General features: G+C 40.6%; 1 long non-coding RNA gene across 1 annotated transcript; it reads right to left on the reverse strand.

The window, feature by feature from the left end:
- Positions 1-6,702: 6,702 nt before the first annotated feature.
- Positions 6,703-241,657, reverse strand: LOC134204866 (uncharacterized). The gene is made up of 3 exons (XR_009977997.1): positions 240,101-241,657; positions 58,662-58,708; positions 6,703-7,549 (listed from the first exon to the last, which is right to left on the reverse strand). It is a non-coding gene; the product is annotated as an uncharacterized LOC134204866 (long non-coding RNA).
- Between the last annotated feature and the right edge of the window lie 46,701 nt (positions 241,658-288,358).

A 288,358-nucleotide genomic window follows, 5' to 3' on the forward strand; every position in this document is an offset into this window, starting at 1 on the left:
GCATTGAACTTGGTATTATCTAAATGGAAAGAAAATATGGAGCGTAAAGATACTATTCTAGCTGTGTTTTTGGATCTCAAACGCGCTTTTGAGACAATTTCTCGGCCCTTATTGTTGAAAACTGTTAAGCGCTTTGTAATTTCGGTTTCTGCATACAAATGGTTTGAAAGCTATTTGTCTGACAGATCCCAACGGACTGCTTTCAATGATTATGTGTCGTGTACCACAGGGAAGTGTATTATGGCCCTTTTGTTCATAATGTACATTAATGACATGCGACGGGTCTTACGTTATTGTGATATTAATTTGTTTGCTGATGATACTGTAATATTCATTGCAGCTCAAAATCTGGAGGAAGCGATTAAGCACTTGAATGAAGATTTGCATTCTTTAAGTAGATGGTTGAAGTACAAACAGTTAAAATTGAATATTAGTAAAACAAAGTATATGGTTATATCGCGAAATCTTTCAATAGATAATGTCTCTGTGGAAATTGATGACGAGACTCTTGATCGCGTACGGGAAATAAAATATCTTGCCGTGATTATTGATGATAAATTGAAATTTGACCAACATATTGACAATGTCATCAAGAAAATAGCCAAGAAGTATGGAATCCTATGTCGACTGAAAAACGAATTAAATACAGCTAGTAAAATACAGTTGTACAAATCAATCATCTCTCCTCACTTGGACTTTTGCCCTTCCATTTTGTTTTTAGCAAATCAAACACAAATATCGAGATTGCAGCGCTTGCAGAATACGATTATGCGTTTGATTTTAAGGTATAACAGATTCACTTCCCCAACTTTTTTGTTGAATGCATTGCAGTGGCTCTCGGTGAAGCAAAGAATTGTGTATTTAACAATGGTGTTCATTTTTAAATTAAGTAAATGGTTTGCTGCCTCGATATTTGTGTGATCGAATTGAAAGAGGAAGTGACATTCATAGATATAACACTAGAAACTCGGAAGATGTAAGAACACCCAACTTTTTGCATGGAGCTTCACAAAATTCTTTGTTTTTTAAAGGTATCAATGATTTCAATTCGATGCCTACACATATCAAACGTGCAACGACATTATCACAATTCAAGAGACTTTGTGTTTCACACGTAAAAGCTGTATTTTAAGCAGCTACTTAGTCGACTTTTTAAAAAATCATTAATGTTTGTACCTTGACGAAGTTTGACCTACGGATATTTTGTTTGGACAATTGTGTTTTTCAATTATTGAGGCACTAATAAACAATTTTGTTCGCCTCGATGATGATGATGGATTTTATTTTTATTGACGTAATTGTAATTTGACCTTTTCTTGTGAAGTCTACAAAGTTTGAGTCTCGCGCGTAAAGCAGATATGAATGATTTTTAAATTTATGTACAGACTTGCGCTTTTTCAGCTGTTTCAATGATTCTGCGGATTAGTAATAGGCTATCTAGTAGGGTTTGGTTTCCGCGGTTGATACCGAAACTTTTGATATCGACAGAGCGGTAACACAAGTTTTGATTTTGTTGACAACGACATAGTTTATTAGACTACTATTGATGCTTTCGAGTGGCTAACGTTACTTGTAATAACATGAAACGCGATTCTTGGTGGAACTTTTGAAATCTGTGCGAGACATGCTTAGATCACGGTTCCTCGGTTAGATCATAGATTTTAAGACCCACCAATTGCTATAACTACCTCAAACAGGGTGATTTAGTTGATGAGAAAGTACCGTGAAGCTGCCATTAGTAGGTATTTGTATCTAATTGATTTTTTTATGTTGAAAATGTTATTATTCATTCAGTTCAGATAACACCTTTTTCTGAGCTACATCATATTTTATTTCACACTGGTACCCTAAATTTGATGTTTAAAGCGAATTTTAAAAGTTTTTGGAGACTTGACTTGGCATGTTCACTGGTTAACAGCTCAGCCCGTTGTAAAATCTAGTTAGGGGTGTTGTGGAATTATTCAGATTCTCGAAATTGATTTCAAATAGTTCCAATGCACCAAAAATCATGAAATTTTGCATATAAACCTAATTTTTGTAATAGACAAGTTATATAATAAGGTCAATAACCTCTAAAACCCAATTGAAGCTATTAACTTTGCGATATAGGACAGGAGATAGGAGGTATATTCTCTACTTAGGTTTTTTGTACTAATGACTTTTAGAAAACGTGGTTTAAACAATGGTTTATGTATACCATAGTATAATATTTAGCTTAGATTGGATAAGTAAATTGAATAGGGATCCTGCTAGATGTATTAAAAGCGCTTGATAAAGCCTAACATTAGCTTTGTAAATGATTTTGTTATAACGATTTACAACAATTAGTTTCGAGCCTAAAATTGATCAACTCAGTTGCCTTATGTTGTTGCAATGTTTAAGACGTGTTCAACTTTTTTTAGTTAATTAGTTTGCTTAATTAAACTTCAACAACTATGACTAATTTTAACTTATCTTAGTCTTTCATGTAATGTATTTTATTTTGTATTTACAGTAATTACGATGATAAATAAATAAACTGTACCCTCTAATTTAAAAAAAATGTGTTAAGTATTTTCAAGAAAATTATATATAATCTGCAATAACTGAAATCCAATTTCACTTAAGAATTTCATTAGGCAAACTTATAAATTTTCATAATGTTGTCTATTGAAATTCATAAGGCAACTTCAAGACAAACATAATCGTCAACTATAGCTCTGATTCATCCAAAGTTCATTCAGCATCATAAGGCAACCTTATGATTTTCAAAGTGTTTCCTTGTGGCTAATTTTCATAAAACAAATTAATGAAATCTAGAAGGAAGCAGTGTAGGTGTCCAACAAACCATCCTTCCCCTTCCTCAGCATTCGCAAGAACGTGGCCAGGACAGATCTCGACTATTGGAGAGTGCATTGCTTTCATCTAAGAGATAGTGATTAGTCCCAATCAATATCTGTGGTAACGGATGAAAGTGATACTACTCTCATACAATAGTCTTGGCTTGCTGCGAACTGCTAAATGCTAATGCTAATGCTAATGCTAAAGACGTTTAGTGGAAGAGACTATTTATTTCAATGGAAACTCTTTATTTCACATAATAATAATAATAAGAATACAATAATGAGCTCAGTAGAAGATTCTGTAGTTGGCCGAAATCTTAATCATGGCCAAATGACTATACGACCTAAAGTCCATTCGACGTAATGTCTTTTCGACCAAGTGTCATTCGATGAAACATCATTCGACTAAATGTCGTTCGACCAGGGCCTTGTAGCATAATCAGACTAATAATATTAGCTACAAGTTACAAGTTACAAGTAAAAAAATTACAAGTTCTTGTAATTTGTGTTGCATAAAAGCGATTCGCTAACTAATAATATTAGCACTTGTATTATTAGTAAGGTTGAAATGACAAGTCTGTCAGGTTCATTTACCTGTCAAAATTCATCCGACATTTCACTGTCAATGCGCCGATAAATGGTTTGTTTATGCTTTTTGCAAGTTTGTGCATAGAATACTGCGAAAGATATACGAATTTATTATCCTTCTCTTTAATTTCTTGATTCCGCGGTTCAATCCGGTTCCGTGGTATTGGCATTGTATTGGAGTGATTTTTTACGTGGTTTTTATATGCGGATTTTGGGATTGACATGGGTTTTAATAATTGCTATTTGTACTTGCGGGTTCCATTTTACGTGTTTTGCGGAACTTATGCGGGATTGAATTTTGTTTTAGTCCAATAATTGAAATTGTTGAAATTATTATGAAATTTAGGCGATTTCTTGAAAGATAAATCATTTCAAAATTTAAGTTCAAAATACTTACTAATGATAATATCGCATCAAATTTTATTAAAAATTTAAGTAATTTTTTTCTTTTTCCCATGATTGTTGTCAAACATAGGGCAAGATGCATGGCCCCACCCAAGATTCTTCAGTACAACAATTCACATTTGAGTTGGATAAAGTCATTTTTAGGCAAACTAAAGTTACTAAACTTTGCTTTGGGTAATATGTTTTTACGTGGATTAAGGTAAACTACGTGGTGTTAGAAGAGACATTTTTACACAAAATTGACGTCAGCACTTAAAGTATTTCTGCTTTCTCCAGAGTTATTTGAAAAATTTCATAATTCCCAATTTTGTATTGGAGCGTTAAATTTATTCTTAGTTGACGGTATTTCACTGTATGATAATTAAATGCACTTTGAATAATAGTTTCTTTCTCATTTAAGCCGTTAAAACAATAAAACGATGTATATTTACTTTGCGCAGCTGAAATAATAAAATAAAAGCTACTTGTAAATTAAACTACAGCACCATTCATACTTGTAAAAGAAACTACAAGCCATCGCTAATAATTTCTACTTGTATTTTCTTTATGCAACAGTTACTTGTAAATTCTGCTAATATTATAAGTGCGCTTTACTTGTAATATTAGACTTGTAAATTGATACTTGTAGATTCATTATGCAACAGAAAAATACAAGTTACAAGCTACTCCTCTACTAATATTATTAGTAAAATTTCGATTATGCTACAGGCCCCAGGTTGTATAAGTATAGATTCATCGAATTTGGTTAGAGGGGTTCGCCATAATAAATATCCTGTCGTGAATAGTTACCGTTTTCCTATTTATTCGTTTTATGAACCCATCATTCTTTGGTCAATATTGCGGCATTAATTATGTGCCTTTCTCAAACAATGCAAAAATATATATAAAAATTCGAATAAATGTCATTCGAAAAATTTCTTTCAACGAAATCGTATATATTCCAATTCTCCAAATGATGCATACCCGAATATGTTTTCATTCTGTCCTTACAAAGAATTAATCTTTATCTCGTTACGAAAAAAAAATCAACATTTCAGACGCTGGTAGAAATAAGTTGATTATTCTTGAAAAACATCAATATAACAAAACCAGATACCGCAGCGATGCCTTTATCACTGGGTTACTTATTGACATTATTTATTCCCATCCAGCCAAGAATAAGATCCCTGTCGAAAGCACCTGCCTTAACCCCATGGATCGAAATAATGTCGCACCCTCATGCTCCCGCTGCCGATAGTTTCGTACAGCTTCAAGGGCCGTCCATTCTGCCGGCTTCGCCTCCATTATTCCCATTATCTAGATCACATTATCAAATCCCATTCAATTACGATCCAATTTCCTTAACGAGCAGCAGTTGCGCGGAAATTCCGCCAATCACACTCTTTGGCACCTGTGCTCCGACCGACACTAACCCTGCAACCAATAAACGGTGGCAGCTCGCGTTCATTTCCGATTACATTTGCACAAGCTCGAACGATTCCAGCGAAGATGTCCGTTGCAGGAAGCGGCAAGGCACGGTGGCGACGGGCGGCGGTCATGCACTATCTGCTGCCATTGACCTCTCGCTCGTTTACGCGGATCGGGAGGAGGTCTTCGACATAGAACAATCGCAATATGCTACTGTGTGCTGCCTGGTAGACGGCGACGGTGGCCATGGTGGCTCATTCCAGCTGCAGCCCTGTGATTTCGAAACTAACCCAACCCAAATCGGGTAGTGTCTTTCCATGGAAAAGTCCTAGAGTTGGAGAAGCACCGGCGGGCGCGAATCGAGGAAATTAATGTAATCTTCACGATCTTTGCGCGCGCGGTCCCACCTTCTCCCGTTTTCCCCAAACTCGAGCTGAGCGCTATGCATCCTACACTGTGCAGCGGTAAGCTGGCGACAAACGACGTCGTCAGTGCTGGAATCCGCGCCGAAAGCGGGTGCAGTGTTTACATAAATAAATAGCCAGTCAACAACGGCCAAGTTCTCGACGATGGCGTTGGCAGCGGGATCAGTGGCTCGTTCCCACATCGGATTTTTTTTCTCCTCACGCCTCACGCTGCTTATCTCAACGATTTTAAATTTATTTGAATTTAAAATCAAATTTATTCAATTCTTTGCAATCGTTTTATTATCGCCTTCTTTATTGTTCTCTAGGATGGGTCGTGCCCTTGCTGGCCTTGCATTTGCATTGCCGCTCCCGGTTCTGCGTCGCCGGTTGGGTGTTCTTCGTTGAGGATCTTGGCACAGGTGGTATTGGCGCAGGTGGACGATTTCAGAAAATTCCATCGCAATATCGAATGAGCCGAGCCTTACCAGCAACGATTTCCTTCCTGGCAAGTTTGAAGGAAAGAACACATTAATTATCAACTTAAAATTATTCTCCAAGACAACAAAAAAACTTAATTTAGAGACGTTTGTCGTGGTTTTGCTCTGCGGCGGCGTTTTCGATATCAGGACGAAAGTTATTTTAGCCGGGGGTGACGTGGATTGTAATGGATTTTTTTTCTATAGCATTTTTTTTTTCGCAAGAAGTTTATTCGAGATGTTTTTTTTTTCTATAAAGTTTGGGTATAGCCATCCGACACCCACGCAACTAGTTTCAGAATTTCCGAAGTTGTCACAAAGAGGGAAAAATCTGGTAGTGCAAAAAATCGAGACAGGTTGCATATTTCTTAAGATCATTTGATTACGTGTTATTTTGAATATGCCTCTCGGAAAATTACAGCTTTAGAACTGAGATTATTTATTCAGCATAGAACCGAATCTAAAAAAATCAATGAACAAAAATTTAAACGATGTATGAGATAATATGTATCTAATCCGGTAAAGGATTGAACAGTGCGCACTGAGAATACAAAATGCCTTATTTGTTACTCCTTTCCCTCAATCGCTTACCTGTAATTCGTGCAGGAAGTCGGTCTCATCCAGCAGAACGATCCGCACCGCGATGGTTTTCGATGATCGGCAAAGGCAGTACATTGTGGAGTCGTTTTCACTGGCTCCTAGACAGAACAGCGCGAAAACACCGAACTTATTCGTTGACTGAATCAGGCGTTTTCTTCTTCCTATTCCTTCTTATTTTCGAACAAACAATTCTTCACTTGCGAACGCAAAATACAATGATCACACAACTCACAGAGGGGGAAAAAATATCAAATTATGCAGCTTCACGGGCTCCCACTTGCCATTGTCAGGCCGTACCAAGAAGCAGCACCGCAGAGGAAGTCTTCAGAACATGGTGCGGTCCCATCCATCATCACGCCCCGCCAATAATGCTGGTACTGCTGGGCGGTATCTACTTCTTCCAAATGCTGCTGGTGCTGCTGCGTACGTGACTCCCAGTTCCAGGTCTCTCTTTGATTGTTGATTTATCACTTCTTCACCTGCGAGCTGCTGCACACTGTCTACTAGATGCGAAGGATCGCACACATAGTCCAAGGGATCAATCGGTCCTCGATGACGACGGAGACGATGGGGTCGATTGATTGATTGATTGATTGATTGGGGCTTGCGCGGATTGCGGCTTGATGAATTATCCCATTGCGCGCAGTGTAGGGTAGTTGTTGATCGCGGTTCCCTATTCAAGTGCCGGCACTGAGTGGATTGAAAGGCTGCAGATGGTGGAGGGGTTGCTTGGAAGGCTATTGTTTGTCGTAGTGATTAGTGAACTCCCGGCCTTCAGCGGTAATTATGTGCCGGTCCTGCAAGAATGCGAAACCGTGCGATGAGGAATTCCAGTCGAAGTGCCCTGTGAACAAGTGAGAAAAACATTGCGATTAGATCGAGACGTTCTTTGATGAACTGAAAAATAGTAATGGGAATCGTTTGGAATGAGGAGTAGAGAGGAACTCAATTTTATTTGTTAACTGTGTTGAAAGATTATTTGAATCGCAATATTCATTATTAGCGAATGGTGTTTATCAATAAATCGAAACTGAAACATCTGAAAACAACTTATTCATAAAATACGAGGAAGGCAAAAAATAGAACTATTTTTTGGCTGGTAGAAAAATTCATTTGCAAAGAAAAGATAAATAACAGAGAACTAAATCGAGTGAATGAGTCTCTTTACTTCGATAAATTCAAGTCCCTTTGATGATAACTAATAGAAGATATTACAAGCCCATCGTATTTGGATTCTGGACAGTGTCAATTGCAGCATCAAAAGGAGCTTCTTCCAAAAACTTAAAACGTTTCCCTCAAAAACTTGAAAAGCTTCTCCCAGAAGCTTTGGAACATCTTCCGAAAAATTGGAAAGCTTTTTTTCAAAAGCTCGTGAACTTTCTACACAATCTGAATTCGAAAAACATCTCCCAAACAATCTCTAATCTACTCCCGCAAGCTATAGAAGCTTCCCTTAGATATTTGAAGTGCTTCTCACCGTAGCCTGAAAATGTCTTCAAGAAACTTGAAAAGCCTCTTCCACTAGCTTAAAAAGCTTCTCCCAGAAACTTGAAAAACTTTTCCCAGAAGCTTGAAAAGTTTCTCCCAGCCGTTTTAAATAAATGAAAAGCTTCTTCCAATAGCTGGAAAAAGTTTCTTCAAAAGCAGAAAAAGCTTCTTTCAAAAGCTAGGAAAACTTCTTCCAAAAGTTGGAAAAACGTCTTCCAAAAGCTGGAAAAGCTTCTTTTAGAAGATGGTAAAGCTTCCCCTAGAAGTTTGAAAAGCTTCTCCTAAAAGCATGAAAAGCTTCTCACAGAAGCTTAAAATGCTTCTCCTAGAAGCTTAAAATGCTTCTCCTAGAAGCTTGAAAAGCCTCCTAGAGCTTGGTGCTCTAGAAGCTTAAATAGCCTCCTAGAAGCTTGAAAGCCTCCCAGAAGCCTCCCAGAAGCTTCAAGCTTCCCAGAAGACAAGCTCCCAGCTCAAGCTCCAAGCCTGGAAGCCTGGCTTCTCAGAAGCTTAAAAGCTTCTCCACTGAGCCTCCTAGAAGAGCTTCTCCCAGCCTCTCCCAGAAGCTTCAAGCTTCTCCAGAAGCTTCCACCAGAAGCTTCTGGTGCTTCCCACCAGAAGCTGGAAAGCTTCTACCAGAAGCTTGGAAGCTTCACCAGAAGCCTGGTGCTTCCCACCAGAAGCCTGGAAGCTTCTACCAGAGATTGGAAGCTTCCCACCAGAAGCTTGGAAAGCTACCAGAAGCTTGGAAGCTTCCCACCAGAGCTGGCTTCCCACCAGAAGCCTGGAAGCTTCCCACCAGAAGCTTCAAGCTTCCACCAGAGGCTCAAGCTTCCCACCAGGAAGCTTCTGGTGCTTCCCACCAGAGCTGGTGCTTCCCACCAGAGCTGGGAAGTTTCCCACCAGAGTTTGCTCCACCAGAAGCTTCAAGGCTTCCCACCAGAGCTCTGGCTCCCACCAGAGCTCAGGCTCCCACCAGCCTCTGGGCTCCCACCAGAGGCCTGGCTCCCACCAGAGCTGGTGCTCCACCAGAGCCTGGCTCCCACCAGAAGCTTCAAGCTCCCACCAGGCCTGGCTTCCCACCAGAAGCCTGCCTCCCACCAGAAGCCTGGCTCCCACCAGAGCCTGCTCCCACCAGCCTGGCTTTCCACCAGAGCTGCTCCCACCAGAAACCCAAGCTCCCACCAGAGCCTGGCTGCCCCACCAGAGGCCTGGCTCCCACCAGAGCCTCAAGGCTCCCACCAGAAGCTCAAGCTTCCCACCAGAGCCTGGCTTCCCACCAGAGCTCTGGCTTCCCACCAGAGCCTGGGCTTCCCACCAGAGCCTGGTGCTTCCCACCAGAGCTAAGCTTCCCACCAGAGCCTGGTGCTTCCCACCAGGCTTCCACCAGCTCAAGCTTCCCACCAGAGCTTCTGGAAGTTTCCCACCAGAGCTCAAGGCTCCCACCAGAGCAGGCTTCCCACCAGAAGCCTGGTGCTTCCCACCAGAGCTTCTGTGCTTCCCACCAGCTTCTGGAGCTTCCACCAGAGCCTGAAAAGCTCCCACCAGAAGCCTGAAAGCTTCCCACCAGAGCCTACCAGGCTTGCTTCACCAGAGCCTTGAAAAGCTTCCCACCAGAGCCTGAAAGTTTCCATACCAGAGTTTGAAAGTGCTTCTACCAGAAGCTTGAAAGCTTCACCAGAAGCTTTGAAAAGCTTCTACCAGAGTTCTGAAAGCTTCACCAGAAGCTTTGAAAGCTTCCACCAGAGTTTGAAAAGCTTCCACCAGCCTGAAATTCTTCCACCAGAAGCTTGAAAGCTTTCACCAGAAGCTTGAAAGCCTTCACCAGAAGCTTGAAAAGCTTCCAGAAGCTTGAAAGTTTCTACCAGAAGCTTGGAAGCTTCTGGCTCTACCAGAAGATTGGAAAGCTTCACCAGAAGATTGGAAGCTTCTTACCAGAAGATCAAGTTTCACCAGAAGATCAAGTTTCTCCAGAAGACTGTGCTTCCCACCAGAAGACTGCTTCCCACCAGAAGCTGGAAATGCTTCTACCAGAAGCTTGAAAGCTTCCACCAGAAGCTTTGAAATGCTTCTACCAGTTTGGTGCTTCACCAGAAGCCTGAAAGCTACCAGAAGCTTGAAAGCTCTACCAGAAGCTATGGCTGCTCCCACCAGAAGCTTGGTGCTTCTACCAGAAGCTTCAAGCTTCCACCAGAGCTTCAAGCTCCCACCAGAAGCTGGAAAGCTTCTACCAGAAGCTTGGCTCCACCAGAGGCCTGCTCCCACCAGAGGCTTCTGGCTCCCACCAGAGCCTGGCCCACCAGAAGCTTGGCTCCACCAGCCTGCTCCCACCAGCCTGCCTCCCACCAGGCCTGGAGCTCCCACCAGAGCTCCTAGGCTTCCCACCAGAGCCTGGGCTTCCCACCAGAAGCTCAAGCTTCCCACCAGGCTCTGGAAAGCTCCCACCAGCCTGGCTCCCACCAGAGCTCAAGCTCCCAACCAGAGCTCAAGCTTCCACCAGAGCCTGGCTCCCACCAGCTTCCGGCTCCACCAGAGCTCAAGCTTCCCCACCAGAAGCTCCACCAGAGCCTGCTTCACCAGCTTCCACCAGAGTTTCAAGCTTCCCACCAGACTCAAGCTTCCCACCAGAAGCTTCAAGTTTCCCACCAGAAGCTGGAAAGCTTCCCACCAGAAGCTTCTGCTCCCACCAGAAGCTTCAAGTTTCCCACCAGAAGCTTGCTTCTACCAGAAGCTTCTGGTGCTCTACCAGAAGCTTAAGCTTCACCAGAAGCTTCTGGTGCTTCTACCAGAAGCTTCTGGAAAGCTTCACCAGAAGCTTGAAAGCTTCTACCAGAAGCTTGGAAAGTTTCCACCAGAAGCTTGACCAGAAGCTTGAAGGCTTCTACCAGAAGCTTGGAAAGCTTCTACCAGATGCTTGAACGCTTCTACCAGAAGCTTTAATGCTTCTACCAAAAGCTTGAAAGTTTCTACCAGAAGCTTGGAAAGCTTCTACCAGAATGATGATGATGATGATGATGGTCCCGCCACATACCCCTACAAAGGTTATCTTTAAGATAATTAAATAAGATCAATGTAATCGGTTTTGCAAACAAACGATCCGATTGTATATACAGATATAAAATCCAAAATACAATTCCATACTGTACAGCAAAAATAAATTGGTAAAATGAACTGAAGGAGTACATCTAGAATTTTTGTAATCAACAGTAGTGATACATGGAGCTCATCAAAAGCTAAACTTGTGAAACCTCTCGCACAGATTTCAAAAGCTCCGCCAAACATCGCGTTCTTTTCACAAACCAATATCGCAATCTAAAACTCACATGTATCTGAACATGGATCATTAGGTTCGACAACCAAACATCAAAACTTGTGTAACCGCTCCGTCGATAACAAAAGTTTCGGAACAACCGCGAGTACAAAATAATCTACCAGAAGGCTTACTACTAATTCAAGAGCATGATTCAACAGTTCGAAATATGCAAGTTTTTAAATAAATTCAAAATCATTCATATCTGTAATCCGCGCGCGATGCTCAAACTTTTGTAGACTACACAAAGAAAGGTTCAAAATAAACTACGTCAATAAATTCAAATCCATCATCATCATCGAGGCGAACGTTATAGCTTATTAATGCCTCAATAAATAATAAAAATAAAAATGGTCCATAAAAATCATCCGTTGTTAAAAACTTCGTCAAGATACATGTGTTAACGGGTAAAAATTGCCGGGTAGCTGTTCAAAAGGCAGCTTTGACGTGTGAAATACATTGTCTCTTAAACTGTGTTAGCGTGACTGCACGTTTGATGTGTGAAGGCATCGAATTGAAAACATTTATACCTTTAAAAAACAAAGAGTTTTGTGAAGCGCTATACAGAAAATAGGGTGTTCTCACATTATCCGCGTGTCTAGTATTATAACTATGAATATCACTTCCTCTTTCAATTCGATCACACAAATATCGAGGCAGTAAACCGTTTATTACTTTAAAAATGAACACCATAGTCAAGTACACTATTCTTTGCTTCACTGACAGCCATTGTAAGGCGTCCAACAGGAAAGTTGAGGAAGTGAATCTATCACATTTTAAAAATCAAACGTATTATTTTATTTTGTAATCTCGATATTTGTGTTTCGTTAGCCAAGAAAAGGATGGAAGGGCAAAAATCCAGATGATTGAGAGATGATTGATTTATACAAGAGTATTTTGCTACCAATAGTCAAATCGTGTTTTAATCGACAGAGCATTCCATACTTCTTGGCTATTTTCTTGATAACATTGTCAATATGTATGTCAAATTTTAGCTTGTCATCAATAATCACGCCAAGATATTTAATATCGCGGACGCGATCAATTGTCTCATCATCAAGTTTAACAACGACATCCTCATTTACTCGGGTTCGCGAAATTACCATGTATTTTGTTTTATTAATATTCAATTTCAATTGCTTGTATTTCAACCATCTACTTAGAGAGTGTAAATCCTCGTTCAAGCGTGAAACGGCATCTGCTAAATTTTTAGCTGCAATGAATATCACGGTGTCATCAGCAAAAGATTTATATCACAAAATCGTAAGACTCGTCGCATGTCATTTATATACATAATGAATAAAATAGGCCCTAATACACTTCCCTGTGGCACTCCTAGCGTGTTCTCCACGGGACTAGAAACAGAATCATTAAAAGCAGTCCTTGAGATCTGTCAGACAAATAGCTTTCAAACCGATTGTATGCAGATCCCGAAATTCCAAAGCGCTTGATTGTGCTTAACAATAAGGGCCGAGAAATTGTCTCAAAAGCGCATTTTAGATCCAAGAACACAGCAACAATCGTATCTTTACGCTCTACATTTTCCTTCCATTTAGCTAATACCAAGTTCAATGCGGTTTCACAAGAATGACCTTCTCGATATCCCGATTGTTCCGGTATCAGCAAGTTATTTCTATTCAAATACTCAAGCAGCTGGCCTTTTACTACAAGTTCCAAAATTTTCTCTAATGTGTGCAACATATTGATAGGACGAAACTCTTCGGCTTTAATCGTCCCAGCAACTTTTTGAATCGGAATCACTAGAGATTCCTTCCAAACTTGTGGCACGTGCCCAGTTCGTAAAGATTCATTTATAAGGTCCAGCAAGTTGTGTCCGATGACATCAAAGCAGTCTTGTATTACCTTGGCATTAACATTATCGACTCCAGCCGTTTTTCCAATTGAAAAGCAAATATTTTCAAATTCTTCTAATCTTATTGGGTGAAATCCATCAAATCTACAATTAAAATTAATCGGCTGTTTTATTTCGTCAGGCTCATCAACTAACTCAATTGACTGGGTAATCAGTGAGACACTGTTGACGAAATATTGTTTGAATTTATCTGCAATTACTTGTTCTGACTGTTCTAATGTGCCATCGAAGGTTATGGATCGCGGTTTGCTACTATTAGGTTTTAACAAGGATTTCAAAATTTTCCATAACTCTTTGCTGTTGTTTTGATGCTGATCAATTTTCCTCTGAATATATTCGCATCTCGTTTTTTTCAACATATGCGAATATTTATTACGCGCGACCTGATACCTTTTCCAATGAATAGCATTATTACTTCTACAAAATTTTCTGTACAATTTTTCCCTTTTACGTTTGAATCGTAAAAGATCCAGATTGTACCAGCTGTTCGAGTTTTTCAGAGATACATATTTATGTTCTATTAGATTATTGGTACAGGTTTTCAAAACGTCAGTAAGAACAGCTGATTTTTGATCTAACGAACCGACGTTTGATTGAAAATCCACGTTTCTTGCGACAAGACCCGAGATAGCTTGTTTTAATATTTTCTCCAGCACTTTAATTTGATAAGATCACTATTATTATCACTATTATCATCTACGTTAATTACTAGAGTTTCATGATCGGTTATTTTCAAATCACAAATCGTTACCGTACTAACGGAATCGAAATTAGAATATACATGATCAATTAAAGTTCTACTGTGCTGAGAAATACGTGTGTAATCGAAGACCTTTTGTTTCAAATCAAAAAAGTCTGCTAACCGTTTCAAATGATTCGAATTATGGATGTCACACCAATTGATATTAAAATCGCCAGCGAGTATATTTAATTTACTAGGATCTATGAACATCTCCAACCAGTTCTCCAAAATTTCAACAAATCGAAGGTCATTTGAACTGGGAGAGTGATATAAAACTCCATAGTTACCCATCTTCATGCCACGTTCAACTGCAATGCCTAAGAACCAGTTACCATCACAAACTTCGTTCAATTGAAGCTTGAATTGAACCGATTCTTTGACATAAATAGCAACACCGCCAGTGTGCCTTGAATGTGATAAACAAGCAGCTACACTGTAACCCGGGATACTGTACTGTTCGAAAGAATCACTGTCAACGATATGCGTTTCAGATAAAAGACTAAAATGGACGTTTATCTTCTACAAGCTGACGTAATGCAACGTAGTTTGTAGAGAGACCTGCAATGTTCAAATACAAAATATCGAATTTATTTACATTCATACTAGAACTTGGTTGCTATTCATTGAAATGCAAGCTGCTCTTTTGCGATCAACTAATCTTTTATACACTTTGCATTCAGTACTGAATGCTCCGTGTTTAACGTCCAAATTCGTTTTACGTTCTTGATTCATTTTATTACAATTAACACATTTCAATACAGATGACGTGCATTCAGATGTCTTGTGAGGTCCACTGCACTTAGAGCACGCGATAGCGTTTTTGCAATCTGTGCTCATGTGCCCAAATTCTCCACATTGGAAACACCTAAGAATACTAATCTCAGGAACAACAAGGCACCGATCAAACCTTATATTTACTTTCTTCGCGGTCAACAAACAGCTATGACTGTCTTTATCGACTTCAATCACAACGTTGTACTTGTTGTATTTGAAACGAGGATTTTCAAACACCCGTATCACTTTACATCATTGATAGCGATGTCTTCATTCTGATCTTTTAAAATCTGAATGAAGTCATCGGAGGAAAGTTTCTCGCTCATGCCCATCACTTTTAACCTTGGCACCGATGAGGGAACAACAGCATTGTAATTTTCACCCAACTCGCTTTGAATGCCTTCTTTCACAACATTAATACTATATCCTGTTGCACACTCAGCAATAATAGAGCCGTTTTTCCCGTTTCTAAAGTTACTGATTTTGTGTGTTTTTGGATCTAATTTGGTGGTCAAAAATTTCCGAGTATCATCGATACTCTGGTTGGACTCTTTCGGTTTTATCACTATAACCGGACGAGCCTTACGAACAACCTTCACATCATTAGCGGTCGTACTTTTTGTCTTAGCTTTATTACTACTATTACTTTTCATCCCAGTGCACTTCTTCTTAACAATATCCGCGAAACTAACCTTTTCATTAAAAACATCATCAGACGCGTCGTCTGCTTCCTGAACCTTTCGCTTTTACCTCTGGGATTAAGTGCCGACTCCGAAGTCGAACGAGATGAACCTTGCATTACATTCATTGCATCTACTTTACTGCGCGCATCAAATTGTAAAATGAACCTTTCATATTTTCCAACTCATTTCCAATTAAATCCCGGAAAACCAGAGACTGCATTGTCTAAGGCATTTTGTACCTTTTTCCCCAATTGCTCCATCCTGTCTTTCAACGCGATGTTTATCTGAGCAGCAATATTGTCTCGAATACCACCGATCGAATCAGAGAGTGAAGAAATCTTCTTCATCTCTTCTTCCAACTTTTGTGTATTCGAGAACAGAATATTCTGCTCGCCACAACACTGGCTTGATAAACATTGATCACACTTGAACACAACATTTACATTCTCCGTGACCAGCTTTGCCAATGGTTTGGTCATGGAAGTGCACTTGTAGTGGTACACTTTAGCGCAACCACAACCCGAACAACTCATAGGCAAATCGCTGGGCAGGACCCCCATACCGCACTCACTGCACTCAACCATCTCGCTACTACCTTCACACAGCTCAAACGGTACCAATGCAGACGACACAAAACACAAAGAAACAATAAAGGCGCAAAAATGTTACCGGCCGCCAGCTGCTGCTGGGGCAGAAAATCCTTAATTAAACGAAAATAACCAGCAGCGACAACCTGTCGGCTAGTTATTTCGATGCAGAAACCACTTGGGCACGCAAAGGAAATGTATTTCCCGCGGCACTTGATCAATTTCACACGTTAATTGATTTTTATTTATCACTGCACTGCAGAAACAAACTACACCGTTCACCGTTTCACCAAATGTGAAGCTTGAAAAGCTTCTACCAGAAGCTTGAAAAGCTTCTACCAGAAGCTTGAAAAGCTTCTACCAGAAGCTTGAAAAGCTTCTACCAGAAGCTTGAAAAGCTTCTACCAGAAGCTTGAAATTCTTCTACCAGAAGCTTGAAAGCTTTCACCAGAAGCTTGAAAGCCTTCACCAGAAGCTTGAAAAGCTTCTTCCAGAAGCTTGAAAAGCTTCTACTAGAAGCAGGAAAAGTTTTTACCAGAAGCTTGAAAGCTACCAGAGTGCTTCCTACCAGAAGCTTGGAAAGCTTCCCACCAGAGCTTGCTTCCCACCAGGCTTGAAAAGCTTCTACCAGAAGCTTGAAAGCTCCTACCAGAAGCTTGGAAAAGCTTCTACCAGAAGCCTGGTGCTCACCAGAAGCTCTGAAAAGCTTCCCACCAGAAGCCTGAAAGCTTCCCACCAGAGCTTCCCACCAGAAGCTTGAAAGCTTCCCACCAGAGCTTGATGGTGCTTCCCACCAGAAGTTTGAAAGCTTCTACCAGAAGCCTGAAAGCTTCCCACCAGAAGCCTGCTTCCCACCAGAAGCTCTGAAAAGCTCTACCAGAAGTTTGAAGTGCTTCCCACCAGAGCAAGTGCTTCCCACCAGAAGTTCTGAAAGCTCTTACCAGAAGCCTGGAAAAGCTTCCCACCAGAAGCTGCTTCCACCAGAAGTTTGGAAACTCACCAGAAGCTTCTGAAAGCTTCCCACCAGAGTTGGAAAGCTCTACCAGAGCTTGGAAAAGCTTCTACCAGAAGCTGGAAAGCTTCCACCAGAAGCTTGGCCTCCCCACCAGAGCTGGAAGGCTTCTACCAGAAGCTTCTGGAAGGCTTCCACCAGAAGCTTGGAAGGCTCCACCAGAAGCCTGGAAGGCTTCACCAGAAGCTTGGAAGGCTTCTACCAGAAGCTTGAAGGCTTCTACCAGAAGCTTCTGGAAGGCTTCTACCAGAAGTTTGGAAAGGCTTCACCAGAAGCTTGGAAGGCTCTCACCAGAAGCTCTGGAAGGCTTCACCAGAAGCTGGAAGGCTTCTACCAGAAGTTTGGAAGGCTCTCACCAGAAGCCTGGGGCAGCTTCCACCAGAAGCCTGAAGGCTTCCCACCAGAAGCCTGGAAGGCCCCACCAGAAGCCTGGAAGGCTTCCCACCAGAGTTTGGGCCTCCACCAGAAGCTTCTGGAAGGCTCCCCACCAGAAGCTTCTGCTCCCACCAGGCTTCTGGAAGGCTCTACCAGAAGCTGGAAGGCTCCACCAGAAGTCAAGGCTCCCACCAGAAGCTTGGAAGGCTCTACCAGAAGCCTGAAGGCTCCACCAGAGCGGGAAGGCTTCACCAGAAGCTGCAGAACAGCCTACCACCAGAAGCTCTGGAATACCACCAGAAGCCAGCTCAGCCCCACCAGAAGCTTCTGGAAGGCTCCACCAGAGGCTCTGGGGCCCCACCAGAGCCTGGAACACTCCCACCAGGAGCCTGGAAGGCCCCACCAGAAGCTCAGCCCCACCAGGCTCAGCTGGGCTCCCACCAGAGCCTGGGCCGCCCCACCAGAAGCCTGGAAGGCCCCACCAGAAGCCTGGAAGGCTCCACCAGAAGCCTGGAAGGCACCACCAGAAGCTCTGGAGCTTCCCACCAGAGCCTGGAAGGCTCCCCACCAGAGCTCAGCACCCCACCAGAAGCTCAGGCTCCCACCAGAAGTTTGGAGGCTCCAGCCCCACCAGAAGCTCAGCTCCCACCAGAAGCCTGGGAAGGCCCCACCAGAAGCTCAGCTCCCACCAGCTTCACCAGAGCCTGGGCTTCCCACCAGAAGCCTGGAGCTTCACCAGAGCCTGGAAAAGCTTCCCACCAGAAGCCTGGAAAGTTTCCACCAGGAAGCCTGGAAAGCTCCCACCAGAAGCCTGGAAACCTTCCACCAGAAGCCTGGTGCTTCACCAGCTCTGGAAAGCTTCCACCAGAAGCCTGAAAGCCTCCACCAGAAGCCTGAAAGCTCCCACCAGAGCCAGGAGTTTCCCCCACCAGAAGCCTGGCTCCTGGCTCCCACCAGCTGGCCTCCCACCAGAAAGCCTCACCAGAGCCTGGTGCCCACCAGAGCCTGGTGCTTCCCACCAGAGCTCACCAAGTGCTTCCCACCAGGCTCTGCCCCACCAGAAGCCTGAGTGCCTCCACCAGCTCAAGCTTCCCACCAGAGCTCAAGCTTCCCACCAGAAGCCTGGAAAGTGCCCACCAGAGCTTCCAGTGCTTCCCACCAGACTTTGGAAAGCTTCCCACCAGAAGCCTGAAAGCTCCCACCAGAGCTCTGGCTTCCCACCAGGAAAAGCTTCTACCAGCACTCCCCACCAGAAGTTTCTTCCACCAGAGCCTCCCACCAGAGCCTGAAAGCTTCCCACCAGAAGCTCTGAAAAGTGCTTCCCACCAGAAGCTTCAAGTGCTTCCACCAGAGTTTGAAAGCTTCCCACCAGAAGCTTGAAAGCTCCCACCAGAAGCCTGGTGCTTCTACCAGAAGCTTCTGCTCCCACCAGAAGCTTCAAAAGTGCTTCTACCAGAGTCAAAAGCTTCCTACCAGAGTTTGGTGCTTCCACCAGAAGCTTGATGCTTCCCACCAGCTCTGGAAAGCTTCCACCAGAGCCTGGAAAGCTTCCACCAGCTCTGGAAAACTTCTACCAGAAGCTTGAAAAGCTTCCCACCAGAAGTTTGAAAGCTCCCACCAGAAGCTTGAAAGCTTCCACCAGAGTTTGAAAGCTTCCCACCAGAAGCTTTGAAAGCTTTTTACCAGAAGCTCTGAAAGCTTCCACCAGAAGCTGGAAGAGCCCACCAGTAGCTGGAAAAGTTTCTACCAGGAAGCTTGAAAAAGCCTCACCAGAAGCTTGGAAAAGCTTCTGCACCAGAGCTTGAAAGCTTCTACCAGAAGCTTGAAAAAGCTTCTACCAGAGCTTTAAAAGCTTTCCTACAGAAGCTGAAAGCTTCTGCAGAAGCTTGACAAGCTTCCTACCAGACAAGTGCTTCTACCAGAAGTTTGGAAAAGTGCTTCCTACCAGAAGTTTGAAAGCCTCACCAGAAGCTTGCTTCCCACCAGAAGCTGGAAGAGCTTCCCACCAGTAGCTGGAAAAGCTTCCACCAGAAGCTGGAACAGCTTCTACCAGAAGCTGGAGCTTCCACCAGAAGCTTGGAAGGCTTCTACCAGAAGCTGGAAAGTTTCTACCAGAGCTTGGAAGGCTTCTACCAGAAGCTTCTGGAAGGCTTCTACCAGAAGCCTTGAAGGCTTCTACCAGAAGCTTTGGAAGGCTTCTACCAGAAGTTTGGAAGGTTTCCCACCAGAAGCTTCAAAGGCCCCACCAGAAGCCTGAAGGCTTCTCACCAGAAGCTTGGAAGGCTTCCACCAGAAGTTTCTTCACCAGAAGCTTCAAAGGCTTCACCAGAGGCCTGGCCCCACCAGAAGCCTGGAAGGCTTCACCAGGAGCTTGGAAGGCTTCTACCAGAAGCCTGGGGCCTCCCACCAGAGCCTGGGGCTCCCACCAGGAGGCTCTGGAGCCCCACCAGAGCTTCTGGAAGGCCCCCACCAGAGTAGCTCTGAGCTTCCCACCCACCTGGAAGCTGCCCACCAGGAGCCTGGAAGGCTCTCACCACCAGAAGCCTGGGGCCTCCCACCCAGAAGCCTGGAAGGCTCCACCAGAAGCCTCAGCTTCCCCACCAGAGTTCAGGCCTCACCAGGCTACTCCCACCAGAAGCCTGGAAGGCCTCACCAGAAGCCTGGAAGCTGCCCACCCAGGCTCTGCCAGCCTCCCACCAGAAGCCTGGAAGGCCTCACCAGAGCCTGGAAGGCCTCACCAGAGTTTGGGAAGGCTCCCCACCAGAAGCCTGGAAGGCTCCACCAGTAGCTCAAAAGCCCCACCTGAGCCTGGAACCAGCCACACCAGAAGCTTCAAGGCCCCCACCAGAGCCTGAAGGCTCCACCAGAGCCTGGGCCAGCCCCACCAGGCCTCCAAGGCTCCCCACCAGAGCCTGGGCTACCCCACCAGAGGCTTCCAGCCCCACCAGAGCTTGGAAGCCCCACCAGAAGCTTGGGCTGCCCCACCAGAGCTTGGAAGGCCCCACCAGAAGCCTGGAAGGCTGCCTCCCACCAGAAGCTTGAAGGCCCCTACCAGAAGCCTGGAGGCCCCACCAGAGCCTGGAAGGCTCCCACCAGAGGCTTGGAGCTCCCACCAGAAGCCTGGAAGGCTTCCCCACCAGAAGCTTGGAGCTTCCCAACCAGAAGCTTCTGGAAGGCTTCACCAGAAGCTTGGAAGGCTTCCCACCAGAAGCCTGGAAGGCTTCACCAGAAGCTCTGGAAGGCTTCACCAGAGCCTGAGCCAGGCTTCACCAGAAGCTTGAAGGCTCCCCACCAGAAGCTTGAAGGCTTCTACCAGAAGCTTGGAAGGCTTCTACCAGAAGATGTTTGGAAGGCTTCTACCAGAAGATGTTTGGAAGGCTTCTACCAGAAGCTTGGAAGGTTTCTACCAGAAGCTTGGAAGGCTTCTACCAGAAGCTTGGAAGGCTTCTACCAGAAGCTTGGAAGGCTTCTACCAGAAGCTTGGAAGGCTTCTACCAGAAGATGTTTGGAAGGCTTCTACCAGAAGATGTTTGGAAGGCTTCTACCAGAAGCTTTGGAAGGCTTCTCTACCAGAAGCTTGGAAAAAGATACATCGTCATCAAAAATTAACCTTCTCTTACTATAAAAATGTGCTTCTTTAAATATTCTTCTATGCTTGCCGTATTCTAATGGAACTATCTAATCTTTGCTTTCGTTTGTATTTTTTTTCTTTATTAAAGTGATTATTAAGTTGGACAACTTTTTGTTTAATATTCTCAGAGTCTAATAATCTACACTTTAATGTGATTTTTTGATTTTCTTTCAGATGGATTTTTTTTGTAATAAATTATCTGAGGTCATGTTAATAAATTAATAATTCTACTTACATTAGAGACATTATTCTTCTTATTACGTTTTATTTATTTTATTTTATTTTTCTGATTTTCCTTTGTGTCTGGAAATTTAAATCAACCTGAACAATATTCTATTGAAATCGAAAATATTATTTGAGACTTAATCAATAAGTCCATGAAACTTCTGATGAGTTTTCTTACCGAATCGTGACGCCTTCAACGCTATCAGGTGCGCCATCAAGTGGAATATCTCACTGTCACCTACAAGAGCCGTGAATCCAGCATCATCAAAGTGAAGAGAGCTGGAATCTGGTCACATACAATACGTTTTGTACCGCAGAGGTAGAAACATAGATAATTTATTTCAATTATATCTTTGTCTACGACTTTGCCCTTCGTTGCCAACGTGAGATTGCGATAGGTGATATCGTTTGGCTGGACGTGTCCATCCCGTCTGAGGATGGATAGCACTTCTGATTCGGGTTGTAGGGAGACGTCAACCTCGCCAGCTACTCAAAATGTCCATATGGATCCATCACGACAACGGAGTCCGCGATGACGACGCCAACGACGGCGGCTAACTCGTCTGGAAAAGTTTCAGTTTTTATGCGCTCTCGGGAAACTGTCTTTCTTTGGCTTGCTTTCTACTTCAACGCTAGATTATAGGAAGGTGGAATCTTGGCTGTATCGTCGTCGTCCTCGTCATCATCAGTGGCGCCGCTACCGTCACTGGCTTGGGGAGTGTACGGCAGGGTGTCAGCTGCCACCACCAGCTCCGGCGTCGTCCATCGCACGCGGCGGTGCTTGAAGTGAAGTGGCAGAGTCAAGGATTCGCCGTAATTGCAGTATGATATCGTTTGCTCAACGACTTCACCTTCAGGGTTCACGTTCCTGAGGGAAAGGGTCATCAACATACTCAACACATTTGCGAAACTGTTAATCAAAGTGCGAATTTGATTAAAACTTCCAATAATGACCCTCCACGGAGGCATTTGCTTACAACTTTCAACAAGCAAATATTCGAGTCCCTGAAGATCACTTCATCCCTGCGTAGATGTATCTTTACACTGGAGCGCATCGCTGAAGCAAGGAATGGATACAACACAGAGCCGTTTGCCGGCGTCGAAAAGCCAAAACACTGTGACAGAATCTCGTTACGATAAGCATCTCTTGGCCCCGCGTTAGGAAGCTATCCGGCTGGTTGACTGCGCGCGGAGCTACAGGAGGTGGATTCTTATCGGCGGCGTTCGCTGGCTGGCTCGGGGCGCTGTCTCCCAGATTGTTTCTTCTTGGAACGATGGTACGCGGTCCATAACTTTTCCGCTTGTGTTGAACAAGATGCCATTGGCACTGCGTCGCCGGGCCAGCAAGAGTGTGCAGTTACGATGGCTAGTTACGCTAGGCTAGATTTACGGGAAGAGCCACCCAGTCAGTCAGTCAGTTCGTCAGTGTGAGGATGAATTATGGAAGATGTTGGTTATAAGATCTTGAAAAGAGACGACGCGACACGACGACGGCATGATGGCAGGGTGAGGCAGGCTGTCTTCAGTTGTCAACACTTTTAGTGTAGGTTTGAAAAAATATCTTTCGGCTGGGGATCCTTTGTGACAAGCCAAGATTTAAAGAAACTGGGATCATTGTGTTTTGTTTTGTGAATTGTGTATCTAATAAAACTGCCCGACAATAAGAAATACTTCTGTGAAATATTTTGTTAAGCATTTGAATCACCTACATCTTTCCACTTCCATCCCTTCACTCAAATATTTTTTCCACAGTGAATTATAAAATGTTTTCTACGATTACAGATAAGTCAATTCATATCTTGTGTGGAAAAAGCACTGGCCAGGGGTTCAAAGTTTATCCCACTGGGAGACATCATGCACCAGAATAGAAATTGAAATTCGTCTGGCTAAATTCGGCAATTTACTCCAATATTCCAAGTTTGCTATTCCTTTAAATCTCCAAAACCGGCTCAATTAATAAAATTTATTCATTATTTTTTATATTTTGTAAAGAAAGGCATAAGGTAACATATTCGGATCTTGATTCCTGCCAAGTTGGATATCTTCTTCTAAAACTTCGAGCATGGATAAACATTGCACTTGCAAAATTGACACTGAGCATTGGAATGTCTCACAACCTTAAACATGACAATAACCGCAATTTGCTTGTAAAACGGGGTAGAGATCTATCACAAGAAACCATCTACGAACACAGAACGTTGATTGAAGCGATTCTTTCCAAACCCCCGAGGAGAAGTTAGCCGCTATAAAACCATTGCCATTTATTCACATCATCTTCATCATCACCAGCCGGGCCCGACTTCCACCATTCATACCCGAACCATGTAACTTTGAATAACACCAGAACTGCGGCAGCAAACCGCCACAGCCGGCGGGAGGAATTAACATGCACAGCGTGTCTCCTTCAACTTCCAAGATTGAAGACATGCAAAACTCCACTTTGTCTCCTCTCAGGTGCCACCGACTTCACCCCTTTGTTGGTGCCGGGCGTCGTCATTCGGCTCGGTAAGTTTACACATCTCCGGCCGGCAATCATTGCCATTTCTTTCAAGAGTGGAAAAACCTTTCCCTCCCCAACAGCCCATCAGGGTCAAACACACATCATTGGCAGCGAAGAGCGAGCGAATCCCTCGTCGCCGCACCCAATACCGCAGCATATCATTTGAATGCATCAGATAGCAACGAAAAACACAGTGCTTTTCTGTGTTTCGACTTCTTGTACATAAACATTTACTGATTTTACTCAATATTTACGGAGATATTTCGAATGACGACTAATTTATTTTCATGAAAACATTAAACACTGAGACTTTTAATTGAGGGGATTAGAAGCAGAGGTGTATAAGTAACATTTTGATCAAATTTAAGTTTATTACAGCAAAAAATAGTTTTGTTTTAGAGCATTGCGATAATAAATTGATATAGTTTGTACGTTATTTGTGAAAAATGTGAAAATACACTTAAAATTTGTATTTCTTTTCAACTTCCATACGATTTGTATAGAACAAAAATATATTGAAAAATTTTACACCCGTTTTCCTCGAAACTAGTTTTTCGTCACATGTTCTGTTTATTCCATTCGGTCTACAAGCCACGAATGAAGAAACTAAACATGGCATGACTTGATAGTTTGTCCTACTTTTGTCCTTATAGAGGAGGGGGGATCTGTCTTTTCACTTATAAATAAAAAACCATTTGTATGTAAACAATTTTACTTAGGAGGAGGAGGGGCCCTAGTAACACAATTCCAACCGATTTGGTTGCAGTGACTCGTCTATGACAAGTCTGTTACTCGGGGAGGGGGGGTCTTGAAAACGTAATAAGTGTACGACCCTATACAATTTTCAGCAAGGAAAGGGAGTAAAAGGAGAAGAGAAAATATACTGTGCGTTGCTATATTTATCAACATTTATTGGGCAAGACTGAAACGACCGGAGGGTGGCGGAACTAGGGTTCCATTCCTGGAAACGATTTCCTGGAAATCAATTTTCCCAGGATTCCCGTTTCCTGGATTCCTGAATTTCCCAGGATTATTTTCTTAAAGTATTCTCCAATTTTGGAGACGACTGTGATTTATGGTTAAAGTATTAGGAAATCCTTTTCTTATTTTCCAAATTTGATGAGGGTCTAACAATTATATTTCTGACTAACATCTTCTCACTGTTCCCAAAATGAAATTTCTATTTAATAGCATATTTTTCTTTCAAAGTAAATTACTCCCCATGTTATAAAAAAGTTTTTATCTGTAGATGCTACAGTATTGTACGGTTCAACCCTAATGCGTGTTGAAGGGAGGCGAAGCAAAGCATAAGTTTCCATCGGTCGTTTATTTATTTAGTAGGCCCAATCACCGGGCATTATGAAGTCGAAATAAAAATTTAGTATTTGATGAAATTTCTCAACAACAAACAAAGTTATTTACCTGTGCAGATAATTTTTTTTTCAAGTCGCAGATAATAAAGCAAGGGCAGTAACGACTTTGATAGGTTTATTGTCAAAGGTTTATTTTTAAGAATTTCAATACTTTTAGATTCAAACCCCGATACGTGTTCCAAACAGACTAATGTTCCGAACACTCGTTTTTGTTATGATATATGTCTTCGTTTTCGAAATTATAATGAATTTACTGTCTGGATATGTCAGAGTACAAAAGTTAACATATTTTTGGTCTTTACTATAAGATCATTACAACAGGCCAAACTTATGCAATTTTATGCGTTTCTGGTGCTGCTCGGAATTTCAAACAAAGTTTGACAGAAAGAATCATTTAATATTCATAGTTATGATTTAAGGTACGACCATAAAACGCTCGTCTGAAAATATTTTATCGCTTTTGAAAAAAAAAACATTTAATGCTTACACATTTCAAATTTAAAGGCGAAATGTGCTCGAATGTTCGTATAAAGGTTCGTATTATAAATCAAATTTGACCAGAATATTGTTTTCACTAATATACGGACAAGTATCAGAATGGTTGATGTTAGAAACCTTCCGGCAATAACAGAACAAATCCTGTCAAAGCCGTCTTCTCCTCCATATCAAGGAAGAATCAAGGAATCAGCTGGATATTACTCTCTAACGAAAGCAGATGCTGAAATTTCGCCATCTGATGCTCATGATATAACGAACGTTTTGCAGACAAAAGTAACACTATGTAACAATTTTTTTCAAACTTTTCAACAACTATTTAATCATTTTCGCACAATGTAGCAAGTATCGATCCCTTGAGGTCGAGAGTATATTTTTATCCTAAGTTGTTATTTCACGTTACGATTTTGAGTTTCGCATAATTGTTTTATTTCCCGGGATCCCGGGAAATCCCGGGAAGTCAACATTTTATTTCCCGTTCTCGGGAACCTAATTTCTGCAGGATTGCGGGAACCTAGGCGGAACCTAATTTCTGCAGGATTGGATTCCTGACAAAAAAAAATAAAGCTACAGTGTGAATTTCATCAATGGGTACCTTTTTGCATTTCACAATGAAGACAACAAGAAGAAAATACAATAATAATTTTATACATAATAAAGACCAAGTACTTTCTGCGCGATCAAAAATAATTTACGAACGTATAAGCGTGGCTTTATTAGTTTTAGGACTACACTTTGTAATGGTACCAAATATAATAGGTTTGGGCGATATATACGTTATGGCCAACATATTGAAGCAGTTAGATAAATGTTACAAGATTTAGGAGAATTAAACATCGACAACATGCTCAATTTGTATTGACTGTCAAGGTAAGGTCCATTCGATTAAAATGACTCAAATCTGTGTTTACATCATCGTCAAGTATTCTACTAACAACCCGTGACCCAAGTTATTAATTTGGATCACTTTGAAAAAGTGGCTTTTGACCGTCTTTCTGAAGATTGGTCCTGTCCTGTGCGCCGCCGACAGTTTTTAGCACGCCACCGCCGGCGAAATGTTTCATTCCAAATCCCAAATTCCGTTTGGCCGAATTGAACGTTTGTCCAAAACGATTATTAGGTTAAAAATTGTTCAGTCGAAAACGTCATTTGTATGAAAGCGACATACAGCCGAAGGGGACATTCGGTCAAACTGCTTATTTTTAAGGGTATGCGATAACGAAACGAAACGAAATTAGAAATGGTCTTGTTGATTCGAAACGAAGCGAAACGAAATTCAGATTTACTTCCAAGACTTCGAAACAAAACGAAACGAGGTCCATTAGATTCGGAATTTTACGAAACGAAACGAAATTTTTGTTTTTTTTCGCGGAATTTTTATTGAATCCGAGAAGAAAATATTTTTGTTTAATATTTTTAAAGAAAAATATTGTTACCCAAACAAAAGGACATAAGCAACAGATCAGTTTTGAACCTGTTCACCATTTTCAAAAGTATGCCCCTCACCATAAACAACGTAAAAATATTCATCGCTTAGTATATCCAACAGACCTCAGTAAAAATAAAAAAGTCGATTTTTAACTGCAATCCACAGATTACATGTTGTTCACCATTTTGAAAAGTATTACACCTTCAAAGTGCCACCCCTCCACAAAATCTCCAAGCAAATTTTCAATCAAATTCATGAAGATTTATTGAATCTGTAAAGCTTTCCAAAACGGTCTTTTCGAACAAATATGAAAGTATGCTGTTGATTGCAGTACAAACTCGACTTTTTCTAAATTTTTACTGAGGTCTGTTGGAAATATTAAGCGAGCATTTTTATGGTTACGATGAGGGGAATTAGGTTACAGTGGCCAAACGTCCCGGATTATGCGGAACAGTCCCGGGTTCAGCCTACTTGCCTCACATTGCTTGGCGCCCAGAATAACGTTCTCCATTCCATGATGAATCTGTAAAGCCTGGAGATTTAATTCAGGACAAATCTGTAACAGATCTGAATAATTGAGAGAATATATAGAACTTGAGTCAACTGAAGTTGAGGGTCTTGAGGGTCTTCCGAAGCTATAGGAAGAAGGTAATTTTGAGTATCCAAACAACGTTCGCGATATTAAAGAACACAAGCCAGTTTTATTTCTGCAGCTCAGCAAATAAAGAACAGGCTTCCGATAAAAAAAATCGTTTATTTGCTGATTTCCAGTAAACTATTTGCTGTGCTATAGGAATACGAATGAAAAATTGGTACGTGTTTGCTGAAAGCTAGGACTTGATGTGACAATTCAATCGAAACTGCCTTGTTACTATTCAGCCGGTAGCTCTGATGAGGTGGACGCCAGTGTAGCCAAATTTGTTTGGTACAGAACCTTTCAAACAATATGTTTCAAAACCCCATGTTTACCTTCATTTCTATCTATATTATGTAAAATAAGCGAAAGGTTCAAACACAAAAGCTTTCACTTGAAAAAATATGACAATGATACGTATCGGAAGGATCTGAATCAGTTCCAGATTCTGAAATAAATGAGATGTCAAAGAATTCCCAAATGTGGAGCATTCTTAAATCGGCAAAGATCTAAATTAGGAAAACTTCTGAAACATCACCATCTTTCACTATTTTTAAACAATGGTTGTTCAAATTGAATACTTCCAAAAGACAATAGAAAACGGACAATACTCAGTAGACCAGTGAGGAATATTTCGGTTATTAAAGAGTTTCCATAACTAGAGCACAGATCGAACAGTTGCCTCATAATACATTTCATATTACTTACACAACTCAGTTAACTAAAATCACTTAAATATAAAAAAAACTCAATCAACTTAAATAAATATAGAGCATACCAAATCGATGAGATGTACAAATTATGTTTACGTCACTGAACAATATTATTAAAATCAACACATATGCATTACGTTTTATACTTGACCACTTTCAACAAAACATTGTAGACATTTTTACATAAGTGAAAGCTAAATGCGTTTCTGTTGAAGATACAGAAGTATATTACGTAATTGAAGGAATTTATACACCCAGGTTTTTTTTACACGGTTTGGTTTTATTCGTTTAAGACCTTCAGCGTCAATGAAACAATGAAAAAAATCAAAGAAAATTCAGGGGGTATTTAAAAAGCTGTGAAAATTCAGGTTAACCGAGAAATTGATGAATTCCAACCGTGTAAAAAAAAACCTGGGTGTATGTTTAAAATTTTGAATAGAGTTTAAATGGCTTTATTCAGCGTCGCAGCCGAATTTTTTTTATGATTTGAAGATTTGAAATATTAGAAATTCATTCCAAACTTCCGTTTAATTTCCCTAAAAGTATGATTTTCCAGTCGAAATTTTTGAAATTAAACGATACGAAACGAAATCAGAATATCAGATTTCGCCATACTCAAATTCCGCGGAATTTCGTTTCGAATGCCCTAAAACGATTTTTTCCGAAATACCGCATATGCTTACTTATTTTGCCGAAAAGTTGTTTGCCCTAATAGGTTATTCGACTGAAAATGCTATTTGGCTGATAATGTCGGAATAACCAAAAGATTATTTGGCCGAATGGTCGTTTGACAGGAAGGGCTATTTGGCCGAATTGGACTATCGACTATCGACTAGTGTCGTTCGGCCAAATTGGTCATTTTTCCTGAATAGTAGCTTAGCCCTAGTAGGTGCCCTCCTTAGCCGTGCGGTAAGGCGCGCGGCTACAAAGCAAGACCATGCTGAGGGTGGCTGGGTTCGATTCCCGGTGCCACTCTAGGCAATTTTCGGATTGGAAATTGCCTCTACTTCCCTGGGCATAAAAGTATCATCGTGCTAGCCTCATGATATACGAATGCAAAAATGGTAACCTGGCTTAGAAACCTCGCAGTTAATAACTGTGGAAGTGCTGAATGAACACCAAGCTGCGAGGCGGATCTGTCCCAGTGTGGGGATGTAATGCCAATAAGAAGAAGAAGAAGATGGTGTCCATTCCTAAGCAGTTTGTTTGGTATTAGGCAAATATGAATGAATTTATTATTGGTGGTATAATCGTAATTTCCAGTTTTACTGTCTCTGGGGAATGGTGCATTCTGGCAAATGGTCCATTCTGACAAATGGGTTTCTGGCAAAGATCATTATGTTTTACTGTAAACGCAAATTGATTCTGGCAAATGATTTTCTAGAAAATGTTTCCATTCAAACTGGTAATATAACAGATCAGACTCGGATCGCGTTCTGGATATTAAAATCAAAATATTTCTCAGGGTCGTCTTCCACGGCTTTGAAAACTATAACTTGCCGCATCTGTCGTACTACGTCGTACTACTGTCGTACTACGACGTAGATATTCCCTCATACTTGCCAACCAATGCTTCCTCTGAATCTGAAGTCTCTCTTACGGAATCTGTACTTGCTTCTGGCCTCTTTCAAGTGTCGCATATTCTTAATCAAAACTCACGGTTCCTCGATCTAGCATTTGTTAACGCACCGGACCGAGTGGAAGTGATTGAGTCGCCCAAACCTTTTCTGAAGGCCGATGCACATCATAAGCTTAATTTCTTTCTGCCGCTTGAACCTTCCGATGGTGACTTCGAGGCCATGCAATTCGACTTCCGACAATATGATGTAATTGCAGTAGACGTGATGACACTTTGTACGAAGCTGTAAGTTCTTTGATATCCGTACAACAAACTTGATGTCTTTCGTAACCAGTATAAGAAAAACCCAAATTTATCCCCCAGTGGTGATTATGCCTTTCTCGATTTAATGTGTTGAATTCGAATTAGTATGGTAAATGCAACGTAAATTGCCTACATTTAGGCGGTTAATAGCTTTGATGCGATTATATCACGCTGCTTAAAAATAACTCAACTATGATAGTAATGGATTGCGTCACGGCTAAATTGATTAATGATTAAAAATGTGCATGTACACAGCGTATTTGATAAAAGAAAAATAGAAATATTATTCAAACCGCATGAGATATTAGAAAACAAAAACAATAGTGTCCAACTAGGAAAGTTTCTCCGTCGAATGAAACTAGTTGCACTCGAATCGGTCAAGTCCTTCTATATGAAACGTGTTTAACAATAAAAAATTCCCGGGGCTACACACACACACACACACACACACACACACACACAGTCAGACATGTGCTCAGTTTTTCGAGCTGAGTCGATTGGTATATAACACTATGGATCTCCGAGCCTTCTATCAAAATTTGGCTTTTGGAGTGAAATTATAGCCTTCTGGTACAACTTTGTTGTACGAGAAAGGCAAAAAGATGGAGAAGCGACGCCAGGTAGATGCGATTTACATAGATTTTGCAAAGGCTTTCGATAAAGTGCCACATGACCTGTGTCAAGCGAACGGAATGAGTGTCAACGCTGGTGAATGTAAAACAATAACGTTCACTTGCCTACGATCAGCTTTCCGTAACGACTACGTAGTGGCATTGCTACCACTAGAACGCATGGGTTCTATAAAGGATCTAGGCATTCTCATCGACAGCAAAGTTGATTTCAACGAACACATTGTCGTTACCGCACTGATGTCTATGCTCTAAAATCAATCTACTGTGCAATAGTTAGGAGTGTGCTAGAGTATGCAGTTGTAGTTTGGGCTCCGTATCATCAGATACAATCCGACCGAACGAATTGAACGAGTGCAACGATCGTTTGTGCGTTACGCCTTGAGATTCCTGCAGTGGAATAATCGGAATAGGCTACCTCCGTATGAAAACCGCTGCAAGCTAATCGGTCTCAGCACGCTGGGCTCTAGACGAGTTCTTCTACAGAGAATGTTTTGTTTTGATCTTTTGACAAACAGAATTGACTGCGCACCACTGCTACAACAAGTGAATTTCCACGCTCCACATCGATTGCTTCGCAACCAAACTCTACTCTATATTCCGACTATTGTATGGTGACTCACCATACAATATTTGGAATAAAGGACGGGGATGGTTGACATTTCTTTCTACCATTCATTCTTCCATGCAATAAAATAAAAACAAAACCACGGCAGCCGCAGCAGCAGCCACGCCAAGCAGACGACAGTCAGCACATGCTTTTACCATTTTCTCTCCCCACGATTAATGTTTTCGTTCAATAATTTCACAACGTACAACCGTTTTTGGTGGGAAAAAATTATTTCATTACTCCTTGCTCATTTCCTTATTTTAGAGATAAGAACGAATAAATCAGTACTTACGGATAGCACTCCTTCAAGGCTTTGCGCCACAGGTAATAAAACTCGATTCTGTGCTGTTTGAGCTGCGCACGAGCCGAAACAAAAAATCTCATGCAAATGCTGACCGCACGCCGGCACGACTCTAACGTAACAGCAAACAAACAGTTTGCTTCATCGGCAAAAATAATGTCACGACGTCGCGCAAACTGTTTCGGCTTGTTTGGTGCATGAAATTTGACTGAAAAAAATGTAAATATTCGCATAATCAAAGTGTTTTACTGTACATTTCCCAACACTGGAATCGTGGGTGACAATACTTCTCTACTCAGGTGTTGTAGACTCTTCAACGAGGTTGATAATATCTTCGATTTTAATATTTTCAAGACGATCTTCACGAATAGATTAAAATCACTACTTTAAGTTATACAAAAGCTGGCGATAACAATATCCTCCAATTAATCCAATATTGTCGGTACTGAAGCTCCATTACTAAGTACACGGTCCATCAACTTAATAGTCGGGGTGGCAGGAATGTTTATCAACCCAAACGGAAGCCGTGTGAATTGGAACCATTGGGACTGATCAGCTGTGGTTCCTCAGCTAATTCCTCACTAGCACCATCATCAATTGGTTGACTTTGTATGACTGACGAAATACCGACTTTTAATCAGTAATCGTATCCTAAGATACATCTTCAGTGTAGTTTTGGAGCGATCAGAAAGGGAGATATTTTTGTAGTTCCATTGAATGTCATGGCAATGTCGACACATCTCAGAACTTCTACATCTTCTCCAACAGCAGTATCCAAAGGTACTAATGGTGGTGTAAGATTCAAATTAAACTTTGTAATGATCAATCTAGTTACAATAATTCGATCTTCGTAAACGGCCTGGCGGCTTCATTCAGTTCGACGGGTACAACTTGCGTCTCGACACGCTTTTCAAAGTGCCCGGCCACTTTCGAGAATCCTTAACTATTGGAGAATGACCTCTGGATTATCGATAGATTCAGACTGAAGACTTTTGATGCCTTTTTGGCCTTTTTTTATTGACATAAATGACAATTGATTGAGGAAGGGCTTGGGAACCACAGATTGAACAAAATACGATTTTTTTCCTGTCAACAATCATTTGAGATAGGACCCACCTCGTGGCAATTTTTGATAGAGCTTACAATTATTCGTAGTGCATTTTGTATCAGATTAAATGGGTTTTGGCTCGTCGATTTTGATTTAGGTGGTAATTTGGTCTGGGGTTTTTGGTTGAATCTCGTTTCGGACGTCGTTCAGAGCGGTTGACTTTTTTTATTTTATTTGTTTAAATATAAGCTTTATTGAATTCTGATAAGTATACATATATGTCATATTAGCTCTACATTAGGGTGTCCAAAAAAATCGATGTTCGAAAAGTCAAGGTGCTCAACCCTGAAATGAAAGATATACCTGTCTGGATAATTTTTGTAGAACAAACCGAATTTCTTAAAAATCGTTTAGAGGTCGCGCCAGATCGAATTTGAAAAATAAGCTTTTTTTGGGTAAAATATCAAATATTGGGTCCTTTCACATTTTTTTTTAAGGATCACCCATTCGTTTTATATTTTTTATTTTTCTGTGGATCTTTGCCCATATTCTCCATGAATTACTATTTGGTATTATGCGTTTTTACTGTCTGCAAAACTTTTTAAATATCGAAAAAAAAAACACATTTTTTTGCTAATTTTCGAAGTTACTTCATCCTCACACAAAAAATATTTTTTTCTCGTTCGGAAAAACTTAGATGTTAGAGTACAAAAGTAAGCATGCTGAGACCGTAGAGCATCGTCTCAGTTCAGCTTGTGCGAAGATAGTAGTGACGACACATGTTTACGTTCAAACTAAATGTTTACATACGTGCTGAGCCTGCCTTGTTTTTTGTATGCCGTGAAAAGCATCCTATGATTGAATCAAAACTAATAAAGAGATCATAGTAAACCTGATTACTTGTATATTGCTACATATTAACTGTTGGGTGTGATATCGTTTTATAACTGGCTCCATCCATATACTCCGACCAAATCCTGTAATTCAGGTAACCAACTCCATCGGAAAGAAAAGCTATGTTACCTAGAAAATATTCCCATTTATTTGCTTTTGATTTTTTTTTAATTTAAATTAAAATATTGGTGCAATCTTGATGAAATTATATCATGTGAAGCAAAAGTATCGAATTTGTACACAGTTTGACTATTTACTAAAACTGCAATATCTCAGCCCCAGAACAACATTTCTTGGATATTTTTTATGAAAATACTCGTTATAAATAGAAACGAATGGGTGACCCTAAAAAAAAATGTGAAAGGACCCAACATTTGATTTTTGAAGTAAAAAAAAGCTCATTTTTCAAAAAACGATCTGGCGCGACCTGTAAACGATTTTCTAGATATTCGGATTGTTCTACAAAATATATCCAGACAGGTTTATCTTTCATTTCAGGGTTGAGCACCATGACTTTTCGAACATCGATTTATTTTGGGACACCCTACTCTACCTACATGTGGGAGTTTACAAAACAAAAAAATTGACCATGAATGTGTGCGTGTGAAATTGTCTTCTTACCATTAAACTTGACCTAATTGACCTAACTTGACCTTGACTAATCGGTAACCGGCGACACCAGTGCAAGCTAGATCCATTTTGAGTATATTCCAATATATATATGAATATATTCGTGGTTATGCAATCGATTTTGATGTATATCGCCTGTATTTGCTGTAGTGACGACGACCACTTCCAGGACGCAGGTTGTTTACTCAGGTGACGACTACGGGCATCGCTCGAATCTTCTACACTGGTTTGTAACTGCTGAGGTATGCTGAGCTGGCAATAGTTCGGGCATCTGGGAACATTTGGACAACATATCACTGACAACTTCGGCTAGACATACACCAGTGTCTTTACCCACAGAGATCTGTTTTCCTGCTAGACCGAAGCTCTATCCAAGGCCTCCGATGTGTCACAAAGTGGGGTAGAACATGGGAGGTGACCCAAATCGCTAGGAGAGACCACTGGCAATAGTTCAGGCTTCTGGGAACATTTGGACAAACTGACAGAGAGCTGGTTTCCTACTAGACCGAAGTTGTGCCCAAGGATTCCAATGTCTAAATGCGCAAATATGTTTAGTGTAAGGGTAATGTTAGAAAAATGATAAGTAATTTATGTTGAATCTTAAATGCATTCCATTGATTGATTTTATTACTAAATACGCGCCAGGATCAAAGAATTGAATTTTGATCCAGGAAGTGTGAATGCACTTCAGATATCCTTATGATATGTGGGTGTAATCACGCGGGGCTTATTATACACGAATACAGCTTTGGAATGCTTGCGTTCTTGATATGGGCTATATGAGTTACAACAGAGCTATCACCTTCTAGCCCCCGGATCTAAGATTCTTGCAATTATATAAAATTAAAATGGTTGCACGAATATTCTTTCCATCATGCCACTGGCACTGCCAGACAGTGGTGTGGTGTGCTAGCCAACCTAGCCAACCGGGTTTCTCTCCCTAACTGACTTGCCATCCTAATCTCAACACTTCCAACACCGTAGAATGTTCGTTTCCATCTTCATAAGTATAGCTATCTCTGTCGATGCTAATTAGGGATGCCACAAGTGGGAGTAAGATTGCAAAAACACAAACACAATCTGGTCTAAGGTATTTGGTAAAGTTTCTGGTAAGAATTTCCACCGGGAACCCGATTCTGTTGGTTGAAACCTGCCTACTTCCTGGGCGATGATTGGGTTAGTAATTGCGTAGTTGATAAATTCCTTTATAAATGAGTTGACCTCTTCCCCACTTGAATCGGAACAGCACTTAAAATTTGCTGGTATTGTCCTACTGCCTAAACATATTCCGAAAATTCTAACAATGTCCAAGTTTAAATTTTGATTTTTTTTCTCTGACGTATGCTGCCGCTAACTGCAAAGTCGAGCACATCTGTATATGGACGCCATATACAGATGTGCTCGACTTGCGGTTAACAATATCAGAATCATGAAACTGGCTTCAAAGCAGAAAGAAAAGGAACGAGGAGAAGTGAAAGGTGGTGGCGGATGAGAAGCTATTTTTATCTATTTATTTTTTTACCCGTCACTCTCCCCAAACCAATCAAAAACTCAAAATTAAGCTCCTTGGTAATGGACGCAACTAGCTCAGCTCGACTGCCAACAAAACAACAAAATTAAAATAAATACTTAAGGTGATTATACAATGAAGCCAGAAATCGGCCATTTTGTAAACCACGTGCTTTTCCAATATTTTTTCAAGAGCACGAGATGAAAGAACCATAACGCGTATGGGGCTGAAATAATGGTAGATCGTTTGCTTAGTTATGCTGAACAATCATGATTTGAGTTTCGGCACTGTACGAAAATTATTACGCCAGATTTGGGCTTTTGGAAATGTAGGTAGATAAACGTGTGGTGAATTTGAAACTCACCACGGGATTCATTCTATAATCACCTTAATTTACTTGAGCTGAGCACAAATAACAATTTTTTAAGGTGATTATAGAATGAAGCCCGTGGTGAATTTCAAATTCACCACACGTTTATCTACATACATTTCCAAAAGCCCAAATCTGGCGTAATAGTTTTCGTACAGTGCCGAAACACAAATTATGATTGTTCAGCATAACTAAGCAAACGATCTACCATTATTTCAGCCCCATACGCGTTATGGTTCTTTCATCTCGTGCTCTTGAAAAAATATTGGAAAAGCACGTGGTTTACAAAATGGCCGATTTCTGGCTTCATTCTATAATCACCTTAAGTATTTATTTTTAATTTTGTTGTTTTGTTGCCAATCGAGCTGAGCTAGTTGCGTCCATTACCAAGGAGCTTAATTTTGAGTTTTTGATTGGTTTGGGGGAGAGTGACGGGTAAAAAAATAAATAGATAAAAATAGCTTCTCATCCGCCACCACCTTTCACTTCTCCTCGTTCCTTTTCTTTCTGCTTTGAAGCCAGTTTCATGATTCTGCCATATTGTCATAACCGCAAGTCGAGCACATCTGTATATGGCGTCCATATACAGATGTGCTCGACTTGCAGTTAGCGGCAGCATACGTCAGGGAAAAAAAAATCAAAATTTAAACTTGGACATTGTTAGAATTTTCGGAATATTTTTAGGCAGTAGGACAATACTAGCAAATTTTAAGCGCTGTTGCGATTCAAGTGGGGGAAGAGGTCAACTCATTTATAAAGGAATTTATCAACTACGCAATTACTAACCCAATCATCGCCCAGGAAGTAGGCGATGTATTTTAAGCAATTTAATTTCATTAAATGTGTAAGAGAGTGAATTCTATGCTAATTAGCTTCTAGAATCCCAGAGGAGTTTTCTCCTTTTAAGGGAATCAGGCAAAGTCCTTAATTTAATATTTTGAGACTAAGTAGGAAATATTTTCTCACGGTTCTAAAAAAAATTTGGCGGCTTGAAATAATATAAATTGCTTAAAGTACAAATTCATTATTTTTCTTTTCAAGTGTATTTTAACACTACACAGTATACAAATGTTACAGCATATATGATGTAACAAAAAGGCTCCACTCAATTCGACTTATATTTCCATCGCATTTTAAAATTTCAGGTTGTCATTACTATTGTTTATTTTTTTTTTTGGCTAGTTTTCAATTGTGCAGACAAGAAAAAGTTTTATGTAAAATTAGAGGCTATGTATCATATGCGGATTTGAATTTGGTGAATAGATGACGTGTGGAAACGTTGTATTCACGGCACTCCCATTCAAGGCTCCAGGACACGATATCCGTTGGAGCACATGCGTGAAATCAATGCGTCAATGTCGGATTAGATGCGATGCGGCACCAAAAAAATAGTCATGATGTGATACCACCACGACAGGATATGTCTTTGGTTGTCAGCTCCGTAATTATGGCATAAGCCCACCTTTCACATAAAGATCACACATCCGAGTGGCGGGAATATCGAAATTCCGATGAATATTATGCAGTTTCTTAAGTCTTTAAATTTCAGGCAGATGCTACGTGATCCACATTTCCTCCAATGTGTCCAAAACTGGGAATGCACTATATTACATTTATGTATTTGCACGAGCCTTCTCCGCCGCGCACTCGTAAACGAACGAAGGCAATGAAACAAATCATCATCATAATAATAATTAGTTATTGTTATTGTTCTGAGGAAAATTCCCCCCGAGCTCGGTGCGGTGCTTGGTCCCCATCTTTTCTCCTCCCAAGGGGACAGCACGAACGACGACACAATTCCGACGTGTGGTGGGTAGTGATGAGCGCATCCCTCCTACCCAAATACTTTCTTCGTGTGTATGTGACCGTGTGGGGCCGGTGGAATGGAAAGGAAAACGTCTTTGACTGACTGACTGACTGACTGCTGCTGAGCCTGCTACTGATTACGGATGGAGATAGCGAGCACACGCACGCGTTGCCTCGTTCTTCGGTTCCTTCGGGTATCCGAGCTGGGAGTGCCGTCGTCGTCGGTGGGAATGAATGGAATAACAAAACACGCGCGCAACGGGATCGGAGTGCCGGGGTCAACATCAATGAATGTTCAGCAACGAAGAGGGTTTCATTGACTTTTCGGGGATCACAATTATGATATAACGGTGCGGTCAGAGTACGCTCAGGAGGATATGAACAGGTGAAGGCGTGGGTCTAATATCTAGTGGAATATAGCATGGCCATACGAGTTATCAAGATAAGTTCTCGTAATGTCTGCAATATGATTTTAACATGTTTCTGACACGTTGTTAATTGCCGTATCAACCGTATTTCCTGACATCTCGTTTTCGACACATCGTGCTTATCGTCGTCACCTTTTCGAAACCAACTTATGCTCCACAATAGCAAGAGCGGAGTGGCAAGCTTAATCGTCAACGACGACTGCCAGCAAATGATGTGTGCCAGCAGGCATCTCGAAAGAAATTTTCTCAAAACAGCGTGTCATTTATGATTATTTGCATACTCCGCGTAGCCGTCGACGCGAAACGTCGTTTCCGTCATACAAGTCATCGTGTCGCACCGTTGAATCCAATTCGGTGCACATCAACAGTACGAAAAAAAAACATTTCACTGCACTATGAAGTATCGAGCAAGGCCCATCAGAATCCCGAAAATGGAGCGCGCAAACGAGCATCACTGTTGCGTTGATTATGTGTGATATAAAAGGTGGTATTTTCGAGAGCGAAGGCGTTTCAACTTCAAAGGGGTTATGATCTTTTGGACGGGCCATTTTATGATAAGATTTGGCGGGGTAGCCAACCAAGCGTGGTTGGTTTAATGGCCGTTTCAAGAATTTGTTTGAGCCGTTTTGATCTTGAAATATCTATTAGAAGCAAACAGCTTATGAGTTTGAAACTTCCATGCAAAAGCGATATAAATTCAAACGATCTTTCTCCAAGAAAGTCATATGACAAGAACTTGAAAATGTCACGTATGTAAAACAAACCACGACAGAGAAAAATGCACAGCGTACAACATTTGTGCGTGTCATTTTGTTGTAAGCCATTCGATTCGACACTTTTGCAAAGTAGTTACTGTCCAAACGAGAATGGCACTAACTAATACACCACATTTCCCATCCCCCAAATCCTTGCATGACTTAACAACATAAAGGAAATCCTGCAAAAGACGTTCTTTGGCTGCTCGTACCGAAAACTACTTGTCCCGATTTCCAACAAAATCTCCATGCAAGTCAAAGGATAACGTGTCAGCAAACGTGTAAGCAGGGTTCAAAATTGCAACGCTTTCCTCTCGAGGTGCTGCCTCCGAAACCGGTCTTCCCGCTCAAGAGTGTCGCCCAGAAATGATTTGAAAGACATTCAACAGACGGCGGGGGTTGCCCAATCCACCAACGGGGATAACTTTTTGCAACACTTTTACACTCGACACCCGCTATCCCATATGCCACCAGCAAAAAAGATGACTGTTTGAGCTGCGAAAGAAAAAGTGTGAACAAGTTTCTTTGAAGAACGATCCAACTTTTAACGAATCGGTTTTCTTCCGGGTTCACCCACAAAACAACCCGCCCTCATTCGATTCATTGTCGAAGAAAAGGAGAAGCAAATTTCGGGAAAGAAAAACTGTTCTTTTACACATTGCACGAAATGGACAGGCAGATGGTACCATTTTTTCGCCGGAACTGCAATTTTTGACTCTCACTGGTGTCAACGTCGAGCGATGGAGAGGAGTCGGTCGAAGCAGTTTCCCGGAATTTGATTCCGGCTAGACTTTTGCGCTTTTTACAACCCTTCCAAATGTTTTTCTGATAGGTTATCCAGGGTTAAAACTTTGCATAAAGACAAAGCAACCGACAAACAGTACAGGATTGTAAACTTTGGCCTCAGACTGACTGGATTTGATTTTGATTTAGTTTTCTGCCGAACAAAGTGACGAGGATCTACGCAAAGATACGCAAGATACGAGGAACTACGCAAAGGCACTAATAGACGTAAGCGAAAAGCTATCATCTGTCGGAAGAAAACTGCGAGGCTTTAAAGCCAAGTTGCCGTTTTTGCATTCGTGTATCGCTCCCAGCCACTTTGAGCATGATATTGCTTTGTTATACGACCATTAATGTCATTTCCTCTTGAAGGGAGGCTTCCGAGCCTCTTGAAAGGAGGCTTCCGAGCCTCTTGAAAGGAGGCTTTGAGCTACTTGAAACGAGGCTTTCGAGCCTCTTGAAAGGAGGTTTCCAAGCCTTTTGGAAGAAAGCTTCCATTTCTCTTGAAAGGAGGCTTCCGAGCCTCTTGAAAGGAGTCTTCCAGGCCTCTTGAAAGGAGGCTTCAGGCCTCTTGAAAGGAGGCTTCTGAGCCTCTTGAAAGGAGGCTTCTGAGCCTCTTGAAAGGAGGCTTGAGCCTCTTGAAGGAGGCTTCAGGCCTCTTGAAAGGTTTCCAAGCCTTTTGGAAGGAGGCTTGAGCCTCTTGAAGGAGGCTTGAGCCTCTTGAAAGGAGGCTTGAGGCCTCTTGAAGGAGGCTTGAGCCTCTTGAAAGGAGGCTTCTGAGCCTCTTGAAAGGGGAGGCTTGAGCCTCTTGAAAGGAGGCTTCTGAGCCTCTTGAAAGGAGGCTTCCAGGCCTCTTGAAAGGAGGCTCTGAGCCTCTTGAAAGGAGGCTTCCGGAGCCTCTTGAAAGGAGGCTCTGAGCCTCTTGAAAGGAGGCTTCCAGGCCTCTTGAAAGGGAGGCTTGAGCCTCTTGAAAGGAGGCTTCTGAGCCTCTTGAAAGGAGGCTTGAGCTCTTGAAAGGAGGCTTCTGAGCCTCTTGAAAGGAGGCTTCTGAGGCCTCTTGAAAGGGCTTCCAGGCCTCTTGAAAGGAGGCTTGAGGCCTCTTGAAAGGAGGCTTGAGGCCTCTTGAAAGGAGGCTTCAGCCTCTTGAAAGGAGGCTTCCTGAGCCTCTTGAAAGGAGGCCTGAGCCTCTTGAAAGGAGGCTTCTGAGCCTCTTGAAAGGAGGCTTCTTGAAAGGAGGCTCTGAGCCTCTTGAAAGGAGGCTTCTGAGCCTCTTGAAAGGAGGCTTCCTGAGCCTCTTGAAAGGAGGCTTCTGAGCCTCTTGAAAGGAGGCTTGAGCCTCTTGAAAGGAGGCTTCTGAGCCTCTTGAAAGGAGGCTCTGAGCCTCTTGAAAGGAGGCTCTGAGGCCTCTTGAAGGGAGGCTTCCAAGCCTCTTGAAGGAGGCTTCTGAGCCTCTTGAAAGGAGGCTTTGAGCCTCTTGAAAGGAGGCTTGAGGCCTCTTGAAAGGAGGCTTGAGGCCTCTTGAAAGGAGGCTTCTGAGCCTCTTGAAAGGAGGCTTGAGCCTCTCTTGAAAGGAGGCTTCTGAGCCTCTTGAAAGGAGGCTTCCAGAGCCTCTTGAAAGGAGGCTGAGCCTCTTGAAAGGAGGCTTGAGCCTCTTGAAAGGAGGCTTCTGAGCCTCTTGAAAGGAGGCTTCTGAGCCTCTTGAAAGGAGGCTTCTGAGCCTCTTGAAAGGAGGCTTGAGCCTCTTGAAAGGAGGCTTCCAGGCCTCTTGAAAGGAGGCTGAGCCTCTTGAAAGGAGGCCTGAGCCTCTTGAAAGGGAGGCTTCTGAGCCTCTTGAAAGGAGGCTTGAGCCTCTTGAAAGGAGGCTTCCAGGCCTCTTGAAAGGAGGCTTCCGAGCCTCTTGAAAGGAGGCTTCCTGAGCCTCTCTTGAAGGAGGCTTCCAGGCCTCTTGAAAGGAGGCTCTGAGCCTCTTGAAAGGAGGCCTCTTGAAAGGGCTTCCGAGCCTCTAGAAAGGAGGCCTGAGCCTCTAGAAAGGAGGCTTCTGAGCCTCTTGGAAGGAGGCTTCTGAGCCTCTTGGAAGGAGGCTTCTGAGGCCTCTTGGAAGGAGGCTTCTGAGCCTCTTGGAAGGAGGCTTGAGGCCTCTTGGAAGGAGGCTCGAGGCCTCTTGGAAGGAGGCTCTGAGGCCTCTTGGAAGGAGGCTTGAGCCTCTTGAAAGGAGGCTGAGGCCTCTTGAAAGGAGGCTTCTGAGCCTCTTGAAAGGAGGCTTCCAGGCCTCTTGAAGGAGGCTTGAGGCCTCTTGAAAGGAGGCTTCCAGGCCTCTTGAAGGAGGCCTGAGCCTCTTGAAAGGAGGCTTTGAGCCTCTTGAAAGGAGGCTTCTGAGCCTCTTGAAAGGAGGCTTGAGGCCTCTTGAAAGGAGGCTCTGAGCCTCTTGAAAGGAGGCTTCTGAGCCTCTTGAAAGGAGGCTTTCGAGCCTCTTGAAGGAGGCTGAGCCTCTTGAAAGGAGGCTTCTGAGCCTCTTGAAAGGAGGCTCTGAGCCTCTTGAAAGGAGGCTCTGAGGCCTCTTGAAAGGAGGCTCTGAGCCTCTTGGAAGGAGGCTTCCTGAGCCTCTTGAAAGGAGGCTTCCGAGCCTCTTGGAAGGAGGCTTCTGAGCTCTCTTGGAAGGGAGGCTTCCGAGCCTCTTGGAAGGAGGCTTCCAGGCCTCTTGGAAGGAGGCTTGAGGCCTCTTGGAAGGAGGCCTGAGCCTCTTGAAGGAGGCCTGAGGCCTCTTGGAAGGAGGCTTCTGAGCCTCTTGGAAGGAGGCTTCGAGCCTCTTGGAAGGAGGCTTCTGAGCCTCTTGGAAGGAGGCTTCTGAGCCTCTTGGAAGGAGGCTTCCAGGCCTCTTGGAGGAGGCTGAGCCTCTTGGAGGAGGCTTGAGGCCTCTTGGAAGGAGGCTTCCAGGCCCTCTTGGAAGGAGGCTTCTGAGCCTCTTGGAGGAGGCTTCCAGGCCTCTTGGAAGGAGGCTGAGGCCTCTTGGAAGGAGGCTTCCAGGCCTCTTGGAAGGAGGCTTCTGAGCCTCTTGAAGGAGGCTTCTGAGCCTCTTGGAAGGGAGGCTTCCGAGCCTCTTGGAAGGAGGCTCTGAGCTCTTGGAAGGAGGCTTCCGGGCCTCTTGAAAGGAGGCTCTGAGCCTCTTGAAGGGAGGCTCTGAGCCTCTTGAAAGGAGGCTGAGGCCTCTTGAAAGGAGGCTTCCTGGAGCCTCTTGAAAGGAGGCTTCCTGAGCCTCTTGAAAGGAGGCCTGAGCCTCTTGAAGGAGGCTTCCTGAGCCTCTTGAAAGGAGGCTTCTGAGCCTCTTGAAAGGAGGCTTCCTGAGCCTCTTGAAAGGAGGCTTCTGAGCCTCTTGAAAGGAGGCCTGAGCTCTTGAAAGGAGGCTTGAGCCTCTTGAAGGAGGCTTGAGCCTCTTGAAAGGAGGCTCTGAGCCTCTTGAAAGGAGGCTTCTGAGCCTCTTGAAAGGAGGCTCTGAGCCTCTTGAAAGGAGGCTTCTGAGCCTCTTGAAGGAGGCTTGAGCCTCTTGAAAGGAGGCCTGAGCCCTCTTGAAAGGAGGCTTGAGCCTCTTGAAAGGAGGCTTCTGAGCCTCTTGAAAGGAGGCTTCTGAGCCTCTTGAAAGGAGGCCTGAGCCTCTTGAAGGAGGCTTCTGAGGCCTCTTGAAAGGAGGCTCTGAGCCTCTTGAAAGGAGGCTTCCTGAGCCTCTTGAAAGGAGGCTTCTGGGCCTCTTGAAAGGAGGCTTCTGAGCCTCTTGAAAGGAGGCTCTGAGCCTCTTGAAAGGAGGCTTCTGAGCCTCTTGAAAGGAGGCTGGGAGCCTCTTGAAAGGAGGCTGGAGCCTCTTGAAAGGAGGCTGGAGCCTCTTGAAGGAGGCTTCTGAGCCTCTTGAAAGGAGGCTTCCGAGCCTCTTGAAAGGAGGCTCTGAGCCTCTTGAAAGGAGGCTTCCAGAGCCTCTTGAAAGGAGGCTTCCGAGCCTCTTTGGAAGGAGGCTTCCAGCCTCTTGGAAGGAGGCTTCTGAGCCTCTTGGAAGGAGGCTTCCCAGCCTCTGGAAGGAGGCTTCCCAGCCTCTTGAAGGAGGCTTCCCAGCCTCTTGAAGGAGGCTTCCCAGCTCTGGAAGGAGGCTTCCCAGCTTCTTGGAAGGAGGCTTCCCAGCCTCTTGCAAGGAGGCTTTCCAGCCTCTTGGAAGGAGGCTTCCCAGCCTCTTGGAAGGAGGCTTCCCAGCCTCTTGGAAGGAGGCTTCCCAGCCTCTTGGAAGGAGGCTTCCCAGCTTCTTGGAAGGAGGCTTCCCAGCCTCTTGCAAGGAGGCTTTCCAGCCTCTTGGAAGGAGGCTTCCCAGCCTCTTGGAAGGAGGCTTCCCAGCCTCTTGGAAGGAGGCTTCCCAGCCTCTTGGAAGGAGGCTTCCCAGTCTCTTGGAAGGAGGCTTCCCAGTCTCTTGGAAGGAGGCTTCCCAGCCTCTTGGAAAGAGGCTTCCCAGCCTCTTGGAAGGAGGCTTCCCAGCCTCTTGGAAGGAGGCTTCCCAGCCTCTTGGAAGGAGGCTTCCCAGCCTCTTGGAAGGAGGCTTCCCAGCCTCTTGGAAGGAGGCTTCCCAGCCTCTTGGAAGGAGGCTTCCCAGCCTCTTGGAAGGAGGCTTCCCAGCCTCTTGGAAGGAGGCTTCCCAGTCTCTTGGAAGGAGGCTTCCTAGTCTCGTGGAAGGAGGCTTCCGAGCCTTAAGGAAGAAGGGTCTCGAGCTTCTTGGAGCTTCTTCCCAGCCTCTTGGAAGGAGGCTTCCGAGGCCTCTTGGAAGGAGGCTGAGCCTCTTGGAAGGAGGCTTTCCAGGCCTCTTGGAAGGAGGCTTTGAGGCCTCTTGGAAGGAGGCTTTCGAGGCCTCCTGGAAGGAGGGCTTCGAGGCCTCTTGGAAGGAGGCTTTCCAGGCCTCTTGGAAGGAGGCTTTGAGCCTCTTGGAAGGAGGCTTTCCAGGCCTCTTGGAAGGAGGCTTTGAGCCTCTTGGAAGGAGGCTTTCCAGGCATCTTGGAAGGAGGCATCAGGCATTTTGAAGGAGGCTTTCAGGCCTCTTGGAAGGAGGCTTCCCAGCCTCTTGGAAGGAGGCTTTCCAGCCTCTTGGAAGGAGGCTCCCAGCCTCTTGGGAGGGGGCGTTCCAGCCGCTTGGGAGGAGGCTTCCCAGCCTCTTGGAAGGAGGCTTCCGAGCCTCTTGAATGGAGGCTTCTTGGAAGGAGGCTTCCCAGCAAGGAGGCTTCGGAATTGGGAAGGAGGCTTCAGCCTCTTGAAGGAGGCTTCCCAGCCTCTTGGAAGGAGTGGGAAGGAGGCTTCCCAGCCTCTGGAAGGAGGCTTCCCAGCCTCTTGGAAGGAGGCTTCCCAGCCTCTTGGAAGGAGGAGCCTCTTGGAAGGAGGCTTCCCAGCCTCTTGGAAGGAGGCTTCCCAGCCTCTTGGAAGGAGGCTTCCCAGCCTCTAGGTAGGACGCTCCCCAGCCTCTTGGAAGGAGGCTGGCCTCTTGGAAGGAGGCTTCCAGCCTCTTGAAGGAGGCTTCCCAGCCTCTTGGAAGGAGGCTTCCCAGCCTCTTGGAAGGAGGCTTCCCAGCCTCTTGGAAGGAGGCTTCCCAGCCTCTTGGAAGGAGGCTTCCCAGCCTCTTGGAAGGAGGCTTCCCAGCTTCTTGGAAGGAGGCTTCCCAGCCTCTTGGAAGGAGGCTTCCCAGCCTCTTGGAAGGAGGCTTCCCAGCCTCTTGGAAGGAGGCTTCCCAGCCTCTTGGAAGGAGGCTTCCCAGCCTCTTGGAAGGAGGCTTCCCAGCCTCTTGGAAGGAGGCTTTCCAGCCTCTTGGAAGGAGGCTTCCCAGCCTCTTGGAAGGAGGCTTCCCAGCCTCTTGGAAGGAGGCTTCCCAGCCTCTTGGAAGGAGGCTTCCCAGCCTCTTGGAAGGAGGCTTCCTAGTCTCTTGGAAGGAGGCTTCCCAGCCTCTTGGAAGGAGGCTTCCCAGCCTCTTGGAAGGAGGCTTCCCCGAGCCTCTTGGAAGGAGGCTTCCCCGAGCCTCTTGGAAGGAGGCTTCCCCGAGCCTCTTGGAAGGAGGCTTCCCCGCCTCTCGGAAGGAGGCTTCCAGCCTCTTGGAAGGAGGCTTCCCAGTCTCTCTTGGAAGGAGGCTTCCCAGTCTCTTGGAAGGCCCTCTTGGAAGGAGGCTTAGCCTCTTGGAAGGAGGCTTCCCAGTCTTGGAAGGAGGCTTCCCCGAGCCTCTTGGAAGGAGGCTTCCTCTTGGAAGGCTGGAAGGAGGCTTCCCAGCCTCTTGGAAGGAGGCTTCCAGCCTCTTGCCTCTTTGGAAGGAGGCTTCCCAGCCTCTTGGAAGGAGGCTTCCCAGCCTCTTGGAAGGAGGCTGGCCTCTTGGAGGCTTCCGAGCCTCTTGGAAGGAAGCTTCCAAGCTTCTTGGAAGGAAGCTTCCCAGCTTCTTGGAAGGAAGCTTCCAAGCTTCTTGGAAGGAAGCTTCCAAGCTTCTTGGAAGGAAGCTTCCCAGCTTCTTGGAAGGAAGCTTCCAAGCTTCTTGGAAGGAAGCTTCCAAGCTTCTTGGAAGGAAGCTTCCCAGCCTATTGGAAGGAGGCTTTCCAGCCTATTGGAAGGAGGCTTCCAGCCTATTGGAAGGAGGCTTCCCAGTCTCTTGGAAGGAAGCTTCCCAATCTCTTGGAAGGAGGCTTCCCAGTCTCTGGGAAGGAGGCTTCCCAGTCTCTGGGAAGGAGGCTTCCCAGTCTCTTGGAAGGAGGCTTCCCAGTCTCTTGGAAGGAGGCTTCCGAGCCTCTTGGAAAGAGGCTTCCCAGCCTCTTGGAAGGAGGCTTCCCAGCCTCTTGGAAGGTGGCTTCCCAGCCTCTTGGAAGGAGGCTTCCCAGCATCTTGGAAGGAGGCTTCCCAGCATCTTGGAAGGAGGCTTCCGAGCCTCTTGGAAGGAGGCTCCCAGTCTCTTGGAAGGAGGCTTCCCAGTCTCTTGGAAGGAGGCTTCCCAGCCTTTTGGAAAGAGGCTTCCCAGCCTCTTGGAAGGAGGCTTCCCAGCCTCTTGGAAGGAGGCTTCCCAGCCTCTTGGAAGGAGGCTCCCCAGTCTCTTGGAAGGAGGCTTCCCAGTCTCTTAGAAGGAGGCTTCCCAGTCTCTTGGAAGGAGGCTTCCTAGTCTCGTGGAAGGAGGCTTCCGAGCCTTAAGGAAGAAGGGTCTCGAGCTTCTTGGAATGAGGCTTCCGAGTTACCTAAAAGTAGGTTTTCAAGCCTACTAGGAAAAAAGGTCTTTGTGTCTCTCAAATGTAGGCTTCTTAAATTATAGGTTCTAGATTTTAGCTTTGAATCATATTCTTAACATCTTATTTTACGTTTTGTCTTGATCAAGTAGACTTTGTAGAACTTTTTTTAATTCTTTTGTGGTTAAAAGTACGTTTTGTCCTCTTGATCTTTTGTCCCTTCATACACTTTTTTGCTGATTGGGGTGGTCAGGATTGAAATGTCATTTATTCACCAATCGCCATACATATTATGTACAATATGAATAAAATATTATACAATTACCAAAACTTACCATATTTACCCCAGGTTGAAAACCGCTGGAAGAAAGAATCGATTTTCAATGAAACTCATTTTCTTGCAGCAAGAATTGCCTGATTTTGATACAAATCGCAGTTCTATTCTGGCTTCTTAGAAATTTGAAAGAAATTAAGACATTTTGTCAGGGTCCACTCAATCTCTTCGAGAATTTTTTATAATTATTATACACAATTGGCACAAAACCTCACCTCAAAACCTCAGTTGGCAAGGTAACCACGAGTGCAAAAAAAAGTCGCTTGGTTCGTAATTACCAAGGTGGAACAAAAAAAAATCTTTTGAGCCAAATCTTCTCAACAAAATTTAAATATTATCTTGGCAATAATACAGTTTCTGTTGACCTACAACAAAAACTTTTCGAATTAAACAAAAGAAAAAGCAATTACAAGTAAGCGCATATTTGTCCTCATCTTGTATTTCCAACTAAAGTGATGGAATGGCAATCATCCAACGGGTGGAAAAATCGCCAAATAAATTCTTCCCGTCACTTCTCCTACTCCCTACTCCCATCGCAACTGGAACTGGCATGTGGAACAATAAAATTGAATCTTCCACCCGAAACAGTACTGAATTACTTTATCCTGAACGGGACAAAAATTTCGTCATCAATTAGTAACGAGCCAAAGATTCCTGGACCGGCTGCATGCCGGGGGGACGAGTCCCGCATCTTCTGCATCTTTGCACAAATAACGGGACCGATCGTGTAACCGTCGCCTGTCCTCATCCCGTTCCGCCCGTCGTCGTTGGTCTGTACTGTTCTTGCCAATCTTGTCCGAGAGAAAACATGACAGCAAGCAGCCATGGGGCAAACTGCCAACAAGCAAACCAAAGCCAAGAGGTTCTGACCTCGCCGAGCAAGCAACAACAGTCGGAGCAAACCTCCGAGAAGACACACCAGCACGTAGCAGTAATGCTTCAAGGCAGTTCATGTCCGTTTGAGTTGTTTTTCTGCCGGTTTAATGTCCGGGACATGGGCAAGGAGTCCGAGCCAAAAAGGTGCCCATATCTTGTCGGACGGGAGTGTGTCGCTCTGTCTTCCACTACTGCTTTGGATGACATCTTTTACTGCAGTGGGACATAGCTCATACGAGTGTTTTTTTTTCCTCTGGTGTTGTGCACTTTATGGTGCATTCTTTTGCAATCTTTTTATGTGATTTTAGCTCTGATTTGCGGTGAATGAATAAGCTTCTTTTGAAAGTTTTATGGAGGTTCTGTCCTTGTCGTCTAATTGTCTAATGTCTAAGTGTCTGATTTTTTATGAAAAAATATTCAGACAAAAATAATTTGAGTTACATTGCAGTAAACATCTGGTAGATACACTGAGCAATAATTTCATCCAACTAGCGGATGTTAAATTTTCTTACAATTATGTACACTGCCCATAAATGCACAACACTCCCATGAAGATAAGAAATCAAGCAAACTAGGGACTGTTTTGAATTTATGGGCAGTAAACGATGTTACAAAAATCTATAAAAAAGTGTGCAGATGCGAAATTTCCAGATTCTTGTATAAAAAATGTAAGATCTTACAGAGGTAGCTTAAAAAATTGAAAGTTCTCATACAATATTTGTAAAAAATCTAACAACTTCACATATGCAGCTGATTTCTTATACCGATTTATATAACATTTTTAACACAATTGTAAAAAAAAAATCAAATATCCACGCACTCGTTGGGTGCAGCAAAAAATGATTAACTTTCGAAAAACTGAAAATTTTCTCCTTCAACAAATGATTGCGATGCAACTTTTTCTCTTCATTAGTGAAATAATTGAATAAATTTGTGCCTTATTTCGCCCAAGTCGTTTTTGCTTCCCATCTTACCACGGTGGTGCCACTGCTGACATCAGCAGTCGATCTCTAGTTTTGCTCGCAAGTATATGGCTGCGCTCAGGAAAGGTCGAGCTTGCACAGACAAGGTAAGAAAACAATTAACAATAACCAAATTAAGTTAATCCAATTACAAAACAAGACATCTTGAGCCAGTCGAGTTCACGATGACGCGACGGCGGCAGTCCCATCGCTTCGTCAAAGTGAGTTGGTAAAGACGTGGATACATTCTACCTTCTCCGCCAGGATGAAGTTGGGGAAAAATAAAACCACATTGCCAATGACGACGGTAGTGTTTTTCTTTGTCAGAAGCCGGTGGTCGATCTCTTGCAGATCTGCGGTCATTGAAGGAATGCGGTATTTCAAATGATTTACTTAATTAATTTTTCTGAGTTGAAGAATAAATCATCAAAATAGAAACTCGTATGTTTTTTTCTCAATTTTGGTAAATTTGCGCCGTTCTATCAAAGTTGATACCTCTTTTATGTCACTGAAATGGAAACAAATCAAGTCACATTATAGCCTATTGAACAATTACGTTCGGATTATCACGCCTACTCAGGTGTCGTTCAAACGTCAGTCATCTATCACAATGGTATCGAAGCCTGACCGACGAGACACATTGAAAAAACTAACATCGCATACCCTCACCGGGGGTAGCCGCTGTCGGGCGCTGCGGCATGATTGAAAAGCGAAAGTGCTCTGCCTTTTAGCAGCCAGCAGCCAGCCAGCACCTTCGACGAAACGGCGGCGCGGCGCGCTACTCGTGGTTGTCAACAATGTGGAATTAATTAGCGTTATCGGTGGCACGCGCGCAGTAGCTGAAGGCGAAGACGTGTTTTACAATCCGTCGCATCGCGCTTCCAACAGTTGGGTGGGTGTCCCGCGAAGGAAGACCGTGTGGGATCAAAGAGCTTTTTTGCATGTGGTCTGTTCCATTTTTTTCCTTCTACAACGAAAATGTACTGAAAGGTCATACTTTTACTGCTAAGTTGGGATTCGAATCTACATTATGTCTTTGTGAGTATATCTGTACATGAACCAAATTAAACGCAATATTTTTTAGTCGGTGATATTTAGAAAGCAATCAAATTTATTTACAACCGGTGGTGGTGAGGTGGTGAATCTATCAAATGATGAGTATCTTCAAGCATTACGAGTGAAGCAACATAACTACTAGGTGGATAAATCACGGCTTTTGAACTCGAATGTTTACCAGTGCTTGAATGAAGGCCCAAGAGTTACGGTAATTAGGTCGTAACTTGAGTGGCGAGTGCAAGACGATGACGTCGGCTGATATGACTTTGGTTATGAACCGCGAACAGATTGAACCACTTCGCTGGGTCGAGTGCCACTTCATGGAAGCTTCAGCCAAAGGTAAACATAAAAGATAACTTTACCGAATAGTTGCCACAGAATATTTAAAACCCAGCTATTCAACATTGAGATTTGTGGAATTTCCTATGAATGTGTGTTTTTATCATCTTAAAAATTAAACATAGACCATCGTTATTTCAATTTGCTTTGACGAGAGTTGTTATTCTAACTTCTGCTTAATCTATTAATCTAATTTTTCATTGATTAGTTCGATTTAAAAAAAAATATCCAATTCTGCTTATTGACTTCTAATATCTGATTTTTGAATTCTGTCTGCTTAAACTTTCCAGAATTTTCAGACGTCAGGATTTTTCAAGATTTTCACATTTTTCGGACTCTTCGAACTTTCCAGATCTTTGAGATATTTGTACGTTTCACACTTTTTTTTACATTTCTGGAGTTTCTGGAATTTCTGTCATTTATAACTATTCTGAGATGTCTGACTTTTCTGATTCTTCTGACTTCCCTTACTTTTGACTTCTCTGACTTTTCTGACTATTGTGGCTTTTGTGACGTCACTGATTACCATAATTCACTGACTATATCTTGTCAGAATCTTTTTAATTTTCTGAGTCTTTTAATTTCCAAAATTTCTGAACATGTTAAATTCTCTGATTTTTTGATATTTCTGATTTTTCTGACTACTCTAACATTTATAATTCTTCTGATTTTTTAATGTTTTAATGACTTTTCGATCTTTTCTTACTTTTTAGTCTAATTTAAAAACTTTTCTGAATTTTCAACTCTTCGGACCATTCAGCCAAATTGTTAAGAATTTTCAGATATCTCAGACTCATCTGACTTTTCTGACGATTTTTACATGTCTGACTTTTCTCACTTTTTTGACTTTTCAAACTTTTCAGACTTTTATGAATTTTCTGACTTTTTCTTTTTTTCTGACTTTTTTTAACTAGTCTGAAAATTCTGTCTTTTTTATTTTTAACCAGACATTTCTGACTCTTCTGAATTTGCTGACTTTTTATTCTTTTTCAAACTTTCCGAAATTTTCTTTTTTGGCTTTTTTGACATCACAAATGTTTTGTTCTTTCGGATTTTTGTTTCATTCCAAACTTTTCAGTCTTTTCTGGAATTTTATAATTTCATGAGTTTCGAGGCTTCTTTGAGTTTTCAGTTTGTTCAGACTTCTTGCACTGTTCAGACAGAATTTCCTGTCTTTTCTGAATTTCCTTTTTTAACTTGACTGAATATTATAACCTTTCTAAATTTTCTTACTTACAGGTTTTACCGGCTTTTCTATTTTTCCAGATTTTTCAAACTTTTCTAATTATTCTGACTTATCTTAATTTTCATAATTTATAGAATAATCAGAATTTTATTTCCAGACATTTCTGACTCTTCTGATTCTTCCGACTTTTCTGACTGTTCAGTATTTTTCTATCCTTTTCAACTATTTTTCAGACTTTTCGCACTGTTCGGACTTTTCAGACTTTTCATGCTTATGAGACTTTCCAGATGTTTTTACTGTTGTGACTTTTATTATTATTTTATATAGGGGAACGGTTTGGCATTTCATCCCATAGCTCCTATTTCCATCCCATCAAAAACAAAGCACTGAAAATTAATTTGGTTTGTTTCTTTATTTTTGTGATTTTTTCATCAGTGAGCACGCGTGTTGTCAAAAAGAAGCGACGAGATTGGTGCTGTATTTCTTTGTCCTGCGATGAGATGAATATATGTTCAGTGAGATGGAAAACGGAACAGTTCCCCTATGTCCAACTTATACGGCTTTTCTGAATTTTCTCAATTTTTTTAAACTTTTTTTGAATTTTCAAACTTCTTATAAGGCATTGCAAACGATCCCATCATTCGATCTTCTGGGCAAAGATACTGATGGGAAACTGATCTCAGTTATCTTTCCGCTCAGTAAACAAAGTGCAATGTTCGCCATGGAGAAACAATTTTTCACAGATTTTGTTGTAGCAACATCTTTGCAACGTGTGCTGACTTTTCTGATTCTTCAGACTTTAGACTTTGAAGATTTTCTAGACTTTTCAGAGTTTTCTGATTTTCAGACATTTCGCACCTTTCACCTTAGCCTAACGATAAGATGCGTGGCTACAAAGTAAGACCTGAGTGTGGCTGGGTTCGATTCCCGGTGCCGGTCTATGCAATTTTCGGATTGGAAATTTTCTCGACTTCCCTGGACATGAAAGTATCATCATGGTAGTCTCATGATATACGAATGCAAAAATGGTACCTTGGATCAGAAAATCAGAAAATCAGAAAATCAGAAAATCAGAAAATCAGAAAATCAGAAAATCAGAAAATCAGAAAATCAGAAAATCAGAAAATCAGAAAATCAGAAAATCAGAAAATCAGAAAATCAGAAAATCAGAAAATCAGAAAATCAGAAAATCAGAAAATCAGAAAATCAGAAAATCAGAAAATCAGAAAATCAGAAAATCAGAAAATCAGAAAATCAGAAAATCAGAAAATCAGAAAATCAGAAAATCAGAAAATCAGAAAATCAGAAAATCAGAAAATCAGAAAATCAGAAAATCAGAAAATCAGAAAATCAGAAAATCAGAAAATCAGAAAATCAGAAAATCAGAAAATCAGAAAATCAGAAAATCAGAAAATCAGAAAATCAGAAAATCAGAAAATCTGAAAATCTGAAAATCTGAAAATCTGAAAATCAGAAAATCAGAAAATCAGAAAATCAGAAAATCAGAAAATCAGAAAATCAGAAAATCAGAAAATCAGAAAATCAGAAAATCAGAAAATCAGAAAATCAGAAAATCAGAAAATCAGAAAATCAGAAAATCAGAAAATCAGAAAATCAGAAAATCAGAAAATCAGAAAATCAGAAAATCAGAAAATCAGAAAATCAGAAAATCAGGAGATCAGAAAATCAGAAAATCAGAAAATCAGAAAATCAGAAAATCAGAAAATCAGAAAATCAGAAAATTAGAAAATCAGAAAATCAGAAAATCAGAATATCAGCAAATCAGCAATCACATTCGAAAAATCACAAATCACAAATCTCAAAATCTTAAAATCTTGAAGTTTCAAATTCCCAATATCTCAAAATTTAAAATTATCATGCTAATATTCTCAAAAATTCAAAATCTCAAAATCTCAAAATCCCAAAATATTAATATCTCAAAATCTCCGAATCTCTAAATCTCTAAATCTTTAAATATCTAATCTCTAAATCTCTAAATCTTCAAATCTCTTATCTCTAAATCTCTAAATCTTTAAATCTCTAAATCTCTAAATCTCTAAATCTCTAAATCTCCAAATCTCGAAGTTTCGAATCCCCAAAATCTCAAAATTCAATATTCTCAAAATCTCAAAATTTTAAAATCACAGAATCGCAAAATCGCAAAATTACAAAAACACTAAATCACAAAATCACAAAGTCACAAAATCACTGTCACAAAATCACAAAATCTCAAAATCACAAAATCACTAAATTACAAAATGATTGCAAGGTTCAAATTCCAATGTTCGACTTCCACTACCCAAAGTCCAATATCGAAAATACAAAGTTTGGACATTGAACTTTGAACATTGGTCTTTGGACTTTGTACATTGGACTTTGTTTATTGGACTTTGGACTTTGCATTTCGCTCTGGACTTTGAACTCCAAACTTTGGATTTTCGATATTGGACTTTGGGTAGTGGATGTCGAACATTGTACTTTGAATCTTGCAATGATTTTGTAATTTTGTGCTTTTGTGATTTTGTGATTTTGTGATTTTGTGACTTTGTGATTTTGTGATTTTGTGATTTTGAAATTTTGTGATTTTGAGAATTTGAGTTTTAAAATATTGAATTTTGAGATTTTGGGAATTAGAGAATTAGAGATTTAGAGATTTTAAGGTTTTAATATTTCGAGATTTTGGGATTTTGAGATTTTGAGATATAGAAACTTAGAGACTTAGGAATTTAGCGATTTAGGGACTTAGAGATTTATAGATTGAGAGATTTAGAAATTTGGAGATTTAGGGAAGAGATTTAGAGATTTAGTGGTTTTAAGATTTTAAGATTTTAAGATTTTGAGATTTTGAGATTTTGAGATTTCGAGATTTCGAGATTTCGAGATTTCGAGATTTAGATATTTAGAAATTCAGAGATTTAGAGATTTAGAGATTTAGAGATTTTAAGATTTTAAGATTTTAAGATTTTGAGATTTTGAGATTTTGAGATTTAGAGATTTAGAGATTTAGAGATTTAGAGATTTAGAGATTTAGAGATTTAGAGATTTAGAGATTTAGAGATTTAGAGATTTAGAGATTTAGAGATTTAGAGATTTAGAGATTTAGAGATTTAGAGATCAGAAAATTAAAATTTCCTAATCTCTAAGTGTCTAGAGATTAGGAGATTTTAATTTTCTGATTTTCTGATTTTCTGATTTTCTGATTTTCTGATTTTCTGATTTTCTGATTTTCTGATTTTCTGATTTTCTGATTTTCTGATTTTCTGATTTTCTGATTTTCTGATTTTCTGATTTTCTGATTTTCTGATTTTCTGATTTTCTGATTTTCTGATTTTCTGATTTCTGATTTTCTGATTTTCTAATTTTCTAATTTTCTGATTTTCTGATTTTCTGATTTTCTGATTTCCTGATTTTCCGATTTTCTTATTTTCTGATTTTACGATTTTCTGATTTTCTGATTTTCTGATTTTTTGATTTTCTGATTTTCTGATTTTCTGATTTTCTGATTTTCTATTTTTCTGATTTTCTGATTTTCTGATTTTCTGATTTTCTGATTTTCTGATTTTTTGATTTTCTGATTTTCTGATTTTCTGATTTTCTGATTTTCTGATTTTCTGATTTTCTGATTTTCTGATTTTCTGATTTTCTGATTTTCTGATTTTCTGATTTTCTGATTTTCGATTTTCTGATTTTCTGATTTTCTGATTTTCTGATTTTCTGATTTTCTGATTTTCTGATTTTCTGATTTTCTGATTTTCTGATTTTCTGATTTTCTGATTTTCTGATTTTTCTGATTTTCTGATTTTCTGATTTTCTGATTTTTCTGATTTTCTGATTTTCTGATTTTCAATTTTTCTGATTTACTGATTTTCTGATTTTTTGATTTTTCTGATTTTCTGATTTTCTGATTTTCTGATTTTCTGATTTTCTGATTTTCTGATTTTCTGATTTTCTGATTTTCTGATTTTCTGATTTTCTGATTTTCTGATTTTCTGATTTTCTGATTTTCTGATTTTCTGATTTTCTGATTTTCTGATTTTCTGATTTTCTGATTTTCTGATTTTCTGATTTTCTGATTTTCTGATTTTCTGATTTTCTGATTTTCTGATTTTCTGATTTTCTGATTTTCTGATTTTCTGATTTTCTGATTTTCTGATTTTCTGATTTTCTGATTTTCTGATTTTCTATTTTTCTGATTTTCTGACTTTCTGATTTTCTGATTTTCTGATTTTCTGATTTTCTGATTTTCTGATTTTCTGATTTTCTGATTTTCTGATTTTCTGATTTTCTGATTTTCTGATTTTCTGATTTTCTGATTTTCTGATTTTCTGATTTTCTGATTTTCTGATTTTCTGATTTTCTGATTTTCTGATTTTCTGATTTTCTGATTTTCTGATTTTCTGATTTTCTGATTTTCTGAATTTCTGATTTGCTTATTTGCTGATTTTTTGATTTTCTGATTTTTGGTTTGCTGATTTACTTATTTGCTGTTTTGCTATTTTTCTGATTTTCTGATTTTTTGATTTTCTGATTTTCTAATTTTCATATTTTCTGATTTTCTGATTTTCTTTTTTTTTTATTTTCTGATTTTCTGATTTTTATAAATATTTAACTTTTTTCAACCTCAACTTCAACTATAATTCTGAATGCATTTAATTCAGCTTCTGTCCGCTCTTGATGCAAACTACGATTGCAGTCTGATTTTGATTGGACTACACTGCAAAATGAATTTAAAACAAAAAAATCTCCCTTTGCACAGACTCTTGGAATCATTTCCTCCGAGTATTCGATGATGTAATTTCAGTTCACCTAACGCATTCAGTTACCCACAGATTGCTGTTGATGTTGATTCGTTTTGACTTAATCCGCGTTTTCAATTCATAAACGTCACATATAATTAATACTCCACCATTATGCTTTGCGATTGTTTGCGATCCGTTGACCAATTCTGCAAGCCGCACTGCCTATCTCTCACTTACGATTAACTACTTTCGATCAAGTCTGCTCTCACTTCCAATCATTCATCGAAAACCACGGCGTGAGTGGTTTCTGCGGATAAATCTTTCCACCTTGCCCCATCCCACTACCAGCAACTTGTCCGTCCGTTTTCGATCACATCCCTTCGATGGATGCAACCGCAAACCTTTATTCACTGCGAGTACCATCTCCGAGCCGGAGCCTATTTCTCAGCTCAGTTAACAACAGCCATCGTAGACAAGTTGCTTACTGATCATGCAATATAGATGGTGCCGAATGCAATACCAACTCAAATGTTGACTGCATCCGTCTACTCAACTAGATATCATCAACTGCGCGTTATACATCCTCCCACAATCCTAACCATTCAAGCGTTCATCATGCGAATCAAACATTTCTGCCGTGGGGATGTCGTAAAAAAGTCAGCGCTATCGTCAATCTTCTTGAAACTGCATTATAAATTCTTGAGGGAGTAGAAAGGCTTACGTTGAATTTTGACCTAATTGTACTTGTGTAAACGACCATCGACAATTCTTGACATCCCTAAGTGCGATGTTGACCGACGGCGGTGGCGGTCCCAGTAACGGTAACCGCGAATCGAACTAATTAATTCCACTTATCACGCGCTTGCTCCCTACCCAGTCACTCCGCCCTTCACCATCAACCCAACGTGGTGCTGCTCACATGCTCATCGCCGTCGGTCTGCATTGCCATTATTGGCCATCGTCTTCGCTTTCGCTTCACCGCCGCCGTGCGTCGCACGCCGTCATGCGTCACCGTTCCCATCGCCGCAACGTCGTCGCATCCGTCCACACGGGAGGTCATTGTCCCAAACCACCTGGACTAGAAACAATCGCAGAACGGGAGAGAGATTTTCCCAACCTACAAACCTTACGTAAAACGGGAACCGTGCGGCGCAGAACGCTAAATACCTGTGGCATGGTTTGTCCGAGGCGCTCATCAAGCGACGAGCCAGCGCGAGCGAGCGGTCTAATCAGAACTTCGCAGATTGGCTCATTTTTTTCTCGGTCCGCATCCGAGAGTTAATTACACTTTTTCTCCACCCCGAAAAGTGATGTAATATGTCTGAACCGGCGGACGCACGGCGTCAGGAGAAACAACGGCAGTTCGGCGGGTGATTTGTGGACTTTACCGAACCGTGACGAACCCAGGCGAGGACTACCAACCTTTACCTGGTACCCGTCTGGTTGTGTTTGCAGATTTGAACATGCGAAGCGTGCAGTGTGCGGCTACACATGTTCCTACAAGGCAATTACGAAAAGCGTTCGCGGACACACACGGATGACACGAGCGTGTTGCATTTTGCAAGTTAGTAGCAAAGAACGAAACAATGATTTTGGCAAATACAGTGACCTGTGTTTTGACGTTGATAGCTTTCCCGGTGACGAAGTAGTGTCATAATTCATGTAACGTACGCAATTGGATTGTGGTGAAAGATTGAGAAAAGGATTGTTTGGCAAATTCGCAAACAACAAAATATGAGAGCCTGGTTTGTGTTTAGACTCATGTGACTCACCTGAAGATTATATCACGTAGCCGTCAACACATTTGTCAGTTTCGAATCTGAAAAGATAGAAAAGAATGTTGATTATTTACTGCTTCAAATAACGGATCGTATAATAAAAGTGGCTATCAATAACGTATATCCTGCCCTTTTCCTAGAACCTTCGCCGTCAGTCGCCATCTGACATTGGCACGCTGCCAATTTCCGCTCAGAACCTTCCACATTATACCAATGCAAAAACCGATAAATGGCTCACTGTTTTCCGATGCTAATTCTCGCTATCCCCCTACTCAAATTGGTGGATAATTATCTGCATCGTGTGCCAACAGCGCGAACCATTCCCCCATAACGTCGATCAACACTTCGACTTCACTCATCGTCTTTCATCCCATCGTCACCATCCGGCTATCGCATCTCGTACCCACTCCCCTGGCAGCCAAGCAGTTGCGTCGAACGAACACCGGCGAAAGAGGAAAGTCATCGTCATTAGCTAACCGCTCTCTTTAGACTCTTGCATATAGGCATACGAAGTTACGGTAAGTAGTACCACCGATGCGATGAGTACGGAAAGAAAAGATCGAAGATCTCGTTCTCGTGTTCAACGACACCGAACACGAGTCTCGACAACTTCCTGCTACTGCCGTTGCTGCCGAAAGGTTGTGGCTTAGCGCCATTGATCGGCACTCACCGTGCCACCATCATCCCCACCGACTATGGGTACCCGGGTGGTCAAAAACAAATTCATGCTGCTTCTAAACTTTCATTTACATATATTTAAAGGTCATCAGTTGTTTGAGCACAGTATTTCACATTTTTGACCATCAGCTTACACGCCACTTGCCCTTAGTGACATGGTATGGTCCTCTTCTCGCATTTCCCAGCATCATCTCGTGCGTTTTGCGTGATTCTTTTCGAAATTTAATATCTAACGAAATGTGAGAACATGGCTTTGGTTCCTCCGACGATTACTCGCCTCACCTCTCCACTCCACTCCACTATCACGCGTCGCGAATAGATCGCTTAATCAAGGGGTTGTCGATTGGATCTACCAATTTGGACCCGGCGCGGCGGCGTGAAGCGACGTTGAAGATGGCATGAAACAGTCATCCATTCGGTTCCCATGCCACAAAACCGTATGGCACTTAGTCGCTCAACCAATTAAAAGCCATTTAATTTCAACTCGCATTCACGCGCTTGATGGATTTTTTTTCAGCATCGAAGAATTGAAAAAGGAAAATGAAATCAAGCTTCAAAGCAAAAGTTGCAACAGAACATAATAAATGAGAGATTATTGTTCTAATTTTATATTGATTTTAATGTTATTTTTGATTGGAATTCTATTAATTATTGACGAATAGTGATGAATTGGCCGTATCACGAAATCGCGTCGGATCTTAGATGCCAACAATGTGATTTGTAATTTATGGCTTTTCGATGAACAAATCGACACTGAATTAATAAAGGATTCAATAAGATAGTAGATTTTCAATAACGCACTGAATATCGTTTGACGCAGAGGATTACTGGAGAATAGTAGTGAAATCATTAAGCAACAGCAAACCGAAGACAAACCTAACACAAATGAGATAAATACTAAAAGGAAAATTTGATCCGATCTTGAATTTTTTCCAGGATATAAAAGTATCATCGCCTCATGATATACGAATGCAAAAAATGGTAATTTGGCATTGTTAATAACTTCGGAAGCGGCGCTGAATGAACACTAAGCTGCGAGGCGGCAATGTCACAGTGCAGTGGGCGATGTGATGCCAATAAGAAGAAGATGCTTCGATTGTTGAGCCAATTCATAAAATTGTCCAATTTGAGGAGTTAAAGAAAATTTGAAGAAGAAACATGCAAAAATTCAATAATCGATCCAATTGCATAAATCTGGCAAGCTACATATTAGCAAATTCTGTAAATCTAAAAAGGAACTGAGAATTTGGTTAAAGCTGCATCAGTCACGTAAAACGAACCACTAAATTTAGTTAAACAATCGATAGCAGCTGATGACCGAAAATGTAAAATTAAAAATACATAGAAAATTAAAAATACATAGGAGAAGTGTACCGTTTTCCATCTCACTGAACATATATTCATCTCATCGAAAAACAAAGAGTTGTTGATCATATTTTTGCGCAAGGGTGCGCGACGTTAAGCATCAATACATGAAGCACCCTTCTTTGCCTAAACAAAGTGGGATTCATGTCAACGCGATGAGTTACTTCAATCGAATTTTGAAATCAGTCTTAACCTAACTTAAAGTTGTACAGTTGCACATAACAAGTAGCATCATGCGGGGCTTCTTTTAAAAAAGCGGGGGTTGCTTTGAACATTTTAGAATAAAAATTACAACGTAAATTACTATTAAATTGCCATTACCACCATTCGGGTGTCTAGTTGATAGTTGGATGGCTTCTGTTTCAAATTTGGTGTTTTTTACGTTTATTTTTTCCAGAAAATAAAGAATCCAAAGTACCCCCGGAGTCAAAAGAAGTCCCGCACGACGGTATCTTGTTCAATCCATATTTTTTACTACGTAATTAGCAAGAACTAGTTCTCCTCAGTGAAGTTTGTTACAAATCGGGCACTAATTTTGACATACTATTCAACGCAAGTTCTCTTAAAAATTGGAGTCCTGGAGTTCATAGAGACCATGCGCTAATTACGTAAGGGTTTGTCATTTTCTTACACTTCATACTAAAAAAGTAGAGCGCAGATGAGGTTGCAAAAAAAAACGAAAAATTCTTTACGTAATTAGTGTACCGCACAATAGATGCCCGGGGTAAAAAGTCTATTATTGTGATCTATTGTTATCTAATAGAAGGTATGAGCTAACGTTTTTCGTCTCTTAAATTACCAACAGCAGAGACTGACATTGAACCAAGGAACACTCGTATGAGAAGCAGGAATACTTACCACTCAACCGCCAAAACGCCGACATTTTCAAATCATTTGAAACTCAGAAAAATATTTTTAGCTCTTATTTTATTGAGTTTTCATTTGAAACTATTATTTCATAGTTTCAGTATCAGATTCCTGCTACATCGGTTTATGAATGAAAAATAATATGAACAATCGAAATACCTACATTACTAGCCCACGCCGGGTCTCCTATTGAATCCAGTCACAATCAGCATGATCTGCTTTGTAGAAATTCATATATCTGCTGAATTATGGCAGGTTCAAGATGCACGTATTATAATCTTAGTTTCTCAAATCAAAACCCAAGTAACTCAATTTTTAAAAGATTTATCAAAAATGAACACTTCAATCATATCCTGGGGTACAAAAAAAAAAATTCAGAAATGGACACATTTTTATTCCTGGAATTTCGTACAGAATTCCAAAGTTTCACTCAAAGTCCAATATTCTCAAAATATTGTCTGATACTAATAAAAAATATAATTTCAAAAATTTACAAGAACTTTGAACGTTTATTTTTATTTTCCTATTCTAACACTTTCAGGAACTATTGATGTAAGATCGACTGTAACTTTAATATTTAACTTTACGGCAACTCAGTCCATATTGATAGAATCGGGTTTATTCGTTTCCTAACGTTTCAACACGGGGATTTGTATCGTTTCACGTCTATGGTTTCGTCTGAATTGTATGAACTATTTTATGTTGGTACATTATTACGGAACATCACATATCGTGAGATTACGACAGTGCTGTAATGGCACTATTTCAGGATTTATTTTTAAATATCATACATTTTTATTTTTATCGAAACCAAGATCCAAATTTTAAGTGTTTCGTCGGTAACCCGATGATTTTTTTTTTAAATATGAGCCTTTAGTTCAATTTTCATTAAAAAAAAACAAGGGGTACCTCAAGCAATGCAAAGGTCTGAAGGGGTACCACTTATGAAATAGGTTGAGAACACCAAATTAAGAATAAATTGTTTCAATTTTTCATATCATATCATGGTGCTACATTTCTAAGGAGACAATGGGGCCAACGTAGAAGATCACCATCTTGAGCAGCTGCTCGTTCTAGCCTTCAACAGGACCCACGTCAGATTCCTTCCGACTTTTTTTCGTTGCCGCTTCGTCGCCACGAGCTCCTGGGTCTACATCTGCTGCAATGTCCTGCTGGATTCCAGTCCAGCGTTTGCCACCAGATATCGAGTCCGTTGGTTTTCTGTTAATATCGATTTTTGATGGGATCGTCGATAAAGCTCATAATAATAATAATAAAAATAACGATAATAATAGAACAGTTCCTTTAAATAACAGTTCCCCTAAATATTGTAATGCCTCTAGTGATGAAATTTATTTCTCCCTTTGCTCAACAGTTTCTCACGAAATAAAGGAATTTTTGAACAATCTTAACATGTATCTGTAGAAATGCCTCAGTTAAGGTTGTATTAACTTGGCTTGCAGTTATTTTTATTTTTCATTCTTTCTTTCTTCTTCTTTCTACCTTCTATCTTCATCCTTTGACCATCCTTCTTCTTTATTTCTTCTTGCCTCTTTTTTTTATTCTTGCTCTTTTTCTTTCTTCTTTTTTCTTCTTACTTATTCCTTCTTGTGGGTGTGAAGTGTGAAATGTAAAATGCGAAGTGTAAAGAGGAGAGAAAAGTTTCGTACTTCCTTCTTCCTTTCGTCTATTCTTCTCCTTTCTTCCTTCTTTTTTTCTTTTTTCTTCATTCTCCCTTCCTGCTTCTACATTCTTCCTTCTTTGATATTCCTTCTTCCCATCTTCCCATCTTCCATCTTGTTTCTTTCTTATTCCTTCTTCTTTCTTCTTTCTTCAATCTTCATTCTTCCTTCTTTCATCATCTACCATCCATCTTCCACCTCCTTCTCCCTTTTTCCTTTTTGCCTTTCTCGTGCAACAAAATTGTACCGAAAAGCAATCATTTCGCTCTGAAGACGATTTTTTTTTAAAGAAGCCTCGTGTGTTTTATACCAAACGACTGAGCTCGGCGAGGTGATCACATGTCTGTCTGTCCGTGTGTATGTGTGTGTGTATGTGTGAGTGTATGTGTGAGTGTATGTGTGTGCACAAAAGCCAAGAAAAACATTAGACACCTTTTCATATACCATAATATCTCGCACATATTCAATACGTAGTTCAAAGATGAATACTATGAATAGTGTGACTTAAAATGTGAGTAAACAGGATGGTTGTATATCAGAAAGTGCTTGAGCATCCGACATTTGAGTTTACGAGGTAGTAATCCATAATCTAGGCAAAGCCTAGTTAATCACTATCAAATTTTATAACGATCGTTCATTGCATTTGAAAGTTATAAAGAAAATGATTGAACAATATTAACGTCATATGAGGTTGGTGTCTTCGCTAAACGCTAGAGAGGCAGTACCACTACTCGGTGGATTATGTAGGGTTTTCTTCATCATTCTTCCTTCACAGATAAAAATATGTTGTGATTTTAAATGTATTTTCATGCACATATTTGGAGCATGCAAATAAACGCAAAATTCAATCGATTTTACTGTTCTGTTAAATCGAAATAAACTTAAACGATGCTTGCTAGTAAAATTCAGTCAAATTTAAATGAATATTGAATGGTAATTCGTTTGATGGGTTCAACTTCAATTTTACACGTCGTTGAATATTCAAAACTATTTGCTGTGTTGTTCTTTTTCCTTCTTCCTTCTTTCTTCTTATTTTTTCTTTTTTCTCTTCTTTTCCTTATTCCTTTTTTCTTCTTCTTTCATCCTTCTTCCATCTTCCATCTTCCTTCTCCCTTCTTCCTACAAACAGCTGGGTACAACCGAAGAGAAAGTAATTAAAATATTACCTGTCAGGCGAATGATTTTGAATCCACAAGCCAAGCCAATCAGCGACGAGTTTAACTTGCGACGTCACATTCTACATCTGGATCAAGATTCTCAGGTCCGAGTTTTATAGTAAACAAATGAGCGTAATAAATAATAAACAATTTGAATGACAGCTTGTTGTTTGCCTATTAGGTGTGTGTGAAATGAGTAATGAGAAGTCCGAAGTGAGAAATGAGGTGCACGAGGAGAGAAGTCTGAAATTAGGTATTCCATGTGAATATGTTGTTCATATCGAGTTGTGAGAAGTTAGAAATGAGTAGTGAGATGTTCGAAGTATGTAGTCAGTACACCCAAAACACAAATCTGACAATTATTGTATAAAATCTGGGCATATACAATTCTGTAAGCTTTTTATACAAATATTGTATTAAAATAATACAAATCTGTATTATTTTAATACAACAATTGTATTAAAATCTTCCGAAATTGTATATGCCCAATTATTATACAGTTTCTGCAAGGTTCTTATGCAAAACTGTATTAAAATCTGCCATCCGCTGGTTGGGTGTAGTGAGAGGTGAGAAGTAAGTAGTGGGACGTGTTAAAAGTTAATGAGGAATGAGAGATGAGATTTGAAATGAGAGAAGTGCGAAGGGAGAAGTAAGAGTTGAATAGTACGATGTGAGAACATACAAACCACCATGTGTCGATATTGTAGGGATCATCGACTCATTAAAATATCGAGATATGGAAAAGAAACCCCTTGGAATCATCACAGTAAGGAGCAGTTTTTCCCGTAATGCTGGGTAGACACCTCTACGTTGTGCATTACGGAGTAAGGTCTACCACACTGTGCTCTAGTTCTTACTATTCTTGTTGATACTGGTGGTGGTCGGAAGAGTATGGAATGACTATAATTCGCTTTTAGATGACCCACCTTTTGCTCCTTTGGATGAAGTCAATGGAGTAAATTATAAAAAACGTAACTCAATCATAGGCTGGTTTCGAAGCCGACGACATGAATCTCCAAGCTGCAGAGCGCGCATTAGTTAAGAAAAAAGCGGATACGAATTTGGTGGATCTGCTAAACCTTCTGACTGATTAGAGATCTTTCTCTAAAAAATTGGAAATTTTCCATAAAAAATAGAAAATTGCCAATAAAGAAATATAAATCTTTTTAAAATAATTCGTAATTATCGACAAAATAAAAATAAATTAACACTTTTAAAAGCAAAAATTGCAATAAATAAAATAAATTTTCAGTTTTTTTAAAGGTAATTTCCAATTTTTTTTTATGGTAAATTTTAAACTTTTTATGGAAATTCTATTTTGCTGCCGTCTGTTGTTTCCTGTAACACTACTTGTATGGATGATTTAATATTTGTGTATTAACCGCATCGCTTGGTATATCCCTCTCTCTCTCCATACAGCGTTATGCAATTTGTGAACGGTTCTTAACTCATTTAGAGCATGCTGCTGACGTTTTATCATCTTTTCTTTCTCAAGCACATTTTTTTTTTCCTTATTTCTGTGAATTTTGAAATTAATTCAGTACTTCACTTTTCATGATATTTCAAGCGCTAAGGCCGCAACTGGCAAGCGACCCTCAGGTTCAACCTAGGGACCTTCCACCAGCAGATAGTACAATACACTGGATACTGTTTTTGCACGATTTACATTTTCTCAATTTCAACATTTAGGATGAGAAATGTTTAACGCATATCAATTATTATGTGATTTTTCTTTCGATTCATTTACGATTTTTTGAAAAATGTTTTAACGTTTTTGTGAAGTCAAACGATTAAGAATACGAGCGAAAAAATAAAATCGTGTAAAAACAGATTCCTGTGCACTAATGTGCACTGTGCAATAATGAAAATTAAAACAATGCACTCGTTAAAAAAATTGTTGGTTCTTAAAGTTAAGCTGGTCGACAAAAACGGACTTCAGTCACGGTCTTCCGCGGTGGGAGTCACTATGGATAAACTTTGGCCAGGTGGCCAACTGCGGCTGTACGGATATCCATGAATTCAATTGTTGAGTGGCGCTGTTCAATAGCTGCAGCCAGATAGGAAACCCAACCTTAGCGCATAACATCGATCCATAAAACTGACCGAAGAAGGGAAGAACTTTCGCAAAAAAAATCGGAGCGTAGGATTTCCGCAATAAACTGACGAAATTTAGATCACATTTAAAAATAAAACAGAAAACTTCGGTGAAAGCGTGGCTTACTCTGAAAGTGACAGCTTTCGTATTCCTGCTACACAGGACTTGGTCGGTTGGGGAGTTGGCCATTTGGCATAAAGTCATTTGGCATAACGCCATTTGGCATAAGATCATTTGGCATAACAGACATTTGGCATAATTGTGAACAACGTCAAAAGTGAGGGTCATTTGGCATAACGGACATATGGCAGAATTTTTCTTTGTGTTCACTAAAGTGTGACTAAGTGGTGCGGAAACACCGGAATAGTAAATATAACACCCGTCAATAACAATATTAAAAAGACATTGTCCTCTCGTGGGAAAGAATCCATTTGCAATGCAATGCAAAAGTAGGCGCATGCCCGGACTAGAGCAGTGGTGGATATAATCCCCTCTTTAAAAGAAGGCGTGTTGCCGGATTATGGCAATGAAGGATGAGATCCCTTCTTTAAAAGTAGGTGCTTGCCCGGATTAAGGTCATGGTGAATCCGATCCATTCTTTAAAGGTGGGCGCGTGCATGGATTATGGCAATGGATGATGTGATCCCTTCTTTAAAATTTGGCGCTTGTCCGGATTATGACAAAGGTGGATGTGATTCCTTCTTTAAAAGAGGCGCATGCCTGGATTGAGGCAATGGTGGAAGTGATCCCTTCTTTAAAATTAGGCACTTGCATGGAATATGGCAATGGAGGATGTGATCCCTTCTTTAAAAGTAGGCACTTTCCCGGATTATGACAATGGTGGATGTGATTCCTTCTTTAAAAGTATGCACTTCCCCGGATTATGACAATGGTTGATGTGATTCCTTTTTTAAAAAGAAGGCGTTTGCCCGGATTATGACAATGGTGGATGTGATTCCTTCTTGAAAAGAAGGCGCTTGCGGATTATGACAATGGTGGACGTGATTCCTTCTTTAAAAGAAGGTGCTTGCCCGGATTGAGGCAATGGTGGATGTGATTGGCAATGGTGGATGTGATCCCTTCTTTAAAAGTAGGCACTTGCCCGGATTATGACAATGGTGGATGTGATTCCTTCTTTAAAAGAAGGCGCTTGCCCGGATTGAGGCAATGGTGGATGTTATATTTTTCTTAAAAAAGAATGTGCTTGCCCGGATTGAGGCAATGGTGGATGTAATCCCTTCTTTAAAAATAGGCGCTTGCCCGGATTGAAGCAATGGTGGATGTAATCCCTTCTTTAAAAGTAGGTATGTGGCCTGAATTGTGGCAATGCAATGGTGGATGTGATCCCTTCTTTAAAAGTAGGCCCTGCCCGGATTATGGCAATGGTAAATGTGACTCCTTCTTTATAAGTAGGCGCTTGTCGGGAATAAATCAATGGTAGATGTGATCTCTTCCCCGAAAAGCACAGTTCAGATTTATTTGGTTGCAATAACTCATATGTGACTTGATTGGTTTTAGTAACTCGTCTACGACAAGTGTGTTGCTTGAGTTTTTAAAGTTAGGCGCTTACCCGGATTAAGGCAATGGTGGATTTGATCTGGTCTTACGGCGCATGCTCGGATTGAAGCAATGGTGGGTGAATCCCTTCTTTAAAAGTAGGCATGTGGCCGGAATAAGTCATTGATGGATGTGATCCCTCTCTCGGAAGTAATTCTGCCGTTTTGTTATTTCGTTCTTCCGGAAAATGTCTACCATCAATCTAAATTTATCAGAAAACAGCCTCGACTTACTTTATCTACGCTAAACATTACATTAAATATCCCTTTCGCTTTCACAGCTCGAAATTATGCCAAATGTCCGTTATGCCAAATAACCCACTCTTTTCTTACAGTTCAAAATTATGCCAAATGTCCGTTATGCCAAATGACCATTATGCCAAATGGCCTTTATGCCAAATGACCTTATGCCAAATGGCGTTATGCCAAATGACTTTATGTCAAATGACCCAGACTCGTCGGTTGGTATCAAGATGAGGATACGATTTTAGCGAAGTTGGGGAGGAAACGCACCCATGGGTACTGTGGGGAGTGTGGGGAGTTACAGCCCTGGGAAGATCATGGAGGCTCGCACACCTACTTGGGTGAGACTTATTTCTGGGTTGGGGTGCCCGGAAAGTCAAGCTTGATCTAGGATAGGACGCTGGATCTGTTTAGACTTATAACCCGGGTTGGTGTCCCCGGCGGCCAAAGGGACTTATTTCCAGGGATAGAGGTCCCAGGGTGCCCTAAGCAGCACATACTCATAGCATCCGTACTAACTTCTCGATGGTCTTGGTTGATCAGCTTGCTGCTACTCGGTGGCTTGCGTCCCTCATCGTCCGTCGGGGAAGAACAAAACGTCCCGATAACACCTGACAGGAGTCGCTTGCTTCCCACAGAGTCCTCCGGAGAAACAGCGTCTTGAAACCTAGTGCTTGCTAGAATGCTTGCAGGGGGACAAAGCGTCCATCTTCCGTCTATCTCCCGGCACCGGGGGGTGTTCCTTAGCTCCGGTATGGGAAGATTTCCACACTACGGGGTATCTGGACAGGTTCTTCATGCTTGGCGAGTCTTCGTCAACCGCGTGCCGGGGACGACCCCGTCGTTCCGGTGGGGTCAAGACGTCCGGTCCACCGGGCGCCCCTACTACCCAGGGCACCGTGGATGATTTGTCCGTCCAATGTCAAACTCGACAAGCGCATAGGAAGGATAGGATTTGTTTTCAGCGGGAAACAAATCCTATTTTTTAAATGCGCTTGAAAGAGAAGAATGATCAAACGTCTGCAACCCTTATGGAGGTTTTATATGGAGTAATTTGCTTCTAAGAGTCGATATCGAGTCATAGAGCATCGAGTCATGGAGGTTTTACTGTTAGTGAGAAATAAGAAGTGAGGTAATAATATGGATGAGATTGAAGTTTGAAGTCCACATGAAGGTTTTTTGTATATGGAGAATACTTTAGCTGTTATTGGCAACGAAGAATGTCAATCCACTTCTCGATATTTTACCGCTCATAAAAAATCTACTCCTCCGCGTATTTTTAGTCGCAACAAAAATAAACGCCAGTTAGTCGCCTAAGAAAAACATATCTACGGCCACCACGTGGGGGACTCTGACGGTGAATGTTTCGATAGCACGTGATATTTGTACTGCAGATAAATTTTACACATCTATGATCACGAAAGTTGTCATTTTGTTGCAAGGCACAATATTGAAGAGACCATCGAGATGAGGAGAGACCGGGGAATGGTCAAAACATTGAAATCGTTACTAGATCGAAAGAAACTCGCTGCTAAGAAAAACGACAACAAACCAAATGAATCCTTTGTTTGAAAAACTACATAGGGGAAATGACGGCTTTGGTAGGATTTCCACACACAAAACGCGACGCGAGACTGGACACAACACTTATGGTTCTTACAGCTTGAGCTTGAGCTTGAGCTTGATTGACTGCTCGTAGTTGCTACTCCATTATGACCAGATCAGCTGTTCTTGCACAGGGAACCAACAGATGTTTGCTTGGGACTAGCACACATCTTCAATGTACAAGTACTGGTGATCTCATTTGTTAGGTCATACTGGCGCCTGCCACGTCAGAATGCAAGTCAATGTAGGGAAGGGGAGGAAATGATGATGCAATCACTCGCCCACTGCAAGCCGAATATACCTCTGCACTTGCCACGAGTTCATGCGGAATTTGTTGGAATTTTTGGGTTAGGTTCGAGAGGCAGAGGTTCGTTTTGGTTAACGAGCTGCCAAGTCAATGTGATAGATAGGAGAAAGCAACTGATGGAATTTCTAATTGGATGTAGGAAACGAGCTTTATAGTTCATTTCCAATTCTAGTAGATTACTGTTAGAATACTCAAGTTGAAGGTATAGGAATAGAAATGGAAACGGTATGGAAGTCCATTTCCAGTTCTAGCGATTGCTAGAACATGAGAAATATAGAGGAAGATACAAAGTAGAAGAATGGAACGGACCTGGGATTGTACCCACGACCTCCTGCGTATGAGGCAGAAGCAGTAGCCATATGACTACCAAGCCCGCACACAACACTTATGGTTCTTACAAACGAAAAAGGATTTTTAAAATTTACCTTTTTGTCGACCGGTTTCGGGCTCGATGTTGCCCATCTACAGGACGTGGTCCAACTGGTTACAAATGGGGACGATTACACTTTTGTATTTGGCACAGTACACGTCAAAAAGAGATGGCATTCACATTTTTTTGGGTTTTGTAATATAATAGATAATATAATAATAAAATGTCAGGGGGGTTTCCTATAACTAATTATGCTCAAATTCGGCCTAAACATTCTTCGCATATCAAAGAATATTGTGGCCAAATTTCACAAAAGTTGGTCTAGAAAAACCCCCCTAGCAATAATAGAACAAAAACTGCCAAAGCCGTCATTTCCCCTATATCCATTTTACACAATTTCGAGAAAATAACAAAAAACTGTTTTTGAACAAATTGGCACCGAATCTTTCGATTTCTTCGATACAGATCAATAGTTTTTGGCAAAGCCTGGGGCACTTCAACTGTAAGCAGCATTCATTGTTTTTGATGGTGGCCTTACAGTCTAGATGAATATACATTAGGGTGGCTCAAAAAACACTTTTTCAAATTTATTGATGGTCCCATTATTCGGTTCTGTTTGATGCTCTGATGCTCTGGACACAATTTTAGCCAAATCGGTCAACGTTTGGCCGGTGCTAAACTCGTTGGAAGTTTATATGTAAAAAGTATGCAGAAACATCCAAAAACAGTGATTTGCAGTTAGACGGCACAATCTACGATGAAGAGCTATGATACTCATTCAGTTTTGTAGAATTAAATACAGAATGTTATGCTAATAACTTCGCCGGGCAAACACTAATCATTTCGCGGTTTTCAGCATAACATTCTGTATTAAATTCTTCACGATATGAATGAGTATCATAGTTCTTCATCGAAAATTGTGCCGTCTAACTGCATATCACTGTTTTTGGATGTTTCTGCATACATTTTTGCATATAAACTTCCAGTGAGTTTAGCACCGGCCAAACGTTGACCAATTTGGCTGAATTTTTATCCAGAGCATCAGGACATCAAGTAGAACCGAATAAGAGGGCGGCCCATCAAAAAAATTGGAAAAGGTTTTTTCCATACTAATTTGAACCACCCTAATTTATATACCTGCATAAGGAAAGTCAATCCTGAAAGAAATATGACCGGAGCACATCGAGATAGGAAGGTTATCGTGATGTAAAAAAACAAAAATGTAAGGAAACGAATGTACCGAGAAAACTATAGGCATAGGCACAGATATCGAGATATACAACATCGACAACTTTTATATCACAGGCGCCATTAGGACTATTGTGGAAAGTTGGATATATCTGATTTGTAAGTTGATTTGGTGAGCATCTTTCAGTGAATTAATATCGTTCTTCTGGAAACAATTTATGATATTCGGTGATTTGAGCCTCAAACCATTGTAGATCATATGACGGTTATAAAAACCGTATCATAGCTAGTCATATCCGTTACTCGCCATCAAATACCAAACTTTTCAGCGAACTATCAAGAGCTCTACTCTGATTGTGCCAAAAATCAAATCCATCATAGAAACGAAGTTAACGATAATAAATTAAAAAGCAGATTGAAAAGGGGAACCGTTCCGAGCGGTTAATCCAGATAAGTGTCGGTTCGCAAAAACAAATCAAAATTAAAAACCTATAAAAAATCGCCCAAAGTATTAATAACAACGATGTAGTAGGAGAGGCGGAATGAGTAGCTTTAACTCTTGATTCGTTGTTAATGATGTTGAATTTCAGACTAAAGTATTAAACGGCTTTATTTTGCTCTGTATGAGCAAATTCAATTACGAGGCAAGTGACGTGGATGTGGATTTCTTACTCTGAATATAAAAAAATAAGTCCTTTGTGAAATCGAATCGCAACATTCATTTTGCAGCGTAGCGTAGCGTATATATCTGTGAACAAGATACCGCCAAAGCAGTAGCAAGTTTCTTCTTAATTTTTTTTTCTATGAAGGAAACAAAGATATCGCTGTATGATACAATTTCGAGAACAAAGACCATTTCTCGGATATCTGATTTATACATTCGTCCAAAATTGCAAGCAACTAGCGCGAATTTACGGCTTCCAGATTATGAATTATTTCCAATATCTAGAAAATTAATATAGTTAGTTGCCGTTGCCGTGAATAATGTTCATAAAGTATTGAAATGTTCTTTTCTGTATTGCTGTGGTACGAAATCGCGTTTTCCCCATGAAGTAGTGTATATGTACCCGATCAAACATCATTACCATAAAACGCATAAACTTCATTAAAGATCCCGTTCACCGTGATTAGCTTTCAGACTTCAAGGTTCGATCAGAACAGACGTAGTCTATAGCCAATAGCTAAACAACCATAAATGCTTCACCAATTCGACACACATCTCCCCCAACTACCGAATAAAATAAACACTCATTCTAATGAAATCATTTCCCTTTCTTCACACCAAAATACACACGATCTCCGCCGTTTGACGATCGTCGTCACGTCGCTGCTGGAGATTTTCTTCGATAAAAAATCAAACCAATTCACCTTGTGGTGAGTACGCCTTTCTTGGGTGGAATAAAGGACAATTAAAAAAAGTTTTCCAATCCATTGGATTTGGATATCGTTCCACGATAATTGACCAAATCTGAATTCGAGTGTGACATTCACATTGGTTTCTGAAGCGATCTTATCACCTTTCGGTACAACTTGTAGCGCGAAAAAGGTAAAACGTTGCGCGAAGAAGGAAACGGTGCAGAGGGTACTTGAGCACGAGGTGTGCGTACGCAAAAGAGTAATAAAATTTATTCACTTCTCTTCTTCATCATAAATAACGGAATTATTTATTGCCTCGCCTGTTCGCTATCTCTCCCTTCGCGCTCGCATTGGCTTCATTCATTATGTCCGAAGTTCTTGGAGCGTTTTTTATTCTTCTGTTTCGTGGATCCAACCAAAGCTGACAGCCAGCCAATGTGGCATGGTGGTAACACCAGCCCACAGCCGGGTACCGCCGGAGGAATGTTTTGAATAACAGTTCAAAAGTCGGTGCCGCGGTCCTGGTCCGCTGGGTGCAGTTTGGTTTATTCTCATATTCTTGACCAAATTTACATTCACCGTCGCGTCGCGTCGTCCCGTCATCAACCGTGGTATACAGTTGAACACCTTTGGGTCCGATTGGGTCTTGATCTGGGAATTCCCCTTACTGTTTCCCGCACCTCCTCAAGCGAGGGTGATGTCCGCCCGGTTGAGTTATGGAATTTTGAAAGTTGACTCACCTTTATGCTATCAATTTGCGTAGGAGTTAATGTTTTTAATATTTGTTTCGTGGCATTAATAACAAGCTACTTCAACTCATTCGCTCTCTTACGGGGATAATGTACAAAACATTGGGGTTACTCCTCCTGGACTTTATTTCATATTCTGAAAAACAAAGCAATGGAAAGGAAGTTGATTTGTTTCATATTTTTGTGATTTTTTGCAGCAGTGAGCACGCATGTTGGTAAAAAGAAGCGACGAAACTGGTGCTGATGATCTCGGAAAATATAAAAATCGTCCTCAATAGCATAGTATATGTGATTGTACAAATCGTGGATGGCTATGCAATACTCAATTGAGCAATCTATTGTATATTGTCGTAAATTGGTACTTGGGATTAGCACTAGGGCAGTTCAAATTTCAAAAATGTTTGAAAATTCCAACTCCCATATGTCTAATAGCACCATTTTGATAATATAGGAGTCCTGGCAAAATTTCAGGCAATTCGGTGGCCATTTAGGGGTGGCGCGAAGTCAATTTATGTTTATATGGTTTATATTTATATGGGAAAAACTTAAAATTTATTCAAGTCTCCCTACAGCTGTCTATTTATGATGAATTCAAATAACATCCCCAACCTCCCTTTTTGGAATCTATATAAATGAGACCTCCGGATAACACATTAGTTATAAGTGGATTGAACGGTTCTATTGACAGTGTGAATATAAGATAAAAGGCTAAAATGATATAATTAGCCTAACGTAGCAGTGGAAATATAAATCAAAATTAATGAGTTACCCACTTGAGCTCAAATAGATTCTAAAATTGGAGGTTGGGGATGTTTATTTGAATTCATCACGATTTAAGAGTTGTAGGGGATTTGAATAAATTTTAAGTTTTTCCATACAAATTTCCATATAAACATAAATTGACTCTGCGCCACTAAATGGCCACCGAATTGCCTGAAATTTTGCCAAGACTCCTACATTATCAAAATGATGCTAATAGACATATGGGAGTTGGAATTTTCGAACATTTTTGAAATGTGAACTGCCCTAATTAGCACCTTTTCCTATACAGTAGCAGTTGTATACCTGACTACGTCCTTACAATCACGGAAGGAAGGAAAAGAATGTTAGTTCAACATCTACTAGTTTTTTTTTTGAAACTAGAAAAAATTTCTGTTTGAAACTAGTTGCATAAGCTACTATTTTATTGTTGTTCGCAGTATTAACCAATGAAGTCAAAGTATTTACACAATTCACATAAGAAGTTTTTTCTCGAAATCCAGAGCAATACTTAGGAATAATGTGATTACCAATGGTAAATTTAGTTAAAATTATTTTATAGTTTACAGTTCTAAGAAAAGTAGATATCAAACAAGTTAGTCTGTAAGATTCGAAAAGATTTTCTGGCTTACCGGGTTTTAAAGTTGAAACTCATTCAATTCTATTTGTCTTAATAATTCTGGACAAATATACAGCAAGACACATTATTTAAACCTGGAGCTGAACTCTTTTTCTTAGACTTGGTAACATTAGTTATATCATTATAACTAATTGATAATTTATGTAAAGTGGGTACAATAGAATATTGAACATCGTTTGGTTAGGTTAGGGGAGTCATTACATATTTATGAATTGACAAGATAGATTTACGTCATTTAATAATATCACATTCTGCTTTTTATTAAAACTACCGCTGATCAGTTCAACTGTTGACCATAGTGGCTTAATATTCATATCAGGAGTCAAAGTATCAGTTACTTGATGAAAACATTTTCTTTTTTGTTGTTAGCCTTAAGAAAAGTTCTTGGTTTATTGAAAACTAAGAAATGTTCGAGGTTGAACTGTTACAGTATATTGCAAATTGCCTATTTTTCGTCGTATAGTTCTTGAATTTCAAGAGTCCACCAAATTTTTGATTGGAATTCTTGGTAAGGTTTATATTTAGCTTCTGTTATTTTGTGGTTAAATATGGTTATTAGTTCTTCTTGAGTATTTATTGTACAAGGATCAACTTAATTTCAATTTTCTATTGCGTTTTACTGTTAACTAATTCTTAGTTATAGAGATGTTGCTTTGCTGCGTTTGCTATGCTATGCTGCGTTTGCTATGCTATGCTGCGTTTGATATGTATGATCTTATGATCATCACAAATTTCTTTATCAAACACTGCCCAATTAGTTTTAGGAGCGATGCCAGATGAAACAAATGTTAGATTATCATAGTCAGGGGTGAAGGCTGGAAATAAGATCTCTATTTTCAATCATATCAACTAATAGTTCTCTTCATGGACAGTTTTTCGATGATTTTCCATAATGGATGATGTGCATTGAAACCTTCTGTTAAAACTGTACCTAAATTATTTTATCAATGAAGTTTGTTGGGATTTTTTATTAGATTGGTAATAATTGGACTTGGGGGAATGTAAATTGAAAAAAAAACAAGTAAGGTTCAGATGTATTAATTGTTTGAAAAGCTATTGCTTCTATTGGATGCATGTTTGGCATTTTTTGGAGTTTGAAGTCTATTTCATTCTAACTAAGGAAAGCAACTCCACCATAACCTTTGTCACGGTGTTTTTTTTTTTCGAAAACTTGTATCCTAGATCATCTTCCGTCGTCTGTCACCATTAGTGAACGAGTTCGTGGGAAGTTATCAAGCCGGCTTCGTTGACGGCCGCTCGACAACGGACCAGATCTTTACTGTACGGCAAATCCTTCAAAAATGTCGTGAATACCAGGTCCCAACGCACCATCTGTTCGTTGATTTCAAGGCGGCATACGACAGTATAGACCGCGTAGAGCTATGGAAAATTATGGACGAGAACAGCTTCCCTGGGAAGCTTACCAGACTGATCAAAGCAACGGTGGATGGTGTGCAAAACTGTGTGAAGATTTCAGGCGAACACTCCAGTTTGTTCGAATCGCGCCGGGGACTAAGACAAGGTGATGGACTTCCGTGCCTGTTGTTCAACATTATTGCGCTAGGAGAGCCGGGTGTAACAGCCGGGGTACGATTTTCAACAGATGCAGTCAATTTATTTGCTTCGCGGATGACATGGACATTGTCGGCCGAACATTTGCAAAGGTGGCTGAACTGTACACCCGCCTGAAACGTGAAGCAACAAAAGTTGGACTGGTGGTGAATGCGTCAAAGACAAAGTACATGCTTGTGGGCGGAACCGAGCGCAACAGGGCCCGCCTGGGAAGCAGTGTTACGATAGACGGGGATACCTTCGAGGTGGTCGAGGAATTCGTCTACCTCGGATCCTTGCTAACGGCTGACAACAACGTTAGTCGTGAAATACGAAGGCGCATCATCGGGCTACTACGGAAAGTCGGGCCTACTACGGGCTCCATAAGAGACTGCGGTCGGAAAAGATTCGCCACCACACCAAATGTGTCATGTACAAGACGCTTATAAGACCGGTTGTCCTCTACGGACATGAAACATGGACAATGCTCGAGGAGAACTTGCAAGCACTCGGAGTATTGGAGAGACGGGTATTTAGGACCATCTTTGGAAGTGTGCAAGGTGTGGCGGTGTGTGAAGGCGAAGAATGAACGACGAGGTCGCTTAGCTCTACGGCGAACCCGGTATCCAGAAGGTGGCTAAAGCCGGAAGGGTACGATGGGCAGGACATGTTGCAAGAATGCCGGACAGCAACCCTGCGAAGATGGTGTTCGCTTCCGATCCGGCAGGTGCGAGACGGCGTGCAGCGCACCGAGCGAGATGGGCAGACCAGGTGCAGAACGACTTGGCGAGCGTGGGGCGTATTCGAGGATGGATAGATGAGGCCTCGAACCGTGTATTATGGCGTCAAATTGTTGATTCAGTGTTATCTGTTTAGATGTAGACTAAATAAATGAAATGAAATAAATAAAAATAAGATCGTTACTTTAGGATAGAAAACATGTGTACTAAATTAGGTTGAAATCGGTTCAGGAGATTAAAATTTACAATGAATTGTTCGTTTTCTAAACAACATCTCTTCCGCTACACTCTCCCTCTTTTCCCTGTGACTCTCTCACCCACAATAAATATTTATCCACTTAACATAAGAAATATTTGTACCAAATTCAGGAAAAGTTGCTTCAGCGGTTCGGGAACATACATACATACGAACATAAAAATAAATAGATATAGAAAAAGAAACAGATAAAATAGATAGACAATTTTTGACATACTAAACCAGCGTTTGAGATAGAATCACACCATCAGTTGCATATCGAGCCAACACGGCAAGAACATGCCGATTGAAACGCGATGCACAATCAATTTTTAACGATATTAACATTCCTCTTACTTCTTCAGCAATTAGGGTTTCTTACCCCATTCCCGGCCTAACATGCGTACGACTGCATTATTTAATTGATATTTATGACAGGAAGCAACTTTTCTGAAACTTGTAGGCTGTGTAATACTGAATTGGGGTTCACTTCTGCTTAAAAATAGCTATTCGTGCTAAACATCGTTCAAAGAAGCTTTTATTTGATTTAAATGAACGAGGTGTAGCACGCATTTCAGTCATAGCGATTCCCAATCCGGCATACAAAAAACCAGTTCCCGGCCTAAGCAAAATATCTTTCAATCTCTCAACATTTTACTCTCATTCTCTCTCGGGACGGTAGAAAATGCGATGTAAACAAAAATATGCACGTTCCACGACAACAAGATGCCAGATGGTATTATTCATAATCATTTTATTTGGTTGAGAAGATATTTAAACTCATCCAAATTTCTTCCAAATACTTTAAAACAATATTTATTTCACCTTTTAAAATCGAGAGAACTATAAATAACATGATAACGTCAACATATTAGACAATTTTCCTATTAACGATGAAGGATAATTTTTATAATCCTGGCCTTTTGGCAGCACGGTGCGGCTAGAAGTTCTTGGGCCGAGGTGAATTTTGTTCGGTTTGTGAATACATTTTAAAATGTATTCTAGTATGTTTAAATAAGTTCTAGTGAAACGAATAAATAAGAATAATTGAAGTGCGGGTGTTTAGAATTATGGTGTGGTGATTAACAGCTTCATGCAATGGTTGTATCGAGCACTGTGACGATTTTCAGGTAGGTGTTTATTCGATAATACCGTTTTGTAAAAGTGGAAAGAATCACTTCGGCTCAGTGGTGTGGGATCGGAGAGTGAAATTTTGAATTCTACATTTTTATTTTCTACAATTGAATCAATTAGGAGTAAAACAAGTGATAGAAAAATATTGAGTATTGTGAAAAATAAATGGGAGACTTTTTAAAAATTATCAACCATAAACCTACGACTTCCAAACAGTTTAAATCATTAGTTTTCTGTGCAGTGAGCCGGGAACCGGGTCCATAGGCCCAAGTAGTGATTTACCCTACGCCTTTGTCCTGCAGCCAGGGTAGAAATATTTCACAGTCAATGCAGTGAAAACATGGATCTCAGTATAATCTGCAGTCGCCTTCATCGCCGCCGTGGGTGCAGCCGAAAATCATTTCCAACACCGACAATTCAATTTCGCATTCAGCCACTCACAAGTCGCTCTGACATGCTGCTCAGTTCGCGCCTTACCGTATGACTGTGAGTGGCCCATTTTTCATTTTGCTGGGTGAATGTGTACATTTTGCTGTGGTAAATTTCATCTTCGCGGCGCTGTGGGTGATGTGAGTTCTGTTGTTTACTTTTCTGCATCTCCGGGAATGTGAGGTTGATTTCAAAGCAGGAAGAAAATAAAAAAAATGATATAAAAAAACATCACCTTCATCCAGTGCTGCCGAATATTTACAACCCTGCCTGCAGCTGTTGTTACATGCCCCTTTATGATGCCTGTATTCTTGCGACATTGTTGCAAGCTGTTCAAACACACAAAAAGCATAATTGAAATTAACTGCGTTTTTTGTTTGATTTTCCAAGACGTCACAAAGTAGGATAATGAAGATATAATTATGACATTAGTAGATAACAGGTTGGAGGGAGATTTATTATTTTTTTTCGATATTTTTCATGTTTTCACTATGATTTCACAGTATTACATGTTGACATCACTGTCTGCTGCTATAGGTAATTATCAATGACTTCTTGCATACGACGCTGCCGATGACGAGCAACCAACAACGTCGTTAGCATGCGTGGCGGAAGGAGGAAATTTTTTCACTCAGTTTTATTTTGATCACGCTTAAAATCAATAACACAGAGATGTGTTTGCATTACACAAAACGGACCTAATGCGGAACATCTCCTAGATGAGCGATAGTTACACAGCCACAAAAATAGCTCGTGTGGTTTTATTGAAGCTTGGATTTCAATATTTTCAACAGTATTTGGTTCCTCATGAAACAAGGAATCTGTACAAACGTTTACATGTTGAAAAAGACCGTTATCACGACCGTACGAGGCATTTTTGTGCCTGTGTAACTGTCGCTCATCTAGGGGATGTTCCGCATTAGGTCCGTTTTGTGTAATGCAAACACATCTCTGTGTTATTGATTTTAAGCGTGATTGAATCGACGCTAAATTAGCACTATATGGTTTGATAATTTATCAATGTTTCTAACATATAGTTCTAATACTTTTCTAGTAAAAGTATAATCAGGTGTGGTTTTTTCAATCACAAACTGCTCGGTGCTAATTGGAGTGAGAAAGTGGGTAATTGTAAGATCGTGTTGGTGAGCCACACGACAGCCATTCTGAATGACACCGTAAAAGGCCTTAAAAAGGTCTGAGGGAAGGGTTTTCCGTTAAAAAAGCACGTGGTAGCACTCTCTGCGAGCGAAAATTGCCCAATTCAGCCCGCCAGAATGACGCTGTCAGTGTCGCCAAAATTATTTCATCATTATGCAGTTTACAATTCTTGCTTAACTTTTCAAAAGGACCTAAGTAACATTTTTTTCATGAATTAATTTGAATAGCGCAATCAACAGAACAACATGAAAGCTATTGATTGCAGTATTCAAATTAATTCATGGAAAAAATATTACCAAATCCATTAAAAAGTTAAGCGAGAATTGCTTGAAATTGCCGTAAACGGAGAACAAAAGAAATTGACAACAATGGGGAAGAAATTTATCACTCATGCAGTGGTTCGGCGAGAGAACAGCAGCAGCGCCGACCAATCACGCAATGAGGAAATTAGAAAATATCGTGCGAGGATTTCTGTACAAGGTTTCCACACAAGCTTTGAAAAGTATTTGGGTGATAAAAGTGGTGCTGGTGTAAGTAAGACAAACAAGACAAATAAGACAAATAGGACAAATAAGACAAACAAGACAAATAAGACAAATAAGACAAATAAGACAAATAAGACAAATAAGACAAATAAGACAAAGAAGAAAAATGAAGTAAGTTCCTCCAGAAATTTATTCGAAAGTTCCTCCAGGGATTCGTTCGGAATTTCCTCCAGCAATTCCTCCGGATGTTCCTCCAGGAATTGTCTTTGAAAGTTTCTCTAGGAATTCCTTCAGAAGTTCCTCCAGGAATTCCTTCAGAAGTGCCTCCAGGAATTCCTTCCGAAATTCCTCCAGGAATTCCTTCAGAAGTTCCTCCAGCAATTCCTTCAGAAATTCCTGAAGGAATTTCTTCGGAAGTTCCTCCAGGAATTCCTTAGGAAGTTTCTCCATAATTCCTTCAGAAGTCCCTCCATGAATTCCTTCAGAGGCTCATCCTGGGACTCCTTCGGATGTTCGTCCAGGAGTTCCTTCGGAAGTTCCTCTAGAAGTTCCTACAGGACTTCCTTCAGAAGTTCCTCCAGGAATTCCTTCGGAAGTTCCTCCAGGATTTCCTTCGGAAGTTCCTCCAGGATTTCCTTCGGAAGTTCCTCCAGGAATTCCTTCGGAAATTCCTCCTAGAATTCCTTCGGAAATTTCTCCAGGAATTGCTGGAAACTATGCCTTAAGGTCACTCCTGACGGAATCCAAGTTTCAAAGTGCTCGCGTTTTCGGGGGCACACCACTCGATACGGAGGCGGCGCACAATTGTCATTTTGTTGATTTAGTTTTGCTGCGTCGCAGCATGCGTGAAAAAATGAAAATGACAGTTGTGCGTTGCTTCCGTATCGAGTGGTGTGCCCCTGAAAACGCGAGCACTTTGAAACTTGGATTCCGTCAGGAGTAACCTTAAGGTCTGAGGGAAGCTCTCTCGCGGTAGAGCGCTATTTTCGTACTAAAATGTCTATAACTCGGAATTGGGAACGAATTTCGATTATCCCAACTGACAATCTCTTTGAAATTTATCAAGGAATGCTCCTACAAAATTTCATGGACCTACTATTTCCCAAATTTGAATTAAGCTCTAAATACTGAACTATTGCAGAACTGAAATTTTAGCTTCCAAGTACCTCTCTCCGATGATTTGAGATGAAAAGGAACCAGGTTTTGCGAAACCCAACTGACAAAAGTTTTGAAATTTTCCAACGATCATTTTGATGTGATAAAAAGTATATGTCACCGCAATAAATTTTGCAGGAAGCTCTTTTTACTTCAACCAAGTTTTTTAAATTCCATACAAAAGTTACCATTTCGGGAGAGCAGCCAACAGTATATTTTCTTGTGGCACACACGCTTAAAATCAATAACACAGAGATGTGTTTGCATCACACAAAACGGACCTAATGCGGAACATCCCCTAGATGAGCGACAGTTACACAGGCACAAAAATGCCTCGTACGGTCGTGATAACGGTCTTTTTCAACATGTAAACGTTTGTACAGATTCTTGTTTCATGAGGAACCAAATACTATTGAAAATATTGAAATCCAAGCTGAAAGAGCTTGAAATCAAGAAAACCACACGAGCTATTTTTGTGGCTGTGTAACTATCGCTCATCTAGGAGATGTTCCGCATTAGGTCCGTTTTGTGTGATGCAAACACATCTCTGTGTTATTGATTTTAAGCGTGACGGCAGAAAAGGAGCGATGAGAGCGATAGAAAAACCGTCAACTTTGTATCTAGCGTGACACTAGAAAAAGCCTATTCCTATTTGTGAACACGAGGATACCAAATATATAAATTGAAATCAAATTTAGGAACCCGAGTAGCATAAGTCAGACAAAAATGGTTGCAGCAACTTGATTGTGACTAAATATGGTCACATATGAGTTGCAGCAACCTATGTGAAGTATGTGTGCTGCTAAGGAATGAGATCAGATAAACAGTTGAAAATAAATAAGACAAATAAAACAAATAAGCAAAATAAAAAAAAGACAAATAAGACAAATAAAGCAAATAAGACAAATAGGACAAATAAGAAAAACAAGACAAATTCCTACGGAACTCCCTCCAGAAGTTCCTCCGGGAATTTCTCCGGAAGTTCCTCCAGGAATTCCTTCGAAAGTTCCTCCAGGAATTCCTCCGGAAGTTCCTCCAGGAATTCCTCCGGAAGTTCCTCCAGGAATTCCTCCGGAAGTTCCTCCAGGAATTCCTCCGGAAGTTCCTCCAGGAATTCCTCCAGGAATTGCTCCGGAAGTTCCTCCAGGAATTCCTCCGGAAGTTCCTCCAGGAATTCCTCCGGAAGTTCCTCCAGGAATTCCTCCGGAAGTTATACCAGGAATTCTTCCGGAAGTTCCTACAGGAACTCCTCCCGAAGTTCCTCCAGGAACTCTTCCGGAAGTACCTCCAGGAACTCCTCCGGAAGTTCCTTCAAGAATTCCTCCCGAAGTTCCTCCAGGAGTTCCTTCGGAAGTTCCTCCAGGAATTCCTCCGAAAGTTCCTCCGGAAGTTCCTCCAGGAATTCCTCCGGAAGTTCCTCCAGGAATTCCTCCGGAAGTTCCTCCAGGAATTCCTCCGGAAGTTCCTCCAGGAATTCCTCCGGAAGTTCCTCCAGGAATTCCTCGGAAGTTCCTCCAGGAATTCCTCCGGAAGTTCCTCCAGGAATTCCTCCGGAAGTTCCTCAGGAATTCCTCGGAAGTTCCTCAGGAATTCCTCCGGAAGTTCCTCCAGGAATTCCTCCGGAAGTTCCTCCAGGAATTCCTCCGGAAGTTCCTCCAGGAATTCCTCGGAAGTTCCTCCAGGAATTCCTCGGAAGTTCCTCCAGGAATTCCTCCGGAAGTTCCTCCAGGAATTCCTCCGGAAGTTCCTCCAGGAATTCCTCGGAAGTTCCTCCAGGAATTCCTCGGAAGTTCCTCCAGGAATTCCTCCGGAAGTTCCTCCAGGAATTCCTCGGAAGTTCCTCAGGAATTCCTCCGGAAGTTCCTCCAGGAATTCCTCCGGAAGTTCCTCAGGAATTCCTCCGGAAGTTCCTCCAGAATTCCTCCGGAAGTTCCTTCAGGACTTCCTCGGAAGTTCCTTCGGAAATTCCTCCAGAATTACTTTCGAATTTCTCGGAACTTCCTTCAGGAACTCCTCCGGAAGTTCCTTCGGGAACTCCTCGGAAGTTCCTTCGAATTTCTCCGGAAGTTCCTTCGGGAATTCCTCCGGAAGTTCCTTCGGGAATGCCTCCGGAAGTTCCTTCAGAAAGTTCTCCGGAAGTTCCTTCAGGAATTCCTCCGGAAGTTCCTTCGAATTCATCCGGAAGTTCCTTCGAATTCCTCCGGAAGTTCCTTCGGAATTCCTCCGGAAGTTCCTCCCGGAATTTATCTGGAAGTTCCGTTCAGAATTTCTCCGGAAGTTCCTTCGGGAATTCCTCCGGAAGTTCTTTTGGGATTTCCTCCGGAAGTTCTTTCGGGATTTCCACCGGAAGTTCCTTCGGGAATTCCTCCGGAACTTCCAGAGGAATTCCTGGAGGAATTTCCGAAGGAATTCCTGGAGGAATTTCCGAAGGAATTCCTGGAGAAACTTCCGAAGGAATTCCTGGAGGAATTTCGAAGAAATTCCTAGAGGAATTTTCGAAGGAATTCCTGGAGGAATTTCGAAGGAATTCCTGGAGGAATTTCGAAGGAATTCCTGGAGGAATTTCGAAGAATTCCTGGAGGAATTTCCGAAGGAATTCCTGGAGGAATTTCGAAGGAATCCCTGGAGGAATTTCCGAAGGAATTCTGGAGGAATTTCGAAGGAATTCCTGGAGGAATTTCCGAAGGAATTCCTGGAGGAATTTCTGAAGGAATTCCTGGAGGAATTCGAAGGAACTTCCGGAGGAATTCCTGAAGAACTTCGGAGGAATTCCCAGAACTTCGGAGGAATTCTGAAGGAACTTCCGGAGGAATTCCCGAAGGAACTTCGGAGGAATTCGAAGGAACTTCAGGAATTGAAGGAACTTCCGGAGGAATTCCCGAAGGAACTTCCGGAGGAATTCGAAGGAACTTCCGGAGGAATTGCGAAGGAACTTCGGAGGAATTCCGAAGGAACTTCCGGAGGAATTCGGAAGGAATTCCCGGATGAACTTCCGGAGGAATTCCAGAAGGAACTTCGGAGAAATTCTGAAGGAACTTCCGGAGGAATTTCGAAGGAACTTCGGAGGAGTTGAAGGAAGTTCGGAGAAATTCCCGAAAGTAATTCTGGAGGAATTTCCGAAGGAAGTTCCAGAGGTATTCCAGAAGGAACTTCCGGAGGAAGTCCCGAAGGAACTTCGGAGGAAGTTTGAAGGAACTTCGGAGGAAGTCGAAGGAACTTCCGGAGGAATTCCTGGAGGAACTTCGGAGGAATTCCTGGAGGAACTTCGGAGGAATTCCTGGAGGAGCTTCGGAGGAAGTCCTTGAGGAACTTCCTAAGGAATTCCTGGAGGTACTTCCGGAGGAAATCCTGGAGGAACGTCCGGAGGAATTCCTGGAGGAACTTCCGGAGGAATTCCCGGAGGAACTTCGCAGAGGAATTCCTGGAGGAACTTCCGGAGGAATTCCTGGAGGAACTTCCGGAGGAATTCCTGGAGGAACTTCCGGAGGAATTCCTGGAGGAACTTCCGGAGGAATTCCTGGAGGAACTTCCGGAGGAATTCCTGGAGGAACTTCCGGAGGAATTCCTGGTGGAACGTCCGGGGGAACTCCCGGGGGACAATGCGGAGGAAGTACTGGAGGAACTTCCGGAGGCATTCCTGGAGGAACTTCCGGAGGAATTCCTGGAGGAACTTCCGGAGGAATTCCTGGAGGAACTTCCGGAGGAATTGCTGGAGGAGCTTCCGGAGGAATTCCTGGGGGAGCTTCCGGAGGAATTCCTGGAGGAACTTCCGGAGGAATTCCTGGAGGAACTTCCGGAGGAATTCCTGGAGGAACTTCCGGAGGATCTCCTGGAGGAACTTTCGGAGTAATTCCTGGAGGAACTTCCGGAGGAATTCTAGGAAGAACTTCCGGAGGAATACCTGGAGGAACTTCCGGAGGAATTCCTGGAGAAACTTCGGAGGAATTCCTGGAGAAACTTCCGGAGGAATTCCTGGAGGAACTTCCGGAGGAATACCTGGAAGAACTTCCGGAGGAATTCCTGGAGGAACTTCCGGAGGAATTCCTGGAGGAACTTCCGGAGGAATTCCTGGAGGAACTTCCGGAGGAATTCCTGGAGGAACTTCCGGAGGAATTCCTGGAGGAACTTCCGGAGGAATTCCTGTAGGAACTTCGGAGGAATTCCTGGAGGAACTTCGGAGGAATTCCTGGAGGAACTTCCGGAGGAATTCCTGGAGGAACTTCCGGAGGAATTCCTGGAGGAACTTCCGGAGGAATTCCTGGAGGAACTTCGGAGGAATTCCTGGAGGAACTTCCGGAGGAACTTCCGGAGGAACTTCCGGAGGAACTCATGGACGAACTTCCGGATGAATTCCTGGAGGAACTTCCGGAGGAATTCCTGGAGGAACTTCCGGAGGAATTCCTGGAGGAATTCCTGGAGGAACTTCCGGAGGAACTGAGGAAAGAATTCCTGGAAGAACTTCCGGAGGAATTCCTGGAGGAACTTCCGGAGGAACTTCCGGGGGAATTCCTGAAGGAACTTCCGTAGTAATTTCTGTAGGACCCTCCGAAGGCACTTCTGGAGGAAGCCCTGGAGGAACTTCCGAAGGAACTGCCGAAGGAATTCCCGGAGGAACTCCTGGAGGAACTTCCGTAGAAATTTCTTGAGGAACTTCCGGATGAAATCCTTAAGGAACTTCGGAGTAATTCCTGGAAGAACTTCCGGAGGAATTCCTGAAGGAACTTCGGGGTAATTCCTGGAAGAACTTACGGAGAAATTCTTGGAGGGACATACGGGACAATTCTTGGAGGAACATCTGTAAAAATTCCTTGAGGAACTTCCCGAGGAATTCCTGGAGGAACTTCCGGAGGAACTTCCGGAGGAATTCCTGGAAAAACTTCCCGAGGAATTCGTGGAGGAACTACCGGAGGAATTCGTGGAGGAACTTCGGGGTAATTCCTGGAAGAACTTCGGAGGAATTCATGGAGGAACTTCCGGATGAATTCCTGGAGGAACTTCCGGAGGAATTCCTGGAGGAGCTTCCGGAGGAATTCCTGGAGGAACTTCCGGAGGAATTCCTGGAGGAACTTCGGAGGAATTCCTGGAGGAACTTCCGGAGGAATTCCTGGAGGAACTTCGGAGGAATTCCTGGAGGAACTTCCGGAGGAATTCCTGGAGGAACTTCGGAGGAATTCCTGGAGGAACTTCCGGAGGAATTCCTGGAGGAACTTCGGAGGAATTCCTGGAGGAACTTCGGAGGAATTCCTGGAGGAACTTCCGGAGGAATTCCTGGAGGAACTTCGGAGGAATTCCTGGAGGAACTTCCGGAGGAATTCCTGGAGGAACTTCGGAGGAATTCCTGGAGGAACTTCCGGAGGAATTCCTGGAGGAACTTCCGGAGGAATTCCTGGAGGAACTTCCGGAGGAATTCCTGGAGGAACTTCGGAGGAATTCCTGGAGGAACTTCCGGAGGAATTCCTGGAGGAACTTCCGGAGGAATTCCTGGAGGAACTTCCGGAGGAATTCCTGGAGGAACTTCCGGAGGAATTCCTGGAGGAACTTCCGGAGGAGTTCCTGGAGGAACTTCCGGAGGAGTTCCTGGAGGAACTTCCGGAGGAGTTCCTGGAGGAGCTTCGGAGGAATTCCTGGAGGAACTTCCGGAGGAATTCCTGGAGGAACTTCCGGAGGAATTCCTGGAGGAACTTCCGGAGGAATTCCTGGAGGAACTTCGGAGGAATTCCTGGAGGAACTTCGGAGCAATTCCTGGAGGAATTCCTGGAGAAACTTCCGGCGGAAATCCTGGAGGAACTTCCAGATTAATTCCTGGAAGAATTTCCCGAGGAATTCCCGGAAGAACTTCCGGAGGTATTACGGAGGAACTTCCGGAGGAATTCCCGGAGGAACCTCCGGAGGAATTCCTGGAGGAACTTCCGGAGAAATTCCCGGAGAACTTCTGGAGGGACTTCCGTAGGAATTTGTCTTGTTTTTTTTATTTGTCCTATTTGTCTTATTTGCTTTATTTGTCTTATCTTGCTTATTTGTTTTATTTGTCTTATTTATTTTCAATTGTTTATCTGATCTCATTCCTTAGCAGCACACATACTTCACATAGGTTGCTGCAACTCATATGTCATCATATTTAGTCACAATCAAGTTGCTGCAACCATTTTTGTCTGACTTATGCTACTCAGGTTCCTAAATTTGATTTCAATTTATATATTTGGTATCCTCGTGTTCACAAATAGGAATAGGCTTTTTTCTAGTGTCACGCTAGATACAAAGTTGACGGTTTTTCTATCGCTCTCATCGCTCCTTTTCTGCCGTCACGCTTAAAATCAATAACACGGAGATGTGTTTGCATCACACAAAACTGACCTAATGCGGAACATCTCCTAGATGAGCGATAGTTACACAGCCACAAAAATAGCTCGTGTGGTTTTCTTGATTTCAAGCTCTTTCAGCTTGGATTTCAATATTTTCAATAGTATTTGGTTCCTCATGAAACAAGAATCTGTACAAACGTTTACATGTTGAAAGACCGTTATCACGACCGTACGAGGCATTTTGTGGCTGTGTAACTATCGCTCATCTAGGGGATGTTCCGCATTAGGTCCGTTTTGTGTGATGCAAACACATCTCTGTGTTATTGATTTTAAGCGTGTGCCGTGCGCCACAATAAAATATGCTGTTGGCTGCTCTCCCGAAATGGTAAATTTTGTATGGAATTTAAAAAACTTGGTTGAAGTAAAAAGAGCTTCCTGCAAAATTTATTGCGGTGACATATACTTTTTATTAATACATCAAAATGATCGTTGGAAAAATTCAAAACTTTTGTCAGTTGGGTTTCGCGAAATTCGGTTCCTTTTTGCCTCAAACCATCGGAGAGAGGTACTGAGAAGCGGAAATTTCAGTTCTACAATAGTTCAGTATTTAGAGCTTAATTCAAATTTGGGAAATAGTAGGTCCATGAAATTTTGTAGGAACATTCCTTGATAAATTTCAAAGAGATTGTCAGTTGGGATAAACGAAATTCGTTCCCAATTCGAGTTATAGACATTTTAGTACGAAAATAGCGCTCTACCGCGAGAGGCTTCCCTCAGACCTTAAGGTTACTCCTGACGGAATCTAAGTTTCAAAGTGCTCGCGTTTTCGGGGGCACACCACTCGATACGGAAGCAACGCACAACTGTCATTTTTATTTTTTCACGCATGCTGCGACGCAGCAAAACTAAATCAACAAAAATTACAATTGTGCGCCGCCTCCGTATCGAGTGGTGTCTTAAAACGCGAGCACTTTGAACAGATTCCGTCAGGATGACAAAACATAGTGTAACCTAGGCAAGAAGCGTACGGAAGCACCCAAACAGCGATGATTCGTATGAATAAATAGTCAGAGAGACATATCAAGTAGTAGCTATGGGGATGGAAGTGAAACGCTCATGTCGATGGGACAAGCGAGCGTGGAAGGACGCTCTGGCCGACAAAGGAGAGAGAGCCGCAGCAACCGAGGACTTTCGCCTATTCTACGATATCTCACGACGCTCAAGCGGGGTGAAGATAAATGCAACCCTAGCAGCACACATATTTCACTTAGGTTGCTGCAATTCGGTTGTGACCAGATTTAATCACAAACCAGTTGCTGCAACCGATTTTGTCTGACTTGTGCTGCTCGGGAACGATTCCTGTGAAAAACGCGAATTTTCAGTAATTGACCGATCCAACTGAGACGCTGGTGCCAGACAGACCACCAGCAACGATGCTCCTTCACTGCTATAGATTCAAGCAGACATCCAAAACATGAAGTCAAACAACCCGAGCAGCACAAGTCAGACACAATCAGTTGCAGCAACTTATTTGTGACTAAATCTGGTCACAGACGAGCTGCAGTAACTTAAGTGAAATATGTGTGCTGCTAGGGAAAGCCCCAGCGGACGAACGCATATCAGCCGAGATGCTCAAAGCTGACCTAATGACATCCACTTAACTACTGCATCATTTATTTCGTTATATCTTGTGTGGAGCATATTGTCACGCTACGTATCATTCTGGAGCTTCTCGTCTAAAGTGCTGCAAAATGGGGTCTTGTCCGACCCTATCTGGGTCGTAGCTAGTATGAGGTACAAAAATCGACTTAGGCGCACGGGTCAAGAAAGCAAATCGAAACATGGTGTGTATCAGTGGAGAACACTCAACCGCTGTAGGTGTTCATCAACAGATGCCTGCGGTACATATTTCGTGCATGGTGGCCTCACAACTGGAAACAAAAAAAACAACGAGCTCCATCATCGTTTAGACCAGAGACCGATAGCAACAGAAATGCGGGGTCGGAAGTGGGGCTGGGTTGGCCACACTTTTTACGTGGAGGCGGATACGAAATTCGCAAACAAGCATTAGATTGAAACACAATGGGACATCGCAGTAGAGGCAGACAACATGTTAAAGCGATAGCTGAATATCGGTCCGGATGGAAATCTTTCAAGTCGGCCTTTTGCAGTACCGAGGAGTACAGAACCCATGAGTAAGTTAATACAATTACATACGGAATCTGCGAAGTTCAAAACAGAGGCCTTAGTTTTGAACACTTCCACAAGCCGACATTTTTTAATCGGCGTGCCGCCTTTTAAAATCTGTCAAGCTGCTGATCTGCTTTCACGCAGTTTCAAATTTGAAGAAATCTGCAGAAATTTCCCTGAAAGTTCCGAAAAACCAGTGGCATTTCGTTAAAACTTATCATGTTATCCTGTTGACTCTCCGTAGATCTTTTCGTGAAAAAAGCATTGATTTCCTTGAAAATTCCATACAATTTCCCGTTGAAAGTTTGAAAATATCGTTAAAATCCGTTCTGACAAATTTCATTTTTGTCCAAATAGCCTTTTCTGACGAACGACCATTTTGACCAACCAAATACCAAATGACCTGTTCAGCCAAACCACTTTTTCTGAAAAAAAAACATTATTTCAGTCAAATAGTATCGGCCGATTAACCTGATAGAGCGAACGACTTTTTCGGTCAAATTACCCGATCAACCGTTTGTCCCCTTTCGCTTCCGAACGAAGAACATTTTTGGCTAAACCGTTTGCGTCCCAATAACCGTTACGGCTAAACTTTCAATTCAGCTAGATGACATCTGACTGAACATGTTTTTCGGACAAGTGGAATTCCAACAAACGGTTTTCTACCGAATGACTTTCGGCCAAACGACGGAAGTCTGAATGTCACAACGCCGAATGTTGTTTGGTCTAAAATGTCACTTGGCCGAACAAACCATTACGTCTGGGAGAAAATGTAATTTGACGGAATGATTAGCTTTATTGACTGTACACTTCGTAGTTGCTAGTCGTGATTGGCTGAGAATTAACAGCTATGCACGCCTCACCAATTGAATAGCCTTCGTTGGATTAGAAAACCATGCTCACTGCACGTGCTTGACCGATGCCGACCACGTCCTCACAGTCAATTTAGGATTAGGGGAGAAAAATTGGTTCGACAATCATAGCATGAGACCAAAAAATCCTCTGCATCTCCGTGAGCACCACGGGAAAGGGATAGTTGTTTGGATGAGAAGCTAATCTATAGGAAGTCGTCTTTAAGTCACAAAAAATATGTTGTGCAAAGTTATGTCAATGTAATACACTCTTCGGCACAAAGGAGAACTAAGCATTTCGATGATCGCACGATCGTTCTGTGTCTGATGGAAGACACCAGCAAACGCGCACTAGAGTTTTACTGTCTAATCAATGTACCATTTTGACTCAAATTACGAACATGACTCATATTCCGAACACTGGCGTTTTAACGCCCTAAAACTATTTTTTCAAGGATCAAGATTACAAACGAATTGACGATCCTTTGAAGAAAATTACACGAAATCAATCCCAACCCACCCGCAGACTGTCCATGTTTAAAGCTGATCCTTTCCAACTATCCTTTACTCCCTCCACTGATCCAAGAACATCCATCCGCCGATAATATTCACAAATTTTACGTAGAGCAAACAGATGAACCGAAAATATCGCGTGAGCATCCAACGGAGAATTGGCAACAAATTTGGACAAATATTGCAATGCGAGGTCTGTCTTCAACCCAGCGTAGCACCATCTAGCTTCTGGTGAACGCGAAACTGGATCATCGGAGACTAATGTTCCGAATAAACAGGGTCGACGGAGAAAACTGCCTGCACTGCAACGGTGCACTTGAGACACTTGAACACAAGCTCAACGAATGTGTACGAGTCCAAGCAGCTTGGAGTTTGCTGCAAGGCAAAATTTCATCATTGCTCAATGGATGGCGAAGACTTTCGATAGGAGAGCTCCTGCGACCCAAACTATTAGGGATAATGAAATGGAAAAAGTTAAAAATTTTGAAAATGTTTATTCAATATGTCTTCTATATTGCACAATGTAATAATGCTATAGATATAGGATCTCTAGAATTTGAAATTCAACACGCTTAAGTAATAATTTTGTAAATTAATTTTTATCTTATGCACAAATAAACAAATTTTACAAAAAAAAAAAATAAATAAAATAAAGCCAAAATAGTCATTTAAAAGCGAATGTTCGGAATATGAGTCATATTCACCAGCACAAAGCAGAACCCGTAAAACGTTCAAATGATTAACTTTCCGACCGCACAAAATAAAGCTAAACAACCGGATTAGCATCCGATACGGAACACGTTCAAATGCGAAGTCATTTGGCCGGGGTGGGTATACGGTTAAAAATGTCGTTCGGCTGAACTGGAAATTGGCCGAAATAGTCGTTTGGCATAAATGACCATTTGGCTGAAAGTGTGTTTTGGATAAAATTGTGGTTCGGTCAAATTGATCTTTTGGCCAAATAGATCATTTGGCCGACATTATAGTTTACTAGAGGCTATATCAAACGATCTGCAATTGACTTATTCAGCCAAAAGACCATTTCGTTCGAACGACCTGTCAGGATAAACGCCTTCCTCGGCCATACCCAACAAACATTGTAAGTTAATAGAGCGGAACCCAAATAGTTTCATAAGAGTAATTTGGCCAAAAGGGTCGTTTGGCCGAAAGTTTAGCTTGGCCGAAAGGGTCGTTTGGCCGAAATGGTCATTTGGCCGAAAGGGTCGTTGGCCAAAAGTGTCATTTCGCCGAGGAGGTCGCTTGGCCGCTTGTATAAGAATCTAACAATTTCGCATATGCCCAGTTCTTATACAGGTTTTGGTAGGTTCTTATACAGAATTGTTAGAAAATCTAACATCCGCCGGTTGGGTGTAACGATTGCTTAACGCAGAAAAAAATATTTCAAATGATCGCGTAATCGGTTTGCGTGCCAAATAAACACGTTCAAACGCACATTTCTACTCACCAGTTACATAGAACAGAACCACAAGCCCGGATTTCGGATGTTATACGTCCTTCACGAAATACGAAACACGAAGAGTTAGATGAGTAAATAAGAAAGGAACTGAAAACCACTGATCCCAAGTGTATCGGAGGTCAACTGTTACCAAATAAAAACCATAATCACCTCAAACAGCTTTGGTTGCAGCAGATGACTTGATTTGGTCGTACACAATTGAATCACATAAATTGTACTCGTGTACAATACGTGAAGTCAATTTTCAAATATTCATAACGAAAGAAAAGGAATACAGAAGTCGTTAAACCATAGGATGGTCAGGATTAAATGTGGATTGAACCGTGATCTGTGTGTGGCTCGATAATCATCTCAAGGGACAAAAAAGCTATTGTGCAGATAAACATCTCATTCCACAAAAACAGGTTGAGACTCAAACAATCCTATTCGCACAAGAATTCCTTCTTCCAACCATGTGTCAACACTTCCGCAGAGCTGAAATACTTGACGACAGCTGACTAGGGCACTAGGCACGCTCGAGCTGGGCTGTCATTGTCAGCTGGATCACTAGAGAATCAGGTCACTCCGGCTAAACCGTTGTGTTGTTTTTCTCCACTTGAATCCGTGCCTCGTTGGTTGAGCTTTTTTTTCTCATCTCAATTTCTGCACGTGATGCACGCTCAAATGTAAAAGAGATGTAGTAAGTTCTTGCTTCCTCTGCCATTCCAAACTGTTCGCTAATCTCCAGTTGGTGTTCCCACTCCTACCTACCACGTTTCTGGCAAGTACTCCAAACAAACCACAGAATAGTGTAGAGATAGAGGGGGCTAAATGGGTCTTCTGAGAAAGGAATAAAACAAGCAGATGGGTTTCAAAGCAGAAGCAAAACATCCAACATACATGCCGTGACTGACTTTTTGGTACTGCCCCGCTTTGCCCTATCCATCTCATTTACCACATATTCGAGAGCTGAAGATAATTTTCAATGAACGAGCCAACTTGGAAGAAAAGCAAACCAGAAGCGAGTGAGAATGTAAATTAGAGCGGTTTTAAGCGATGAAACGTTAAAAAAAATAATGTTTTGCTCATGATGTGCTCATTTCATCGCATACAAAAGGGCACCAGGCAGTCAGCCAGCCAGTGCAGTAGTGGTACGAAATGACTTCCTGTGAGTGGAAAAAGCTTCCAGCATCCATCATGGTGTCCGTCTTTCTACTCTTTCTCTGTATCATTCTCCGGGTAGCGGGTTTTTAATCGTTTAAGAAAACATAGCCAGATCTGATGCATTTGCGCTTTGTTTCTACAAGGAAGACTTTGAGATGTGATGTGCGGTTCCCTATGCGTTTATATAACTGCTACATGAATATTTTTCCTAAAGTTTTAGGCATTTGAGTTTTGTTTGGAAATTTCCATGGAAATAGATTCCTCTTACTGATGAGCATTGGCGTAAATAAGGGGGCCAGGGGCCTGGCCCCTCTAGACCTCTGTGGCCCCCAGAAAATTTTGAAAAGTAATTCGAACTTAGTCAGTTTTATTTCATTTACATATTTCCTACATATTTCTTAATTTTGATTATGAATTCTATAAACATATTTTTGTTGCGTTATCACATCTATGACCATTTGTTCAGCAAAGCATCGAAATATTTAAGTTGGACCCCAGGAACATTTCCTCGATTTTTAAGCTAAAATCAATGCCGCTTCTAATTCAGTTGCTAGCCTAAAATAATAAATTTGTTCTGCATTTGTTTGACTAGTATCCTGGTCGCAGAAACATAAAAACGTAATTGTATTAAGATATAAATATTTCTGTTCTATTAAACTACCAGATTGCATTAAAGACATATTTTTAGAATCCTCAAAAGATCTTGTTCCATTTAATTTTTGGCGATTTCATAAGGATCATCGAAAAACTCTTTTGTGCCTGCTTTAGTTAGAATTTGTTTTTAGGATAAAAAATAGATCTAATTAGATCTAACAGTTCGTATCAGAAAACATTTCTTTTGAAGCACAATTCAGATCGATTTGGTTGCTTCTTAAGTCTCTTTGATTTTTGCAGAGAAATCTCTCACCTATTCAGAAAACCATAATAAAGCCTCTTCGAACGTCAGTAACTACAAAAACAAAATGTTATTCTGGAATTTGATTTATGACTCATAATTTTATGACTCATGGAATTTATGACTCATAAAAAACACTTTAGGATTCCAAATTTGTGTTCATCGGTACTTAACTATTTCAGCACATAGCATACATTTTGGAATTGCATGAATACTTATATTGATTATGACAAAATTTCGTGGAATTTATTCCACATCTAAAGAGTTTCAAAAATTTCAAGATTAAAAAAAAATCAAGATCTTTATGCATTAAGTAATCATGGAAATGCTTGAAAACTTTCAGAAATATATTCATATCGAATTTCATTTATAGATAATTCGAAGAAGATTCTTGAATCTTAGATTACACACTTATCCACATTTAGTAACATGGAGAAGACAATTGGAAATCAATTGTATTATTCGCGATTTTTTTATGTTAGTTCTAGGACGAATGAGCGATAAACTTAGTCAAACAATTTCTATTGCAATCCATGCGCACAGTGCTTTAAATCGCCTTTGAAAATTACATACCACCAGCTGGTGCCATGACCCCCCTGGAACGAGACTCTAGTTACGCCTATGCTGATGAGTACCTATATATTTAAAAATCTGATATTATTTGAACGTGCACTTTAATTGAAAAGTTCTAAGTATACTTAATTTGTATATCTTTCAGCAAATCTTGTTGTCATTTTTTTATAACAATTTTGTATTTAGTTATATGTTTTTTTTCTTCTGATGTTTCAAGTTGAAATGATGACCTTTGTATCGAACAGTACTAACATACGGTCAAATGGTCTGATGCGATGTATTCAAAGGCACAACTTCGTATTCTGCCCAATGATCATTTTCTATGTAAACAGTTCCCGGTATAGATTTGAGCTTATCCAAAAAAGGGTGAACTGTAAAATATAGCAAATTCAATTAATGTTTCCACTTCAAAGAGATAACGCAACCACTTACGTTCCATCACAACAAATTTCCCGTAAAACCGCAGACTGCACTAATGTACATTAAACGACATAATAAATCAACGCGACATTGCACCACTCGGCGTAGAAAGGGTACTAGCCCAAAGAGAGACCCAATCTATTCCAGCCCGTCGCAGTTGAAGGCAACTGTCAGTTTCGTAACAACGCGCGTACTTACTCACCCTTAATTACGACCTATGCTAAACTTTAACTCAGCTTCCCCATCCATCACGAATTTCCAAAGCAATTCATGCTGACACTCCGGCCTGACATCACTGTGCCGCATCCATCGCTACGAATCGCTCACACCACCAGCTCACCAAGCCGTATGCAAAAGGTCATTTCGGAATGCATTCTTCTCCGCGCGGCTTCGAACAGAGAACTAAGTTGACTCTTTCCACAGCTTAGCGCTATCTCTCGGCGTAATCTTTTTACGCCCTCACAATGCGGGCGTCGCACGATGTAGCGTGCTGACCGGTGCCGAACTGTTCGTTCCTCGAGGCTAGTCATTGTGCAACTACACACTTTCAAATTTGCACCGCGCACATTACGTGGCAAATTCGGATGACCGACCACCCCAGCGGAATCTTCTTCATGAACCTTTTTTGTGCGGGGAAGGTCGAGACCTGCGTCCGCGCTCAGGTGCGGTTCGCTAAACGACAAAACAATCTCAGCAGCATCGCGCGGCGGTTCAGTTCGCTGAATCTTGCTACACGCAAAAATCAGACATCGTCGTACGTGAAGTTGGGTAATTGGCTGCTACTGATGCGCGGCCGTTACCTACTAGAAGTGGATGATTAAATTAGTGATAGACCTTCACTGGTCGACACGTTTGCTTAGCCACGGTTTTGCTAGTGCGTTTGTTCAAGATCCAACGAACCATAGCATGGGACGTGAGGCTGGAGCTGACGGCGTCGCTGCGCTGCTCCACTGCCGTTGCCGCAAATAATCGTTTTACAATTTGCTATTTTATAGCAATTTTCATCGCCTTTCAGGTTAGGAAGCCACTGCCCAGCACTCTGTTTCGAACGAGCGGAACGGAGTGATAGTCGAATGGGATTTTTAATAGAAACATCAACTCATGAATGGAGCTCAAGTGTAGGCTGGAGACGGTTGACTCTGGATCGGTAGATCATGCCCTGTCCTCGGCCTATCTGCGGTCCATTCGGTTTTGTGCACTCTGCGTTAAAAGCTAAGTCATAAGACAGCATCTCAGGAAACGCACATTTGGACGGAATGGGCTATTTTGCAACAAAAAAAAACTCACTAAATCAAATATTTTGATTCGTTGGAATAGAGAGATTTTTGCAGTATTCTTCGAATTGTTTTTTTGTTGTCTTTATTATAGAGACTTGCAGCCCCTAGGCTGGCTCGTCTCTGAGCTGAGCTTGTCTGAAATGGAATTATGCATATATAAGACGAGACAAAGGATAATATTTTTTTTCCTACACGGGAATCCACATCAAGGATAAGGTAGGTCTTGTATCAAGACAAGCATAATTTCAAAAATATTAAATATTAGAAGCAATTGAAAATAAAGTGCCTATTTATTTTTTAATTTTATTAGACAGCCTTTCAGCTTGTTTCTAAGAAATTATTCGAAATTAAGCAGCACTCTTTTTGGACAATAGTTTGCGTATAATAAGATATGCATTCTGGCTAAACATTTAAAAGCAATCCACTTGATCGAAACAAAATGTTGAATAATATGTTTCTTAACGAAAATATTGAACTTGAAGGTTCGAAAGTCTTCATTTGGGAGGCTTAAATGCTTTTCTTTCCAAAAAAAATTCCTTTCCGTTGTTGCAAGAGGCTTGGAAGACTTATTTTACGCGTCTCGAAGCCTCCTTCCAATCGAATCACTCGGTTTGTACGTTTTTGCACTCGATACGAAAAAACTGCGGCACTATGCATCTCGTTCGTTTTCATCCATTTGCAGTATGTACAAGATTTCGAATGGTACTAGCTCATCGATTATGTTCTGTCAAACGGGATGTAAACAGATAAAATAAAGACTTCCGCAGACCTAACATGATCAGGAAGCTTGATCGAAATGGGAACGGAGAGACTTAGACAAATACCCAACTTGACGTCTTCTTCTGCTGCGAAGGTGCAGCGATGACGCAAGCGTTATAAGATTTTGTTGTTTGATACTCGAGACGATGCGTAGTGCAGAGAAGTTCTTGGCATTGGAGAACGATGTCACAGTTTTAGACGTACCAGGGCGGAAAAGATGATCCTTGTGCTCACAGAGGCTGGAGGTACGATAATGATAATGAGCGGCGAGCTGCTATAGATATAGATTGCTCAAACGTTACATAATAACAAAGAACCGGGACAAGGCGGCATCTCAAACGTAGCGCTTAGGAACGCAATCAATGCAGCCCCTGGCATATTCAGAACGACGAATGCAACTAACGTGAATCTGATTTCTGGCAAAAAACAGTACGAAAACCGGCAGAAGAGATTTTTTTTTGTTCAGCTAATTCCAATAAAACTAAATAAGTAATTAGGCCGAACAAATATGAGGAATTCCTGGAGGAACTTCCGGAGGAATACCTGGAGGAACTTCCGGAGGAATACCTGGAGGAACTTCCGGAGGAATTCCTGGAGGAACTTCCGGAGGCATTCCTGGAGGAACATCCGGAGGCATTCCTGGAGGAACTTCCGGAGGAATTCCTGGAGGAACTAGAGATGTCGTAAAATCCCGATTAATCGATTAGTTACTAATCGATTACTCTTGATTCTTGTCGATTATTGAATCGATTAATCATTGCATAGTAATCGATTCAAAATTAATCGATTATCACAACGATGAATCGATTAATCGAAATAATCAATTAATTTTCGACATCCTTATGATGTCGTAAAATTCTGATTAATCGATTAGTAACTAATTGATTACTCACGATTCCTCTCGATTATTGAATCGATTAATCGTTGGGTAATAATCGATTCAAAATTAATCGATTATCACAACGATGAATCGATTAATCGAAGTAATCGATTAATTTGCGACATCTCTAGGAGGAACTTCGGAGGAATTCCCGGAGGAACTTCCGGAGGAACTCCTGAGGAACTTCGGAGGAATTCCCGGAGGAACTTCCGGAGGAATTCCCGGAGGAACTTCCGGAGGAATTCCCGGAGGAACTTCCGGAGGAATTCCCGGAGGAACTTCCGGAGGAATTCCCGGAGGAACTTCGGAGGAATTCGGAGGAACTTCCGGAGGAATTCCTGGAGGAACTTCCGGAGGAATTCGGAGGAACTTCCGGAGGAATTCGGAGGAACTTCCGGAGGAATTCCCGGAGGAACTTCCGGAGGAATTCCCGGAGGAACTTCCGGAGGAATTCCGGAGGAACTTCGGAGGAATTCCGGAGGAACTTCGGAGGAATTCGGAGGAACTTCGGAGGAATTCCTGGAGGAACTTCGGAGGAATTCCCGGAGGAACTTCCGGAGGAATTCCGGAGGAACTTCCAGAGGAATTCCCGGAGGAACTTCCGGAGGAATTCCCGGAGGAACTTCCGGAGGAATTCGGAGGAACTTCCGGAGGAATTCCCGGGGGAACTTCCGGAGGAACATCCGGAGGAATTCCTGGAGGAACTTCCGGAGGAATTCCTGGAGGAAGTTCCGGAGGAATTCCTGGAGGAAGTTCCGGAGGAATTCCTGGAGGAAGTTCCGGAGGAATTCCTCGGAACTCGATTGCTCAAACGTTACCTAATAACAAAGAACCGGGACAAGGCGGCATCTCAAACGTAGCGCTTAGGAACGCAATCAATGCAGCCCCTGGCATATTCAGAACGACGAATGCAACTAACGTGAATCTGATTTCTGGCAAAAAACAGTACGAAAACCGGCAGAAGAGATTTTTTTTTGTTCAGCTAATTCCAATAAAACTAAATAAGTAATTAGGCCGAACAAATATGAGGAATTCCTGGAGGAACTTCCGGAGGAATACCTGGAGGAACTTCCGGAGGAATTCCTGGAGGAACTTCCGGAGGCATTCCTGGAGGAACATCCGGAGGCATTCCTGGAGGAACTTCCGGAGGAATTCCTGGAGGAACTAGAGATGTCGTAAAATCCCGATTAATCGATTAGTTACTAATCGATTACTCTTGATTCTTGTCGATTATTGAATCGATTAATCATTGCATAGTAATCGATTCAAAATTAATCGATTATCACAACGATGAATCGATTAATCGAAATAATCAATTAATTTTCGACATCCTTATGATGTCGTAAAATTCTGATTAATCGATTAGTAACTAATTGATTACTCACGATTCCTCTCGATTATTGAATCGATTAATCGTTGGGTAATAATCGATTCAAAATTAATCGATTATCACAACGATGAATCGATTAATCAAAGTAATCGATTAATTTGCGACATCTCTAGGAGGAACTTCCGGAGGAACTTCCGGAGGAATTCCCGGAGGAACTTCCGGAGGAATTCCCGGAGGAACTTCCGGAGGAATTCCCGGAGGAACTTCCGGAGGAATTCCCGGAGGAACTTCCGGAGGAATTCCCGGAGGAACTTCCGGAGGAATTCCCGGAGGAACTTCCGGGAGAATTCCCGGAGGAACTTCCGGAGGAATTCCCGGAGGAACTTCGGAGGAATTCCGGAGGAACTTCCGGAGGAATTCCGGAGGAACTTCCGGAGGAATTCCTGAGGAACTTCCGGAGGAATTCCCGGAGGAACTTCCGGAGGAATTCGGAGGAATTCCCGGAGGAACTTCCGGAGGAATTCGGAGGAACTTCCGGAGGAATTCGGAGGAACTTCGGAGGAATTCCTGGAGGAACTTCCGGAGGAATTCCCGGAGGAACTTCCGGAGGAATTCGGAGGAACTTCGGAGGAATTCCCGGAGGAACTTCCGGAGGAATTCCCGGAGGAACTTCCGGAGGAATTCCCGGAGGAACTTCCGGAGGAATTCGGAGGAACTTCCGGAGGAATTCCCGGAGGAACTTCCGGAGGAATTCCCGGAGGAACTTCCGAGGAATTCGGAGGAACTTCCGGAGGAATTCGGAGGAACTTCCGGAGGAATTCGGAGGAACTTCCGGAGAATTCCCGGAGGAACTTCGGAGGAATTCCCGGAGGAACTTCCGGAGGAATTCGGAGGAACTTCCGGAGGAATTCCCGGAGGAACTTCGGAGGAATTCGGAGGAACTTCCGGAGGAATTCGGAGGAACTTCCGGAGGAATTCCGGAGGAACTTCCGGAGGAATTCCCGGAGGAACCTCCGGAGGAATTCGGAGGAACTTCGGAGGAATTCCCGGAGGAACTTCTGGAGGAACTTCCGGAGGAATTCCTGGAGGAACTTCCGGAGGAATTCCTGGAGGAAGTTGCGGAGGAATTCCTGGAGGAAGTTCCGGAGGAATTCCTGGAGGAACTTCCGGAGGAATTCCTGGAGGAACTTCCGGAGGAATTCCTGGAGGAACTTCCGGAGGAATTCCTGGAGGAACTTCCGGAGGAATTCCTGGAGGAACTTCCGGAGGAATTCCTGGAGGAACTTCCGGAGGAATTCCTGGAGGAACTTCCGGAGGATTTTCTAGAGGAACTTCGGAAGAATTCGTGGAGGAAATTCCCGGAGGAATTCCTGGAGGAACTTCCGGAGGAATTCCTGGAGAAACTTCGGAATACCTGGAGGAATTTCCGGAGGAATTCCTGGAGGAACTTCCGGAGGAATTCCTGGAGGAACTTCCGGAGGAATTCCTGGAGGAACTTCCGGAGGAATTCCTGGAGGAACTTCCGGAGGAATTCCTGGAGGAACTTCCGGAGGAATTCCTGGAGGAACTTCCGGAGGAATTCCTGGAGGAACTTCCGGAGGAATTCCTGGAGGAACTTCCGGAGGAATTCCTGGAGGAACTTCCGGAGGAATTCCTGGAGGAACTTCCGGAGGAATTCCTGGAGGAACTTCCGGAGGAATTCCTGGAGGAACTTCGGAGGAATTCCTGGAGGAACTTCCGGAGGAATTCCTGGAGGAACTTCCGGAGGAATTCCTGGAGGAACTTCCGGAGGAATTCCTGGAGGAACTTCGGAGGAATTCCTGGAGGAACTTCCGGAGGAATTCCTGGAGGAACTTCCGGAGGAATTCCTGGAGGAACTTCGGAGGAATTCCTGGAGGAACTTCGGAGGAATTCCTGGAGGAACTTCCGGAGGAATTCCTGGAGGAACTTCCGGAGGAATTCCTGGAGGAACTTCCGGAGGAATTCCTGGAGGAACTTCCGGAGGAATTCCTGGAGGAACTTCCGGAGGAATTCCTGGAGGAACTTCCGGAGGAATTCCTGGAGGAACTTCCGGAGGAATTCCTGGAGGAACTTCCGGAGGAATTCCTGGAGGAACTTCCGGAGGAATTCCTGGAGGAACTTCCGGAGGAATTCCTGGAGGAACTTCCGGAGGAATTCCTGGAGGAACTTCCGGAGGAATTCCTGGAGGAACTTCGGAGGAATTCCTGGAGGAACTTCGGAGGAATTCCTGGAGGAACTTCCGGAGGAATTCCTGGAGGAACTTCCGGAGGAATTCCTGGAGGAACTTCCGGAGGAATTCCTGGAGGAACTTCCGGAGGAATTCCTGGAGGAACTTCCGGAGGAATTCCGGGAGGGCCCTCGGCAGGACTCCCTGCAGGTACTTCCGGAGGGATTCCTGGAGGAACTTCGGAGGAATTGCTGGAGGAACTTCCGGAGGAATTGCTGGAGGAACTTCCGGAGGAATTCCTGGAGGAACTTCCGGAGGAATTCCTGGAGGAACTTTCGGAGGAATTCCTGGAGGAACTTCCGGAGGAATTCCTGGAGGAACTTCGGGAGGAATTCCTGGAGGATCTTCCGGAGGAATTCCTGGAGGATCTTCCGGAGGAATTCCTGGAGGATCTTCCGGAGGAATTCCTGGAGGAACTTCCGGAGGAATTCCTGGAGGAACTTCCGGAGGAATTCCTGGAGGAACTTCCGGAGGAATTCCTGGAGGAACTTCCGGAGGAATTCCTGGAGAAACTTCCGGGGGAATTCCTGTAGGAACTTCCAGAGAAGTTCCTAAAGGAACTTCCGCAGGAATTCATAAAGGAACTTCCGCAAGAATACCTATACGAGCTTCCAAAGGAATTCCTGAAGGAACTTTCGCAGAAACTTGCGGAGGAACTTCCTTAGGAATTCCTAAAGGAACTACCTTAAGAATTCCTGAAGGAACTTCCGCAGGAATTCCTCAAGGAACTTCCGCAGGAATTCTTAAAGGAACTTCCGCAGGAATTGCTAAAGGAACTTCCGCAGGAATTGCTAAAGGAACTTCCGCAGGAATTGCTAAAGGAACTTCCGCAGGAATTGCTAAAGGAACTTCCGCAGGAATTCCTAATGGAACTTCCGCAGAAATTCCTAAAGGAACTTCCACAGGAATTCCTAAAGGAACTTCCAAAGGAACTCCTGATGGAACTTTCGTAGGAACTCCTGGAGGATCTTCCGAAGGAATTTTTGATGGAACTTCCGCATGATTTTCTGAAGGAACCTCCGCAGGAATTTCTGAAGGATATTTCGCAAGAATTTCGGATATTTCACACCGGAATAGAGGTGTGCGTCGTCTTTGGAATAACCATGTGAGGCTCTTTGGATTTCCCAAAGGAAATTGCTTTGAATTTCAGAGAAAAATTCTTCGGGTTTTACAATTTTTATCCGCGAAATTTCTGCGGAAAGTTCTTCAAAGTTTCCGCGGAAGATTGTTTAAAATGTAGATTTCAAACAAAAAAATCATTGATTTTCAACGAAAAGTGCTCAAAATTTTCAATATTTTTCTTTGAAATTATTCCATTGTGCATAAGAAATTCTTGGGAAATTCGATTGGCCAAAGGCACTAGATGGTCGAACTGGTAATTTGGCCGAAAAAGCCGTTTTCCCCAACAAGTCGTCTGGCCAAAACGATTGTTTGGCCACAGAGGTCTTTAGGTGAAAATGCCATTTGGCCATTTGGTTGAAAATTTGATTTGGCATACGGCCAAATGTCAATTACTGAATGGATATTATGGTCGTTTGGCGGAATGGCCTTTTTGTCAAATGACTTAACCTTTCTACTTTTCAAGCCGATACTGGCCTTTACGCCGAGCCGAATTGAACGATTATCTGAAACCGTTATCAGGTCGAAAAAGGTTTCTCCGAAAATGTAGCTTGACCGAATAGTTCATTTGATCGAAAATGCCGTTTGGTAGGAATGGTCATTCAGCAAAAAGAGCCTTTTGGCCCGAAAATGTCCTTTTTTTCCTGTTCGGGTGTGCCACTGCGACCAATTATTAGATCTATTGTAGCGTTACCCGTATCCTTAGTGTTTAAGTGCATGTCGAATTACTCCAGTGCTATTGAGAAGCAATGCAGTATCGGTTTCGATACAGTTGTTGTTTTGTTTTCTCAAGACCACCATGACAAGGTCCCGCTATTTAGACCCTTCATGTAGAGCAATCCCATTGAAGGCGCGCCCCTTATCAATAGGAAATCAATCCTTTCTTGAGAAAGCAGAACAGTAATACTGTTTTTGGCCATGCATCGGAGCCCTAGCCACATCCTTGTCTTGCTTCTAGAATATCACTAGTGAAACTCTTAAAACCCGGGATTCGGCTCTGTCTACAAGACCATTTCAAGCAAGAGAATTTATTCAGTATAAGAACTTCCGTGTGTTCCTCTCACTACCATTGTTCACCAGTTCAAGAAGAGTTAGTACGTATTTAAACCCCTAACTCGATTTTTCCAGCAGTCAGTTCAGCCTAGGACCGGGTACCGAGGTTTTTTTTAACTAATTGCTTGAAAAGTTGTTTCCGCTGCATACAGTCTAGCCTCAAACAAGAGGAATTCGAGTCTTTCAACTGTCTGCAAGGTAACATTAATTGTGTTTTATTTCTGAGACTGCTGTTGGTAGCGAGGACTGAATACGATGAATCCTTGATTACCACAACTTATTGCCCTAGCTAGAAAAATGGATTAAGTTAGGGCTCTGTTTGGTAGATCTTACACCGCAGCACACTACGTCAAAGTGATCTACCGTGTGAAAATGTCCTTTCTGCAAAACAACCATTTCGGCCAAATGGCACTTTCTGTGAGAAGAGTCGTTCGACTGGATTGATCATTTTGCTAAGAAGTCGTTTAGCCAAATAGATTAATTGGCAGAAAATGCCGTTTGGCCAAAAGGGTTGTTTTGCAGAGAGGACTTTTTCGGTCCAAATGGCTCTTTCTGCCAAATAACCAAATCAAATGGCCCATTCCGTCAAACGACCAGTTCGGCGAAATGACATTTCGGTTGATGACCTATTCGGCCAAATGACTAACGGGTGGCCACTAAAAAGCGGGAATGGAAGGAGTGGCTCGAGATGAAAACTACAAAGCAGTACAATTTAATCTTATATACGTTATATAAATAGTAAGACTTAGTCTTTAAATTTAGAATAATGAATAATAGCATATGGTGTGCGGTTCGCCGTGCGGCGTAGTTTAATCTTGCAGATATCACATGACCGCTGACGGCTGCCATTTCCGGATGATGCTTCTGATCCTATTGATGAGTTGCTTCGTGTCTTTGGCCTTCAAACCACCTTTGTATACAATAGAGCTCAGTAAACCAAAAATCCTTTAACACTTTCCGAAATATTTTCACGTCTAAAATTATCCACCGTGACTTTTTCCACGATCTTCATTCGCTTGAAATAATTGTACAATGCGCACCGCAGTACTTCCTGTTTCGACGGCATGTTGTGAACAACTGAACATGTTGGAGTAAAAATGAGAGGACGACATTCTCTGAAATTCTAAGGATTTATTCACATAAGGAAATATTTCTCTGAAAGCATTATTGTTCGCATAGAACAGTATTGAAGTATTGAAATTGCTATTTTTAGTGATCACCCGTTATTTCGGCCAAACGACCTGTAGAGTTGAGAAAACATATGATAGATATAGATCTATGCGTTTATACACGTTTACTCAAGTATATAGTATAGCCTTCCGTCTAATCTCGTATGAATGTGGAAAAGATGGCAGTAGGCGTATTGAATGAAAGCAGTTAAGAATTGAACGAGTAATTGGGTGGTCGTGTGAAAGTCGTTAGCGAGGACAGGACTCTACACGACCTATTAGAGGAAACGACTTTTTCGGCCAAACTACAAGTTCGGCCGTATTTTGCTTTCAGCCAATAGAAGCTACCAAGAATTTCTTATGGACAATACTCTAGTCGTTAGATAACTGCAACATGTTTACGTTTCGCTACAGCTACAACGCATTCTGTCAGTCGACGTCAGATCCAACAGAAGTGCACCTGATTGTGCAGCGCAAAGTAGCTATCATCGACTTTGTCCGATAACTGTAAACTTGTTGCAACCAGCAGTTATCGAACGTCTACTGCACAAAGAATTTCTCTTAGAAATTCAAAGAAATTCCTCAAAAATTCCAGGCATTTTTCCGTTGAAACCCGAAGATTTTATTATTGAAATCTTCATTTCAAATAACTTTCCGCGGAAATTCTAAAGAATTTTCCGTTGAAATTCCAGAAAATTTCAGAGGATTTCCCTTGAAAACTCCATATAGCCTCCCACGGATATTCTGAAGAATTTTCTGTTTAAACGATGACTATGTCAAAATAGTCGTTTCAACTATTGTAGCTAGACTGAGCAAGCCACCGTTAAAACACTCATTATACTACAACAGGAACGTTCCGAGGATATTCCGAACATCTTCCTGTAGAAGTTTGGAACAATTTCTAATGTAAATTCCGAAGAACCTTTGGCTGACAATCAAAATATTTTTCTTTTGAATTTCCAAAGAGCTTCTGTTGGTAATTCAAAAAAAAATCTCAAAACTTTGAAATAGTTCCCGTGGAAAATTCGAAAATAATTGCCGAATGAATATTTTGGAAAAACACAAAGATTTTTTTTAAAAATTTCGTCTGATTTTTCAGGCAAAATTCGAAAGATTCTTTTGTTAATGTCTCGAGAATATCCCGAAAAAAGTAAAAAAAATCTTAAAGAAACGTAATAAAAAAAATCGCCAAGCCGATTAACGCCGCCCCAGACAAAAATTTTGACCAAGGCCGCCGCTGTCGAATATCGGATCGGCGCACACCTCTAGGTCCAGGAACAAGTCTTCGTTGACTGTTGGGTAAAGACCCGTCACGAATCACCTAAAACTTTGGAAAATATCAGGCCACCCGCTCCAGAGACCAGACCGTTGGAGCCCTGTCGAAAGGATTAATTGAAATTTCTAGAAAGAAAGGTTTGGTTTCTCTGTAGCTCATTGGCCAGTGCCACAGTTTGGTTAAACGGACTTCGCAGCCTTATTCTATACACAGATCCGGCTATTTTCATTATTTCAGTAGTAGTAGTAGTGGCATCCACCGTAGAGACCTTGTGATTGGTTTCAACCTGGGATCGTTTGAACCAGGTCAAATGCTTATTGAAGTTCAGGTTCCCGTAAAAAAGTGACGCATAGCACTTTGAGAGCCTTTCGAGTTGGAGCTATTTTTATCTCAATGGGTAAACTACAACAAAATCGTGGAATATCAATCAAGACTTAATTTGAAAACATATCCAATGAACTGTCTGGTCTACCTTCTCTACCGAACAAAAAAAAAACACATTGATCTACTACAAGTTGAGTGAAGAACCTCGAAAATTTTGTCAACAAGTTTCGATTTAGAGCCCACAGCGCACAGCAGTACACGATTGGTTATGCGTTCGGAAAGATAGGCAGGTAAATGGCATAATATGGTAATTGGTTCGTCTGATCTGTAATGGAAATGAAGCCGCTTGTTATTGAGATATGACGAGCGACGGCGGATTGTCGAGATGCCAGAAGGAAGCGCAACGAGGTTTGTAAATCGGGTTGATGGATCAATCATGGCAGCGCGCTCCACAGTTGCTAATTTTGGCGATTGGCTCCTATAGGGATGGGTCTATTCTTCGTCTCACGGTCACAATTTTATCTTTTCTCGGAGGAAAAGATTGAAGAACCAATTTTGTCGTTTCTTTGCACTCCTCATTTCTGTACTTGATATTATAAATATGGCAGCTGACGGAACACTGACTCCTAATATGTATCTTTATAACCTCACTTACGTAAACTTAATCCTCGGCTAGTTTTTCACTTGTCGAGCCTAAAAGTTGGGCTTGACCGAACGAAGTTGAAAGCCATTGTGAGGCCTTGACTGCCAATCGGGGCTACGCGCGCGATGCAGTAAAGTCTGATTGTAATTAATGAGCGGTTTTGGCCTGTAGGTTAACGAAGATGGGGATGTGACCATTCATAGCTACATTTCAAATATTTGCGAGGTTATGTGAATGCGTTTGCTTTAAGACAAAAAAATGTTTCAACAATGAAGTGCTTACCGATTGAGTAGTAAAAGATTACCTGGAAATAAAGAGATAAAAACAGAGTAAATAATAGTTTGAAGTTGAATTGATGTATGGTGAAAGTAAAATACTTTCTAATTGAACTGTGAACTGAACTTTCAATGCTTTGTTTTTTTTTATGCTTGGATGTCCAAGTGGTAGTAAAAGGTAGTCCCCACCGAAGGGGCGGTTACCCTCCAATACCTTTTCCGAACTAAATCTATCACATGTTGTACATATGCATAATCAAGTTTCAGACATAGTAAGTAAAAGGTTATTATTTATTAGGTTTGAAGAATGATTAATTATATTAGTGTTCAATAATACAAAGCAAATTCATATAGAAATCAACTAGGATGAAACAGTGGCGATATAAAATCTATCACGCTTATGCAAAATATTGTTTTGATACTGACAGAGGGTTTAGTGTTGATCACTTTTCCGTAATCCTGTTTCCGAAAAATTGTTTTTGTAGATTTCGTCTGTCGGAATTAAATACAGAAAACTTTCCTGACAATAATAATGCGAATCCAACAAATCTGTCACTTCCAATGCGCAGTCTAATTGATACTATGAGTTTTCGAAGTACACTTTTTATCTTCATTGGGACCAGCCGCTTCATACTTTGGCAACCAATGCTTCAATGTAATGGAACTCGAAGCACACAAAACAACCACGTCCCGCGTTGAAACAAACATCAATTTTAATTACCGTGGAATTCCAGCTCCCGCAAAACCGATCCCTACAGGCGCGTGAGACATAACGAAAGCCCCGTCCATCGTCGACCATCAACGGCAAACCGTGTCGGAACAAAGTACTCACGACCCGAACCGGCGACGGCACGAGCTAACAACGAATCGCGATGGGTCCATGGGCAACACCGACCAACGACTTCAATAAATCAGCCCGAGAAATACTCAACCAAATTCCTTGAACGGCTCACCACAGCGCGCACCTCCGACCATCCTCGTTATTTGGCTTTCCCATTCTTTCGCCAAAACTTCGCAACAGCACTCCATCGTATTTTAACGCTTTTCGGTAATTAATTACATCCTTTCCGCTCGGTGAAGAGTACGCCAGTCATTCCTTAAAGGAGACCCACCCCAAAGCGTCGGAACGTTGGCACCTTCCCGCGTCTTCACGTTACTTTCGGCAGGCTTCGCCAGTTATTCAGCGCCTTTCTTTTTGTTTCATCTTTGTTCGTCGTCTTAGCATCAACGATGAGCGGGAGGTGAGGGGCAGAAAAGTTGATGGCATGCCGTGTAACTGTAACGTGCGAGGTCCCAAAAACGTGATAACAGGCGTTTCCGTACAAGTCTTTGTCTTCGTGTGCTTTAGTTGGTTGCCCTCCCTAACTCTTTGAAGTCACACCACCAGCTACAGGGCGTACTCCTTCGCGCCGTGCGCACGGCTTCACACACGAGTCAGGGACTTGTTGAGCAGTCACAGAAGTTCTTTCAACGACGTTAGACGCTTCCAAACGAACATTACGGTGGCCGCGCGCCGAAGGCATAGTTTCGGTTCTCCCACCACCACACGCTCCGAATGTTGACAAGCAGGAATTTCAGACATTTTCCGCAGCCTTCTGTCGCCTTCGGCTCCTTCGCTGCGGCTGGTGACTTGTTGATATGGTGAGAATTTTCTGTTTGTTGTTTCTGTATACTTCTCGTCGTCGTCATGTTCAATGAATTCTTACTTTTGCCTTCCTCTGCAAATTACACAACGGTTCAGATGCCAACCAAAACCAAAATGAACAGAATATTCATCTACTTCGCAGTTTTTTTCCTGAACCAGTTGCGTGGTTAAAGCTTTTTACTTGCACTGTTCAATAACACTAAATAATTAATACAAAAAAATCACATTTACTAGATTTTTTAGTAAACATTTTTCATCACAATTAGAGGATAATTGGAAAACTATTAAAATGTGGAAAATTGATTATTGCTTGACTCAAATCAGAGGGAATTACGGCATCAGAAGCTTTTGTTGTGTATTGTTTTCAGCTGGGGCAGAAGTGGGTATTCCTTTGACTAGAAGGGGGGGGGGGGATAGGTAAATTTTGAATCTTGAACAAGCATTTACCCGGGAAACGATGCTTGGTCGTTAGGCCGAATGAGAAAATGAGAAAAGAAAGAACGTAGTAGTAAAAAGGAAAAAGGTAATTGTAAGAAGGAAGCCAGAAGATGGAAGAAGGAAAAAATAAGAAGGAAGAAGGAAAAAAGAAGACAGAAGAAAGAAGTAAAGAGATTAAATTAGAAGGAAAAAAAAGAACGATAAAGAAAAAGGAAAGAATGAAGAATGAAGAAGGAAGATGGAGACGAAATTAAAATAAAGGAAAAAGAAAAAAAATAACAAGAACGTAGGAAGAATGAAGACGATAGAAGGGTGAAGAAAAGAAGAAAAAAAATGAAGAAGGGAGAAGCAAGCAGGAAGAAGTAAGCTGCAAAAAGGAAAAGGGAAGAAAGAAGAAGGAAGAAAGGAAACAAATGGAATAAGAGTGGAAATAATGAAGAAACAAGAAGTAAGAAAAAAGAAGGAAGAAGGAGGAAGAATAAAATAAAAAAAAATTAAAAAAGAAGAAGAGAAAGAAGGACGAAAGAAGGAAGAAAGAAGAAATAAGAAAGAAGGAAGGAAGAATAAATAAGGAAGAAGGAAGGAGGAAGTTGGTAGAAGGTAGGAGAAATTTAGAAACAACACTCAGGCTGGTTACCAATTATGAAGCTTACAGACTGGATGACTTGCTGGAAACGTTGATTCTCGTTGTTCTCTGGAGGTTTAAGTATGGTTGGTATTGATGATAACTGGAGTCCTGAAATGCCTGACCATAGCTATCTTGTGATTTAGCTGGTCATAAAGAAATTCATAGATGTTGACTCGGGTGAACCAAATCGTAGAGCCATCGTTTTCGTGTTTAACGGAAAAATTGGCCGAACCGAGGCACAGTTGGGAGAAACTTACCCATTTTTCCTAAAGGCAAAATCAGAAGTAATTGAGGGATGCGAGGCTGCGACATCATTGGACAGGGCGCATGCTGGAGTAAGTCCGTTAACCCGAATGGGGAATCGTGTTCCAATCATGTTCAACATGTTCAACAATCCGCTAATTTCGAAATGGTCCGAAATAGTCCACCACCCAAATAGTGTGAAAAGCGATTCCCAGCACCCCGCAGTGTCCCGGGATTCAATCAAAAGTCGTCGATTGGTGCGTAAATGCAAGTATGCCCTCCATGCAGGGGTGTTTGTGGTACTCACTTTGAAGTACCGCGATGGCGCTGGCGGAATCTGACAAGAGTAGAATTGGTCTATTCGATGGAGTGGTCGCAGCTGTGAAGATGACAGCCGCCTTGACAGTGAAAGCGTAGCATTGAACAGGCAGACTGTTGGAAACTTTCAAGTTACCCCTGGAGATTCTCGAATCTCGAACTGTAAACCGAACCGTCAGTGAATCTTGGATCGTATCCAGCGAACTCATTTTCTAACACCTCGGCTACTAATCAACGGAAAGGCATCCTACTTTCTCCTCTCCTAATTTGTTTACTACGGCCTCGAAGGAGCACTCTATGTCAGTGGATGCTCGCCACTGAGGGAGATCCGGCGGCCAGCGTGCGTAGAATTCGTAAGGGAGTAGAATTATATTTTCGCCGGAAGTTGCTGCAACAAAAGAGGTAGTCTAGCGGCAAAAAGCCCCGAAAAGGAAAAAACCTGCCTCCTAGCAGGTAGACAATGCCGCTGTAAGCCTGAAGCTATCCGTATGTATTGATTTACGTTTGCAATGAGAACCTGTGTTAGGTTCGATGGGCAAGGCAACTAAAATATGGAAGGAAAGTGAGCCCTCCATTGCTCGACACTGCAAGAATTTCGACCATCTTCCGATTGGAGAAAGTTGCTCTTTCAGCATTATGCTGGTGCCGGATATTCGATACCTGCTCCTGCAAGTGAATCCCCTATACATGAAGAATTTGTCGAAAAAAAAGGAATGGCTGAGAAACTTTCGAAAGAGTTCTAAAAATTTGTCGAAGGAATCTGTCGAAGGAAATTTGCCGAGGAAATTACCGAATAGTTTTCCGAGGGGACTGCAAAGAATTTACCAAAGAAATTACGAAGCACTTGCCAAGGATCCTCTGAAGAATTTGCTGAGTCAGTCCTGAAGAATTTCTCGAGGAAATTTGGAAGAATTTGCAGAGGAAACAATAAATTTGTTGAAGAAATTGCGAAGAATATGCAGAAGAAATTACTAAGAATTTTGTTTTAAAGATGTTTAATTTTGATATACACAGCTAAGTTTGCTATTTTAAGGTGATTTTTATGAGATATTGCGAAAAAGATTCGGCTTCCGGTGGGATTTGAACCCACACTATTCCATTAAGTACACGGACGTATTACCAATAATTATACAACAGCTCCCCTTGCCAGAAGTTGTTCCATAACCAGCTAATAACGATGGTCAATTACCCGTATCCATCTAATCTGCTGGATTACTAAGAATTTGTCGAGGAAATTTCCTGAGGAAAATGTAAAAGAATTTTCCGAGGTAATTGCGAACAGTTCACCAAAGAAATCCCGGAGAGGTTTGTCGAGGAACTTTCCGAGGAAATACAGAGCTGGAGCTGCTGAAGAATTTTTAGGGAGAACTTCGAAGCATTTTCCAAGAAAATTTGGTAAAACTTAGCAAAGAATATGCTGCAGAAATTTGAAAACAAAAGAAATCCGAAGAAATTGCCAAGGGTATTTCTAAGATTTTACGAAGAAGCTTTCGAATAAGTTTCCGAAGGTATTCCGAAAACATTCCTAAAAAAATTGAAATGAAGTCCTAAAAAATGTTCGAAAATTTACTAGAAATCAAATAAAATAAAATACTGCCACGTCAATTTACGCCACCGGCTAAAATGACTCCGCCGAGCAAAATGACGACAATAGCCGCCGTTGCGGACGATTTCTGGACCGGCGCACACCTCTAGTCGAAATGTCCAAGAAGACAGGGTCCGCATGCTATCCTTGCACGGAGCCGTTCTTAAAAACAACCCTCATGTTGGCGAAATCGGAACTGGTTTCGTAACCCGGATGAAAGACGTGCTGCCGATAGCCGAGCTTCCCATTTTCCTCGTCCTCCTCCGTCTCTTCCAGGAACCGCCAGGGACTTCGCTCTTCGGGATCGGTATGACATACCTCCTAGCCATGCCAGGCCTGGCTGAGCAGGTACAGGCAGATGGCTATCGGTAACAGTGGCAGATACTTAAGTAAGGCAAAGACTGCTTGTACGCCATAGTTATAAAAAGTTGCACGGGTGCCCAGTCAACTCTGCACAAACTCCATGTGTAGAAACGAAGCCCTAAACGCCCAATCCAAATCGTCCACAATGTCCTGAACATGCTTACTGCAAGTTTTGCAGGAACGACCCGATGTCGAGATCCAGAACATCCGGGTCAACTAGAACATTCTCTACGCCCAAGCCCGAAGAGAACTAGAACTTCGTACTGGCCCAAACCAAGTTTCTTCTTTTGCAAACTAGGTAAGTCCCAGCGAGAACTAGGAGGTGGTGACCTTGAAGAAGACTATAGAAGGACCTGGCGCCTGCAATTCTGTCGCCTTTGGTATGGAAGAGTAAATGGAACATTGCCTGCAGCTATCCAACGATAGAATCGCGGCTACTAGTTGTCGCTGTCGTGGCGACGAAATCGCTTACGTGTGGGGGAGATTTAAAAGACGTTGACAAAGCATTTCCGACCTCACATACACAGTGACCAAGATTCCGTAATCGTGATCACTCTCTTCCTGGTAACGATGGAGGATGTTTTTATCAAGTTTCTCAAAGGTATTCATACCTGGTGTACGCGAACAACATCCTTCTAATCGCGACGAAGAAACATCCCAAATCCATCCAGCGAAAGATCAAAGCTCCCGTCGTGTCTTCAACGATGTAGTCAGATGGGTTAAGTCCGCAGGCCAACATAAAAATGCGTCAGAGGATACGTCTGCATTTCAAACCACCAACTTCTCTCAGCATATCACCATCGTCATACGCACCAGAAAGCAATTGTTCGACAAGCATCAACATATTCAAATCTATCTCCCGACTATATGAGCGATCGTCTCACATGGTTACGAGTCGTCAATACCATCATCAAGAGCCGACTCCTCTACGGGTTGGATTCGACAAACATGAACCTTTCCGGCGGTCTCAAAGCACATACACCTAGATTCAACTGAGCATCAGGATTGACTCCTGACACTGACGGACGAAACATGCACTGAAGCTAGTATAGTACAAAGCCATCGCCGCCGTATGAGCACTGAGCCGCGATATCAACTGCAGCGTACTCGACTGAACGAACAACGCGCCCAGCAAACTGTGCCAAAAAAGCCTTCCCAAAATGGGCGACCTTCGTTGCTTAGTAGTAAGCAGCTGGTGGATGGTAGTCCCTCAAACAGATTGTTCCAAGAAAAAGGAGGCTCTGGAAAAATCTTTTCTGGGCTCAGGCCTAGTCCCTATTCAACAACCGAATCACGAACAAATACCCGGACTCCGAAATCATTTTAATGAACGGGTCAAAAGTCGAAGGAAGTATGGTCGGCATCTGATGACGTCGAAGGAGCTTCCTACCGTTTACCATACAACAGCTCGGTATTTTCAGCGGAAGCTGCGGCCATCCTCCACTCTCCAGGCCATGGCCCTACCCAGAACGAAGCACACTCTACTTGTTTCTGAATCGGCCAGTATGCTGAGGGCCCTGAAATCCACTACAGGTAATCTTCGATATAACGTACCCCGATATAACGTACGCTCGATATAACGTCACTCGATATAGCGTACATTTTTCCCGTTATAACGTACACTTTGAAAAATAATTTTAATTTGGGTAGTTATTACAAAATAATTTACTAAATCGTAATGATCATTTATGTAGGGATGGCATTATTGTATGGAGTTTAATTTTATCAGCTAGAGGCATTAATTACTGTTTTCCCTACTTTGCACTACCCTCAGAATTCTCCCGAGGTATTGGATGATATTGAGTTAATGAGGTTTTAGTGTCTAGTTGATATTAGTCGAAGTCAGAATTGATGACGGGTTGTTTTCAGGTCTAAGTCAGCTAATGTCGAGTGAAGTAATGGTATTGTGAATCCAGGCTTGAAATCTGTACCAGATTATTTTAAAATAATCCTAGAGGAAAGTTTCTGGAGAAGCTCCCAAAATAATTTCTGGCGAATTTTGTAGAGGAATTCCTGTAGGAAATTCTAAAAGAGTTCCAAAAAGAATCTCCGAATAAGTTCTTAAAAAAAAAAATCTGATTGAATTCATGAAGGGATTAAAAAAACCTGAATAAATTTTCGTAACGAATTCGTAAAGTAATTTCTGGAAGAATATTTTAAAGAATGTCCAATGGTATTTTTGAAGGAATGCTTAAAAGAATCTCCGAAGGAGTTTCTTGAATATATTTTCAAGCAATTCCTAAAGGTATTTAGGAAGGAACTCGAAATAGAATTTGCGAAGAAATTCCTAGATTTTTACAGGAATTCCTTCGAAATTCGTTCAGGAACTCCAGCAATTCACGGAAAGATTTCTCTAAAACATCATCTCGAAATGAATCCAGTAATTCCTTCGAAAATTCTTCCAGGATTTTTTTTCGGAATTTCCCTTACACATTAGGTCAATACTTTCACATCGTATTCTTTCTTTAATTTCTTTCAAGAAAATCCTAAGACCCGGACCCCCTTCGGAAACTCCTTGAGCAACACTTTTAGAAATCATCCCAGGAATTTCTCAAAAAATTCTAGAATAAAAGTGATGAGTGTTTCCGAGAAATTCTTGAAAATGTAGTCTAATGCGTTAATTGTTTGTAAATGGCAGGTAAAACTCGTCTCGTAGGTTTTCCCAGTACTTTAGCAACTACAGTAGAGCAGGGCATGATTAGCCTCCACCACCCTGTAAGACCGCATCCAACCACTCACCATAGCCCTCCAACCCAACACCAGAAGTACCTTCGTTAAGTAGCCATTAAGGGGTTGCGTAATTGGGTCGATACTATAAGACGAGGTCACTGACTTGAAAAAGGAGGTCATGAGCCTGGGATGCGGTCACTATTCCAAAGTATTTTGAAGCGAACAGATGTTACAAAGTTACCAAAGCTGGAGTAGAGAGAAAGTACTTGGGACAAAAAAAGGCGTTGAGGACAACCTCACGGTCTTTACGTTGAAAACCCCAGCAAGAACCGCCGTAATTCCCTAGTCCCGTAGTTGGCCTAATCCGGCATTGTTTCTGCTGATAGTCGATCGCTCTTCTTATTGGTCGAGTTGTAACGAAGCAAGAAGCGAGGAAGATCTCCAAGCCAACCGGCTATACCACCGGTAAGCCCGCACAGCCACCAAAGGAAGGAAGGAAAGAGTGGTGCAGTGCTGCGAGGAAGACCAGGGCTCTTAAGACAGGTTAACTATCAAATCGTCGGGAAACAACTTCGGAAATAAATTCAAAAATTATTTTTATATTCCTCCTCAATGTTTCTTCGAAAAGAATGAATTTTAAGAATTTCTTCAGAATCTACCTAATGAGTTCCTTCGGAATTCAAAACTTCTTCCTGGAATTCTTTAGGAAATTCTTCGAATCATTCATTTAGAAATATATTCACAAATTCCTTTTAAACAATATCCGGAAAAACCTTCCGAAACTCCTTTAGAAAGATCTACGGAAAATATTTTAGTAGTTCTTTCGGATATTCCTTAAAAAAACTCCTTTGGAGATTCGTTCTGAAATTCCTTTACAAATTCCTTCGGAAAATTATTAGAGGTTTGTAAATTCGCTTGGGAATTTCTTCGGAAGTTGCTTTTTTAGGAATTCATTGAGGAGTTCCTTCAGGAATTCCACCGAAAATCCCTATGGAGATTCTTTCGTAAATACCTAAGGAAATTTATTCAGAAATTCCTGTTAGCGTCAAACTTAATTTCTGAATTAAAATAAAACCCAGATTAATCCACCTAGCGTTGGTGATGCCTTTCTCGCAATTAGTTAAGACACCAACCTTATATGGGGCCTATATGGTTCGGTGTACCATTTTCTTCATAACTTTTATACGCAATGACCAATCGTTATCAAATTCATAGTGATCAACAAGGCTTTGTCCTCTGTCGAATAAAACTTCTTGCGAGAAAATCGGTTAAGGATTACTATACGAAAAGTTGTCTAATGTTTTCTTTAGATTTTGTGCACACACATTCACACACACATACACACGGACAGACAGACATGTGCTCAGTTCGTCGAGCTGAGTCGATTGGTATATAACACTATGGGTCTCAGAGGCTTCTATAAAAAGTTCGTTTTTGGAGTGAAATGATAGCCTTTCGGTACAACTTTGTTGTACGAGAAAGGCAAAAACCCAACTTAATTCACCGAGTAGTGATACTGCCTTTCTCGCATTTAGCCAAGACACCAACCTTATATGGTGCTAATATGGTTCGATGTACCATTTTCTTTATAACGTTTAAACGCAAAGATCAATCGTTCTCAAATTCAATAATGATCAACTAGGCTTTGCCCCCTGTCGAATGAAACTTGTTGCGAGGATATCGGTTGAGAATTACTATAAGAAAAGTTGTCTGATGTCAGCTTTTGTGCACACACATACACACGGACAGACAGACATATGCTCAGTTTGTCGATTGGTATATAACACTATGGGTCTCCGAGGTTGCTATAAAAAGTTGTTTTCGTAGTGAAATGATAGCCTTTCGGTACAACTTTGTTGTACGAGAAAGGCAAGAAGACGTTGATAAAAATTTGAAAAGATCAGGATTTTCTAACAAGTCCTCCAGACAGTCGTTTAGACCTTTGTCCAGCTATTATTTCAGATCTCTCTGCGAGACAATACTTTGGATATTCCTCAGTTCTTTTAGCAATTTTTCCGGAAATTTCTTCGGAAACTCCTATGGAGTTTTCTTCAGAATTTCCAAAATTTCTTTAAACGTTTCTCAGGGAATTCCTTTAGGATGTTTTTCGGTAATACACGCGTAAAATGCTTCGGAGAATTCTTTTGATTTTAGGCATTCCTTTGGGAAATAGTTTGGAAATACCGTTTGGAATTTCTTGGCATATCCCTTTGAGAAATCTTTTGACTTTTTCGTTGAAAATTCTATCAAAATTCCTATAAACAGTTTGTTGAAAATTCGTTCAAGGAAGTATTAGAATTTCTGGAAGAATACATCCAACAAAATATCGGATAGAATTCAGGTATTTTGTATGGTTTTATTTCAGAAAAGGATTCTTAAAGGAATCTCTGAAAAAAAATATCAAAGGAATTTCCTAAGAAAAAATCCTAAATTTTTTTTTGACTTTTATTTAGGAACTTCTCTAGAAATTCCATCGGAAATTTCGAATAAAATTGATCAAAATTGGCGTGATATCAGATTTTTTTTCAGAATAATGTTGGCGTATATAATTAAATATTTATGAACATATTCAATTTGGCGAGTCACGTGCCCCATCGTGCCCTAGTTTAAATCCACAAAAGATCGCGGATACTCAATAAATAAAACAAACGGTGCAACGAAAAGCTAGCCTTGTGTTTCCACGTTTCGATATAACGTACAATTCGATATAACGTACAAACTTGAAATCGATATGTACGTTATATCGAAGTTTACCTGTACCAGCAAACATCCCTACATACTTCAGCTATGTGTCAGTGTCAGCTTTCGTTGTACCATACTTCAAACAATAATTGCCCCTTAATCGAAGCTGCAGGAATTGCCAACGACATACAAACAGGATAATTGCCCTACGAAACAACATTCTGGACATGCAAAAGACAATAAACTTTCCGAAAGACATGTTTAAGAAAATCTAAATTCCCGGGTACTTATAACGACTTCGGACAATGACTTACAAACGACGAAACCGGAAAAAACGACAGACCCCCGAAACATAATAAAGGTTCTTTTAATGGAATCTAGCCAAAATTTTTAATTGGGGGGAAAGACGGCATTGGCAGATTTTGTTCTGTTATTGTCAGGGGGGTTTTTGTCGACCAAATTTTATGAAATTTGGCCACAATGTTCTTTGATATACAAAGAGTGTTTAGACCAAATTTGAGCATAGTCAGACATAGAAAACCCCCCTGCCAATAATAGAACAAAATCTGCCAAAGCCGTCATTCCCCCTAATTAACTGTAATATTTTTTTCCGTAATGGAATCTTATTACCACAGACAAACAGACGTAACTATTAGTAAAAATAATTAAAAAATACTCGCAGTCGAAATTTTTTTTTAAATAACGCCTTCTGTTGCACTCACATCTATGATATTTCGTTTCATAGCTTCTACAAACAACGCCTTAATTATCCACTTTTACGTCGACGTCAGCCCGCCTGCCTTAACAAATAAAGCCTTCAGCATTGCTACTATGGTGATGCTTTGGTGATGTCTATTGATTTACATTCATGATAATTAAAAAAGGCTTTCGACCAGCTAAAGTTCGAAGCATAACAATTAATTAGCAAATAATTTTACATAGGAAGAATTCCTAAATCGTTTGAAAACTAAAGCGATCGCATGCCGAAATAGAATTTGTTGCAATGTGTATAATCAATCAACGTGATTGAGAATATCACTAACTATCACTAACTGGTTAGTTCTGCTAGCTTTCTATATTTTCAAACTGCTTCATTTTTTGGAATTTAAACCGTCATCGGTTCTATAATCTTCAATGGGTCTAGCAGCACAGATAGAAAAAGTTGTTGAAATTTACTCGAAAGTAATGCACATAAAGGAATGCCAAAAAGCGTGTAAAATTAAACGATATTATCACCTGAATGTATGCAATTTGTATTGCATTATGTCACTATTTATACGAATAAGTGTCATAATGCTATGTAAATTGCATACATTTAGGGCAAACTTGTGGGAAAATATCCTTGTACGCTCAGAATAGTGTAATTTTCCACGTCTTTATTATTTACGCGCTGATTACTTTTCATTATTTTTTTCTGTGAGGGACTGGTTCAACGCTAACACTGACAGTTTGAGAGGCGGGGAACAGAATCATCCAGAAGGTTTCTTTTAACTTAGTTTTCCTGTTCTGAGGTGTTAATCCATTTTGTAGCTACTCTCAGATTATAAATACTGCTTTTCATTTGCACCCTGGAAGACTTCACCCTTAGTTTTTTTTCACCGGGCTCGGTTATCAGATTACCGATTTCTCAACAGCTGAGCACTCTCAGTAAAATAGTTCAGCCATTACCGAGATCTCGATTTATGATTTTTGGTGGCAAAATGTCAATAATTACTGAGCTGAATAGTTACGTAAGTTTCGGAAAAAAAATATGCCGAGTGATCTGCAAAACAAAAATAAAGTAATATCTTGTACGAATTTCGTTGTCTTATTTGCGAGATATTCTCGGGATACGCCGATCTTTCGGGATTTTTTTGTATAACTTGTGCCATTCCCCTCGTAACGGATATATCCTATAGGATAATTCAGAAAGATGAAACAGCGAAGGCGAATGCAGGTAGGTTTCCTTAATTATCCACCAGATCTAGCCAAATTAAAACATTTCTACTAAATTAAATATTAAACCACATAGCACATCACATGCATCATGACTATGACCCAACCAAGTCAAAAAATCGTTTTATTTCTGGTTACAGTTAAAGCGATTCCTAACCGAAAGCTAACCAAGCTCTCAACTAATAAACGCTCTCATCAAAATGACTGCTATGATGCAAAGTAAAGCGTTGCTTCAGTCGATTGATTTTCCAAGCGGCACTGCAGGCAGAATCGCGCGGAAAAATTCATAAACGATTGATTTATTTCGTTTGTTTGTCTGTGTTATTACAATTAGAAAAAAAAATTTTCGCTCATTTTACATTATTCATTGCGATTTGCATCTTAAACACAATCACTTTCTCCGGAGATGAGCCAGCCTCGGGCTGAAAGTCTCCTAAATAAAGACAAAAAAAAAAAAAACAATCACTTTCGGATTAATTATGATTGAAACGCGATAAAATGCCACCTAAAACTTTACGTTTACTGGGTGACGATTTGTTTTTAAATTTCAAAGCCTATTTTCTATTTCAATTGCTAAAAACCCAACTTATATTACCAAGTAGTGATAGTGATACTGATACTGCCTTTCTTGCATTTAGCCAAGACAACCTAATATGGGGCTAACATGTTTCGATATACCATTTCCTTCATAACTTTCAAACGCAATGGTCGATCGTTAGAAAATTTAAAAGTGATCAACTAGGCTTTGTCCCCTGTCGAATAAAACTTATTGCGATGAAATCGGTTGAGGAATAATATATAAAAAGTAGCCTGATTTTTTTTACATACGCACTCACACAGATTTAGAAAACTTAATATTTACTATTTATCCTTTTTGAACTCTTAAATAGTAATACTTATTTGCCATGGGATTTTTAAAACAATGTTTTTCACCATAATTTCAAGGCTAGTTTTACCGCAATTGTGCATAAAAAAATGTTCACGTTTTATCGTGTTATTCTTGGGTTTCAATGATTATCTAGATGAAAATCAATACAGGTATCAACATTGAGTATGTAAAACCTTTTCAAGCATGATTCGATTCGAAACCATTTTCAGGTGATTAGGTTCCAAATTTTAGTATGGAAACCGTAGAAACTCAACAAATCAAAGTGACATTCTATAACGTATAAATTATCCGTTTTTAATGGTCGTGTACTTCTTATCGCGGAATAAAAATTATAAAAAATGTTACTTAGGTCCTTTTGAAAAGTTAAGCGAGTATTTTTCATATTACGGTATCATGAACATTGATAGATACTGGTTCAATTGACTGAAGTTAATATAAAAAAAGTTGCGAATATAAATCGTTAAATAGTTAATTTTGGTTACGACTATTTGAAGGTGCATTGCTGTATTTACTTTTTCGGTTTGCAGTGACTGGTTCGCGGGGACATTAAGATGAAGATAAACAAAGCTTTTGCACTGCGTACTCCTATGTGCGACGCAATTTCGGGGTTTACATCCTCAATGCTTTTTTTGCCTAGATACAAAAAACTATTTACCATCAGTCTGAGACATTAACTACCTTAAAAGATAGGACTAACACTAATCTTGTGCAGAAAAGTTTGAAAATGTTGATGAAAAATATTGGAATATTTTGATTATCATTTTTGGGGGAAGCGTCGTTTGGCCGAAACCCATTTGGCTGAAAGTCATTTGTCCGGAAGGGTCGTTTGGCCGAAAGGGTCATTTGGCCGAAAAAGTCATTTGGCCAAATGGGTCGTTTGGCCGAAAGGATTGTTTGACCGAAAGGGTTATTTGGCCGAATATGAAATTTGGCCAAATAAGTTATTTGACCGAATGATGCATTTGAAAAGTGAGAAATTAAAAATGAAAAGAGACACGTCTTACTTCTCACTCTTCATTTTTTCTCTTCTCACTGTAAAAGGTGAGAAGCGCGAAATGAGTAGTGAGACGTCTAAGTACCCACTTCACACTACTCACTTTTCATAGTGAGTCTCACTTCTTACTCCTCATTTCTCATTTCTCGCTATAAAAAATAAATAAAACGTCTCGCTACTCACTTCGTGCTTCTCATTTTTTAACAGTGAGAAGTAAGAAATGGGGAATGAGAATTGAGAAATGAGGAATGAGAATTGAGACATCTCTTTTCTTACTCCTACTTTCTCATTTTTCAAATGATCAATTCGGCCAAATGTCTTATTCGCCCAAACGACATTTTCGGTCAAACGACCCTTTCTGTCAAATGACCCTTTCGGCCAAATGGCCCTTTCGGCCAAATGACCTTTTCGGCCAAATAAACCTTTCGGCCAAACGACCGTTTCGGCCAAATTACTTTCGGCTAGATTACCCTTTCGACCAAATGACCCTTTCGGCCTAATGGTTTGTTCGACCAAATGGTATATTCGGCCAAAGAACTTTCGGTCTAGTGGCATTCGGCCAAACGACCCTTCCCCCATTTTTGGGTGGCGCATATTGCCCAGCATCGCTCATTTTGGACGGAAATTCTCAATATTGGAACAAAAACATTTTGTTGCAATATAGTTTCCCCTATATTATTTATAAATCAATTACCCTGGACTCCCCCTCATTTATTGTTAACCCATGAGGTGGTGGATAAAAGTTATGATTCAAAACATCCCCTGGGCGAACAATCGTTTCCCTCGGAAGCTATGGTTGAAAATATTAAAAATACTGGAACTATTGTTTTGTTCAAAGAAAAATTTTGCCAATGTTGATTATCAGCTTTTCGTCTGATGATTACATTGTTGCAATTTTTCATGATTTCGCTTGGTCTTTTCCAATGCTCTGTAAAGGCATCACAACTAGGGTATCTGTTTCATTATTAATGACATGCTCCTATATCAATACCATTCGCAAAACAGGCAATTTAGGCTCAATAAGTGTCGTGTTTTGTTGTTATCCGGCGTGCTCACTGCTGGAAAAAATCACAAAAATGAGAAATAAAACAATTTGCGCACCAATTCTTTGTTTTCGAATGGTATTGATTTGGGTACATGTTATGAATTCAAGGAGCAGATCCCCTACTCTGTGGATTAATATATTTTTATTTTCGCTCTACCCTGAATTGGAAATGCATAACGACTCACGAGTGAGCGTTCCCTTCAAAGATAAACATTAATTTGCACTGGCAGGAAATGGAAAAATAAGACACGTTGTCCGGTCACCGTTGTGTTGTTGCTGCTGGATGATGCTTATGCTGCTGGCACAGTTTAATCCCTCTCCCGCTCGCCAAGGGACTGGACTGGGACGATAATGAAGACCGCCGTCGTCGACGAAAACTCTTTCTCAGAGGTACATATTATCATTTGTTTGGGTTTTCAAGCCCACTGGCAAAGGTTCAAACGTGAAAGAGAATCGTCCCAGGAAACCACAAATTATGATGCGATGAACCCCTTAATCTTCGGCAAACTGGATGTCTGGCGGTGGCGTAGGGTTTTGAGAATCCTACGGTCTCAAGCCAACAAATGATGGGATCAAAATTTTTGGCGGATTTTTCTGGGGTTTTAATAGCTATGTAGTCATTATTGCATAAAGGGACGGATTGACTTTCGGGAGGGTCCAATGTTGAAAATTTGTGGGATCTCCAAATATCTTGCAAATCACAAACTCTACCTAGTTCAAACCACGGCGATTGTGTTACGAATAGCATGACCCATTTGCATAGAACACAACTCTGGGAAATTCAACCGTCAATCGGGTTAAATCCAAATGTCACTTGAATCATAAGGTTCTCTCCTCCGCGTCACTACCGCCGCCGTAGACATCAGAGGTCGGTCCCGAAACAGGATAGGAATGAGTAAACTCAAACCAGCAATTGACCTGATTCTGTGAGCCGCGTCCCTGAGATGATCGCGCTCCATAAGTTTATGATCTTGTTTTACCCCTTTCCCAACCGTTTCGAATTGGAACCGCACTCGTGAGCGGGCGGCGGTGGAAACAATAACAATCATCATCGGGGCTCGGACGTGATGCTGATGTTGGTTGATGGACATTGGCGTTACTTACGAGGGAATCTGCCCCTTTTATTTTACTTTTTCAACCGTTTACTGTCATAACTCGGACCTTTGATGGATAGTTGATTTCACATAAGTTGTATGCTAAAAGGCTAACATTATTCGCAAAATTGGCTAAAATTATCCTATCTCGAAATGGTTATGATAAGGAAATTCATTCACATTGGAGTCATGAAATTTTAAAGAAGGTACATCCCGAAATATTAACATCCAGAACAATTAAAAAAAAAAGCCAAGCCTCTTCTAGTCACACCACTGCTGATGCAAAGCAAATGGACCGATATTGCCTGAACCAGAGTGGAAATCGAGATCGAGAACATATGTCTGTCTTTCTGCTGCGGGTCTACCGGGCAGCATCCCGAAACCACATCGCACAGAAAACGTACTGCAGCCAGTCGTAAACTTTCGTGTACTTTTCGCTCCGGTGCGTTTCCAGCGAGCTCGGCCTTCATTCTGTCTGCTGTCTGTGGCCGGGTGAGCAGTGCCACGAGGTGGGTTATTTGCATTGAAAAGAGGAAATTGAATCATAAAATTTATACCTTTAATGGAACAAATTCATAAATTTCATCCGCCCCATTTCACGCGCCCACCTCCCAGTCGTGTGCCCCGGTCTGGCAACATCGCGCCAAGTTACTTACGTTTTGGGAAATCCACCGAACGTGCTTGATTGTGTACATCTTGAGATAAAACGCCAGGTTCTTCTCGCCATTCTATTCAAATTTGACCATTCCTCACCGAAACGATTTGGCGAAGATAGACTTCATCAACTAGGAGCTAGCCCAAACATTGTTCGGAACCCGGGGGCTCGCGGGAGAAATTACAACAATGGACCGTTCCTAACTGTTGTTCGCGCGTTATCCCACCAGTTCGCGAGAGCTTTCAAAAGCGCTATAAACAAACAACAACAGCCGCCGCCCGCCGCATCAACAGCAGCAGCAGCAGGGGTCGAAGAGCATTGCACACTGTGTGTGTGTGGACGCAGCAGGGACCTAGATTTTAATTCCATGACTGAATTAGGTTGAGGTGCTCGAGCGCTTTGGAGAAGCGCCGCCATTAACCGACTAATGAGACAGCTGGAGAGATTTATGCGATGGGCCTCCGTGAGCGGGATGAATGGGTGGACTGCTGTGGATTTTGAACCGGGATTGATTGCTCATTGGAGACTACGATGCGGTGGTAGATTGGAGCTTTCGAGTAAGTGTGAGAAAAAACTTAATTCTTCTCAAAAAATATATGAAAAATGACAAAACCAATATGAATTTGTTCTGAGTATGATTTAGATTCCAGATTTGGATCTAATTTTAATTGAAATTGGATTGGATTTGGATTGCATATGGTGTGAATCAGGATTGAATCTAGATTAAAATTAGGTTGAATTGGATTGGATTTGGATTGGATTTGGATTGGATTTGGATTGGATTTGGATTGGATTTGGATTGGATTTGGATTGGATTTGGATTGGATTTGGATTGGATTTGGATTGGATTTGGATTGGATTTGGATTGGATTTGGTTGGATTGGATTTGGATTGGATTTGGATTGGTTTGGTTGGTTTGGATTGGTTTGGATTGGTTTGGATTGGTTTGGATTGGTTTGGATTGGTTTGGGATTGGTTTGGTTTGGGTTGGATTGGTTTGATTGGTTTGGATTGGTTTGGATTGGTTTGGTTGGTTTGGTTGGTTTGGATTGGTTTGGTTGGTTTGGATTGGTTTGGATTGGTTTGGTTGGTTGGTTTGGTTGGATTGGTTTGGATTGGTTTGGATTGGTTTGGATTGGTTTGGATTGGTTTGGATTGGTTTGGATTGGTTTGGATTGGTTTGGATTGGTTTGGATTGGTTTGGTTGGTTTGGATTGGTTTGGATTGGTTTGGGATTGGATTTGGTTGGTTTGGATTGGTTTGGATTGGTTTGGATTGGTTTGGATTGGTTTGGATTGGTTTGGATTGGTTTGGTTGGTTTGGATTGGTTTGGATTGGTTTGGATTGGTTTGGATTGGTTTGGATTGGTTTGGATTGGTTTGGATTGGTTTGGTTGGTTTGGATTGGTTTGGATTGGTTTGGGATTGGTTTGGTTGGTTTGGATTGGTTTGGATTGGTTTGGTTGGTTTGGATTGGTTTGGATTGGTTTGGATTGGTTTGGATTGGTTTGGTTGGTTTGGATTGGTTTGGTTGGTTTGGGATTGGTTTGGATTGGTTTGGTTGGTTTGGATTGGTTTGGTTGGTTTGGATTGGTTTGGATTTGGTTTGGTTGGTTTGGATTGGTTTGGTTGGTTTGGTTTGGATTGGTTTGGATTGGTTTGGATTATGTTTGGATTGGTTTGGATTGGTTTGGTTGGTTTGGTTGGTTTGGATTGGATTTGGATTGGTTTGGTTGGTTTGGATTGGTTTGGAACAGGTTTGGATTGGATCTGGATTGGTTTGGATTCGATTTGATTGGTTTGAATTGGTTGGATTGGTTTGGATTGGTTTGGTTTGGATTGGTTTGGATTGGTTTGGATTGGTTTGGATTGGTTCGGATTGGTTTGGTTGGTTTGGATTGGTTTGGATTGGTTTGGTTGGTTTGGATTGGTTTGGATTGGGTTTGGATTGGTTTGTTTGGTTGGTTTGGATTGGTTTGGATTGGTTTGGATTGGTTTGGTTGGTTTGGATTGGTTTGGATTGGTTTGGTTGGTTTGGATTGGTTGGTTGGTTTGGATTGGATTTGGTTGGTTGGTTGGATTGGTTTGGATTGGTTGGTTGGATTGGTTTGGTTTGGTTTGGATTGGTTGGATTGGTTTGGATTGGTTTGGTTGGTTTGGTTGGTTTGGATTGGTTTGGATTGGTTTGGATTGGTTTGGATTGGTTTGGATTGGTTTGGATTGGTTTGGATTGGTTTGGATTGGTTTGGATTGGTTTGGATTGGTTTGGTTGGTTTGGATTGGTTTGGATTGGTTTGGATTGGTTTGGATTGGTTTGGATTGGATTTGGATTGGTTTGGATTGGTTTGGATTGGTTTGGATTGGATTTGGGATTGGTTTGGATTGGTTTGGATTGGTTTGGATTGGTTTGGATTGGTTTGGTTGGTTTGGATTGGATCTTGGTTGGTTTGGATTGGATTCGGATTGGTTTGGATTGGTTTGGATTGGTTTGGATTGGTTTGGATTGGTTTGGATTGGTTTGGATTGGTTTGGATTGGTTTGGTTGGATTTGGATTGGTTTGGATTGGTTTGGATTGGTTTGGTTGGATCTGGATTGGTTTGGATTGGTTCGGTTTGATTTGGATTGGTTTAAATTGGTTTGGATTGGTTTGGTTGGTTTGGATTGGTTTGGATTGGTTTGGATTGGTTTGGATTGGTTTGGTTGGTTTGGATTGGTTTGGATTGGTTTGGTTGGTTTGGATTGGTTCGGTTGGTTTGGATTGGTTTGGATTGGATGTTGGATTGGTTTGGATTGGTTTGGTTGGTTTGGATTGGTTTGGTTGGTTTGGATTGGTTTGGATTGGTTTGGATTGGTTGGATTTGGATTGGTTTGGATTGGTTTGGGATTGGTTTGGATTGGTTTGGTTGGTTTGGATTGGTTTGGATTGGTTTGGATTGGTTTGGTTGGTTTGGATTGGTTTGGTTGGTTTGGTTGGTTTGGTTGGTTTGGATTGGTTTGGATTGGTTTGGATTGGTTTGGTTGGTTTGGATTGGTTTGGTTGGTTTGGATTGGTTTGGATTGGTTTGGTTGGTTTGGTTGGTTTGGATTGGTTTGGTTGGTTTGGATTGGTTTGGATTGGTTTGGATTGGTTTGGATTGGTTTGGATTGGTTTGGATTGGATCTGGATTGGTTTGGTTGGTTCGGATTGGTTTGGATTGGTTTGGTTGGTTTGGATTGGTTTGGTTGGTTTGGATTGGTTTGGATTGGTTTGGATGGGTTTGGATTGGTTTGGTTGGTTTGGTTGGTTTGGATTGGTTTGGATTGTATTTGGATTGGATTTGGATTGGATTTGGATTGGATTTGGATTGGATTTGGATTGGATTTGGATTGGATCTGGATTGGATTTGGATTGGATTCGGATTGGATTTGGATTGGATTTTGATTTGGATTGGGTTGGATTTGGATTGGATTTGGATATGATTTGGATTAGGATTGGGTTGTTGCGACGGGTAAGGTATTGGATGTAGTCTGGATTTGGATCGAATTTAGATTGGATTTGGCAAACCATACAAACCTTGTGTTATTTTTTCAACTATGATTGGAGATTGTTAGCAGTTCGCTTCCGAATCTCTGACAGATAATAAATCGACTATAGCTTGCCATGCATTTAGGCAATTTAAAACTATCGTGCAAGGTGAAATGAATTATTGAAATGAATTGAAACTTTGAAAGAATAAAATTTCCATGTTTTAGTCAGTCTTTAGAATCTGATTATAGTGGAATGATTAATTCCATGAATACTGAAAATGTTCATTCCTCCCTCAGGTATATGGTCTGGAGATGAATTCATTTGGTAAGATTGTTTTAATTTATTTTAACTACATATGATCTTATTCTCTAGAACTTTATACGAGCTGGATTGGAATAATCTGGAAGTTTCGTTCATTAAAATATAATCCAATTTTTTATGAAAGCACAGCTAAGCGGGTCTTTTTGTAAGAAAAAGTGACTTCGCACTGGACATATAGCGCTTGACAGTCGAGTTTCAGTAGACCTTACACTTTCTTGTTCTCGGATACCAGCTTCAATCTTCTGGTAGAAGCTCTTCAAACGTTCGAAAGAAATAATCAAGATTTTTGAACGAGAAAGGCTTTCAAGTTTGTCAGGTCTCTTAAGGCCTGCCCCCAAAAAGAAAGCTCTTTTTTTTTGATTCTCTAAAAGGCGTTCGATTTCCACAAATGTTATGTTTTAAACACCGTGTTGCTTTCCGAATAGTATGACGCTTCCCTTACATACATTTTTTTATGTCTTTATTAGGGAGACTTTCAGTCCGAGGCTGGCTCGTCTCGATATTCAAATTATTCTAACGTCCAAAATAATTCATAAATATCCGGTACAAACCACTCGAGAAATGTCCGACATTCGTTCAATTCCCTAACGGCACATGTGTTCGCCGGTTTCCAAGAGATGTTTTGCAAAACATAAATCATCGGATTAATGTGTTCACTTCGGCTTGTTTGTCTTTTGCTTTATAGGAATGTCCCACTTGAAACATTGTCAGGAATATGAATGAATCAACAATCAACATATGCCGACCAAAAGTGTCGCACAGTCATACTACTTCTTGTTTCGGACATTCATTCCCAGTCGGTTGTGTCACTCGTCGGAAGTCGCTGAATGATTTATCTTGCTCGGTTCCCAGCACAGTTCCGAAATTGGTCTCCACGGCCTTAGTATCCACTAAATCGACTATAAGTGGCATCTATTCAAACTAATAACACCATCAGCTCTCCAGGCTGGAACCACTTTCCTCGAATGGGGCCCAATCAAGACCCAAATCGTGAACACCTCAAACTCATAATAACCATTAAATTGGTATCATCTTCGCAGCAGAGCTGTTCCCGAAGTCACCACTCGACAATTTACGGTTATGCTCAGTCGAACAGAAAGATCCCGTAAAACAAATTGCGGTGGCAGAAAAGTACCGCTTGTTGCCCGACTTCCCTCGTCATAGCGCCCTTGAGCTTTTCCATCCTTTCCAGATCTCTGGCGACGTGTTAATTATAAACAAATTTTATCGTCATAAAAATCACATTAAATAGATTTCCATTCCACACTTCTCTAACAGCCCGGAGGAAAGGGACAGTGTGTCTCACTACTTGTGTTCAGATAATCTCCAAAGGCAACCACCGCCAGCACCGCCGGAGTCTGCCGTAGAAAAGAAGCAGCATAACACTCAATCCGACCTCTTCTGCATACACCCCTTGGCCACCGTCGTCATCGTCACACCGCTTTCCTCGTATCTACATCATACAAGAGTTGCAATTTCCTCTCCCAGGAAAGACAAACAACTCATTCAATGGACCCCAACCCAACGCACTGAAACAGATACATGCAGGCAGACCAGGCGGGTCCCGAATGGGGCTGCAGTACCCAAGCGGTGTCTGTTCTTTGTCTTTCGAATTTCCTGTGTGTATGGCTCCCAGAGTCCCCAATCCCGTCTCTGTGGAATTGCTCCAGAATCAACCAACTAACTATAACTGTTAAATCGCTCCTTCCCACTGCAGCACCTCGGTTCCTTGGTCCTCTGTTTGGCCCACTCCGTTGTTGTTGGTTGAATGGTTGCCAAAGGAATCCTCCTGCACTCGATTCCGTCCGGAGACCGGGCTCTGTTCGTTCCGCTCTGGATTGCCTGGCCAAGCGTTTAATTAATTAATTAAAGAAAGATAAACACACAGAACTAAACTATGACGGAACAGAAGGCACCAGGGATACGGTGCTCGTTCGTTGGTTTGTTGGTCCGCCTCCGACCAGATGTGGCGTTGTCAAGGAGAAAAGTGAGAATCAGTCCGACGGCCAACCAACCAACCAAGCGTGGTGCTCTGATTTCGAGATTGTCGTTTTCTACACTTTTCAATGATGATTTTGCTTCGGTGCAGGGAGCGATGAAGGCCAGACGGCACCCAGGGAAGATAAGTGCACGGATCAGTTGCGGCATCATTACCCGGACGGTGGAAGTGGACAATTACATTGTGATCTGGTTAGAGGTGAACTAATGACGGTAATAATGCACTCCACTCGAGAGGGGCGCCATCGACGTTGATGATGATCCATGGGAGACCTGTTGAGGAAGTATTTGGAAATCTGAACTAGGTCCAGACCAATTATCCAAATTCTTGAAATTAGGTTCAATTTAAAAGGTTGTTGCATCCGACAGCAAACAACCTTAGTATGAAGAAAACGAGCCATAAAACGCATTCGAAAGCTTGAAATGTTAGTTCATAAAAATAAGGGATATTCAATTTGACATACGCATTTGTTAATAGTTGTCTTATCCGTTGACCGATGGCGCATTAATCGATGCTTCAACTCAAAACTAAAACTGACTTTCAAACAAAAGTACTTACGTGCTTCAATCCTAAATCAAGCAAGACAGAAAAAAAATCCAATCCATTCAAATCCCATCGAAATCCAATCCAAATCCAATCCAAATCCAATGCAAATCCAATCCAAATCCAATCCAAATCCAATCAATCAAATCAAACCAAGTCAAATCCAATCCCAAACCAATCCAAACCAATCCAAACCAATCCAAACCAATCCAGATCCAATCCAAATCCATCCAATCCAAATCCAATCCAAATCCAATCCAAACCAATCCAAACCAATCCAAACCAACCAAACCAATCCAATCAACCAAACCAATCCAAACCAATCCAAACCATCCAAATCCATCCAACCATCCAAACACAATCCAAACCAATCCAAACCAATCCAAACCAAACCAATCCAAATCCAATCCAAATCCCAATCCAATCCAAACCAATCCAAATCCAATCCAAACCAACCTGAATCCAATCCAACCAATCCAAACCAATCCAACCAATCCAAACCCAATCCAAATCCAGTCAAACCAATCCAAATCAAACCAATCCAATCAAATCCAACCAAACCAATCCAAACCAATCCAAACCAATCCAAATCCAATCCAAATCCAATCCAAACCAATCCAAATCCAACCAAACCAATCCAAACCAATCCAAATCCAATCCAAACCAATCCAAACCAATCCAAATCCAATCCAAACCAATCCAAACCAATCCAAATCCAATCCAAACCAACCAAACCAATCCAAATCAATCCAAATCCAATCCAAATCCAAACCAAACCAATCCAAATCCAAACCAATCCAAATCCAATCCAAACCAATCCAAACCAATCCAAATCCAATCCAAACCCAACCAATCCAAACCAATCCAACCAATCCAAATCCAATCCAAACCAATCCAAACCAATCCAAACGGTCAAAATCCAACCAAACCAATCCAAACCAATCCAAATCAACCAAATCAATCCAAACCAATCAACAAACCCAATCCAAATCAATCCAAATCCGTCAAACCAATCCAAATCCAATCCAAATCAATCCAATCCAAATCCAAACCAACCAGTCCAACCAAAGTCAATCCAAATAAATCAAATCCAATTCAAATTCAATCCAATCCAAATCCAATCAAGATCCAACCCAATCATAATCCAATCCAATCCAAATCCAATCCAAATCCAATCCAAATCCAATCCAAATCCAATCCAAATCCAAATCCAATCCAAATCCAATCCAATCCAAATCCAATCCAATCCAAATCCAATCCAAATCCAATCCAAATCCAATCCAAATCCAATCCAAATCCAATCCAATCCAAATCCAATCCAAATCCAATCCAAATCCAATCCAAACGTCAATCCAAAAACCAGTCCAAACCAAATCCAATCCAAATCAATCCAAACCAATCCGAATCCAACCAAATCGGTCCAAACCAACCAAACCAACCCAATCCAGATCCAATCCAAAGGTCCAAATCCAATCCAAATCCAAGTCCAGGTCAATCCAATCCAAGTCCAATCCAAACCAATCCAAATCCAATCCAATCCAATCCAGTCCAAGATCCAATCCCAATCCAATCCAGACCAAGTCCAATCCAACCAAACCAATCCAAATCCAGTCGATCCAATCCAATCCAAACCAATCCAAACCAATCCAGATCAGTCCAATCCAAATCCAATCCAGATCCAATCCAAATCAATCCAAACCAATCCAAACCAGGTCAGTCCAAGGTCCAATCCAAACCAATCCAGTCAATCAAACCAGTCCAAATCCAGTCCAAACCAATCCAAATCCAATCCAACCAATCCAAATCCAATCCAAATCCAATCCAAATCCAATCCAAATCCAATCCAAATCCAAACCAATCCAAGTCCAGTCCAAACCAATCGGTCCAAACCAGTCCAACCAACCAAATCCAATCCAAATCCAATCCAATCCAATCCAAATCCAATCAAATCCAATCCAAATCAATCAAATCAATCCAAATCAATCCAAATCAATCAAATCCAATCCAAATCCAATCAAATCAATCAAATCAATCCAAATCAATCAACCAATCCAAATCAATCCAAATCAAATCGAATCCAATTCAATCCAAATCAATCCAAATCAATCTAAATCAGCAAATCCAATCCAAATCCAATCCAAATCCAATCCAAATCCAATCCAAATCCAATCCAAATCCAATTCAAATCCAATCCAAATCCAATCCAAATCCAATCCAAATCATATCCAAATCCAATCCAATCCAAATCCAATCCAAATTCTTCATTGTCAACATATCCAACCTCTAAATCTGAAATCTTCAAACCTCAGTTCTCCAAAATACAAATTCTTTAATTATCCAATCTGTTAATTCCCATGCTCCAAATCAATAAATCTACGATCTTCAAATTTTCATTCTTCGAACGTCCAATCTTCAAATCTTCAAATCTTAATTTCCAAAATCTCTAATCCCCAATTTCCAAATTCTCAAATATACAAATCTTCAACCTCCAAATCTTCAATTTTTAATTTCCATTTTCCAAATCTCCAATCTACTATCTTGAAATCTGCAAATTTTTAAAGATTAATTTTCCAGATCACAAACACCACATCTCCCCATACTAAATCTCCATATCGCCAAAACCCAAATCTCCAAACACAAAATCTCCAAATTTTAAATCTCCAAATCTACACAATATCTAATCTCCATATCCACAATCTGCAAATCTCAAAACTCCATATCTCCAAACATCAAATCACCAAACTTAGAAACTCAAATCCACAAATCTCCAAATCTCCAATCTCAAAATCGCATATCTGCAGATCTCCAAACACCAAATTTCCAAATTCTGAAATCTCAAAATTCCTCAAATCTTCAAATCTTCGATCTTAAAATATCCAATTTCCACATCTCTAAATCTTCATTATGCACATCCAAATTGCCACCTCCAATCTTCAAATCTCAAATCTGCAAATTTACAATACATGGTCTCTAAATTTCCAATCTGCAAAACTCACATCTTCAAATCTGCACTCTTAAAATACCAATCTTTGAAGCTCAAGTCTCCAAATCTTCAATATCCAAATCTCCAATTTAACAATATCCGGATCTAAAGTTTGCAAATCTTCAATCTCCTAAACTTCAATATCTAAATCTCCTATCTACAAACCTCCAATCTTCAAATCTTCAATCTTCGAATCTCTAAATCTTCATTCTCTACATATCCAACCTTAAAATATAAAATTTTCATACCTAAATTCTCCAAATCTAAATTCTTTAAATATCCAATCTGCAAATACCCACCCATGCTCCAAATCTCTAAATCTACGATCTTCAAATCTTCATTCTTCAAAAATAACCAAATCTTTAATTTCCAATTCTTCAATTTTTAATCTCCAATCATCAAGTATCCAATCTACCATCTTAAAATCTCCAAACTCCTTATCTCCAATCTACCAATCTGCAAATCCACAATCTCAAAGTCTCCAATCTTCAAAATTCCAATCTTAAAATTTTCAAATATTCGCATCATCTTTAAATCTCTAATCTCCAAATCTCAAATCCCCAATATACAAATCCACAATATTTACATCTACTTGAAAGTAAGCTGAATTGGAATATCAATCTTGAAGAAGCATTTAGCAAAGCTACAAATATGTTTTGAGGATAAGTAAGGCACCGTTCGGTAAACAGTGGGGACCAAAGCCACAAACGATTCAATGGATCTACACGGCGATTGTGAAACCCACAAATCATATGCTGTGGTGGCCAAAAACAAAAGAATTTATGGCTCAGAAGAAAAACTTCAAAGATGAGCTACTCTTCCGACAACGGGCGCAATGAGAAGCACGCCAAATAAAGCGCTAGACGCTTTGCTCCATGTGCTTCCATTGGGTTAATTTATTCAATTAGAACCTGAGAAAAGTGCTTTGAGGATCAGAAGAATTTTAAATCTCTTCGAAGTTGACCTGAAAGGGCATCTTAGTATTCTAAACAAAATTAGTATCAACTCGTTCATCACAAGCAATAATGGCTGAATGAAGGGAAGATACAACTCCCATCGATGCTTTGATGTAATCAATCTTGAGTGCAGTATATGGACAAGTAGTGGACCAAATCTTCGCTTAGGAACAATTGTGTTCTACAACGACGGCTCAAAGTTGAACAATCAAGTCGGAGTAAGCGTGACAGGCACATTGCCAAATATATCAATTCCTATGAGCAAGTGGCCAACTGTTTTCCAAGTTGAAGTTCAGGCTATTCTGGAATGCTCTAATTTATGATTACGTCGAAATTACAAGCATTCAAATATTTGCATATAGTCAAGCAGCATTGAATGCCTTGAAATCAGCAACTTGTACGTCTGAAGTTGTTTGGGAATGTGGCTACAAACCTTGGCCTGTCGTAACAAAGTGAACCTGTATTGGGCTCCTGATAATTGTGGCATTGAAGGCAAAGAACAAGTTGATTTGCTGGCAAGACTGGGATCATATCGACAATATATAGGTCCCATAATGTGGTGTATCTGCGTGTGCTCTTAGAATGGAATTTAAGTCTTGTGAACATTCGAAAATATAGGACATTTGGAAGAATACTTTAGTTGCGAGACAATCGCAAAATCCTAGATCTTAGCACATATCCTATAGGTCTATAGGACCTATAGGTCTTGTTACAGATCATTGCCCGAGTCGATATCACTTGAAGCTGTTAGGAGCGTCTTTTATGCCATTGTCCGGCAATTTTTAGAAAAAAGATTTCAGTTCTTCCACATGGGGCTGATAGAACTCTCTTAAGTTTGGAGAACAAATACGGTAGTACGATTCATCAGAACCATAATACCGAATTGGAAAAGGCTGCCAGTCAAGGCCATGCGATTGCTCTAAATAGCAATAATTCGTCAACTTTACAAAGTTATATAAAATGGGGTATATATCACAAGAGAACTAACAAATGGTCGCAGTTATTGAAATATGCAACAAGGAGAAAACAATCTTCATATCTTCAATCTCCTAATCTTAATCTCCCAATCTTCAAATCTCCAATCTCTAGATATTAAATATCCGAATTCCCAATCTTCAAATCTTCAATCTCCACATCTCCAAATCTTTATTCTTCAAATTTCCGAATCTCCAAATCTTCAATCTCCAGATCAAGCATCTGCAAATATTCAATCCTTAAATTTTCAATCTGTTATCTTCAAGTATCGTATCCCTAAATCGCAAATCTCCAAATCTTCATACTCCAAATCATCAAATCTCCAATCTGCAAATTTTGCATTTTCAAGTTACCAATCTCCTGATCTCCAATGTACAAATCTCCAACCTATAAATCGCCAGCCTTTAATTTTTCAAATACCCATGTTACCAAACACCAAATCTTCTAACCTCAGATCTGCAAACCTTCAAATCTCTATTCTAAAATTCTAATCCAAATCTTCAATTTAAATATTCACACATATATTACAATGCGTACATGTGAACGCAAACAAATGGTAATTAATTGAATTATAGGATCAATCCCCTTGAAGGGCTGTTTTGACTATGCGCTTTTTCACAATATATTTTATAATAAATAATCCGTCTGTTTTGGCCTTTCTGATCATAGAATTTAAAAAAAGCGGAGCGATTCTACTTTTACTTTTTTTTAAGAATATTATTGACCAATTTTTGATTCCAACAATTATTATCCAAGAGGAACTTAAAGTCTACGGGCTGCAAAGCTTTTCTATGTTTTTAGTGTCTTGTAAACCTTGCTTTGCTTAATGCATACAATTTTTTCGAAGATCTGGAATCAATCAACTCATAAATTCTCTTCCGGTCGCATTCTAAACGCAATAATTTATGTCAATCACCACCAATCCACTTGCACCGCAGTCGACCACCTACAAAGTGCCCTACATGGTGCCGCATCAAATTCCCATCCCAAACTCTGGGCGGAAATGCTCTCCATCGCCTTGCAACATTACCGAACGATTGAATGGCAAACGATTCCTACGATGCTCAGCGCCACTTTGGCTCCACACGACGACCGTCAAATGTGACTTGACTGCCCTGCCGCGCGCCGGCTGACGGTGTGGTGAGAAAACGGCCTTTCGTGGTTTTCCGCATTTTTCACATCCCGCCAGAAAGGCGGAAAAAGTCTTTTGTGCATCCTTTGGCGTTTGTTGGACGTGCACTTGCGAAAATGTCGTTTTTGTCGTCTTTGACCGTTTTATGATCGGTGTCACGGCGACAAATGCATATTCGGCATTCATTCGAGTGGATACAAGCGGCAAAGAATGCCGATCGGATCCGTGTGTGCCATCATCGTCTATCGACGATACGACGACGACGACGGGGGTATGCGCAGCGAATCGGGAAGCAGTTCAAACCGAATTGGTTCCAGATGTTGGCGATTGACGAGGTTGGCGCCGGCTACGGATGGCGAAGTGCTTGTTTTCTTGTTGCCAGAGATGTTAGACGTGAAGACAAAGAAAATGTCTGCATTGCAAAGGAATTTAATTGGAATTTTCTCTCTGATATTTTATATTTTATATGTCGGGTCTTTTTGTCGTTTTCCAATAAAAAATTGTAAGGAGTCTTTAACTTCATGCTACACAATAGATAAAAAGACCCGATGGTATGAATTAAATGGGAAATAAAACCTGGCATCATTGTTTATGTATCCATTTCTAACAATCAATTGGCAGTTGATAGTTGCGTTATGGTCTCCGTCGCTGCGGTTCTATTTTTTATCATTTCATCATTCATGCACTCTGACGATACGGCGTTTTGTGATGTCTCTTACCATGTATCAGCAATTTGAATACCGAAATTTGGATGCCGTCTGGTCCTTAGGATGAAATGCCATTCCTGACCTTAGACGATGATGTCAGTATTGAAAACCAGATATACCTGGAACGAGAAGAAAGAGTTTAAAACTGATTATCATCTGAAAGATCAAACAAACATTTATTTTTTTTATCTGAAAAAGGTTCAAGTTTGAGAGCACTGTCAGCAGTTCCTATCTCGTTTACCATCCAAGCTGCAACTAACTGGAGCAGAAATGATTCGGTCAGTATCAAAGCGCTTATCGCAGCAAAGCTCCCTCTCACATTGAAATGTTCTTGCCCCGGTCCCACACAAGTTCATCATCGGCCAAACGAACCGAAACGAACCGACTGGTGATTAAAGACTATGTGTAAAACTACCGTTTTCTGTTGCTCCATAATCTCCCCTGAAGATGAAACACAGATAAAACGAGCAACTAGCCTGCCAACCCACCAACCTGGCTCCCGGCATATCTACGTCAATCCGTTTGCCGAGTTTCTATCCCACACTTCAATGACTACAGCGACGACGATGACGACGACGACGACGACGGCTCAACTCATCACACAGATTATCTACCGATGATGACTTCCACCCATGCAATTCTCCGTCTGGCCGATCCCCCGCCGGTAATCGGATCGGGCGCTGAAATCGAAGAGCAGCAACTCCGCCCCTTCACTCAGAACCCTTCAGCCGAAATCCATCAAACAGATCGCGTCCCACCGCTCCCCCAAGTTTCTCACCGTTTCTTAAAAATGTCCAAACTCAGGAGCCGGTACCAACAACCGGCCAGCCGGTTACGAGAGACTCCATTCCGAGGCGAAAGATCAAAAGCACTCACTTTGTGCACAGTATCGACCTGGTGTGGCGGCAGCCTTACTAGAGCACGTGCGTTCCTTTCCGTTAATGCTCTCGGTTGGCGATAGATACCCTATATTGGATAGAGTTATCCACTTGGACGCAATTCGATTCCATTCAAGTCGACTTGGCTCGTTCGCCTGTTGCTTCGTACGGTTCGGAAGAATTGCTTTCACTGGTGGGCTGCGTCAGAACAATGTAATCAACATTTTCGGCTAGCTGCTGCACTATGGGCAGACAGATGGACATAAACTAGAGAGGCATGCTCGTTTATAACCTATTCTAAAGAACGGTCTTAAAGTCTGAAATTAAGTTGCATATCGTTGATTTTTCGCAGATCACGTGAAAGAGCTAAATTAGCATCTAATCTTAGTGTTCTAGATGTACTTCCGAAGCTGTTAATTAAAATCTATCACAGTCATTTTGTGGCAGTCATAATGCCCTGAAAAATCAAGAACAATCTGTTGTCAGATTCAATTTGACATATATTTATGAAGGCGTAAGGAAGGAAGTGTTTTGAAAATCAAGGATGCTTCTCCAGAATACGTCAAACAAGTTTGTAAAACTTTTAATGCTTCCCAGATGGATCTTTTGAGAAGTTTGAAGGTGTAACTTAATTAAGGTTTTGAAGCTATTTTTCAATGTGTTTTAAACACACTCCGAAAACTATTCGCAAAAAATAGTTGGCATGTGTCAGAAGCTGCATTGCTTTTTTCGAAAGCTGTGCTGCCCCTATTCGCATAAGAGTCCCATGTCAGTTTTCTTCAACTTGAGAAATATGCCGTTGCATTTTCAAATCGACATGGGACTGTTATGCGAATCACGGCAGTGTGGCAGTTTGTTCATGGCTAAACAAATATAGAAGCTTGACACGATTTTTAACGAAACTTTTTCTTCACGAAGCTTGTGAAGCTTCTTTAGGAAGCTTGTAAAGCTTCTTTGGGAATCTTGTAAATCTTCTTTAGGAAGATTGAAAAGCTTCTTTAGGAAACATGGAAAGCTTCTTCGGGAAGCTTGGAAAGCTTCTTTAGGAAACTTGGATAGCTTCTTTCGGAAACTCGGAAAGCTTCTTTAGTAAGCTTGGAATTTTTTTAGGAAGTAAAGCTTGTAAAGCTTCTTTATGAAGCTTGTAAAGCTTCTTTAGGTAGCTTGTAAAGTTTCTTTCGGAAGCTTGTAAATCTTCTTTAGCTTCTTTATCTTCCTTCGGAAGTTTGATAAGCTTTTTTTTCGGAAGCTTGGAAAGCTTCTTTCGGAAGCTTGGAAAGCTTCTTTCGGAAGCTTGGAAAGCTTCTTTCGGAAGCTTGGAAAGCTTCTTTCGGAAGCATGGAAAGCTTCTTTCGGAAGCATGGAAAGCTTCTTCCGGAAGCTTGGTATTCTTTTTTCGGAAGCTGAAGAGGCTTTTTCCAGGCTTGGAAAGCTTCTTTTAGAACCTGGGAAAGCTTCTTTAAGAATTTGGGAAACCTTCTTTAAAAAGCTGGGTAAGCTTCTTTAAGAACCTGGGAAAGCTTCTTTAAGAAACTGGGAAAGTTTCTTTCGGAAGCTTGAAAAGCTTCTTTCGGAAATTTAAAAAAGCTTCTCTGGGAAGCTTGAGAAGCTTCTTTCGATAGCTTTTTGGTAGCTTGAAAAGCTCCTTTCGGAAGCTTGAAAAGCTTTTCTCGGAAGCTTGAAAAGCTTCTCTCGGAAGCTTGAAATGCTTTTTTCTCAAGCTTGAAAAGCTTCTTTCGGAAGCTTGGAAAGCTTCTTTGGGAAGTTATGAAAGCTTCTTTGGGAAGCTTGGAAAGCTTTTTTCGGAAGCTCGGAAAGCTAGTTTGGGAAGCTTGAAAAGCTTTTTCCGGAAGCTTGAAAAGCCTCTTTCGGAAGCTTGAAACTTGAAAAACTTCTTTCGGAAGCTGGGAAAGCTTCTTTAAGAACCTGGGAAAGCTTATTTAAGAAGCTGGGAAAGCTTCTTCCGCAAGCTAGAAAAACTTCTTTGGGAAGCTTGAAAAACTTCTTTCAGAACCTTGAAAAGCTTCTTTCGGTTCCTTTAAAAGCTTCTTTCGGAAGCTTGAAAAGCTTCTTTCGGAAGCTTGAAAAGCTTCCTTGGTTCCTTGAAAAGCTTGTTTCGGAAGCTTGAAAAGCTTCTTTCGAAAGCTTGAAAAGCTTTTATCGGAAGCTTGAAAAGCTTCTTCCGGAAGCTTGAAAAGCTTCTTCCGGAAGCTTGAAAAGCTTCTTTCGGAAGCTTGAAAAGCTCCTTTCGGAACCTCGAAAGGCTTCTTTCGGAAGCTTGAAAACCTTCTTTCGGAAGCGGAAAGTGTCTTTTTGAAGCTTCTTCTTTCAGGCTTGAAGCTTCTTTGGCAAGTTGAGAAAGTTTCTTTGGAAAGCTTGGAAAGCTTTCTTAAGAAGTTTGGAAAGCTACTTTGGGAAGCTTGGAAAGCTTATTTCGGAAACTGGGAAAGCTTATTCAAGAAGCTGGGAAAGCTTCTTTCAGAAGCTTAAAAAGCTTCTTTGGGAAGATTGAAAAGCTTCTTTCGTAAGCTTGAAAAGCTTCTTTCGGAAGTTTGAAAAGCTCCTTTCTCCTTTTGGAAGCTTGAAAAGCTTCTGGAAGCTTGAAAGCTGCTTTCAGGAAGCTTGAAAGCTTCAGGCTTGAAAGCTTCTTTCAGAAGCTTGAAAGCTTCTTTCAGAAGCAAAAGCTTACTTGGAAACTTGAAAACCTCTCTCGGAAGCTTGAAAAGCTTCTCCTGGAAGCTTGAAAAGCTTCTCTTGGAAGCTTGAGAAGCTTCTTTCGATAGCTTGAGAAGCTTCTTTCGATAGCTTGAAAAGCTTCTCTCGGAAGCTTGAAAAACTTCTTTCGGAAGCTTGAAATGCATTTTTCACAAGCTTGAAAAGATTCTTTCAGAAGCTAGGGAAGCTTCTTTGGGAAGTTAAAAAAGATTCTTTGGGAAGCTTGGAATGCTTTTTTCGGAAGCTCGGAAAGCTACTTTGGGAAGCTTGGAATGCTTCTTTCGGAAACTCGGAAAGCTCACTTAAGAAGCTGAGAAAGCTTCTTTCGGAGGCTTAAAAAACTTCTTTCGGAAGATTGAAAATCTTCTTTCGTGAATTTGAAAAGCTTTTTCGGAAGCTTGAAAATCTTTTTTCGGAAGCTTGAAAAGCTTTTTTCGGAAGCTTGAAAAGCTTCTTTCGGAAGCCTGAAAAGCTTCTTTCAGAAGCTTGAAAAACTTCATTCGGAAACTTGAAAAGCTCTTTCGGAAGCTTGAAAAGCTTCTCTCGGAAGCTTGATAGCTTCTCTCCGAAGCTTGAAAAGCTTCTTTCGGAAGCTTGAGAAGCTTCTTTCGATAGCTTGAAAAACTTCTCTCGGATGCTTGAAAAGCTTCTCTCGAAAGCTTGAAAAGCTTCTTTCGATAACTTGAAAAGCTTCTTTCGAAACTTGAAGCTGCTTTCGGTAGCAAAAAGCTTTCTTTCAGGAAGCTTGAAATGCTTTTCCCAAGCTTGAAAAGCTGCTCGGAAGCTTGGAAAGCTTCTTTCGGAAGATTGAAAGCTTCTTTCGGAAGTTTGAAAGCTTCTTTCAGGCTTGAAAAGCTTCTTTCAGGAACTCAGCTTCTTTCTGAAGCTGGGAGAGCTTCTTTCTGAAGCTGGGAAAGCTACTTTCGGAAGCTTGGAAAGCTTTTTTCGAAAGCTTGGAAAGCTTCTTTCGGAAGCTTGGAACGTTACTTTTGGAAGCTTGGAAAGCTTCTTTTAGAAGCTTGGAAAGCTTCTTTTAGAAGCTTGGAATTTTTTTCAGAAGCTTGGAAAGCTCCTTTAAGAAGCTTGTAAAGCTGCTTTAAGAAGCTTGGAAAGCTGCTTGTAGAAGCTTGGAAAGCTTCTTGTAGAAGGTTGGAAAGCTTCTTGTAGAAAGTTGGAAAGCTTCTTTTAGAAGCTTGGGAAGCTTCTTCTAGAAGCTTGGAAAGCTTCTTCAAAAGAAAAGCTTCTTTAGAAACCAGAAGCTTCTTTAAGAAGCTTGAAAACTTCTTAGAAGCTTAGAAAGCTTCTTTCGGAAGCTTGGAAAGCTTCTTTTAGAAGCTTGGAAAGCTTCTTTTAGAAGCTTGGAAAGCTTCTTTTAGAAGCTTGGAAAGCTTCTTTTAGAAGCTTGGAAAGCTTCTTTTAGAAGCTTGGAAAGCTTCTTTTAGAAGCTTGGAAAGCTTCTTTTAGAAGCTTGGAAAGCTTCTTTTAGAAGCTTGGAAAGCTTCTTTTAGAAGCTTGGAAAGCTTCTTTTAGAAGCTTGGAAAGCTTCTTTCTGAAGCTTGACAAGCTTTTTTTCTGAAGCTGAGAAAGCTTCTTTTTGAAACTGGAAAAGCTTCTTTCTGAAGCTGGGAAAGCTTCTTTCTGAAGCTGGGAGAGCTTCTTTCTGAAGCTGGGAAAGCTACTTTCGGAAGCTTGGAAAGCTTCTTTCTGAAGCTGAGAAGCTGCTTTCCAGAGCTGGGAAAACTTTTCTGGAAGCTGGGAGAAGCTTCTCAGAGCTTGGAAGCTGCTGAAGCTTGGAAGCTTCTTCCTGAAACTTGGAAGCTGCTCTGAGGCTTGGAAGCTAACCTGAAACTTGGAAGCTTCTTCCTGAGCTTGGAAGCTTCTCCTACAAGCTTAGGCTTCTTCCTGAAGCAGCTGCAAGCTTCTTCAGCCTGAAGCTTGGAAGCTTCTGCAAACTTGGAGAAGCTTCTTCCCTGGAGGCAGAGAAGCTTCTGCAAACTTGGGCTTCTTCCTGAGCTTGGAAGCTTCTTTACAAACTTGGAAGCTTCTTCCTGGAAGCTTGGAAGCTTCCTCCAGGCTTGGAAAGCTGGCTGCAGCTTGGAGGCTGGCTACAAGCTTGGAAGCTTCTTCCTGAAGCTTGGAAGCTTCTCCAAACAGAGCTCTGAAGCTTGGAAGCTTGGAAAGCTTCTCCTGAGCTTGGAGCTTCTTCCTGAAACTTGGCTTCTTCCTGCAAGCAGAGCTTCTTCCTGGAAGCTTGGAAAGCTTCTTCCTGAAGCTTAGAGCTTCTTCCTGAAACTTGGAAAGCTTCTTCCACCAAGCTTGAAGCTTCTTCCTGCAAGCTTGAAGCTTCTTCTGAAACTTGGAAAACTGCTTCTTCACAAGCTTGCTTCCTGCAAACTTGGAAGCTTGCTACAAGCTTGGAAGCTTCTTCCTGAAACTTAGAGCTTCTTCCTGAAGCTTGGAAGCTGCTTCCTGGAAGCTTAGGCTTCTGCAAACTTGGAAGCTTCTACAGAAGCAGCTTCTTCCTGAAGCTTAGGCTTCTTCCTGAAACTTGGAGAAGCTTCTTCACAAGCTTAGGCTTCTTCCTGAAGCTTGGAAGCTTCTTCCGCAAGCTTAGGCTTCTGAAGCTTAGGCTTCTTCCTGAAACCTGAAGCAAGCTTCTTCTGAAACTTGGAAAGCTCCCAGCAAACTTCACTTAGGCTTCCTGAAGCTTGGAAAGCTTCTTCCTGAAAGCTTGCTTCTGCAAAACTTGAGAAGCTTCTTCCTGAAACTTAGAAGCTTCTTCCTGAAACTTGAAGCTTCTTCCACAAGCTTAGAGCTTCTTCCTGAAGCTTGGAAGCTTACCTGAAGCTTGGAAAGCTTCTTCCAAACAGAGCTTCTGGAAAGCTGCTGCAAGCAACTTCTTCCTGAAACTTAGAGCTTCTTCCTGAAACTTGGCTGCAAGCTTAGGCTTCTTCCTGAAAGCTTGAGGCTTCTTCACAAGCTTAGGCTTCTTCCTGAAGCTTAGAAGCTTCTTCCAAAGCTTGGAAAGCTTCTTCTAGCTTAGAGCTTCTTCCTGAGCTTAGAAGCTTCTTCACAGAAGCTTAGAAGCTTCTTCCTGAAGCTTGAGCTGCTACAGAGCTTAGCTTCTTCCAAGCTTAGAGCTTCTTCTGAAGCAAGCTTCTACAAACTTGGAAGCTTCCTACAAACTTGGAGCTTCTTCCTGAAGCTTAAACTTCTTCCTGCTTAGAAAGCTTCTTCCTGACTTGAGCTTCTTACCAAACTTGCTTCTTCCTGAAGCTTGAAGCTTCTTCCTGAAACTTGGAAAGCTTCTTCACAAGAAGCTTGAAAGCTTCTTTCTGAAGCTTGGAAAGCTTCTTTCGTTATGAAAAGCTTCTTTCGGAAGATTGAAAAGCTTTTTCGGAAAGATTGAAAAGCATTTTTCAGGAAGCTTGAAAAGCTTCTTTCGGAAGCTTGAAAAGCTTTTTTCGGAAGCTTGAAAAGCTTCTTTCGGAAGCTTGAAAAGCTTCTTTCGGAAGCTTGAAAAGCTTCTTTCGGAAGCTTGAAAAGCTTTTTTCGGAAGCTTGGAGAGTTTCTTTTAGAAGCTTGAAAAGCTTCTTTCAGAAGCTTGAAAAGCTTAATTCGGAAACTTGAAAGCTTCTTTCGGAAGCTTGAAAAGCTTCAATCGCAAGCTTAGAAAGCTTCTTTCGGAAGCTTGGAAAGCTTCTTTCGGAAGCTTGAAAAGCTTCTTTCGGAAGCTTGAAAAGCTTCTTTCGGAAGCTTGAAAAGCTTCTTTCGGAAGCTTGAAAAGCTTCTTTCGGAAGCTTGAAAAGCTTCTTTCGGAAGCTTGGAAACTTTCAGGCTTGAAAACTTCTTTCAGGCTTGAAAAGCTTCTTCGGAAGCTTGAAAAGCTTCTTTCAGGCTTAGAAAGCTTCTTTCGGAAAATTTTGTTTCGGAAGCTTGAAAAGCATCTTGTGGAAGCTTGAAAAGCTTCTTTCGGAAGCTTGAAAAGCTTCTTTCGGAAGCTTGAAAAGCTTCTTTCGGAAGCTTGAAAAGCTTCTTTCGGAAGCTTGAAAAGCTTCTTTCGGAAGCTTGAAAAGCTTCTTTCGGAAGCTTGAAAAGCTTCTTTCGGAAGCTTGAAAAGCTTTTTTCGGAAAAGTTTCTTTCGAAAGCTTGAAAAGCTTCTTTCGGAAGCTTGAAAAGCTTCTTTCGGAAGCTTGAAAAGCTTCTTTAGGAAGCTTGGAAAGCTTCTTTAGGAAGCTTCTTTGGAAAGTTATGAAAGCTTCTTTGGGAAGGTTGTAAACTTTTTTGGAAGCTCAGAAAGTTTTTTTGGGAAGCTTGGAAAGCTTTTTTTGGAAGCTTGGAAAGCTTCTTTCGGAAGCGTTCTAAGCTTTTTTTAGAACATTGTAAAGCTTCGTTCGGAAGCTCAGGAAATTGCTTTCGAAAGCTTAAAAAGCTGCTTTCGGAAGCTCGGAAGCTTAGAAAGTTTTTTCGGAAGCTTAAAAAGCTTTTTAGGAAGCTTGGAGAGCTTCTTTAGGATGATTTAAAAGCATCTTTGGAAGCTACGAAAGCTTTTATCGGAAGTTTAGAAAGCTTTTTTCGAAAGCTAAGAAAGCTTTTTTGGTAAGCTTGGAAAGCTTCAAGAAGATTTAAAAGCATCTTTCGGAAGCTTGGAAAGCATTTTTCGGATGTTGGGAAAGCTTCTTTCGATAGCTTGGAAAGTTTTTTTTGACAGCTAGGAAAGATTCTTTTGGAAGTTTGCAAAGCTTGGAGCTCGGAAACCTTCTTCTGGATGATTGGGAAGCTTTTTTGGCAGATTGAGAAGCATTTTTCAGAAGCTTGGAAAGCTTGTTTCGGAATCTTGGAAAACTTTTTTTTGGGAGCTGGTGAGCTTCTTTCGGAATAGAGAAGTTTGGACGCTTGAAAGCTTTACTCTCAGAAGCTTGGAAATCTTCTCATAGAAAATGGAATGCTTCTCTTAGAAGCATGGAAAACTTCGTTCCGAATGTTGGACAGCTTCTCGAAGATGCTTGGAAAACTCCTCACATAGAATTGGAAATCTTCTTTCAGAAATTTGGATTCACCTTAAGTAAAAAACACGGTCTTTTAACAAAATCATAAATAAAAACGGGAACAGGAGTGCGTTCCAAATAGACATTAGTGTAGTACATCATTTACGTAAAATATTTTTCTGACTTTCCGCACTCACACCATTACGTAATTAGTTTACGGCATTGTATCTAGAAACTTTGTAATTCCTCTGTTTGCAAGAAACTTTTAAAATTTAGCGAAGAAGATGCTTATTAATCTTTCGTTTTTTCAGCAGTTAAGATTGCGTGACAAGACCGAGCAGCGTCGCTACAATAATCACCTTGTTTCATTGATGAATAAATTATTCAATAAGATTATGAAACTTTGATTGAGTTGAACTTTGTCAAGTTCTGGAAATTTGCATTTCAATCAAACTAAATATGATTAAAAAAATCAATACATTATTGATTAACGTTTTCTCGCATTATATTTTTCTTTTCGAAATTCTAATTTGGCCACGAATAAACCCTCACGGTGAAGATGTTCAATAGACATCAAGATATAGTTCAATCCAGACTATCAGATCCAGAGGACTGACGGTGCAGAACGGTCGAGAACCAGGTTGATCGAAATTGATTTTTACAGCTTTGTGTTTTGAAAACAGGCTGTTAGAAATCAATTTGGATGGGCTGAGCAGACAGAGTTTTTTTTTCGTCTGTGTCAAATGAGGATGGAGATGTGGAACCGAGTCGACCATGAACAGTTGAATGACAGATTTCCGAGATGACGGAGAATGGACACGATATGAACAATATATGAAGAAATATTCAAGTTGTTGATTGAGTCTGGCGATAAGAACTATGCTGTCGGACCATCGGCATTTCGTAATCAAATGCCAGTACATAAATTTCTTGAGAGCTCAATAGTCAGGGCTGCATTAAGGCCTGTGGGGGCCCGGCGCCAAACATTTTTGGGGGCCCCTGAATGTCCCCAAATATGTTACCAATGGGTAAAACTGGTTGGTTTTGTACGCAAGGTTTTGTGGGGGTCTGAGAGGTGGGCAGGGTCCCGGGATATTCGGCCCTGGATAATAGTAATGATTCACACCACTTTCATTAAACTATTTAAATATGCTACACTAGTAAAAAATTTATTGCATGTCGATGTCGAATGACAAAATTGTTATCATTGTGCTCAGAACCAAGCAAGAAGGCGAAACTAGTGAATATGGATTATCTGAGACTGCATTCTAATTACTTGTACGAGTGTCATTCTATCTACGAAACTTTTGTGTAATCGTAAAATTTTCCAAAATTTGCGTTGACTGTCACTCTTCCATTCCTTCAATCTGGACCCTCACCGGAGCATCAAATGTACATACTCACCAATCCATCGTCATCGTCGCGGAAGACTAGCTTCAGAGATCTATCGTCTACGAAAATCCGAGCAAACAGCTCAATTTCAACCTACTCGGTATCACATCAAAGTCGTTAGTCACCAGTAAAGCGTCAAATCACTTCCAAGTACCCTTTCCACCCTCCTCGAGCAAACTTGTACCACCGCTGCCTTTCGTGAGAGTTTCTGAACAGGGTGTACATCGCATAGGAGCATCGCCATCCAGCACGGACTTCGTCGTCTTCGCAGGCCCCCTTCTCCCCTACCAGCTGTTGTGCTCCCTCACCCAGTCGGTCTGGTTGGTGTGCCCCGATGATGCGCGAGGGGGATATCTTGTCGTCATAAAATCGATTACAAACTTGGTGCTTGCTGCTTGCTATTTACATAACAAGTTCAACAAGTGCCTCCTTGCTACTTGTTACTTGCTGCCCGACCGAAGCCGCTCAAGAGAGGAAGCAATGGCGAACCCCCTGCCCCGGCTCGGATGACGGTGGCATGGCAGCAAACCAGAGCACAACTTGATGACATGGTCGCGTGGAATCGATCGTTCAATTTATGGCCGGCTGTACTTGCCGAGAGTGTCGGACGAACAGTTTTAAACCGGTACCTTGCGTTGGCTGCTGGACGGGCCCGGGCGACCTACTCGGGCGTGCACTTGACAATCAACCACCGTCCTCAGGTTCGTTGGTCAGCGTGCGATAACGTGCAGGTCCAACGGTTCTTTTTCAGGGGAAAGGGATGGCGTGATTATGCAAGCTGCCTGCGAGATCTCGTACAAGAATGTCAATTCAGAGCGATGACAAATGACATTTAAGTTTGGGTTGTTCGATTGAATCTAAACACAGTTTTGTGCAATTAGACTGGACACGTTGTCTATGAGTTTGTAGTCACTGAGATTCTGATGTAATAAAAAATTTATCAAGTCCATCGCAGAATACAGAAATAAAACTCTTAAGGGTTTTATACATAAGGGTTTAAATAAGTCATTAATAACTTTGATGACTTTAATTAAAATTGTGAAATCAATCCAATAATTCACTGATCCAAATAGAGGCGACACTATTTATTTCGGTATTTAAAATTAAAGTCACCAAGAATGTAAAAATATAACAAAATCGAATCGCTATGGTACTCAAACTTCCAATTATTTGTCATCCCACACTGCGATGGGAAACAACCTTCACACAGCTTTACGTTTGCAGGACCCGGCAGTTAATGCGACTTTATCACTTCCCTGCTCAGCGATTCGTGCGAATCCTCTAATTTACTTATTCATGGAACGCATCGTCCTTCCGTGGGAGCTTCATCTGGGTAGATGGCCGGATGTGTCTTTTGGTAGGATTCTTGTCGTTGTCATTGTCGTCGTCGTCATCGTCGTGTAACATTCTATATTCATGAGTGGTGCGCATTAAGGTTTCTTTTTTTTCAATGCAAATAAACTCTATTTGACCGAAGTCACGAAACGGTTTGCGTGTGCGAACTTCTTTTGATGATTTGGATTCGGTGTCATTGCTGTAGAACAGTTGAAAGGAGATTTCCGCACAATGTTGGTGTGAATGAGTGAAGCGTTCACTCGCTTCTTGAAAACAGATAAGTTTTCAAAAACCAGGAACATGATCAAAATCGAAAACCCTTTAAAAAGTTTCAAAGCTCAGACAGTAATGCATTAACAGAGAACGATAGTAAATCTATACAAATAATCTACCAAAATCACCCAGAGATATAAAGTAAAAATAATGAAACTCATAGGGTTTTTTTAAACAAGCTGTTCATTTTTTTTGCATGACTGACTCGTTATTTATATTTGAAGCTTTTCATGCTTCAGAATGACGTTTTCCAAGCTTGAGGAAGAGGTTTCGAAGCTTCAGACAAAAGCATTCCAAGCTTCAGGAAGAAGTTTTCCAAGCTTCAGGGAGAAGCTTTTCAGTTTCAGGAAGAAACTTTCCAATTTTCTGTAAAAGGCTTTCCATGTTTCAAAAAGAAGCTTTCCAAGCTTCAGGAAGAAGCTTTCCAAGCTTCAGGAAGAAGCTTTCCAAGCCCAGGAAAAGCTTACTGAAGATTGGAAGCTCCACTGAAAGCTTCTTACTGACCATTCTTACTGAAGCACTTCCACTGAAGCTTGAGCTTCCACTTCCACTGGAAGCTCACTGAAGCTCTGAGCTTCCACTGAGAAGCTTTCCATCAGCTTCTCCCACTTCCACTTGGAAAGCTCCACTGAAGCTCAAGCTTCCAAGCTTCCCACTGGAAGCTTCCCACTGAAGCTTCTTCCTGGAAGCAAGCTTCTTCTGGAAGCAGGCTCTGAGCCTGGCTCTGAAGCCTGAGCTTCTTCCTGAAGCCTGCCTCCTGAAGCTTGGCTTCTCCTGAGCCTTGCTTCTCCTGAGCTTCTTCCTGAAGCTCCTGAGGCTCCTGAAGCTTGGAAAGCTCTTCCTGAAGCTTGGTGCTTCTTCCTGAGCTTCCTGGCTCCTCCTGAGCTTCCTCCTGAGCTCAAGCTCCTCCTGAAGCCTCTCCCAGAAGCTCTCCTGAAGCTTCTTCCTGGCTTCCTCCTGAGCTCAGCTCCTGAGCTTCTTCCTGAAGCTCAAGCTCTCCTGAAGCCTGCTCTCCCAGGCCTGGAGCCTGGCTGCCTCCTGGAGCTTCTGCTCCTGAGCCTGCTCTCCCAGCTAAGCTCTTCCTGAGCTTCTTCCTGAAGCTGCTCTCCCAGCTCCTTCCTGGCTTCTCCTGAAGCTTTGCTCCTCCTGAAGCTTGAAGGCTTCTTCCTGAAGCTTCTGCTTCTTCCTGAAGCTTGGAAAGCTTCTTCCTGAGCTTCTTCCTGAAGCTTGAGCTCCTCCCAGCCTTGGTGCTCCTGGAAGCTTCTGGAAGCTCCTCCCAAGCTTGGCTTCTCCTGAGCTCCTCCTGAAGCTGCTCTTCCTGGAAGCCTAGCCTCCTGAGCTTGCTCTGAAGCCTTGGCTGCTTCCACAAGCTTGGAAGCTTCTCCCAGCTTCCTTCCTCCTGAAGCTTGGAAGCTTCTTCCTGAAGCTTGAAGCTTCTTCCTGAAGCTCTGGAGCTTCTTCCTGAAACTTGGAAAGCTCTGCTTCTCCTTGAGCCTCCCGAAAGCTCTGCTTCGGCTGCTGCAAGCTTGGTGCTTCTTCCTAAGCTTCTCCTGGCTCTTCCTGAAGCTTCTTCCTGAAGCTTGGAAGCTTCTTCCTGAAGCTTGCAAGCTTGGCTGCCCAGGCTTCTTCCTGAAGCTTGGAAAGGCTTCTTCCTGAAGCAGAGCTTGCTTGCAAACTTGGAAGCTTCTTCCTGAAGCCTGAAGCTTCTGAGCCTCTCCTGAAGCTTAGAGCTTCCCTGAGCTTGAGCTCTTCCCTGAGCTCCTGAGCTCCACTCCTGAGAGCTTCTCCTCTCAAGCTTGGAAAGCTTCTTCCTGAAGCTTGAGCTTCCTGAAGCCTGAGCTCTTCCAGAGCTTGGCTTCTTCCTGAGCTTGGAAAGCTCTTCCTGAAGCTCTGAAAGCTTCTTCCTAGCTTGGAAAGGCTTCTTCCTGAAGCTTAGAAAGCTTCTTTGCAAGCTTGAAAGCTTCTTCCTTCTTATGTGAGAAGCTTCTCCCTGTGAGAAGCTTCTTAGCTTGGAGAAGCTTTCCAAGCTTCTGTGAGAAGCTTCTGCAAGCGCTACAGGAATAGCTTTCTGCTTCAGGAATTCTGTTGTAAAATGTCATTTGCATTTGTTTGTATAATTTTCCCAGAACTTTTTCAGAAGTTAGCTATCAATTCGAGATGCATGACGAACTTATAGCGCTTAAATGTGGCTACAACTTTGTTCAATCAAGACATTGGTGTAAATATGTAATCTGAGGCGTGGGAGGCAAAATGTCATTCAAATGACATTATGTCAAATGACACGTGACATTTTGGAGAGTTTTCACTCTCCAGCCTCAGATGTTATATTTAGAGCAATGTACCTTTGGACAAAAATATAGCCCTACTCAAGCGTCATGAGTACATCTAAAATTATGGAACAAATTTGGTTTCTAAAGAAAGTTATGAACAAATTAGTCAAATGACATGCAGATGACATTTTACATAAGCCTGGGAAGCTTAAGCTTTCAAGCTTCAGGAAGAAGCTTCCAAGCTTCTTGGAAGAAGCCTAAGTTCTGTGAAGGTGAAGAAGCTTCCAAGCTTCAGTGAAGAAGCCTAAGCTTCTGAGAAGCTTTCCAAGCTTCAAGAAGAAGCTTTCCAAGCTTCAAGAAGAAGCTTTCCAAGCTTCAAGAAGAAGCTTTCCAAGCTTCAAGAAGAAGCTTTCCAAGCTTCAAGAAGAAGCTTTCCAAGCTTCAAGAAGAAGCTTTCCAAGCTTCAAGAAGAAGCTTTTGCTTCCAGTAAGAAGCTTTCCAAGCTTTCAGCAAGAAGCTTCTAAGCTTCAGGAAGAAGCCCAAGCTTCCAGCCAGCTCCAAGTTTCTCCAGCAGCTCCAAGCTTCCAGGAAGCAGCCTCTGCTTCAGGAAGCAGCCTGAAAGAAGCCTCCAAGCTCAGCCAGCTTCTCCAAGCTTCCAAGCTTCAGAAGCTTTCCAAGCAGTAAGCCTACTAAGCTTCAGGAAGAAGCTTTCAAGAGCAAGAAGTTTGCTTCAGGAAGAAGCTCAAGCTTCAGGAAGAAGCTTCCAAGTTTCCCTGAAGCTTCAGGAAGAAGCTTCCAAGCTTCCTGAAGCTTTCAGAAAGCTCTCACAGAAGCTTCTGGAAAGCTTCTCACAGAAGCTTGGGCTTCTCACAGAAGGCTTTTCACAGAAACGAGCTTCTCACAGAAGCTTGGAAAGCTTCTCACAGAAGCTTGGAAAGTTTCTCACAAGAGCTTGGAAAGCTCACAGAAGCTTCTCTCATAAGCTTAGAAATCTTCTCACAAAACTTGGGAAGCTCTCACAGATGCTTGGGAAGCTTCTTATAGAAAAACTTTTTTGAGAGGCTTTCCAATTTTCTCAAAGTAATTTTCCAACCTTTCAAAATATGTTCTTTATGCTTCTGGAAGAATATTTCAAGCTTCTGTTAGGAGCTTCCCAAAATTCTGTGACATGCTTTCCAAGCCTCAGTGAGAAGCCTTTCAAGCTTCTGGGAGATGCTTTCCACGCTTTTCGGAAAAGCTTCTTAAGCTTTTGAGAGAAACTTATTTGGTATCCGGGGGGAATTTTCTAACCTCTGGGTGCAGCTTATTCAGCATTAGGAAGAAGATTTTAAAGCTTTTGCGAAAATCTTTTCATGCTTTTTGGAGAATCTTTTAAACCTGCTGAGAGAAGCTTCCCGAGCTTCGTAGAGAAGCTTTTTAAACTTTTGGGATACCTTTCAAGTTTCTTGAAGCAGCCTTTCAAACATCCGGCGGAAACCTTTCAAACTTTAGAGAGAATTTTTCCCAGCCCAATGGAAAAAAAATAAACACCTTCAAAAATATGTAGCAAACAATTAAAACCGTGCCTACTCGTAAAACAAGCTTTTATAGTTTATAGAAAATATTTCCTCACTATTAGAAAAATGTGAGTATTAGTACCAGTTTGATTATCAAAGTAATTTTTTACTCTTCCAGATGATGCTCTCTGTGTTTTCTGAGAGGAGAAGAATTCTCTTTTTTGTTTTGTTCAAATCGATTACTCTTGTGCTACTTTGGTTGAAGTTTGAGCAAAATCTACCGATGAGTTGAAAAAATCGCCATTCGGAATACTGTCCTTAGTATTCCGTCTTAGACATATTAATTTAACATTAGAATTGCGAAACCTTCAAAAACTCACCCGTACGGAAAATCACACATTTGATTTATGCCATAATCGGCCAACCGTAGGCTTCAATTAGCTTAAATTCTCCGTAACCGCATTGATCCATAGCAGAAAGGCTTAGCACAACAACAACAAAAAAACACTACTGCCTTCTTCTGTGTAGCTGCCTGATAGATTGCCGCTGCTGATCGACAGCTTCGTACACACATGTAGGTAGGTATCTATCACAACTGCCACGATCTAAACTATTGCACAACCTCGGCAACCATCAATCAACGGTCCCGGTGCGCATGTTTGAACATATATTAATCTGGAGCTTATTACTCGCACAAAAAATAATACACCGCCGCCGCCACCACCTAGCGAAATAACTGGTTGAGCAACCCTGCGCGCCCCGTGAGCCCCACTGACCGCTGCCGATTGTTTGGTGTGTCTTCGGCGGCGGTAACGCGAACCCAACGAACCGTTTCCCAGTTTTCGGTTTCATCATCATAGCACGGCGCAAATGCGCGGGAGTCCACCCAACTGGGAGCATCTTTTATTCAACAACCGTGGCCCAAGCTCTGCTTTTCATGTTGTTCTTACCTGGCGCGCCGAAAGGGGATGTAGTATTGCTGAAATCAATCTCGGAGCTCTCGAGGGGTTAAATAACTTAATCAATATCTTCAGCTAGAATTCATTAGCGTCGTTTTGTGGTCGTTTGTTGATAATGTCGTATGACAACGATTTTTTGTCAAGTGGATTAATCTATGTTTTCCGATTCCGAGGAAGACCCAAAGTCCTTTCAATTGGATGGACTTCTTCAGTGCTGGTTCCAATTCGCGCATGAAAGGGGCAATAGCATTCTGTTTATTTTCGATCTTCCGACATTGGGCGTCGAAAGATGTAATACATGAACAATGAATACTGTGGTATGGTTTACGAAAGCAGGGAACAGATTCGGTTTACTACGTGCCCTCATCCATATGTTATGAGATGGATGACTTTGCTCAACCAGGCGAAGTCTAACGGAGAAAGGGAAGCGGAGGAGGGAAATCGTTTATGCTTTACGCGTGTTCTACATCACTCCAGTTATCCATCTATCATCATCATCATCACCACCATTCGTGTTCACCATAGCCGTTGACGCTGTCTACGGAGTTGTTGAAACTAATCCGAACAAGCTACAATTTCTTATTCTCCAGCAGTGGCAATAGAAGTTTTTGAAGGAGACGCAATGCAGCCCTTTGATAGGAAATTACTCAAGTTCTCTCATGTGGAAAAAAATATTTGGCCTACACTTTCTATTAAATCCATGTTTATAGCTTTGTGTGCATTATTCATCGTAAATACAATGAACATTCAAACTAATAAACAAATCATTATTTTAACGAAACAAAAATTCAAAACTGCTTTGAATATTCTTGAAGTTTTTTTTTGCAGTTTAAGGAAGCTCAGGGTTTTTTTTCTGGATTCTGGATTACACTGTTTTGCGAAACATAGCTAACACTATCTGTTAAAACACAAATTGAGATTTTAGCGATCAAAAATGTCAACTGATTGCTAGCAATGCTTCCAGCCGACGCGTTTTAATAATAAATAGTGTATAATTTGTAACAAAAACTAATAAGGTGCAAATATGTATACAGAACGATAGTTGAGACTAGAATAAAAAAAGCAAAAAAATGCTTGGAAGCACTTTTGGAGTTGAAACATTAGAATTGATAACCATAAGACATATTTTGATATCATTATGAACCAGTTTGCTGATTGAAGTCACCTTTGATCGACCTTGTGAGAGTTCAATTCGCTCAGTTTTAATTTCAGGAAGCGAAAACGCTTAAAAAAGACCACAATGCGCCCATACAACAAATTTCATCAGGGCCAATGGTGACGCATTGAACTGCAGGATCGAATTCGGAGCAGCAATTCACAATAGAGTCGAACACCTCCTGCCGACATGTTATTCAACATCACAGCACGAAGCATTGCGACCTTTCAAGTCATACGAGTAATAATTCGATTAATCCGACATTTAAAGAGATAAGTCCACTCCTGCCCAGGATACACAAAACATTTATCTTACCTGTTGCACTGCCGAGTAATCGACCGCACAATTAAGACGTCGCAGCAGGTATCACAACATTCATAGAAACAAATTGCGTCAGCAAATGACATGCTACAATGGCGCACCGTACACAAATGTGCCTAATTTTCGTACTCAATCACTTGGAATCGATTGCCCTCCTCACCCCGTGCCATAAATGTCCAGTCAGCGTCAGCATTTGAAAGCGCGCGACGCAAGACGACCACCCGCCGCTGCCCGTTGGACGCCCGCTCGCGATGACCTTTTTTTCTCGATTGCCCAATCTGGGGGTTCAGCTTTCGTGCGCCCGGACAGCGCCAATGGGGACCAGGTGGGAGGTCGATAACATCAAAGTCATCATTCTCCATGCCCGAATCTAAGGCTACCAAATGTTCAAGCTGTATCGTTCAGAAGTTCAGCGGGTCTTAGCAAATTATCAATCTCGCTTCCAAACATCGCTCACCGCGCGGTTGCTGGACAGGGGCCGAGAAAGAACGAGAGGCCGAGATATCAATCATCTAATGAGAATCACTTTTCAACTCGAAAGGAAAGCGTTTTTTCGGTTCTCGCATTCAGCCCAAATACCAGTGCTGATTGATTCGACACAGAAGCAGTGGAAGAAATGAAGTTTGTGTTCGTTTTCATTCATCGATGAAGCCCGGTATATCTGAGCTAACATGTTATTGAAATTGCTCTCAAGAACGAACGAATGCCGACTTTGGGGTTCAGTCTAAAAAATATTCTTTAAGGACGGTGGAAAATTCAAAACTGTTCCGTAGTTCAATGAATTGTATATAAATGGTATGTATAATTAAAATTCATCACCATATGAAGTGAAAATGGATTCAGACGAATGAGAAGGGTTATTGAACGCATGTTCATTTTTTCTCGTTTCCAATTAAACTTTTCAATAATTCACTATGTGGAATGGAAAACTCAATTCGACGAAAGCACAAGTTCGTTTAGAAACATAGCACCACGTAGAATGGGAAAAAATATTCCACAGTCTAAACCAGCAACCCACAATTAATCACGCTACTACAAATTTGTTAGCAGTAGAACAAACCGTTCCTTCACAAGCTCTCAACTCCCTGAACAATTTCAGACAGCATCCCGGATCGTTTTCATTTAGGGTCGTACACATATTACGTAAGCACTTATGGGGGAGGGGGGTCTGTTGATATCTCACGCGCCAAATAAATAAAAAAATCTTTTGTATGGAAAAAAAGTTACATGGGGGGAGGGGGGTCGAAAAACCCAGAAAAATTGCTTACGTAATAAGTGTACGGCCCCTTAGCTCGCCCGTAAATCTGCAATTATATTTGCTGTGTTTCCGTCTCCATCCACCGCAATCCACATTAATTCAACCTAACTTGTTCCCTCGGGCAGCAAAACATCACGGCAGCACAGCCTCAGTGCCCGCAGTGACTAGGACTTCACCAAGGTTACATGTTCATTGTTTCCGGTGTCCGGTGCCGGACAGGAACATTTGGCGAAAAATGTGCGAAATGTTTGTGATACAAAAGTTATTTTATGCGGGAAAATATTTAGACCCAGTGGAACAATGTGGTTGTAACTCGTTCCTCTTACTGAGTATCGATGAAGCAGAAATGACGTTTACCCGCTTAGATGATGGTAATCAAACTCATATTGACGGTTTCGTGCAATACTGCAGCCAACCAGCAGCGGATGGCAGACTATTATACAGTTCTACAAAAACAAAACCTTTCGAAAAAAACCTTGCAGGATCTACAATGTTCTGAAAACTCACATGTGAATATGTACATTATGCGGAAGATATTAATTTGAAAAATGTATTGAAGGTAACCACTTTCCCTGAAACTCGAACCCACTACCCTCAGTAGACCCTCGATGGGACTCGAAATCAAGACCCTTGCAGAATCTTTAGGCGAGCTTGGGAGTAATATTGCTATCGCTGTTGCCTCATACGCAGGGGGTCGTGGGTTCTATTCCAGGTTCATCCCATTCCTCCTACTTTGTATTCTTTCTCTATATTTTTCATTTTCTAGCAATCGCTTGAACAGGAAATGGATTTCCATATACCATTTCCATTTCTGTCCTATACCTTCAAATTGACTATTCCAGCAGTAACTGTTAGAATTGAAAATGAACGGAAAACTCGTTTCCTATATCAAATTCGAATTCCACGAATTGCTTTCTCCTATAATATAAATGACAGCTTGTTAACCAAGTCGAACCTCAGCCCGTCAACCTAACCAAAATTCCGCATGAACTCGTGGCAAGTGCAAAGGTACTATTGGCTTGCAGTGGGCGAGTGATTGCATCATCATTTCCACCCCCTTCCCTTCATTGACTTGCATTCAGGCGTGGCAGGCACCAGTGTGATCTAACAAATGAGATCACCAATACTCTGTGCAAGAACAGCTGAACTGGTCATAATGGTGTAGCAGCTATCGACAGTCAATCAAGCTCAAGCTCAAGCTAAAAAAACCTTGCAAAATTTTTATAAAATTTTGGCAAACACAAATTTGGAAGATTTTATTTCAATCAATGTATTAAAGCTGACAATTTTGTATTATCAAAATACCAGTCTAAATAGACTGTTTTTGCTTCTTATTACAGCATTGCGAATGCCAAGATTTTGTACTAAAATTGTAAAATTTGTTTTTGAAAGTGACACAACTATTTTTTTTTATGGCACGAAAAATGGCATAAATCTTTATCTTATGTATGGTCGGGGTTCTGCCAGAACGCTTTTTCACTGTATTGTGATATTTTGTTCGCATAATAAACACGGAAATGATTTCATATCAATTTATACACAACTGTGTTGCAGGTAGATGTGTGCGGCGGTCCGAAAATTGGCAGTTACCAATAGTGATCATCTGGGCTTTGCCCCCTGTCGAATGAAACTTGCTTCGGGAAAATTGGTTGAGGATTTCTATATGAAAAGTAACCTGATGTTTTTCTTAGCTTCTGTGCACACACATACACACACACATACACACGGACAGACAGACATTTGCTCATCTCATCGAGCAGAGTCGTTTTGTATTGATTGCACCAAATGAAAATTATTAATCATAAAGTAAAATAAACGGAATACAAATCGTAAGGATCGCTTCTCAAGGTGCGTATTGAACTATTTGTAGTTCAGTCAATCAGTCTGCTTCAATTTAAATCATTAGTTATAAAATAGCTCTTCGAATCTTCGAACAAACCACTTATCGTTAGAACTTTTCTCAGGTTGAAATCGCTGATATTTTGCCTATCTGAGTAGTCACTATGCTACTACCCAAGCTGTTCCTGGGTGGACGTTAGACAAAAGAACAGCCAATTCAACAATGCTGTTCTTGTTCCTACAACTGGTCCTCTGCTAAAAAATCAACTTCATACTGATCGCACGCTTGCGATACCTATTCATACTGTTTTTCATTGTTGTGCTCCCTCTTCACTTTGTGCTTTAAATGTTTTACTTACTGATACATGCCAATCGACTCTTGTTCGGTGATTAAAAAGCTTTCTCGATTCTTCGAAAGCACATATAGAGAACCATTTGGTAGTACTTCTATTCCGTCTACAACGATCATTACTTAAGCGCATTATAACCGAATTACTTGTTATTTTGTACATGGTTAGTTTCTGTCGATATCTAGTGATGTACAAAAAATCAAGCCATTTGGTTGGAACGCGGTCGAGTTATGAACGTTGTGGACGGGAATAGGGGGTGCTGCCCAAATGGTCCCGCTCCCTATTGAATTTCTGTTAACACTAATAATTTTTCGTAATATTCCTGGAAACTCAAATGTGGATTTCAACAAAAAAATATCTCAATTTGAATGGAAAATAATTAGGATTTTCCACGGAAAATTTCAGAATTTCCATTGAAATTCTTTACAATTCATACGTGAAAAATTGAATTTTGCACCAGTTCTACCGGTAATTCGACCTAAAAAGTCGTTATCCCTCCTAACAGATCGATTGGCCGAAATGAACGTTTGACAGAAGTGGTCATTTGGCCCAACGAGTAATAATGACTAGTTCAGCTGAACGATATTCTCGGCCGTTTATCCATTCCGCTTAAATAATATTTTCGACCAGATTGGTTTTGACTTAACCATGTGTTCTGCTAGATGACATGTTTGGCCTTGTGGCATTCCTGTCGTTTGACCGAAAGGCAAAAAATCATTTGTTCGAATGCCACTTTGCCGAATAACACACTAAGCCAAAAGTCATCGAGCGAAACTTCATTTGGGCGAATTGAACGTACGAAATGGTTACAAGGTCAAAAATGTTATTTGGCCGAAAGTGACATTCAGCCAAAAAAGACATTCGGCCGAACTAGTAATCTGGGGAAAAAGGTGTTTGTTTTGATAGATCATTTGGATAAAAATGTCGTTGGGCCAAAATGGTCGTTTGACCGAACAGATCATTTAGACATTCACTTTGAAGCCAAAATATGTTATCAATATCATAAGAGATGTTCAATGTTGAGGAAACAACGTGCTTTTTCAAGATTCCAGCTAACAAGGTTGTTAGCTTGAGCTTGAGCTTGATTGACTGCTCGTAGTTGCTACTCCATTATGACCAGATCAGCTGTTCTTGCACAGGGAACCAACAGATGTTTGCTTGGGACTAGCACACATCTTCAATGTACAAGTACTGGTGATCTCATTTGTTAGGTCATACTGGCGCCTGCCACGTCAGAATGCAAGTCAATGTAGGGAAGGGGAGGAAGTGATGTTGCAATCACTGGCCCACTGCAGGCCGTTTGTACCTCTGCACTTGCCACGAGTTCATGCGGAATTTGTTGGAATTTCTGGGTTAGGTTGGAGAGGCAGAGGTCCGTCTTGGTTAACGAGCTGCCAATGTGATGGATAGGAGAATGATGGAATTTCTAGTTGGATGTAGGAAACGAGCTCTATAAGTTCATTTCCAATTCTAGCAGATTACTGTTAGAATACTCAAATTGAAGGTATAAGAATAGTAATGGAAACGATATGGAAGTCCATTTCCAGTTCGAGCGATTGCTAGAACATGAGAAATAAAGATAAAGATACAAAGTAGGAGAATGGAACGGAACTAGGATTGAACCCACGACCTCCTGCGTATGAGGCAGATGCAGTAGCCTTATGACTACCAAGCCCGCTTCGAAACAAGAGAGATCACGCACTGAACTGATTAATTTTATTACCGGCCGCGCAATGCAGAACACAATAATTCGGCCGACCGCGCGATCGTTCTGCTGTCCGAAACATGAGAGATCACGCACTGAACTCGATTCCAGCTAACAAGGTTGTTAGAGAGAAAAACGATGTTTCATGAGGAAACTTTTAGAAATAGGACATTTGCTTCTCAGCAGAAAAACAAATTCAACCGAGCTTTTCAATATTTCGTGTAATAAAAACATTTCCTTAACATTTTGTCAATATCGCTAACATGTTTATGAAAGGTAATCGGGGAAAATGTCAATAAAAATGCCCAAATACTGCTCCGATTCAATCCTAAATATGGTATTGGTGGTTTAATTATAATGAAAACAACAAAGCCCCTGGAGTTGACCAACTACCAGGAGAGCTGTTTAAACATGGTGGTGAAGCACTGGCTAGAGCGCTGCATTGGGTCATTACCAAGGTTTGGGAGGATGAGGTTCTGCTGCAGGAGTGGATGGAAGGTGTCGTGTGTCCCATCTACAAAAGGGCGATAAGCTGGATTGTAGCAACTACCGCGCAATCACATTGCTGAACGCCGCCTACAAGGTACTCTCCCAAATTTTATGCCGTCGACTAACACCAATTGCAAGAGAGTTCGTGGGGCAGTACCAGGCGGGATTTATTTTCTACCACAGACCAGGTGTTCGCCATACGTCAGGTATTGCAGAAATGCCGCGAATACAACGTGCCCACACATCATCTATTTATCGACTTCAAAGCCGCATATGATACAATCGATCGGGACCAGCTATGACAGCTAATGCACGAAAACGGATTTCCGGATAAACTGATACGGTTGATCAAGGCGACGATGGATCGGGTGATGTGCGTAGTTCGAGTTTCAGGGGCATTATCGAGTCCCTTCGAAACGCGTAGAGGGTTACGGCAAGGTGATGGTCTTTCGTGTCTGCTATTCAACATCGCTTTGGAGGGAGTAATATGAAGGGCAGGGATTGACACGAGTGGTAATGATTTTCACGAAGTCCGTCCAGTTATTTGGTTTCGCCGACGACATTGATATCATGGCACGTAACTTTGAGAGGATGGAGGAAGCCTACATCAGACTGAAAAGCGAAGCTAAACGGATTGGACTAGTCATCAACACGTCGAAGACGAAGTACATGATAGGAAGAGGCTCAAGAGAGGTCAATGTGAGCCACCCACCACGAGTTTCTATCGGTGGTGACGAAATCGAAGTGGTTGAAGAATTCGTGTACTTGGGCTCACTGGTGACCGCCGATAAAGATACCAGCAGAGAAATTCGAGACGCATAGTGGCTGGAAATCGTACGTACTTTGACTCCGCAAGACGCTTCGATCGAATAGAGTTCGCCGCCGTACCAAACTGACTATCTACAAAACGCTTATAAGACCGGTAGTTCTCTACGGACACGAGACCTGGACGATGCTCGTGGAGGACCAACGCGCACTGGGAGTTTTCGAAAGGAAAGTGTTGAGTACCATCTATGGTGGGTTGCAGATGGCGGACGGTACGTGGAGGAGGCGAATGAACCACGAGTTGCATCAGCTGTTGGGAGAACCAGGTGGAGGACGACTTGCGGACCCTCCGCAGACTGCGTGGTTGGCGAAGTGCAGCCATGAACCGAGCTGAATGGAGAAGTCTTTTATGTGCAGCACAGGCCACTACGGCCTTAGTCTGATGATAAATAAATAAAATATGAATTAGCCATGAAATGAAAGGATGCTTTTGACGGTTGTGTTTCAATTTTTTGACTATTATCGGCTCTTTCAGTCTTATAGCAGCTAAAACGTTATTGCGTCTATTTTCCGATGTTTCGGTGTATATTTCACCTTCTTCAGGGATTTGGAGGCTACGTGTTGTTGAGATTCCACCCGGATAGGACACACACATACACAACAAAACGTAGCCTCTTAATTCCTGAAGAAGGTGAAATATACATCGAATCGTCAGAAAATAGACGCAATAACGTTTTAGCTGCTTTATAAGACTGAAAGAGCCGATAATAGTCAAACGAAAAAAACATGAAATGAAAGATATAACCTCAGTCGAGACCGGCGTTTGGAAGTAAGCGCTTGCAATATCAATCAAAAGGTGTCAAAATACATTTTAGCGTACAAGTAAATTACATTTGAACACGTTATATAATTATAGAAACAATTATTTAGATAAGACAATGGTTTAGATAAGGGCTGCCCAACGTAAGGCCCGCGGACTGGATGCAACTCTGTCTCCATTTTTTGTGGTCGTGGCGTGTAAGAAAAAATACTTCATAAGCGGCCCGATAACTTATTTATCTGGCTCGAGAAGCTTCTTCTTATTACTTATTTATTAATAGTGAAAGTTATTGGCACGTCAAATGCTGGGTAAAGCGCATTGGCGTAACTAATAAAAATTTTAGGGGGCTAACTTTTTAAACTTTTCTATGTTAACACTCATAACATAGAGAGTTAAACATTTTCGCTCGATGCAACTGATGTATATTGTTGGTCTACCAGATATCAATGCAATGGACGACTTAAATATTTGAAATGATGTTCATCGTCGCTCCGCTTTGTTACAAAAATCTATAAATCTCGTAGGATTCCTAAAATCCTTGATAGGTCCAGAAAACCATGGGTGTTGCGCTCGCTGTAAATAGAATGTGAAGCACGATCCTGATTTTAAAGGATTTTTGATTTGCTTTGAACCTAGAATACATTATAAATTAAATATTGAATAAATCAGTTAGTTAAACTCTTTTCGCCAGCTGTGGCCTGACAATTCCTACGAGCTTTAAAACGGCAATCTGGTCACAACAAACTAACCTTTCTTTTCTGTTAGAATAACTTCTAGGATGATTTGAAAAATCAGTTTTACATCCCAATACAACTTATTGGTCGTTAATTTTCAATTTAGTTAAAAAAATTGCAACAAATTAACAAGTTAACAGATAGGAACATTCAATACATCTTTTCTCTCAGTAGGTCTGTTTCACGCCTACTGAGACATTTTCACTGGTTTCATTGCTGCAGCGACAATATGAGTTTAGAGAATTAAATAGTATGCGGAGTTTCTAAAATTCATCCGAAAGAATACAAAGTTCTTTCTTATTCAACTTTTAGTTACCTCTACTTGAAATCTAAGAGTTTTACCGAACTTTTCTCAAGAAGCCTACAGTGATAATTAAAATGCGCTGCAGCTTTAAGGATTGGTATTAGTTAGGAAGGTTAAGATCATACACTCGATTTAGATAACAATTACTCACAAAACCCTGGAAAAACTTGACAATCTGAAGGAATTGTTCATTATCCATTAAGTACCTACTTGTAATACTAATAAGTAATATATTTTTAATTTACTTGTTGATGAGGTATTTTCTTTGGTATTTCATAAGTTATAACGTGTTTTGAGGGGTCCAGATTATGTCGTGAGCAAGCCTTATAACAATTGCTCGAAGTTCGAATACTTGAGCGGATAGATTGCTTTAGTGTTTCGAAGAGAGGGATTGGCTAATGAAGTCAATCCTTGCTCTGCATTTACACCCGTATATAATCAGTGGAATACTTATACAAAGTAACAAATTTTCTAGGGGGGGCTAGCCAGATCCTAAGTGGGGCTATAGCCCCTAGCCCCCTGTAGTTACGCCAATGGTAAAGCGTACCATTGGTACTTCGCATACCTGTAGGAATAAAATAGACCCCATCTCGCGGTCCTTAGCCTCTTACCTAGCAACTCCTATCCCTACCTTCTCGTGGGGCTAGCCGGGATAGGGCAACCTTAGGGAAGATCGGGTAAAGGGGTTTGCTCCTCTTCGGAGATGCAAATCTTACTGAGCGTATGTTCTCCATGTCAGGATCGGCTCACAACAGCGTCTGTTCCCCATGTTAGAGCGGCTGATCATCTTCCAAGTGCCAAGTGCCATGAAACTGTGCACCATGCTCCACCTGGACTAAGGAGGAATGGTCCTCCCGAAATTTAGGGGTTTGGTGTCAGGCCCTGCACGCCAGCCTTTAAAACCATAAGCAATGAACAATCAACAAGAGAGTACGGACCGGAAACATCGGCGAAGACCACGGCGATGAAAACGAACTAGAGACTGAAATCTCGGTTCGCGGTACTGCAAATCTCTTAACTTCATCGGAAGCACACGCATACTCGCCGATGTGCTTAAGGACCACGAATTCGGCATCATCGCTCTGCAGGAGGTTTGATGGAAGAGATCAATGGTGCGAACGTTTAGTGGTAATCATATCATATATCAGAGCTGCGGCAATACAAACGACCTGGAAACAGCTTTCATAGTGATGGGCGATATGCAAAGGCGTGTGATCGGGTGGTGGCTGATCAATGAAAGAATGTGCAGGTTGAGGATCAAAGGCCGGTTCTTCAACTTCAGCATCATCAACGTCCATAGCCGACACTCCGGAAGCACTGATGACGATATGGACGCATACTACGCGCAGCTGAAACGTGAGTACGATAACTTCCCAAGCCACGACGTCAATATCATCATAGGAAATTTGAACGCTCAGGTTGGCCAAGAGAAGGAGTTTAGACCGACTATTAGGAAGTTCAGCGCCTACCGGCTGAAAAACGAAAACGGCCTACGACTAATTGATTTCGCCGCCACCAAGAATATGGCCATTCGCAGCACCTACTTCTAACACAGCCTCCCGTATCGGTACACCTGGAGATCACCACTGTAGACAGAATCACAAATCGATTACGTTCTGACTGATGGACGGCACTACTCCGATATTGTCGACGTCAGGACATATCGTGACGTCAAAATCGACTCTGATCACTATCTGGTGAAGGATAAACTGCGCCCAAAATTAACCGCAATCAACAATGTTCGGTACCGACGGCCGCCCGGTACGACCAAGAGTGACTGAAGTAACCTGATGTCGCCACTGTATACGCGCAGCATCTCGAGGCATCGTTGCCGGAAGAGGGTGAGCTTGTTGGGCCCCTCTTGAGGACTGCTGGAATAGAGTCAAAGCAGCAATTTACGACGCAGTGGAGAACAACGTCGGGTATGTGAGACAAAGTCGATGGAACGATTGGTTCGACGAAGAGTGCAGACAGATTCTGGAGGAGAAGAACGCAGCGCGGGCGGTTGCGCTACAGCAAGGTACCCAGCAGAAGGTGGAACATTATAGACGGAAGCGGCAGCAGACCCGCCTTTTTCAAGAGAAGAAACGCCGTCTTGAACAAGTGAAGTGCAACGAGATGAAACAGCTGCGCTGTTCTCAAGAAACACGCAAGTTCTACCAGAAACTCAACGCATTCCGCAAAGGTTTCGTGCCACGAACCGAAATGTGCAGGGATAAGGATGGAAGTATCTTGCCGGACGAACGTGTGGTGATCGAAAGGTGGGAGCAGCACTACGAGGAACTTTTGAATGGCGCTGAGAGTACAGGCAGTGAAAGTCAAGGCAGCAGAGGAAATGACTTCGTCAGTTCAGCGGACGATGGAAGCCAACCAGCCCCCACCTTGAGGGAAGTTAAGGATGCCATTCATCAGCTAAAGACCAATAAAGCAGCTGGTAAGGATGGTATCGGAGCTGAGCTCATCAAGATGGGCCCGGAAAAGCTGGCCCACTTGCCTGTACACATTGATAGTCAGAATCTGGGAACCTGAACAGCTACCGGAGGAGTGGAAGGAAGAGGTTATATGCCCCATCTACAAGGAAGGCGACAAGCTGGAGTGTGAGAACTTTCGAGCGATCACCATCCTTAATGCCGCCTACAAAGTGATATCCCAGGTCATCTTCCGCCGTCTGTCACCGTTAGTGAATGAGTTCGTGGGAAGTTATCAAGCCGGCTTCGTTGACGTCCGCTCGACAACGGACCAGATCTTTACTGTACAACAAATTCTTCAAAAATGCGGCGTGCGGAGAGCCGGACAACGATGTTCAACAGATGGAGTCAATTTATTTGTTTCGCGGATGATATGTTCGGCCGACAAGAACATTTGCAAAGGTGGCAGAACTGTACACCCGCCTGAAACGTGAGGCCACAAAAGTTGGACTGAAGGTGAATGCATCCAGGACAAAGTACATGCTAGTGGGCGAAACTGAGCGCGACAGGGCCCACCTGGGAAGCAGTGTTACGATAGACGGGGATACTTTCGAGGTGGTGGAGGAATTCGTCTACCTCGGATCCTTGCTAACGGCTGAAATACGAAGGCGCATTATCTGCGAAAGTCGGGCCTTCTACGGGCTCCAGAAGAAACTGCGGTTAAAAAAAGATTCGTCACCGCACCAAATGTGTCATGTACAAGACGCTGATAAGATCGGTTGTCATTTACGGACATGAAACATGGACAATGCTCGAGGAGGACTTGCAAGCACTCGGAGTATTCGAGAGACGGGTGCTTAGGACCATCTTTGACGTTGTGCAAGAAGACGCTGTGTGGCGGCGAAGAATGAATCACCAGGTAGCTAAAGCTGGACGGGTACAATGGGCAGAACATGTTGCAAGAATGCCTTACAGCAACCCTGCAAAGATGGTGTTCGCTTCCGATCCGGCAGGTACGAGACGGCGTGGAGCGCAGCGAGTGAGGTGGGCAGACCAGGTGCAAAACGACTTGGCGAGCGTGGGGCGTTGTCGACGATGGAGAAATGCGGCCTCGAACCGTGTATTGTGGCGTCAAATTGTTGATTCAGTGTTATCTGTTTAGATGTAGACTAAATAAATGAAAATGAATAAACCATCAACATAATGATATGACACATCACCCAACGTGTTTCCATACACCAGAATAGGGATATTTCGATTGAAGTTACATACGTGATGGTCTTCGTAATACGTTAGTTGATCCATAGGTCTGTACCCTCGTGGAAGCTCGTGGAAGACCTTCAAAACTCGAAAATGATGATAATCCACCCAACGGAATTCCGTATAACACAATAAGGCTATTTCGCTTGAAGCCATATATGCTATATTCGTCGTTACGCTGGTTTACATCGACCAGAATGGGGATGTTCCGGTAGAGATCACACAAGTCCATCGTTACGTTGGTTCATCCGCAAGTTTTTGGGTGACCTACAAACCTTGTAAATAATGATAACAAACCACCCAGCATGCTTCTATGGACTAGAGTAGGGCTCCCACGCCAGCAGTTAGAAGTCCATCGTCAAGCTAGTTGATCTGCAGGTCTATTCTTCAAGCAGATCTTGGATGACCTTCAAACCTTGTAAATAATGACGAATCACCTAAAGAATCTCTATGGACCAGAATGGGAATTTTTGCTAGAAGTCAGTAGTGAAAAGTCCATCGTTACGCTGGTTGATCCGTACGTCCATACTCCAAGGAGTTTTGGAGAATCTACAAACTTTGAACATGATTATAAACCATTCAGCCCGTTTCTATTGACCAGAATGGGGTACCTCGCTAGAAGTCACGAATGAGATGACCATCGGTCGCTGATTGATGATAAACCACACAGCGTGCTTTTATATACTAAAACGAGGGTATTTCGCTAGAAGTCACAAGTGACGCTGGTTGATCCAAAGGTCTATTCTTCTATGACCCCTTGGATGACTTTCAAACCTTATGAATGATAATAAACCACCCAACGTGTTTCTATGAACCAGAATGGGGCCACCTCACTAGCAGTCACAAGTGTCACAAGTCAATCGTTACGCTGGTTGTTTCGCAGGTCTATTCTTCAAGGACTTCTTGGATGACCTACAAATGATTATAAAGCCCAGCGTGTTTCTATGGATCAGAATGGGGCTATTTTGCTAGAATTCACAGGTGGGATAAAATAAGCCAGAATTATAATTCGCTTCTTGCGCTCCAAATTGGTTTGACTGCTCTGGACCTGTCGCTTGCGCCCACTGACTGCTGATGCCGGGTCGGGCGTTGTCGGCCGGCGACATGGTTTTCCTCGTCTTGCTCGCGATCGACTTGCGACAGTCAGTGAGTGATACCAACAGAATAAAGATAACTTTGTATTTTATTAACAAGGGTAAGGGAACTGAGGTAATAAGACTGGTATGCACCTCAGAAACAGCACTGCAAAATAACTTGATGAACGAGCGAAGAACGATCAATTTTTTGAAAGACGCATAATGCCTATGATCGCATATTTGTAACAATCGACAAAAATGGGCATGGGAGAAATGGAATGATGAAGTTTTTAATATGCATAAGTATGCAAAACTCAATGATTTTCTAAAAATTCACGAAAACTGCACTAACATTTTATCCAGTTGGAATCTTCGGTAAGAACATTTTCATTACTTGATATGTTCTAGAATGCAAACAAATATATTATATTAACAAAATAGGTCACTTCGCTCTCCCCCATACATCGAAAAGGAGACAGCCTTTACTAGTGAATACAGCACCATCTGTTATCTGAAATGGTCGATAAACTTGTCTTTTGAGCGTTTAAATGTGACGTTTCTCCTAAAAATGTTTATTGATACTAGTACCGGCTATTCTCATTCTAACCATTTTTAGATAAAAAGTCACCCAGTAAAAAAAAAACAGTTATACCCATTTTTTTCTTTTGTTTATTCATAAAATTATCCAACTGACAACAAATGTTTATATTGATATAACTCATACTAATTGGTTGCGGCCACTGGTACGGAAAAAGTGATTCAAATTTTGACTTTTTGCCTCCTGATGCTTAAACGATTGCATTTGGCGTTTTAATAATCTTCCTAAATTTTTAGCAATTTTGGATGTAATTCAACTGTGCACACGTCATTTGAAGTTTGTATGGAAATTACTGTGAAAACTGACCCTTATGTGAAAGATCGTTCCGTGAGGTGGCCCATGAACTATTTTAATATATCAACACATTGCCTACGCAGAATACTTCTCAAGCTGAAAGGCAGTTGTTGTAGCGAAGCGATTTCTCGTTTGGAAGCAAAGTTATGAAGAAAACAAAAATGCTCATTATTGATATTGATGTTATTCTTTGACGTGTTAAATTGAATTTCCCACGATTCAGTATTCCTTAATAACTTTTCTTGCGAGCATTAAATCGTTTCGCAACAAAGACGGCCTGTTTCCTGGAAAAATTTCTCATGTTGCCGATGTACTCACAAGTTGTTAGAGCTTAAAGGGAAGTGTTGGGGAATGGTTTTCCATTAAAATTACTGTTTCATAGCAATTTTCATACAAACTTCAAAGCGTGCGTGCTCACTCAATTTACATCCAAATTAGCTAAAAATTTGGTTGGGTTAATAAAAAGGAAAATGCAATCGTTTAAGTCAAAATTTGAATCACTCTAGTGAGCAGCTTACCAGGAAACGTAGCTTGAGCGGCGATCCGCCTAACCTCTAGTGGTTCTATACTAATCAAACGACAGCGCTCCTCGTACAGTGGCTGGTTTGTCGGATCACGCCACCGTAGAGATCAAAGAACATATCTTAGAAACTTTCGTTGCACGGTTTCGATTCTCGCCATTTCCCTTAATTTTTTTCAGCAGGGTTTCGCGTTGGACAAACAGTTTTAAGCGTTTTCAGCATTGCAATTTTTAACACTTTCAACACTTATCATTGACAGGTCAAATTGTGTTTGATGTAAAGACTTGGTACTATTGGTACAGTTGCACCACTATATGTGCAAGGGAGCCAATTTTATTAAGGAAAATTGTTTTAATAGATTTTCAAGCGAAATCTTTGATAAGTTGCATTTAACAGGATATTTAAAACACGACGCATCAACTAAAACCATCGTAAAGTGCATACTTATGATAAATTACATTAAAAAAATTGGCTCTTACAAACATTGTGTAACTTTATTTCGCAAAGTTTTGTGAAATTAAAAATTACCTTTAATCGCACTTTAAGCAACTTCAAGCCGACACATATGAATTGAGATTAAATTCGATTAGGTTCCAAATAAAACCATTACCCAGCACGTGGAATACTGAAGGGGATTATACCATCAATCACGAGTCAAATTAATATGTAACTGAACTAGATGCCAATTTATGCGTGTGCACTTCAAAACCAATAACAGGCATTGACGCAGTGTTGAGCGGAAGTGCCATACTGCCTGCAGCAACATCTCACCGTCATCGACGACGGCATATTACAACCCGTTTTTCGGCACCCGGGGCCATAAGCGTCATAATCTGCGTACGACAGGATTAGCGAGTGGTCGAACTCGAGATTAGCATAAAGCTTCGAGGAACCGTTGTGTTGTCACTTTATTTTTCATTCAACGACAAGCTTTGTCGTCGCACAGTGGCGCCTGCCGGAACGAGGTTGGTTATATCCGTGTTTTGTTTGTATTTTCCATATTTGAAACAGTTTCAAGAACAAGAATAGAAGGATTTCATAATGGTCGGGTTCCAACCCATCAAAAAGTAACTTCTTAGTCAAAATTACTTTTGGGCCCCGCAAAACAGCAACATCTAATGTTTAAAACTACGAAACAGTCACAGCACCATAGCACTCGATGCGATGAGTAACAATAATTTTCCATTTCAGTTCCACCACATTTTGGTGTGAACTGATTCCACTGTGCCGTATGGTGGTTCAGTTAAGTAGTATGGAGCCCACATGTGTTAATTTGTCGCACATAATTAATATTCGTGAGCGGTCCAATGTGCCACTCTGAATGGATTAAAGACAGCAGTTATAAAAGATAAATTTCGCACCAATGTGTCAATTAGTTATGTGTAAATTGGTCGGTGTTTCACTTAGGGATAACATTTTTACGTTTATTGAGGCATAACCTTTGAACGTTTGTACCACGGTCAGGCTTCTGATTTCAAAAGCGATTTTTGGTTAGCACAAAAATATCGATTCAAGAAGATGGAATTAGTGGCATTGCTACACCCAACCAGCGACTGTTAGATTTACTAACAATTCTGTATAAGAACCTACCAAAACTTGTATAAAAACTGGGCCTATGCGAAATTGTTAGATTCTTATACAAAAAATTTAAGCTAATACAAATATTGTATGAGACATTACAAATATTGTAAGAAAAGCTTGCAAAAATATTTGTATAAGAATCTAGCATTTTCCCATATACCCAGTTCTTATAAAGGTTTTGGTTGGTTCTTATATAGCATTGTTAGAAAATCCAACAATCACTGGTTGGGTGTACACTATACTAAACCGTCACTTGCAAATCTTAATTTGAGTGCAATTGAGTGCGAGGACATAAAGAAACTCTTTGATGGATAGGGATATGTTTTTCTAAAAATACTTGAAAAAAACCTAAAAAAAAGTATACGCTTCGAGTAAAACAAATAGACGCAGGTCGCAAAGTGCAAGGAAAGCAGATCAAGCAAAAGAAATCCATGTGAGCGAATTTTCTGAGCAAGGTTGAAAGGAAGCGGCATCATACCTTTAATTTTAAACGAGGCTTCATTTGCGAACATTGAATTCAACATCAAATAAATAAATAACTAATTTACGAAAAAGTGGAAAATGTTCGTAATCAACCAACATATGTACAATTGTTATATATCCTTCCAAATGAAACTCTGTAATTCTGACTGGCCCGGTTTGTTTGGGGAGGGTAGTCAAAATAAAATCCTCAAGCTTGTTCGATGTGTTTATATGAACTCGAATAGCAAATCAAATGCAGATACAAACAGGAATAATAATTTTCGCCGTCTATGTAGAACGAAATAAAATGGAAAAATTTCAAGACAACCTAGAATATCATCAGTTAAACGCTGAAAACCCGGGGTGATGATCCTAGTTCGCCAGACAATCCTTTTGACTGCACGGATGCATTTTGGACCATTCTTCTCCCTCATTTCGTTTTGTTTCTAACAGTGACCCTTATTTCAGATTGGCATTTTCTCCGCACACAACAGGTACCAACACTTCCATGTCTTCTAATTACACAAATTATGTTTCTCCGCATGCCTTTGCACTGAAACTGAATGGCTCCCAACCAGCCAACGAACGATCAGGCAGCCTCGACGCAAGGAACGAACGAACCTTTCTCCGGCACGTAACCTCCGTGGAGGTAGGCACGTTTTTCACCTCCTGCGGGGTCGCCCTGGATGGGGCAGAACGGTCGGGGGCCATTCGGAAAAGTCCATGTAAATGAAAATTTGTTTGCCAATTTGGCGGCTTGGCTGGGCTGAGATCTCTGGATTTGATGGAATTAAATTGGGAAAACACGAATAAGCACCACCCGCCAGTGTCGGTTCGAGCGCCAGGCAGCGTACGGATACGGTCATTGGGTGCTTTGGCGAAAACAAAAAAAAAAGGAATAAAAAGAGGAGGGGGTTAAACACCGGAAAATGTGCTGAGTGCGGAACAAGGGAAGTTGTTAGCTTTCCTCCCCGCGCGGTCGATGAATGGGCGGAGAACGTTGATCGGTGGGATTTTTAAAGCTATTGCTAAACAAAAACCGATGGCTGAGATGGGTGCGAGTAGGGAAGGAGCGGTTCGCTAAGTGAAAAGTAAATTTTCCGCGAATGGCTTTACGGAGGATTTTCAGGTTATGATGTCGTTTCGGAAACATTTCGGAGGGAAAATGGTCATGATGGCAGGGAATATTGGTGATTATGGGCATTGAACATAAATTCACTTTGCATAGGCTTAATAATGAAATTATTGTGCGGCTTAGCGGTGATTTTTGTTTGATCAATTGATTCGCCAAATTTGCTATTGGAACTTGAGGTCACAACAGTAGGACTTGAAGCTCTTTATAGAAATGAAACAACGATACGTGATTACAACAGGATTGCTCCAAACTACAAGAGAATTGAAAACTATACACTGAACAAAACTCACATTTATGAATGTCCATACCTAACAATTGAGGGGAAAATGTTACCTGTAATGAAAAGAAAAAAAAACAATTAATTAGATGAAATATTAATGTAATCAAGAAATATTTAATAAAATGCATGGAAAAGCTATTTAACCCTTGTGTGGCCGACTGGGTACCCGAAAATTTATTTAGGGAACTGTACCGTTTTTCATCTCACTGAACATATATTCATCTCATCCCAAAACAAAGAAATGCAGCACCAATCTTGTCGCTTCTTTTTGCTAACATGCGTGCTCACTGCTGAAAAAAATCATAAAAATAAGAAACAAATCAAACTCCTTTCCATTGCTTTGTTTTTGATAAGATGGAAATGGGATGAACTGCCAAACCGTTCCCCTAATAATAAAAAATACACCTTTGCGTTGCTTCCGTATTTAGTGGTATGCCCTTGAAAACGCGAATACATTTAGTATTGGATTCCGCGAGGGTTGCCCTTAATTTTAATTTCCATTATTAAATCGAATTATTGGTAGAACAGTGGATTATCGAAGCAACAAAATCTCTTCACTCTGACAAACACGAAGCCGGAAAATGCAATACAGTTTTGCTTTTATAATAAGATTTTGGCAAACAAGTGAAACCCTGCTAGAACTGAGAACATTGAGAACTTGTTAAGGAATGCATATTGTCGGCATCGTGTGCCCTAAGGAAAAAGTCTCCTCCAATAGCATTAGTTTGTCATGGAACACAGTGAAGAATAAAAGTTCTTGCTGTAGCTGTGTATCTACGTAACGTGAAAAAGCGGCCTTCTTCAGATTCTACTTTCTCGCAATCGATGACAATAGCTGTGTTCATAAGGGGGAAGGGTCGTTTGGTCGCATGCCACAAGGCCGAACAAATAATTAGGCCGAAAGTCATTTGGCCGAACGGGTCATTTGGCCGAACGCGTCATTTAGCCGAAAGGGTAGTTTGGCCGAAAGGATCATTCGGCCGATAGGGTCGTTTGGCCGAATAGGTTATTTGAATAGTGAAACATTAAGAATAAGAGAAGAGACGTCTCACTTCTCACTCTTCATTTTTCTCTTCTCGAAGTATAAAGTTGAAAAGCGCGAAATAAATAGTGAGACGTCTCACAACCCTCTTCGCATTACTCACTTCTCGCTGTAAAAAGTGAGAAGCGCCAAGTGAATAGTGAGAAGACGTCTCTCTTCTTACTCCTAATTTCTCACTTCTCGAATGACCTATTCAACCAAATGACCTACTCGGCCAAATGTATTATTTGACCAAATTTCTTATTCGGCCATGACCAAATTTCTTATTCGGCAAATGACCCTTTCAGCCAAATGACCTTTTCGGCCAAACGACCTTTTGACCAAATGACCCTTTCGGCCAAACGACCCTTTTAGTCAAATGATCCTTTCGGCGAAACGATCCTCTCGACCAAATGACCATTTCGGGCAAATGAGCCTTTCGGCCAGAAGACCTTTTTGGCCAAATGACCCTTTCGGCCAAACGACCGTTCCAGCCTAATGACCCAAATGGATTTCGGCCAAACGACCCTCCCCCGTTCATAAGGGAAGTTGATGATTATCGTTGAGTCACAGAGGAATCGGCAGCTTTGATCTCAATGAGTCGAACGACAATCAAAAGACTTGTACGACGGAGCATGGATTTGTTCTGTCAGTTTTGTCTCGCATTTTTTTTTCCTTCGATTCCTCCGATTCAAATTCGAACAACATCGACAAAGTTTCAAAAATATTAATTTCGTGCGCGTTTTTCCTGCTGAACGAATTGCGATTTCGAAAATGGCTGCAAACGAACACTAGAGCATATTTTTGCAAATCGAGTAAAAGTAAGTACCGTCAACTGGGGGGAAGATGATCATTGAGGTGAAGATGATCATTTGATGTGTCAGTCAAAAGTGCCAAATTTTTTTATGAAACGGTAGTCAACAATATTCTCCGTTCAAGTAATGTTACCGCTAGGTATAAATCCGAGTTTTTCGATTATAATCATGAAAATGTATTTTGTGGAAGAAAGAGAGAGATAGTCATAAATGACGCTATTTTCGTTTCAAATATTGACTTCGTAGACTTCTTTGCGTAGTAAATTCAACATTCATACAAATAACCTAGTGTATTTTGACTACTAGGTCATAATTATTTTAGTAGTGCTGTCTTGATCAACTTCGCCCCGAACCAGATTACTCAAAAAATGTGGGATAATTTAATTTATTTTAATAAATGCGAATGCATTCCAGAAAACTAAAGTTGTTGATTATTGCAACTTATAGCAGTACATGTTTTGAAAATATTTGTTTGGATTTAAAATGTAAACACACATTGTTATTGCATGTTTTGTCCTAAAAATGATCATCTTCCCCCCAGTTGACGGTATGCATATAATAATGTAATATGTTTCCGGTTCGGTAGCATTGTATCGGTATTCGCTTATTTTGCATGCAGAGCCAGAAGAAACATCGATTGTTTCTGATGATGCACCGGTGGCAAAGTCCGTCCCTTCGGATGCAGCATCTGTCCCAATCGAACCGCCGTCATCATCATCATGGAAGCGGAAGAAAACTGAAAGAGAAGTGAAAAAACAGGCATTGCAAAAGTTCAAAGATGAGTGGACGACCGACGATTATTCGTGTTTCTCCAGATATGAAAATGATCCGTTTTTTGCTTGGTGCAAAATATGCTTGGATAAGCTAAACAAAATCTAATGGAATGGTGGAAAATCCAGTTTATCAACCCACCTTCTAACGAAGCGGCATCAGGAAGCGGCGACCAAAATTTTGGCAGAAGAGAAAGAAAATTTGGAAAAATATGGATACGCGGAGAAAGTTATAGATGCCGAAGTAAAACTTTGTTCTTGGGCAGTTCTCCGCGGTTCTCAGCGGTCGAAAGTCTGGTGGCGGTTCTCAGAACGATCGATCCTGAGTCGGCCGTTTTTTCTAAGCTGAAGTTGGAAGCACTAAAGTCAGAGTAGTTGTTGATGGTGTGTTGGCCAAATCGCAACATGAGAAACTAGTACAGAAGATGCAGTCGCAGAATTTTTCACTGATGATTGACGAGTCGACGGGTATCAGTACGTCGAAGACTCTTGCGGTGGTGGTGGTGACACAAAAGCGGACAAATTTCAGGTATGTCGTATTCTTTGTATATTTATATTCGCACATACATGAAAATTTGCAACAAATTGAACATATTATCAGGTATGTGACACGTTCTATAACATTGTGGAGTTGGAGGCTTGTGACCACCGGTCCATATACAACGCTATTATCGATGAGTTCAAAAGGGATCGGATCGACTACAAAATACGACTTAAGGGTATCGCTTTCCATGATGGGTTCCCATAATTCCGTGATGAAGCTCTTGAAATCGGATTGCCCCGATTTGATTGTTGACAAATGTACATGCCATTCCTTAGCGCTATGTGCAAGCTATGCTTGCGAAGCGTTGCCACCGTACGTAGAACAGTTACTGAGGGATATATACAGCTATTTGTCTCACAGCCCCAAGCGAGCCGCCGAATTCAGTACCATCCAGGAAATTCTAGAGCTGCAGCCATTGAAGATGCTGCACCCTTCTCAAACACGATGGTTGTCCCTCGAAGCAGTGGTCAACCGAAATCTAGAGCGGTTGCCAGAGTTGAAACTATTTTTCTCGTTTCAGTACAACTGCGACAAAAATCCAACAGCTAACATGATCTTGACGCATTTGAATGATCCAATGACCAAGCCTATACTTGAGTTCCTAAGCTAGATTTTGCCGTTGGTGAACAGGTTGAACAGAAAATTTCAGACTGCAACTTCTGAATAAGTCAACATATAGATATGAAGGCATTCTATATGTTGCTTCTTAACAATCTTTGTGGCGATAAGAGAAATTTGACGAACATAAATTCACCGGATTTTGATGGAAACATCTTACCAAAGCATAAAGACCACATTGAGAAACAATTGTATCAGGGATAATGGATGAAGCTCGAAAGAATACTTTCAGAGATATTTGCAGCAATTTCTACATCGAACTAGTCAAGCAAGTTAGGAAGCGTTTCAATTTCAACGATTCCACTTTGAAGATGTCTGCAATGATGAATCCATTGAATTTGGAAAATCTTCAAGACTTGAGTCAAGTTTTGAAGGAGTTCCATAGCTTTAATGCGGAAAAGGACAGGCAGGGACTTGAAAACGAATTCCGTGAGTTGAAAATGAAAATCATTTGTAAGGACTTGACGGTTAATGCATCGCTGAGCAATTGAAGAATGTTGGAACAAGCTCCTTAATGTACGTAGGGCCAACGGAAAGTTAGCTTTCCCGCTACTTCGAAATTTTGTTTTCAATTTCTTAATCATACCACATTCGTCTGCCGCTGTAGAACGCATTTTATATTTGAGTCTCAATACAATAATAACAAATCCAAAGTGAGAAACAGGCTTAGCTACTCAAACGCTGGCTGCAATATTGCAAACTAAATTGTTCGTCAAAAGTTGTGGGGGAAGTTGCTTGGTACAACTGATCCGAGCCATTGCATCCAAGTTTTGCAAACATATGTATAAACACCATAACATCGTTGAAAAAGATTAATTAATGTATTATGCACTGAATAGTGGTTGAAGTAATAATAGTAATAATAGTAAAAAGTGGTTGGAAGCCCCAGCAAACATGTTGTTTGCTGAGATTTATGTCAATGTTCCTGAAAATCAGCACAAAATTTTCCGAAAATCAGCTTAAAACTTCGTTTTTGATGGAGTATCAGTTTTTTATTTTGCGGATTTTTGCCAAGCTGCAAAAACAAAAACTGAGTGTGTAATTTGAGGTTTCTGGTGGTCAACCACAGCCACTATTTCTATTATTCTGACTAATGTAGAAAACCAAAAGGTTTTGATGCAATGGATTCACACCTTTCTTATTCACTAAATAGCACAATTTTCGAAAAAACTACGTAATTTGGCCAAAACTAATCTCAACGCCTTAACTATATTGTAGCATTTCATTACTCTGACTACCATTTACCATTTTCTGTTGCCGAGCTGTCGTTCGCCCTCTCCAACAGTAATGGGATGTCTTCCGGTCCCGACGAGATGGGGTACCCCATGCTCAAAAAACTACCGCCTTTCGCCAAGATCCGGTTCCAAGATTTGGTCAATCAAATGTGAGCTGACCAATCCTTCCCGGAAGAGTGACGAAAATGTTTGGCCATCTCCATTCCTAAGAACAGCATCTCCTTCCGGGATGTCACGAAGTACCGGCCCATTTCGCTGTAGACTCGGATTCTGGCAGTACACGTTTCACCCAGGGTACGGTACTAGCACATACTTTGCAAACTTGGGAGATGTTTTGCCAAACGCTTACAATGAGGGCAAACACGCTGACCTGGTACCCTTGGATATCTCCAAGGCCTTCAACAGGACGCACGCTAATACGCACCCAATCCATCGCTGGGACAGCTCTGAAGGATTCATTATGACCGCCAGTAAGTGCGTCAGAGGACGCGTCTGCCGTTGGAGGTACCAGTTGTCCGGACCAAGCGTCAAGTTGGGAGAGCATCTCATCCACAACAATAAAATTATAAAAGTTTTTGAAGTGTCCATAGACCGGAGCCTCTCATTCCTACAGCACTTCGCACGCGAAGTCAAAACTAATTGTAAGACAAGAGTTAATCTGGTTCGGATGCTATCCAAACCGCACCGGAACAATAATAGGATACTCCGGTTATGGATCGGGCAAGCTGTCACTGAGAGTCACCTACTCTAGTGCTTGGAACTCACCTGTATCGCCCATCGTAACCTTATTGAAACTCTGTCGCAGGCATCTTGCTATTTAGCCATCGTGAGCGAGCCATCTTCCGTCAACCCTCTTTCGCCGCCGAAACTTTCGGAGAATACAGGATCCCTCTTCGAGACTGGATAATGCACGTGATAGTCGACGTCAGTTTCCCCCCAGTGGCACGAGTCTACTGGCATAGAGCGATTAGCTGGCACTCTTCAAAAGCCAAAATTAACAGTCCTATAGCACACAATTTCCGCTCTCAGAAGGACGATGGCCGAGCTATTAAACAGAGAATTCAACAATAACTAACATAGGTATACGGATGGATCCGTTTCAGGCCGTGGAGTAAGCATCGGGGTCACCGGGACCAACATGACTATCTCGGATAGTCTCCCGGACATCTGTACCATTTTTCCGGCCGAAGCAGCTGCAGCTCTCATCGCCACCACCTACCCGTTCACGAAGCCCATCCTCATCCTTTACGACTCTGCTAGTGCCACCTTCGCACTCCAGAGCGAAACGCCTAAACACCCCTGGACCTAAGGCATCCTGGCAAATATGCTGCCGAATACGACCTTAGCCTAGATCCCGGGCACTGCGGAGGGCCTGGCAACACCACGACCGATCACCTTACCGGAATCGGTTATCATGGTCGGCGATTTGCGTCAACCGTCCCTGTGGCAAACGTAAAAACCTAGATTAGAAAGACAGTGCGAGACAACTGGGAAATGTCATGGAGAACTTGCACTACTGGACAGCTACGGAAAATCAAAAGGACCACTGCCAATACAGCAACCCAAAGAACCAGAAAATTCGAACAGGACACACGCGACTCTAACACAACTTTCGAGGGAGGCTCTTCCGGACTATTTGCGAGGTTTGCGAGGTCCACAACACTGTGGAACATTATGTATGCCAATGCCCCAAGCATCACTGCCCTCATCTGTTTCCCTAAAGATAAGGGCTTATACAAGAACACCTAACTCCTTGGTATAAGAATCTTAAATCGAGACGCTCGGGTATTCTGATTTTATATTATTTTCGTATGTTACCAGTGGTTCTCCTCAGTCTGGCTAACTGATGGATAAGCCTGCGGTCAAACTAGAACAATTTTTCGGAAATCTCTCCGTACTGAGTTTAACCTTCAACTAGAGGGAATCAAGGATTGGATTGGTGACTTCCGGGGCATGGTCCTCGCCTTAAGCCAACTTTAGCATGTCCAGAGAGCAGCGCATTCAACAACAAAAGGTCCTGCATCAAGGTCACCAATGGATACCTGGATCTCTACAGCACGGATGGCTCCGGTTTTCTGGATGAACTTTCGCTAAAATTATTCACCTATGTTTTGTCCGTGCTACCTTCGTCGACCAGGTTTTAACTTCAAACCAAATTCTACTTAAATTTTCGATTATTTGTTCTAAGTATTATCGATGATAGACTTAATATTCATACTTTAATTAAACTTTGCCTAAGGAAGGTCCCAAGGTTGGACCTGAGGCCAACTTCAACGCCCCTCGCCTTGACCAGAGGGCCATTGCAAGGCCCCTCGCCTTCCAAGTGCTCCTGGCCTTGGTACTTACTACGAGTGAAGAACTGTTCCAAACATAAAAAAAAACTATTTCAAACATCAAAATACAAATAAAAACAAAAAAAATAGATTGCTTTATCTGAAAGCCATGAAAAAGCATTAAAATGTTTTAAAGTAATATTTCGTCTATGCTAGGAGATGTTGGGACTGCGCATACTAGGAAACAAACTACAAGAAAATTTTAATTTTACTTCTTGTTTATTTACGATCTTTTTGGACATTAAAAAAAAATGCTACGAAAGGCATGTAGAGCGATGATTGAAATATTTAAGAATTATTTAAAAATCCAGCAGAATTACTAAAACTGAAGATTTGCTTACATTGCTCTAACGAGAAAATGTGGGGGACATTTCTATTTAAATCGAGGTATTCTGAGGAGACGTCGAAGTGTTCACTCCAAAATTTTAACAAAAGGGCAGAGATAACAACTGTCGTACATCAATCGACACAGCTCGCTGAAGTATGATAATGTCTGTATGTGTACATTGTATATAAGTGTGCGCAATTCTCTTTGCTTGTGCCTGTGCATGAAAATTTCCTCAATCGATTCGCTCATAAAACTAGATGAATGAAAGTGAAAATGAGCCTAATTGGCCAACGCGTTAAAAAAATATGCTCAAAGTACTATAATTTCATATGCATAGGAAAACATACATTTTTGATACTTAAAGTTTATCAGATTTGCTCATAACAAGTCGAGTTCGACGAGCATTTTAGCATTGAATGAATGTGAATCATGGAACATATCTTCTATAACTTATGATTTGGGCTTAAAAGACAAATGTAAACAAAGCCGTGTTCGACGGGTCTTGGTCATTTGGCATAACGCCATTTGGTATAAGGTCATTTGACATAAATGCCGTTTGGCATAACGGTCATTTGGCATAATTTGAAACTGTTTAAGAGAAAAGGTCAGTTGATGTATTTTTTACATAGTTAGATTAGATCGACGATATGTTTTGATACATTTCGACTGATGATAGACGAAAACGGCTTCGTCCAAAAAAGAGATCACATCCGTCATTGACCTATTCCAGGTAAACGCATAAAACATAAAAAATAGAATCCTAATTCCCCTTACTTGATTCCGGACAAACAGCTACTTTTGAAGAATGGATCAAATCCAAGATTGGCTCAATCCAGACAAAAGCCTACTTTCAAAGAAGGAATCACATCCACCATTGCCCTAATCCGGGCAAGTGCCTACTTTTAAAGAAGTGATCACATCCACTCTTGCCTTAATCCGAGCAAGCGCCTGCTTTTAGAGCACCTCCACGGGAGTCCCCATCTGTGGCCCTATCGCTATTTCCGGGCCCTGTATAGGGACCCACTTCTACACCGGAAGTATCTAAACGGGAATTTAAAATAAGAACGCAACTCAAAATTAGCCGTGAGTTTCCAAATTTAGCACCCCATACTGCGGGTTGCTAAATTTCCATACAGGGTTGCTATTTTGTGAAACGTCACTTTGGTATTGATCAAAATTGCAGAAAATCTGTTTTTCTGTTTTCAGAACAATTTCGATGGAATTAAATAGTTATTAAATAGCAAGGGAAATATCCATTTTTTATCTAGTGCCCCAGTTCAACTCCGCGAAGAAGTAATTAAAGTAATAGAGCTATAATAAGGAGCGATGCGCACCGGCTCCCGCTAGAGCCCGAAATATTCATGGATTGTTCGCTAAAGGAAATTCTACTGTTTTTATTTTGCAAGGTCTTCCAGGAATCTCTCAGAATGTTCCTTTAGTAATTATTTAGTATGATCTTCAACTAGTTCCTCCAGAAAATCTTCCGCAAGTTTCTCTTTTTTTGTCGTTTATTCAATTATGACTTGTTTTGGAAATTCATGTGGGCTCCTCGGCAGATTTCTTCGGGAGTTCCCCAGCAGTTCTCCCAGAATAGTTTTAGGATTTCTTCCAGAATCTTTCGGGATATTTTTATTGGAATTGCCCAATAATAATATCTTTGATAATTTCAATTGGAAAGCTAGTTTTTTCAGGGGAATTCTTTACTTTCGGATGTTGTCACAATTTTTTTTCCGGGACATCCTTCAGAGAAAAAACTGTGGAGGCATTCCTGCAGGATTTTGTCAAGAGAATCCTGTAGGAAAACTGGTAGGAATTTCAGGAGGATTTATTTTGACTGCAAGTATAAATGCCCGAAATAAAATTCCAGGAGAAAGGAAGTCCAGAAGGTATAACGGTTAAAACAATTACTACGACGGATCTCCAGCTACCCTTGCGAGCAAAAGCGTAGAATTGCTCTCCGGAGATAGCGAGTTCTATTCCCGATTCGGTCAAGGATGTTTTCGAGTGGGCTCTTTGGGCATAGTTGTCACACAAAATACATACTCTTGCAATGGCGGGCACGAAAATCTTTCAATTAATAACGGAGGAAATGCTAATAGAACTTAGTTAAGCAGCTAGCCAAATTCCAGTTGGAATGTAGAGCCATTGAAGAAGATGACTACTTTTAGCAACGCCCGATGAGAACTCAATATGTTTACAAAGTCGCTATTCCTAAAACAGAAACCACCGGTGGGAAGATGGGGTGCTATCCTAAAATAGCACTCGGAATGGAGCGCTATAATAAGAATAGCGATGAGGACTCCCGTGGAGGTGCTCTTGAAGAAGGAATCACATCCACCTTTGCCGAAATCCAGGCGAGCGTCTACTTTGTAAGAAGGGGTCATATCCACCATCGTCATATCATCCATTGCCTTAATTCGAGCAAACGCCTACTTACAAAAAATAAATTGCATCCGAGCCAGCGCTTATTATTAAAGAAAGCATCAAATCCACCTTTGGCTTAGCCCGGTCAAACGCATCCCAATAGTTGCTCTATTTCCAATGGAGAAATAACATTTATCATTGCTGCATACTCGGCTAATGCATGCTTTCTTCGAAAGGATTAAATGTGCTTTTAATATTATTATCGAGCTGTGTTATATTCACTATTCCAAGTTTTTTCAGCATCACTTAGTCTAGTAACTTATTTTTTGAACAAAAAAATATTATTCCATATGTCCGTTATGCCAAATGACACGCTCCCATGTTTGACGTTTCTAAGCCCATGATTGTTTAGCCAATATCACTAGCAGAAAGATTAGAAATAATGAAAGATGAAAGAAACATTCAATGGAAGTTTTATACTGCTTGGACCACGTTTGAACTTATTGAAACGGTTAACGGATTTACCGAGTACCGGTTGAAGGGTCAATTTTGGAAAGTAAGCAATCCCCATCATGTGACGGGGAAAGGGCCTTTTGGCCGAATAGGTCATTTGGCCGATAGGTCATAGCTTAGCTTAGCTTGCTTGATTGTACACAGCGTAATTGCTAGTCGTGATTGGCCGAGAAACAACAAATATGCACAGCTCACTAATTGAATAGTTTTTCTCACTGAACATGCTTCGGAATTTCTTTAACTCAAGACCAATAACGATGCCGGCCACGTCCTCACAGTCATTTAGGATAAGGGGAGGAAAATTTGTTCGACACTCATTGATACAAGAGACCTCTCCATGAGCGCACTCGAAACGAACAGTTTGTTAGTTGGGAAAGAAATCTATTGTAAAATGCCTTGGTAAGCGACTTATTATTTCTTTTGAACGGCGACATATTCTTGATAATACAAAGACGGAAAAGCAACGCGTGTCTAACGTATTTTCCCTGATTGATCCTAACGTATTTGGACTGATTCTATATCATAACTACTTCGCAACGACTAAAACACGCACTGTACTTACTTGCTCGATGGCTACTGCAAACTATTGCAGATTGCGCTTGGTTCTACCGGAGCAAAGCGCAATACATGCTCATGAGCCACCGAACACCCAATAGATATTTTATCATTTTGGTGACGATTAAAACACGCACTGTACTCGCTTGTTCGATGGCTACTCATTTGGCCGAATAGGTCATTTGGCCGAATAAGACATTTGGCCGAAAAGGACAATTGGCTGAATAGGACATTTGGTCGAATAGGTTATTTGGCCGAACAGATCATTTGGCTGAATAGGTCATTTGAGGGGCCCTCCTTAGTCGTGCGGTAAGACGCGCGGCTACAAAGCAAGACCATGCTGAGGGTGGCGGTCTAGGCAATTTTCGGATTGGAAATTGTCTCGACTTCCCTGGGGATAAAAGTATCATCGTGTTAGACTCATGATATACGAATGCAGAAATGGTAACTTGGCTTAGAAACCTTGCACTTAATAACTGTGGAAGTGCTTAGTGAACACTAAGCTGCGAGGGGGCAATGTCCCAGTGGGAGATGTAATGCCAATGAAGAAGAAGATGAAGGTCATTTGAACGAACATGTCATATGGTCGAGCAGGACATTTGGCCGAATAGGAACGAATAGAACATTTGAAAAGTGAAAAATAAGGTGTGAAATTGAGACGTCTTACTACTCACTACTTATTTCTGAATTCTCACCTACTTCTCACTTTTACAGTAAGCAGTCACTTCTCACTTTTGACTCCTCATTTCTAACTTCTCACTGTAAAAAGTGAGTAGCGCGTAGTGAGTAATGAGACGTCTCACTACTCATTTCGCGCTTCTCACTTTTTAAAGTGAGAAGTGAGAAATGAGAAGTGAGAAGTGAGACGTCTCACTACTCACTTTTCATTTCTCACTGCTCACTGTAAAAGTGAGAAGTGAGTAGTGAGACGTCTCACTTCTCACTTCGCACTAATCACTTTCCACAGTGAAAAGTAACAAATGAGGAGTGAGAAGTGAAACGTCTCACTTCTCACGCCTAATTTCTCACTTCGTACTGTGAGAAATGAGAAGTGAGTGGTGAGACGTCTCACCTCGCACTTCGTACAGCTCACTTTTCACAGTGAGAAGTGGGAATTAAGTAGTGCGAAGTGAGATGTCTCACTTTTCACAACTCATTTCTCACTTTGACTTCACTTGACTCACTTTGTCACATGACCTATTTTGTCAAATGATCTGTTTGACCAAATATCCTATTCGACCAAATTTCGTGTTTGGACAAATGTCATATTAGGCCAATTGTCGTTGTCGGCCAAATGTCCTTTTCGGTGAAATGTCCTATTCGGCCAAACCAAACGTCCCATTCGGTTAAATGTCCTATTCGACCAAATGTCCTATTCAGCTAAATGAGCTTTTCGGCCAAATGACCTTTTCGGACAAATGACTTTCTTTCTAGTGGCATTCGGCCAAACGACCCTTCCCCCATGTCACATACCAAACTCCATTATTTTAAAAATTAGGACATTCTATGATAATTTTGTACATCTTGGGCCATATTTGAACAGATTGGAAATGCTAGAACGGTTTACCGAGTACCGGTTCAAGGGTCAATTTTGGAAAACAACGAAATCCCACTATGTGACATTGATTTACATATCAAACTGATTATAAAAGTCATGGCATTCTATGGTATTTTTATGCTTCCTCTACCATATTCGAACCGATCGTAACCGATAGTCGTGCTGACCGCGATAATGATTAAAGGACAGACAAACAGACATAACATTTGCGAAATTCTTATCGTTCACTGATCCACTGATCAATTTAAATAACCATTAGTTGGTGAATCGATGACTCGTGATGTGCGCATTGGATTTGCTCGAGTTTGACGTGAACTTAGTGAAAACAATAGATGCCATTAGTGTATGTGACGATGAATCCGATGAGTGAGTGTGTCCGTTTGTCTGGTTCAAGGGTTATTTTGAAAATTACGCAAATTCCATCATGCGCTATATAAAATTTCATTATTTCTAAAGTATTGTCATTTTTTGGCTAGTTTTGTACATCCTTGACCACATTTGAATCGATTGGAATTGGTTGACGAGTGAAGCTTGGTACTTGTCCTGGGGTCAATTTTGTGAAATAGGCTACCATACAGTTAGCTCAATCAATTTTCAGCGAGACAAAGTTCGCCGGGTCAGCTAGTTATTTATAGTTCACAGATATTGAGCATTCAATGCTGTCAAAAATTTCCGTTTCGAATTTGTGATTCCTCGGTTTGGCTACCTGAGTAAACAGTTCTCATGCAGTACAGTTTTTTTCGCTTTCCGTGCTCAATCGTTTGTGTAAGGAAAAGCTGTAATCCCCAACTTAAAGTTGATCGCTCTGATTTAATTGCTAGTTCCCGAAAACAACCTCTTGTCATTATTTAATGATTTAATAACCATCATCGCTGCTGCTTGGGGCGGTGTATAACCACATTATCCAAGTTCACCGTTTGGCGAATTGGGCTTCTGACTGACGAGTTCGTCATAAAACTTTTAAAAAAAATCCAAACTTTTCGATGGTTTGGTGAAGTGCACAGCACAAGGACGGATTCAACCGGAAGTTGGCAATCGATGCTGCCGCTTGTATTTCTGTGAATGCAAGGCAAAAGTTGTAGTTGTTGCAACGATGACGACGACGACGATGACGACGGGGATGCTCGATAACCTCTTCATTCGAAGCTTCGAAAAAACAAATGCAACAGCCCCTCTCGACTTGGGTTCATTTTGGCGATTTTTCCTAGAGCCGAAACTAAACCTGAACCCAGCTGCAGCAGCGCTCGCAAGTTGTATGAATGGCGTGCAGATAAGTGGCGCTCGATTTCGGTGTGGATGGCTGGGCTTGCATGAGGAAATGCTCGAGCCAGTGATGATGCCGATGAACTCGATTCGGTAGGCAGGCTGAAGCTGCAGTTGAAGTTGAGGAAGTTGTTTTGAAATTTGGATGCTCGGTGGGTTTTAGAGCGGCGAGTCCTTCAAATGCAAAAGTATGATGACGGCCATGGGAAGTTGTATCCATCAAGTGAAGCTTTTAAGAGTTGCTGGTTGGGTTTCAGAACTATGCTGTGTGGATGCTGAAGATGTGGTAAATGAGCGGGAGCACAGTTTGGTCATTTAATTTTTAATTTTTTGACTTGAGTATAGTGCAAAGGTGTTTTAGAATTGCAGAGGTAATATAGAATTTTCGAAACTAGTTCGACGATATTATTATTAACACAGAGTCAACAAAAGATCATACAGACTGATCACGTTACACGTTGCTGCACTTTTGTGCTTCAAATGAACTGATTAAATTGGTTTAAGTTAATATAAAATCTGTCCAGCTTGTGTGGCAAGATTCTTGATACTTAAGGTGATTCTTCAGTACTGCCAAGATACGAATAATGGAGATGAATGAAATAGATCTCCATTTCCGGGGCGTATGTACATTAACCTGGAAATTGTCCGCTTGTTGATGGCTAATATTGTTTTTGCAACAGCTTGCGATCCACACTCTTCTGGGCACTACTTGGCACTTAGACCAAAAGACGCTTCGCTCGACCCCGTTTTCAATCCCATCCATCATTAAAGCAGTGCCAAAGTACGCAGACCAATTGCACAACCTTGGAAAGAAAACTACCTTCTCTATTCCGCTCTTCTGCGCCGTTGTACGCACGCATCAGGGCCAACGACGATTTGAAACTCATTAAAATGTTATAATTGACTGCTTTGAATAAGTAGTCGTGAAAGTTTTTCAATTTAAATTAATATTTCTCCCGGCAGACGGCTCTTGCAAAACCCTTCGCTTCCCATCAAGTCTGAATTCATTTGACGGAGAGAGTCAATAGCGAGTGAGTGAGGGCCAGATATTCGTCTAATAAGCTTTCTGTTTCTTCACGTTGCCAGTCGGAATACAGTATTCGCCCGATGGTGTCCGCACGATTTTTTTAAAGATCATTATTCTTAAAGGGATTCAATCTTTGTTTGATATTCTTTACTAATTATACGAAGCTATACCAAAAAATTTCATGTTGTATAGCACAGATTAAAAGACTTGTGAGCATACTGAGGTACACAAAATTACTTAAACGCAATACCAGCCTAGTTGTCACTGAACGTAAAAACTAACGGAAAGATTAATTTGACCTGAAAAAAAGTGTTGTTGCGGACACTGTTGAAGAACACTGTGAGCCAAATTTTTGTTACGAAAAGAAGTGAAAAGCTTTAATTTTAACCAATGGAAAACTAAGCTCAACTTGTCAATTCTATTAAATAAAATTTTAAAACAAGTGTCCAGTTTAAGTCTGGAAATCTTCGCCAAATTTCAAAATCACAGTTCACAGTCACAGTTCTAGAAAAGGAACAAATCATCAACTTTTCATTTCAATGGGAGACACAATCGGGAATATTCGCTTTTTTCATTCGGATAAATTTTTCGTAATATCGTTAAAATTAGGTACAAATACAAAATCGACTCACTACTGTTCCTATCTTGCCGGTCCACCACCGCCGATGCGTACGGCATTGTCCGGAAGCTTCAGTACAGATGGTCTATTCCGGGAAACAATGTACAAAGATGGGCGAAAATGATGCTAATTACTAGCCCTCACCACTGCAGCACCAGTCAGATAAACAATATTGTATTTACGCACAATGCCTATAAAGTAGGTACACCGACCAAGGCAAGGTGATGTGGTGCGAAACAGTTTTGTGTGCGATGAGATTAGCAACCACCACCACCACCATCACCAACGCCAGCAGCACCATCATCTCCAGTGGCCATTGTCTTGAAAAGGGAAAACGCATTTTCATCGTGCCCAAACGGCATCTACAGCGGCCAACATGACGTGAGATGATTACTAAGCTGCGGTGTTGATGGTGGTTGGAAAATTAAGTGCAGCGCATTTGCACTGACAATGGCGCCGAGATATGTAAGAGGATTTGAAATGGTTTCGAAGAAAATTATGGGAAGATGCAGCTTCTCGTACAGATGCAACAATGACGAATTCAAGGATGCTTAATTTGTACATGACTCTTCCGGTGGTTTGCAGTGTGATGCAAGTAACTAATCTAAAAGCTTATTCTGAAGATTGCTGCCCAGGCTTGAGTGTGTATGGCGTGCTCAATAGCCTAGATGCTATTGCTTATGCCGTCCTTATATCGATTCTACTTTGTATGATTATCTTTTTTTCTATTCTTCAATTAATCTTCTTCCGTTTTCTGTTATACAATCAAATCAAGAATTCCATCGTATGATCCTTCTTTTAAGGTTTCTAAAACTCAAGAAAATATTAAGTTAACTGCGCCTGAGAATGTTTATCTATTCATTTATTTCTCTGACTAAGGCCGGAGTGATCTGTGCAGTAAATAGAAGTCTTCTCCATTCAACTCGGTCAATGACTGCACGTCGCCAACCCTGTAGTCTGCGGAGGGTCCGCAAATCGTATTCCACCTTGCTTGTTGCGCACCTCGCCTTCTTGTGCCCGTCGGATCGTTGTCGAGAACCTTTTTCACCGGATTATTGCCCGACATTCTGGCCACGTGCCTGGTCCACCGCAGTCTTCCGATTAACACGGTGTGAACGAAGGATGGTTCTCCCAACAGTTGTTGCAAATCGCCTGAGAATGTTATTGTCGCGTATTGGTTAGTGGACAGTTGAGTTACCGCGCCGAAATCCAAGCTTCTCGATGACACTGATTGGAGATTAACGCAAAGTGATCTTAGAACTGAACACACAAAGGCTTGAGTTCCAAGTTTGTTGTCGAAGCCTTGGGGCTTTTATGTTCTTGGATGATTTAGAATATAGGTCGACAGCTTATCAGGTGATGTCCTACTTTTCCGAGAAGTCATACAAAGTCATATGGAGGTTGATTGCATATTCATTAACGGCAGTTGCATGTGTACTGGCGATATATTTCTTCTGCTTAGCTGGAGGTCCGTCCATATAGCCATTGTCAAGGAGCCAACATTACTAGGCATATGCGGTATTTCGAAAAATTTCGTTCCAAGTGGTTCGAAACGAAATTCCGCGGAATTTCGCGGAATTTGAGCATGGCGAAATCTGACTTTTGGTAAGATTTGGACAATAATTTTTGGACAATAAGTGTCAATAAGGGTCTTTATAACAATAAGTGTCAAACTAATTTTCCTCTCCTAATTATAAATTGACTGTAAGGACGTGACCGGCTCATACTGTCCATAGCAGTTCTGTTGCTTGCACTCAATTGAAGTCGGTTGAGGATGAAAATTTGGCAACAATGTTTGCATGCCTCAATTTTTCATCGGCGCCTCACTTGTCCCGCCTCACTATGATTTTCCACGCCGAATAAAATTCGAAGAAGTTCGCAGTATGAAACTGAATTTTTCGTGAAAATACCAATGAATTTCTTGAAAAACCAAGAAGAACTTCGAGTGCAAATTCTGAAGGTTTAACAGCTTTTGTATAACTTCATTATTGTGTTTTAGGATTTCCGTTGAAATCCAAAGAATTTCACGTAGGAATAGAATCTTTGAACGAAGAAGTGTCGTTTGATAGAAAGCCATTTGACCGAAAGCCAAATGTTGTTTTGCCAAATATGGCATTTGACCGAACATACTATTTAGCCGAAGCCCATCTAGCCTAAAGTTATTTCGCCGAAAATGTCGTTTGGTCGAAAGGTACATACTGTTGAAAATGTCGGTCGGTCGAACAGTTCCTTTGGCTGAAAAATCCGTTGGCCGATAGGCTCAATGTACCGAAATGGTCGTTTAACATTTAGCCATTTGACCGAAATGGACATCTGGCCTAACGTGTCGGAGTGTTTTGCAGAAAGGTCATTTTTGGGACTCTTTCTGCAAAACGACCAAAGGGCATTTTCGGCCAAACGATTATTTCGACCAAACGACAGTTTAAGCCTGAAGGGTTCTTCTTCTTCTTTTTATTGACATTACATCCCCCACTGGTACATTTCCGCCTCGCTGTTTAGTGTTTATTCAGCACTTCCACAGTAATTAACTGCAAGTTTTCTAAGTTATCATTTCTGCATTCGAATATAAAGATGCTAACATAATGATACTTTTATGCCCAGGAAAGTCGAGACAATTTCCAAACCGAAAATTGCCTAGACCGGCACCAACTTTGTTGGCCGAATTACGAGCTCGGCCGAATGTCCCTCTACGCTGTATGTCGCTTCCGGCCAAATTACATTTTCGGTCAAACTATTTTCGTCCCAACGAAACAACGGACAAACGTTTCCGCCAAATGGAATACGGCTCACCGTGTTATTCGGCCAAACGGCATTCAAACAAATGGCTTTTTGCCGAACGACTTTCGAGTGAACGACAGGAAGGGCCATTTGGCCGAAAGGTGTTTGGCTAAATAATTCATTAGACTCATTTGGCCGAAAATGTCATTTAGCCGAAATGGATATTCAACCGAAAAGTCGAGTCAAGTACGAGACACTGAAGACGGCCTTACTGTTGAGGTCGAAATACGTATCTGTCAAGATACAATTAAGTGGTGGAATTCAATGGGATGGTATAAACTCGTCTTATGACAAGCGAAAATATCGTTAACTCGTATTTCCAAATAGGTCATTTGACCGAAAATATCGTTTGCCGAAAAGGTCATTTGGCCGAAATGACCGTCTGGTTGAAAGGCCATTTAATTTTAATTACGAACAAATGGCATTTTCGGCCCCATTCGCAAATCGACTGTTTCGGCCAAACAACCTGTTAGAGGCAACAGTTTTCCGGCCAATCGTCGCTTTGGCCAAATGAAATTTTTGTTCAAGCCGTTTTTCACGTATAACCGTTTCGCACGAACTATCCCGAACGACCCTTTCCCGTTTTTTAGTAATTTTCTGAATAATTTTCGAAGAATTTCCTATGAGCAAAACAAAGAATGTCCCGTAGAAATCCAAAAAATCGTTCAAAATTCCGAAAAACAGAACAGTTTTTCGTAAAAATTTAAAAATTCCTCGTAAACATTTTGAAGAGCTTTGTATACACACAGAAGAATTGTGTACGATTGAAACAACTGTTTCGTTTGTTGCATCAAACAACGATGACAGTGTTGTTTCATTGTTTCATTTGTTTTCAAGACTGATTCAGTATTATTTGCAGGGTTAGTACTTTTCGTTTCGGTGAGATAAAAACAAGCGATTTTCAGGCCGAACGAAAATCTTTTTTAGCAGAATGAGTGAGCACTACGATCCCTGATTATTTGACAGTGATACCTGGAGTTTTAAAGGGCTTGCCTTGAAAATTCCAAAGAATTCTCGAAACTTCAAAATGGTTCCCGTGAAAAATTTGAAAATAATTTCTAAATGAATATTTTGGAAAAACTTGGTGAATTTGGTGAGGAAGTTCCTCAGACTTCTCCCGTGAAACTCTAAAGTTTCGCCGCCGCCGGCCAAAATTCTGACAAACGCCGCCGCCGACAATTTTCAGACCGGCGCACACCTCTACCTGGCAAACTGCTGCCGTAAAAACTTTACAATCGTTTTTTAATATACACATCTTTGTGCATTCCTTTTTTTTTTTTTTTTATAAGATAATATGAAGTATGCTTCAGCATAATCACATAGTTTTTAAAAGAAATAAGGTTATTGATAGAATTTGAATCACAATACAAAAGAATCCCCTTTTTTATATTTTTATATACTCGCTGATATAAAACTGAACTGATATAAAATTGATTGAATTCGGGAGCACACACTTTTATTCCTTTAAGGTGATTATAGAATGAAGCCCGTGGTGAATTTCAAATTCACCACACGTTTATCTACATACATTTCCAAAAGCCCAAATCTGGCGTAATAGTTTTCGTACAGTGCCGAAAATCAAATTATGATTGTTTAGCATAACTAAGCAAACGATCTACCATTATTTCAGCCCCATACGCGTTATGGTTCTTTCATCTCGTGCTCTTGAAAACAATATTGGAAAAGCACGTGGTTTACAAAATGGCCGATTTCTGGCTTTATTGTATAATCACCTTAAATATCGTTTCGTTTATCGTATCGTTGTTATCGCATACCCGTAATCCTATTTCTGAGGTGTACTGTTCTGGTCTGGATGAAACTGCCGTCACATGCGGTTTTCAGTGTTGACAAACAAGTGCGTTTGTATTGCGAATACAAAGAACAAAATCGATGGTGAGTGCAACAATTGCTAATATTTGGCTTATTTGAATAGCCACTGTAACATGTCACCCATGCCTGATAATTGGCTCCTTAATAGATCAGTTCTACACACAAAATGTAACATCTCCAATGACAACAATCCATTGCAACCCTTTGCGCCAAACAGATTTTTAGGATTTAGACAGACATCACAGACAGCATAGGTTCACCTCCGCCGACTGCCAATCGACCTTGGGGGTGCCTTTAGATTTCCTGCACCTTTACAAGGCTGCTTTTTGAAGAACGCTGGCTGAGACTTGAATAAGCTGTTCGAAGTTATTGAACCAACATTTCAGCTTTCCAAGTCAGTGGTTTATTGAGGCGATAATCTTCGGTTATTGCAGCCATCTTTTCTTCATCGGCCAGGATGTCGCCGTCCATTTCTATTCTACGCTGCCACCTTCCAGAATATCCACTACCTGAGTTCCATATTCTTCAACGAACGATCTCTTCACAGCTGGATCTTCTAGTCCAGCGGTTCTCAACCTGGGGTACATGTACCCCTGGGGGTACCTTCGCTGGCCCCAGGGGGTACCTCGGACAAAAGTGCGTAATGGCGGAAGTATTACAATAATTATTCAATCTTATTGATAAAGTTTTGACAATTGGGTATTTTTTTTTATTTCAAAACTTTGTGTAGTACATAATATGTATGGCGATTAGTAGATTTAAGTCAATTGAATCTTGCCTTTCACAACCAGCACAGTGTATGAAGGGCTGTGGAACAAAAGATCAACAGGATAAAACATCGAATGAACAAATTTTAAAAATCTTCTACTTGATCGAAACGAAATAATGAATGATATGTTGAGTATACTCTTCTGATCTAAAATCTAGAGTCTAAAGAGCCACGTTTTGATTCATGAAGACACGAAGGCTTTTTTTTTCAAAAAAAAATCAGTAGCTTTATTGCACGAGGATCTTTCTACGCTTCTCAGAAGCATCCTTGCAAGTACCTCGGAAGCCTTCTTGTAATAGACCACTTTTCAAAAAGCTCGGAACCTCCCTTTTAAGAGGGAGGTTCAGAAGCATCCTTTCAAGAGGTCCTGAAGCCTACTGTAATAAGGCACGGAAGCCTACTTTTAAGAGCCCCCCCCCCGGAAAGCTACTTTCAAGAGCCAATTTGAGCCAACTTCATGAAGAGCCATATAGTTAGTTTTAAAGTATTTTTTTCATAAAGCTTATAAGTTACGCTTTAAAATAGGGGGCACCTCAATTAACGCAAAAGCTCCAAGGGGTACTTCTCAAGAAAAAGGTTGGGAACCGCTGTTCTAGTCGGTCTATGGTGAATTGACACCCGTGTGAATTCTCCCGCCACTGAATTCTGGAAATGCGTGGTCGGATCTTGCCAATTATAAAATGATAGTCAAACGCGATGTCATCGCTGCGATTAATTACGGACTCAAGAAGGTATTGTCTACATTTTCAGCTGATCCATTTCCAGAAGAACCAAATACTAGTCTACCAGCTGAAAGCGGCTCTAGAGAAGTAAGTCAAACGCTGTTGACTGCAGACGGGAGAAGCGAGCGCGGGTGGACTCCCCGGTCAACGATGGTAAACCGGCGATAATCGCCTTCTCTACGATATTTCACGACGCCTGATTGGAGCAAGGGCAAATCCGTGGGTGCCAGAGAAAGACGCGACATGTCAGTCACTCACCGATCTAAATGATCAGCTGAAACATTGGTTCGACCACTTAGAACTTCTTCGAGTATCGACTTATCCTAATTCGACTTATCCTAATTCAGATATAGGGAAAGGTTGACAATTCTCCGACGGCAGCAGACAAGATTCCGCCGGATGATCATGCGAGAACCGTACTGTCTTGCTTTGCATCATCCTGGAGTAGGTCAATGAATTTAAAGAGTCCCTTTATTTGGTACTGATTGACCACGGAAAAGCCTTCGATCGTCTGAATCACGAAAAACTGTGGGGCGTCCCTAGAAGCAAGAAGTAAGAGCGGAGGCGAAATCTGCAAGCAAGCGCTGGAATCTGGCATGGGCAGACCTAGGATCTCCTGGCGACGAAACCCTAACAGAGAAATAAATGAAGTCGATAGGAATCAGGGCCCAATTCAAAGATGAAGATCTTTTGCGTTGGCCGTATGTCCCCCAAAAAGTCCTCAGGACACCAAAGTGAGTGTGTGACGATTGGATCCCAGTTTATAAATACCACATGTACATGGGGATGAGAAGGAAACCAATGTGCCATACAGCCTATGTATTGTGTAACATGGCTTAGCTCTTTTTACAAAGCAATAGTGTTTTATTTTGAAACTGTTTGGATGAATGTTTTACTTTTCACAAATCAATTGGAGCTGTAACTCTCAAAAAGCAAAGTTATTTTCAGTGTATCGTATCTTTGCTTGGAGTGAGGTAAACGAAAATCTGCAACCAGACACCTGAGAAGACATCTCAGATAATATGAAGGTCGTGAAGCACCCAGGCAGCAATCGTCGTCCATGAGTCGAAATGACATTCTTACGACTATACAGAAACCGGCTGCTCATCCGCGGATGTTTCTTGTAACAGGTGAGTTTAGCGTCCATTGCATCCTCTCTACGGGTTTGTCTGAGGTCACTAACGAGTAGCATGGCATTCCAATAGTTTTAGGCTCGTCATGATACAGCCATGTTCAAACAACGCATCTGTGATTTCAGAAGTACATCTGACCATTGCCCCAATTAATTCAACCAGTTTGAGTTTCATATTTGATTTAAATAAAAGCTTATAATACTAGCAGTACTTTGGTGTTATGGATTCAACAGTTTACTTTGAGTTTACATCAGCAAAAAACAGCCAAAAGAAAAACCAAAAAATTTTCAAAAATAAGTTCCAGTATTTTTTTAATTACATAAAGTTTCTACATTCTTTGTTATCATTTTTTATTAAAATTAAAAAAAATCCATGGAAGAATTGTATTTTGGACTTTTTTGTTTCCTTGCTATTTTTTTTATTTATTATTTTTTTTGTTATGTCCGACAGCTCTTGGAATGTACGAGGGGAAGGGGGATAAAAAATAGCAAGGAAACAAAAAAAGTCCAATAGGGGCCCTCCTTAGCCGTGCGGTAAGACGCGCGGCTACAAAGCACGACCATGCTGAGGGTGGCTGGGTTCGATTCCCGGTGCCGGTCTAGGCAATTTTCGGATTGGAAATTGTATCGACTTCCCTGGGCATAAAAGTATCATCGTGCTAGCCTCATGATATACGAATGCAAAAATGGTAACCTGGCTTAGAAACCTCGCAGTTAACAACTGTGGAAGTGCTTAATGAACACTAAGCTGCGAGGCGGCTCTGTCCCAGTGTGGGGATGTAATGCCAATAAGAAGAAGAAGAAGAAGAAGAAGTAATATTAATAATTAATAATGTTAGGGTGACCCTAAATCAACAGTATTTTGGTTATAACTCTAAAGTTTTGATTTTTTACGAACCAATGAAATCTATGAAGATTTAAATCATAAAAATACGCGTTTTGGTTATGTAACCTGGTATTGCAAAGATATCACTAATTGTCTCGAAAAATAAACACCATTTCAAAGTGCCTGTATCTTTGAATGCTCGCTTAACTTTTCAAAGGACCTAAGTAACATTGTTTGCAGGAGTGAAGTTGAGTACTGCAATCAAAAGCTTTCATGTTTTTCGGTTGAGTGCGCTATTCAAAGTAATTCATGAAAAAATGTTACTTAGGACCTTTTGAAAAGTTAAGCGAGAATGGAGGAAAACGGGGATTCGGTTTTCCTGGATTAGACAGAAGAACGTCTAAGGATTGCTCTGCATAGTTTGGTACTGTGAAATTTTAGGGAAATTTGAGGTTTTCCATAATTAAAAAAAAAAACTTTTTCATGCGTGTCACTGTCACATTTACCACGCCACACATTGAGAAGGAACGGCCCACGGGAATAAAGAAGAATTTTTCAGTTGAGGTGGCTGTTGACTGCATTTATCTCGGTATAGAAGATCACCTTACTGTTGACCTCAGAATACGTATTTGTAAGGTAACAGTCAGGTGGAAAAATTAAATGGAATAGTATCAACTTGTCTTATGGCAGTGAGCGATGAAATATTTTCGAGTGTTCTGTCTGCATGAATGTGATGCTACATACGGGGTCAAGTTCCAAGCACAATCTCGAAATATGAATGGAATGCACCAAAACCTTCATACTATGCCAATATCACAAAACAGATTGGCATCATAGAACAAACTGCAAGTTTCAAAGTAGATTCTTTGTGTATCAACAATCGACGAACGGCTTTCCCGCAGGGCAATAGTTCCGATAGTCGTGGGTGTTCAATTTGGGAGATTTGGGCCATCGCCTTCCACAGTTATTACCTAAGAGGTTTCTATTCTATTCTATTACCATTTTTTTGCATTCGAATAACACGAGATTAACACGTTAAAACTTTAATGCCTAAAAAGTCGAAAAAAAAAAATTCAGGAGATTTCCTAGACCGGCCCAGAAGTTGAACCCAGCCTCCTCCAGCATAACCTTGCTTGGCAGCTACGCATCTTAGGCCTCCCAGAATATGTAGAAGTAGTTTTCAAAATTTCAATTGCTTCTTATACCGGGCAGATACATCCATTTAAAGAAGGCGTTACCCCTCCTTTCGCCTTATACCGGGCAGACGTACTCATTTAAAGAAGTCATTATCAACTCTATTCGCCTTATACCGGGCAGATGCGTCCATTTAAAGAAGACGTTACTTCTGCCTTCGCGTATACCGGGCAGACGCGTTATTTTAAAGAAGACATTATCAACTCCTTTCGCCTTATACCGGACAGAAGCATTCATTTAAAGAAGGCATTACTCCTCCCTTCGCCTTATTCCGGGCAGATGCGTTCCTTTAAAGAAGGCATTATCAACCCCTTTCGCCTTATACCGGGCAGATACCGTTCTTTTAAAGAAGGCGTTACCCCTCCCTTCGCCTTATACCGCGCAGATGCATCCATTTAAAGAAGGTGTTACCCCTGCCCTCGCCGTATACCGGACAGACGCATCATTTAAAGAAGGCATTATTAACACATTTCGCCTTACACCGGGCAAATGCATCTATTTGAAGAATGCGTAACCCATCCCTTCGCCTTATACCGGGCAGACGCGTTCTTTGAAAGAAGGCATTAGCAACTTCTTTCGCCTTGTACCGGGCAGTACATATGGTGGGGTTTCAGTTTTTGAAACCCGCAACCCGAATCGCCGGTTTCGGGTTTGAAAAATTAGTACAATATCGGGTTCGGGTCGGGTACGGGTTTGTGAGATAAAAAAATCGGGTCCGGGTCGGGTACGGCCCTGAATATAATACTAAAATACTGAAAATTAATTTATTTAGTTTTGTTAATTGTGAGGCTAGTTTGTTTTTCAGACTTTCATTTTTTACACATATCTAGGTTGAATTTTCCGGGGAAAACTTCTGTGCGGGCTTAAATAATTAAATTATGCCGGGTGCGTGTCGAGTACGAGTTTCAAATGCAAAAATTCTCGGGTACGGGTCGGGTTTGCATTAAATCCAAAAAATAGCCTGGATTACATGTAATTAAGCAAAAATCGGTAAATATTTGAATTTTTATTCTAACTGAATTCCGCCAAATAGCATTCCGCGGAATGATTTTCGGTAAAAAGGTACATTCCGCGAAATGTCTTTCGGAAAAAAGGTGCATTCCGCGAAATGTGTTTCGGAGAGTTGATACATTCCGCGGAATGTCGTACCGCGAAAAAAAATTCCGCGATATGTTTTTCGGCGAAATAGTATACAACCATCCAAACTAATCCAATACCGTTTGTGCTGGGTGGAAGCCCAAGACCTAACCAAACACTTCACCCAACACTTAGATATTGGAAAAACTGGCTGAGGACCAATAAAGTCTTGTGGTGCTCCAGTGCGAGCTAACTCATCAGTGGTTATGGAACAACTTCTCGCAAGGGCAGCTGTTGTATAATTGGTAATACGTCCGTGTACTTAATGGAATAGTGTGGTTCAAGTCCCACCGGCAGCTGAATCTTTTGATCGCAATATCTCATAAAAATACCTTAAAATGGCAAACTTAACTACGGTGTTGAACTTAATCTAGAATTAAAAAACACCTAAATAAAGAAAAAAAAAAAAAAAAAAAAAAAGCAAACTTAACTATGTGTATCAAAATTAAAACATATTTTCCAAAAAAGTAAAAATCTGACTTCCCTCACAAGTCATCAATAAAAGTATTATTTACGGCTGTTCAACCACATTGATAGTAATCAGAAAGCTAATGTCAATCAGCAACCCTTATTTTATCGAGGAAGGGTCGTTTGGCCTAAACCCATTCGGCCGAAAGCCATTTGGCTGAATGCCACTAGGCCGAACAAACTATTAGGCCGAAACCCATCTGGCCGAAAGGGTCATTTGACCGAAAGGGTCGTTCGGCCGAAAGGGTCGTTTGGCAGGAAGGGTCATTTGGCCGAAAGAGTCATTTGGCCGAAAGGGTCGTTTGGCCGAATAGTGAGAAATTAGAAATGAGAAGAGAGATGTCTTACTTCTCACTCTTCATCTTTCTCTTCTCACTGTGAGAAGCGCGAAATGAGTAGTGAGACGACTCACTATCAACTTCGCATTACTCACTTTTCAGGGTGACTTCAGAGTTACTCTAACTTCTCACTCTTCATTTCTCACTTCACGCTGTCAACAATGAGAAGTGCGAAGTGATTAGTGAGACGTCTCACTTCTCACTTCGCGCTTCTCTTTTTTAATAGTGAGAAGTGAGAAATGAGGAGTGATAAATGGGATGTCTCACTTTCAACTCCTCATTTATCACTTCTCGCTGTCAAAAGTGAGAAGCGCGAAGTAGTGAGATGTCTCACTACTCACTTCGTGCTTCTCATTTTTTACAGTGAGAAATGAGAAATGAGGAATGAGAATTGAGACGTCTCTCTTCTTACTCCTAATTTCTCACTTTTCTAATGACCTATTCGGCCAAATGTCTTATTCGGCCAAATGACCATTTCGGTCAAACTACCCTTTCGGCCAAATAACCCTAACTAATCCCATTTATTTGGTTCGCTGTACAATTTCGCAAGTGCTAGTCAATCACGGCGTACCAACGTACGGCCGTAATGTGTACGTTCAAAACTACAGAAGCTTCTAGATAACGATCTAGGTAACGATGATGATGAGGATGATGGGAGAACAACAAATTTTACGAAGTGGAGTCCAATCCAATCCCAATCCGAATTCATTCCTGATCCAATCCAATTATAAATTCAATCCAAACTCAATTCAAATCCAATCTAAATCTAATTCAAATTCAAACCAAAACCAATCCAAATTCAATCCAAATCCAAACCAAATTCTATCCACATCCAGTAAAAAATATATAATTTAATTTAATCCGCTAAAAAACTGATAATATTTTGGCAGATACAGTGATGGGATATGAAGCAATTTATCATATTTTTTTTCAATCTATCGCGAACTCATATTATCCAATTTCTCAAAATCATTGCAATTGGTACCTGGTGGTGTGGATGGAAGGAGTGGGAAAGTCTTACGCACCTACTAAATGAAAATCAGTGATAAGACGTCTGTCAGATCCGGTGGGCGAGGTAGGTGAGTTCTAGTCAGAACAATAATCTGCTCAGCTGCTGTGTGGTTTAGAGGATAGTTCTTGATCGACTATTTACCTTTATAGACTAGGTCAGAAAAATTAATCCGCGATTGATCAAGGAGGTGTCGCGGTTAGGGACGTTGTTTGAAGGATTGCGATAAAGTGACTTAGTAGCCATTCGTTCAGAAATCCAAGACTCGGCCCATAAACAGGTCCTGAAACAGAGTTTTGGTAGGAGGCGGTAGATTCTTAAACATGGGGATATCCGACTCTTACCTGGCCGGAGGATTTCCCTCTACTAGACAGCTCCATTGCACAGAAGAGATGATTATGCATAGATGTCGATACGCCCCGAAAAACTTGGAAACCATCTAAGGCCAACGTTTTGGTTACGATGTATCCGATGTATCCACCTACCGAAACAAGGGACTCACCAAGTGCGTCATCATTCTCTGGGGAATGAGCAATAGTCCGATCTTGTACGACAAGGTGGATGGGGCAGACTTCCACTTGCCACTAAGAGAGTTATCATTCTTCTGGAGTTAAGCTGTGGAATGAATTTTGACAAAATCCCCGAGTCAAGGAAGTCTTGCCATTGTTTCCACTCGTAGAGTTATTCGTCAACTTCTTCTCTTCTTCTTCTTCTTCTTCTATCTATCTTCTTCCGCGCATCACTCAAGAATAGACAGCCCAACTTTTGCTAATTTATATTCGTTTCCTTCTTCTATTTACGAGGAAAAATGTTATGATGAAACTGGAATGCTTTGAAGATCAATGCTCAATCTTTTCGATAAAATGGTTTTTCGTACAATTTTAATGAAATTTTTCGAATTTGATCATCTATTTAACAAAGTTTTGTACGACCGCGCATCACTCAAAATTAGACTTTCCTTCTTTCCTTCTACGATGAAACTGAAAAAAAAATCAAAATCAAAATCCAATCTCTTCGATGAAATGGTTTTCCGTACATTTTGTATTTGAATTTTAAAAAGAGATCGATTTGTGCTAATTTTTGTTTGTGTAGTTAGCTAATATGAGTACATCGTAACGAATAACATACCATGTTTGTTGAGTACAATTAAACGCAGTATGAATTCATTCCTCTATAAGCAGGAAGTCAAGAAAAGATCACCAGCCATTTTCCCCTCTATTCTGTAGCATTTGATGCTATCGTATTGAAATTAGGAAGTTTCAAGTTGTATATAACTTTTGTTTATAATAAGTTTCTCAACATTAAAATCCATTCAGAAACCAATAACAAATCTAAATAAGCTCACGGACTTCAGTTGAAAAAACACCATCCAACATCCCCTGCCATTGGAGTGATGATTAATTTGTCAATCAAATAATTCCCTTTATCCAATTTTCTTCAAGTCCCTACGTGCCACCAGCATCAGCGCCTAACAGCCTGGCGAACACAATATTAGTTCTTATTTGTCCAATAAATAAATCTGCCTAAATCAAAAGGTCCGCTGCCATCATCGCAGTCAGCGTGCAGCAGACCCATCAACGGAATCATAATACCCGCAGACGGCGACGTTGTGTTGTCGTCATCCTTCAGCGCCTCTCTCGTAAATAAATTACATTTTGATCAATGGCCTCACCTAAATACTGGGCTAAACTAAATTGAGACTTTTTTGTCGCCTAGGAGAAAACGATGGTTGCGGTGTTAAGCAGCAGGACACATATCACAACCAGCAGTGATGTCATGATCATAAATCGTAATACGCCGCTTCTCATACGAAATCACCGAATCAAATCCAATTCGTTACATTTGCTCTTCTACCAGATTCCTTCGCTGGGTGAGAATGTAACGGGAAAAAAGGAAAACACTCTAACCCTCTTCTAGCATGAAAACTTTGAGCAACGGCTCCAGCACTCCCCTAACCCTCTCAAGACGACTGGGCCCGGTCTTCTGGGTTTTTGCCTCGAGATTGTGCTCTGACTTCAATCCAAGCATCGGCTGTGAAGCTGCCGAGTCACACGAACAGAAAAAGTCGTTCCGGCGAAGCAGAGCCGTGATCCTGGTGTGCCGGTTGGAGCCCAGGAAGGGTATCACAAGGAAACATATGTCGGCCGATAAATCTTGGTCTTTTCGGTTGGATTGACCCAGTTTTTAGCAGCAGCAGCGGTAACAGCTACTAGATAAGAAGCAGAAGATGGGGATTTTACTTTTTTCTATATTCCTAATTTTAACATAGCCATTTGTCAGCCTTTTCCTTCCTCCCGACGTTAATGGAGTCAATTGCACAAGAGGAATCGTCCCCATCGGCACAGATCCAATTTAGGCAAATTATCCTAATTGGTATTTGCTACAGTCAGTGGTTCCCCTTCCCGTGGCTGTCGCCTACTGGTAATCTACTGCTATTAATTAAATTTGATCCAGCGACTGGAAGATAATCCTGCAGTGTTTTCGGTACTGCTGGGGCACTCAGCGAATTTACTGAGAACGTGTTTGCAATGTTTATTAATATCAATTTGTCCAATTTTAGTTGGTGGAAGACGAGTCTCAAGCACTCATTGGCTGTTTTTCTTCATTCTGCGTTGGTTCTATGGAGACGCAGCGAATATCAGTGGGGGCTATGAGATTAATTCCATTTTTAAAAATATCCATTCTACCAACATTTTTGTTTGGTGTTTATCAAGAACTCTCCTAAGTCAAATTTATTTGAGGTGAAGTGAAAGATATTTTTAACCTGAATACGTCGACTTTTAGTTTTGAAAATTAAACAATCTTCTTTCACGGTGATGTAGTATTACGATGCGAATCTCTGACTATTACCCAGCTATTATACAATATTTTCCCATAGAAAAAATATCTATAGATTTGCGTAAAGAAAGAAAATAATCAATGATCATCAAAATTGAAACTTATCCAGTAATAGCACTCGTCAAGATGTGCATAATTTCGTAAAAGATTCTAGCCTAAGCCATTGAGTGTGAATAACAACACTTTTTCCTGTTACTACAATCGATTTGGAAGTAATATCGGCCTCTAGCGAGGTATTTCTCCGTAATAGCTTCTTCGATTACGTTCCTCTAATAATTATTGTCATTACAAGTGATCAATAACTCATCATAATATAAGACTTCCTTCCTCAATTAAAATCGATGCGATCGGTATGAACACGACGGAAAGGCCACCTCAATCAAGATTAATCAGGGCACGTGTGCTACCTTTTGCGCCAACTCGTTCGCCACAGTTCTTTCAATTACGGAGGAACTGGTACGCTGGTGGTTGCGACGGTGACGGTATTTTGAAACAATCATCAGATGAGCGGTACTTTTTAATTACCGCAGGCTACCGCTAGTTCATGAGTTATGCTTGCGCCTACTCGTACCCGGGGGGTTCTGAATATCGCGCTGCTTTATAGTTTTATAATCGCAACGCACCGCTGATCACCGCCTAACAACGACGGCAACGATGGAGACAACTGACGATGTAACTATCTGAAGCGTTGAGGCTGCCACTTGCAGGCAGGATTCTTTCCGCAGGTTGTCAGCCCACCCGAGCAAATAGTTGGCCTATGACCAATCCAATCTCGTCTTAGGCCCAAATATTCATGGAACAAAGGAAACATACTTTTGCTCTTTTTTCAATCTCACGTTTATTTGGTAGGCAAATTTACCATTCAGCATTTCTCTAACGTCGTCACAATATCAGAAATAATTCTATGAGCCGACATTTCGATGCTTCGATTGATTTTCATATAGGGGAAATGTTCCGATCTCCATCTCACTGTACATATATCCATCTCATCGCTAAACAAAGAAATACGGCACCAAATTCGTCGCTTCTTTTTGTCAACATGCGTGCTCACTGCTGAGAAAAATCACAAAAATAATAAACAAACCAAATTCCTTTCCATTGCTTTGTTTTTGATGGGATGGAAATAGGAGCTACGTGGCGAAGTGGCGAACCGTTCCCCTACTTGAAAATATTTCTTGCCTTTTTCAATAGCCCAGGAGACTCAAAAAAGTCAGACAAAAATGGTCACAAAATTTTATTTCCAACCGGATTTCTTTGACGTAGAATTACGTCCTTCGGTAAGCTAGGAGGGTCAGAGGTCGTTCATCAATGATGTCACAAGTTTTAGGGGGGGAGGGGGTCTAAGATTTTGTTACAGTACGTATACTAGGTATACAAAAAAGCGTGACAGAGGGTTGAAAGGGGGGTCTTGAAATCTTAAAAAGTAGTGGACGTCATATTTGAATCGTCCTTCATTCCAAAGTTTCAAATTTGGGACCACCACGAAAAGAGGTCAGGAAGTAAAAGCCAATAACTCAGCCGTTTTTCAACGGATTCTGGAGATTTTGATATGAATCGATCAGTAAACTCTCTAAGATTTCATACAACTATTGTGATCAATTGATTCAATCCATTTAACTATTGAAAATTTAACTTCGTCAGGTAGTGTTGAAATTTCACTTTTTCAATAAATGCATACATTTCGGCTGTTACCCATCCGGCATGAATATGCACAAAACGTTGATGATCGAATTTCGAATCCAATATCGCATTATACGTAACTACGTTCAGTTTGCGGTCGTGTCTTTGATACTACCTTCTTCTTTTTTTCTTGATTCTGGATTATCTATTCCACATCTTCATATTTCCATTTGGATCACCTCACTCTCGTTCGTAAGATGGTTCCCGTTTATGTCATTACTCATTACACATATTAGGCTGTGGCACGTGGCCCTTACGTGAACGGTTCAACTTTTCATACAACTTACATGCGTTATAAGAGCGGTACAATTGCTTCATCTCTTCACGGTCTCGATCTCCTGCTGGCGCTTTTTCCTTCGAAAAATCGAGTTTTGTCTGTTCCGCGCTCTCTTGTATCGTTTAATCTCGTGCGGTGTTGTAGCAATCTGACCCATACTGCATTCCTCCACTAACTGCTCGCATACGCCGTCCTACCAGTCATTTCTCTGAGCCGAGGGCACCATGCTTATTGTAGTTGTTGTGGTGCTACCAATGGCGGATCGAATAACTCTCCAGCCATCTTCAAGAGAAGCTGTACATCCATCATATGTCTGCTGAAGTGGAGGCGATATACATACTTGTTGTATGAGGAAGTACCTATATGGCTTTCACTTTAACATCTTATGTGACATCATATACGATCTTGTTTTGTCTGGGCTCCTTTCGTGTGGGCAGTGCAAGTTGATGATGCTATAGTTAAAGAAACGACCTTTTATCTTCAGTTTGCACATCCTTGCATTGAATGGCTGCTACTTAATCACGCGTTGACAAGCATCTTGCCCAGCACTATGAAGCCGGTTCCCAGCTCGTTGGTGGTGCCACAGTTCTGGTAGAAGGTAGCCACTCGATGCCCGTTTTGCCACACTTTCTGTCCTGTCCAGCAGATTTCCTGCAGCGCTACGACGTCGAGGGCTGCAACTACTGCATCGTTTATTTTGTAATATCTGGGACACCGCAACTTTCCCGGTCGACTGGATGCAAGGTATCTTAGTGAAGGTGCCCAAAAAGGGTGACCTGACTGTATGCGATAACTGGCGAGGCATTATGTTGCTGTGTACCGTTCTCAAAGTTCTGTGCAAAATTATCCTAGCCCGGATTCAGGAGAAGATCGATGCGACTCTCCGTCGGCTGCAGGCCGGATTCCGTGCCGGAAGATCCTGTGTGGACCATATTGTCACGCTCCGCATAATTCTGGAGCAGGTCAACGAATTCCAAGAGTCCCTTTACTTGGTATTCATTAACTACGAAAAAGCTTTCGACCGTCTCAATCACGAGAATATGTGGGGCGCCCTGAGACGCAAGGGGGTTCCTGAGAAAATCATCGGCCTCATCGAAGCACAGTACGAGGCCTTTTCGTGTAGAGTGCTGCACAATGGGGTCCTGTCCGACCCTATCCGGGTCGTAGCTGGTGTGAGGCAAGGATGTATTCTATCACCGTTACTGTTCCTCATAGTAATCGATGAGATTCTGGTAGATGCGATTGACCGTGAACCAAACCGCGGGCTGTTATGGCAGCCTATAACCATGGAGCACCTAAACGACTTCGAATTGGCTGATGACGTTGCACTCCTCGCGCAACGGCGCTCTGATATGCAGAGTAAGCTCAACGACCTTGCGAACGCTTCCTCTTCAACAAAACCAAATCGTTGGATGTAAACACGGTGACTCCTTCCAGTTTCACAGTAGCCGGGCAACCAGTGGAAAATGGTGAAAGCTTCCAGTATCTTGGTAGCCAAATGGCGTCAGACGGTGGTACCAAGATCGACATAGGCGCACGGATTAAGAAAGCAAGGACTGCCTTTGCCAGTTTAAAAAAAAACTAGAAAAACAGGCAGATAAGTGAACGCACCAAAATACGAATTTTCAACTCTAACGTGAAATCTGTGCTGCTATACGCTAGCGAAACATGGTGTGTATCATTGGAGAACACTCAACGGCTGCAGGTGTTCATTAACAGATGCCTGCGGTACATAATTCGGGCCTGGTGGCCTCACAATTGGATCTCAAACAACGAGCTCCATCGTCGTTGTCACCAGAGGCCGATAGCAACAGAAATTCGGGATCGGAAGTGGGGCTGGGTCGGCCACACTCTACGTAGGGGCGGAAACGAAATCTGGAAACAAGCATTAGACTGGAACCCAGCGGGACATCGCAGCAGAGGCAGACCCAGAGGCTCATGGCGGCGAAGCCTCAATAAAGAAATAAAAGAAGTCGACCGAAATCTAACCTGGCAACAGGTTAAAGCGATAGCCGGGCAACGCTCAGGATGGAGATCTTTCAAGTCGGCCCTTTGCACCACCGGAGGTGTACAGGATCCATAAGTAAGCTACGACGTCGAAGTCCAAGGATGTAATTCATCGTAGATTATCCTGTGACATCCTGCAAAACCTAGTTACTTGCAGTTCCATGTTTCAAGCTTTCAATCGTGATCGTTTATTCATCGCCCTGGTCTTTGCCAATTGTATCGAGCCGTATTAGCTTCAATATGGTTCGTAATGATTGATTTTAAAGGCGAATTATTGGACCTGCGTAAACCTCCTGTCTCGTTGGAGAGCCGACATGTCAGGTGTCAGGCCAACTACGCAGTATTTACCGGAGAGATGACTCCTAGATATTGGGCGAGTTCAGGAATACCTTAAGTCACTTAACAGCTTGGAATCGAGGGGAAAGGAAGAAAGCGTGGACCTCCCGTACCAAACGCTTCCAATAAAATAGGTACCTAATATATAATAAAAATCGTGCGCGTGTTTATGTATGATGTATATGAGTATGCGTGTATATCTGTATGTGTGTATATGAGTGTGTATATGTAGATTTTAAAACTCTTTAATATAGTCTTTTCACGAATCGACGTTAGCAGAAATTTCAACTTTTGAAGACATATGGGAACTCAGAGTAACCTATATAATAAAAAAGCAAAACAAAACAAAATTGCAGTTTTGTCAATCATACACTATAAAATCCGACTAATCTATGGTGACTTATGTGCAGCATACAGGTATATGTATTAATTATTCATTTTTCACAGGAAATTTGGATGAATTGAGCTATAATGTATAGCACACTTATTACGTGTCATGATGCAAGTCAGTGGAAAAAAAACTATAGAATGTAGGTAATTAACTTTGTACTAGCTATTAATATCGAACATAGATTCAAGTTATTCTGGTGGTGATTACCTCCGCTTTTTTCCAATATCTACAAATTTTCATGTCAATACATTTTATGTGAAAACAGTAGGCGAGTTGTCACCGGCGAAAACTTCTCAAGTTTTGTACTCAAAGGATAATAAACACAGAATTTTCATTCAAACATTAATCTTTACTAATATCAGCTAATTGTCAACAGTCCCGTTATATCTTCTATTTGGCGTTATGATTTCATGGTAGTAAGGAAAATGGTTCAGAATGTAATGGTAAATGCTTCAAATGTGGTTTAGAGGTGAGGACTTAAGCCGAGGCTTCATTCGCAAATTGTTCATTGTTCATTGTTCCGTGTACCATGAAGCTCTAGCCATCCGGAAGATGCTCTCTGAAGAACCATAACTCGAGCACGACGCTACGCCAAACCAGTCATATACCCGGATGAGCAGCTGAAATACCTCAAACCTAAATCCCAACCCCGTCCATCCTCAAATTACGCAATCTAACCTTGAGTCGCCACGAGTATCTTGGTCTTTGCCCCTTCCCCCAAACTAACTGTAAATAATAATGATATCAATTGTAAATATCATAAAGAATCTCGGCTCCGCTAAGTGTTATACACGCCAAATAAATGCAATAGATAAAAAAATGCTTCACATCAAGTTATGATTTTCAAACGATTCTTAATCGCTGGCGAGTTTTAATCACTTGATAATTTAAAACTAAGATCGCGGGTAAGTTTTGATCACCCTTGATTTTTTGAAAATTTAGTTTTCCCATCCTGACTTGTAGCTGAGCGATTCCAAGCAACAGCATCAAAATTTAAGAAAATTTTTAATTCATGATTTTCTATTGAGTTGAAACTTTGCACAGTTTTTGAATTTCATCTAAATCGTCATTTTTCGATATAAAATCTTCGTATTGAGTCACGACTAACTTTTCAAAAGGGTGTATGTGAAAATGGTTCAAAAATATTTAAAAGCTGCACAGCAAAAACGGAATGTTCGATTGTTATGATTTTTCAGCAAAGTTAGACAACTAAATGGTGATTCTTAAGAAAATGTGCACAGTAAAAAAATTTTTTTTGCCTTTAAAATATCATTTTGTCACAAAAACTCAAATATCTCAAAACCCTATCTTTTTCGAACGTAATTTTTTAGGGAAAACGGTCCATTATATTAGCTATCTACCATAAAAATTTGGTGATGGTAAACTAATAAACAAAAAGTTATGACATTTCAAACATTTCACAATTTTCACATATAGTAAACAAAAAAATTTCCGTGTATTTTTTTTCAAGAATCGCAGTTTGATGCTGATTTTATTGTTAAGGGCCTTGCGTGAGTTAAACAAGTTGTTTGTATGATATTCCATATTTATGTATTCATCGATATTATGTATATTATATGTATAAATATTATATGTATAAATAAATAAAAATGAATTAATATTATCCTAAGTATTAAATTAAATGTGGCAGTTACACAATGTTGTTATAGAAACTTGGGTTTTGAGAGTTTTGAGATAGTTGAGAGTTTTGGGTTTGAATTTTGGTATGGGTTATGATATCATGAAAACAGTTTATTAATACTTATTTTTTATTTATTTTTATTCAAATTTTTTAAAATATCAAACACTTTTGAATTATTATCAGCACAGTTTGAGTATAGTTTTGCTTTAATTTTATTTTCCGACAATGGAATGAAACAGTGAAATTTTTGGGTTCCTTGGATCGTTTTCGCGTTATTAAATTGCTCGCTGAGCTCTGAAGCCTTTATTTCGTACTCTTCAGTAGTAGTAAAACAAAATGATAATTTGGTTAAATCTTTTTCTTTTCTACGATTTGCCCAATCGAAAAGTTCTTTCGCAGTTTTAATTGGATGCTCACGTTCTTTGGCTAAACTTGCTCTTGTGGCCATGCGCTTTATTGTTCCTCCAATAGCATCACAAGGACCTTTGCCATGTGATGTAGCAAAAATGCCATTCTGCATCAATTCCGTACATTGATTTAAATTGACATAGGCTCGAAAAATTCTTACGATTTTGTACTGCGACGCTGCTCCATCAGACATGAAATATATCTTTTGACTTCTTTATGCTTATCAACGCGTAAAAGTTAATCATTTTTTCAATGAACAAGTTTACGGATACTGAATCGTGTCTTAAATCTTCGGAAATTATAATAAAACTTAAGTGTTCAATTTGCGTACTTCCATTAAAATAAATAACGAATGGATGAATTGTAGCTTGTTGTACGTTCCAGTGATGGGACTGCACTTCATCTTGCAATACAAAGCTGTAATTTTCAGAAAAATCACAAATGACTAAAAATTCACCATTTTGTAATGTATTTTTCGTATTTTTAAAAAGCTGGATTGTTCTGTTTTAATGAAATCGTGAGGATTAAACTTTCTAATTTCAAGCAAAAAATATGACACAAACTCATCTACAGGTTTTACAATAGTTTCTATGTCACACCTATCCGTGGTCACCCATTGCTCAAATGATAACTGATCAATATATTTGTCTTCAGACTAAGCGAATCCAGTATTTTCCAATGAGGAGGAATCTTGACAATTCGAACATGATCGTAGATTGCAATTGGCTGTAGTATTTTCACACAAATGAATACAAGTGAACATTTTAATATACTTTATTAATTTGATTATTTTCAAACTATGTAAAATAAGATTAATATTCTCATGGGTTGTGCACACACACATTATGTGTTCCTGAATTGGAAAGAAGCTTACATTGCCTTGGCCGAAGGCTTGCAAATGAGGAAAAACCTATTTTAATATTATCGTGAATTTCCTTGAAGCGTGTGTACGCTTCTTTCAAAGTCGTCATCATTAATCTTTTTTGGATTGCTTGATTGCATCTTTTTTTACTGATACATAATCTTTTTGACCAGGCATAGCTCGACTTACTTCATCATCTTCAAAATATTGAACTACTATTTCTTTTGTCTCATCTGTTAATGCAGTACTAGACCTAGTATTTTTGGTTGAAAGACAGTTATTCTTCAATTGTTTTGCCTCTTTTACTGTATTTCTATTGGTTTTGAACTCATCAATGGCATCCTGAATAGACCACGAACAACAATAATTTTTCTTTCCTTGTCGTGACTGCATACATCTGGCAATTCCTCAGTTGCTGTCGTTTTCGAACTTCCTGCGCTCTGCTCAACCGATGATATACAGATTGCTCTTTTGTCAACGTTTAGACGGCAGGACGTGCAAATGCGTAAATTTGTATTCAATGTGGACATTGGAGCATAACCAGTCGCTTTCAGTTTATCTATGGTGCTTTCGGTGAGATTTCGTAACTCTTTTGAACACTGTTTTCCATCAAACGGCCTACAACAGTTGAGAAAGCGGCTACTCATGTTGTTCGTAATATTTCAATAAACAAAATCACTTTTAAGTTTTTACTGACTAGTTTGGTGTCATTTGCTTGACTGAAGAAAAAAATTACTATAAGATCTTTAACAACCTTAGTAGTAGTAATTTTTTGCTTTTTCGTGAGCATTGTCATGGTATGTACCTATCATGCATTTGTTGTTGTTGAAGATACCCGTTTCCTCCCGATCATAAAGTCTATTCTCTAAGAGGTATATTTTTGCAGGTAAACTATAGACGTACACGTGTATATAAATCTTTGATTTTGCAGCTTTTGTCTTAAAAATAACATTTCTGATATGTTTCTATCAACGTTATTATCAACAGGTTTCAACACTATTAAAAGAATTTTTCGCCAGTCACGTGCAATGAAAATTATGACACTATCAATACTTTTGATCACAACACTGGATCGTGTCTAAGTTTCTTATAGATGCTATGAATAATTAAATCAAAATATCATGAAAACAACTTGTTTAAATCACGTCCCTCAACAATAAAATCTGCATCAAACTGCAATTCTCGAAATAACTTACACAGAAAAAATTTTTGTTTTACTAAATGTGAAAATTGTGAAATGTTTGAAATGTCATAACTTTTTTGTTTATTAGTTTACCATCACCAAATTTTTATGGTAGATAGCTAATATAATGGACCGTTTTCCGTTCGTTACGTTTACGTTACGTTCGAAAAAAGATAGGGTTTTGAGATTTTTGAGTTTTTGTGACAAAAATGATATTTTTAAAGGCAAAACAAATTTTTTTTTTACTGTGCACATGTTCTTAAGAATCACCATTTAGTTGTCTAACTTTGCTGAAAAAATCATAACAATCGAACATTCCGTTTTTGCTGTGCAGCTTTTTAAATATTTTTGAACCATTTTCACATACACCCTTTTGAAAAGTTAGTCGTGACTCAATATGAAGATTTGATATCGAAAAATGACGATTTAGATGAAATTGAAAAACTGTGCAGAGTTTCAAATATTTTCGAAATGGTCGCTCAGGATCGACTGACATGCCCCCGTGGAATGCCTCAGCTTGCTTCTCGTCGTTCAATCCGTTTTGAACCTCATGGTGGCTGGCTGAATGTAGGTAAGCACTCGTCACATATCCAAAATAAGTTGTCCTTCTCCAAATATATTTGTAGATCGTAAGAAAAGATATTTTAGTTACAAGATAAAAATTGTCGCTGTATTCGCTTTCCGGAACATCTTTTGCAAGCCAGGATAGGGTGCTAAATGGCAATGAAGGAAAAATACATAGGATTTGACAGTTCGGTACCCAACATGTTTCGGACAGCAGAACAAAGGGAACCGAAGCGACAATCTTTATCTTGTAATTAAAATATATTTTATCGTAAGTATTCATTGAAGTGCATTCCAAATGGTACTTTCTCGAAAGGCAACAATCGCATTTTATTTGTTCGTCCGAGGTAGTCTGCATTTCGCACATCCCCAGTAGTTAATTGTTTGGGCAAGTTTGATAGCTCCAAAAAACAGCAAGAGAGGTTTCACAACAATAACAATGGACGTACTGTAGATCACCTGTAGCAAACAAATTATTATACGATTTTTAAACGAACACCGTTCCGAATTCTAAGCATTCACATTCGTGCCTACTTAACAATTGTTCTTTAATCAACATACACTAAAATCGAAATTAATTTATTGGCTTTTTTCGGTGATAATTATACTACTCAAAGCGAAAGGGAGTAGATGAAAGTAATGAAGATACAGATTCGATTGACTGACACCGCAAGCGGGCGGCAAGTGTGAAATGAGTAGAAACTGAAGATTAGCAGAGGGCCATATTAGAGAATAAGCATTGTTGAAATCGCTGTTATTCTGCCTAATAAGGGTATGCGATAAGACACTTTTTTCCAACGAAACGAAACGAAACGTGTTGATTCGAATTGGAACGAAACGAAATATATATTTACTTTCGTGACTTCGAAACGATACGAAATCAACGTCCATTTAATTCGAAATTTTTCGAAACGAAACGAAATTTTATTTTTTTCGACCGGGAAATTTATAGAATTGATTTTACTTTATGTACGCGATTCTGATTTCATCCTCTCAAAGTCAAATAATTACTTTGCGACCAATAGAGTTATAGTAAAACAAGAAGCAGTCTGTGATAAATCGCCGTTTACTATTGCTGATAAGGCAATACCCCAGCATTTGTGCCGCTTTCAAAGCAACTCATCGCGGAGTGGGTTCTCCCGAATCTGATCAATTTTATATGAACTTATATCTGTTTGTATTTATATAAAATATGGGAATTGTGGGATTGAGATTCTGATTCAAAATCTATAGACTATAGTATAATATAGTATACGCAAATAGAAATTTTTCAATAATATACATTTGCTCGATAGACGAATCATCTGCATCTTCCTAAAATGCTCAAAGATATTTCTTTCAGATTGTATTTTAGAAATATGATCACAATGTTTTTACGACTGCAGTTTGCCAGGTATGAAGAAATAATTTTCATTTCTCATACAAAAACTTATTATTTCCTTCCAAATTCAACCTTTTTATATGAGGCTTGGAGACCCATAGTCTTATATACAATCAACCAATTAACAATCAACGAATCAAGCTATTGTCTGTTTGTCCTTGTATACGTAGTTGTGCATAAGAGTCATGCAAAAATTGTTGTCAAATTTTCATCCTCAACCGACTTTAATTGAGTGCAAGAAGCAGCTGCTATGGACAGTATGAGCCGGTCACGCCCTTACAGTCAATTTAGGATTAGGAGAGAAAAATTAGTTTTTTGATAAAGACTGATCTGATTCATATATGATTACATTTACACTCTGAGCCTGACGTCTTAAATATTGAGTCGGATCACATTTGAAAAAAAAAGGGATGTAATAGTTGAAGATATTTTTCGTTTTCTTTTGGACATTTCTAACAAAACAACGAAGACGTTTTATAGAAGAAAACTAAAGACGTATTTGTCGACTCAGAATGGGATTATGTAGTAAGCGTTAATAGAAAAAATAATATAATATAAAGTTTTGAAAACAGCTTTATGATTTTGTTCAGCGGCGCAGCCAAAATTTTTGATAATACACGACCGTACGAGACAGTATGGTTTAAGTTTAAATTTATTTTATTTATTTATTTATTTATTTAATAATCTATATAGTAACATAAATAACCTTTAAAGGTTTTCAAAGTATATATAATTCATTTTTCAGGATCCTGGAGATTTTCGACGTGAGGCCGCTCTCTGCCGTATATACCAGGCCTCACGTCGAAAATCTCCAGGATCCTGAAAAATGAATTTCCACACGTTAAAATAGCATCAAAATCAATCAACACCACAGCGAAGATAATCGGTAACAACAAAGATCCCGTAGATCCAGCTCAACAGTCCAATGTTATCTACCAGGTACCGTGCAGTGATTGCGGCATGAGCTACATTGGTATGACTCGTAACTATCTAAAAAAACGAATGTGTGGACATCAAACAGATATAAACAAATACAACACTATGATAGCCGAGGGTATCAACGACACACAACTGCAAATGGAGAAAATCGGGGGTCATACAGCACTAATTGAACACATCATTAGGAACGAACACATGTTTGATCTAAGTAGGGTAAACATCATAGACAAAACATACAAAACAGGCAATCTTCCGATTTTGGAAATGTGCCATATTGCAAACACTACCAATACAGTTAAGATGTTGAAGGTTTGAGTAACATATACGCAGGAATACTACGCATTTACAAAACTCGTCTAAAAATGATCTAAAACGTTACAAAGATAACACAGATAACAATATCTAGTATAATCGTAATGAGCCAAAAAGCGCCAAAATGAAAGCTCACCATTTTGAACAGACAGTTAAACAGGGTCCGTGATTGATAGTGCGAACAAATTAAACAATATTTTTTGATAAAATCCACGTTAATCGTAAGAACAAAATAAGTTTATTAAAACACAAATTGTAAAACATACCACCTCTCCCACAGAAAATATAAAACATGAATGACAACACGACACAAGATTACAGTGTAACAAAACAACGAAAACAGTAAAACTAAGTAGGTGTTAAAACGATAGAATGTTCCGAGTAATGAAAATAGCTAATAATAAAAAACCCTTTCAGTTTCCCCCAGAAGAAGGCTGCCAAACACAGCCGAAACGTCGGGCAGTTAAAACATTATTGTTTGAACAATTTTGAGACTGTAAAGCCGAATCCCATCACTTATATTTAACAGTCGAGACATCATAGAGTTAAAAATCATGGCTACTATACAAAACAGCTTCTACAAGCTGATTGACAGAAACTACGGTCACGGAACACTACATCTGTTTAAGAAATATGCACTCACAAACACGAAGTTGTGCAACATGACTGTCAGAAAGGGTTTTCTATTAAAATGTCGAAAAATGGGAATTAGTCCGTCTCACATAGTGAACTCGCTGAAATGTGTCTTTCCTCTGCTGGAGGAACAGAGTCCATTCTTAAGAATTATGTAATTGTGCTGAAGCATACTTCATATTGTCCTGTCAGCGTGGTTTTACAGTAATGACTTAGTCAAAATTAGAAAAAGAATGCTTAGATTTTTTTCCTTTTTAGATACTCTATTATATATCCACATCTGCCAGGCGTATACGAAGATAGAGAACTGATATTGAAACATTTGAAAAGGACGTATCAGCCAAAATTTATTCCTTCTTATTCTTCGTCTACATATATATTATACACTAGAGTCGACCCGGCAGACGTTGTCCTGCATAGTAGGCGAAAATGTGCGTTGTGAACTGCCCTTGCGAAATTCCTATACGAATCTTTGTTTTAGTTTTTCATGATTTACTCAACTTTACAAACTTTACGACTGAGGAAATATCATATAAACCCGTCGGAAACTATAACGAATGTAACTGCTGAAAGAATGAATAAAATACATCCAGCCGTTTTCGAGTTATGCGGATACGAACACAGACCATTTAATTTTTATTATATAGATTTGCTCACTAGAAGAATCACGTGCACTAGAGTGATTCAAATTTTGACTTTTTTGCCCCCCGATGCTTGAACGATTGCATTTACCATTTTAATAATCCTCTTAAATTTTTAGCAATTTTGGATGTTATTTGACTGTGCACACGTCATATAAAGATTGTATGGGAATTACTGTGAAAACTGACACTTATGGGAAAGACCACTCTGTCGGGTGGCACATGAACTATTTAAATATAATCAACACACTGACTACTCAGAATACTTCTCAAAAAAATTTTCTATGTTGCCAATGTACTCATATGTTTTTAGAACCTTAAATGAAGCGTTGGGGAACGGTTTTCCGTGAAAGTAACTGTTTTCATAGTAATTTTCATACAAACTTCAAACTGCGCGTGCTCACTCAAATTACATCCAAATTAGCTAAAAATTTAGGAGTATTATTAAAATGGCAAATGCAATCGTTTAAGTATCGGTGGGCAAAAATGTCAAGATTTGAATCACTCTAATGTGCACCTTTCTAAAATGCACAAAGATATGTAGTTCAGATTGAATTTCACAGACCCAAAGTCTTATATACAATTAGCTCGACAAACTGAGCTATTGTCTGAACAGCTGTTATGGTCAGTATAAGCTGAAAGCAATCATAAGTAAAGAACTTTCAGCAATTTTAATGATCTTTCAATCCGTTCTGGATTTTATTTTGCAAATTCTATGCGAAGATCTAGAAATGCCCACAAATCTGCAATGTTCCTTACATATTGTGCAAATAGTCAAAGAAGAGCTTATCAGCTTGATTAACTGTACACATCATAGTTGCTAATCATGATTGGCCGAGAAACAACAAATATGCACAGCTCACCAATTAAATAATATTCTTGGGATACAAAAAAGTTATTCTTATTGTATACTTGCTTTGGAGTTTCTAATTCATGACCAATAACAATGCTAGTCACGTGCTTGTAGTCAATTTAGGTTTAAGAGAGGAAAATTAGTTCAACACTCATTGTTATAAGAGATCGAAGAATGCTCTGCATCTCCATTGTTAAGGAAAAGGAATCGTTGGTTAGTTGAGAAGGTAATTCACGTGAACCAGAGGTTTCGGGTGAGCGACAAAATATTTATTGTGAACGAAGTTATTTTGAAAACAAGAAGACGAAAACTGTGTTTCAAATCAATCCAACGCAAGACCAATATGCTTCGTTTAATAATCTTCTACAACACGATCGATTCCGCACTAAATAATTTTGTGCTCTTCGGTGCAGACATTAGTTTTATCACTTCGCGTTCTCCCACACTAGCTGGCGTGATCAGCATCAACACTATCGATTGCACACTAGTTAAACAAATTTCTGCTACGCGAGGTAGATTTTTATCACTTCACATTCTCCCCGACTTGCTGGAAAAAATTACTCGCTACCGTCGTCGGGGGTTACAATGGGTCAAATGGAGGTGAGAATGGGTCACTGTTTCAACTATTTAGAATGCTTGTAGAATGGATTGCATGTATCTGAGGGCAAGAAGACTAAAATATAAGATACCTTTTTGAACGATTTTGCTATCCGACCTCCAGGCTGCCGGTGAGAGCGATGACCCATTCTCACCCCCCAGACCCATTGTCACCCCCGATGGCGGTGCCTATCAACGCTATGAGAAAATCAAATTTAAAACAAATCAAGCTTGTTCCTCGATCTTTGAGAAACATTACTTAGGAAAAACCTGAAACCCTTACGTTCAAATTCGCTGAATCAACTTTCCGGTGTCTGGTACGTGTAGAAAGGTACGATATTGAATCCTGAATCGGTTGCGGCGAATTTTGATGAATACGATGGACAATTTCTGAGATGCATCAAGTTTACCGACAAGAACAAGTCAATCTGCTTAAGAATCTACAACCGAAGTTGGTAATAGTAGCTGTAGCATAAAGGTAACAAACTCTATATATCCGGATATACTGCTGGAATAGGATTCTATCGGTGAGTTTTTATTTTTATTTTATCCAAGGCCAGAACTGGCTTATCTGGTCTCATGAAGACAAACAATTTTTCTTGTGAATGACCTTTAAAACCTAGTGGGCGTTATTTACCAGATTATCAAATTTACACAGAATTCGTAATTTATCTCGAGGATTTAAGAATTTACGTGATTTTAACTCGCAGAACATTTAAACGTACTCTGGAATCCAATTATAGAATTGCTTCAAAAATTTCCTTATTTTGATCAAAAACATTCACGAACATCCGGTAATTATTCTAAAATACCGTTATTTCACTACTGATTGAATCAGTAGGGGAGGAGGTTCGGTTGTGGGCACCGTTCGGTTATGGGTACCCCTATGTATCTTTTGACAGATAAGAGATGCTGTCATTCTGACAACCGTCATTTGTTTGCTATAATAGCATGATGTTTTGTGCTCAATATCAAACCGGATTGGCATCTCTACTTTGAACTAGAAACTAAGCATATGCGGTATTTCGAAAAATTTCGTTTCAGGTGGTTCGAAACGAAATTCCGCGGAATTTCGCGGAATTTGAGCATGGCGAAATCTGATTTCTTGATTTCGTTTCGTTTCGTAAAATTACAAAAATTTCGCTAGAAAAAACTAGCTTCTAACGAAATTTAACGGAATTCCGCGGAATTTCGAAACGAATTAAAACTAATCCATACTTTATATTATAAAAAATTTTTGGCTGCGCCGCTTAACTAAATCGTTAAGTTGTTTTCAAAACTTTAGGTTATACAAATTTTTCTATTACAGCTAACTAACCCCATTCTTAGTCGACAAATACGTAAGTAGTTTTCTTCTATAAAACGTCTTCAGTGTTTCCATGATTAAAATTTTGTGATATTTTTTACTATTTGCACAATATTAATGCGGAATCGATCGTGTTGCTGCTGGTCATGGGACGGCAGCTAGTCCGGGAGAACGCGAAGTGATAAAAATTTACCTCGCGTAGCAGAAATTTGTTTAACCAGTGTGCAATCGATCATGTTGATGCTGATCACGCCACCTAGTGTGGGAGAACGCGAAGTAATAAAACTAATTTCTGCATCAAAGAGCACAAAATTATTTAGTGCGGAATCGATCGTGTTGTAGAAGATTATTAAACGAAGCACATTGATCTTGCGATGCATTGATGTGAAACACAGTTTTCATCTTCTTGTTTTCAAAATAACTTCGTTTACAATAAATATTTTATAATAAATAATAAAAAAATAAATAAAATAAATAAATTGACTATAAGCACCGTTATTGACCAGCATCGTTATTGTTCATGAATTGGAAACTCCGAAGCAAGTATACAATAAGAATAACTTTTTTGTATCCCAAGAATAGGGGAATAGGTTCGGTTGTGGGCACCCTTTTGTCTTTGACCCATAACTTTGGCCCTAGTTGATCTCATGCCGACATTTGTATACCAATGGAAAGCTAGACTGTGTACCTTATTTCAATCAATTATGTCTAAATAATTATAAAAACCAGATTAATCCACCTAGCAGTGATGATGCCTTTCTCGTGCATTATAAAATATATTGAAAAAATCACATTAGAAAGGTCAAAAAAACTCTTTGGGGGAATAGATCACATTTTTCGATCATTTTTAATATTTTTGCCTTGCCACCATTCAAAAAAAATTGTTCTTTGAATTTTCAAGGGGGACCTTTGGGGAAAAACAATAATTTTTCAAAAATTCCGAAAAGCAATGATCGGGCCCATTTCCAATAGCAAACAATTCCCCGTCGAATGCAACTTGTTGCGAGTAAATCGGATAAGTTCTAAAAAGTGTGCCTACAAAATTTGTACACATACACAAAAAAACAGACGTCACCTCAGTTTGTCGAGCTGAGTCGATCGGTATATAACACTATGGGTATCCGGGCCTTCTATCAAGTTTTTTTAGCAATCATATAGCCTTTCGGTACAACTTTGTGGTACGAGAAAGAAAAAAATGCATATGTTATTTACAAATATGCGATCGTGCGATAGTACAATGATTAGCGCAACGGCGCGTTTTGAAAAATACATATGGATTAAGTTTCCAGACGCGTTGTTGCGCCTACAATTGTTTTAGGGCTGGTCCCACGTAGTGTTTTTTCACCAATGTAATATTAAAGTTCAATAAAACTAATTGTATGTCATACATTGGTTTTGCATCCCTTTGTTTAATAATTGTACAAGTACATTTGTGGAAATGAAACCAACAATTCACATAAATATAAATGAAAAAAAGCCGCATAATATGGAAATAAGGAGGTGTATGAAAACGAACGTTATGTTCAAATCAACCATATGCCCAAACTACACCATCATTCCACCCAAACCAAAAAGCAGTTAGCCTTAATGACACGCCTCTTCTTTCCTTCCAAAGCATGAAATAAAATGGCAGCAAACGTAACGAGCGCACGAGAAAGCATGTACGTAGGTATGCGATTCTATTTCCAACGATGAAACTTTTACAGCTGTGTTGATGCGAGCGGATAAAGTCATCGGCTTCGGGTCTCTAGCCTAGCGCGTGTGTTCGTCCATTAGTTTTCGTGTTCCACATTTGAAGCTTTGGAAAACTTTGCTTGAGAGGTTAGCATCATCAATAAAGCACGAAAGAAGCAACACAAACATTCATGCTGTCAGTTATATACACGGTGCGAAATTCATTCACCGCATGCGGAAATGCTACACCCTTAATTTGTTTTACTCAATATTGTGCGGTTACTTGCTAAGTTTTTTTTTAACTTTATTAAAGTGTTATTTTAATCTCCAGATTATGTTCAACACCGTATTTGCTAAATGGACACGGTCGGTTAAAGTAGCTGTTCCTTAAATAGTTCGTTAAAGTAGTCGCTAGATTTTTCGCTGTTGGTTTGAACGAGACAGAGTATATGTCAAAAAAAAATTAACCAGCAACCTGCAGTGTATTGTTCGAAATGAACGTTTATCAGCAATGGACTTTCTGTTGTACTATAGATCTCGCATAATTTATCAAAGGACCTAAGTAACATTTTTCATGAATTAATTTGAGTACTGCAATCAACAGAACAACATGAAAGCTATTGATTGCAGTATTCAAATTAATTCATGAAAAAAAAATGTTACTTACGTCCTTTTGAAAAGTTAAGCGAGAATTCATGAACAAATTTTACTTAGGTCCTTTTGAAAAGTTATGCTGGAAATGTAATAAAATGCGTAAAGCCAAAATAGAACTTTTTGAGAACTTGCAAGTGTTCTGATTGTTTAAATTGACTTTTTGTAAATTTATTGGTCAATATTTAAGAAGTTCTGTAAAAAGAAAAGTGCATACTTAGTTTTTCCAAATTTGATTCAGACTATCTTTTGAAAAGGGTCAAACTTGTTTTTACTGATTTTTTCAAATGGATATAATCGAAAAACGACGCATCCTACAAAAAAGTGTTGTATGGGTGACTATCGCAAAATCAGTCAAGCTATCTAATAAAACTTTTTGAAAAACTCAAAATTGAACCCTACACTAAAAAAAAATCGATTTAAAAAATTATAAGTCGATTTGCAAAAAACGCCCTTTTCGATTTGGACGAAATTTTGTCACAAGATATGTGATTATGTTCCCTACCAACCGTCCATACATCGCAAACTGGGCACTTTGAAGGGAAAAAACCCAGATTAATCCACCTAGCGGTGATGGCGCCTTTCTCGCGCAAAAGGTAATAAATGTAGCCTTTAGCTTACACCTCGATGATGTACAAGAAAGGCAAAACAGTTACACCGTCTAATGTTATGATAGAAAATTTACACTAGTAGACGACAGATGGCGCTGCCAAAAGTTTCTTGAATTTCCTATGTTCGAATTTTGACTTTCGGACAATTTAATAGTACTATGAAACTGAACGAAGAGCATACTTACGCCTAAATGCGTGCAACACGAGCATCTTTATAGTACGATGAAACTCTTAATGGGAAGCCACGGATAAAATATTCATAGATGCAAGGCATTTTTCATAACACATTATTGTTCTATGTGACTATGTCTCATCACTATTTTAATATTATCTATTTTTTGCAATTTGCAATTATTATGAAATTCAATAGTGATCAACAGCGTTTTAGTCTCTGTCGGATGCAACTTGTTGCAAGAAAATCGGTTAAGAGTTTCTATGTGAAAATTTGGCTAATGTTTTTATGGCATTTTGTGCACACACACACGCACACACATACACACACACACGCACACACGGACAGACAGACATTTGTTCAGCTCATCGAGCTGAGTCGAATGGTATATAACACTATGGGTCTCCGGGACTTCTATCAAAAGTTCGATTTTGGAGTGAAATGATAGCCTTTCGGTACAACTTAGTTGTACGAGAAAGGCAAAAAAAAAATCTAACAAAAACTTTTTCTTGACGGAATTGATTTTTTCAGTGTCTTTAAGGGGTGGATTTAACATATGAATACATATATACTCATATTAAGTATTCCTGTACAGTCAGGCAGAGTACAATGTTTTGGTCGTAGCTGGTCGCAACTAAAGAAGCTAATAATGGAATATAATATTTTTTTAAAGATATAAACCCCTTTTTAATATTACTCTTAATTTAAAAATAAACTATATTTAGTGACTAAATTAGACAATGTATCATAAAAATAGATTTGCTTGGGGTTCTATAACGAGGGCTTTCATTGGTTTAGTTTCAGATGAAAATACACTGAAAATAATTCCGACAAGAAAAGTTTTTGTTAGAAAAACTTTTCTCCTTAAGAGTGCCCAGCTTGCGATGTATGGACGGTTGGTAGGAACATAATCACCTATCTTGAGACAAAATTTCATTTAAATAAAAAGGGCGTTTTTCGCAAATCGACTTTAAAATTTTTAAACTGATTTTTCAGTGTAGGGCTCAATTTGGATTGTTTCCGATATTTTCACTAGAAAGTTTGACTGATTTTGCGATGGTCACCCATACAACACTTTTTTGTGGGATGCGCCGTTTTTCTATTATATCCATTTGAAAATATTAGCAAAAAAATTTCAGCTCTTTTCAAATGATAGTCTAGATTAAATTTGGAAAAACATTTTTGTTTTCATTTCGGATCATCTGGTGATTTTTCATTTCTCATTTTTCATTTGTTACTTCTTACTATTCACTCCTCACTTCGCACTTCTCACGTCTCACTTTTCACTTCTCACTGCTCACATCGGCCCATAGGGGAAAGAAATGGCAGAAATGACGCTTAACTTTTAAAAAGAACATATGTCACTTTTTTTTCATGAATTAATTTGTGTACTGCAATCAAAAGCTATCATATTGGTCTGTTGATCGCAATATTAAAATTCATTCATGAAAATATGTTTCTTAGGTCATTTTGAAAAAACAAACGAGAATTTTCAGTGTATACATGAAATCTTAAAATAGGTACTTTTTAACTCATTAATGGGTTTCTATGTTTCTTTGTGAAGTTTTTTCTTCCGTGTAAGCTGTGTATTCTATGCTGTCAGTGTGCCGGTTTCGAATAAATTGTGTCTTGGGAGAACATAACCTAGAAAATCGATAGCTTATTTGTTACGAAATAATGATGTCTCATAACTCTTTGAATATTTACTATTTTTTGAGACGTGCCATCATTATGAAATTCAATAGCGAACAAGAAGAAAACATTCCCCATCGAATGCAACTTGTTGTAGCAAAATCGATTCAGGTTTAGTACTAGAAAAATTGGTTAATGTTTCAATGTGCACACACATACGCACACACACACACGGACACACACACGGACAGACAGACATTTGCTCAGTTTGTCGAGCTGAATCGAATGGTATATAATACTATGGGTCTACAAGCGCTCTATAAAAAGAACGTTTTGGGAGTGAAATGAAAGCCTTTCTGGTACAACTTTGTTGTACGAGAAAGGCAAAAAGCAAAAGATATTTTAGTTACTAGATAAAGATTGTCGCTACTGTTCCCTTTGTTCTGCTGTCCGAAACATGTGTGGTACATACCTGTCAAATAGTATGGATTTTCCTTCTTTGACATTTAGCTCCCCTATCCTCGCCAGCAAAAGATGTTCCGGACAGCGACGACAGCGACAATCTTTATCTAGTAACTAAAATATCTTTTCAAAAAGCAAAACAAAACAAAATTGCAGTTTTGTCAATCATACACTATAAAATCCGACCAATCTATGGTGACTTATGTGCAGCATACAGGTATATGTATTAATTATTCATTTTCACAGGAAATTTGGATGAATTGAGCTATAATGTATAGCACACTTATTACGTGTCATGATGCAAGTCAGTGGAAAAAAAATATAGAATGTAGGTAATTAACTTTGTACTAGCTATTAATATCGAACATAGATTCAAGTTATTCTGGTAGTGATTACCTCCGCTTTTTTCCAATATCTACAAATTTTCATGTCAATACATTTCACGTGAAAACAGTAGGCGAGTTGTCACCGGCGCAACTTCTCAAGTTTTGTACTCAATCGATGATAAAAACAGAATTTTCATTCAAACATTAATCTTTACTAATATCAGCTAATTGTCAACAGTCCCGTTATATCTTCTATTTGGCGTTATGATTTCATGGTAATAAGGAAAATGGTTCAGAATATAATGGTAAATGCTTTAAATGCGGTTCAGAGGTGAGGACTTAAGCCGAGGCCTTATTCGCACATTGTTCATTGTTCCGTGTACTATGAAGCTCTGGCCATCCAGAAGATGCTCTCTGAAGAACCATAACTCGAGCACGACGCTACGCCAAACGTAATGACTCCAAATACCCGAATGAGCAGCTGAAATACCTCAAACCAAAATCCCAACCCGTCCATCCTCAAATTACGCAATCTAACTTTGAGTCGCCACTAGTATCTTGGTCTTTGCCCTTTGGGGGAAAACTAACTGTAAATAATAATGATATCAATTGTATATATCATAAATAATCTCGACTCCGTTAAGTGTTATACACGCCAAATAAATGCAATAGATAAAAAAATGCTTCACATCAAGTTATGATTTTCAAACGATTCTTAATCGCTGGCGAGTTTTAATCACTTGATAATTTAAAACTAAGATCGCGGGTAAGTTTTGATCACCCTTGATTTTTTTGAAAATTTGGTTTTTCCCATCCCTGACTTGTAGCTTGCTTCTCGTCGTTCAATCCGTTTTGAACCTTATGGTGGCTGGCTGAATGTAGGTAAGCACTCGTCGCATATCCAAAATAAGTTGTCCTTCTCCAAATATATTTGTAGATCGTAAGAAAAGATACTTTAGTTACAAGATAAAGATTGTCGCTGTATTCGCTGTCCGGAACATTTTTTGCAGGCGAGGATAGGGTGCTAAATTTCAATGAAGGAAAGATACATAGGATTTGCCAGTTCGGTACCCAACATGTTTCGGACAGCAGAACAAAGCTGCCGTAATCTAAAAAAGTGACGTATACGCCATTTTCCAAAAATGGTGTTAACTATAGATAGTGGAATATATAGATGAGCGAAGATAAATCCCCTGTCTCCAAACGAACTGTCAAACGTGTCTCCAAACGAGCATGACGTCACGATTTCAATGGAAACGTTAAGGGCTGTGACGTCATATGCGCGTGTGCACGGGCAAAAAAATCGACTCAGCCATGCTTTCGCTCATCTATAGATTCTACTATCTATTCGCTTTGACGCAGCCGCGCTGTTGCCATCTAGCGGCGACGGACGTGTGCGTGAAATCACTGTTTTTCAACATGGTGAAGTATAGGAAGTATATTTTAAAATGCTGTTAAAATGTTATTAACAGTGATATGTTGAACACTTTTAAATGTATAGGGTTATAATTTTGAAAAACTACATGTTAGGCTCCTTATCTACACATGTTTTTTTGATCAAAATAATTCAACTTTCGTGTTACCTATATAAAAGTAAATTAAATTCTAACCCAAAAAAATGAACAACTTTTGGCTAAAACGTGTTTTAACGCTTTAATAACCATTTTAAAATTGACGTCCTATATCCCTTGCTGGGTGAAATAAAAAAGCATCAGCCGACCCCCATTTTGTTTTCTCGCTTTCGTCAGGGCCAATAGTGTTAACGAGTACTAGGGCAAATGATCCGATAGTCGTGGATTTACCTATAGTTGCGGTAGCGTTGTTTTCACAAAATCTACGTATTTAACGCAGCAACCCATATAGTCAATCAAACTATTGTCCTGTCATTAGATAAAATAACGGAAAACGGTTTGGATTTCCCTCAAAATCGGTAAATTATCACTGAAATACATTATCTTTTTCTCGTCTTCGCTCCAATAGTAGCGGTAGTGTTCCCATAGTTGCGAGTCCCATATAAAAGCAATGGGATTCCCAACTATAGGAATATGAATTAAAAAATATCTATTGGAACTATTGGAACACTGCACCAATAATTGGATGTATCATTTTAGGCAACAACGATGGAAGGTGCTGCAATTGCAAAACTTTTCTTTTGAAGCATAATTAATGACTATTCGTTTGCATATTTGAGGTAGGTGAAATGAAGTATAGGCTTGGTATAAACCGACAAATAGTGGGAGAACGTGCTTAGTTCCTCCACTATTGGGTCTTTTACCCTACTCATCGAGCTCTTTAACAGAAAAATGGAAAACATGCATGTTGTAAAATGGCTGTTACGTCACTTTTCCAGATTACGGCAAAAAGAGAACCTAAGCAACAATCTTTATCTTGTAACTAAAATATCTTTTATCGTAAGTATTCATTGAAGTGCATTCCAAATGGTACTTTCTCGAAAGGCAACAATCGCATTTTAATTTGTTCGTCCGAGGTTGTCTGCATTTCGTACATCCCCAGTAGTTAATTGTTTGGGCAAGTTTGATAGCATCAAAAAACAGCAAGAGAGGTTTCACAACAATAACAATGGACGTACTGTAGATCACCTGTAGCACACAAATTATTATACGATTTTTAAACGAACACCCTTCCGAATTCTAAGCATTCACATTCGTGCCTACTTAACAATTCAAGACAAAATTTTCAAAACGACTTATCTGCTTTTGTAAACAAAGATTCAAACGACGATTTGACGAATCTGATAGCTCTCCCACGCAAACCAACACTATCAACAGGTAGCGGAAACCTTCACCTACCTATTGATGGTGTTAGTTTGCGTGGGAGAGCTATTAGATTCGTCAAATCGTCGTTTGAATCTTTGTTTACAAAAGCAGATAAGTCGTTTTGAAAATTTTGTCTTGAATTGTTCTTTAATCAACATACACTAACATCGAAATTAATTTAGTAGCTTTTTTCGGTGATAATTATACTACTCAAAGCGAAAGGGAGTAGATGAAAGTAATGAAGATACAGATTCGATTGACTGACACCGCAAGCGGGCGGCAAGTGTGAAATGAGTAGAAACTGAAGATTAGCAAAGGGTTATATTAGAGAATAAGCATTGTTGAAATCGCTGTTATTCTGCCTAATAAGGGTATGCGATAAGACACTTTTTCCCAACGAAACGAAACGAAACGTGTTGATTCGAATTGGAACGAAACGAAATATATATTTACTTTCGTGACTTCGAAACGATACGAAATCAACGTCCATTTAATTCGAAATTTTTCGAAACGAAACGAAATTTTAATTTTTTCGACCGGGAAATTTATAGAATTGATTTTACTTTATGTACGCGATTCTGATTTCATCCTCTCAAAGTCAAATAATTACTTTGCGACCAATTGAGTTATAGTAACACAAGAAGCAGTCTGTGATAAATCGCCGTTTACTATTGCTGATAAGGCAATACCCCAGCATTTGTGCCGCTTTCAAAGCAACTCATCGCGGAGTGGGTTCTCCCGAATCTGATCAATTTTATATCAGTTCAGCTTTATATCTGTTTGTATTTATATAAAATATGGGAATTGTGGGATTTTTTTGTATTCTGATTCAAAATCTATAGACTATAGTATACTATAGTATACGCAAATAGATTTTTTTTAATAATATACATTTGCTCGATAGACGAATCATCTGCATCTTCCTAAAATGCTCAAAGATATTTCTTTCAGATTGTATTTTAGAAATATGATCACAATGTTTTTACGACTGCAGTTTGCCAGGTATGAAGACATAATTTTCATTTCTCATACAAAAACTTATTATTTCCTTCCAAATTCAACCTTTTTATAGGAGGCTTGGAGACCCATAGTCTTATATACAATCAACCAATTAACCTTTTGTCTGTGCTCTGGGGTCAATATGACCCCAGGCCACTTTGAGTGGCTGCCATTTTTTTAGTTTTCAACCGATTCTTCTAATTTTTGGTAGTTTGGTAAAACTCGCCGAGATCTGTCTCCTATGTGCAAATTCGCTTGAAAAATCTTGAAAATATGCGCTACAGTGTCCTTTTTTCAAAAAACTTACGTTGTCTGTGCTCTGGGGTCAAATTGACCCCAAATTGAAATTGCTATAACTGTTTTAATGTTTGGCCAATTTTGGATTTTTGGGGCTGTTTCGAAAGATAATTTAATCATCTTTCAGGTCGTTACCAAAGATTGACTATAGGTGGGCGGGTACATCACGGGGAGGGGTTTTCGTAAAAAAGGGTACAAAAACAGTGATTTTTCACGCTTATTTTATTATATCTGAAAATCCTACCCATTTTGAACTGCACCTTTTCAAAAAGGTTATGCAGGAAGGCGTCTGCTTTGACATGAGGTATTGATTAGTTTAGCGCTTGGTCGCTAGGTGGCGGTATATTTGAATTCATTATTTTACACTACTCAAGTAACTCCGATATATGGAATTTTCCTCATTGTAAATATTCTTATCGCACAATTTTGAAATTTGTAAAGATGACGTCTGTTACAAAATTCGTCTGATGGTAATAGACTGTCATTTGACGGAATAAATAATAAGGAAATTTACAAATAGGCGGCGCTAGTGTACTTGCAATATTCTTGCATATATGAAATATTGCTTTAGCTTGAGATCCCTCATACCTACACCAAAGTTGTATTCGGCAACATTGTTCAGGATGTCTAGCACTACAAAGCGGTGCTCAATATAATGAGCACTTTTCTCATTTTTTAATTTATGCGATAAGAATATTTACACTGAGGAGAATTCTATATATCGGAATATCTTGAGTAGTCTAAAATAATGAATTCAAATATACCACCACCTGGCGGCCGAGTTCTAAACTTATCATCGCCTCATGCCAAAGCACATGCCTTCCTGCATAGCCTTTTTAAAAAAGTTCCAGTTCAAAATGGGTAGGATTTTCGGATATAAGTAAAATAATCATGAAAAATCACTGTTTTTCTACCATTGTTTACTAAAACCCCTCCCCGCGATGTACCCGCCCACCTATAGTCAATCTTTGGTAACGATCTGAAAGATGATTAAATTATCTTTCGAAACAGCCCAAAAAATCCAAAATTGGCCAAACATTAAAAAAGTTATAGCATTTTCAATTTGGGGTCAATTTGACCCCAGAGCACAGACAACGTAAGTTTTTTTTAGCACAGACAGAAGGTTAACAATCAACGAATCAAGCTATTGTCTGTTTGTCCTTGTATACGTAGCTGTGCATAAGAGTCATGCAAAAATTGTTGTCAAACTTTCATCCTCAACCGACTTCAATTGAGTGCAAGAAGCAGCTGCTATGGACAGTATGAGCCGGTCACGCCCTTACAGTCAATTTAGGATTAGGAGAGAAAAATTAGTTTGATACTCATTATTATAAGATTATAAGAGGAATGCTCTGCATCTCCGTGAGCGCCACGGGAAAGGAATCTTTGGTTTGTTGAAAAGGTAAGCGGTCGTACACTTATTACGTAAGCAATTTTTCTGGGTTTTTTGACCCCCCCCCTCCCCGCATGTAAGATTTTTTTTCATACATTTTTTTTTATTTATATGGCGCGTAAGATATTGACCAACCCCCACCCCCACCCCCCATAAGTGCTTACGTTATATGTGTACGGCCCCAAATTCATATGAAGCCATCTTGATAAGCGACTTAATATTTATTGTAAACGAAGTTATTTTGAAAACTCGGAGACGAAAACCGTGTTTCAAATCAATCCAACGCAAAATCATGGGGTGCGTTTAATGTTTTCCTTAGGGCCGTCTTAATTCTTAAGCGGTGCTTATTCATGCGCGTACACCTGGTTTGAAGCATAAAAGGTGAAGGAGCTGGCCTTCAATAAAAAAAATGAGGCGCTCTAAAAATATTTCACAAGGGCCTCAGGAATTCACGCCACGACTTTGCCTTTTTGACAAAGTTGTACTGATCTGATTCATATATGATTACATTTACACTCTGAGCCTGACGTCTTAAATATTGAGTCGGATCACATTTGAAAAAAAAGGGATGTAATAGTTGAAGATATTTTTCGTTTTCTTTTGGATATTTCTAACAAAATAGCGAAGACGTTTTATAGAAGAAAACTTAATACGTATTTTTCGAGTAAGAATGGGATTATGTAGTAAGCGCTAATAGAAACAAAATTTCAACATTAAGTTTTGAAAATAGCTTTATGATTTTATTCAGCAGCGCAGCCAAAATAATACACGACCGTACGAGACAGTATGGTTTAAGTTTAAATTTATTTTATTTATTTATTTATTTAATAATCATTATAGTAACATAAATAACCTTTAAAGGTTTTCAAAGTATATTATACCATAACTATAACTAATTGCAGAATGCCATTGTACTCTAACTACGGTTGAAAAATGATGTAATTATATTTTGAAACGAATGAAAATGTCTTTCAAGCCTACAATTTGACGGTAACTCGTTCCATAATTTGACCGCGCGGTGACGAAATGAATCCTTCAAGTAATTTGTGTAGTATCTCGAAACAATCAGTGACGGTGTTCTTGCTGAACGCGTATAAGTGAAAAAGTTTTCGAGATATTTAGGAGGGTTACTAAGTATTTCAGTCCACTTTTACCATCGGGGCATCTCGCACACACATACGTTTTGTACGGAAAATAATAGATTAGGTTTTCTTGGTGTTTAGTGTTAGTCCAAAATTTTTCACACCATCTGACCACATTATTAATGTCGATGTTCATTTTCCTAACTATTTTCGGAAGATCACTATGTTTGCCCGAAATAAACTGGCAATCATCAGCGTATAAATGGAACTTACAAAATGATAGTGCAAGGGGTAGATCATTTATGTACATTGAGAATAGCAGGGGACCCAGTATAGACCCTTGAGGTACACCACATGATACCGACATTTTCTTAAACCATTTGTTGTTAAATTCAACGAATTGGTGTCTTTCTGTTAAGTAGGAAAATATTAGGTTTACTGAAGGTTGATCCAGTTTAAAGTTTTGAAAAAGCTTATCACAAAGTAAGTGATGTTTAATTGAGTCAAATGCCTTACTAAAGTCTAATAACACCATTAAAGTTGCCAATTTGTTATCAAGCGCCTCTCGAATATTATTTTCAATACTAAACAAGTTTTGCGATATCCTGATTGAAGTGTACATAGCAAATTATGTTGCGTTAAATATTCATTAAGCTGATTAGAGAGAATGGATTCAAATATTTTCGATAAAGCGCAAAGAATACTTATAGGTCGATAGTCTTTCTCTGATACAGGATTGTCCGTTTTTTGTATTGGTATTACCTTTGCAGTTTTGCAATCGCTAGGAAATTCAGAGCTAGTTAGGCTAAAATTGGAAATATCGGTAATGTAGACAAAATAAAACAAGCAAATACATTTTCAAGCTTTTTAAAGGAAAATTGTCATCTCCAAATCACATGAACCTATGGCAAAATGGCCTAGAACCTCACCATTCGTTACATATTAAAATGAAAAACGAGATTGGGGTACTAAGTCATTCAGTGAGTCATTGAATGTATGTGGCACACAGTGTGAAGTGAAATAGCGATTTAGAGTTTCAGCACAGACATCTCCTCCACATGCTTTTGAATGTGTTTGTTTAAGTCAGTGGTTCTCAACCTGGGGTACATGTACCCCTGGGGGTACCTTCGCTGGCCCTAGGGGGTACCTCGGACAAAAATGCGTAATGGCGGACGTAATAAATTCCAATCGAAACTTATTGATGAAGTTTTGATAATTGTGTTTGTTTGATAATTTTTTATTTCAAAACTATGTCTTGCACATAATATGCATGGCCATCAGTCAATCCAAACCAATTGAATCCTGCCCAGCTCAACCACCACAGCGTATGAAGGCCTGCGGAACAAAAGATCAAACGTACAAAACGTCGAAAAATCTTCAATGCAATCTACCTGATCTACACAAAATGTTGAATAATATGTTAGGAATATGCTTTTGAACTGAAATCTAGAATCTAATGGTTCGGGAGCCTCCGTTTGAGAGGCATGAAGGCTTTTTCCAGAGAAGATTCATTTCAAGAAAGTCGGAAGCCTTCTTACAAAAAGCTCGGAAGCCTCCTTTCAAGAGGCTCGGAAGCCTCCTTTCAAGAGGCTCGGAAGCCTCCTTTCAAGAGGCTCGGAAGCCTCCTTTCAAGAGGCTCGGAAGCCTCCTTTCAAGAGGCTCGGAAGCCTCCTTTCAAGAGGCTCGGAAGCCTCCTTTCAAGAGGCTCGGAAGCCTCCTTTCAAGAGGCTCTGAAGCCTCCTTTCAAGAGGCTCGGAAGCCTCGTTCTAAGAGGGTCGGAAGACTTATTTCAAAAAGCTCGGAAGGCTCCTTTCAAGAAAGTCGGAAGCCTTCTTACAAAAAGCTCGGAAGCCTCCTTTCAAGAGACTCGGAACGTTCTTTTCAAAAAGCTTGGAAAACTCCTTTCAAGATGCTCGGAAGCATCCTTTCAAGAGGCTTTGAAGCCTACTTTCAAGATAGTTGGAAGGTTCTTTTCAAAAGGCTCGATATCCTGCTTTCAAGAGGCTCGGAAGCCTCCTTTCAAGAGGTTCGGAAGCCTCCTTTCAAGAGGCTCGGAAGCCTCCTTTCAAGAGGCTCGGAAGCCTCCTTTCAAGAGGCTCGGAAGCCTCCTTTCAAGAGGCTCGGAAGCCTCCTTTCAAGAGGCTCGGAAGCCTCCTTTCAAGAGGCCTGGAAGCCTCCTTTCAAGAGGCCTGGAAGCCTCCTTTCAAGAGGCCTGGAAGCCTCCTTTCAAAAGGCCTGGAAGCCTCCTTTCAAGAGGCTCGGAAGCCTCCTTTCAAGAGGCTCGGAAGCCTCCTTTCAAGAGGCTCGGAAGCCTCCTTTCAAGAGGCTCGGAAGCCTCCTTTCAAGAGGCTCGGAAGCCTCCTTTCAAGAGGCTCGGAAGCCTTCTTCCAAGAAGACCGGAAGACTCCTTGAGGCCTTCCTTCAAGAAGCTTGGAATTCTTCGTTCAAAAGGCTTAGAAGTATACTTTCAATGGGCTAAGAAGCGCCCTTTCAAGACGCAAGAGAAGCCTCCTTTTAAGGGACTTGAAAGCCGTTATTGGAGAGGCTCGAAAGCCTCTCTAGACGCTTAGAAGTATCTTATTAGGAGGTGAGGAAGCCTACTTTCAAGAGATCCAGAAGCTCCTTTCAAGAGCCTCAACCTCCTACCGGAAGCCTACTTGCAAGAAGCCCGGAAGACTTCTTTTAAGAGGCTCGAAAACCTACTTTCAAATGAAACGGAAGTCTCCCTTCAAGAAGCTCAAAATTCTTCTTTCATGATGCTTGGATGCATTCTTCCAAGAGGCTCAGAAGCGTCCTGTCAAGATGCAAAGGAAGCTTCCTTTTAAGAGGCTCGAAAGCCGCCATTCAAGAGGCTTGGAAGCCTCTTGTCAGAAGGTGCGGAAGCCTACTTTTAAGAGATTTAGAAGCTTCTTTCAAAAGGTTCGGAAGGCACCATTCAAAGGGCTCGGAATTATTCTTTCAAAGGCTTGGAAGCCTACTTTCAAGAGGGGGTACCTCAATTAATGCGAAAGGTTGGAGGGGTACCTCTCAAGAAAAAGGTTGAGAACCACTGGTTTAAGTCCAAGCTTTTTAATATTTTTCCAAAGTTGTTTTTGAAGGTAGGTCCGCCGTTATATTAAATGCAAAATATTCACGTTTTGCCCGTTTAATTTCGCGTTTTGCCAAGTTTCTCAATTTTTTGAAGTTATTCCATTTTTTAGCATCAGTTTTGTCACGTTTCCAACACTCGTAGGCACCGGAACGTTTTTTAAAAATTCGTGTGTTTTCGTTGTTTTGTTTCGAAATTCCGCGGAATTCCGTTAAATTTCGTTAAAAGTTTTTTCTAGCGAATTTTTTGTAATTTTACGAAACGAAACGAAATCAATAAATAGGATTTCGCCATGCTCAAATTCCGCGGAATTTCGTTTCGAACCATCTAAAACGAAATTTTTCGAAATACCGCATATGCTTACTGCCTAACGTCCACCCAGGAACGGCTTGGATAGTGACGTGGTGATCACTGTACCAAGACAGGCCTGTCTTATATTTCTACTAATATTTTCTAATATTTCTACCGGAAACTTCGGCGCTATAAATTGCAAGATACTGAACCTTTGCTCAGATATCACCCATTCCCCCCTTTCTCTAGAAGAGGAAGAGTTATCTAGAGAACTTTACCCGTCCACGCCCTAGAATTATTATTCCCCTTGGATACAGTTGATACAGCGCAACAACCAGCTGCATTGAAATCAACATTGACACGTAACAGAGGCTGAATCCTCTAGAACAGTCTTCGTCTACCTGGTATTAGAAAAACATGATTACCTTATATATGAGTCATGTGTAATTTACTTTACATTTATCCACTCGTTCACGCTACCCAATGGATTCATCTTGATCTCCATACTGGAATTAGTTTTCTAAGTTCGTTGTTTTGAAAATAGTTACATAAAAAATTGTAAGAAAGGACAACAAGAAATGGGTGATTAGAGCTCAATGTTATGCCGATATTCGGAAATACCAAAGCAATCAAAAATCAGATCTCTGAACAAAAACAAATTCGGGCCTCACAGGAAAAAGCAAAAGTATGATGGAACTTAAGTACAGATGTATGCTCAAAATTAAAAATAACTCACCTTTTTGTTCAAATCGAAACTATATTTTGTTTAGATCAAGTATCTAAAAAGAAATGACCCAAAACAATGAAAAAATGAAAAACCAATTTTGATTTTTCAGGGAACCAGAGATGGAAGCTAGTTCAAAATTAAACTAAGTCAACACAAGATCGTATATGATGTCACATAAGATGCTAAAGTAGAGGCCATGTAGGTACTTTCCCATACAATATGTACGTATATCGTCTCCACTTTAGCATCTTATGTGCATCATATATGATTTTGTGTCGACAGGGGAATTATTAAATGGAAATGGTACATTCCCTTAGCCCTCAACAACCCAAACTTTTGTTTTCGCTCAAAATCACTATTTTGATTTCTAAAATCTATCTGAACACGTTTTGGGCAATTAAAATTTTCAATTCGCGATTTCATAAATTCCACATTTTGATTTTTTAGAATTTTGTTTTTCGAGTTTTTCATCCAATAAAATAATTTCTAGAATCTATTCATCTTTTTTTTTCAACATATTTAGAGTTCATAAATTCTCATTCAAAGTCGACTTATTGCATTTTCAGGGTAATTTTTTTTTCCGTGTTAATACTTGGATAAATAAGATTTGTTGTGGAAAAATTTAAAACTACAAATGTTTCACTCTTCAAAAGTATAAGAGCAAAAATACGGTGGAACGAAAAATTACTTTCAATATTTTTTTATTAATGTGTAGAATTTTGAAAATTAACTTTAAACCACATATAAACATGCATTGAGGTTTCTATTATTAATCGAAATCAGTTTTTTCGGAATATTATCAATTGAAAATTACAAAAAAAATCAAAGTACCCCGTCTAAAGGCGACCTTGGGCGGTAGAAGGCTAATTAGAAAAAAATCCATGCGTCGACACCGCAATGCTGTCAATCGTACACTCAACACAAACGACCCGTTTCGTCTGTAGACTTTTTGAAGCAATCTGTTTTATGCTATTCATCTCGATTGTAACCGATATGTTGCCTCTAAATATGTATAATTCGTTGACAGAAACCCTCTGAACGCTATCGTAACCGAAGTTACCGAAATAAAAATTTCGCTCTCATCTATATCGATCGAAAAACGAATCCCTTACATTGCTGAATGCAATCTGGTGAACAATTAGTGAAGTTACACCAACTGCAATACACAATGTCATTAGACGCTTCAGATCCACGATCGATCGGTTCGCATCGATGTGGGACAAGGCTATCGCTTAATTGGCGAAAATTGGTCACTTAAATTATCAAATTAAAAAATTTTGAGTGAAATCATGCACCAAATTGTAATCGTCGTCAACTTGCACATCATCCCTCGACTGCTTATTTTTACTTGCATTGCTAGATGCAGACAATTTGGATACCGAAATAATGATAGATTTTGCACAATTTCCAAAGGGAGCGAGCATAGAATGATCTTGATTACTGTTGTTTGATCTGTCCTAGCTATACGTTCACCAATACTGAAGAAGGAAAAAATTATTTAGTTGGACCCCTTCTTTAGAAAGATGCATAGAAATCTACAATGCCTCGGGAGATTTTAAAATTGGTAGTATGAAAAGTTTAACAATAGGAATTGTTTTGATAGAAAGTAAACCACAGAACAAAAAAGCCACAGTAAAGCAGAAACGGTAGCCAATAGACCACCGAGATTGCCATTTCCATTATTTCAGTAACTTTGAAAACCCTCCACCAAATATTTATACAATCACATTACAACATATATTGGCACATAAACGAATAGTTTTAATGCGAACCATTTCATCGAATGCGGTAATACTGTAATTGGTGCAACGCATACTAACATCAAACAATTCACAGAAGTTTAAGAGCATCATTATGTACGTATAGTTGCAAATCCATTTTTCCTCCATTTCCAAATCTCACATAATTTGAATAAATTTGAATACTTTACGCATCTAACAATCCGCCCATAATCGATGATGATCCAAATCAACCCCACATCATTGATGCAATCCCATGTTCACATATTACTTATTTTCCGCTCTCGTATCATCCTCCAGCACCATGATGAGCATTAATCGGTTCGGGTATTACGGCCTAATTGTCCTTAATTTCATCGAATAACCACCCGCCGCACCCGAACACACTGCAAGTGCGAGAAAAATGTCGGACCGGCTGTGGCTGCATCGCAAGCCAGTCAATTTAACCGCGACCACCGCAATCTCCGTCCATTGTTATCACAAACAAGCGCAGGCAACAATTCAAATCAACAAGCGGCGGCGAAAATTGCCCATTCCTTATTCAAACGAGACAGACCGCGCCGCGCCGTGCCGCACCTGAAGCTCGCAACAATGAACAGCGCAGGAAAACCGCAAACAAGACCCACCCCGATGGATTTGCGATTTTCAGATGATGGGCACCCACTCAAGTAGAGACATTAATTGATAATTATGCTCGATACGAACCTTCTTCGCTGGAATTTGCTCCGTTTCGCTGCTATTGTTTAATTGGACTTATGAAGAAATCCTTCACTTCAGTTAACGCCCAGATGGTGCGATGCGCCCGAAAGATTCCGAGGAATTCAGTTTCACTGGGGGCTATTGTTTTGCCCAATTTTAATTAATGCACTCGAGAGATGTTCTCATCAGTCCCAAATTAGGATCACTCAAGATAACGAGGAGAAAACCGCAGCACGCAAAAAAATGACAGTGAATGTGACAATAGCTCTATTGTTTCGCTGAATAAGACACGGATACCGGCAGATTGGGAAGCGAAAAGGGTTCCCTCGGCCTTGGGAATTAGAACACCCGCAGCGGGTTCGTTGATGAGGTGAAAGGCCAACTGCTGGGCGGTTCACATTCAGCTTCTTCTCACTTCCGCGGACAACGCTGAACTAGGGCAATGAGAGATTGTGTAAAACACAAAAGTAAACTTGCACGAACAAGTGCTGGAACAACATACTTCAAGCCGCAGAACTGAACCCGGACGGCTCACACGAAACACTTCTCTTTGATGTTGTTGCTGTTTGCAATTCACAATCTGGAGCAACTGTGGCTCCCTTGGTAACCGGGCTCAGCTCGCTGGACGAGGCGGGGCCCAGCGTGGGAGTTTTCTGCAGTAACAGGCTCCGAGTCACCGCAAACAACGACAGGATATCCCTGTATTGCTTGTTGTTTGTTCTCACTTCACTCTCGTAACCACAACAGAGCCGAACAATACACTTCCCTTGACCGCACTAAAACGCCAATTTTCGGTTCCGTTTTTTTTTCTCAAACTTGGTTCTTCTTTCTCCAAAATCCCAAACTTATGCACAGCAAACCGTACGACCAACCGGTGAACTCATCAAAGCGTAAAATCCACACGGAAGTACACCACAATCCATAATGCACTCCTGCTCAGACAGCGATGCTACATGTTTACGCTACAGCGGCTATTATTAGTCTACGCTGGACTCGAGCAGGTTCACTGTAAACAATCCACTGCCGCTGCACTCGCTCAAGTTACCACACATGGGTGCCCTTAGAGGGGAATCGATCAGCACGCGCCTTCACACGGATGCCCAGATCTGCCTTACCACCTACAAGTTGGTACGCAACGACTGCATCCAACGCAATGTACTTGTCTCACTTTCTTCCCGCGTTTCTAATCATTCCTCAACGCACTTGATTGTTTGAACTGCAGAAACTGGAGCAACACCCAAAATGTAGTGCTGTAGCAAACTGCACCGGACTCGTCCCAGCTTCCAAGAATCGCACCGCGCGCGCCACGCTCACCCAATCCCTCACTGAACTGCACCCGGACCACAGAACCATATAAACAAATTATAGGCCTTCTATTCCTGGCTGCTCCCCCTCGAGGCAGCCCACTACAACAGAAAACACACACCGAAGAGCAACCCGCGAACGTTGGATGAACCGTACGGATCAACAGCTAGCCGGCAACTGAAACCGAGAATCCACACGCGACGGGTCGGAACGTCTAACGGAGCTCCTCGCTGTATGATGATGGCTGCAGTTGATCGGCGGCGGAGTGGCATCACGCACCAGTCTGTTGCATGTTTTTCCTTTCTTATGCTGCCGCAGTGGCCCAGCAGCATGCCGCCTAGTCCAATAGCAGTATGCTGCCGCCGTGTGCCAACATACGCGAGAATGGGGAGCTGCAACATGCCGGGGAGAGTGCGCGATGTTGAGAGAGAAGTGGCTCTCTGGCTCTCGGTGGGTGGGTGTGTAGCATCACGTGGGGTGGTTTGTTTTGATTCAGAAGAAGCGAGAAGTGTATCGTAGGGGAGATTGGTGTATTTGAATGTGACTGCGTGGCGATGATAAAGATCGAATTATAATTTATTTCGATTTCAAGAACGGCTACGCAGTCTTGAAAGATTGAATTGCCTTCCTCGTATAAAAAGTACCTGTACGTAAAGGCAATATGTTCGCTCCAAAAGCAAACTTCTTGTAGAAGGCCCGGCATTGCTGGTTTGGATGAATCTTTTGTTCTCATCAACTACGCATCGCAGCGATATGATCTCTAAGGCAGAGTAAAACAAAAAAAATCAATATTTTTCGCATTTCAGTTTTTACGGATGAAATCAGAAAAGTTTTTATTGTATGCCATTTAGACTAGGGTGGGTGTACCAATTGTCGCCATACAGAAGAACAACATTTTTTTTTTAAATAAGTAAAATGCATTTGGGGATCAAGCATCAAGCAAAAGGTTTTACTTCCTGCTCTTTAGAACAGCTGTGAAAACCACAATAAAATTTGTTATTATCCTCAAAATTAATTAATCCATATTAGGAACACATGCACCAGTTGTGGCACTATTCTTAATTTTGGTTCCTTATTTGGCAAATCCCATTGTTTTCTTATGGGATTGGTCAAATTGGGACCACTAGTGCGACAACTGGTGCAAAGGACGTCAAAAATTAAGCAAAATCAATTTTTATAATTATGCTTTGCTTGTTTTGGAGAACATCAAAGGTGTTATCGTATCATATGAATATGCTTTATCGATATGAACTTGGTTTGCGATGATTTAATTGGCCATTTGGCATATAAAGCACTAGTGCGATAACTGGTGCTATAGCCACGACTGGTACAGCTAGCTTAGTTATTTACTTCTATTTTTGCCTTTATTTTGCATTCAGTTTGTATCATTTTTCGCTTATCTGTTCACCGTAAAATCCTGACCCAATGAATACCTTCCCAATATTTAACTCCAAGGGGCCCTCCTTAGTCGTGCAGTAGGACGCGCGGCTGCAAAGCAAGACCATGCTGAGGGTGGCTGGGTTCGATTCCCGATGCCGGTCTAGGCAACTTTGGGATTGGAAATTGTCTCGACTCCCCTGGGCATAAAAGTATCATCGTGTTAGGCTCATGATATACGAATGCAAAAATAGTAACCTGGCTTAGAAACCTCACAGTTAATAACTGTGGAAGCGCTTAATGAACACTAAGCTGCGAGGCGGCTCTGTCCCAGTGTGGGGATGTAATGCCAATCAGAAGAAGAAGAATTCAACTCCGTGGTACTTTTGAGGGTGTCGCTGAGTCGAGAGCCTCTCCTTAAGTATCACATCAACATTTCCTTCCCCTCCCCAAGTTGTAGTACAGATGGGCATAGTCAGGAGAAGTAATCTTTGCGCTTTTGTAATTTTTGTCTTGGATTGAAACCAAGGAATACATCTACCTTGATTTCTGATAGCAATCTGGACAGAGATTAAAAAAAAACAAAAGTATTCCAGCTAAGTTACGAGGCTTCAGAGCAGCTTTTTTTAAATCCTTCATATGTTTATATTTTTGTATCCTATTCGGCAATGGACATAGTCGGCGACGGTCAAGCTGTGGAACCACCAACGCTGGATGAGGTTAAAAAGGCTCTAAATGAGCTGAAAAACAGTAAAGCTGCTGGGAACGACGAGATCCCGGTCGAGCTTCTCAAACACGGAAGTGAGCAGCTGCATCATTTAATCCACGTATCCGCATCCTATTTAACAGACTGAGACCGCTAGAGGAGTCCTTCGTCAGCGAATACCAGGCAGGTTTTCGTGACGGCCGATCAACGACGGATCAGATGTTTAACGTGCGGATGATCCTTGATAAATTCCGGGAATATAACTTGCAGATTCGCCATCTGTTCATTGATTTCAATGCAGCGTACGATTCAGTGAAGAGAAATGAGCTGTGGCAGATAATGTCCGAACATGGATTTCCGGCGAAACTGATTAGACTGATACGTGCAACTCTGGATGGCTCGAAATCAAGTATTCGGATTGCAGACGAAGTATCAACCTCGTTTGTGACCCTAGACGGATTGAAGCAGGGTGATGCACTTTCGAATTCATTGTTCAACATTGCACTCAAATGCGCTATTAGGATATTTGGCGTGCAGAGGAATGGCACTATCATCACACGGTCGCATATGCTCCTGGATTTTGCCTTTTGCCTTATTGGAATTGATCGCATCTGCATCTGCCAGTATTATTATTATTTATTCAGACTAAGGCCGAAGTGGCCTGTGCGGTATATAAGAGTCTTCTCCATTCGGCTCGGTCCATGGCTACACGTCGCCAACCACGCAGTCTACGGAGGGTCCGCAAGTCATCCTCCACCTGATCTATCCACATTGCCCGCTGAGCACCTCGCCTTCTTGTGCCCGTCGGATCGTTGTCGAGAACCATTTTCACCGCGTTGCTGTCCGACATTCTGGCTACGTGCCCGGCCCATCGCAGTCGTCCGATTTTCGCGGTGTGAACGATGGATGGTTCTCCCAACAGCTGATGCAATTCGTGGTTCATTCGCCTCCTCCACGTACCGTCCGCCATCTGCACCCCACCATAGATGGTACGCAGCACTTTCCTTTCGAAAACTCTAAGTGCGCGTTGGTCCTCCACGAGCATCGTCCAGGTCTCGTGTCCGTAGAGGACTACCGGTCTAATTAGCGTTTTGTAGATTGTCAGTTTGGTACGGCGGCGAACTCTATTCGATCGGAGCGTCTTGCGGAGTCCAAAGTACGTACGATTTCCAGCCACTATGCGTCTCCGAATTTCTCTGCTGGTGTCATTTTCGGCAGTCACCAGTGAGCCCAAGTACACAATTTCTTCTACCACCTCGATTTCGTCACCACCGATGCAAACTCGCGGTGGGTGGCTCACATTGTCTTCTCTTGAACCTCTTCCTATCATGTACTTCGTCTTCGACGTGTGGATGACTAGTCCGATCCGCTTAGCTTCCCTCTTCAGTCTGATGTAGGCTTCCTCCATCTTCTCAAAGTTACGTGCCATAATATCTATGTCGTCGGCGAAACCAAATAGCTGGGCGGACTTATTGAAAATTGTACCACTCGTGTTAATCCCTGCTCTTCGTATTACACCTTCCAAAGCGATGCTGAATAGCAAACACGAAAGACCATCACCTTGCCGTAACCCTCTGCGGGTTTCGAAGGGACTCGAGAATGCCCCTGAAACTCGAACTACGCACATCACCCGATCCATCGTCGCTTTGATCAACCGTGTTAGTTTATCCGGAAAACCGTGTTCGTGCATTAGCTGCCATAGCTGGTCCCGATCGATTGTATCATATGCGGCTTTGAAGTCGATGAATAGATGATGTGTGGGCACGTTGTATTCGCGGCATTTCTGCAGTACTTGGCGAATGGCAAACACCTGGTCCGTGGTGGAGCGTTCGCCCATAAAACCCGCCTGGTACTGCCCCACGAACTCCCTTGCAGTTGGTGCTAGTGGACGGCATAAAATTTGGGAGAGTACCTTGTAGGCGGCGTTCAGCAATGTGATTGCGCGGTAGTTGCTACAATCCAGCTTATCGCCCTTTTTGTAGATGGGACACACGACACCTTCCATCCATTCCTGCGGCAAAACTTCCTCCTCCCAAATCTTGGTAATGACCCAGTGCAGCGCTCTAGCCAGTGCCTCACCACCGGGTTTAAATAGCTCTCCTGGTAGTTGGTCAACCCCAGGGCTTTGTTGTTCTTGAGCCGGCCAATCTCCTCCTGGATTTCCTGGAGATCCGGAGCCGGTAGAATTATGTCCTGCGCGCGTTCTCCCAGGTCCATCACCATATCGCCATCTTCGTCTGCCACATCGCCATTCAGGTGTTCTTCGTAGTGCTGCCGCCACCTTTGGATCACCTCACGCTCGTTCGTAAGAAGGTTCCCGTTTATGTCCTTACACATATCAGGCTGTGGCACGTGGCCCTTACGTGAACGGTTTAACTTCTCATAGAACTTTCGTGTGTTATTAGCGCGGTACAGTTGCTCCGTTTCTTCACGGTCTCGATCTTCCTGCTGGCGCTTTTTCCTCCGGAAAATCGAGTTTTGTCTGTTCCGCGCCTGTTTATATCGTGCCTCGTTCGCCCTCGTGCGGTGTTGCAGCAATCTCGCCCATGCTGCATTCTTCTCTTCCACTAACTGCTCACATTCGCCGTCATACCAGTCGTTTCTCTGATCCGGGGCACCGTGCCAAGTGCAGCGGTTGCGGTGCTACCAATGGCGGATCGAATATCTCTCCAGCCATCTTCAAGAGATGCTGCGCCTAGCTGCTCTTCCGTTGGAAGTGCCACTTCCAGCTGCTGCGCGTATTCTTGGGCTAGTCTACCGTCTTGTAGCCGCCCAATGTTAAGCCGCGGCGTCCGACTTCGACGCGTGTTGTACACCGTCGAGAGTTTTGAGCGCAGGCATACTGCAACGAGGTAGTGGTCGGATTCAATATTCGCACTGCGGTAAGTGCGGACGTTCGTGATGTCGGAGAAGAATTTACCGTCGATTAGAACGTGGTCGATTTGGTTTTCTGTTTCTTGGTTAGGTGTTCTCCATGTGGCCTTGTGGATATTTTTGCGGGGAAAGAAGGTGCTTCGGACTACCATTCCGCGGGAGGCTGCGAAGTTTATGCATCGTTGGCCGTTGTCATTCGATACGGTGTGCAGACTATCCGGTCCGATGACCGGTCTATACATTTCCTCCCTTCCTACCTGTGCGTTCATGTCACCGATGACGATTTTAACGTCCCGCAGTGGGCATCCATCGTATGTCTGCTCCAGCTGTGCGTAGAACGCTTCTTTCTCGTCGTCGGGTCTCCCTTCGTGTGGGCAGTGCACGTTGATGATGCTATAGTTGAAGAAACGGCCTTTAATCCTCAGCTTGCACATCCTTGCGTTGATTGGCTGCCACCCAATCACGCGTTGGCGCATCTTACCCAGCACTATGAAGCCGGTTCCCAGCTCGTTGGTGGTGCCACAGCTTTGGTAGAAGGTAGCCGCTCGATGCCCGCTTTTCCACACTTTCTGTCCTGTCCAGCAAATCTCCTGCAGCGCCACGACGTCGAAGTTGCGGGGATGTAATTCATCGTAGATCATCCTGTCGCAACCTGCGAAACCTAGCGACTTGCAATTCCATGTTCCAAGCTTCCAATCGTGATCCTGTATTCGTCGCCTAGGTCTTTGCCGATTATATCGAGTCGCATTATCTCTTATATTGTTCGTAATGATTGGTTTTCTAGGCGGCTTATTGGGCCTGCGCAAACCTCCTGTCTCGTCGGAGGGCCGTCGTGTCAGGGCTGTTTAGCGTCCCACCTAACACCAGGACTTGGGCTTGTGCGCTTTGAGCGGCACACGGTCGCTTTGGTGGAGCCTACTTGCGGATACATGCAGCTTTTTATAGAGGTTTAACAGGGCCCACTGTCAAACCCCACCACATCCTAGGCAAGCCCCACAACTCGCAGATGGCCTGGGGAGGGATCGTCAAGCCCTTGGACATAGTCCCTGCTGCCTGCTTGGACATAGCCCGCGTCTGCCAGTAGCACTGGTCATATCTGATAAACGATTCGATCATGCTTATATTACTGTTTGTATTTCATCAAACTCCTGTATGAAGGGCCAAAAATGGGTGAGATAGTTCCATAAGCAGAGATACTTATGCGAAACAACGGGACGAATAGAGAATCTCCTTCCAGAAGAAAGTTCGTACATACAGTAATATAATCTAGCTCTCGTTTCCCAGATTGACCCAATAGATGGGAAGAAGAGCCCGGTCTTTATCCACGAAATGTTATCAATAAGAAGTTGGCAATTCCACTTCTCCTATCCAAATCGCTTCAATCGGGTGCCCTGATGGTTCATTTATATTTAATCAAGTAGTTTTAAAGTAGATTATTTATGAAAATCTCTTACCAATTTCCGTACGTGAAAAACACAATCCTTCCATCGTTTGTAAGAACATTGTGAACCCAACTTAAAGCGTTTGTCGTTTAAGGTTCAAATGTCATACATCAAATCGACTTCTTTTTCTTGCTGTTTGCTTCTTTTTTTTTGCGGAGAGCCTACTCATTCGCTCAGATCTGATTTTGTACAAAGTACACAAACATTTCAAAAGGTATCAAACTCTATATATTTTCACAAAATATTAACGTCCTTTTCAATACCTGTACAGCGCACAGATTATAGTGATACGCATAAACAACCTCAAACATGCATCTGAGATTGATTTGTTGTGCATTTACTTACTTTTACTTATGGATCCTGTACACCTCCGGTGGTGCAAAGGGCCGACTTGAAAGATCTCCATCCTGAGCGATGCCCGGCTATCGCTTTAACCTGTTGCCAGGTTAGATTTCGGTCGACTTCTTTTATTTCTTTATTGAGGCTTCTCCGCCATGAGCCTCTGGGTCTACCTCTGCTGCGATGTCCCGCTGGGTTCCAGTCTAATGCTTGCTTACAGATTTCGTTTCCGCCCCTACGTAGAGTGTGGCCGACCCAGCCCCACTTCCGATCCCGAATTTCTGTTGTTATCGGCCTTTGGTGACAACGACGATGGAGCTCGTTGTTTGAGATCCAGTTGTGAGGCCACCAGGCCCGAATTATATACCGCAGGCATCTGTTAATGAACACCTGCAGCCGTTGAGTGTTCTCCACTGATACACACCATGTTTCGCTAGCGTATAACAGCACAGATTTCACGTTAGAGTTGAAAATTCGTATTTTGGTGCGTTCACTTATCTGCCTGTTTTTCCAGATATTTCTTAAACTCGCAAAGGCAGCCCTTGCTTTCTTGATCCGTGCGCCTATGTCGATCTTGGTACCGCCGTCTGACGCCATTTGGCTACCAAGATATTGGAAGCTTTCAACATTCTCCACTGGTTGCCCGGCTACTGTGAAACTGGAAGGAGTCACCGTGTTTACATCCAACGATTTGGTTTTGTTGACGTTGATGACTAAACCTGCTGAGGAGGAGCGATCAGCAAGGTCGTTGAGCTTACTCTGCATATCAGAGCGCCGTTGCGCGAGTAGTGCAACGTCATCCGCCAATTCGAAGTCGTTTAGGTGCTCCATGGTTATAGGCTGCCATAACAGCCCGCGGTTTGGTTCACGGTCAATCGCATCTACCAGAATCTCATCGATTACGATGAGGAACAGTAACGGTGATAGAATACATCCTTGCCTCACACCAGCTACGACCCGGATAGGGTCGGACAGGACCCCATTGTGCAGCACTCTACACGAAAAGGCCTCGTACTGTGCTTCGATGAGGCCGATGATTTTCTCCCTTGCGTCTCAGGGCGCCCCACATATTCTCGTGATTGAGACGGTCGAAAGCTTTTTCGTAGTCAATGAATACCAAGTAAAGGGACTCTTGGAATTCGTTGACCTGCTCCAAAATGATGCGGAGCGTGACAATATGGTCCACACAGGATCTTCCGGCACGGAATCCGGCTTGCTGCCGCCGGAGAGTCGCATCGATCTTCTCCTGAATCCGGGCTAGGATAATTTTGCACAGAACTTTGAGAACGGTACACAGCAACATAATGCCTCGCCAGTTATCGCATACAGTCAGGTCACCCTTTTGGGCACCTTTACTAAGATACCTTGCATCCAGTCGACCGGGAAAGTTGCGGTGTCCCAGATATTATGAAATAAACGATGCAGTAGTTGAGCAGATGTCATGGGGTCAGCTTTGAGCATCTCGGCTGATATGCGGTCGACCCCTGGGGCTTTATTCGATTTCATGCTTTGGATGGCTGTTTGAATCTCTAGCAGTGATGGAGCTTCGGTATTGACGCGTGTTATACGTCGGATCCCAGGCAGATCATGCCGAGGTGGTGATGGCCTGGCTGGCACTTGAAAAAGTTGTTCGAAGTGCTCGAACCAGCGTTTCAGCTGGTCAGTTGGGTCGGTCAATAACTGATCATTCGCGTCTTTCACAGGCATCGTTGCATTCATCTTCGCCCCGCTTAAGCGTCGTGAGATATCGTAGAGGAGGCGAATGTCCCCGGTTGCGGCGGCTCTCTCTCCTTCGTCGGCCAGAGAGTCTGCCCACGCTCGCTTGTCCCGTCGACATGAGCGTTTTACTTCCTTCTCAAGAGCCGTGTATCGTTGACGGGCTAAGACTTTGGCTCCTCTGGTTTTCGATCGCTCTATCGCGGCTTTGGCTTCTCTTCGCTCCTCTATCTTCCTCCAGGTCTCATCGGTGATCCATTGTTTTCTCTGGGTGCGTAGTTCGCCCAGATTGTTCTCGCTGGTGGCGATGAAGGCATTCTTGATGGCGGTCCATTGGTCTTCCACGCTGCCACCTTCCGGAATATCTGCAGCACGCGTCTCCAGTTCTTCAACGAAGGACCGTTTCACCGTGGCATCTTCCAGTCGGCGTGTGTTGAATCGTCGTCCAACTCTTTCCTCCTGCCGACGAATCCGCGCAATGCGCAGGCGTATTTCGCCGATGAGGAGGTGATGATCAGACGCAATATCGGCACTACGTTTATTCCGTACATCAAGAAGGCTCCGTTTCCATTTTCGGCTGATGCAGATGTGGTCGATTTGATTTTCTGTAGACCCACGTGACCTTGTGAACCGGTCGATGAGGGAAGAGCGATCCCCCGATCACCATGTCGTTATTATCACAAAATTCTGCGAACAGCTCTCCGTTTTCGCTCATTTCTCCGAGACCATGGCGTCCCATAATGCGCTCATGGTTCGAGTTGTCGGATCCGATCTTCGCATTGAAGTCGCCCAAACAGATCTTGATATCACCCTTCGGAATTCTATCTACGACGGCATTGAGTTGACTGTAGAAGTTCTCTTTGTCTTGCAGATCGGCAGCATCGGTTGGCGCATAACATTGGATTATAGTAAGGTTTCGGACCCGTGTTCTAAATCTGGCAACGATTATCCTTTCACTTATAGGTTCCCACTTCATAAGCGCAGAGTGTGCCTGAGCGCTTAGTAGGAAGCCAACTCCGCGATGCCGGGGAGCGTGTTCACCTCGTAAACCAGAGTATAGCAGAACTTGTTCCGACGGCGTTCTGTGTTCTCCAAAGTTTGGCCAACGGACTTCACTCAGTCCCAGGATCTCAAGCTTCATGCGGCGTGCCTCATTGGCAAGTTGTGCCAATTTACCCTGCTGGGCTAGGGTTAAAACGTTCCATGTTCCTATTCGTGTCCGTTGTTTCGCGCTAAGAGTCATCGCCGTAAAATCAGTCCGTATTCTTTCATTATCGGATTCTCGAACAAATTGATGTTTCGGGAACAGTAGGTTGTTGGCCCAAGGTTTCCTATCCACCGGGATGGGGCTGCCATCTTAGGTATAGCTTCCGGGGAATAGCATTTCATACTCAGCCGCTGGATGCCAGAACAGACGCTGTTGGAGCCGCACCTCCTTGGTGGACAGACGCTCGATCAGTCGGGTCAAATTTTTTAAAGTCCCACCCAACACCAGGACTAGGCTAGTGCGCTTTGAGCGGCACACGGTCGCTTTGATAGGGCCTGCTTGGGGACACATGCAGCTTTTTATAGAAGTTCAACAGAGCCCACTGTCGAACCCCACCACATCCTAGGCAGACCCCACAGTACGCACCCTCTCACTCTAGCTGATGTCAGAAGGACAACAGTGCCCAGGCTGCACTACCAGCTAAGTACGCAACCCTTAGCTGGCGGTCAATTGTCATCGGAAGACCCGTGGAAGCGTGAGTATTGGAACTTGTGAGGACCAGAGCTATGTTAGGCGCCCCTTCCCGGATGTCAACTCACCATTTCGCAGCCTTCTCCTAATTACACAATTTTCTACATCCATTTTACATGAATGTAAAATTATGATGCAGTTAACTACCTTCTCAAATGTTCGTCCAGATTCAATGGATTGTTTACATAACCATATGATCGGTCTTCTCTCTGTGTACATGAAAAGTGATGTCGTTTTAGCATTACATTATTATTTTAGCATTACATTATATTATCAACACTTGAATTATGAAAAAAAAAATAACCTGCGTTGCTTATGAATGCTGGCGTTTTTACAGTTCTAGCTCACATCTAATATTTAGTGTCAATATATAGCATGAAAAGCATCATTTTCATAGATTATTGCTTGATGTTTACGTACATATTCGAGAAAATAAGCATAACATATAGAACAAATCAACACGCAACACTGAACGATGATTTTCGAGTATCTGCAAAGTATAAGAGAGCGTGAGAGTAAATCGACGGTGTGTTTTCTTGTCAATGACTGGATTACGGTAATTTGGGCCTTAAGTTATGTATCGCGTACTTCGCTGTCTGATTTCGTGCTGTGTATTGTTCAATGTAAGTTTCCATGTACCCTGACCCCTGATGCGGTCAGTGGATTTGAAAGTGCTAGGGGATATTTGTACCCTGAAACTCAACCCCAGCGCGCGAGTCAACTGGGTGGTGTAAAAAAGCTTTTTCTTATGACGTTTTCGGTTATTGCTGGGTCGAACCTAGTTCTGCCCCGGATCCGCTCTAACAGCTGTCAAAACGTTCGGTTATTCGTTCAGGTTGGATCGCGATCCGCACCAGATCCGACCCAAAACGAATGAGGTTCGCTCTGCCGATTTATCGAGATCGAACCTAGGTTCACCAATACATTCGAACACAAACTGTCAAACAGGTGTTTATGTTTACGCTAAAGGAAAATGAAAATATGAAAGACACGGAAGGGTGCGGATGGGTATTTGACTGTTAATCGTTTTTGTTTCATTTGTTGAATTTATCAATTTTGTTGCTGTCTTCCACGTAAAAATAGATTATTTTAATTGTGTGTTGTCTTCAAATTTCTCTGATGGTGAAATGGATTCAGATACCGACATATTTTTTGCTGATTACTTCAGACGGTAGCTCCGTTATAAACAAAATGAGGGTTAAAATTTTTGTTGAAAATGTGATTGATAAATGCAGTGACGAGAAGGTAGCTGTAGCTGCTATTTATTCACTATTACGTTGTGTATTCGATGATATGCTTTAGGTATAATTGCTCTCTCAATGGGAAAATAGAGAGGAACATAGTAGTCGGAGGCATTGGATGTGTTTTTTTGCTGTGCTGTCGTTTTTTCATTAAATTATAAAAGAACAAAAGTTTTAACATCCGATGTCAAGTATCGTAGATTTCAGGTGAAATGCAATGAAGCAATGGATTGGTGTGACGTTTATCAAGAGACCCAACGACGATGTGGATCAAGAATGAGATATTCATGCTACATCCTAGATAACGAAAACCTACAAAAACGAAGAATATCATGAAGGAAAGGATGGGGCATGACAGAGTACGACGGTGGATTTCCATTATAATCAACAACGGATCCATAAGTTCTACCCACTGCTCTCCGAGAACTGGCATTTACCAGCTAAGTGATTTGTTTTATTTGATTTGTTTTTAGTTGATTTTCCTAAGGAATACTGGAAATGGACCATTGTTAAACCCTCTCCATTTCCTCATTTCAACACAATTATTATTGACGGAAGACTGAAAGTGTGCTCTTTCGGTCTGTGCAAAATTTTTACACATTTTTCCCGTTGCCATTCATATAAATTAATCGAGTTTCACATAATATTTGTACCTCTTTGTGCGTGAAACCGTTATCCCACAAAAGGCCGGATTTTGGAGTCATAATTGAGTAGTTTATAGTCAAAAGAGAATACTTTAGTGTCTTCTGTGTGAAACCTTTTTCATTGCAGTGTAGGGCATCGGAATGAATCACCCTACTTATCTATGTGTAACGATTATGGCTATATAGGAATTTTAGAAAGATCTTGGCTCAAAAAAAATTCGTTCTATTTTTCGCTGATGAGTTTTAATGTTGAAGATATTTAAAGACATTTTACTCGACTGTGAAGACATTCGAAAATATCACCTGGCATCCCTAATATTGTACGGTGTTGCAACTGTTTCCGATTGTCTAACGAGGAACGAACACGAAAATTTTGAGGTCTCTATAATTCACACATATATTTTTGACGAGTTTGATATTTATATGACTGCCGATTCTGTTTTTTTTTTCTTCTGCAGGATCATAAGCCATGAGTACACGTTTTTTCTTTGTTTGGTATTATACATTTAATATCTTACCGGAATTCTCAGTGTAAGTCAATAAATGGATGATAGCCACATTTGCCTTTCATTCTTCGAGATGATCTTGTATATTGGATACGTGTAATTTTTTTTTGGTGTATTGTACAAATTATCTAAGTTGTACCGTCATCTGGGGGGAAAATGATCACTTTTAAGACAAAACATGCAATAACAATGTGTGTTTAAATTTTAATTTTAATAAATTAAATTATCACAAATTTTTTGAGTAATCTGGTTTGGGGTAAAGTTGATCAAGACAACTCTACTAAAATCATTATCACCAAGCCGTCAAGATACACTAGATTATTTGAATAAATGTTGAAACTAGCGTCATTTATGACTATCTCTGTCTTTCTTTCACGAACTACACTTTTATGATTACAATCGAAAAACTCGGATTTTCTACCTAGCTCTAGCATTATTTAAACAGATTATAATTTTTGATCTACTAGACCACCATTTCATGAAAAAATTAGGTCCTTCAATTAAATGATCATCTTCGTCCTAATGATCATCTTCCCCCCATATGACGGTACTGAAATGCAAATGGTTCGTGTTAATATGCAAAAACCGTCCGAGGTCGGAGAGGCAAATTTTCTGACGTTCGAAATAAAAAATGTTCGAGCTTCGTGAAATAATTGTCCTAGTATAGATTTAATTATCGCAAAGATATTGATAATTGTTCCTTGCGTTAGATGAATATAAAACAATCACGATAACTGATTATCGCGGACACTTAATATTAATTAGCAATAGCGCTACCGGAGCGAATGATTGTCTGCCCTTACGTTGGGTGAACAAGAACACAACAAAATACGTTGTAACCGATCTATACTTTGTTCTCGCGTCAACATTAACATGCTAGTTACTTGGATTACATCACTTACCAAGGTGAATCCTGATCTAAGTAATGACACTTCGTTCCCCTACTTACAATACTCCTTCCCGTAACGACCGTAGAGATGCAGACGATTCGTCGGTCTCTAAAACAACGGTTGTTACATTAACATTCCTTCCCTTCCCTAGATGATCGTAAGGACGTGGCCGGCGCCGTTATTGACCCATTAAAAGTTGAGCTTTCGGAACGTGCACATTGAGGATGGAGTTCTAATCCCAAGTTCCATCTGTTGGTTCCCTGTGCAATTCCGCTAGTTCAGGTCAATCACGGAGTAGCAACTACGAATTGTACGGTCATCTCATGCTCATGCTCATGCTCATGCTCATGCTCATGCTCATTGCTCTCTCAATGGGAAAATAGCGTGCCGGAGTATCGGAGTATTATTTAGACCAAAATGTTCATACCATTATTTTTTTTCGTTATTGCAGTTCTGTGAATAATTTGTTTATGGTTACGGATTTCAAGAATATAAACATAATGTATTAACCCTGATATTAACCCTTTATTAGGCAGTTCATCACAAGCTTCTAATCACATAAATTTATTGATGGATTAATTGTCATTTTTAAAATAAACAATTGACAAAAGAAAAATCTGACTTCCCCATTTAATTTATATAATAAGAAACAAAATAACACTTATAACAAAATTAAAAAGATAAAATCTGTATAAAATCTGATAAAATATTTATATTTCTGCCAGCTGATAAAAGTGCGAAATGAAAACAAAACAGATGATAGGGCTTGAGTTCTCACTAACACCATCATACTGACTCGATCCCGATTCGTTTTTCGTTCGGTTATTCAGAGTCGAGGTCGGACCTGACCCAGGTTTAAAACCGAAAACGACATTAGTATCGACAACGGCGACGCCAAGGAAGGTGAGTTGTGTCCAGGCTACTTTCGCTTGTGGCATCCACGAAAGCTCGAATTCGACTGCATATTGCATCCGACGTGAAAACGCCGGCATTGAGAAGAAGCTAAGGTCAGATCTGTCCATCTTGAAGCTCGAGTTTCAGTTACCTAGAAACGAAACATAAATCGTTTTGCATTTTGAACGTAACGTCACATACGGTTAGGGAATTAGGCTTTCCTTAATTTAAAAATTTAAATAAATTTTTCGCATCGAATTGAGGACCATTGGATAAAGTAATCTTGTTTTGAGATACGCGACCGCGTATTGGTTATTTTGAATAAAGTTACTCCTAGTTTAGAACCACACACTTCACTTTTCTTTCGTCACGTCATTTTGAATAAGATTTTAGGTTGGCTGAGGTTTATTAGAAGCTAAGTATTCTCCTGCCTGATTGGTTATCGAGGGTTTTGTAAATATCATCTTAAATTTAGTTGCTAGATAATGTCGGTAAGGTTGAGTCTGGTGGGTTTTCTATTATTTTGTTTGGTGTGTTGAAGTGCGACTTCGGTTCTTGCGTGACTTTGACCTGCCCTGAGTCGGCAGTCTCATCCGTGTTAAGGATGAGGAAACAGAACGGAACGTTACACGTTTGTCCTGGTTGGTTCAGATGTTTTCTTCATTAGTATGCTTTGGGAACATATTCCGGTTTTGAGCCAATATCTTGGAAGACACACAAATCGAACGTTTGAACGATAGACTTGAATTCTAGAAAGATGAGATAAATGGCGAAGGCCGTATCAAACATTATATCACAAGAGTTTTAATTTAAAAACCAATTTGTGACGCGGTTTTGTACGTTATAGATCAGATTCTTTTTTTTCTCACTTATTTCCACACAATGTTTGCATCAAACAGACAAATAAAAATATTTTGTAGTTTTAAATGTATTTTATGCACATATTTGAAGCACGAAAATAAATGCAACATTCAATCGAACTTACTGTTATTTTAAACTTCTTCTCTATATAATGAAAATGAAATGGTCTGTGTTCGTATTCGCATAACTCGAAAACGGCTAGATGGATTTTCTTCATCCCTTTAGCAGATATGTTCGTTATAGTTTCCGACGGGTTTATATGATATTTCCTCATGCGAAAATCACGAGTAAGGTTGAGTACATAGTGAAAAACTAAAACTAAGATTCGTATGGGAATTTCGCATGGGCATTTACGCCTACTATGCAGGACAACGTCTGCCGGGTCGACTAGTCTTCTTCTTTCTTATATATAAAAATGAAATGGTCTGTGTTCGTATCCGCATAACTCGAAATCGGCTGGATGGATTTTTTTCATTTCTTCAGCAGAATCATTCGTTATAGTTTCCGACGGGTTTATATGATATTTCCTAATGCGAAAATTACGAGTAAAGTTGAGTAAATCGTGAAAAACTAAAATTAAGCATCGTATGAATACTTCGCATGGGCAGTTCGGAATGCGCATTTTCGACTACTATGCAGGACAACGTCTGCCGGGTCGACTAGTTGAAAATAAATTCAAACCACGCCAGCTTGTAACATTCAATCTAATTAAATTGAATAGCACAAGTTTATTCCTCTATTTAATTATTTTTTTTTGCCTTTTTTTTGAACGTGTGCACCAATACTTTTACCATGGTAGATAATAATGTTGTTTTTTATTTCTTCAGTGTTTTGTTAATAAAAACATTAATTATTTCATCAATACTTACTAATATCCTGAATCTCACAGCAAAGATACCAAAAATACTAAAAAAATAGTATTTTTTCATAAATTCAAAATTCAATATTTAAAAATATAGGGGAACTGTTCCATTTTCCATCTCACAGAACATATATTCATCTCATCGCAAGACAAAGAAACACAGCACCAATCTCGTCGCTTCTTTTTGTTAACACGCATGCTCACTGGTGACAAAAATCACAAAAATAAGAAACAAACCAAATTCCTTTTCATTGCTTTGTTTCAATAGTTCTAAATAAAATAATTAGTTATTGTTTTTCCCCTTCCTATCTTGCAACAGAATGCGGAATAAGACTATTGTGTTTAATATGTTAATGAATATAAATCAGATTTGAAGCATTTAAGGCAATGGCTTATCGGAGAAAAAGGCGACTATTTGGGCACACGTCCTATTCGGCCAAATGTCTTATTTGCCCAGATGTCCCAATTGGCCTAATAACCTATTCGGCCAAATGTCCTATTCGGCCAAACGACTTATTCGATCTAATGTCCTATTCGGCCGGAAATGTCCTATTCAGTTTAATGTTTTATACTTTCAAATTTTGGGGGCAGCAGGGACTATGTCCAAAGGCTTGACGATCCTTCCCCAGGCCATCTGCGAGTTGTGGCGCCTGCCTAGGGTGTGGTGGGGTTTGACAGTGGGCCCTGGTAAATTCCTATAAAAAGCTGCATGTATCCGCAAGTAGACCCCACCAAAATGACCGTGTGCCGCTCAATGTGCACAAGCCCAAGTCCTGGTGTTAGGTGGGACGCTAAACAGCCCTGACACGACGGCCCTCCGACGAGACAGGAGGTTTGCGCAGGCCTAATAAGGCTCCTGGAAAACCAATAATTACGAACAAAATAAGAGAAAAAACGACTCGATATAATCGGCAAACACCTAGGCGACGAATAAAGGATCACGATTGGAAGCTTTAAACATGGAACTGCAAGTCGCTAGTTTTCGTAGGTTGCGACAGGATAATTTACGATGAATTACATCCCCGCAACTTCGACGTCATGGCGCTGCAGGAGATTTGCAAGACAGGAGAGAAAGTGGGGAAAACGGGCATTGAGCGGCTACCTTCGACCAAAGCTGTGGCACCACCAACAAGCTGGGACCGGCAGTGCTGGGTAAGATGCGTCAACGTGTGATTGGATGGCAGCCAATCAACGCAAGGATGTGCAAGCTGAGGATAAAAGGCCGTTTCTTCAACTATAGCATCATCAACGTGCACTGCCCACAGGAAGGGAGACCCCACGACGAGAAAGAAGCATTTTACGCACAGCTAGAGCAGACATACGATGGATGCCTACTGCGGGACGTCAAAATTGTCATCGGCGACATGAACGCACAGGTAGGAAGGGAGGAAATGTATAGACCGGTCATCGGACCGGATAGTCTGCACACCGTATCGAATGGCAACGGCCAAAGATGCATAAACTTCTCAGCCTCCCGCTGAATGGTAGTCCGAAGCACCTTCTTTCCCCGCAAGAATATCCACAAGGCCACATGGAGATCACCTAACCAAGAAGCGGAAAACCAAATCGACTACGTTCTAATCGACGGTAAAATCTTCTCCGACATCACGAACGTTCCCACTTACAGCAATGCGAATATTGAATCCGACCTCTACCTCGTTGCAGAATGCCTGCGCTCAATACTCTCGACGGTGTGAAACATGCACCAAAGTCGTTCGCCGTGGCTTAACATTGGGCGGCTACAAGACGGTAGACTAGCGCAAGGGGCACGTGCCACTGCCTGATATGTGTAAGGACATAAACGGGAACCTTCTTACGAACGAGCGTGAGGTGATCCAAAGGTGACGGCAACACTACGAGGAACACCTGAATGGCCATGTGACAGACGAAGATGGCGGTGTGGTGATAGACCTGGGAGAACGAGCGCTGGACATAATTTTACCGGCTCCGGATCTCCAAGAAATCCAGGAGAAAATTGGCCGCCTAAAGAACAACAGAGCCCCTGGGGTTGACCAACTACCAGGAGATCTACTTAAACACGGTGGTGAGGCACTGGGTAGAGCGCTGCACTGGGTCATTACCAACATTTGGAAGGAGGAAGTTTTGCCGCAGGTGATGGAAGGTATCGTGTGTCCCATCTACAAAAAGGGCGATAAGCTGGATTGTAGCAACGCGCAATCACTTTGCTGAACGCCGCCTACAAGGTACTCTCCCAAATTTAATGCCGTCGACTAGCACCAATTGCAAGGAAATTCGTGGGGAGTATCAGGCGGGTTTTATGAGTGAACGCTCCACCATGGACCAGGTGTTCGCCATTCGCCAAGTACTGCAGAAATGCCGCGAATACAACGTTCCCACACATCATCACATCATCACTTCAAAGCCGCATATGATACAATCGATCGGGACCAACTATGGCAGCTAATGCACGAACACGGATTTCCGGATAAACTGACACGGTTGATCAAAGCGACGATGGATCGGGTGATGTGCGTAGTTCGAGACTCAGGGGCATTCTCGAGTCCCTTAAAAAGGCGCAGAGGTTTACGGCAAGGTGTTGGTCTTTCGTGTCTGCTATTTTTTTTTTTTAACTAATTTTATTTGCTAATTATCTAATACATGCATTTATCTCTTAGACTAGGTGTTCCGTGTTTTCTTAACACTATCATCCTTATTTGCTATGCTACGCTTTTAGTAATTATTAATACATTTCAATTGCCTCTGGCAGTTAGGATTTTTCCTCTGGTTTAATTGAACCATGTAGGAATTACAATGTTTTTTTAACTTAAACTAAACTTATCCTATTTTATACTAAGGGTACAAGGAGCTAATCGTTGCAATAGAAGATTGCAACGATTTTTGTTTAAAATTGGAAATTATTTTGTTGGACATTTGTTGCAATGTCTCAATATTAGAAATTCTTTGAAGTTCATTTGTACTATACCAGGACGGCAACTTCAGAATCATTTTCAAAATTTTATTTTGAATCCTCTGGAGTACCTTTTTTCTGGTATTGCAGCAACTAGTCCATATTGGCACAGCATACAACATGGCAGGTCTGAAAATTTGTTTGTAAATCAAAAGTTTGTTCTTAAGAGAAAGTTTTTCTGTTTTTCTATTTATAAGTGGATATAGGCACTTAATATATTTGTTACATTTGGCTTGAAGGCCTTCAATGTGATTTTAAAAGTTAATTTTGATCTAGCAGAAGTCCTAAATATTTAGCTTCGCTAGACCAATTAATTGGAACCCCATTCATAGTGACAATATGTCTGCTAGAAGGTTTCAAATAAGAAGCTCTCGGCTTATGTGGGAAAATTATAAGCTGAGTTTTGGAAGCATTCGGGGAAATTTTCCATTTTGCAAGTAAGTGGAGAAAATATCCAAACTTTTTGCAATCTACTACAAATGACACGAAGGCTACGCCCTTTGGCTGAGAGACCCGTGTCATCTGCAAACAAAGATTTTGACACCCTGGTGGTAAATCAGGTAAGTCAGAAGTAAAAATGTTATACAAAATGGACCCCAGTATGCTGCCACCAGGACACCAGCTCTTACAGGTAATCTATCAGATTTAGAATTCTGATAGTTTACCTGCAGTGAGCGATCTGATAAATAATTTTGGATCAGTTTAATAATGTACAGAGGAAAATTAAAATTCATCAATTTTACAATCAAACCTTCATGCCAAACACTGTCAAATGCTTTCTCTATATCAAGAAGAGCAACTCCAGTCGAATATCCTTCAGATTTGTTGAGCCGAATTAAGTTCGTAACTCTTAATAACTGATGAGTGGTTGAATGTGTCTGCTATTCAACATCGCTTTGGAAGGAGTAATACGAAGAGCAGGGATTAACATGAATGGTACAATTTTCAATAAGTCGAGGTGTTAGCCATAACTCATTGCTCCAACAGAATCAGTCACGAGTCGGTATGTTCCAGATAAGAAATATATATATATATATATATATATATATATATATATATATATATATATATATATATATCTGGCCATCACTACATCTACTTTGATAACATAACTTGTATGTCACTCCGCAGACCTTGCATTTTAGAAATCCTCACTCAACCAACTGGGAGCTCGACACAACTTTCATAGATATCTAACATCCATTGAAACTCCTATCGAATTGGATAATGCCGTTGCCCAAAGACTAATGAGTAATTCTCACTGAAACCGGGCCACTATTTGCACTATGTTCTTAAAAATACCTAAATTTATATTCTTTCGGAAGCTTTCGGCCAGTATATTAAGGATCCGAGTTAAATTATTCAGAAAGATGAACCCCTCGTTAGTTTTACACGAAATCATTTTAATGGACCTTTCGATTTTTGTCAATTCTTGGCTCACCAAAATTATCATAACTCCAACATTTCTCAGCCGATCGTAGAGATCAGCATATTGTTGGAAAGAGGAAGAGTGTATCCTCAATTTGCAATAATAAAAATAGAAGCAGCCATATTGAATTTGGCCGCCATCTTGGATTTCTTTTTGAAAACTATTTTTCTGCCAGGTTCGCAACCACCGATTTTGAATATTAATACATCGATGGAAAGCTTAGCTTATATTGTGCATTGTGTCTCAGGTGTATGTTTTTTCTATCAAAAGTTATATACCAATACCAAATTTCTTGAATTAATTAATACAATAACTTGAAAACGGCTCCGTTATGCTCCAAATTTTTGAGCCCTTCAAATAAAATACTGTAGTAGATATGCTTTTCATTTTTGAATCATATTTGGCTTAGAATAGTGTATGAAATCAAGGAACTGACGTCCTAGTATCAAATTAACCAAAAAAATAATGTTCTTTGATCAGATGGGCCTTCAAAGCATAATTTGGTAAATCGTACATAACTTTTGATGGAAAAAACATACACCTGAGATTTTCTGACACAATGCACAATATAAGCTAAGCCTTCCATCGATGTATTAATATTCGAAATCGGTGGTTGCAAACCTGGCGGAAAATTAGTTTTTAAAAAGAAATCCAAGATGGCGGCCAAATTCAATATGGCTGCTTCTATTTTTAATATTGCAAATTGAGGATACACTCTTCCTCTTTCCAACAATATGCTGATCTCTACGATCGGTTGAGAAATGTTGAAGTTATGATACTTTTGGTGAGTCAAGAATTGACAAAAATCGAGGGGTCCATTAAAATGATTTCGTGTATAACTAACGAGGGGTTCATCTTTCTGAAGAAAGCCGAAAGCTTTCGAAAGAATATAAATTTAGGCATTTTTAAGAACCTCGTGCAAATAGTGGCCCGGTTTCAGCGAGAATTACTCTAATACTACGTTTTGACAGGAAAAGTGAATTGAATAACTCAGTTGAATTCAATTAGGTAGCAGTCAAAACTATTAATGCAAAAGATGGCGTGTTTTCAATGTTAGTAAAACTACTAATCAGTGCAAACTAAGTGCAGGGAATAATCTTTTCACCTCATCAGTGTTGGTAGAATCATACTCAAATCTCACTCACCGAAGCCTCATACGCGAGCTGACACGCTTGCGATTCTGCAGGGAGAGCATCGCGCATGAGGTTTTCACGCAGAATCACATCGTTTCGCTCATTCGCCGAAAAATGATTTCGCTCCAAAAAGTGTCAAAACCCAATCGAAGCGTATTTTATGTTTTCGAATGGATTTATTATCCATTGTTTCAAGTAAATAAAATTATTCCTATGAATTTAACGAAGAAGAACACGCAGAAATCACGCAATGATGCAAATTGCGAGTCGAATCATGGACTTTTCTCTGGGCCATTAGTCGGGTGGAGTTTGCCTCGCGCTTGATTTGAATCGTGGATGAGATTTGAGAATTTGAATTTTTACCAACACTGCACCTCATACTTCATTCCTTATCACTACTTTCTTCTAAAAACTACCATTTTCCATAAATTTGTAAAATAACTGATTTTAATCGATTTACAACTATCATTCTTCCATGAGCTCATTGTGAAAATTGTGAAAATCTCAAAACATAAAGTAGCAGCACAGACAAACAGACGGAACAGCTTGAATTTTTTTTTTTGAAAAATCCATCGGCCAACTCCTCTACCACCATCTTACGAGAATGTTACACGAAACAATATTTCGTATGACATTGTCACCAGAAGGCGCTGGAGTGAAATATCAAACTTGAGTAATTACGACGCCAGCGCCTCTAGTTGTGAAACGCGCAACCAATCGAATTCAAATTGATCGTTGAACGTCTATTTGTCTGTGCCAGAACGCTTCCCTTTTGCGCTCTGTAAAAACTTCAAAAGGAACCCATGATGGAATTCTGATTTGGGTGAGCTCAGTGGAACAGACGATATTCAGCAGCACAGCAAATAATTTTGAAAATTCAACGACGTGTAAAATTGCAGCTTATCTCATCAAACAAATTAACACTCGATATTCAGTAAAATTTGATTGAATTTTACAAGCAAGCACCGATTAAATTAATTTCGATCTAAAAGAATAGTGAGATCGATTGAATGTTACGTTTATTTGCATGCTCCAAATATGTGCATGTAAATACATTTTAAATCACAACATATTTTTATCTGTGAGGGACGCAGTCTTTTAAGTTGGCTCGAAAAGCCAATAAGAAACATCCACGATCTGCTTAGCGATCGTGCTGGAAAACCTCCAATTTGAGGGAAGCCAATCGGTTAAATAAAATTCTTGCGAGAGTAAGGATATTTTCTCAGACACACTTCCCTAGAAGTTTGAATATAGATTCTTAGGATGTTCCTGAAGGCTTTCCATGTAGTTATGGGTTTTGGGCTTATGCTTGCAGAATGAAAACTGTAATGAATTGATTCAATGGGCGATTTACAGTTTTGCTCCTTACAAATTTTTAGACAATGATGGCACTTATTCCGTTATACTTAAGAGGTTTATATAAACAACGTGGAACGTAAACCCATTTTATTACTGTTTGGCTATCTTTTTGAATTATGCTGGAAGATCGTTAATAAACTTCAATATGTTCTCCGATCACACTCATTATAATTACCGGCAACTCTGGTCTGGGGGCTACGTTGCTCCTAGATGTTGCACCACAATCAACAGTTTGTATCGCTTCCATGTCACCAGTAATCCCAGGGGTGCTACATCATCGAATTGTCTCTGGGAGAATATATTAAATCCTCATCTCCAAGCCATGACCACGCTCCCATACTACCTGCTGCGGCCTCTACGAAGAGCGAAGGTCTTATCATCTGCTCCAAAATCAACATCGTCTAGCGAGGCCCCACTCGAATGGAGCATTCTGCCAATCCACCCACTACTGGCTGGTACTTTCCGCCAAACTAGCGTGCGTCGTTTTGAATTATATTGCACTTGACACCATCCCCACGTCGAAAAGGGAATATTCGACTTGACGACTTGACACGGGCCCGGTGTAGATGACGGTTGTGGTCATTTCCAATTTACCTTGAGTGCGTAAACCGGTGGCAATGACAGCCAACGCCACCGACCAGACGAAAGCCTGATGGCTTCAGCACGCGAACATGAACGTGACCCCGCGCTCGCTCGCTCGCTCTCTGTGCGCGCCCCGTTCAAGTTTGGCTTACGTTTTTCCGAATTAATCCGATTGATCTTATCGATTTTGTGCAATTCGCTCGCCATTCGGCCGGGCATTGCTTACCGATATGGGTACCGGTGCGGTGTGCAAGGCGGTGTTTGTGGGCTTTCGTGAGGATTAAACGCCCACGCCGGATTGTGTCGACATGAGCCGGAAGGGAGTGGTGATGGTGAAGTTCGGTTTTCGGACCTGTTGATGGTTTGAAAGTGAATGGAGAATGGTAGGCTGACCACATTGTGTGTAAGCATAATATATGTAAGTAGGTTCAATAATAATTTAAGGTGAAACAGTACATTGCAATTACAATTAAATACAAAGAATCTTAAGATGTAATCGTAGTTTGATTTTTTGATTGTGTTCTACCGGTGGACTAAAATGAACCTAGCTCGAAGTAAAATGTAGAAATCGAATGCAACTACCTTTTTTTTTTGCATGAATCAAATCTTCTGGGGTAGGAGTAATTTCGATTTAGGTTCAGACGGGTTGATGAATAAATAGAATTAAAAATTTGGGTTTAAACTAAAATAGATTCAGGTTGATCTACATTTCCTACAGTAGATCGAGAACAATGCGAGCCGCAAGCCGAGATATCGTTCAGACTAGGAATTCAGTTTGTACGACCATCAGTCGAAATGGTGCTTCTGTGCCAGTGCTGAACGGTGAAAACTTTATCTAAATTGAAAATTCACAATCAAATTTCAGAACAATCTAATAGATGAATTGATTTTAGATTCTAAAAATATGCACAGATAAAAATATTTTGTGATCCAAAATGGTTTTTCATGCACATATTCGGAGCATGGAAATGAACATTCAATTGATTTAACTGTTCGTTTGTGTCGAAATATATTCAAACTGCACTTGCTTGTAAAAATCAATCAAGCTTGATTGAATTGCAAATGTTTATTCGTTTGGATTAGCCGCAATTTTACACCACGATGAATATTCAAAACTATTTGCTGTGTGTTCAGCACGTGTTTGAAATTGTTACATAATTACACCTGTAGTAGCTGTTCGCTGGGACTCCTAACATCATCGGTGCTTTGCTCTCATACCTCTTAACAGGAGAGAAAATCGATTTCTCGGAAAACCATAATGCGCCTTCACTGGTTCAAACAATAATGTGGGCTATCCACGCATCAGCATTCTCCGAATTATCAAGCATTCGTTAATCAACCCTTTCTGATCGATCCCGTTTGATTTCTCGTCCGGGGATTTTGTGGTCCTTCTATGTAATTGGCAGTTGCTCGAAGGGAATGCTCCGCTCGGGGAAATCCCCGTTTGTGTGTGATATATGAACTGCTACTTTAGTAGCTTTACGATCCAACTGGAGGTTGGCCTGCCTTCCATTCAGAGGGCTAACGTTTCTTATGCAGAGAAATAGCACACAACCATGTTGGTACATCCAAACAAAATATTCTAAAAATGCACATAAATGTAAATAATCGTATTGATTTCGGAAACTTTGTGAGAGACGTAAAATAGTCTGAGAATTTCAATATTCTGTTTTCCATTTCCTATTTATTTGTATAATTAGAGTCCGATCTGGAGAAAGATCAGTTGGCTCCCAGCGTTGGTGGATATCTTACAAAAGTACAAGGGTGAGAAGAAAGTGTTCCTGGTATGTGAGTGCCACATCCTCACTTAGAGGTTAAAGTAGCTGTCTAAAGAACAAATCTCGCTTAACTTTTCAAAAGGTCCTAAGTAACATTTTTTTCATGAATTAATTTGAGTACTGCAATCAAAAGCTTTCATGTTGTTCTGTTGATTGCGCTATTCAAATTAATTCATGAAAAAAATGTTACTTAGGACCTTTTGAAAAGTTAAGCGAGAAATGCGACTTGAAGGATATTTGAAATACATATACAATTAAGCTGATGCACTGCAGACTCAAGGGTGGTGAGTACTTGTTCTGTTGAATGTTGACAAAAAGTATAAACTGTATTATAAATCAACTTTCAACCAGCGTTTAAAGCATATCTGACTTCAATCAATTTATTCAGTCGGTAAACAAAGCACTGGTATCGTGATATGCCCTCCCTCCTTGTTCACCTCTGATAATCATCGATTCCAGAGATTCGACATATCAATATTCATCAACAGTTCAAAGGAACGATTCTCGATTCTCGACATTCAGCATATATTTATCTTTTCCATAGAGAAAATAAACACTCCACACAACAGCAAGAGTATAGACGTAGTTTACTCCATGTCCATGGTGCCCACTTGTTACCACACTTCCAGTGCGTCCCCTACCAAAACCCATTCCGGGGTTTGTCAATGTCGTCGTCATCATCATCGTCGTCAACGAACAACATCTGTGCGCGATGAAGCGACCGGGAAAAAGTATACACCTGTATGTGATGTTATTTAATTACATTAAATCGTGTTTGTTGATGTTATTGTATAGGTTGCTTTTATTTTGTTGGTTTAATATTTTAAAATAAAATGTCTAATTGAAAAATTATTATCTGGAATATTTTATTGATGCCGTTAAGCCATATTAAAGATTATCGTACTGTAATTACTAAAATAAATCTTTCGTCGTTTGGATATTAAGCTCTTTCTCTAAAATATAGTACATATTGTTAAAGTATTCACCACTATCTGGCGCTTATTTTGGGCTGCGGTTAAGCAAAGTCGGAGGAGTAGGTTTTTTATGATCTGTAAAATAAAATTATTTTAAAGGGAATATCGCAACTTGTACCTACTCCCCGGCACGCGAACGGTTCCAAATTCCCAACATTAGACCCGAGCGCAATCTCAGCGGGCCATGCTGAAGTGAGTCGAAACGGAGGCGGTGGCAGATAAAGTATTCTGTTTGCTTAGCAACGCTTCGCAGTTATTTGACGTACATAGGGACACGGCAGGTATTTTCGTCTGTTCGTCATAGTCTCGAAAACCAATAAAAGAGACGCTTTTTTGTAAAACTCATACGTACCAAATCGTAAGCTCAGGCGAAACATTCTGCTATAGAACAGTTCTAGAAAATGCATGGACGTTGCTTCCGTTGGTTTTAGCCCCAACGATGATGGACGGAAATACCTGCCGTGTTCCTATGAAGGTTAGGGTGCGTCATTGGATGAGTTAATGGTTAACGTTTAATGGAGAAGTTCAGTGACGCAGTCGATAAAATGCACCCTGTCAAGCTCCACGATTTTTAAAACTATTGATGAGAATATAATTAGAAAATCTAAATCGTTCTTTGAGGGAGTTTCTTTTTCTTTGTTTTGACACTTGTTCTTTATTTCATCACAGTTGATCCTCGATTCTCAACTGTTTCCTTGAGTGTTTCACCTAAATCCTGGGTAGAATTTTCTGAGCACAATAAAAGTGTTTGCAATTTACGGATTTGTAAACTTTGTAACCGTTCGTAGCTTCAGCTCGAGGTTTCACACTTAAAATAAATCGAAGAATTCGGTAAAATTTTACCGAAATCTCAACAGCAGAACTGTTCGGTAAATAATTTTACTGATTTTCGGTGGTTTTGACAGTTGAACAAAGAAAAAAATTACAAAAAATCTGTAAAATAATTACCGAACAGTTCTGCTGTTGAGATTTCGGTTAAATATACCGAATACGGTGAATTGAGTTAAGTGTGTAATTATAACCGATGGCTTAAGTGGTCGAGTTGTTTTACAGTCCTTACAGTCAGTTGGGAAAGGGAGGGAATGTTAATGTGTGGTTATTGTTGCTACTAGAGACCGAGAATACCTCTGCATCTCCACAATTACCACGGGAAGGAAGTTGTGTTAGTTGGCTGGGGTAATCAGTAACATAGATCGGGATTCACCATAGAAAGCGATGTGACCTACGCAACTTCTATAAAGCACTATTATAGCATTTCCTTACCTTGTTCAATTATTCATCCTTCGCGAGGATAAACAATCAAACACTCAAAGTGAGCAATTGTTGAATTGGATTGAATTTTCGATCAGGCGACCGCGTCATCATTTCTTAAACGCAATGAAAGTAGAAAAGAAGTGGGATTGAATTTGAAAATAAACAGATGACAGCGTAGGAATGTATTTGCGAATGAAAGTGAATAAAAATATTTGGGAATGCATTTGAAAATATATGAAAATGTGTGACTTTTAGGCAAATATCGTGTTAACTCAAATTCATAACAACATGACCCATTTTACGAACACTTACTTGATGATGAAAATGGATGGATCAAATTTATTAGGAATACAGGCAACAATGTACCTGAGCGACATACGCTGGGGACTGAAATAGGGGCACCGCCTAAACGGCCCTTTCCTTGATTTCCTTGAAAAAATATTTAAACACATTGATAAATAGAAAACAACAATATTGATGAGTAAAATAGATAGATAAAACATAACAACATTGATGACAATACATTGCTTTTATTGAAAAGGTTTTAATTCGTAGCTCTATTATTAAATCTCTATCATTAGAAAAAATGGAATACTTGATTGTTTCGAGTTTTTTTACCATTCTCCTCTCATGTTTTAAACTATCTTCATTGGAGTACGATGAGAATTGTGAACAGATTATTAATGTTAAAGAAATTATTTCAATCATCACTGAAATTCTTGAGCGACACTCTACTCTATGCCCTACTCATTCCCATGTGGTATTACATACCTGTATTCAATCAACAAAAATATTGAATATAGATGTTTAAATATGTATACAGTGTCAGACAGTGTTTTTATACAAGATGACCAACTTTGGAGGGCTGTATCTCGGCTTGCCGGAAATTACGTCACTTTTTTCATATAACGGCCAAAGACTAATTAAGACGTAACTGTCGAGCTCATCGGAGGGACCACTTCTAGTACTGCATTCGGTCCCTCGGTACCCAAGTTTGACAGTTATGATGAAACCCCACTTTTTAACTACCTTGATGCGTAGTTTAAAGTAGTAACCTATAGTAACCAAACGAACTTGTGTACGGAATGTAAAAACTATGTTTGTTTTTGTGCATCAAAATTTTTTTCCAGGATTTAATCCTTAATTCTTTCAGTTAATTTGAAATATTATTAACTAATAAAGGAAAGAGTGGCTAAATATTCGTAAGGAGATTGTACACATTGTACAATTTTTGTACTTCAGACCAATTTTGCTCCCTTAAACACTTGCATATTTTTTTCACAAGACTGCATTTTTGAATAAGAACCTTTCCTTTTCACAATGATACACAATGCTTGGTCATCATAAGGATTTTTATTAGTGATTTGTGATAAGAACTATTATTATGTATTCGAACCAGGACCAGAGTGATCTCTGCAATACCTAAAAGATGCCTCCAGTCCGCTTGGTCCGTAACCGCCACCCACGTACTTTACAGAGTCCTACTCGTTGCGCATCTCGCCTTGTACCATTTGGAGCACTATTGAGGATTACTAGGAAAATAAACATTATTGTCTTCACTGTAATCAGACGAGTTTACACGCAGCATAGTTTCTTACGATTAAACCAAATATATATATTGTTGATTTTAACAATCGGTCTATTATTAAATCAAAAAGAATCGATTGTTGATTTTACAATATTTTCCTATTGAATCAACAATATGATTGTAATTTTAACAATATTCGTGATTGATCAGAGCTTGTTTAAATTATATTAAGCGTGTATTTTTTAACGCGTATTTTTTTTCTTTGGAGGAAAAATTGTTTTTAAAAATAGAAAGAAAGTGAGAGCAAATTAATAAAACTAAGTGAAATATAATTGAGGCTAGGATGAGGAGTCAACAATTTATTGACTATACACGTAAGTTTAAACGATAAAAATAATGTTCAGAAAATATTTAACGTTGTTTTTTTTTGCATTTTCAGGGCGAAATATGCACATATAGAAATTTGAATTGTGGGCGGAAACATTCGGGGGAAGTTATTCCTGCTTTTCCGGCATCGAAAAGTAAAGGTGGATAAGTATAATTTGGGTTTATAATTATCGACAATCTCATAAATAAGAACATTTCATTCTCAGGGTTTTCTTCAATGACATCAACTTAACCTAAATAACAGCATTGCAGCAAATTCCAAGGCAAATGCCATATTATATAATATGAACGATAATATGAATACCTGAAACACCCTGAAACAGCCCCAAACGCAATACATCGGAACGGCGACGGAAACGGAAAATTTGACAGTTAGCCCATATATTTTCTGTCAAATTTGCCGTTTCCGTCACCGTTCCGTTATATTGCGTTTGGGGCTTAACTGATTGGAAAAATAAAATAAATCTCACAACTTTTAATTTGTTTATTTTTACTTTTACTTGAAAAATAAGAAAGAACGCCTTCATGTGTCATTTTACTTCAACAATATTTTATTGTTGAATTTATCGTGTTCATATATTGAATCAACAATACAGTCACAGTTATTTCAACAATCATATTGTTGATTCAACAATATAGCAGCTCAATGTTTCGATTGTAAAAACAACAATATTATGGATTAAGTCAAATGGAAAATATTGTTAGCCCTGAGCTAACAATATTTATTGTTGAATTTGACCCAGAATATTGTTGTTTCTACAATACATTTTTCTGCGTGTATGTTTATGTATGGCAGGATTTGTTTTCTTAAGTGTAATATTACAGGCATATGGAAAATGGTTTCTTTTTGAATTTTATGAATATAATAAAAAGAAATAAGACTTACCCCATTTAGATGGACTTACAAGTGCCATTCCTTATGCTCCAAAGTAGCGAAGCCAACAGGGTCCGTGTAGCAACCATATAACCAGAGACCGGCGGAGTGAAAAACTGTCGAATTGGCAACGTATGAAAATGCATGAAATCGTGAAAATAATACCGGCACCACTTGAACTTTTTACTTGCTTCTAAACAAGTCGAATTGGAACCGCTTTTGACGGTTCAATTGGAAACAAGATGGCGTCTTCGCCGATCTCTTATTCTAGTATTTCTAGGTCTGTGAACTTGATTCCCGAAAATTACCGCCATTCTTCTAGTCACTCGAAAACTCGCAGTCCTCCCACACGGAGTATCCTTCTGCCGTCGGGAGCCGGGGGTCCGAGTCCAGCAACAGGTTAGAAACTTACTTGAATAGCTTCTCCGTCCTGGATATAGTATATTCAGCATTCTTGAACATAAATCGTTTTCACTCACATTAATTTTATAAACTTAATAAATAAAAAGCTGTTAAAATTTCAACAAAAAAAAATCACAGCAGCACGCACAAAAAAGATTGACGTCCGATCGCTAGACCATGGTCATGTCTACACACTAGTCACATACCTGCGCAGGTTTTCTTCTTCGTCGACTTGCTGGGTTTCGCCGGCGGCGATGGGGGCCAAGCTGTCCTTGACGATGGCGGCGACAGAAGAATCGCCTAGCTGCAGGATGGTGCGCAGCTGATGAGTCCGTGCAAGTATGGCTGAACTAAAGTTTGGAACGTTTTGGAACACCGTCGATTAATTTACGATCGACGGTTCACTTGACGAGCGCACGGACTCCACAAAAATTCCTCTAAACGATCGAACGGCGGCAAAAACCCTTTGCGTCGACTCTGGGTCAACTCCGAAAATTCCAGCCCGTACCATGAAAAGCGCCACGCGCAATAAAAGAATTCCTTCCTGCAGTTGGATTAAAACTAAACTCAACTTTTACTTCGATTGTTTTGAATACCACCGCAATAAAAGAATTCCCTCTTGCAGTTGGATCAAAACTAAACTCAAGTTTAACTTCGATTGTTTTGAATAAAGCGCACGATAATTAACCGAAAACGCACAATCAACTCAATGGAACCTGTCCATCACTATCACTGATTGAGCAAAAAAAGCTGACTGACTGTATTATCAAAACTTGTATGACACATCTAAACCTTTAGTACTGATACTAAATGAAAATGGATTATCTTATTTCATCTGAACTTCTGTCTGACCTTGCAATCAAATAATCACTAAAAACTGATCTTTGAACTCCACATTGGAAAACTTTTTTTTTCGACCAGTGTAGAATCCAAATCAAAAATAGCGCGCAACTCTATACTCATCCAATCAGTTCTGACAGCATCATCAACTTGCATGCTGTTCTCCGAATGTCATCACGTCTGCTATCATATGCAAAAACAGCGCACTGTCATCTCGTGGATGAATTCTGCGAAAACATCGCACTGACTGTTGACGCTTTAAAAAAACAACAGTAGAAAGAAAACTTAACCAGTTTCCTGTTAGAATTCAGGAAAAAATGTTGGAAAAGCTGCTTGAGGACATCGTGGGACCTAAAAACTTCTGGAAATTGCTGTAAACTGGGGAAGTATTCGGTAAATATTGCTTTATTTCAAGTTTTTAATCGCTTTTTCTTTGTACTACTTCCTGACGTGGCTATGTTACACACGAAATTTTTCTTCGATTGTTTGCAGTCAGGAGTATACCTGACTAAATATGGGGGTCAGTGGTCATACTGATGCGACGAATATGAGTGCGTTCAACCAGTCAACCAACCGCGCTGCCATCGGAATTCGTCTCCCCAGGGAATGTACCCGGTCCAAAATATGGTTTCGTGACACCGTCGACTTCGAAGCACCATTCCCGACGATCAATAGTGCCTCTATACAACCACCAGGGTTGTCATCGCGGAACGACTCTCCACGGAATGTACCGGAACGAGAAACAGATAAGTATTCGTTCTTATTAACACGTTTCACTTTTGTATATGTCAATACTAATTCGTCTTGATGTATTTTAGGTACCGAAAATGAAAATCTAAAACGCAGTTCGAATTTACACTGGACTACCGAGGTAAACAAAACACGGCTCAGTATGGGAGTATACCCAAGACCTAAGATGGGCAATTTCTTTACGGATTAGCAATCCGGTCCTCGGGTGAGTCATTTTGAAACTGTCGACTAACGTAGATTTAAATTAACATAGTTCCTAAGTAGATTTGAAGAAAATAATGTTCTGGTTAGCCAATAATGAATGTTCTGAAAAAAACCCAACCTAATTCACCTAGTGGTGATACTGCCTTTCTCGCATTTAGCCAAGACACCAACCTTATATAGCGTTAATATAGTTCGAAGTACCATTTTCTTTATAACTTTCAAACGCAATGGTCGATCAATATAAAATTCAATAGTGATTAACTAGGCTTTGTCCCCTGTCGAATGAAACTTGTTGCGAGAAAATCGGTTAAGGATTACTATATGAAAAGTTGTCTAATGTTTTTCTTAGATTTTGTGCACACACATACGCACACACATACACACACACGGACAGACGGGCATTTGTTCAGCTCTTCGAGCTGAGTCGATTGGTATATAACACTATAGGTCTCCGACGCTTCTATAAAAAGCTCGTTTTCGAAGTGAAATGATAGCCTTTCGGTACAACTTTGTTGTACGAGAAAGGCAAAAAGTTACTAACTAAGTTCTGTAAGCCCTTTCGCTAACCATTTTCGATATCAGTCGTTTTTATGATTGGACCTTACATTTTTGATTTTATTTTATAGAATTTTACGGATTTCTAGACGCTTCTTTATTTTCTTGATTTTTTTTCTCAAGTTTTACAACTAATTTGCGAATTCTCATGCGGAATTTAGAAAACTGTCGAATAATTTTCACGATTTCCCATACGGAGTTTTAAAATCCATCGGACAGTTTTTAAAATTTTGCAGGAAAAATCGCGGAATAGTTCTGATAGTCATCCAATCAATACTGATAGCACCATCAACTTGCATGCAAGTCCCTGAATATCATCATGTCCGCTGTTCGTCAGTCAGTCAGCTTTTTTTTTGCTCAATCAACGATAGTGACGGACAGGTTCCGTTGAGTTGATTGTGCGTTTTCGGTTAGTTAGCGTGCACTTTATACAAAACCATATAACAAAACCTTGAGTTTAGTTTTGATTTTTGGGAATTCTTTTATTGCGGTGTTTAACCAGCATGTGGGTTATGAAAGTTTAATCAGTTTCTGATGAAATTTTCATAAAATATGCTGGTATGATGTAACGTTTTACATTTTTTATCGTTTTAAATTAAATAAATATTCAAAGCTTCAGACGTTTTTATTTTATAAGCAAAATTTTAAGTGTAAAAAAGTTAATTTTTGTTATTGTTATTGAGTTTGATGGTTTTTACGTGTCGACTATTTTAGTTGAATTTAATATTTGTAGATTTTGACGTTTTTTTTTCTTTTTAAGGTAAAAAAATGTTCGAATTTAAATTAAATTCGGTACGTGTCAACGGGAAAGCAATTCGTCGGCATTGTTTGTGTCTCAACTGAATGTTGTGATGTTTGAGTACTATGACGACAGCCATATTCAATATGGCAACGAAACTTTGTAATATTCAATGTAGTAAAGTTAGCTTGATGTCTCCGAAGGCGCGAACTCTATGTCGCCATTTGAAATTTAAATTGGCGCAATTGCTAAATAAGGGGTTAATTGTTGCAAAAGGTTTCTTGTTCAAGAACAAACTCAAACTCGTGCATTTTTGCTTCCATAAGTTTTAAGAATTTCTTTTAGACAGTTAAAGTAAGGTTCAGTTTGTCGAGATTTTATTCTGTTGTCGGTGTAGCCGACTCTCGAAAATTTCTATTTTAAAAAGTGTAGTGTACCAAAAAAGCGCGTGACGGTTTTTTTTTTGGTACGGGCTGGAATTTTCGGAGTCATCCCGGAGTCGACGAGAAGGGTTTGCGACGGTTCCGCCGTTTGATCGTTAAGAGGAGTATCCAAAAATCGACTTTTTTTACAACATGTTTGACCTCTTAGAAAACGAGGGGTCCATCAATTTGGCTCAATCGAAGCGTTTTTTTATCTAGTTTCAATATATTCTAACTAATAGCGATGGAAAATTTGAAATCAAAAGATATGTGCCAATGGCGGCCTGGTTCCAGCGAGAATTACTCTACTGTTGTATACCCACGGTCAAGTGAGCCCCATTTTTATTATCGAGAACGTCACACAATGTGGGCTCGCTTGACAGTGGATATACAACAGTAAAGCACATGTGAAGATTGGACAAATCAAGCATCATAAAGATATTCAATTTGTAAAAAAGAGCTAAACGTGGTGGAGGTTTGTACTCGGATTTTGATGGCTTTTCCTCAAACGTGACCTTTAACTGGTTTTGGTGTGTGGGGGTTATCACGTTTTTCTAGAGAGTATGAGGTTTTGGGTTCGAGTCCCTCCAAGACACGTGGATGCTTTTTCGCAAATTTTATATCAATTTGTCCATTTCGAAACATACGCTATGCATATGCAGTATGCACAGCCAAGATATTTATCAAAAATAAAAGTTAATTAATTAAAATAAAATCAATTAATTAAAGTATTATTGTTTTGTTGGTTAAAATATGAGTATAGTTAAGTATCTGAGAAACATTTTGATCAAACATGTTGTAGATTGTGGAATCTTGAGAGAAAATGTTACTTGGCTGCCACTGACGCCATCCATGCGAATAAACATTTGTAGCACCTCCGTACGATCGCACACGTAATTCTGTTACGGACGGAAACTTTCTGACGTCGTACTTTGAACAAATTCGTCTCGCCCATTAATCTTCTTTCGTTTGGAATGGGGGCTCTGAGAAAAACCGAATAATATCTAATAGTGCATCTTTCGAATGACTAACAGATGTCGACGACGACGACCACACAACCCACGCCATAGGTCGCCGCTGGAATAAAATTAGCTTCAGCAACTCCGCCGATGCTGGGACCGCTAGCTGCTCTCCGCGACATTTTGAATGAAATGACACGCGCGTGAGACTTTTTTTTACAAAAATTCGTTAATTTTTGTTGTTACATTATTTTTACATTTCTAGTGGGTCTTAGATTTTGTTTCAATAGCAACGGTTGGAATTCAATGGTCCCTGGTCCGATTGTAAGCAACCGACACTAAACCATGCCATACACTCACCGATGCGCTCGTTCAGAGCTTTTATCCCGGCCAGACGGTGGACCTCAGATGTTCGTGTTCTAGGAGGGGTATTGAGAATCATCCTCAGGAACTTGTTTTGGACCCGTTGGAGTTTCAAATGATGCGTTTTTGCGCAGCTCTCTCAGACCATCATAACATATTCAGTCACGGGGAGGATGATTTGCTTGAAGACAGCAAGCCTATTCTTCAGGGACAATGAGGCCAGGCGGTTGATCAAAGGGTACAGTAGTTTCAACAAGACGTTACACTTTGTCGCCGTCTTGTCAACCTGTTGCCGAAAGATATGCTCGCTGTCGATGGTCAAGCCAACGTAGTCGATTCTACAGTCGTTCAATTGAGGATGATTTTACGGTTCTTACCCTTCTTCTTATTGTTCCGATTTGTATTTCAAGGCTCAAGGGAAACAGCCATATTAGGTGGGTAATTTAATTTCAAAAATAAAACCTATAATTAAATTATTGGTCCAAGTAGTTCGGCAACGTTGACCGAATGAATAAACAAATTTTCATGTGGTTTGGACAATCAATCTTCGAAGCGTTGTAAGTTTTTTTTAGCCGTTCAAGCAACGCACCTTCCTCAGCAAAGTTTGCCGGAATTTTTTGGATTATTCTTCAATGCAATGTTGTACTTGGTTTACGTGAACTGAAACCGCTAAGAGTAAAAATGTTGAAAATTACCTTTTCCCTTGCGATGCGGGAAGCGAAGAAACAACCAAAAGGGCTCAGATTCTGCACAGTTGCTTGGGATCCCGAATGGTTTAGAAAAAGCATTGATTTGAAAAAAAAATTACTCTCATGAATCATATTATTTTATGAACGTATTTTCAAGCTTGTAATGTAACAAAATATGCGAAGTTAGCATTCTTTAAAAACAAATCTTGCCCTTTATACCGAGCTACTGGAACTGGTTTAAATGAAGGCATATTTCTTATATTTGCTATCTTGTCTTTCTTGTAATACGCCCAGTTCTTTTTTTTACACGGTTGGTTTTAGTCGATTAGGACCTTCATCGTCAATGAAATCAAGAGGTAAATCCCCACGGAAAAAATCACAAAAAAAAACAAAGAAATTTCAGGTGGTATTTAAAAAGCTGTGAAAGTTTAAAAAAAGAAAAAGAAAAAACACAAGGCTTTTGATCATGACCAGAATACAAAAAGACACACCACAATACGGGGGTAGCATCTCGAATCGAAACGAGCAAACCATACAAACTTACCTACGAAAGAGTTTTCGAAAGGAGATGCACAATGAGGCCCCAGGATAAACATTGTATTTTCGGAATCTGAATCTGCTAAGTGGAATAATCTGGGTTTTTAATTCTAGATTAAGTTCAACACTTAGACATAAACTTTAGCGCACCTCAGTCTCACGAAGCTTGTGTACCTCATATTAACATTGGTGATTCGCGTTGAGACACCCCAATGTGATCAGCTCATGTGCTGTGTACCAAGGCAGACCTTTCAAACAACAGCAAAGCTCCGTAAAACAACTTGGACGGGAAATCTCCATTCAATAATATCGTTGCCTAAGTGACGCATTCCTAGCGCATGAGATGAGTCTCATGAGACATACATTGAAACATGCTCACTCAGTTATTTTTTGCGCACTAGCTTCTCTTGTCACATCGAATCGATGTGAGCTTGTGTATCTCATGGCACACTGCCTCATCCATGTATACACCAGAATGGTGAGACTCTTTTTCCAACACTGTTTTTGGTCCACCCTACCGGGCAGAGGTACGCGCATATGATTTGTTATGTTTTTTAAGGAGTAAAAATTTCAACGCTCCGAGTTCACATTTTCCACCGCGATGATCCCAGATGTCCAAACAAACAGAGCCCACTGCTCGACTAGACTCTACACAAGACGAACACCCGAGACAAACGGGGACCTGACTCACTGACTGAAAGTTAGAATGAGCGCAAACATTGCCCACGAAGGATGGCAGAGGGCGCGGGCTGTCGCAGCCAGTGCGCGGTGGCAATGACTTGTTTGAGAATTAAGATTTTTTAATGTGTCTTTCTTCGGGTTGATGGTTCGTTACTACCTCGCTTCATTCACGCTGTTAGGTGTTTGCACCAAGCAACTGACGTGGGTCAAGTGTTGGGTCTGATTTTTTTACGTGCATGTTTGACTATAATTTTGGAACAAAAGAAAATGCTGAATGGATGATAGTCGTGCTCACGCCTAAAGAATGAATGGAATCTAAAGAGAGAAGAATAGGTAATTGAGATATCATTCGAAGCTGGTCAGTGGGAGCTTCATGTGCATACAAATGCGAAGTGGTGGGTGCGTGGCTGGCGATGATGAACACACGAAAGAACGGTTGTTGATCAAGTTTTACGTGGCAAATCGCTTTATGAATTCAAACTGTTTGGAGAAGTGATTAACCTTTGGTGGCTTCTATTTGTTTCATACATACCTGCGTAATGAAAAAGGGCCATGAAATTACTCTTCTAGCGGATCTGCTCATACGGTCGTCCAGTTTGATAGATTTTGTTATCCGACCTCTAGAGTGTCAGCACATATTGTTGACCCCTTCTCACCCCACCCCAGATCCATGCCTGTAGAGTAGATCTGGAAAGTAATTAAGAATTCCTGTGTAGAATATTTATTCCATTTTGAAGTACTCCTACGTCGCTGGATTTATTTATTCAAATGAAAAGCTCCATGGCGTTCGCGTAAAGGAAAGATCCATTAATTACGTAACGCAAAAATTAGACATTTTAAACGTCTCAGTACCCACTTCGCACTACTCACTGTAAAGTGAGAAGTGAGAAATGAGGAGTGAAAAGTGAGACGTCTTCCTACTCACTTGTCACAGTGATATGTGACGTCTCACTACTCACTTCGCACTACTCATTTTTCACAGCGATATGTGAGAAACGAGGAATGAATAGTGAGACGTCTCACTACTCATTCCTTATTTCTCACTTCTTACATCGAGAAGAAAGGTATGAGGAGAGAGAAGTGAGACGTCTCACTACTTACTTCTTATTTCTCACTGCTCACATTAGTTTAAGAATGATTCTTAGTTCAGACCATGTCTGGGCTATGACGCATCCTCAATTATCAGCAACCAATCAAGTGCGATCTGCACGAACATAGCATAATGCATCGACACAACACGACTCACAAAAATTGAGACAGCATCCGACGATAATCACCATCCTCGCAGATCACGAGAAGGATTGCGATAATTACACAACTCCGCCTCCATCTTGGTGAAGAAAAAAGAAGTGCAGTATCTTCGTATTCCGTTTCTAGCTACCGAACTGCCAAATTCCGTGTGGAGCCATCCCAATGTTTCCCATGGTCCAAACGAATAAATTGCAGTACAGCGAGCGCGCCCAATCGATGGTTGCACGTGGGACCCAACATTCGAACAATTCATGGCTTTTTTTGCTGTGTAAGCTGCCACTTGTTCTGAGGGAAGCAAAATTATGAATGAGCCTAATGGTGCAATAACATGCAAACATTACCCCGTCTCCATCGGGTTTCAATACCGTTGGCGAGGGTAGGCAATTATTATTGTGGTCCAACCCGGGTATAGCTCGAAGCGTGAACCAGACTCCAGCACAAGTCCTGGTCTCTAGGCGTAAAGAACACACAGGAGTAGTTGAATCGAATTATTGAATAAAAGTGCAAACAGAAAAGCGTCATGTCAAGTAATTAATTTCAGTAACACATTGGGAAATATTTGTGGTTCTATAAAAAAAACTGTATAATGACTTATCATTTAATTTCTTAAATCTAAAAAGAGAAAAGTACATGAAACGAATAGATCGATAATTTGAGCAATTTCGTTATTCCATTCCCTCCTATATGCGGCGATCTGCTTTGCTTTGCAGGTTCTAAATCACACCGCGATCCTGGTGCTTGATGCGATTGCCGCGAAGAATCTGGGAAAAACACACAACACAATCACCACCGAGCGAAAACTATGCCGATTGCATAAATGATGGGACCCTCTCAAGGCGTCCCGCAATCCACCGGGTCCCCTGAATCTCGATCTGGTGGTGCGATTATCGTCGTTAAGTCGGACAGAACCTGGCAGGCGAATACACGAGAACACGAAAACTAGTACCTAATAAGCTATTATGAGTAAATTATTTGATTGGTTTCCTTGCACCGAACGAAACGCGGTCGTCCCGCTCCTGATGTCTCCTGCGGCAGCAGCGGCTTAATGCCAACGACGGCCTTACTGAATCCATAGATCCTAATGGAAAACAGCGCCCACGGTAAACGAAGTTGAAACACGGTAAAGCTATTTGAACTCGATGCTACACGAGGAAGAATGTTACGTTCATTCTAATCTGGCAAAAAGCTTAACAGGCGAGCGAGGGTAAGGATGGCGGCTCCGGGGCAAGACCCGATTATATATTGGTGCGTTTGTTTTGCAAACGAGAATATATTCAATGATGATGATTGCGCCGGGTTAATCAGTGCGGATTGGCTGCAACTTTGTAACCGTAAGTAATGGTTGGCTGATTAAATAAATCGATTTCACCGCTGATTGCTTGGCTTAGCGGCAGAGATAAAACAAGCGAACTGAGATATGGAAGATTAGGGTAGGAAATCCTTGGATTTCTGGGTGAGATCTTTAGTCGCTAGACTTGTGTGCGATGCTTAAAGATTGATAGGAAGGAATCAAGTGTAGGATAAACTAACTGTTTTCTCATGACTGTAATTGCGTTCGTTTTCTTATAATAAACTAGTGACTGACTTACATATTATAGCTTACATATAGGTAAGGCGTAATTAGTTACAATGCTTATTATTATTAAGCTTCCACCTAAAATGTAATTATTATACGCTGGAATAGATATCAGATCATCCTTGAGTATACAGTTCAGTTATTAAATTTCTTCATTCATGCAATGTAGTTGGTGTAGCCAGAGGCTCGGACAGGGGGCCTAATATTTTAACTTTTACTGAAACGTAATGTAATGAGGCCCTCGTTTAAAATAAATAAAGCATAATTTATTTTGACTTTAGCGTTCCACTGCCTACTACAACCTACAGGTTTTCTCTTTTTCTGTTAAAAAGCTTGATGAGTACCACTCGTTAAAGAGCAATTCTCTGTGAAATCATGATTTTTTTTTCGAGATTTCAATTTTGTATCGATATTACAATCTTTGTGATGAAAAAACATAGTTTGCATCATTGGTTTGCCACTTTGACCCAAGCCTAACTTTTGGCCTAAGCAAAACCACCTTGAACACTTTAAAAAAATAACTTGAAAACGGCTTATTAAAATATTGAAAATAAAACCTAAAAATCGATTTTGTAAAAACGATTTTTCATTTTATTTTTTGGTATGTTGTAGCAGACAATATATGTATTTTTTTTTGCACTATGAGTCATAATGGAGAAATGATGGACAAAAAAGTTATAATTTTTTAAAATTAGTTGTTTTTTCCAAAATGGATGAATTTATATTTTTTCGTTTTTATCGACCCAATTTTATGAAAGTACGTTAAACTTCCAATGGAAAAGATACAGTATTTTTTTTACTAAGTGCTACCGTTTCTGAGATACAGCAGTTATAAGATAAAATAAACCGATTTTTTAAATTTCCAGTAGTTTTCGAATGTTTTTTCTGTTCTAACCTAGAATCAAATTTTACGAAGTCATTGTTATTTATTAAGAAATGCTAGTATTGGAGCAGTGGTTGATTATTTTCATGGTATGAGGTTGTGGAAAAAAATCTTAATAAATCAAATCCGAATCTTGCCAACGACAAGCAGATAACAAGCTTAAGATAGTTCAGAATGTTATACAGTGTTGATCCGATGTGGTCACTCCCCGATTAAGTCTACCCCGATTAAGTCTACCCCCGATTTTATCACGTTTTCGACCCGATTTTATCACGCCCTGATTTTATCACGTTTTCGACCCGATTATGTCAACCCAAAAATTTTTGAAAATTTTAGTCATTCTTTTTATTTCCGTAAATAGTACCGCAAACTACATTAATTTTCATTAAATAACTTTCACCGCCTGTAGTTTATTACGAACGACTTCTGAGTACCTGGGAAATATTCTGTAAGCAATTGCGACAAGAAATAATGGGTACCGTTTGCACATTTTGCCTTTCCAAGGCATAAAATGACTCATATTTGCGGAATGAATTAAAAATAGGAAAAAAAATTTTTTTTTTCGATTTTGTCACATCCTTGTTTTATCGCCCCTAAATTCACCAGGGAATGATAAAATCGGCATATTACTGTAATGCATTTCAAGATGGACACCTGTTGCAAGGATTACTAAACGTGCTTAAAAAACGTTTTGGAATTCTTTCTGATTGCTAAATTAGTTGCTGTAGATTTGGAATTGGCCAGACAAACTACCCAATCTAGTGGTAATGATTTATTGTGTAATGGAGAGGAAAATATTCGAATGATTGATCTTAGCTCAATAAAGTTTTCAATTTTACCTTTTGCCTATATTTCTTAATTCATGCAAGGCCACAACAAATTGAATACAAATTTATTGTCCGCAGCGAATGCCAAAGAGTTAAAAAATGCACACGACGTTTCCTCTACTATTGGCCAGTCATCCTTTTTATCGTAATTTTGTAATTTTCAAATTTATTTCTTATATTTGTCTATCACTTGTCCATCCTGATTATTCAATATTGAATAGAAGCCTTTGGCTAAATGATATACCAAACATTAGTAAGGTTGCTTTTTTTCGGATTTAATTTTTTTTAAGTAATGATTTTTTTCTCCACCATCTCATTGACCATTGACCACTACTCCATTACTAGCATTTGTCAATAAATCAACGGTTCGGTGAAATTTGATTCTAGGTTGAATAGAATCGAAAAAATTCAAAAATGACTGTAAATTTAAAAAATCGGTATATTTTATCTTATAACTGCTGTATCCAAGAAACGGTTACTGTATACTTTTTCCATTGGAAATTTAACTTACTTTCATAAAATTGGGTCAATAAAAACGAAAATAAATATTTCGATCATTTAAAAAAAACAACTAATTTTTAAAACTTTTTTGTCCATCATTTCTCCATTATGACTCATAGAGCAAAAAAATACAAATATTATCTGCCACAACATATCAAAAAATAAAAAATATTTAAAAATTTCTTTTTTGAAAAAATTGATTTTTAGGTTTTATTTTCAATGTTTGAACAATAGTTTCTTGCAGTGTATATTTTTTCCACATAGCCCCAATGATTACCAAAAACTTTGCCGAGGACATCAAACCGATCTGACAAACCGTTTTCAAGTTAATTTTTTTTTAAAGTGTTCGAGATGTTTTTGCTTGTCAAAAGTTAGGCTAGAGTCAAAATGCCATACCAATTATGCAAATTATGTTTTTCATCAAAAAGATTGTATATGCAGAATTTCAAAAAAATCAAAAATAGAGAATTCGCACATTTCACATAAAGGTAAAGCGAAACTACTTGGTCCGGATGTCCCAGAGTTCACATTTTACGAATTGAATTTGAATTTTCATAACATAACAAAGTCATTCTGAAAGAAAATGAGGGATTAACATCCAAAACGGAAATTAAACACAAAATCCAAACCACCCATGAGAAGCCAATTTATACTAAAACTTATAGATATCCCCATGCTTATAAACAAACAGTTAAAGATCAGATTGAAGATATGTTAGAGAATGGCAAAATACAACATTCTGATTCACCTTGGAACGCACCTATATGGGTGGTACTCAAGAAAAGAGATGCCTCAGGAAAAAGATATTTCGGGTGGTAATTGACTACAGGAAACTTAACCAAATTACCACAGATGACAAATTTCCGATTCCTCAGATTGAAGAGATCCTAGATAACTTAGGAAATCTGTTTATTTCACTACCATTGACCTCAAATCGGGGTTCCATCAAATAGAAATGGATAAAAGTTCGAGGCTGAAAACTACATTCAGTACAGACTTAGGGCATTATGAGTTTTTAGGAATGCCTTTTGGCCTTAAAACGCACCAGTAACATTTCAAAGAGCAATGAACTCCATCCTGAGAGAGCTGATTGGTACCGTTTGCTATGTTTATTTAAATTTAAATCTTCGAAAGACCACATCATCAACCTGGGAAAAGTACTTAGTAAATTAGAAAACGCTAACCTTAAGATTCAACTCGATAAATAGTTTTTGACCATCCAGTTGCCTCCAGAACGCTTAATAAACATGAAATCAACTACTCAACCACCGAGAAGGAAGCATTGGCCATCATATGGGCCATAGACAAAATGTACACTTACCTTCACGGTAATAAATTTACACTGGTTACAGACCATAAACCTCTGGTTTTCATTAAAAATGCAAATAGAAATGGTAAATTGATTGGATGGAGATTAGAACTCGAGAATTACGATTATACGGTGGAATACAAAACAGGAAAGACAAATGTAGTCGCCGATGCATTAAAGCAGAAAGGTAGAAGCAAATGTCAACGAAATTTCTGAGTCTTCAGATGGAGAAACGGTTCATTCCGCTTGAAGGCCGGTAAACAACTACAGAAATCAAATAATCCTTCGCGTTACCAGATTCAACTCTGAAATAACGGAAATCGTATTCCCCGGATAAAAGCGAACTATTATCTGTTGTAATGATTACACTACAGATAAAATACCCGATATCTTTAAAAGATATTGGAACGGAAGGCAAACAGCAGTTTATGCACCAGGAACCCTCTTAACTTAATACAGGAAGCACATAAAACAGACATAACACTCGTCAAATTTCCACCGTTCACTGATTTACTGGTCAATTCAAATAATATTAGTTGGGCAATCGATCTTTAGGGGCGCGCGCATCGGATTTGGTAGAGTTTGACGTTTGCTCACTACCGCCATCTGGATCGTGATTTACCCAATTAACTGAAATCAACAGATGTCGTTAGTGTTTGAACGACGATGAATTTGATAAGTAAATGTTCAATGTGTTATGTCTGTTTGTCTGTGCAGGAAGCCTATAGGAATCATTTTTCACATGTCCATTTAGTGGTCACCCAAAATATGGTTGAAGACGTAACATTCGTAGAACGTCAAGACAATATCATCAGGAAAGAGCACGACAGAGCACACAAGGGCATTCAAGAGGTTGAGCAACAAATTAAAAGATCTTTCTTCTTCCCAGAGAGGGTGAAAAAATAGAAACATTTAATAACGCATGTCAAATTTGTTGTGGACATAAATACGACAGGAAACTTTATAATATAAAAATTTCACTCATTTTGACATAGAACTACGTCTGTCTTTTCTATATTGGGGTACACTTTACGATTGCAAAAAATCGAAAAACGTCACAAAAATATGATAGACTTTGATCGTTAATATCTCAGCCGTTTCTTGATGGATTTTCAATTTCAATTACACAAATAGCTTTTTATGCAATTTTTTTCACTAAAACTTCGGGATTAACGCGATTCATTTAGACATATTTTGAAATTTATGCGGTTTTTTACGTGGTTTTAATTTACGCGGCCCGTATCCTCCGCGTAAAATCTGACTCCAGTGTGTTACAATATTTATGCATGATTATTTGCTACTGAACACTTGCTAACAGTTTAGCAATCGGTTTCGGTGAATTTGTCAAACTCGTAAGTGCATCGCAAGCTTCTTCTTCCATAGCACTACATTCCAACTGGAACGTAGCCTGCTTTTCAACTTAGTAATCTACTAGAATAAGGAAAATAAGTTCAAAAGTAGCATTTACCAATGCTTCGAATCGAGATACAATTATCGAACGACTTTTACTCTCTAGCGAGTTTTTATCAATTGATAATTTGGATATGTGATCGCTTGAGAGTGTTGTTCATCTTTGATTATTTGACAATTTTGTTTTCATCATACTTTTCAAATTTGGCTCTAAAATTATATACATCACTATGGTTTGTAATGCTCACTCAATCGCAGCAGACAATCACTAAAACTACCAGTACTGCCACGTAGTTCAACGTCACCTTTGCGTACAACCCGATTGGGCTGCACCTTTGAGTTTTTTAAGACCTATAGAAAACGCACCAGTCCACAGAATACAAATCGACATATTTGAAATCGACAACGAAAACTATTTAACAATAATTTGTGCCTTTTAAAAACATTAACAAGCCTTAAAAATCGATACAAGAAACTTAATAGACATCCAAAATGCCCTCAGCCAATATTTTTCAACTTTTTCCATACCACGATTAATTGTATGTGACCACGAAGCATCCTTTACTAGCATAAGGATGGCGGATTACCTTGCAAACTTGGGTACAAGAATGGAATTTGCTTCTTCATCACAATCAAACGGGTAAATCGAGAAAACACACAGTACCCTAATCGAACTAGGGGTTCCATTCCGGGAAACGATTTCCCGGGAAATCAATTTTTCCGGGATTCCGGATTCCCGGGATGCGCACTTTAGATTCCCGAATTTCCCGGGAAATTATTATGTTAAAGTATTTACCATTATTTGGAGACGACTGTGATCGGTTAAAGTATTTGGAAATCCTTTTCTTATTTTGCTAATTTGATGAGGTAGTATCAATTGTATTTTTGACTAACATCATCTCACTGTTCTCATAATGAAATTTTCATTTAATAGTATATTTCGCTTTCAAAGTAGATTACTCCCCATATTATAAAAATAATTAAGTTTTAACTGTAGATGCTACAGTATTGTACGGTTCAACTCTAAAGCGCGTCGAAGCGAGGCGAATCAAAGCATAAGCTTCCATCGGTCGTTTATTTATTTAATAAGCCCAATCATTATGGGCATTACAAAGTCGAGATAATTTGATGAAATTTCTCAATAGCAAGAATAAAGTTATTTAATTGCGCAGAGCGACAAATTTTCTCCAGATCGCGGATATTTAAGTAAGGGCAGTGATGGCTTTGGTAGGTTTATTGTCAAAGGCTTATATTTAAGACTTTCAATACTTTTTGATTCAAACCCCGATACGTGTTCCAAGCAGACTCATGTTCCGAACAATCGTTTTTGTTTGGAGATATTGCTTTATTTTTCTAAATTATAATGAACTATTGAGAATTTACTGTCTGGATATGTCAGAGTACAAAAGTTAACATATTTTAGGTCTTTACTATAAGGTCATTACAACAGTCTAATAACAAAAACTCGCCAAACTTATGCGATTTTATGCGTTTCTGGTGCTGCTCGAAAGTTTGACAGAAAGATTCATTTAATATTGATAGTTATGATTTGTAAGGTACGACCATAAAACGCTCGTCTGAACGTATTTTTTCGCTTCTGAAAAAAAAATTTATTGCTTACATACTTCAAATGCAAAGGCGAAATGTGCTCAGGTGCTCGTATCATATTATTATACATCGAATTTGACCAGAATATTGTTTGCATTAATAAAATATACGGACGAGTACCAGAATGGTTAATGTT

Source organism: Armigeres subalbatus, unplaced genomic scaffold (assembly GCF_024139115.2).
Source record: "Armigeres subalbatus isolate Guangzhou_Male unplaced genomic scaffold, GZ_Asu_2 Contig937, whole genome shotgun sequence".
Taxonomy (NCBI): domain Eukaryota; kingdom Metazoa; phylum Arthropoda; class Insecta; order Diptera; family Culicidae; genus Armigeres; species Armigeres subalbatus.